General features: G+C 40.1%; 7 protein-coding genes and 1 long non-coding RNA gene across 17 annotated transcripts in view; 6 read left to right on the forward strand and 2 right to left on the reverse strand.

The window, feature by feature from the left end:
• The window catches only part of asb8 (ankyrin repeat and SOCS box containing 8), a 27,535-nt gene extending 25,450 nt beyond the window's left edge, over nt 1–2,085 (forward strand). For all 3 annotated transcript variants that reach the window (XM_036137292.1, XM_036137299.1, XM_012870650.3), the window contains one exon: nt 1–2,085. This exon is cut by the window's left edge. In XM_036137292.1, coding sequence (XP_035993185.1) covers nt 1–61 — 61 coding nt within the window. In that variant the 3' untranslated portion in view covers nt 62–2,085.
• Nucleotides 2,086–4,022: 1,937 nt separating this feature from the next.
• Nucleotides 4,023–32,550, forward strand: atf7a (activating transcription factor 7a). Of its 3 annotated transcripts, XM_021320512.2 has the most exons (13): nt 4,042–4,083; nt 6,180–6,272; nt 13,431–13,502; nt 18,476–18,572; nt 21,094–21,206; nt 21,604–21,801; nt 21,986–22,134; nt 25,723–25,816; nt 25,911–26,030; nt 27,058–27,207; nt 28,021–28,209; nt 28,455–28,560; nt 29,883–32,550. In XM_021320512.2, exons 2-13 carry the CDS (start codon nt 6,252–6,254, stop codon nt 30,116–30,118), a joined length of 1,545 nt encoding a protein of 514 aa, XP_021176187.1. In that variant the 5' UTR covers nt 4,042–4,083; nt 6,180–6,251; the 3' UTR covers nt 30,119–32,550. The 3 variants fall into 3 exon arrangements, with proteins under 3 accessions (XP_012726106.1, XP_021176187.1, XP_012726105.3); XM_012870652.3 differs by lacking the exon at nt 6,180–6,272 and having other exon boundaries at nt 4,023–4,083; XM_012870651.3 differs by lacking the exons at nt 4,042–4,083; nt 6,180–6,272 and having other exon boundaries at nt 13,120–13,502; nt 21,604–21,768.
• A 2,975-nt stretch (nt 32,551–35,525) lies between these two features.
• dip2ba (disco-interacting protein 2 homolog Ba) lies at nt 35,526–107,709 on the forward strand. 2 transcript variants are annotated; one of them, XM_012870574.3, is made up of 39 exons: nt 35,526–35,794; nt 66,309–66,380; nt 69,048–69,203; nt 69,311–69,436; nt 71,061–71,297; nt 71,377–71,505; nt 71,852–71,863; nt 72,252–72,371; nt 73,783–73,980; nt 75,428–75,519; nt 75,602–75,712; nt 75,907–76,030; nt 76,290–76,399; nt 76,687–76,789; nt 76,876–76,940; nt 77,043–77,136; nt 78,688–78,807; nt 78,896–79,010; nt 80,041–80,180; nt 80,280–80,416; nt 80,849–80,929; nt 82,457–82,584; nt 82,761–82,875; nt 84,582–84,783; nt 85,098–85,210; nt 96,214–96,294; nt 96,435–96,558; nt 96,669–96,790; nt 97,036–97,147; nt 97,463–97,572; nt 99,704–99,834; nt 99,947–100,115; nt 101,339–101,509; nt 101,642–101,703; nt 101,813–101,870; nt 101,980–102,054; nt 102,174–102,348; nt 103,511–103,634; nt 103,728–107,709. In XM_012870574.3, exons 1-39 carry the CDS (start codon nt 35,710–35,712, stop codon nt 103,978–103,980), a joined length of 4,752 nt encoding a protein of 1,583 aa, XP_012726028.2. In that variant the 5' UTR covers nt 35,526–35,709; the 3' UTR covers nt 103,981–107,709. The 2 variants fall into 2 exon arrangements, with proteins under 2 accessions (XP_012726028.2, XP_012726030.2); XM_012870576.3 differs by lacking the exon at nt 71,852–71,863 and having other exon boundaries at nt 103,728–103,980.
• Nucleotides 107,710–111,380: 3,671 nt separating this feature from the next.
• On the reverse strand, nt 111,381–115,573 carry LOC105931750 (acrosin). Its single transcript, XM_036136840.1, has 5 exons — nt 115,493–115,573; nt 113,509–113,692; nt 112,966–113,243; nt 111,752–111,894; nt 111,381–111,658 (listed from the first exon to the last, which is right to left on the reverse strand). The coding sequence occupies exons 1-5, from the start codon at nt 115,563–115,565 to the stop codon at nt 111,422–111,424; spliced, it is 915 nt and encodes a 304-aa protein (XP_035992733.1). The 5' UTR covers nt 115,566–115,573; the 3' UTR covers nt 111,381–111,421.
• Nucleotides 115,574–116,044: 471 nt separating this feature from the next.
• scn8aa (sodium channel, voltage gated, type VIII, alpha subunit a) lies at nt 116,045–179,148 on the forward strand. Of its 5 annotated transcripts, none has more exons than XM_012870570.3 (27): nt 116,045–116,294; nt 121,273–121,606; nt 128,390–128,508; nt 129,246–129,335; nt 130,864–130,992; nt 131,532–131,623; nt 136,152–136,373; nt 136,624–136,687; nt 138,204–138,345; nt 139,875–140,078; nt 140,167–140,448; nt 141,390–141,704; nt 145,141–145,276; nt 145,522–145,760; nt 147,122–147,295; nt 147,407–147,763; nt 147,854–148,327; nt 150,618–150,735; nt 151,411–151,565; nt 153,838–154,011; nt 164,316–164,438; nt 170,793–171,077; nt 171,467–171,520; nt 172,279–172,416; nt 172,508–172,612; nt 172,709–172,979; nt 173,960–179,148. In XM_012870570.3, the coding sequence occupies exons 2-27, from the start codon at nt 121,328–121,330 to the stop codon at nt 175,117–175,119; spliced, it is 5,901 nt and encodes a 1,966-aa protein (XP_012726024.2). In that variant the 5' UTR covers nt 116,045–116,294; nt 121,273–121,327; the 3' UTR covers nt 175,120–179,148. The 5 variants fall into 5 exon arrangements, with proteins under 5 accessions (XP_012726024.2, XP_012726027.2, XP_012726022.2 ...); XM_012870573.3 differs by having other exon boundaries at nt 141,390–141,671; XM_012870568.3 differs by lacking the exon at nt 131,532–131,623 and adding an exon at nt 131,830–131,921.
• Nucleotides 179,149–183,629: 4,481 nt separating this feature from the next.
• LOC118563117 lies at nt 183,630–184,954 on the reverse strand. Its single transcript, XR_004931031.1, has 3 exons — nt 184,666–184,954; nt 184,386–184,538; nt 183,630–184,233 (listed from the first exon to the last, which is right to left on the reverse strand). It is a non-coding gene; the product is annotated as an uncharacterized LOC118563117 (long non-coding RNA).
• Nucleotides 184,955–244,709: 59,755 nt separating this feature from the next.
• Nucleotides 244,710–263,098, forward strand: si:dkey-157g16.6 (AAA and Vps4_C domain-containing protein). Its single transcript, XM_012866593.3, has 3 exons — nt 244,710–244,875; nt 246,124–246,264; nt 259,797–263,098. The coding sequence occupies exons 2-3, from the start codon at nt 246,240–246,242 to the stop codon at nt 261,839–261,841; spliced, it is 2,070 nt and encodes a 689-aa protein (XP_012722047.2). The 5' UTR covers nt 244,710–244,875; nt 246,124–246,239; the 3' UTR covers nt 261,842–263,098.
• Nucleotides 263,099–274,752: 11,654 nt separating this feature from the next.
• Nucleotides 274,753–288,358, forward strand: part of LOC118562634 (signal transducer and activator of transcription 5B-like) — a 44,637-nt gene continuing 31,031 nt past the window's right edge. The window contains exon 1 of the mRNA XM_036135310.1: nt 274,753–275,330. The gene's annotated coding sequence lies outside the window, so the exon portion shown is untranslated. The remainder of the gene's footprint in view (nt 275,331–288,358) is intronic.

A 288,358-nucleotide genomic window follows, 5' to 3' on the forward strand; every position in this document is an offset into this window, starting at 1 on the left:
CGCTGTGAAAGAGCTTCCTCTACCTGAAACGGTTAAAGACTATCTACTGCTGAGAGACTAACCACGGCGACATCCAAGGATCCTCAGGCCTCACCGGCTCACTGACAGCTCGTCCCGCTGCTTTTATTGGCAAGTTGATACAGATGTCTGTCTTTTTTTTTTCTTTTTTCTTGTCTTGTATTGACACAACATCTGGATGAAGAGTGAATTAAGTGCAGACTGGTTTGTTTAATCAGTTATGTGAAGAAACAAGGCAGGACGCGCAGGTTTTCAACTAAACAGCTGTTGGGTTTTTATTCCAGTGAAGTCTGATGAGCAAAAAAACCAAGAAGGAAAAAAAAAAAACCCAAAAACTAAGACATCCGATTTGCTCGACATCATCACAGGGGGCAAACCAAGATTAAACAAGTTGTTTGATCATTTAGCTACTTCAGATATAAAAGACAACAACAAACTATTCAATAGAGTATTTTAGTATGCTTATTATTACTCATTTTCGCTTGTTTAGGTTTGTGAGATAAATTGTTTTACTCTGATAGGAGGTGGCTTGTGTAGAAATTATTTAAAACAAGTACAGGCGTCTGCTTTCAAAGTGTGGGAATAAAAAAAAAAGAAAAAAAGTAGATGGCTGACGTCCTGATTATGGAGGTGGTCCGTTAACTTATGTCAGATGGTACCTGTGCAGTACCTGTACAGTACATGGGAAGAGTGTTCATAACCTTTGAACTTTGCCACAATTTGCCGCATTATAACCACAAACTTCAATCTGTTTTCTGGGATTGTTTCATTTTTGCTAAACCCACAAAAGGAATATGCGTATGTGTGGAGAGAACGTGATTGGTGCTTAGACGGAGCGCTTCTGTGGACAGTTATTTTCAATTGGATTTCAGTCTGTACTTTGACTAGGCCGTTCTAATGTATGAGTATTCTCTGCCATATGATAAGGGTTGTTGTCCTGCTGGATGGTAAACCAACCCAACACACACGTTAATCAAATCTAACAAAAATGGAAAATGTTTGCGCTAGCTTAGTGCTGGTTTGTGCAGCAAAGTTTTTGTTTGTGCCGCTATTATTTCATGGATGTTGATAAAGGTTTGAGGGGGAAAAAAGTACTTCAGTTATTCTATTGGGTGATCTGCATCCCTGCTGAAGAAGGGCATCCCCACAGCATGATGTTGCCTCCGCCATGTTGCCATCCACACATGGCTGTTTTATTAAGTAATTCCTGAAGGCAGTTGGTTGCACTGGCTTTTATTTAGGGGTAATAAGTAAAAGCGCTGGATTCACACGCACTCCACAATTTTTGGATTTTTACTGAGGACATACTTTTAATAAATATAATTTACCATCCACTTCACAGCAATCCTCTACAATTTGTTGGCCTGTCACATAAAAATACACTGAAATTTGTGGTTGTAATGTGTGGGAAAGAACTTTTTGCAAGGTCGTGTGCTTCAAATAATTTGTATGATAGTTTTTTTGGGTGTGATCTGTGCGTAATATTCACTAAGAGGATAACATTTAACACACACCTATTTTAAGCAGGAAATATTGTGCCAGATGGGAACAATTGTATTTATGTAAAAGCAGCAGAGTGGTGCTGATTATTATTATTGGTTTCACTTAAATGTGCCAGGTAGTCTTCTGAACATGTTCAACGCTAACAAAAGTGGGCTCACCTCACCTGCTGTTGTATGTGAGTCACTGTTTATTTGGGTTTTGTTTGGGTGTGTTTTTTTTTTTTCTTTTTTTTTTTTTTTACAATGGAGGGTTAAACTTGCAGAACATTCTGTTTTCAACGGTGCTCACTGGTTTCAAAACTAAAGTCACTTTGTTTTAAATTCATTGTTTAAATGTAAAAACCAGGAAATGGCATGATTCGTAACTTTTTGTCTTTTTTGTAAAAGCCACTCAATGAGCTGGCAAAAAAATGTGTATTGGAGGTCTAAAATAATTTCTTATCCTGAATTTGCCTGTTCAGTAAATGTATATAAATTAACCCTGAGATTATGTCTTGTATATGCCTGCAGAGGTGCTTCTTTTATTTGTCAATATAATGCAAGTAAATGCCTTTATTTGACCGTCTGCTTGTTTTTTTTACTGTTTTTTAACACAAACGATTAAATCCTGATTGTGATTCATTTACCCTTGCTGCCATTCACGTCCCAGGGTGGCACGCCTTACAAGCTTTACGTCAAACTGACTCTTGGACTTTGCATGCTCAGCAGCAAGTCCTTTAGAACAGCTGAATGAATTTGCTCATAAATTTAATTCACACCATTGTCTATAAACATATCTTCCATAAAATGAGTAATCTATATGCGTTTACTTTGTAAAATGCTAAATTGATTTTTCTACAGAAAAAAGCTGTACTGAACATGGTCAATTCTCTGATGATCCACTAGAGGTCTCTCTCGCTTTGTTTCTAGAGTCATTAACAGTAACCCTCCCTCTGAATGAATATTCAACCTCGTTGGTGATTTAATTTTTTTTTGTTGTTGTTGCAGTTTTTGAAGTAACTCTGGCCGTGTATTACATCAGCTGGTTTATATTCAACCCTCTATTTTGGTGAAACGTCCGAACACTTTATTTGCCTGATCTGAAAATGTTACTACCTCTTTTCATACATTTTTCTTTAATGTTTTTAAAGTTGTATAACCTTCTCGCGTTTCCGTCCAGTGTCAGAATATTCGGGGGAAACTATCAGGAAGGATGGGATGAGGTGTGTTGTATATAGAGCATAGTTTACACAGGCCACCTAACAGTTTCAGCACTTTAGACATTAATGGACAATGCTAATGCTAACTAGAACCTATAATATTTATTCTTTGAAAAAGCTTTAGCTTTAAAAAAAAATCCCTGATATCCCCATTCTTGTTGTCAATGAAACAAACATTTGTTAACATCAATAATACATATAACTTTACCAGTATTTGATCAAACGTCTCTTAACAAGTTGCGGGGAAATCCCATGCGTTTCTGGCCATCAACAATCTCCTTGCTTAACTCTGCCTCGGTATTTAACCACTCATCAGAGTTGTTAGGGTTTATTAAAGCTTGGCGCTTTCCTGGCACAGACCTGCCTTTTAAGCATAGTTGATACATTTTCAAGGGCATCATTAGAAGGCCAGAATGAATATGACATTCATCATGGGGCCATGGGGACTTCTAAATGTCACTGTGCTTTAATGTGTTTTGATTGAAGTCCAAGGAACGTACCAGATGAACTCTGGGAAGTATCCTATAGTTCCCACAAAAAACGCCTGGCAGATTCTGAGGAAGCTCCTGAAAAATACCCATTAAGTCACAGGAAAGCAATCGTTAGGTTCCAGGAAAATTATCTTTAGGTTCCAGAAGAGTACCAACTAGTTTTCAGGTAAGTACTGGAAAGTAACTGGTTAGTTTCCAAAAGTACCAAGTTTGAGAGAAGTTCAGGAAAGTACAACATTAATTTTACAAAGATTTAGGAAAGTAACCAGTAAAATAAATAAAGAAGACTAATACTATGTAATTCCTAGTGAAGTTATCTTGTAAGTCTTGGGAAGTTTACTGAAAATTGCAGCAAAGTTCTGCAAAGTAACCATTAGGTTCTAGAAAGTGAGTAGGTTCCAGAGAAGTTTAGGAAAGCAACCATTAGGCTCCAGGACATTTCAGGAAAGTGTTGGTAATGTTCCTGAAAGAATCCTATTAATTCGAGGAAAATACAGACTTTATTATGTATTGCTACACTGTATTCACTCTCTAGATGAAAACTAAACTGTTAATATTTGTTTGCTTGAGCAGCTGGGAATGGGGGAAAAAGATCAATATCTTATCATAAGCTAAAGTAAGATCAAAGATAATTGAAAGGGAAAAGATGACAAAAAATTGTAGTTTAGCCCAATATAATTTATTGTCTCTCTGTAGAAAGCGTGTTGAGGGAGAACCAAAAGTTGACCAGGGAGAAGCTGGAAATGGCACATTTCTGAATGTTACAAGTCGCGTGAATTCTCGCGATAACTCTCTGTCAAGGGGAGTGTCAAATTCCAAGAGAGAGGAGAGGAGAGGGGAATCAGAGAGAGAGAGTGAGAGTGGGGCGCAAGGGTAAGTTTGTAAACACTTTAAACTTATAAATTCATCCATGATATGTCGACTAGTCTAGCCTGTTACAGGTTTTCTCTCGGCCCGGGTCATTTCGGTGCTTGTTGTTGACATGTGTTCATGTTTGTCCAACTGTCAGGGGCTGTTAGTCGCAGCTTCAGCGTCTCATTCGGACCAACTGTCTCGCTGCTTTGCACTCAAGTGTCATTCCGCTAACCAACTAGTACCACTCGGAGGGGGGGGGGAGGTGGTATAGCCCTCATTTGGTGTGTTTTAAAATGTTTAGCTTGACTTTGGGTGGAGTTAATTTTTTTGTCGTTGCGTGTTTGTTGTCAGAACAGAAATTGTTAGCGCCGTTGTTATCACTCATTTTCAATGTGCGCTCGGCCTGTTGGTAGCGCTAGCCACAGCAGCAGCTAGCCATTAGGCTTCTTTTTTTTTTTTTTCTTTTTTTTTTTTTTTATGCGAGCGTACAAAAAAGTTGTTGCGGAGCTTTTAACCAATGAGACATGGCCCGTGGCGGTTATTGACAGGCCCCGAAATCAATGCGCGAGCGAGGCGCCTGTGACCGACGCGCAGGGAGCCAATCGCTGCGCAGGAGAGGCGGTCGGGTTACGGGAAAAGGCGGGGCTAACGCCGAGAGCCAAGAAGGTAATGGAGGCTAAAAGAGAGAGAGAGAGAGAAAGTTTTTCAAGAGAGTCAGCGCTGTCTGGAAGAGGGAACTGAAGATCGCGTGGGTCCTTGGAAATACTCTTTGACATTTTAAAACTTTTGCAAGCCTGGCTCTCGGCACAGAAAATACCGCATTATCTGTTGAACCCTAACTCTGAGCGTAATTTGCGTGTGGAAGAGGAACCCCCCCCCCCCCATTTAAAAAGAGCTGAACGTCTCAAGATGCAGAAACATCCACTGCATTGCAACTTGAACTGCCGAACGGCCGACGATCCGTGTCCCCACGCATGTCAACACCTCAGTCAGGAATGTAGGTCATGTTTTTGGCACAGTTGTACCTCATTCCATCACTTAGGAGAGGTGTTGCACTTAGAGGAGAGGGGAAAGGAAAAAAACACTCCAGTCTCTTCAAGCCAGCCTAGAAAAAACTTACTGACCCACTCTCAGAAAGTACACACGCTCCAAGTTGTGTGCAACATAAAAAAAATAATGTCCACGTCTGGGATAAAACGTTGAGTGCAGACCGTAAAGCAAACCTCTAATGTTTTTGTATACTTTATAAAAAAAAAAATGAGTTATAGATGTGACTTTTCACAAGAACGTAGTGAAATTTAATTGGCACGGCTTCCTCCGAACGTTCAATTTTAGAACCCCACCATGCCTTTTATTTTGTATTGTCCCGTGGGCTTGGCATGGATTTGGATTTTGTTAGTTATGAAGACACGGGGTTTAAGGTTACGTTTGTTCCATTTGCTAAATCTTGTGTTCCCATTGCTGACATAAATACACACTGGCTGCCGCGCACAGCCAACCACAATCTAGCTCTCTAGTGTCAGAAGCCCCCCAGACCTCATCAGAGATCTGATACAAATCCGCCACGCAGTACTTAAAATGCCTTGTAAAAGTATTTTTAACCGTTCTAACTGTCTCGCATTTTGTCACATTACGGCCATAAACTTAATTGTAACTTGTTGGGGTTTTCTGTTGTAGAACAGCAGCACCAAGCAGGGAATAGGCTGTGCAGTGGAAGGAAATTTGTGCGCCGTTTTCTAAAATGTTTGTGAAGTGTGGCGTACTACGCATGTGTTGAAGCTTCTAGTTTGTGGAACCACCTTTAGCTGATCTCTAGCTGCTTGGCGTGTATAGAGACATTTTTATCTATTCCTCTTTGTAAAACAGCTCCAGCTCTGTCAGACTGGATGGATGCCGTCTCTAAATGTGTCTTTTGCCAGAGATTCTCAATTGGGTTTAGGTCTGGACTTTGACTGGGCCATTCTAACTAATCAATATGCCTTGATCTAAACCGTTTCGATTTAGGTGTCACTCGATGTTTAGCCATTTTCCTGCTTAATTAAAGGTGGACCTCTGTCATAGTCTTAAGTGTTGTGCTGCCTCTTAACAGTTTTCCTTCAAAAATCGCCCTTTAGTTAACACCATCCATCTCCCAAGCCACGCTGACCAGCCTCCCCGTCCTTCCTGCAGAAAAGCATCCCCACAGCATGGTCCTGCCACCAACCAAGGTTCACTCTTTGTTTAAAGTGTTCAGTTTAGAACAGAAATATCCTTTTGTTTTCCCCACAATCGTGAAATTCAGGTTTGCCAGCAGCAAAGTGAAATGCAAATGGAGGCATGCAGACACACACAAGGGTTAAAAAAAAAAAAAAAGTTTACAGTAAGGGGAAATGTACATCATCCAAAACAAATACAGCAGGTTTTAAAAATGGCAAATTCAAAAAAGTAAAGAAATGTGCGACTGCTTAGGGTGATTTCAAATAATTTGTAAAAATGCGTATGTATATTTATGCATAAAGATACTAACAGACTATTGATGAGAGTAAAAAAAGCAGTGCAAAAACAGCAGGAATGGAAATGTTTGATGTGTATGTTAGTTTTCCAACCATAGACTGGAGCATGTAGGCTGAAATGTTACAACTTCCTGAATTTTGACCAGAACGCCTAATCCTACGTATGCCTTGCGGAAAATTCAAAATGCACCGTCTTATGGCTTTTTTGTAAATAGATTCTTTCTCGCCACGCTTCCATAAAGCGGGCGACTGTGGCTCGGTGCGTAGAGAGTCTTCTCACCGTTGTAAAGTTGTGGCGTTCCATGTTCCCATTGTCACTTGTGCATTTGCCCCTGGGCAAGGCACTTTACCCCAAGTTGCCTACCGATCTGTGTATCGGTCTATGAACGTGTTTGCGTCGGCAAGTTTGATTGGGTCAACGTGTCTATAGTGTAAAACACTTTGCGGTCAGTATGACTAGAAACAAAAAAATAGCTTTATAGATTGGGTGGATTTACCATTTTTACCAGAAGTGGTAAATCTGTGCAGCTCCTCCAGAGTTGTTGGGTTGCTTCTCTGATTCATGCTCTTCTTGTTTTAGGTGGTTGCAATGTGACAAAAAACGTGAAAAAGTTCCACAGGTAGGAATGTTTTTGCCAGACAGCGTGGCTTATTTCTCCTTTTCCTCCTTTTTTTTCTGTTTTTTTGTTTTTGTTTTATGGGGTCTCCCCTGTCCTCTGGCAATTTAAGCCTCAGAGTCCCACGTCATGGCTGCAGCGTGAGCTATTAATACAGTTTGTTTAGTCAGTTTCCTAGCAGGCTGCATCAAACACAGGCTGGCTGTGGCTGATTATAGCTGAGACTTGTTCCCCTACACCTGCTGAGTTGGAGAAACACAAAGTTATGGAAGGGGTGGGGGGGCGGGGGGGGGTCTCAGTGAGAAGGAGAGGAATTCGGGCCCTTCGAGTGCTTCCATGTCACCTTAGATGAAAGGAGGCAAAAACAGGTGGCCTTGATGTCAAGGCCTGTAATGAATATGGGTAGTGTGCATTGACAGAGCAGTAACTAGTAGTGATGGACTGTCCCTCTCTGCTCCGTCAACCCTTAGATTACTCCACGACTTTCCTCAAGTGAGACGCGTCGGTCCTAGACGCACATTTACCGCAGCTTTTATTGCGACATGCAGAGGAGTTAGGCAGAGCTACAAACATTGCTGCAGCTTTTGAAGCTCTCGCTTAACCAGAAAGTCACTTGTCGCAAATTGTGGCGTTATGCTGAAAAGTCTAAATTTTGGTCAAGGCAGCTCCCACAACAAATGGTATTTTTCCACTTCTGTCATCTGCAATTTGTGGAGAACTTTCCACAAAATCAAGTCCCGCGTTTTCTGCCGGTGCCAAGTTAGTGTCGAGCGCGTCTTTTAGTAAGATGTAAACTCTAAAAAATCTGTTCCCACTCCTGCCGCCAGATGTGTCTGCTTCTCCGCTCAGTCCACACCCTCCGTGTAACGAGCTGGATGGAGTATCTCGTTTGCAGACGAATCTCAGCACAAATAGACTCGGTAAATAGGAGGCAGTTTGCGAGGGGGCCCGTTGCCTCCGTTCATCATATGGGAGGTCCACCAGGAAACCAGTCTGTCACATTTGCAGCTTTTGCATGTTAATGTGATGCAGATCCCTCTTTTATTTTTTTAATTTTGCTTCTTGAGAAGACAAAAGGCCAGTTACACGTTCAGCGTCGTATTCCAGCACTTCAGTAATCATGTGTTGGCTCAAGGGCAGCTGTCCTCAGCAGCGCGAGCGACGGCGGGGGGAAGGAGGAGGAAAATGTTCTGACTTCAACACTGGGAAAACGTTCAGACATTTATGCCCGGCCAAAGTAATGAATAATCTGTCCCATGCTATAAGGTTTGGCAACACGCTTAACCCATATATTAGGCACAACAAGAGTTTATGTGGTCAGGACCTCAGTGATATCACAGTAACGAAATTCGATTCAGTATTCTTGCCGTCCTGCAGCTTGGATGCCTGCGTCTCTTTAAACTGATTAAAACAGACACACACAGAGAGAGAGGAGGCCATGTTTGACCAACATCATGGGAGTTTGAACTCAACGTTTACATTTTCCACGTCATAAAAGTTGTATAACTGCTATAAGCTTGTAGTCTATATATTCTGACTGTTTAAGTGTTTTAATACGTAAAAACATAGCTGATGCAGATTGGTGGCGGTTGCTTTGTCAGTGGGCCCGGATTGCATAATAGCTGCCAGACGTCACTTTGGGCCAGCTGAGAATGCTAAAACATTCATGTCCACCGCCGAGCCACATCCCGCCCTCCCCCTCTTCCCCACTGACTTAACTTTAACGTTTTTTTCCTTCTTTTTTTTTTTTTTTTTATACACTTAACTTTTCCACTTTCTCTCCACGAGGAGTCTTGTCCAGCTGTGCGGCGCGGCTCAGGGTGGAGCTGCTGATAGAAACAGCAGCAGCAGGCCGCGCTTGGGTTTAGTTTGCCGCTGCAAGAGGCGAAACCAAACAGGAGCGCGTGCATAGCAAACTCCGAAGGAGCAGGATGAAGGGATTATTTTGAGCTCTGTGGAAAGCTGCGGTGTTTCCTGTGGATTCAAGCGTCCAGCAAGTCTTTCCTTTGTCAAATTTTGCAGTGTGTAGAAAAAAAAAATGTAGACTGTGACTGTAGCACATCCTCAAATATGACCTTAAATTAGTTTAAACTAAAAAAAGAAGCCCTAAAATTAATAAATGGTGCTTTACACTGATATTAAAGAAGTAATTATCTTTCATTTGCATACATATATTTTGAAATGTTATATTTTATTCAATAATTTGATTGAATTGACTTCTGATAATCCAATCCAGACCAATTTTACAATAATGCCACTGTTACTTTTTTGTGTTTTAAGTTTCTTAGCAGCAGCTTTACACGTTTCTGAGATACCCTTCAGCAATTTTGCTATAGTGACAAAACACAATTTCAACAGAGCTGATATCTTGAGTGAATGTCAAAGTAGGAAATACAGTTTTAGATTTTATTAACAATGTAACCCAAAATCAGGAAGAAGATTATTTTAATCCAATGCATGTTTCTAACACATAAAAGAGAGAAATATGTGCTGCAAGTTCACTAATAGACCTGCTCGCTTTGAATTGAAATGACAATGAAGGTTTTAGAAGATTATACCTATCTATCCATCAAAGCGTTTATCCCTATGGGTGTTAAAATAATCAAGGACTCGATTATAATGGGTTCTTAAAAAATGTATTATTCAAAGATACTCATTTGGGTCAAACAAGATATTAACTCACCCATTCACATTTGCCCGAATTGTTGCACTTCTTCTGACCCAAACACTGTGAAAACAGACACTCCAGAGTTGATGCAGCTACTCAGCTCAACTAGGATCTGCTGATGGAAGTTTAAAGGTGCATAGCCACGTTATTTGACTTTTCTTATTTATTTATTTATTTATTTATTTTTTTATTTATAGGTCAGTAAGTCACTCTGGTTGCATACAAAGTTTTTATGAAACATTATTACATTCTGCTGGCATATCAGTTATTTTTGTCATTTTACGTTTTGTTTTTGCTCAATTTGTTAGTAAATAAAGCCGTTTGTGTTTATTTACAATAACAATTGAAGCACGCCACTACGCGTCCGCAGGAGGGGATAAACCAGGAAGCAGCTAATGGCTATTGACATCTCCCAATGAAGTAACAGAAACAACGGTCCAAAAAAAATAAAATAAAATAAATAAATAAAAATAATCTGATTCCAAGAGGGAAGCGACTGGAATAGCGCTGGGAAAACAATATGAACGTTGGTGTTCACTGAAGCGGAAGTTAAAGCTAAACGGCCGGGATGTGACTGCAGAGTTGAGTAACGAGAGTAAATGTTCTGATTTTGCTGCAATATTAGCAATATCAATGTTCTTCTTAGCCTCGACTGTCTGAAGTAAAAACATTAGAAATAGATCGATTGATTGTTTGGTTCTTACCTTGATGCTGTGTCCCTGTTTGCGTTTACGAACAGGAATCTCTTTCTGAGATTTTCAGATAAGAGGCTCTTGGAGTAGCAATTAGATTGGTTTATTTAATATTAACTGTTGGTCTTTGATCACGCCAAGCGGTCGTTTTACAGCGAGGCATTTCCGAGGGTCAGGCTTGGTTCGGCATTATTATCAAAAGTGATTTTTATAAATTTTTTTCTTTATTATTATGCTTTCTGATAGATCTGCGGTACTGCCGGTAGATGGCGCCACATCTGTTTATATCTGATCATCGCTCCCATTGTTGGTGTTATTTTTAAGCTCAAAAAGGAATATCAATACACTCAGGATGGAGGCTTGGTGTATATCACTTTTATCATGATCAAATGGTTTTCGGTCTTTTTTATAGGCATATAACGTGGCTATGCACCTTTTAAATTCTGCTAACATATCCAGTAAAGCCAAAAAACATATGTAAGCCTTTTATTGACCAAACAAACACAAAATCCTTGTTCAGAGGAACTTTCCTTATAAGGCAGATGGACAAAAAAAAATGAGATGCAAACAATGCGACAAGCTAACGACATGCTAACACTACATCCTAGTACTTCATGCTAACGCTACTAGCTAACGCTTCGGCCCTGATGTTTAAAGGCATCTTAGAAAGGTCTGTAAAGCTCCTGCATCTGCAGCAGTGAGAAATAAATGTCCCAGACGACATAAGCTGACCCTGTTTTAAATATTAACTACACAGACACTGACATCCCGATGACGGAGTTTTGTCGGTCTGTCCGTCTCCCTGTTGAGATTTTCTCCCCGGGTGTGCGGTTTCTGCATCATGCTACGCTTTTTTCTGCTGCAGCAAACACAGAAAAATGTAAATCGACCAACGGCTCAGTTGGCTAATAAATAGTGAGGCTAAAAAACAAACCAGTGAACCCCTCCATTACTTCTCCATTTAGTTGTTAAAGGCCTTGGAGGCTAATGTGGCTAATAATAACACAAGTTATGGTGAAGCCAGACTGAAGCTGACAAATGGAGCAGAAAAAAAGTAGGAACTTGTTGCAATGTACCCTGCTTCTTTTGTTGATCAGTGAGGAAAATAAAATGACCAGAAATACAGAAATCATACAGGGCTGCTATATATATCTGCATGGACCAGAACCCTGTTTGTACTGCAAAACCTTGTTTTGTTTTCACCAGATCCATGTTTGTTTTACAGCCTATTTATTTTAGTTGTGAATGATCCTTTTATTTGTGACATTTATTTTTATGATCAGGAAATAACTGCATGACGGAATCAAAGGTACATTTCCATAAAGGATATTAACAATAATACTATTAGTGTTATGTTGTCGGCTGTTTTGTCAAACAAGGAAGTGACACTTAAAGGATGTAGTTCTCTAAACAAGGGCTGAATTGTCCCCTTGCTTGTTGGTGTTTCCCTAATTATTAAGGTTAAAGTTAAGTTTGTTATAGTGTATGGAATTATCTTTTTGCTCTTTAGAAATAGATATTTGGCTTCAGAAAAGATGTCGCTGCAGTATTGAAAATGGTGTCAAGTATTCTTCTCAGTATTGGTATTGAGTTTAAAATTTTAGTACCATGACAATCCTAGCCTTCCAGATTTTCTTTCTCATTTTCTGTTTATAAAATATTTTTCTCAGAACAAAAACAACACAAAAGTATATTTTTCCATCATGTGTTTTTTATGTGCATTTTAAAGTATGTTATTAGAAAAGGTTGATGGAAATGGTAATAATTTGTGCTCGCTTGAGGTGTGTTTTTTTTTTTTTTTCGTGTGGCTTTTCCAAAAAAGAGGTGATGTGCAAAACAGAAGGAAACACAGTTGCCGAATACGTTGTGACGTAGCAAACATTTACCTCACATGACTGATCAGCTGTTCCCGCTGCCGGCATCTTTCTGGATATTCCTAAAACGCGCTGAGATATGGCATCGCCTGGTTGACGTAACAGAGACATGAGTTGCCCAATAGCAACACATTCCTGGCAGCCTCTCTCATTTTTCTGCTAGATGTGTGGTCCATGGTAATGTTCAAATGCTACTTCCAGTTTATCACAGCCATCCCTGACACCAACATCTGACAAAAAAAAATTATGCTTTAAATTGTCTGGTTAATTTGCTCCAAATAGGTGGAAACATGCCTAATGTGCATTCTTTTTTTTTTTGCAACATTTTAAAAGTTTGTTCACATTTTGTATTGCAATGGGATGGAAGCATGGCTAAAGTGATATTTTTCATAATAATAATAATAATAATAATACTTGTTAGTAGTAGTAGTCTCATGCCACTTGAATATGTAAAAAAACCAACTATATAATCTGAAAGCTTTTCCGTCAATGTCTTCGGAGAGAACATATAGAATCAGGTCCAATTTAATCCATGAGAGTGTGTGTATTTATTTATTTTTATTTAAATATTTTTGCTGTAAATTTACAAGGTGGTCTCTTTAAAAAAGTAACAGAAAATGTAAATGTAGTTCTCCACAAGCGGAGGAAAGGTTAGAAGGTGCTGGAGAGGTAAGCGGAGGGAGTGGCCACGACAGAACAAGGGATTGGAAGTGAACTTAAGTGAGATTTAGTAAAAGGTAGTAAGGGAGGGAGCTGTGGCTGTGGCTCCTCACTGTCAGCAGCTCCTCATTGGCCAGCCAGAAGCCCCTCTGCGTGAAGGAAATATCACCAGGGAAACTTCTCCTCACTGCCTCTGTGCGTGTTTTCCTCCGTGCCAGGGTTATTTTTAAATAGCGTTTGGCTTCCTGCTCAGACTGAAGTCTACAAGCCGCAGCATCCCCGTTTTGTTGTTTTCGGGATTTGCCAGTTCGGAGATCCAGAAAAAGCTCGCTGCAATGTTCTCTTCTTCTGCTCTCCCACAGTTTCACTGCAAGCTCTTTGCAAAAATGGGGGACGACCGACCTTTTGTGTGCAACGCTCCCGGCTGTGGACAGGTAAGACCTTTTCGTACCTCCCTTTTTTTATTTGCGTGTCCGAGGAAAGTCTCTCTCTGCCCTTCTGTGCTACTCCGTATGTAATCGTAGCTGTTTACGGTCGAAATTGTTTTACTCGTTTTTAGAATTTAAAGCTGAAACCGATGGATGCTTTGGAAAAGACCCTGCCTTTGATTGGAGTTTGGCGCTTTTCCCCTACAGTCTCTTCTCTTTGCCAACATAAGCAAACAGCCTGTGATTTATGTAACGCTTTTAATGAGCAACACGTTAGTAACAATCTACCTTGCACGCTCTTGTGGGACGACGCCGTCTCCTTCGGCGGTGACTCACTAAAAGCTCCAGTGAGCAATCAGAGCGCCGTTATTGTTTCAGCCTGTCACCGCTGAGCGCCTGCAGACACCGTTTTGAGCCGAGGCAGTGACTCAGCTGACTGACTGTAGTAGTAGACTCACATGCAGCTTACGTGGTGCACGACTGGGTCTCGGCTTTATTTCAAAAAAAGGGAAGATAAAGGAGTCATAATTGTTCAAGACAGGAAACATCATGTCTGATCAAGGGTGTGTTTAGCTGTCTGATGTTCTCTCTTGGGGGTGATATTCTCAGACCCTTCAATTAATAATCTCCTCTGGTGTCTATGACAGCTTTAACTTGTATATATGCGTCTTTCCTTCTTTGATTTGTAGTAATCTGTAGTTTATGGGGATGTGGTGAGAACATAAGCCATAAAAACAACCAAACATACATTTTTGATAAATAAGTCATCTGTTTGTCTTGGGTTATTATGCATCATAGACAGGAGACTCTTGTTTTTTTTTTTTTTTCTTCCTCTGACAGATGTTGTAGCTGTAAATCAGTTGTTCATATTTATTTCATGCCATTATTAATTTAAAAAAACAGCAGCATGGAAGCTGTTCCAGTGAAATTAACGTGGATGACAGCGCAGGTCTGCAGATGTGGCTCTGCCAGCAGTTTCGTTTGCGTGCTAAACCAAACATGTCTGGAGTTGTATTGTGGTGTCAAACACAGAAGCACTTTTACGATATCACAACATCACCTCTGCCTGTGGAATGTAAGCAGGTCCAGCCTCAAAAACCTTTTTCTTTTGTAACTTTTCCAGAGTCAAAACTAAGTCTAGCCTCGCTTTCTGGCTGCAATAGTTTCACTAACTCTTAATTTATCAAGTTGTTATCCGATCCACTTTATCAGGATCTTTTAGAGTTTGCTCAGTGTAAGCATAGAGAAATTTATTTTATTTTATTTTTTTACTAATATTATATTTAGAGATGCTCCAGCACTTTTCCCCCCTGATATCAATCTGAGTCCAAGTGCAGTTACAAAGTCCTTACTTACTTACGATACTTTTACAATAGTGACGTGTATTGTGTTGTGATCCCAGTAAATACAAAAAGTAGTTTTTAAATGATTCCCTTCCATAAGGGGGAAAATCTGCACAAACCAGCATGGCCTAATGTGAATTAACCCTGATTAATCAGATGTTTTGGTCCCGTTCTGCGATCGACTCTGGTTATCACGATGCTAAAAAAAAAAACTCATGTCGATACTGCATAAACCTTTATTTAATGTATGGGGTCCTTTCTAGTAAAGATCTAACTGGTGTGGAAATGTTTTGGTAGTTTTAATTAGCCTAAAATCAGTAAGAAGAAGACAACACAGAAGCATTTTAGTAAATAAAACTGGTTAAAAGTGTAGCTTCCCTACATAGCAAAACAATATCAAACATGACACTTAATAAAAATGTTAATATTCTTTATTGATATATTGTCCTTGAATCCAGTTGTGCAATTAATCAGAAAACTGATTTGTTTGTTTTTTGTGTAATGTAAATGTGTCTGTTATGTAAAGAATATCTAGTTTGTTAATGTTTACATATTTTATTATTAACCACTAATTATTTTACTATAGAGCATAGGAGTAAAGTGGGAGGGCTGGGCTATACACGATTTTGTGCCCAATACAGCCGCTGCTGCTGTTACTGCTGCTGCTGCTGGATGTTTTCCTGCATCAGTCTGGGCCTCTAGAAAGATGAAGCTGTTTTCTTTGGGGAGACTCAGACAGACTTAGCAAGTTTTTTTTTTAATTTAGATTGACAAGGTTAGCTTATGTCATCCCAAATGCTCCTTCTTTGTTTCAGATACAGGAGTGTCAATTACCTTTTTCAATCCATCTTAAATATGTGAGAGTTGTTCTTGATGCTTTGCCAGGATTGTAGTGCCACTCCGCTTTGTGGCCCCCACTCTGTGGCGCTGTTAGCGTCAGGACTCATGGTATCATTTGGCTTCCTGTGTTAATCCACCTCATGGGCACAATTCCTTATTACAGGGTCACAAAAGCTCTTCTCCATTCGTACTTGGCATATCCCAGAGTTCAGGCCAGGGTTAGCAGTCTGACTTTAAGTACATGCTCACTTGGGTTATGCAGGAAGGCAATGACTGCTTTTTGTGTCTACTTTAGTTAGTATTGTCTGACATTAAAATTTATTGATAATCTGAAATATTAAAGTGGGACTTAAATAAAAGCACACAGTTGTTGTTCCAGTTAATGGTCCATGGACGAAACTTAAAGAAAAAGCCGTTCTCTCGCTTAACAAATCTAGCACTTTGCTGTGAACATCATGACATTCAGTGAGTAACTTTCCAGCTGTGCTCGAAACTCCGCACTTTGATCTGAGGAAAGATTGAAAAACACTTAGATTGTTGTAGAAAACACAGTTAGCAAAATGATAGAATGGAAATCAATTGCTCTTTTTTTTCCCCTACATATGTATTTAATTAGAAATTAGATTTTACACAACGTTTAGGCCTTAAGGGCTTTCACAAGATTACCAGTGAGGAATCTTTACTGATCCAGGTTCAGATAAGGCAGTATTTATCCCACACTCAGAACACTGACTTATACCTTTTGGCAGCATATCCTTTTATAAAACAGGTTTCCTCTAAGAAGTCTTGAACCCTTTAATAAGATTATATGATCACAAGAAAAATGTTTAAACATATATACGTTTGTTTTGTTTTTTAAAGATTTGTCATTCCTCGTTTTTTGTTTCTCAATACTATTTTCTATGTTTTAATGATTTTCGGAGTTATTGAGATTAATGTGAAACCTACATGAACAGAAGCGTTGTGAACAACTTTCAGACAGACGAAGTAGCTTTTGTCGGAACAAGTAAACAATGAATTTGGAATAAAGACTTGAAGTAGTACATAGTTACTGGCCCACAGTACAATTTATTTAGGTGTTTAATGCAAAAACTCATTAGAATTTTGACACACATCCAGAAAGCAGAATAAAAATTTTAGACCAATATTCTTGACGGAAGATTTAGCAAGTAAGCCTAATGGACCAAGGGTTTCCATTGCCAACGATCTGTGCACAGACAATGATTTCAGTTCTCTTTTGAAGAGAATTCAACCCTTAAAGGAATAAAAGAACAGGTGCAATATATGGAGCCATAGGTTCTAGCAGTGATAATGAATGTCCTCAAATGTGCTAAAGTGGAAGCAGATATACGAGAAACAACAAGAGGCCCAAAACGGAGCCTTGTGGCACACGAAAACAGAATAAGACCCAAACTTAGAAGCAGCCACTGAAAAGAATCGCTTGGACTGAGATGAGGAGCACAATTTCCTGGCCAGTATCTCAGTCTAAAGGACACGATGAGATGATCAGTGGAATCAAAAGCTGAGGTCTGGTCCAGCAACAGTGAAATGGTGCTTTTTCCTTAATCCCTTACTTTCAGAATGATCCCCACAAAAACCAGATGTTCCACATCGAGCCATTTGTTTTTTAAAGTCTAAATGTTTTACGAACTTTTAGAACCATTACTGTGATTTTTATGTGTATATTTTCTTTTTTTTTTGTGTGTACATAACACGATTAACGGTAAATTATCTTAATGTCCAAATGCTGATTTACTGTCAACAGTTGCCTACCAGGAAAATCTGAATCTGCCCGTTATAGAACAGGGATGATTGACTTCTGGCTTCAAACAATGTTTTCCTCTTGCCAAGTTAGCCTCAACAACAACAACAACACCAGACCCCCCCACCCCTCCCCACCCATATTGGTGCCTAGTATTTATTGCATCAGGAAGGTAATCCAAGTTGCCATCATTTCAAGCAGGGGGATTATATGGAGAGATAGTTTCTCCATCAAGATCTAGTTGTCTCGTTCAGAGGAAAGAGGCTGATGAGACGTGTATCAGCGGTGCTTTTCGGTCGGGGCTATAAATAAGGCTCCTGACACTAGACTGTTTCCACTGCGTTCTCCTGATTGAAGTCGCAACTGTAACACGGCGCCCTAAAATAGGCCGCGGTGAATAGTGAATAGGCCGGTGCCGGAGCCAAGATTATTCCTCCTACGTCTCGGAGTGAATCACGTTGGCACTTTTCAACAGAAGATGTTCCGTGTCTCAGATGACACTGTCCGTCCCTTCGTCTATATGTCTGAGTCGTGTCTGCACCAGGGTTCCTGTAGCTCCTACTGCGACACCTGATCGGAGGTAATACAATATGAAGGCGCAACCACAGTTTACGTTATGCCTGTGCTTTACACGCTAAGAAGAGTGACATCAGTGACTTGAACCATTCCCTCCCTAAATTTTTATGCCATTAAATTCAATTCAGTATTTTGAGTCCTCATCCAAGCTGATCTTTTTTCTGATATCTTTTTCTGGGTTGTTTTAGTTTATGTGAGGTAATGTGAGCCCCCGTCCTCTGGCTGTAATGGGACATATACAGGCAAGAAACTGTATATCACAGATCCAGTGTTCTTTGTGGGCTTTCTCATAATTTTCCCTCAATTGGCTGCATGTGGTGTGCTACATCTGTGTGTGGTTATTGCAATTTGATATCTGGATTGCAGTAATATGGGCTCCCTCCTTAGGTCACAGTTACAATTATCTGTTGGCTAATTAATGTAATATTCTCATGTTTCCTCTTCTTCGCTTGCTCCAGAGGTTTACCAACGAGGACCACTTGGCTGTACACAAACACAAGCATGAGATGACGCTGAAGTTTGGACCAGCCAGGACTGACTCTGTTATAATCGCAGGTATTATTTATTTTTATATATACAGTATCCTGCAGTGTTATACCGACACTACCCATTTCTTAAATTTTAGATTCCAGACCTTTTTTTTTATCATTTGAGGAGGACTTGAGCAAAATATATTCTAGTCCCCTGATTCTGGACAATAATTTCATGGTTTGTTGTTATTTTGTGATATCTTGTGATATGCCATAAGATTTAGTCATCCTGCGATTACAATGCTCTCTACTTGGTGATCTTTGCAAAGCCAAAGACTGTGTGATTGAGATTATTTTTCCTGCTTGACATTTCCACTGATGGTTCTATAATCAGTCATTGTTGTTTACATTTCAAAATATAGTTGAATGTAACTATGATGAGTTGTGTTTTGAATTTTAGAGCAATATTTTTGTGAGGCTTAGACTGTATTGAGGGATAGATTTTTGGCCAAAAGTCTGTATTGTATCGTTTGATATTTTCTATTATTAGTTTAACCATCTTTATAAGAAATGCAGCAAACTGTTATGATTTAAATTTTAAGTCCATATTATCTGTTCCCACTAACCTGCATATCATTTCAACCTAAAAAGGCTCCTAAACTTAATGATTTAATTGGAGTGCTGTCTCCACTAGGACACACATCTGTCACTGTAATGTCACTGTCTGCAATATTATATACTGTAGAGTTCTGGGCTTGCCATAAATATTAGCTAATCCCTGAAATAGCACGCTTATCTCTATCTGGCTTCTTTGATTGCGCTAAACCCAAAGGTTTTGTTGAGGATTTGTTAATGTATTACAAGTCATATTGTAATCATGACATTTATTGCCACATATCTCATCCACTCGGGTAATGCACTGTGTCCCACATCCATCAGGGAAACAATTCAGGAACATTAAGGTACCACCATGCAAGTTTTGACCCAAGCATTAGCTTAAATTGAGATGTATAATAAATTATTTATCAGGCCAATACACAGCACTTGGCACATATTGTTGATCTGTGCAGGCTGCCATTCTCAAAAACCCACCTATGTAACGTGATGGGGACGGATCCGTCACTGAATGGGTCATTAACCATTCTAGGTCAACAAAACGGACATGACACTTACATGATCAGACATACTTTTGGTTCTCTGATGTAGGATTTAATCTAGAGGGGTGAATGTAGCCTTGTCTTAACGAGGAACTCCAATACGTCTCAATACGCCGGTCTAAAGCGATCTCTAAAACATGGAGGGAGACTGTTTCACTTTGCGACAGTGCAGTGTTGCCAGTGGCCTTCAAGGGCGCTAAACTTGGAGGTTACAGGTCTAACGCCCCTAGCGGCTAAACATTACACGATGCTGCTTGAAATCAAAAACTGACAGACTTAAAATCAGCTTCTTTCCCAAATTTGTAAGGGCTATCGCCCCTTGCTGAGAATAAACCGTCAGCCCAGTTCATTGTCTTAGATGTTACAAGCACACTACTGGTTTCACAGGTTCTTCATCTACTGAGAATGATGTACACTGTCTCTTGCCTGCAAATGTGTATTCGCACATTTCAATTTCTCAGCGACTTTCTGTTTAGACATTCATGCAAATTGTACAGTTCTGCGACTAAATTTATTGCACAGTATTGACTCGACCTTTTGACTCAAACGAGTCCATCAGCTGCTAAGGACTATTTGCACATTTTAAGACCTTCAGGGAGTGTTGTTGGCCACTGCAATCAACTGATTCAAAAGCTTTGAAAAATGATGTCTTGCTTTGTCTGTATGTTATATGTAATTATATAAATTCTGAGCCGGTGTCGGCCTCCATCAAAAACTTTACTTTGGTAACACATGAGTCTTGATTTACCAATGTAATCTCAGATCACGTGTCTTCCTGGTATCGTGCAGCCCTAGTCTTTACATAATAGACAATTTGGCAAAGACTTTTTTTTTATTAGACTCTCCCCTTTAATAAAGATCAGCATCCCCCATTTCTTTTAATGAATCTACATTTAAAACTACTTTTGAACCAACAAGGTATTTCAACAATAGCACTTAGGTTAGAATTTTTCCCATCCTGGCAATGTAAAGCGCTTGGAGTGATCAGTAGGACTACATTAAATTTGCTATATAAATTCATCCTTTTACAAGTTAAGTCTCACATCAAACAGTGGTATTTAGGTCATCCATCCAGCCATTATCTATGCACGCTTATGCCTCATGGGGTCGCGATATGCAGTGAAATAAAATTTTAAGTGTCTTGGTTAAAACAGTACGATGTTTGATGCACTTTATGTGCCTGGATGAGTCATAGATCAAAATAAAACGGGCTTAAAAACATTCCTCAAGATGTTTAAATGCTGAAGTGGAAATTGCAAACAAGGAACTATTGTTGAGATCACTGAAAATGGTCAGAAAATTTCCAAACAAATAAAGAAATTACTATTTATGCCAGGCTTTTGCACAAACCCAACCAAAAAACACATTTTTTTTTGTTTTGGTTTTTGCTATTGCAAAAGTGTGAAATTGTTTTAATCATCATTTCCTTTTTGGTCATCCTTTTTCCAGATCAAACGCCTACCCCCACACGTTTTCTCAAGAACTGCGAGGAAGTCGGTCTGTTTAACGAACTTGCCAGCTCTTTCGAACAAGACGACGATGACAAGAAGGCCAAGAACCATGTAAGAAAATGTTGGGAGGGTAATGATGTCCATTGTGTTTATGTTCATCTCTGCATGTATTGCTATGTTCAAACGCAAGGACAATGTCCTACAGACTCCAGTGTAGTGGACAAAAAAAAAACTCTTAACTTCCCTTTTTTCAGCTCAACTGCTGATTTGATCAAAAACTACAGCTTGAAATTCCTGTGTTGCAGAGTTTTATGCATCATTAGGATTTCAGTTATTGCAGAAGTTTGCTACTAGACTTTTAAGCAGATGCGTTAATCGTACATTCAACTAAAAATGGTGTTTCATGAACCTAACCGTGACTAGCAGATTTGTATAATAAGTACCAACTTCCCTTTTTTAATACTGTTTTTTTTTTCTTTTTTTAATTTTTTTATTTGACACTTCACAGCTTCCTGCAGCCAACTCTGTGGCTTTGGACATGAGCCTGCAGACGCCATCAGACGTGAAGGTGAAAAAGGAGGCACCTGTAGAGGTTGACTCCTCACCTCCATGCAGCCCCGAGTCGATATCTGGGACGTCGGACAGCAACCAGGAGCCAGTGGTCAGAGGAAAGGTAGATGAGAGGAGAAGTCTACAGAGAACATGGGTGTGGAGAAAAAAAAACTTGCCTCATTTATCGCTGTTGCTTTAGCTTTACAACATTTAGTTGTAAAGATATACATTTTATTTTGTTTCTTTTCTAAAAATGTAATTGACAATGAAATAAATCATGTTAGTTTTTGGAAATATTTCAACTAACTGTTTTATGTGCTGCATTGCCTATCTCTTAGGACTCGCCTCCTAGGAGTTCAGCCCCCACTCCAACTATTGTCCGCCCAGGTTCTCTTCCACTACACTTGGGCTTTGATGCTCTTCACCCCACCATGCCATCCCCCACTTCTGTCATCACACAAGCGCCACCTTCAAATCGCACTTTGGGGTGAGTGAAATTCAGCGACCATGTGCTGACCATGTGCTGCACATGCTAGAAGGTGCTGTAGCGGACGATCTGTCATTAGCTTGATGGGTCAATCCTAAAGTTACACAAACACCATTAAATCGACATTGTTCCCTATAAATGATGTAATAATGCTCATAGAACTAACAAATGATGGCGGGACTAACATTATGTTTAAAACTAACCGTAGTTACGTTTGCTCGAGGTGGTAATACGCTATTAGAGGGCTAACTAGCGGCTAATGCTAGCGGCAATTCGGCACTCCCTTAAAAAGACTTTTAAGCCATATTTTGTGGTAATGAGCAGACCAGTAATGACCATTAACATTCCATCAGTGTATAAAACCTTATGGAAATAAAGTTTGTTATAACTGTAAACATATCAGCATGGCATGGTTTCAAAGGACGCTAACAGGTAACTTAGCTCGATCTGTCAGCTTGGTCAAGCATTTAAACAAAACAGTAAAAACACATTAAATTAATTACTCCAAGGTAAAGCTGGTTGTTTGAGCAGGGAGCAAGTGGCAGGCTCAAAGGGGGAAACTCCTCGCCAATCTCTGACTGGTATGCGCTTTACACGGGTTTCCTACGGTCTGCGTTTGGCCTGTGAAAGGGGATCTCTGCACGGCTTGAAGGGGCGATTTTCAGATGAGCTTTTCTCCTGCAAAACCTGAGGAAAGGTTACAAGCAGAGTGCAGCAAGCTGTTTTAAGTTCATATGTTAGTTTTACAGAAAACTTTACATAACCTATCCGACACTGCAAATGTTTGTGGATGTCCAAACCCCATTCGGACCCAGGTGGCTGTCTCCCTGGTGCGAATCACTTGTCACGAGGGCTCATGGACAAAGAGAAAGATGTGTGGAAGAGAGTATGTATTTGTTGCGGTGCCACCTGCTGTGAGGGGCAGTTCCTTGGTGCCTGTAAAAGTGTTTCATGTGGCTTTCAGCTTACAGTCTGATTTATCCCTCATGGCTGAAAGCACAACATTCTGTTCAGAAACACTTTTTGTTGTCCTGGGTAAAATTGTCCTTCCATCCTGACAGTAGTCAATGCATTTTGTATTCAGAAAAGGCAGGTTAAAAAAATTTGATCTCTGTAAAAGTTGCAGGCCTGTAAAAACTAAACTGACCAATCCTGTCATTCCGTCCAAATGAAAAGAACCAATCAGATGCCTTCATTTCTCGTCCTGCTCATGCCCCCCTCTGTCCCTCAAGTTCTGCGGGAATCACCTTATCTACTGATCATTGTGACGCTCTCGCGTAACACCAGTGTGCGTGCACACGGCCATGAGCACTTCTAGTGTTTATGTATTCGGTTAGCTTAGGCGTTCATTGTAGCTCCACTGCTCTCACAGTGTAGTTTAAAAATGGCTGAGAGTCACAAGACGTAAACCCCGTACAACGTTACGAGAAGAAGAGGAAGGCCTCTGGCTATAATGGGGCATATACAGGCAAGAAGACCAGAATGGATTTTGGAGAAGTTTTTCATGCGCTCCCCCTGAGGAGCAGAAGAGCAGTTATTAAGAAATGAATTAACAAATTATTACCATTGATTAATCAAATTGAATTTGTATTCTGATAAGAGGACTGGTTTATGCTGATCAATAATCTGATCGGCGTCCATCTAATCTTGTTCTGATTAACCCATAAACTTGCTGTGCATGCATGTGGAGGATGGGGCAGCAGTGCTGGGCAGCACAGTACTTTGATAATGATAATTTTCTCCCGCTCTCTCTCATCCGTAACATCATGAGTTGCTGAGCCTGTAGCTTAATTATAGAAAGCAATAACTCCTCAACTACTCCCAGAACCTGCTGTGGGTCCACTCCATGCGCTCATTACAGTCAGAAACGACACATCTCTGTGTTTGTTTTTTGTTTTTTTCCCCCCAAATGGGCAGAAGTACAATTGTTTTAGGGAAATTCAACAACTCTGCGAATGTCAGAGTTTCTACTTTGAATAAAGCTTGATGCTAGTAAACACATAATGATGGGCTTATTTGGATTTTGAGCCCATATAAACGGTGCATTTGGAATACTTCTCCTTTAATGCAAACACATTTCAATCTGATCAGGGAATTTTGCACATGTAAACAAAGCTACTGCCATTGACCAGCTGAGAAGCTAATAGCAGCATCAGGCGAGCTGTCATAGAGGCGAACGTTACGGCTCAAGTATGGTTGAACTCCGTGGTGTTGCCCAGGACTCCACTGACAGCGCACAAGCCAAACACTGTCAGTTTCCTCGCTTTGAAATGCAACATACGTCGGATATTGTAATGGCTTACCCTGCTGTTGAGCTCCCTTCACCCTCATCAATGACTCCATGTTGTTTCAGGTCCAGTATCATCACTGTGGTGCTCTCCTGCTGTGTCAGATCACTTTTGCAAAAAATTGCATCTTACTTATTTCTTTAGTTTTGTGAAGCGCGGAGTGCTCCCTATATTTTGAAGACTTGGCTCGAAGCTTTTTCTCTGTGTTGACATTTGTAGAATTCGCAAATTTTTCTTTGAAAATACCACTAACACGCATTAATTGCCTGACACAACGAATCAATAATGAAATTCATTGCCACCGCTTTTAATTATCGATTTTATTGATTCGTTGTTGCAACCCTAGATTTTATTAGAACAGTTTTATTACTCTTGATCATCATTCCAAGCGATTAGCTTGAAATTGTTTTTATAATTTAAGAAATATTGCTAAGTGTACATCAATGGCGTCTAGGTGTAAACTGGAAATTACTGTACATGTTTTTATTTAGATCCTCCCAACCAATCACAAATGCAGACCCCAGAACGCTGTCACCAAGCTCCGCCCCCTTAAGAGTTCAGAGAGCATGTGTTCGTTTTTCTTTTTTAAAGAACGTGCAGTTTTGGTAAAAAGTTGGCTGAAAAAAGGGTTGAGTTTGAATTCAGTGTTTGGGTGTTCTTTATGTAGAAATAAGTCACTAAGCATCAGCATAAAACCGCCAGGTCTGCACTTAAAATACATGTTCTGAATTTGTTGATAATTATCGATATCGATCACTATGATTTTTATTTTATCGATATGCTTTTTTTCTATATCGTCCAGCCCTGCTACCAGTTAATTTAACTCTTGCTTAGTTGTGGTTTTAAATGGGCCTAATTTAAAATACAAACTGATCTATAAATACCAGGAAGCTTTTTTTTTAGAGAACCCCTTATGAATTGGGTCCATCTTTGTTATAGTAAGTTTGTTGCAATTTGTAGGTGTTTATCCTTTTTAACAAGAGCTACAGAAAGATACTGAAATAACCCAGTTTGTGATTAATAAAAAAAAAAAGAGTAGGAAAAAAACTTGACGGCAGTGGATGGTCCGGCTAAAAGCTGATTTATCTTTCAGGTCTTCGATGTTTTCGATGTATATTGCTACAATGCAAACTTTTTTTTGATTTTATTTTTATTTTTGAAGTTCTGACTATTGTCCTTGTCCAGTTCTGTTAAAAAGTGTAAGAGCACCCAAAATATGGTTTTACTTCTGCTTATTAGAAGATGACAGTATTAAAATGTATGCAAACATCTCCTTTTTGTTCCTGTTGTCTGTTAACAGTTCACCAACTAGCCATTACCCGATGATGATGCTTCCCACTGGTCAGGCTGTACCTGTGCTCCCTGGTCCTGCACAGATACCCTCTGTCATTAACGTAAGGCAGACCAGCATTAAGCATCGTCTCCTCTTTAGAGAGAAGAAGTCTAGGTTTTAATTTATGTGCATTTATGCATCATGTCTGACTCCAGCTTGCTCGACCCATGTGTATGGTACCCAACATTCCTGGAATCCCTGGTCCTCCTCTGGGAGGCAGCAGCAGCGGCTCCAACTCCCCCTCCGGCTACAGCATCCACTCAGAGGCCAAGATGGTCAGCATTAAATTAGCTCCCTATTTTTATCTCTCTATCTGTTCTTCTTATCCGCATCCTTACCCTCTAGACTTTGTCTGCTCTTCCTTAGTTTGTACATCATATGACTTTTTGCTGCAGTAACTTGTTTATTTAACTCTTACATGCACCGCCACAATTTGTGCTAAAAATGTGGGGTTACATAGCTAAAAAGTGAAGACTGCTGCCTTGATTGTAGAGCATGGTGTGTCCTTAAAGCTTTGGTTGTTTTGTTTGTACCAACAAGATGATTGTTGCAGGATTATTGTACATGTAAATAGCTGTTGTAGCTTCATAACAGGGCGTGTACATTGTTGGCTAGGTTTGCCTGCTGGATAATAAGGAATCACAGTGCAACGTCGTACTTATTGAATATCATCATCTGAAACTTTTTCCAGGCCTTAGGAACCAAACCCCACTAAGATAAATCACCGTGTCACATGAGTGTGCTGCAGAAAACAAACCTTTTTATATCCACTTCTCAGGGAATTCATGCCATCGTCCTATAAATAAACTTTTATCACACAAATCTACTTGTATATCATCAGGAACAATAACTTGCTTCAAACTATGCTGTTCTGTTGAGTTCTTTTTGAAGAAACCCTTCAAATACTATCAAAGGATTATTTTATGTTTTTTATTTTATTTTTTTGCTAACAAATGCCCGCTGACAATAAACAGCCCGGGATTTCCCATGCAGCAACAAAATAAGTTTTTAAAATGTGCACACAAAAAAAAACCTCTATTACTTCTCCTTTGAGTCCATTTTGGGTTAAAGCTGAACCACAGTGACAATTTTAATGGCATATTGCAATTTCATTTTTTTCCATCTAATTTGTTTGCATATTCGGCTGTAATCAAATGAGTACATGCTACAACAGTAGTAGTATTGCTTTAAAGCCTCCATGTTTTAAGCATTTTCACCACATTAAGGCCACTTTTGCTCATGTGAGTTCAACTTCCTGTACTGTTTTACTGATATCTCTCATTAACCGTTTTTTGCCTTTAGCGTCTGAAAGCAGCGCTGTCGCAGCAGAGCCCATCGGGCCAGAATTTGGGAGCCATGGTTATGGGCAGCAGCCCAATGGTACCTCAGAGGGCAGAGCAGAGCCAGCTGCTTGTCCAGCACCCAGACGCTCCATCGCCTGCACAACCTCAGGTATTTTCTTTTCTCTTCATAGTAGGTACACCTGGTCTGGCGTTTTGTTAACTGTGACATCATCCAGAGAAGACGGCTCACCCGCTATTACTATCTAATGTAGAACAGATTACTAGATCAATGTGTGCTTCTGTGCTTTTTTGTTTCTCTTGTTGTGTCTCTGTTCTGTCTTCTGAAACCCTCAGTCGGTCGAGGCAGATGACCGTTCATACTGAGCCCGGTTCTGCCGGAGGTTTTTCCTTCCCACTAATGGGTGGTTTTTCTTCCCACTGTCGCTTCATGCTTGCTCAGTATGAAGGATTGCAGCAAAGCCATGGACAATGCAGATGACTCTTCCTGTGGCTCTACGCTTCCCCAGGAGTGAATGCTGCTTGTCGGGACTTTGATGCAATCAACTGGTTTCCTTATATAGGACATTTTTGACCAATCTGTATAATCTGACCCAATCTGTATAATATGATTGAACTTGACTTTGTAAAGTGCCTTGAGATGACATGTTTCATGATTTGGCGCTATATAAATAAAATTGAATTGAATTGAAATTTTATGTCCGCTCCTGACTGCCCTGCTCTTCTCTTTAGGCTTAAAAGGTAAATAAAGAAACATGCAAGTAATATTTATGTTGTTTGATGAAGGCCGAATAATCTTTTGAAGGTAGAAAAACTCGTAATCATGTGCTTAAAAAAACAGTGTGTTGATTTTTAAAATGCTGAAACAGTGAGTCAGACTTCCCCTTTCTTTCTCGTCTTTCTTCCGTTCCCCTCGCCGGTCCGTTTGTTTCCTCTTGACCCCTCGCTCTTCTTCCTCCCTCAGGTATCTCCAGCACAGCCTACAGGTGGGCGTCGACGGCGGACGACAGACGATGACCCAGATGAGCGAAGGCAGCGCTTCCTGGAGAGGAATAGGGCGGCGGCGTCGCGCTGCAGACAGAAACGCAAACTGTGGGTCAGTTCTCTGGAGAAGAAGGCCGAGGAGCTCAGCAGTCTCAACGTCTCGCTGTCGGTGAGTGGGCTCTGAGTGGGAGGAAGAGGGATGAAAGCTTGTCAGAAATGTCCGTTTACAGAAGTTAGTTGCCTGACTTAAGTCTTCAAGCAGGTAAATAATTAAAATCCCCTTCTTAGCAAAAATCTCCATATACATGTATGAATGCTTAGCTGTTCCAAAATATGGCTCTTAGTTATACGATATAATCTAAAAATCAGGTATTAATCAGTTCTATTTTCTTCTTTGCCCCCATTTAATTTCAGAATGAGGTTTCTCTGCTGCGAAACGAGGTGGCGCATTTGAAGCAGCTGCTTCTCGCCCACAAGGACTGCCCTGTAACCACCCTACAAAAGAAGACTGCCTACTTAGGTAAGGCCTGGAAGATGTGCGGTGTTAAAAACTCTAAAGTTAATTAACAGAAGCTAACTAGCTACAAAAAAGATATTGAAAGTAAAGGTTTGGCAAACAGCGCCCTCCACACTTCCCCTGGCTTTTTAAACATCTTGACATTCTAAACACATATGTTTGACTCTGCCTTGTTTTTTGATTTTATTTTTGTTTTATTGCCGCTTCTGATTAACTGACATAAATATCAGTAGGCGGCACTCTGGAGGTGTAAAAAAAAAGAAAAAAGTATAGCCGTTAAACGTAAAGCACAAAATTAAAATTATCATATCTGTTCTCTCATAAAATGTGTCAGATTTCTGTTTTTATTTTTTATTTTTAATTGTTTAATTTTTTTTTTTTTACCATTCTTATATACCATTTTGGGGTTATTTGTTGTGCAAGTCTAACTTTATATTTTAATGCTGTGGGACGCCGGACATATGTCTATATTGTGAATCTTTTGTCTTCCGTGTGACTTAATGCTGGCCTCTAATTGGTTACTTAAAGATTCTCCTGGGGGTGCAGACGTGGCCAATCAGTGCTTTTTGTGTCATTTTTCATCCAATCAGATTAATTCATTAGGGCTGTGCGATTTTTGCCAAAAATCTAAATTGTGATTTATTTCAACTATAAATTGCGATTGCGGTTTAATTTAGACTTTTATCTGCATTAATCACAAGCAACAAAAATGCCCTGTAAATAAAAAAGTTTATAAACAAGACTTGTTTAAAACAAGAAATGTTAATATTATTATTCAAGAGAACAGGTTGTTGAATTAGACACCAATCTTTGTTTAACATAAAGTGCACAAACAAGTCTATGTATGACCAATATTTTAATGCTTTGCGGAGATTCCTGGAAGTTACCGATAAAAAAACATTGATTATATAAACTCTAAAAAAGTAATAAAATTAGATTATCTCACTGCTGCAACTTTCTTCCCTTGCATGTGGAGGTAAACCCACTTTAAACACATTACCTACACCTAAAGGACGCGTCTTATCCATTCATTGTTACATAGCCAAAAATTGCAGACCACTGCGATTTGGAAATTGTTTTCTTAAAATAGCAATTATGTTGCAAATGCGACTAATTACCCAGCTCTACGGCACACAAAGTCACACCCCTGGCAAAAAATGTATCAACAGCCAGACTGAGAAGTAACACATTTAGCTGCATCCTAACTGCAAACAACAAATGTCACGTCCATTGTTTTGGTAGAATGGTTTGCATTCAGGTATCAAACTCAGTTTGTTCATTTATTAATAAATCTGTCTTGTTTTGTGTTGTTTTTTTTCCTGCAGCTGCAGAAGAGAGCCTCAAAGAAACCTCAGAGCCTACAGGTTCCCCAGCCCCAGTGATTCAGCACAGTTCTTTGGCACCCAGCCCCTCCGCGGGTCAAAACGGGCTAAGCACAAGAGCCGCAGCCGAGGCCATGGCCATGTCGGTGCTGGCAGGAATGGGTCAGCAGCACCAGAGGGTCGAGGGTGGACCCTCTCACATTATCATGACTGCACAGTCCCAGTCGGCTGCCAGATGATGAGCAGCGCCACCACTGGCCCAGACTTGGCTTATCCACCCAGGGGTAGAAAAGACTCCCACCATCCGCAGCCTTTAGGTCCAAATTTCACACCTCCTCCCACCCTCCTCCCGCGTCTCCTCTTTTAATCCGCCTGTGGAGCCATCGAGCTGTGGCCTGGAGCTCAGCAGCGATCAGCAGCCTTCTGGGAATGGACTGAGACTTTAGGGAGAGCTTCCTGTTGACTTTGCCATAAACTACAGGGGCTGGACTCCGATCACCCTTCCTCTTTGCCTTTCTGCTCCTCTCTCCTCACCCTTGGGTGAAAATGACCCACTCACCAGACTGTAAGGAAGTACGTGGGTTAATCTGCCGTGATTTTTAAAAACTGCCAATGTGCACAGTTTCAAACTCATAGTTGCATAAAAACTGTTGATCAAAACGGATCCAGCACACCAGGCTCTATGCTGTCTTCAGCTGGGAATAGTGCCTCGTGCTCCCGGACATTCAGAACCGCGTTCACACCCACACATCTATCGCTGCACGTCTCATTCATCTTCAGCTCAAAAGACGCAATAACGTGATCAAGTTCTCCTGATTCTGTTGGTGCGCTCCCTGCCTTTTAACCACGGTTCCACAGCCATATGATCCGGTCATGGACCCATGCGCGTTACCTCACCCTCCTTTATGTTGAAGACGTGTTAACTGTGTGTGATGGTATACTTATGTGCACCAGAACATAAGTAGTTACTTCAGATCTGATGCATTATTAGCTGTGTTGTTCGCATGTGACTTTTCCTGCGTGGGTGTAAAGTATGTGCAGCTATATATAATTTTTTTTTTTCTCAAATTGGCAAATCCTATTACCAAAATACGTTGGATTATAATTTCTAATAGTGTTTTTTTTTATTTTCCATTTAACCTGAAGGGAATTAATCCTCCGCTGTCCTTCATGTTTCAATGAAAATCAGGTCGACTGTTCAGGTGGGTTGTAAGTTAGTTGCCTTTTTTTCACTTTATGTGAAACTACTCTGTTTTTTTTGTGGGTCCAGGACTTTGTGTAACTGTTATTTTCACACTTCTCAGGATGGCGGATCATCCTTGCTGCTCGTTGGAAGTGTGATGAACCTTTTTTAAAGAAAAAAAAAAAAATTAAGTCTCTGTGCTCTTTACCAAACCTAAACTAAGCCATAATCCCCAGGTCTCCAAAGACCACCTGGTACTTGTTGTGAGACAGGAAGTAAATAGTCTGACTGTTATTTTGAGTTACAGTGACAGAATCTACCGTATTTTTCGGATTATATGGCGTACTAAACGGTCTTCCCAAGTGTGTAATATCACTCCGCCCCTCCGCGTACACAGCTCTCTCCTGAGGGAGAGCCATCCGTCTCTATAGAGAGGACAGAGTAGGTGAACTACACTGCCCTGTTTCTAACATAAGGCCAAAATAAACGTTTATATAGAATTAACTTACTTGGTTTATTGATGCTAGCGCGTACTCTGGGCGTGGCCTGCCTTACATCAATGCACTTCTAGTTTAGACATTACAGTCAGGCAGTCTTGTAGACAGCTCAGGGGTCCGATCAGGTAGTGACACAGTTTACCATAATGCTCCGAAATAACCAATGAGCGGAGCGGCTTCGTTGCTAACCAAAGTCATACTTACACATTTTGACAGATTTTTGAGCGCATTGCACCACATAAAATCAGTCGGCAAGCACAACATGTACGGTAGTCATATTTAGGGCGCACCATAAATTTTGAGAAAATTTAAGGATTTTAAGTGCGCCCTATAGTCCGAAGAATACGGTAGTCTGTCACTACTTGTTTCTTGCACTTTGACACGGTCACACACATCTAAAGACTTTGTTTTTGGCCTTAGGATCACGTTTGTGCCTCCAATGTTCTCAGTTGGATATCCAAAAAAACTGCTTATGTTAATATAAAGACCCTTGGAGAAAGTATTTATCACATTAAATGGAAACCAGCCATTGACTTTAGCTGGTTTCTGACATTACGCAACAGTTTTATTATAGAATTTAAATAATTTGCTGTATTGCCAGGGAAGAATTGGGAAAATATTTGTACTTGTCTGTCATCTGGTGGAGAAACAAAGAAAATACTTTTTTTCTAGTAAAAGCTTTAAGAACAGAAACATCTGAAAGGTTACTTAGAAATCTTTCCCAGATATTTTACTAAATATTGACATATATATATTTTTGCATAAACACAGACATAACATGCTTTTCCTGTTGTCCTTGTTCACTTCTGTCCTTTTTTGTTTACTATGATCATATATTTACAGGATACTATATTCAAAAAGCAAGATATCTCTATTATGATCCTTTAGTATGCACTAAAGTAAGAGTTTATTGTGGCTTCGTATTTCTCTTCATTGGGTCACGTTTTTTTTGCAGCTCTTTTGTTTCTCAGAACAGAGGTTTGTTCATGAGTTTTTTTTTTTTGTTGTTTTTGTTTTTTAACTTTGTACCAGAGATGTGAAGGGGAATTTTCTCACCAAAACTGTTATGCTCCAACCGAACCTCTCACCCTACAGTCCCAATGGCGACCCGAGCAATTTTGCATTTTTGTTTTACTGGCTGGCGCTATATATATATATATATATATATATATATATATATATATATATATATATATATATATATATATATATATATATATATATATATATATATATATATATATATATATATATATATATATATATATATATATATATATATATCTATATATATATATATATCTCCAGCAGTCCCATATAAATGATCGTTTATATGAAATTCAAGTTTCAACTGATATAGCGCTCATATTTTTGTTTCATTTGTGTGATGGGCACCTTTTTCTCCTGTCATTTACTGTTCTTTGTTGTTGTGTGGTGTTGTAAACACTGTGCAACCTTTCTCATACTGCTTTTGATTGTACTGATGAATATAGACTAATTTCATTTAACAGTTTGTTTTTATCGGGTTGTATCTCTTTCTCTATAGAAGAATCTTGGACCTTTTTTCAAAAAGAAAAGTCACCACAGTTTGTTAAATCTTTTTAGGAGATGTCTGGTCATGTCTTTTGACTGTTCTTGTCTAACTTATTTTTTATTTTTTTAATTGGTCAACTTGCATTTTGAATTTCAGTCTTTGGCCTTTTTAATATTCGGATTGTTATGAAAAGTAACAGTTAAATGGTATAAGAAAAATGCAACAAGGTTTCACATTGTATATTTCAGATTATTTTTTTCTCACTCCCATTGTCGGATGGATGATTTTAGAAACTGCTTTATTGTACATATCTGTACTATATGAATATATTTACTTTTCCATGCATGTCCAAGTGGAATACCATGAACACTTTTAAGTGCTGCAGTTTTAATTAAAGAAACTACATTCTAATGAAATCTTTTTTTTTTCTGTTATACGTGTTCCTAACTTGTAATTTTAACCTTTCAGGTTCTTTATATTTCATCAATGAGCATTTCCTTTGAGCTAGCAGACTCCCTTTCTGAAGAACTAGCACCCCGTTATAATCTGCGAAAACGAGTCTACTTGTAAAACCTAAGACATCAACTTTTCTTTTAGATAAAGCTTATAGTTGGAGTGGCTTAGATCATCTTGAACCATCTCTGTTGTTAGGCTGTTAGCAGACTTACTGACCACATTCATCCTCTCTGTTTTCTCTTTCTACTCTCCATGTATACATTACTTGCCACTTTAGTTGAGCTCTCTCCGTTTTCTTTCCCCCGGTGATGTTTTTGGGTTTAGTTGTCTCCTTCCTGGATAGATCATTTCACTCGGTTTCTTCTTTTTTTCTAAACGGGTGCATATTAATAAATTAGAATATCACCAAAAGGGTAATTTATTTCAATAATTGAAATGAATATGTATAAGTCGTTATATAAAAAACAACTTTTTTTTTTATTTACCATGTGCAGTGATGGCAGTACTTAATGTGTAGGTACTAGTTGAAAATGTGCTTTTTACATCCACCTGTTTGATGGATGCCACATTTTAGGGTACAGTTAAGGACTTAATCTGTCTTGGACTGATTTAGTTGAATGTGGTGTTACCTCATCTGTATGAAAATTTGGGGACACAAGAAATTAGCGAAGAATGATGCCATATCTGTTCAGTCTTCCAGCCGTCAGTGGGTATGCACCTTGCTGGTCTATCCTTGACTGAGTGTTTTTGGATAGCTGTAGGAAACCATGGATTTTCCTCCTGGAAAGGTCTTGAATTCTCCATTTGTGAATACTGGCTCCCTTTGGGATATACTTGAGTCCCGGAGCCTTAAAAATTTATTTTTTATACCTTTGTTACTAAAAAATTGTAAAGAAATCAACAACTTTGTTTCCCATCTGTTGCTAAATTTCTTTAGATCGGGACAAGAGTGGCTTTTTGAGACGTTTTAGCCAATGTAATTTTGCCACACAAGATTTATTTAAGGGCTTTCTTAAACCTAGACTCGAGCCTAAATCAGGCCTGGGTGAGGGTGGTAAAACTGAACCAAAGCAATATGGTTAATCATACTTATCGGGACTTTAAAAAAGGTGGTGCCAATTTTCACAAATGGAAAAGTTTGGTTTGCATTAATAAAGAAATTCATCATTTGAAAGCTCGAATTAAGTGAAGTTATCCTTGTCTGGTAGATACAATAGTTTTAACATCCAAAACATTTGGGTCACGAAAAAACAAACAAAACATGTTTTTTTTTTTTTTTTTCAAAAGACACCATTTTGATCAGGGAGTAAGGTTGTGAGGTTGTTTTTGTTTAAAGTATACATTTATAAAAGAAGCTCAAAAACAGTAAAAAAGCAAAAAAGGCGGAATATTTTAGGTCACATTTTTAAGTAGTATTGTTAAAAAATGATAGCTGTGTTCTGATCTAGTTTTAACATTCATTGGAGTGAATGAATTTTTCACAGAGATCGGTAAACAAAAATTACAAGAAAATCACAATCTACACATGCATATTCGTGTTGAAAATAAATAGAAACTACTAATGAAAACAAAAAACGATCCAATTGTACAAATCTGCAGGTATAACCTCAGATGTGACCTTTAATTAGTAGTGTCTGAAAAGCGGTATGAAGAAGTCAAGTGTTTACATATTTGTACTATTTTTTTTTTCCTCCCAAAAGTAAAAAAAAAAAAAAAAAAGAAAGGGAAAAAAAAAGCTTATTTGCAGAAGTCGCTACGGGCGTATTTTCGTGTCGTGGCCTATACTTTGGTGAAGATGTACGCCCTGTGTCGGTGTCTTGCAGTTCAAGCGGAGAGGCGTGTGTGCGCGCTTCTGTTGGTTGGCCGCCAGGGGGCGCAGCTGTCCCAGCGTGCCCTGTCGCCTCGGTTGCGGCGAAGCAGCAACGGAGGCAAGGCGGAGGTAACGTGACCACACGTTGCCGTTGGTGACTCCCCCCCACCGCCTCCTCCATTATGGCGGAAGGGCAAGCCGTGCGGATGGGCCGTCTCTCCCTCTCTGATGCTTGTTTTGTGTCTTGAGGGAGGGGTTTTATTTTTGTTTTTTTCAAAATCTCTCCGCGACAGCCCAATTAGTTTTTCCCCTCACATTGATAGACTGTTCTCGTGTTTTTCGGCGAAGTCATGGCGGACCGCGGCGTGGATTTGTCCGCCCTGCCGAAGGAGGTTCGAGACCAGTTGGCGGAGTTGGACCTGGAGCTGTCTGAAGGTAAGGGAGGGGGTTCGAGGAGGATGGTGGAGGGGATGCTTTAAGTGATTATTTTCCCCTCCACCCAGGATAGGCGTGTAGGTCTGTGTGTGTGTAAGGGCTTTGATTAAAACCCCACTTTTTCACTACTTTTCTCTCCGCTAAATTGAATGGGGGGACACACAACGGCACGTTCAGGCTTTAGCTGGTTTACAGCTAATACAGGATGTGGGTTTACCAGCTAGCGGAGCATGACAAGCGGCGTTTCTGCCGGGGAAGACGAGACTTTTTTCTTCCATTTATTTCCCCTTCTTCCCTTCGTGCCGAGAACCCAAACGCGACTTCGGACACATTTGTCCTCAGCAGCTCGCCTCCTTTGTGAAGAAATGTCAAGGCCACAGCTCATTGTGTGTGTGTGGCTGTCTGACCTACCGGGGGGGTAGCTACTGGGAAGGTCTGACCATCAGAGCTAGACTCTCTTGTCACCTTGGCTGCCTCCTCGTGCCTCCCCCCCCCCCTCTTCCTTTTTCACCTGTGACCACATGTTCGTTCAGATGAACGTCACGCGAGCCCCTGACAGGGTGTGTTCATGCCCAGGTTTCCGCTCGAGACAAGTTTTTTTTTCATATTTTTTTTTTATTGCCGTGGAACCGTGAGTCACAGTGATTCCTGTTGACATGCCCCGACTGCGAGCCTCCAGTCATCATCCTGCTGGTGGTGTTAGAGGAACAAAAGGCTGCGAGGAGGGCCGGGACTCGTACTGTGTATAGCCGTGTTGGCTCAAGGGCTCATCAGAACCTGCGCTGGACCTGAGTCACCTGTGTAAACCTGCCATTAGCAGAATTATAGGCTTATCCACCCGTGATGCTCGTCTGTCCTCGAGCTCGTGGCCAAATGATCGTGTGTTGTAATTTGTTTTATTTATGAAAGCGATCGCTTGATTTGCCTCTTGTTTTCACATGTCTGTATACCATCCGTCCAGTACATGGTCCAAGGCAGCCCTTCCCCCCCCAGAGCAGCTGTGTGGCTCCCCAACCTCACCAATGACACAGTGTCACACATCCCTGACAGAACCCCCCCCCCCACCCCCCCCCCATTGACCTGCTTCATGTAACCCCACGAGTCCAGTCATCCTGTCTAGTCTTCGCCTGCAGCCTTCATTTTCTGGGATTTCTGCTGATTCTTACTGGTGTGACGATTATACGGTTACTAATGGGTATGAACCGGTTAACAACGGTGTCGGGGTATACCAAGGTTTGAAACGGGTGCGCTTTCAAAACAAAACAGGAAAATAGCTGTGGTCACGTTCTTACGGTTTAAAGGCTGTATAATAAAAAGTTCTTGATTAACTTTAGCTTTCTCCAGATTTGTGAAGCTTAGAGTAATGCATCGCCGGCCCTTTCCCATTCTGTCGGTGTGGATTGCCGGTCAGATGGCTGAGATGAGAGAAAGAAAACCATATATTTGCAAATATATCTTCTTGCTAAACCCCCCCCACCTGAACGGTAACCTGGCACGCTAGATTGCTAATGTGTGGCACTCTCCGTTCTACGCATTATCAGTCTGGGTCTGCTGTCATCCAATCCGTTTGGGGAAAGCTGAGACATTCAGCAAAACCTTCTGAGGTGATTGGGCGAAGCGGCACAGAGTGCCCGCCTACCAAAGGTTGGTTTTAGCCAATCACGGTATCAAATGGAAGCAGCAGGCGCCATGATAAACCACAGCTAGTTACTCTAGTCAAGGCGCGCTTTGATTCTGACAAAACAGACGTGATAGCAGCTGCAGCTAAGCGTGCGTCTTCCTGCGCTGCCGTGTTTATTTTGGTTCAGCTGCGGCTCTTGCTTTCGTCACAGCTGTATGTCCCGCCTTAAACCATAATACTGCAACGTGATTGGCCCGTTTTTGGTTGGCTTCTCAAATGGTTGAGGTGGGAGTGGGACAAGATGGATTCTGGTGTGTTTGTGAACGCGCAAATAGTGCGAGAATTCAGCTTACAGGCAGGGTTAGCTCAATGGCGCTGGTGTGGAAATCAAACCAGCGCCTACTGTCACTTATGTTTAGGCAGCACTGTTTAAAAACTACAGTTAAAAGCCACGTCTAAGTATATTAGGAGTTTGTTGAAACATTTGCTTGAATTTGCTTAAAATAAAATAAAACATATATGGTATAGTTAACACTGGTGTATTAATCGGTGTATTCTTAATTTTAAAGTAGTAAGAAGTGCTAGTAGAAGAAGTCGTAGTTCTGTTTTAAATAAAAGCAATTAGTGACTCTGGAAAACTGATATTTTGCCCAAGGTTATGGCCGGAGGCTCTTATGCTTAATTGTTAGCATTTAAGATATTCCGTGATGATTGTCAGATTCCAAAAATAAATCTTTTAAAAAAAATTCTATAAGATCCAGACAAAATAAAAATATATCCAACCTAACAATTAAAAAGAAAATTAATTAAAAAAATGCTGTTTTTTTTTGTGGCACTAGTTGTTTTTCTTTTTTTACAAAGTAGGCTGACAGGGAAGGGGTTTTAGGAGGGGGAGACATTTCGGTAAAGGACCTCAGACCGGAATCAAACCCGGTTCAGCGGCATCAAGAACTTAGTCATGCTCACTACCGTTGTTAATATTTTTAAAAACAAAAGTCAAATTGATGCCCTAGTTGACGTTTTTAAGATGGGTTTATCATCTTGTATCAGTATTCAGCGTGAGTTTCAACATTAGCATGGTTGGCATTGCTATGGTCTTCCTCTGTGATGGCTAGCTGAGTTGTCTTCTCACAATAATAACTTTCTTTCTGCACGATGAGTTTGAGTGTTGTCAACACGACCTGTTGGGTTTGAGGGGCTGTTTGGAAAAAAAACATCCAATTTCTGGCTTCTGAGCTGGTGATCGCTGATCAGGGCGAGTCGAGCCTAAAATTGGCCGTAAATGGTCTCCAGACAATTTTCACCACCATTTCTATCTATAATTGCTTAAAAAAAACAACCATTCTTGCTGTGTCTTTTGGAAAATAACTGTCTGTCGAGTAAATGTCTAGGATTCAGGTCCTTGAAAGCGTAGATGTTTAAGAAGCTGCTAATTTGGCTTCAGTATATCATTTCTGTGACGCTTGCCGGGCGAGACGACAGACATCAAGTCAAAGGATTACATCTACCGCAGCAACTCCGCAACATCTTTTCCTTTGCCTTTGTTTTCTTTTCTCGTTTCCCTGATTTTCTTTGTTATCAGATAATACTCCATGTGTGTTGTGTCTGTAGCCTGTAAATGTCATCAGTCTGTTTTCTTTAGCCTGAAAGTTTTGGTTTCAGAAAGCGTCCCATCTCTCTGTATCGCTTAGGGTTGGTCATTTTTTTATCTGGATATTCCTTTTAATGGGTATTCCTTATAAATTAGACCCAGCGTTGACTTTGATACTGTTTTTAAACTAAAGTTTGATGATGCTAGATATTGCCTGGTTGTCGTCTTGTCAGAGATGCCCTTTTTTTTTCCAGGTGCAGATCCAACACCACTGTACCTTCAACAAAGCGTGTAGTGCTTGTGGTTTGTGAAACCCCCTCTTAAAGCACACAGTAAACACACACAGAAGTGCCGTGGTTACCGCCGGGGCGCTAAACTTTGTTTTCAGACTGTAGGTAACAAACCCGGAAAGGGCGTCTCTGTCTCCTTTGACATCAGTATTTATGTGAACTAGAGATGCTCAAGAGATGGAGCTTTTCCTGGGCGATGCTGAGATCTAGTTTTCTTTGTTTTCAGTGGTTTATGAGACTTAAAGGAACTATACCTGAATTTATTTCTGTCTGGTTTAGAAAAATGCTTTTTATGCAATGTATTATGATATTAAAAGACATAATTTGATAACAATTGACTATCTGTGCCATCATGCGAGTTCAGGCGTTTATTTTAATAGGAAAAAGCAGCAAACTGGGGACAAACCTGGAGAACTTTCTCTGCCAGTGGCACAACGAGGTGTGGAGCCGTTGTTTAGCAGCAGCTCCTCCAGCGTGTGCACGACAGGGTATGTAAACAGAGCAGCATGACGCACATTTAAGGGTTGACCATTCACATAGGAAAATATAATTTACCCGAGACGTAGCCATTTATGCCAAAGAAAGCTGTCTATGAAGCCTGAGGCTCATGTTTAGTCTTGTGGATGTTGAGGGTTTCTCATTGGGGGTGAAATGGTTGGGGGCGGGGCTTACAGTTCAAACTAAACTGTTCTGCTCACGGTTCAAATTTGTGCACGGTCAGGTATAGTTCCTTTAAAGAAAAAAAATAAATGTGCTGCATGTTCTTTGGTGAAGTAGTTTTGATTCCAACACAAAATTATGTCCATGTATGCATCAAATCATCTTCTTAGCCTATATTTAGTTATTTCCATACACAAAGTGGCATCACATTGCATGCTGTTGTTTGATGCATTTATTGGCTGAAGGTGGGTGATCTTAATTTAGAAACATTTTGTTTATTTCTTTGATCGCTGATCACAGGCGATTGGGGGAACATTGGCTGATTCTGACCTCAGGATGATTTTATTGGTTTCTCTGTTGACGTTCTGAAATAAAAACAAATGGGTGTCCAACTATAGTATTATCTTTTCTATTATATATCTGTCACTGCTGAGGATGTTGCTGACGGACCTCTCTAATGTGTTTTTCTACGTGCAGCGTGGACATAGTGCTTGCAGACCCGCCAGCGATGTTTGTTGGTTATTCTAAAACAAAGAATATGAAGCCACAACCCTGGTTGATTTAATTAAATTGTAGATGGTTATACGGACCGCCATTAATGAGACTTTTTTTTTTATTTATTAAGTTGTAATGTTAATAATGTAAAGCTTCCAATTTTGGTTTGGTTATGGTGTATATATTCCAGTATTCTAAGTTTTATCACTATGAACCAGTTGTTCTTCCTGGATTCTAGATTAACAAGAGGTTGGGAAGAAACAGAAAAGTCCAGGCCAGCGACGTGTGCTATTGGCAGGATAAAAACACAGTATACATGTAAGGTCAACAGGAATAGCAGTGACATACATGAACAGTAAGGAGATGAGGAAATGTGATCATAAAATGTTGCTCAGCGGGTTGTCTTTGCACAGCAAAACTATATAGTAAGAATAATTGTCTTGGACACAACCTCCCCCCATTAAGGCTTTTTATAGAAAAGAGTTAAAGTATCGCCAAAAGGGAAGAGACTGGGAGGCAGAAACTCACTGAGGCCTGGTTCTACAGAGGAACCTCCTAACTGGTATTGATAATAAGAATAATCAAGTTGAGAACTAAAACACTAGTTTTTCCTTCATCTCTGTGCTTTAGGATGCACCTAGTTTTGGGTATTTTGGCTAGGTGGATGTATGGTGTTGTTTATGTTAAAGCTCTGTTGGGCTCAATAGAAAAGAACGGGTGGATTTTTAATTTAATTATTTAGGTCTTCACGTGAGAAAAACCAGCTATGTCCCACATCATTATGTCATTCAAAACATCTTTATTGCATTGATCTGCCATGTTCAGCAGTTTTTATCAAAGCAGCGCAGTGTGTAACTCCTGTCAAAGAAAGCTTTCCCGGCAGAATCTACCTAAACAACCTTGCAGTATTCAAACGAAAACCCGTTTTGAAGCAACTTGTTTTGAAACTGAAACTTTGGCTGCAGCTCTATGCCATGACCCTCATGACTCCATAACACAGAAAAACAAAGAGCTGACGGTGAGGGTGAGCTTGTTACATCTGAGCCTGAGTCACGTTGAAGTTTAATTGTTTCGTTCTAAATATTCAGAACCAAATGAAAGGAAATCAGCTGGTTCTGAAGATGGCGCTCGACACGATTCGACTGGTTGTGGATCTCCTTGGGCCCACCTTCAGGCGGAGGAGTGGTTCTTCCGTCTGGCCCAGCTGAGATGGCACCAGTTTTTCTGTTCTCGCAGGGGTGGAAGCTTTAACAGACCCTGCGCTGACCCAAGACCTGGCATGGTACGTGGAAACGAATCCCATCCAGGTCAAACATGTCACTGCTTTGAGCCGAATGCTAAAAGTGAGAGTCGATTCAGGGTGAACACAAGAACGTTTGCTCCTACAGTTTCCAGCCTCAAAGACAGAAACATCGTCCATTCAGCCTGGTGCGTCTTGATTCTTTCAAATTTGTTGCCCGTTTTATTTTTCTCCTGCCAGACTTGTGACATTTGGTCACATTAATGTTTTTTCTGGTTTGGTCAGTTAAACATAGCGTTGCTGTTGTCACATGAGGTATTTTGAGGACTCTTCTCTTTAAACCTATCTCTTATCAGAGGTGTGAGATTCAAGAGTTTGTTGCACTTATGTTATTTTAGGTTTAGTTTTTTTTGTCTGGTTACCCAGTGTTTATAAGGAAAAAGTGCATTTTACAATTCTGCCCGGAATCATTCAGAGTAGTGTGGTTATAAAAAAGCTTATATATTGTCTCAACAAGCTCAGATTGCTTAATAGTGGAGTCTTTACAGTATGCAGAGTATGTCTTCTGCCCTTTTTGTCTCTCTGAGTGGAGGCATGCTTCATGTCACCACCTGGTGGGTTATGTTCTTTGGGCCCATAACAAGCCTCCATCTGACCCAAGTGGAAATGCCTGTTCCTGCGTTGCTCGGATAAGAACAGCGGCCTGCCAAACGGCCTCTTCAAAACAACTCTGCTTTTTCTAGTCCCCCCCCGCCCTGTTGACTGTGGGGGGACACAATGCGGATCATTCAGCTGGACTCAGTTGCTTTGGCCCGAAACGCTGCTGTCATTTAGCAGATTTCTGCTGAGCCCGGCCTTTGTGTGCGTGATGGAATGAGCCGCCCCCATACGAAGACCTCAGAGGGCAGGGTGTCTGATGATAACCGGAGAAGATGACCGCTTCTGCTGGGCGTGGCTCGCTCCGCGTGGTTGGTGACAGGCCTCTGCAGCACGCGATGTAACCCGCCATCATCATCCGCAGAGGGTTGTTGTGAAGAGCTTCATGTTGCTGACGCAAACATAAACGACAAACATAACATGACCGACACCTCAAATGTTAGATTGAGTTTTTTCTTTTTCCACCTCATCACTGAACTAACTAAGCGCTACCAGGTTGTGCTAACACTCTTCCTTCGGATGGTGTTACTGAGGGAAGAAGACGGTAAACTCCAAACGAACGGCGTGCTTTCACCGATAAACTTATAAACCCTCCCACCAGCCAACTGTAAAGCGTATCTGCAAAATATCCTTAACATTTGGTGGAAAAAAGCTTCTTTGTTTTCCTCACGTGAAATAATTCGAAAAACGTCCAAAGCAGTTGGAAAAATCAAACTGAGGTAGAAACGCTGACAAAAATTGGACAATTTTCAGCGTGATGGAGCGTGATCGGTGTCCAGTCAGTCGGAAATGTTGCGTCTCTTTAAATGGCTCCAAACTGTTGTAACTCACATTACACTCTTTTGTGTGGAAGTTGACCAAATCTCAAAGTCGGCTGTTTTGAAATAAAGTCAGCAGAAGCATAGAGACGTAAAAAGCTACTTGAAAGGAAACTTTATCTTCTATGACATGTCACAACTCTCCTGCGTTGCATTTAAGGTATGAGAGAAAAAGAAAGCTTTCCGCCGATAACAGAAGGGATTATCGTATAACTGCAAAAGTCCTGGGTTTCATAGTTTTGAGCTTTCAACCTCTGATGGTTGTGTAATGCTGGGTTTAGAAAAGCTGTCAACTTTTATGGGCATCTTGGTTTAAGGTAGAGTCTATGTTCTCTCGTTAACGCACAGAGACACTGTTGATTGGTTAGAGATGCTAGTTACCTGGACCGCACTACCTGCTCTTGTTGGATGTCAGCTCTAATCATTCTGTTCTTTTTCCAACTTATCAGTAAAACTGTTAATTTTTTTCACACTAGGTGTGGCAGTAACTCTGCTCCTAATGCCGTATACATAATTGACTGGTTATGGAGGGAAGTCTAGAAAGAAATATTATGAATCCTGTTATTTTATCTTCTACAGTTATTGTATTTGCTCAAATCTGTATCGGCTGGTCAAATCTTCAAAGATAGCCAGAGCTCAGAAATCGGCTATGAAACGTCTCTGATCAAGAACGTGCTTATCCCCTTTCATAGATGTAGTTAAAACCAAATTTTTACACTTTATATAAATCCAGCCTGTTTTCCCCTCACTTCTCCAACAATAAATCAGAGCAAATCTTTTCCAGTTTTGGGTCTGTTAAGATTAACAAAATAATTTCTATTTGCTAAACAGACATTTTTATAACTTTTTTTCATATTTAAAAGTTCACATTCACCTACATGTATGTATATTTACATTTGATTTTTATTTATTTTTTTGCTTTTGATTGTCATGGCTTTGTAAGCTTCTGATAGGTTACGTAACAACGTTTGAGTTGACTGGAGACACACCTGTCGACCTGTATAAAGACAATGCCTCTAACGCACTGCTGCCATGTGTGACACAACATGGGAGAAACAAAAACGACAAAGATAACTGGGAGAGACTGGTGGGCCTCCAGACGTCTGATTGATGTCTGAAGGTGCCACGATGACCTACAAAGTTATAAGCTAGTCATGGCGTTTGAGATGAAAACAGGTTCTGTGTCCCAGACATTAACGTGTTGTGGTACCAAATGTGTGAGCCAATTTTGGAACAAAGACAAAGGAACTTGTGAAGACACTGGCAAAAGCAGGTAAGAGAGCTCTTGATCCACAGGGAAAAGAGTCCTGCACCAACATTGGCTTAAAGGCCGCTCAGGGAGGAAGAAGCCAGTACTCCAGAAGCAGCATAAAAAGACCAATATTGTTTTGTAAATGGACTCTTGCGCAAATACCTTAATTATTGGGGCCCACAGGTGGGTAGAAGGAGCTAACAATTGTGCTCGAGTAGAAGTAGCACCACTTGCTACTGTAGTAGCTGTGGTGCATCACCGCACAGCTCAAAGGGGGCGCTAATGCTAGCTTAGCATTGTGTTTTTCTTGTCTGTCTGCCAGGGAAAGCTCCAGACTTAAAAACTTCCAGCAGCAGTTCATTATTTGGGTCAGGTGTGCGTGTGGAGCTGCAGAGAGGAGACGGGAGTGTCTCTGTGGGCTGCTGCAGGGACGAAGCACGGCAGTGGATGGGTTAGTTTATATAGATTATTCAGATCTGTATCTTCGCATCATTTATTTTTTAGTATTGATCATGTCGAGACATTGATTATTTTGATAACCCTAGTACATACCACGTTTGGTGTCAATGTTTCTGATGCATTAAAAAGTAGTGTAGAGTACTGTTTAATCTGATTGAATCTGAAAAATGATGTAATAATACAGGCAAAATATAAAATGATGTGCAGGTCCCATCACTTGATGTTTTTGGCCAGCATTGTTACATTTAGAGGCCAAAGCTTGAAAGCCCGAGAAACTAAATATGGAGGAAAAGTGTTTGTCAACTTCTAGATTTGAGGAAATGTTAAAAACAACCTGAAGGATTAAATTTTTTTTAGTGACTCTGCATTTCACAGCTGGAGGAGTTTATTAATCCCGAAAGAGGAAATTCAGTCTGATCTGACGAGAAACGATGAGGTAATGTGACTTTGGTGTCAACCTCATGCAGAGCTGCTGTTTGTTTTCATCTGATCAGTTTGTGGAGACTGACTGTCCACATGACGGCTATCTCTTTTTGTTGTTGTTGTTGGGTTTTTTTTCAGTCTACTCGCTCAGATGCTGCAGAAATAGGCTGCTTGCTATCTGTGTATTAGGGGAAAGGCTCAGCAGAGCGTGACGGCACCAATATGGACCTAGTCCACATTAACCATCCATTTTCTTGACCTTTCCTGCCAGCGGCGGTGTGTCGGGACAAAAGCTGATGACAGTAGTTTTCTTTAGAAGAAGCGCGGATTTTGAGACGCATTGCAGCCACATGACGGCTACTTCCTCAAACCTCAGTGCGTGTGATGCAGTGAAATAGCTTTAGGTGCCGGAGGACTGGGCCATCACCAAAAAAGAGGAACTTGAGTCATATATGGACTGAGATATCTTCGCAGCTTTTGGCTCTAAATCTGAAGCTACAGGAGTTTTTTTTTTTTTTTTACTCTGGAGTTCAGATTTTATAACTAACAAGCACAGTCTTGTTATATCTGTCTGTCTATCTGTCTCTAGAGATATAAAACAATAACTACATCAGACAAGAAATGTGAAGAAAGGAAATAAGATGGCAAATCCGAAGAAAAACCATAATCATCCCAGCTGCAGAGTGCTGGACGACGTCATCTGATAAATCAGCTCTTATCCCACTGAGTCAGATTGTTTCCTTGTGTTTTAGTGGAGCCTGATATTCTGATCTAAAAACATTGCGTGCTCTTTGACGTCACTCACACATGATCAAAGATCGATTATGGTCAAACTGGAATAACGACTAAAGCGTAACGCCTCAACATGAGCGTTTTGTAACAGCATGATTATAAAGAAGTATGCAGAGCAATACAAAAAACAAAGATTTATATCTGCTTGGGCCGTTTTCTCCATTATTTCATCACACTGCATGTGAAAGCTGAACTGTTTTGTATCAACACTTGTTTTCACATTCAGGAATCCTGGTAGATACTGTAGTTTGCTCCACTGTTGGGTTTGAGCTAATTACTACGTTGGTCTGAATTAAAAAAAAACAAAAACATAAATGGGTTTCCTTGAAGGAGGAGCCAGAGCCTCTGGGGCTGGCAGATGGCTGGGTACTCTTGGCAGAAGCCTTTTGTTATGTATATTTGTGTGTTTACAGTATGTTTGCACATGCAAGTGTGTGCGCATCGGACATAATGCTGGTTCTGTGAATAGTTAACGATGGCTGCAGTCATTTTTTTTTTTTTTTTCGTCCTCCAGGCCACTGGTGGGGTGAATTATTCACACGCTCTCATTAAATGCCAGGACACCCTCACGGATGATGCTGTACGACTTCTTTATGTTCCCCAAGTTGAGGCATATGCAGGAGAACGCTACCTCCGTCTTTTGATGTTTGCTGGAAGATGTATTTACTACCCTTTATTAACTCTTAGATCATTCCTGTTGTGAGAAGTCTTATTTCTCCTGCAGAAGATGCTGAACCCGGTGAGCCGGCTCACGTGGGAGGGCTAACAGGACTCGTCATTATGACAGAAAGCGGCTAGAAAGTATCAATAATAAATAACTTTGTCCAACCTTACGTAACTTTAGATGTAATACTGCCGTTGATTAAAAGCGGAAATACTTGCATAGTTACATAAAATATGGTAATAAACCATGTTTATTGCTCTTGAATTACGTGCATTTTCTACATTGTTTCCTTTAGGTTCCTCTTGTAAATTCTCTTCTCTTCTTGTGAATTATATCCGTTTTTATTCTGCTCAACTTTCCAAAAAAGGGTGTTACTGTCTGCCTGAGCAGACTTGGCATAATGTGAGCTGTTGTTGGAATATATTAATTCTTTTTTTCAGATTATAACACACGTTTTTGTTTTATTTCTAAATTGGCATTATGATACACAATGATCTTGATGAATTAGCCCTCAGATAAAATCTCATAATGCTGCTGTAATGTTTCAGAACCAGAGATCAGCTTAGCAGCAGATTGGCCGGATCAAGTTGTGAGCAGAGAGTCACAGACGCAATCATTGATCATTTATTCTCAGCTTCAGGACTGATGTGTTTCATGGAAGGCATTGAAACCTGGAGTGGTCTGGTGAGGGTCCTCCAAAGCATTCAGCCTCGGTAAGCGTTCCCGAAGCCTGAGCAGCTTTGACCGGAGGCTCACGTTACATTAACACTGATGGGATATCTTGCTGACTTCTGTGTCACAAGTCAAAGTTTCGGAGAAAGGACGTGTTCGCAGTCTAGGCATGCCTTGTACCCTCCTCCGTCGTGGCTCCGTGACTCACTGCTTTCAGGCGTGTCCTCGTCTCCAGGGCATCGCCATCAAAGCTCGAAGTGAAAGAACCTGTTTTAGGATTGATGTTTTGGTGGTAGATGTAAACGGTGACTCACGACAGAGGAACAATCAGGCTACATATTGAAAGTATACGACCCACTTTCTCAGCTAAAACTTCTAGTTTTTAACCTAGCGGGCCTCCAAGCTATCAGTGACTATAACTACTGTCCAGGGGCCCGCGTGACTGTGAAGGCTCAAGAATGCCCTTGTGAATATAAATAGACCCTCATGGCAAGACAGATTTGCTTTCATGCCCGAGGAGGAGAGATGAAGTCTTCCTTTGACACAAAGGACTTCAACATGATTGTGCTGGAAATCACCCTTCCTAAAGTCTGAAGCAGTCCAGCATAATGGCGTCTTTGCTGAAGGCACTTCCTGGTTAGTAGAAGGCAACCAGTTGGCTGCTTTAGATGTATTTAAATGTCACTTTCACTAGAACTTCACCAATCAGATTTTAAGGGCCAATTTTTACTGTTCTGTAAGGCTGTGATATTTATTTATTTTTGGCCCATGAGGGTTTATTAATTATTTACATTAAGGGAAGCGGCAGCAACAACCCGGGCCGCTGTGTGGGAGTGCAGTTGTAGCATGTGACATAAAGACGGCGGCATGTGTGCATTTTCTGGAGCCAACGGACACCAAGATGTACAATATCCCTCGTTTTAATGCAAGGGGACGGCTGCACTTCTTTTGTAAGAGTTCTTACAGAAATACAACTTCTTGTAATTTTACCCCCATAGCCTCTAAAGTTGGGGTCAGGGCCCCACTTAGAGTCGTGAATCAGTAAAAGAGGTATAATTGTGTTATAGATGTTACTGATGCAAAAACGTATCAATCAATGCATGCTTGTTTCTTGATGGTTTGGATAAGTTGCATAATAAAAGGTTGTTTTTTTTGTTGCAGAGTAGGTTTTGTCAGAGGATTGTGTTTTTTTATTGCTTGTATGTGAAGAGGGTTGTTATGGTTGGGATGGAGGGCCTCCTCCAGGGCCCCATTCATGCAAGGACCGCCACTAAGTGAAATACCTCTTCTTAATTGAAGCTGCCGCTGTAAGGCCAGCGACCCCCACTGTCATAGTGTTGAGAAACCTGTTAGGAGTGTGCTAGTTTTCTAGGCATCAGACCCGTCTGGTTTTGTCATCGTTCTGCTTCCTTGCTGGCCGGTTTCGACTTTTGTTTCGTGTCAGCAAATACGGATAAAATTCAGAGTAGAGTTTCCTCGCTAATGTTAAAAATATTTCTTTCTGAGGTGGTTGGTTGGTTAGAGGGTTAAAAAGCTTCTCCATGAAGGTATTTATCTAGTTTGTGTCTAAATGTTTTTGATCAGTTTTAACATATTGCAGCCATTGAAAGGTTTAAAAGTTCGTAATAAGCGTGTGGATAAATGTGACGGTTATAAATCCTGTCCCTGCCTCTAACGCTGACACACTGACTCCGTCTCCCACGTGGCCTCTTCAGCTGATCGTCCACAGATGATGGTTCAGGCCTTTAAGTGGGTGTGAGGCGCACCAGGCATTTTTCTCAGCAGCTGCCCAGTTTCTATATCTGAAAACCGAGGCCCGGGTCACAGAAAGAGCTGATATGAAAACTCAGATCACGGGTCAAGCAAGCCCGTCTTTCAATGTTATGAGAAAATGTTCAAAAAGATCAGCTGCTTTCTTTGTCAGCTGCTCATTTGGCTTTTTTTTTTCTGCTTAGCTTTTGTATTCTGGACATAGGCCTGTTTTTTTTTAAATAGTCCTTTCTTAAGTCTGCGTCCAGTCCAGAGACTTATCAAATGTTCCCAGTGCTTAGAAATCCTCAGGAAACCCCGTCAATGAGCTGATGTGTATCTTGGCCTTTCAGACCACATTGTGCTGGAGCTTGGCTCGTAGTCATAGACTCCTTTAAGTCAACTCCCCAGAGAAACAGGTAAAACAAAGGCCATGGTCGAGATTGAACGGGCGGGGCTTTAGTTTAATTCCTACTTATCAATATCACAGTTTTTATGCAAATGTGTAAGTTTGCAATCCTCTTTGTTTTTCATAAACGCATTACGTTAGTATTCTAATTCCCTTGGCGGAGTTGGCCGCCGTTCTGCTAGAGCAACGTTCAGTCATTTCCTGGAGATGAGCTAAAATCGGTTGTTTATCTGTGCTTGCCTAGTTTGTGTTGTTACAACGCTGACATGCATTTTGCCACGGCTTGTGTTAGCAACCTGCCTCAACGAGTAGTGCCATATAATATCAGTTCATGTTATTTTTCACAGCGTTGTATCAGTAGCGCGGCCAAACTCCGAAGGAGGGTGGTGTCGTGCCTGAAATACACCCACAGGCACTGACAAGACTCTGGCAGTTATGTGCTTATTAAAATGACTTGGCTCCGCCGCCGCGTCGAAACAGTCATCAGGTTTAATAGCACGAGAAGATCAAATAAAAACCTCATTTTGGCTCGGCGGAGGAAAAATAAGAAGATGATTTTATTTTCTCTGGCAGGATTTGGCCGGTCTCTGTTTCAAACGCCGCTCAGCCCCTTACCGGACCACCCAGTCACAGCTAGTGTTGGCTGGGGTGTCCCATGTGCGGACTGTCGTCAAAGCTACATTACAGGTTTCATTGTTCTCATTAGGTCCCTGTTGTTTCAGTTACACACAGTCAATTACATCTGGATGTCGCTTTAAAATTCAGAGGTGTCAAACTAATTTCTATATGGGGCCACTTTGGCATCATGAAGTCATTAAAAGGGCCGCTTGCATGTGTAGAGACGATACTTTTTATTTCATAATTTCATTCCAGTTCACACAGTAGTATAAAAAATGCACAGTAACATAAAAGTAGCACTCTTAGGCCCCGTTTATACAGTTTATCTGCAATAAAAGTTGATATTGGGGTGAGTTACACTTACAGGAGGCACAGTTTTAGCCACTTTATACACTTTAAAAGGATATATGCCTCTTTTTTTTTTTGGCTCTCGAGGGCCGGATAATTTACCTTGAAGGGCCAGATTTGGCCCGCGGGCCTTGAGTTTGACACCTGTGCTTTAAATACATCAGTCATTACAGTAGGGTTTATATATGTCTCTAAACGGGGGCTGGATTGTCCTACTTTTTGGTTTAGCCCTAATTAACAAAAATAAAGTTTGTCACACAGGATATTTTTTTTGCTCTTAACCGAAAACACACCTGTGCCCTCAGAAAATGTTGCCATGAAACTGGTGCCCAGTATCGAGTATTATTTTTGCTTCTATCAATATAGTGCCGAAAATTATATTATTGTGGCAAATCTATTATGTGTGAGTGTAAATGTATTTATTTGTGCGCTGTATGTTTTGTTTATAGTTGTGTGTGCCAATAAACCTGAAGATGGACAGTAAATTAGTTTTAGGCCACCGTCTACATTTAAATATTGAGGCTTATCTTTTTTGTTAAGTTTTCTTGAATATTCTTTAGGCATATTTAGTTTTTCAAGTTATTTGTGAAAAAAAATTGGAACAAATATGTTTAAAAGAAAAATCGCCCTGCCATAGTTTTTGTTCCAGAAGCTTTTTATATTTAAGGAAGGGAATTTCATCTGAAATATAAATACATTTGTCATTCTAGGGTATTGGGATACCAAAAGATAACACATCCAGCTCATGAGAGGAGTTTTCACGGATCACAAACTGTTTTAGATGATCTGTTATAATTCAGCTGAGGTTAAGGCGGTCCATTTATTTTACGGTTATGGTTATTCCAATTCGAAGGAGGTCGATCGGCCGATACCGATACAACTGTCCCTGAGTTTAACAGGCCGCTGAAATGCGCCGGTGAGAACCCTGGAAATGTCAACACACTGAACAGATATGTCAGGCTTACATAGCTGAATTCTCACCTGAAAACCTTTAAAAAGTTACTTTTATGTCACAGAAAGCGTAAAATATCAGACAGTATTCACAGCTCTTCACTCCTCTCCACCATTCCTGTTTCCGTTTGAACAATTCTCTTCAACCAGCAGCGAATCGTGGGTCAGGGTGAGCCACAAAGGAGACGCTGGGCACATCCTTCAAATATGGGGGAAAAGGAGGCTACATTTGAAGGAGCATTTGAATTCGAACAGCCTTCGTCGCATCGCGTTGACGCAGTCGGCCTTTAAATTCGGCGTTCGAAGGACGCAGCCCCTGAATTTGGACACCCAGAGTATTTTCTGTCTTTACCAACTGACTCCACCACAAAACCTCACAACAACTCAAACACCTTCTATCCTATTTCAGAATAAAAGTCTCATACATGCTTACCGGGTTTTCCGTCTAGAAGCACTTCATCTGATCTCATTAGAATAGTTTGGAACAAAACAGAAACAGGTTTCACCTTTAACATGAATATTGTGTTTTCTAATAGTGAGAGAGCACCGTGCAGCCCCAGATTAATACCAGACAGTTTTGGTGCAAGAAACAGCTGTGGATAAACATTTTATTGCCCATGACTGGATAACACGTATTATTTGTCCTCAGACGGCAGAGCGGGCTTTCAGCACTGCAAGCAACCAGCTGCATGTCTGCTTGCTCTACTCGACAGCAATGCTTTTACAAGAACCGATTGAATTTTCTGTTTGTGTCACGCATTCTTTAGCCCGAAGACTTGCTTTGTGGCATGTGAGTAACTTTTGAGACTGTGAATGTCTACAGTTACTATCTAGGACTGTAAGTAGACTGGAGCAGTCACCCATCCTTGTGAGTAATCTGCAAGATGTTTCTTGAACACTTATTTGTGTTGCATAGAAAAAGAACATCTGGTTTTGGAGACGTTCTCTTTTTCCAACGCCGTGGTGTTGCAGGACAGTTGTTTGTTTTTTTGCTTCAGTCAGCCGAGCGTGTTCAGATGCTACGTTTACCAGCTTCCTGCTGACGGTACTTGTGTGTTCATTTCCTCATTTGTCCGTTTAGTACCCTTCAGTCAGGATGAGATCATTTTTTTTTTCAGCACATTTCTTTGGTCTGACGCCTTTCCAGCGATTCGTGGCCTCAGAGCCGTAAATTGCCATGCGGCGTATGGCTCCCATCCTGATGACAGGCTGTTTAATGACTGTTAGTGGAGGTGCGTAGGTTAAGGTCAGCCATGAGCCGACCATGAGCTGTCTGCGGAGGGTCCACGCAGGCTTTAAGGTTTGCATCGTCAGCTTTAGACTCAATAGACTCAAGTTTCTCATAGGCTAGTCGTGGCCTGTTAAGGGTTATTAAATTGATTTAGTGAGTCAGCTGCCAGGGTAACATGATTCTTTTTACATTAGTGCCTGCTTTCAGCTCATAAGCAATTAAAGCACAACCATGGAGCATCATTTATCCTCCAGGACGTTAATGCCAAACTCGAAATATCTAGTTTTATGTTCCCGTGCCGTCTAGATTTCTGGTTATGGCAGTAGGAAAAACAAAACCTGTAACACAGTTGGCAGATGGGCCTCAGTGAGCCTTGGGTCAGGACCGCCACATTATTCTGACCCGTGTGTCTCTTAGTCTCAGTACTGCTGTAGTGAAATGTGAAACCTCTCATTCACATTCACCACTCAATATAATGTGGTTACTTGAAATTCTGGTTGGTTGGCCAGTTTGGATGCCAGGGTCCTGTTCAGTCTGCAGACGTGTCTCGCTTTATTTTTTTCATTTTCTTTTTTCCATTTCAGTAGTTTTATTCCGATTTGTTGCTGTCATAGAACGGTATAGTTTACTTTAAGTGCCCGCATAAAAACACTAGGTGAAATGAGGGCAGCGTATGTCTTTGTATTGTTACATATCTTGGTGTTTCAAATCGGACTGTACGTTTTGCCAAAAAAACAAAATTGCGACATATTTCAACCATTGTTGAGATTGCAATTTAAATAAAACAAATTCTCTTTATCAACCACAAGCAACAAAAATGGCCTGTAGATAAAACATTTTTGTAAACAAAGACCAATTAAAACATGAAATTGAATTGTTTATACTCATCAGAATATTATTATTCAAGAGAATAGCTTGTTGAGTTGGACATCAATCCTCGTTGAACATAAAGTGCAACCAATAAACAAGTCAATGTATTAAACAGTTTGAGCAGAACTTAATGCTATGGTGAGATTCCTGAAAGTTTCTGGTAAAAAAAAACATTGATTATGTAAGCTCTACAATAAGTAATAAAATTAGATTATCTCACTGCTGCAACTCTCTTCCCTTCCATGTGGAGCAAACCCACTTTAAACATGTTACTGACACCTAAAGGACACGTCTTATCCATTAATTTGTTACGTACCATACCAAATTTGTTCCTAAAGCACTTAAAATACAACATAGCAGCTGACCAAAGTGCTGTACAAATACAAAAACAAAAAACAACAATAAAACAGTAAAACAAATATACGAAAGAAATAAAAAAACACAACAAGCACAAGGAAAAAGTTAAATATTAGGTCACAGATAATAACTCACGCTGGGTTCAAAGCCAGTGAGAAATAATGTGTTTTTAAAAACAGAAAAAGCCCAAAATTACGTATCTCTGCTATTTGGTAATTGCGTATTTTTTTTGTTTTTGTTTTTTTGCGATTATAGAGCAAACGCGGTTAATTGTCCAGCCCTAGTTTCAAACAATAACAATTGTGTTCTAATAAACGTGCGGCACATTTAACGTCTTCCGCACAAGTTGTTGCGTTTCGCTGCTTTTTCAGTCATCAGCTCCTTTTTATAATGATTGATTAAATAATATTTTGTGTTCGTTTGCACAGCAAAAGGAAGGGAGAAGAAGTGAAAGAGGAAGTTTGATTCCTCTGAGACCCGACTTCCTTTGAGTCAATCCTCTGTCCTAATTGTATTTTGCCTCATGCGGTCATTCTTGCGTAGAGAAATTTCTCACAGCACAGTCAGTGATGAGACATCCTTTGAAAAAGAATGTTAAACAGTACTGCTGACTGTGAACATTCTCTAGTTGTTAATAATGTAAACTACCAGAAATGTTCCTTTCATACTGCTTTTACAGTTTGACGTCTTTTCAATGAGATGTCAGATAACGCTGGAGTGAGTTGAATTTTTTTCCCAGCTTATCCAAAAATGGCCGTCCTTCAGTTATTCCCACACACTGCCAGTCAGCTGGCTGAAAGAAGAACTCTGCGCTCTAAGGGAGCATCTGTAGTAATAAAGCCAATGAATGTTAGATAACATTCCTGTACCTGTAATTCTTAGGATGTTATATGAACACATGTAGGACTAGTTGTTGTTTCACTGTAGACCATGGCCGCCTTGTGCAGAGCTACTTTCATGATAAAATTGTGGTGTCTCTGTCAAAAAATGCAAGTTGGAGAAGTTGTTTCGGTGGATCTTGTAGGCGAACATTAAAGAACAGACTATAGGCGGCATAAAAACCCAAGTTGGACTAGAGCTGTTGTTCTTAGACAATGTCTGATCAAACACTAAATGCTTATTTTGTGGAAACATTTTGTTCATTAAGGGAGTCAGAGGTAGCAGAGTTTGAATCTGAAGCTAGTGTGGGATACTCCAGTCCTCCTTTACAAGCCCTTACAAGTTCAAAGGGCACTGATTTTGAAAAATGGCCGATTTAGATTGAGTAAAGGTGCTTTAAAAAAAGGCACCATAAAATGGCTCTAAATCACACCAAAATATCAGAAACCAATTTGAGCGTTTATTTCTCTTTCACGATTTCACCCGCAGGTGAGAAGACCCTGGTTAGCGATCAAGCATATGTTGTACTCAAAATATCTAGAATATTACATGAACTATGAAAATGTAAGCTGTGGAATTTGAAAGTGAAAAATTGTGTCGAAAAACTGCTAAAAGCTCAAACTAAAAAGCCCTGTGGGGAGTCACTTTGTGCCCGAGGGCAGCAGGAAACCCGCGCTGCTCGCCGGCAGCCGCCTCGCTGCCTCCGCCGTCACGTCAGCCGTCTGATGATGCTTGATCGCATCTCTCAGCTGTTGGCACTTATCGTTTTCAACAAACCAGCAGCGCTCTCGATTTATCTGCATAAAGCGGCTTATCGCTGTAATGCTTGAACAACCTGTTTGTTATTGTTGCAAGACAAAGCGACCCACATTACAGTGAAAGTGGCAAAGCGTACTGTACAGTGGCGTTAAGAGCCAAATGAAACAGATATTAGCAGGAAGTCTGCACTCACCAGAAAGTTAATGCGGTAAAAGTTTTATTTCTTTGCCAATACCAGCGCTCTCTGGATGCTGCCGGTCGGGTGTCGGTGTGCCACGGCTGCCCGCAGCGGTTGTTATGTATACGTCTTAGTGGATCTAATCTAGGTTTTCTATCTTGGGTAGAGCATAGTTGGGCTCAAGTGCTTTTATCCTGCACAGGAAAGTGTGATTCTTTCTAGAACGACTGGGCAGAGTGTTTGTTCAAGTTCACGAGTAGAGGAAATGTGATTGCTTCACATTCAACATCTTGCTGGCTTTGATGTCACTGCAGTTAAATGCTGTGGACATTTCTAACCCTTGTTTTTCTTTTTTTTTCTTTTTTTTAACCCCTAGTGGCCCTTGGCATCGTTGTGTTTCCAGTTTTCATTATTACTCGCACCCTGTGCTGCATCCCTTTGTGCTGCCCTCAGCCTTCCCACAGCTACGACCAGCGTGGAAATTACCTGGACCACTTCTTCTGCTTTTCAACACAGCTCAGATTCAAAAAAGAGTCTCAGAAACATTTTTAGTTGTGATTGTGCTGATTACCTTCCAGCATCAGCTAAATTATAGCTCAAGCTGCTGTTAGATAATTTTTTTTCATAAGTTTAATTAGCTTGTTATATTCTACATTCTTGTTGGTGTATATATTTTTTTTCTTTCTACCCACTGAACTGCTTCAGGGAAAGTCCTATTGTTTTCTGCATCATTCATCACTGTGATTGATGGCGGCTGACTGTGTTTCTGCCACCGCAACGTTGTCGGCCAACTGTCTAAACCTCCTTTTTTTTCCACCGTCGGAGCGACTAAAGTCAAACCCGGTCCAGTCCGGAGGGGGAAAGCCTGCCAGGGGAAATGAAACTCCCCCGATCCTGTTCTCAGATGGCCGGCATATTTCTACAGCCATCCAGAGATTACTTCATCCTCCCCGTCAGAGTGAACCCCCCCACCCCACCACATGAACTTGTCCGTTCCCAGATGAGTTGTTGGCCGGGTTTTGGAGTGGGAAACGGAGGATGTGGCGGTGGGAGGTCTATGAACCAAATGTTTGAGTCATCACTCAGATATGGACACCAGCTCCCACCCCCCCTTCACCCCTGTTGTGAGGAGAAATTGGGTTGTTTAAAGCTGGAGTTGAACCTCTACTCTAAAACTCTAAATTCTCTACAGTTTCTTTGCAAAAGTGTTCATACCCCTTAAAACTTTTTTTCTATTAAAAACCGGCCTTCATGGCTGGTCTACCCCTCAATAATATCCTGGGCAAACGTTTGTCCAAGTAGTTCACAAGTCACAATATAAATCCAGCTGTTCTGTTAAGGCCTCTGAGGTTTGTATAGGAAACATTAGTGAACAACCAGCATCACGAAGAACACAGCGGACAGGCCAGGGAGAAAGTTTAGCAGAATTTTAAAGCAGGATTTGGTTGGAAAATAATGGATATCAGGCTTTGGACGCTTTTGGATGTTTTATCTGAAAACGGAGAATGCAAACGTGAAAACTAGAGATGGCTCTCCAGCTAGACCAAGAGGTTCGTCGTGGAGAGGACAAGCCAAGAGTCCCGTGGCAGCTCTGGAGGAGCTGTAGAGATCCGCTGCCCAGGTGGGAGAATCTTTCAATGGGAAAAGCTTTAGCCGTGTACTCTGCACATCTGGCTTTTATGGGGAAAAATGGAAAGCAAACCTTTGTTGAAAAGAAGTCCTGTTGGCTGTTTATCACCAGCATTGTAAGGGGCATATACGTGGAAGAAGCTGCTCTCACCAGATGTGATCAAACGTTATCTTTTTGGCCTATATTGCTTTGAAAAACGCGACATGTGTGGAGGAAGACAAATTCACCGCATCAATCTGAACACACCATCCCAGCCATGAAACACGGAAGCTGCAAAAGACCTTAGAGTTGAAGGGTTCACCTTCCAGTAGGACAACGTCCCAAAATGTACAGCCAGAGCTCCAAATGATTTAAATCTTAGCATGTTCATGTTTTAGAACGGCCCAGTTAAAGTTCAGGCCTACATGTAATTGATAATCTCTTTCAAGAGTTCGAAAATTAGTGCTTACAGCCAATTTCCCTGCAGCTGAACTGTCTCTAGATGGGCAAAGCTGGTAGACAATACCCCAAAAGGTAGAGCTGATGTAATTGCTGCGAAAGGTGGTTGAACAACATCGTTTCCCAGGAGGGCAGACGCACGCCACGCATGTCAGACGTAATTTTTTTAAATAAATGTCTAAAACCATGCGTCATTTATCCCATTTTGCATTTACCCAATGGTTTTTGTTGGTCTTATACATGAAATCCCAATAAAATTGGTGTAAGTTTGTGGTTGTAGCTTATCAAAATGGAGGGATAAAAGCTCAAGGGGTCTGAATATCTTCCAGATTTTTAGCCAGTTTGGTACCCACAAACCCAAAGATGTGTAAATTACCACTAAAGGGTTTAAAATAATCTGTTTTCAGGTTCTCTAAACTCATGAATTGAATATATATAACACATTTTGGGCCTGTTGCTCAAAAGGAAAGTAAAAAAAACTTGTTAAATGTTAAAGCAGAGTGGAGGTAAATACTTTGCTGCTTCCATATATACTTTAGGTAATGACCAGGTGTCATTAAATGGCCTTGGTGTCAGAATCAGTCATTTGCATTTCCTGTTAAGGGCTCTTTAACCATTTTCTCAGCACAGCCTGCCCATTGTTTCTGTGTTTCTGCTTCAAGTCTCTATAAATAAGATCCTGTGGGTGACGTTAGTTCCTCCTCTCAGCCTCTGTGTTTATGTGTGTATTTATATGTAAATGTGCACACCGTGGCTGTTTACGAGTGGGACTTTTTTGCCGCGTCTCCTCTCTCATTGTCTCACATATTTCTCAGCGTTTTGTCGTATCGCGGTGGAAGGTGTTGTTCGCGTTTTAATGCGCGTCTCTCCTTTTTGTAGCGGTTCGTAAAAACGCCAGCCGCCTTGACTAAACCGAACCGTTGTTGATCCGTATCACTTAACGACGAGAGAACATAATGATCTGTCTTGATTTCTCACCGAGTGAAAGGGAGCTTTCATTTATTACTCATTCATAATCCAGGCGGTTAGTCTTGCTAAAGGTTTGCTGCGTTTATGTTTGTGTGTAGTTTTTGTGGTGCAAGACACCTGTCGAATGAATGTGTGTGTGTTTGCAGAAGAGAGCGGAACTGATTCAGTGAGGCAGGAGGAAATGGTGGGTGGCAGTCATGTCATTCGCTGATCTGCCGGCTTGGATTACACAGCACTCTGGGTTGGACTGATAAATACGTGTATATGTAGATAGTGGGAAATGTGTTGGTATGTATTAATTGTATCCTAGTGATCAGAGAAGTTCCCTGCTCTCTTCTGATCTTTTGTAGTAGAAAATAAAAACTAAGAACACTAATTATAGCATCAGTAAGTAGAGTTGTTCAGAAGTGAAATTACAGCACATCTCAGTGTCTTTGAGGTTTGAAATGACATAAGGGAATATTTTTATCCCCCCTGGTGTTGTAATCATTCAACTTGTACAATAAAAATAAGGATTGGATGCAAATGTTATGGTGGATTTTCTCCAACCCAAACATAGTGACCTATCTCCCCAGTAATATTTGTTTAACAGCTCCTTAACGCGATGCTATTGACGACAGATCTCTTGTAAGCATCATCGCACTAATGGGATACTTCCTGGCTGGATGGGTGACCGCTGCTCGGGGCAGAATCGGTAGGGCTCTTTTTAAATTGTGTGGGTTTCTGGTGGAGAACCAGTTGTTAATTGTACTTCAAAAATGTTCAGCATATTTAAGAACAGGGATTTCGAAATTCTTGTCCGGGTTTACTTAATCGGTTCTACAACCGTTGCCGATGTGTTTGGGATCGTTTTCCTGTTGGCCAACACCCAGCTGGGTCCAAGTTTCAACCATCGATCCCACAAAACCTGACCTCAGAGGAAATTAATAGTGGTTTGGGGTTTTTATAAGCAAAACGGGAACCATCCAGTCGCTGTCTTCTGTCCGCGGTACATTTACGTACACGACGGAAATAAACGGCTGCCTGCAGGGACAATCCAGATTCCTTCAGGAGAAAGGTTTTCCAGTCGAGGTGAGGCTTTCAAACACTGTACAAACAGCATCATGCTTTGGGGTTTATCTGCTGCTGGTGGTGTGTTGCACAAGATGAAGAACCAACTATCTTATCTTATCTTTTATAAATTATAAGATTTATAATTTATAAAAGTTTTCCACTAAGTTGCTGTGTTGAATTGCGCTGAATATTTGTGCTGTATCATAATTTCACCCTGCAATTTGCATGATTAAAAGCCAAAACCAAATATGAATCTCGTGGTCTTGATTTCAGTATTAAACACCTGAACACAACTGGCCCCGTTTCAGAAAGCTGGGTTAGTGGAAATCCAGAGTAATTTCTGGGGTAATTTCCGTTTCAGAAAGCTCAGAAGCCTGTACCCTGAGTTAAATTGTGATACCAAATACTCCGTGAAACAACCCTGCTACCTAGCAGAGTTGTTTGGGCAAACTTTGAGTTTTTCCTACTTTTTTGCTTAGATCTGCACAAGGACGTGTCATAAAAGGCGTGTCCTTTTCTGGAGGAGCCTGCATGCTGGAGCCCAAATACGCCACAGGAATCTGTCGGGAGAGGCTGATCACACCACGATTAAATGTCTGATAATTTCTGGATTAATATATTTTCAAGTGTTACTGTTTTTCACCGCTGTCAATTATTTATCTCAATATTGTCAGCCCACACATTGCTTTTGTAACACAAGGAGAGGACGCTCTCAGTTCTGAACAATATCTTTGTGCTGTACTTCGTTTTTATGCCAACAGCAGCTTTTTAATAACGCAGGTGACGCAGAAAATCTTTCAGAGGAAGCTGTATGTTGAATGTTACTGTTGCACTCAGTTGCTGTAGAGTTTTAAAGGTGTTCCTTAGTCAGAGACACACAAGATCAATAAAAGAAATGCACAGAATGAAAGTAATAATTTATTCTGTATCACATTTTGAGACTCCAGCTCTAATTTTCCATTCATATGCTTTAGTTACCATTCTTATATATTTCCGCCAACACAGTTATCTTCTTGCTGCCACGTCCTTAATACCTGTCAGGTTGGCCCTATAGACACGTAAATCAATGTGTGAGAATGCAGTTTTAAGTCCACCAAATAACACTTTTAAGCAATTTTCTGCTATTTTTTAGCATTTCTTTTTTTCTTAGCAGCAACAGCATTGTTTCTTTTTGTTTCTTATTGTTTAATCTCCTTATGCCTTCCTTAAAGATTTCTAATTCCACTTGTGGGCAATGCGCACTTCCAGGCTTCTTATTTCCTGCCCTTGCCATGGTGAATCGTGTTATCTGCTGTGTTACCTTGATATCACCTGTCCTCCCCCCCTCCCCCTCCTGATGGGAGGACTTCATGTAGTTTAAACATCCTTACAGAGAAGCTCAAACGTATGACTCGGTGCCTTCTTGTCAATTTACCATGACTGTGAGAGTGCTGGAAGGCTAGTCAGATGATTTCTAATGGATCTTTCCCACATCAGTCTTCTGCTCTCTAATGTGCTCTGCTGCCATTGATCCGATTTGTGTGCCTGTGGAGAACGTGAGCGCTAACTTTCCAGGCCAGACTCTCCTGTCTGCTTTGTTTTCAGGATATTAGGTCATGTTGTTGGGCTTTTGGCTGTGAACCGCTCTTTTATCACTTTGTTTGGTCGGGAAAAAAAAAACACCAAATCCTTGTCCTAACTATTGTTGATAAGCGTTGGAGAAGGAGCTCTCATTTCTTTATTTAGTGTAATCTGCATGTAAAGCTACTAAATTCATTCAAAGTCCTCTTTGACACACGGAGCAAATGATAATCTTGAATCTTTTTGTCGGGGCTTATTTTAGTGTTTTAGACAACAGGGACTAGGGCTGCATGATACTAGAGAAATATAATAAACAATAATCCTTAAGACATTTTTTTGGTGACATCAGCCATTTCCTATTGTGCAATATGTCAGAGCAGCAGCTTATCTACAGCTGAGAGGAAGCGGTCAGATAAGCTCATCAGGAAGGTCAGCTCTGTCCTAGGATGCCCCCTTAACCTAGTTCAGGCGGTGGAAGACAGAAGAATATCGGTGAATATCGGTGAATATCGGTTATCGTCTATGTTAATATCGGCCCAGATCCTCCTATCTGTGCGTCTAATTTATACAAACCAAACTGTTCCAGCGCTGGATCTGTCATCAGGAATGTATCCATATTAGGGGGGGGTTGATAACATGATTTATAAAAAAGCCTTTATGTGTTTTGTTTGTGTTTGTTGTGTAGTTTAATGTTGAATATCTGGACCCCAGGATGAGTCGCTGCAGGGTATGGTGATCTAAATAAAAGATAAAAATGTGTGAGTGTGTTTTAGCTTGGTTTATATGTTGGTGTAACCGGGATAGGTGCTTGCGTGGTAGGGCTGAACAATTAATCGCATTTTCAATATAATCGCGATTTTAAAAAAACGCAATTTCAAAATCGCAGAGTCAGCAATTTTTGCCTATGTAACAATTAGGGAATTAGACACGTCCATTAGGTGTCATTAAAATGTTTGAAGTGGGTTTGCCTCCACATGGAAGGGAAGACAGTTGCAGCAGTGAGATAATCTAATTGTATTACTTGTTTTAGAGTTTATATAATCATACATAACATTAAGTACAGGTCAATCAGTTTAATACATAGACTTGTTTGTTGGTTGCACTTTATGTTCAACAAGGATTGATGTCCAAATCAACTAAAAGCTGTTCTCTTGAACAATATTCTGATTAATAGAAACATTAAAGTTGACATCAATCCTTGTTGAACATAAAGTGCAACCAACAAACAAGTCTATGTATTAAACTGATTGACCAGAACTTAATGCTATGTATGATTATATAAACTCTAAAACAAGTAATAAAATTAGATTATCTCACTGCTGCAACTGTCTTCCCTTCCATGTGGAGGCAAACCCACTTTAAAAGTTTTACCAACACCTAATGGACGTGTCTAATTCACTAATTGTTACAGAGCCAAAAATTGCAGACTCTGTGATTTGGAAATTGCGTTTTTTTTAAATCGCGATTATATTGAAAATGCGATTAATTGTTCAGCCCTAATAGGTGTTTGCGTTGGGGTTGTTTACCCCCTCTGTGGCCGTGTACGGTCAGCTGAGAGGGGATCAGGCCTCTTTCAGAGCTAGCTGGTGGTCAGAGGTCCTATGGCTGCAGTTGAAAGGAGGAGTCAGAAGGTCAAAGCTCTGCTGTCTCATATGAGCTCGGAAAGCGTTGCTGCACCCAGCCTGCTTAAACAAGGCTGGTGAATAGACATTTTTAAAGCCAGGGTTGTACGGATGCACAAAGACAGTTTCCCCTTATCTGTGACTGGGTGCTCAATCACTAGAAATCTTTTCTTCTATTCACTAAATGCATCAAATCTAGGCTTTCCCGCCATCTTCAGTCCACTTTGATGCAATTTTTTGACCTTAATACTCTTCAGATAAATGTCATTGACATAAACGGAGATAATCTTGTAGTTCTTTCATATTCGTGGACCTGTAAACTAACCCTGGTTGCGCTTGCTGCAGCGTATTTGTCTTGCGTTGCGGCCATTAAGAAAAAAGGGAATTTTTAATCCTGTATTGGCCAGTAAAGGCCGATCCTAGTTAATTAACAGGTTATTACATTTCTGTATCTGACAAATTTGGTCCCATGTGAACTGATAACGCTGGTTGAAGTTAAGCAGGTCAGGCTCAGTCTCGATCTGACACGCACACACACTCTCAGGCAGAAAAAGGCCTGTACGCCTCTGACCTCTTGGCCTGCAGCAGCAGTCATTCCTCTCGCTGTGCTGCACCTTTAACCTGCACCAGCTGCGCACACACACTCCTGCACACCCGTTCGCCGCAGCTCGGGGGAATCATTTGGCCATCGCACCGGCTCTCTCGTCCAGTTGGCCATCGCCGTCGGCCCGGCGTTTTCCAATCAGCACATTCCTCTTGCTCCAGACAGGCACAGGGAGACTGTTTTTTTTTTTTGTTTTTTTTTTTTTTGGCAGCGTGCACGTTGGGTGGGGTAATGTTCATATCCTGTCCCCTGACCTCAGATTACACACGCGCACAGTTACTGTACTGTTTTGCTCACGCTCTCAACCCGAAAAACGCCACAGTCTTGCTCTCAACGCGCGCAGCTTTTTTTCTTCTGTCCGCAGTCAGCTGTTACAGTCACTCTTTCAGGCCGGACTCCTTCAGCTTCCTCTGTCAGCTGCAGAGCCGGCGCGGCCGTGCCAATCCGTGCCTGTTGTTGTGCCCCGCACCAACAAAGACTCTACTGTCAGCGTTAATGACCGCCCTCCACCGCCGCCTTTCCATCTCTCCCGCCTTTTATCCCCTTCGATGATGCCGCTTGCGCTTCGGGAACCGGGCTTTCTGTGACCCCCCCCCATCTCCAACAACAATGACGCTCCAGTCCGCTGTGATCTATTCGCTGCTGATAGATGGCTCCATCATGTGAATGTGTGCGACAACACAACCGACCTCTAAGCGGGCTGGAACAGAAGAAGAAGAAACGTGCATTTGTTGGTGTGTTCCTCCTGAATGTGTGCACCCAGGGGTAAACACCGAGCTGAATGCTGGCCTCCCTTTTTGAATGAGACAGAAGTGAACCAATGCACTCAGTCGCTCACTGCAGAACTTCACCCCCCCCCCCCCCACCCTCTGTCCCTCCCTCTTCCTCAATTTCTCATGATTTCACTGTTGTGAAACCCTGCGAGAGTCTGAAGTTGCAGGTCTGGATAACTCAGCGCCAGCGCACACCGGGGATCCACGGACTGCATTCATGGGGAGTTTCCTTCACGACGCTGCGGCTCATCCAGACGAATCCCAGACTCCAGTGGATAGTAACCAGAAAGCTTTGTGAATAAGCACTATCTGAGACTCTCCGATGGGCGTTGATGCATCCCACCTCCCTGCTTTTCTGCCTGCTGAACTCTTGGCACGCTGCACTCCCTTTCCCTTTTCCACTGATGTTTCAAACACTAGACGACATTTTATTCCCCACCCATGGCCCTCAGCATGTGTCCGTCCCCCCCACCCTACCCTCACGCACAAACGTGCTTTGACTTCCTTGATTTGTGGTTCTGGGGACCGCTGAGAGGACTCTTCCCTCTGGCCATTGTGGGAGTTGGGGTCCGGGTTGAGACGGAGGAAAGCCTATTGGTTGCAGAACCGCGGTGTAGGGGACCGGAGCGTTTGTTGGTGTTTGCAAAAGGGGCGTGTTGGTTAGCTGGGGCAGGGCGTGTTTTTTCTTGCATGTTTGCTGCACAAGCAAACTGTGTGTTTTGGGGGGTACTGGAGAGGTGGACTTTGTCGTGCCTCTGTCGCTTTCTGCCGTGCCGAGTCCTGAGCGGTGAGAGGCCCAAGGCCGAATGAGGGAGAGGGAGGGCGCTGGAAGAGATAAAGGATTGAATAGGTTGGTGATTCTCCCAGGCCAGCTCTGATTTCTGCTGGAGATGCACAGTTGAGAGATTTGAAGACGATTTCTGATTAAGAAAATGTAAGAACAGCTATTTAAAAACAAAATAAAAGTCAGGGGGTGGTGGTGGGGTTCTAGTCATCTTGTCGTGAAGACATGTTAATTATTTGTGTTAGCGGCAAAGCCCTGTTGTTTGTGTGACAGACCAGTTTGCACAAAGCAGGTTTTTACTAATATTTTGATTAGTCGACATTTTAGGTCATGGTTAGCGCCACCAGTTTTTGCGGCGTCGTGTTTTATGTTATTGTACAGTGGCGCCTTAATTAGTGCAATGTTTTTACTCCGTTTGGTACTTGCATTCTTTGCTATGTGTTACATTTTTCTTTTATGTTGCAAAGAAATAATAAACGAAAGCAAAGCGACTAGCACGGCCAGCTTAAATATCAATCTGTAGACCCTTAGGTTGCCTCTTGAGAGTTTCTAAAAGCTGCCGTCATTAGGGCTGTGCAGTATTAGATGACCATGTGATGGCGATGTTATTGGTAAACACCGAGGTGATGATGTCACCATTAAATAAGTCATCTGGTTTTCATCTGTGCTGAAAGGCAGAGCCGGCACTCCGGTCTGGGTCAGATGTTTGCATCCAGTGAGCTGAATGTTACGGTTGCGTGCTGACACCTGAAATGCAGAAGCAGGCTCTCTGCCTGGAACCGCCCTCTTCCACTTTCCGGATGTCGTAGCCTGGAGGAGCCGATCGTTTTCTAATCGCGTTTGTTCACAGCGGCTAATGTGGAGCCTCACAATGGTGTTATCTGTTTGCGTGGCTGTAATTAGACTGAGCTGGCAACATGTGGTGGAGCTGGCAACATGTGGTGGAGTTAATAAAGTGACTCAGCTGTTGTAAATGTGTCGGCTGAAGCAAAATCCTTGTGTGAATCAGAAGAGGGGCCCGTGTGTGTGCAGTTGTGTTGTGTTTGCGTGGTAATTGTGACTAACGTGGCCGTGTGATGTTGCTGTCCTCTCTCCTAGGTGACATCACCCAGAAGGGCTATGAGAAGAAGAGAGCCAAGCTGCTGGCCTCCTACATCCCTCTGCTGCCAAGTAAGACCGCGTCTTCATTTGTTCCTTCTTTGCATTTCCTCGCGTCACATCGGAGCCGGCCTTGCTTCAAAGTGCTGTTCCAACCACTCTGTTGTTATTGAGGCAAAAACTCGATTTAACTGCAACAGAGGACTCACGAAGTACTCATTTCACCAAGTTGAAAGGTTAAAATGTTGTTATAATTGCTTAAAACTTCCCAAGTTATTTACTTAAAGCAACTTTTGGTTTTCTTGTTGAGTTAATGTATAAAAAAGATCTTCCTTATGCCTTTAAATCAGTTGTCGTTTTTAGTCCAAAGTAATTTCTGGGTTTCTCTGGCCCCCTAGTGTCCAGAATTGTCATTGCGTTTTTCATTTTTAGCATTAAGCAGCCCAAGGAGGGAGGGGGCGGCAACTTTTACTGTGCAGTCATGTTGCCCCTCACTTCTAAATTTATCTAGAGACTCAAAAGATTCAAAATAAAACAAACTGTATATATATATATGTTTATAAGTACACTATAATGGTTTATTTGTTAGCTTTGGAGTAGAATGGACTAATAACTATGGCAGGAATAAGGAAGATTGTTGGTGTTAAAGACTATAGGAAGGAGATGGGGTACGATTAAATAAGTTTCACTTCTTCATACCCATTTTAAGACATGATCACTTATTTATACGTATTATATAATTCTATATTTATACGTAATGTTTGTGTTGAATTTAATGTTTTACTGGATTGTCTGAAATAAATTATTCCTTCATTCAATCAACTTATCAGGTTTTATAAGTACCTAACTTTAAGAAAAAGAAATTATGGCGAATGAAAAAAATTGTTAATTTTTTTTTTTAGGTTTTGCAACAAAGAAAGACATGTTTTGAAAATATTTATACATAATTGCAGATGGTGCATGATGACGCACAGAAAAACCTGTAGTCTAGTCCATCATTACCTTCATTTCTGTAATATTAGTGCCACTGTGGAGGCCCTAAAGAGGTGCATGTGGCTCAGGAGCCTCAGACTGCAGATCCCTGGTATAAGCAAACTGCCATTACTGATGATTCACCATTTATCCTATTTAATTAAAGCTTTTATTTTATGAGGAAGATCCCATTCAGGTAAAAAAAAATAAACTCTTTTTCATGGGAATCCTGGCCAAGAAAGGCAACGGGAGTAAAGTACGAGTTTCCTCGTGCTATGATGAGACTTGCTGATTAGACATCTGATCTGCTAACTGTCTTTTCTTAGCTGCTGCGTACAAGCGTGTCATTTCCTCTGGGAGAATTGCACCACATTACCAGCAGCATGGAAAAAAAATGTCCGTTTTGATACGTCAGTGTAAGTGGTGTAAAGAGAAGCACTGAACTCGTTTTCCTTTTTAGGTTATCCTGGGCCTCATTTAGCTTGTGCAGGCGTTTTATTCTTGCTGAATATCCTTGCCCAAAGTCAATGGCGAGACTTAAGTAAATCTAGATATGAGTGCTGTTAAAAGTTGAAGCCTATTTCTTTAAATAAGCGCTGCTCTTTGTTGTGTGATTTACAGCATGCCTTCAATGTCAGGGCAGATAATAGGAAGCTTTGCTTCTCTTTAGGTTCATTTTATTCTCAAAGGCGTCCAAGATACAGGGCCTGTTACATCTACTCCATTAAAAGTATAAACTGCATCACTCGCCATTACCAAAGCAGGCTCTGTTATTATTATTGCCTGGACGTTGCTATGGGAGTATGCAAAGCAAGTGTGTTTCCTGTCCTTGTGCTGTAAGGGTGCTGGGCACGCCACTCCTTCACCATTTCATACTTTTGCAGATTTGGTTGATTTGAAAAGGGCTTTTTTTAGCTAGCAAAAGTTGAAATTCAGGGTTATTTTAAGGCCTGGAGTCAGGAAAAAGTCTTAAATTATCTTAATTTTAAGCATTAATAAGATTTTCAATTCAGTCATACGTTTGTAAGTTACTAATAGATGGAGATGAAATGGCAATAACTACATACAAATAATAAAAATATTAATTCAAGTAATCTAATAAATACACATTATAAATAAATTAATAAAACGTCGAATAAATAACCTAAGTAACCTAGGGGTAAAGGCACTAAATCACATTTTCAAAACACCAATTTACATTAATCTGTTAAATTAATTTAACCTGTTTTTCACTGCGATCAAATTAACCTATATTCAGATTAATTTGATTGAAATCATTAAGTAACTAAGTTGTTGAGCTACTTTTCACCTTTGATTTAGGTTTTATTTTTAAATCGTAATCATCTTACAAAAATCTTATAGTACTTAAAACAACTTGTAGAAACCCTGTTTGCTCATATTTTTCAGGAAGGAAGTGGGTGTGTGACTCTAATAAGTATCGTCTATTAGCAAGAGGTCATTTTGGTTTAATCAGAGGTCATAATCAAGGCTTTGGAAAATAATGTAGAACAGAATTTAAGAAACAAGTTTTCTTATATTTAATTATTTATGTCCATAATTAATGAGACTATGTAGCTACCATGGGATATAAATCAATATACAACGGGACAAGAAACTCTGACAGAATGGAAAGGGGGAGTTAAGAAAACGCAAAGTTTTGGTACAAATAGCAGGAATTGAATTGATAAAGTTTAGCTTGTTGTATATATTTTTTTCCATTGCTGTCCTACACGTTCTGATATTCACTTCAATGCCTTTGTTTTCTAGAAGCGGACCTTTCTCTGCCAGATGTACAGCCTTCCCCAAGCCACAGTGCCGACCCCAGCCCGAGTCCCGAGGCCCCGGGCCCCTCCACGTCTTCAGCCTCCAGACACCATCGTGCACATCGCAGTGGAGGGGCCAGGGATGAGCGCTACCGATCAGGTCCACAGCTCACCGTTCTAGCAAAAACGCTGCAAACACGTGTCCAGCAAAAGAGAAACCATAAATGCATGATCATAGCTGATAATCTGTTTGTTCTTGCTGTCCAGACATCCACACGGAAGCTGTGCAGGCAGCTCTGGCCAAACACAGAGAAGAGAAGATGGCACTGCCTATGCCGACCAAGAGGCGCTCGTACTTTGTCCAGTCTCCCATAGATAACTGCACACCTCCAGGTAAGGTTAACACTAAACACACAGTTAGGGGTTGGAAGACCTGAGAGGACAGGGAAGTTCAATCCAAACCCATTCAGTCCCTTCAAACTAGGGTTAAAGGGGAAGGTCCTGTTTTGGTCAGTGAGAATATATTCCCGCAGGTGTCAGTGTGTAGGGGACCACTCCACCAATTTCATTTGATTTGAAGAAGGTGGGGGGGCTGGTTGACCTTTGATTACCTCTAAAAACATTTGTTTATATCTTTAAAATGATAGCGGCACAAACGAAAATCTTTGCTGCACAAACCAGCACAAACATAGCACAAACGTTTGGCACCAATTTTGTCTGATTTGAAGAGGGTGGGGTGGCCAACTTCACTCAGGTGACCACTCTAATAAACGCTCTGATTTAAAATAAACAGAAATTGGCAACGGTGGATAAATTTGTCAACCTAACCCGTGGTTTCTATTCCTAACTTTTTTACATAAGTGTTGAAGTTTTGGGAGAGTGGCAAGAAGGAAGTCATTATTGAAGGAAAGCCGAAGGAAAACCTATTTTCAGTTTGCCTTAAAGTGAAGTGGAGGACACTGCAAACGTGGTTAGATGATACAACATGTAAACTTTTTGCCCACATGCAAAATGCTACGTGTGTAGGAAAGCTAACCCTGCACATCACACTGAAGGCCGGGTAGCAGGGCTGTAAGAAAACCTGTTAACGCCTACAAAATAACCGTATTTTTCGGACGATAAGTCGCTCCGTAATATAAGTCACGTCAGTCAAAAAATGCGTCATAGAGGGGAAAAACAAAAGTCGCTCCTGACTACAAGTCGCAGGATTGGCCATACTGTGAAACTGTGGTAAGTAAAGTTTATTTATATAGCACCTTTCTCAGACAGGAGTCACAAAGTGCTTTACAGTACAAGGGATAAAATACAAAACAGCACAAAATAGAAAAAAATATAGACAAGATACATAGTCATAGGAAAGTGAGTCTAAAATGCTTGCTTAAAAAATGATGTTTTTAGTTGTTTTTTTTTTTTAAATCATCCACTGAGCTAAAGTGGTAGTGCATTCCACAGTCTGGGTGTGACAGCTTGGAAGGACCTGGCTCCCCTTCGCCCTAACATGGGTTTGAGGGGCCATTAACAGGGTCAGTACCAAAATTTAGGCGGTAAACAACGGGAAGCCAGTGTAGAGCTTTGAGGATAGGAGTTGTGAGCTTCTATGATCGTAAGTGTCAAAATCCTTGCCACAGAAAAAAAGTGCAACTCATAGTCTGAAAAATACGGTACTTGGTTTGAGACGTGGGACAACAACCCCAACATACAACCAGAGCTACAATGGAGTGGCTCTGAACAAACGTTCCTGTGCTAGAAAGGCCCAGTTAAAGCCGTTGACTAAATCCACTATTCACCTGTGGCAGGACAGGAAATGGATGTCTAAAAGAGCCGGTAGAGACAAAAGTCTTACAGCTAGAACTGCTAAAATGGTAGTTTAAAAATATGTACACTATTTTTATTTCTAACAAATATATAAAAAAAGAAAACACCATTCAGTGTCAAAGGGTGTGAATATTTGTTTGCGAGGCCCTGCAAATTCAAAGAACCTGAAAAAAATGTGTGGCGTGTTTTTTATGGTTCGCAGACACATCCTCTGCATCAGAGGATGAAGGCTCGCTGCGCAGAAAGGCAGCGCTCAGCGCCGTGCTCGCCCAGACCCTCCAGAGCCCCGATTACTGGATCAACCGCTCCGTCCAAAGCTCTTCCACATCCTCGTCTGCTTCCTCCACCCTCTCCCATGGAGAGCCCAAGGCACAGCCTCTGCCCCAGCTTCAGCCTGGGGCCTCGGTGCTGGCTGACGTCCTGGCCCACACACGCATAGGTACGCCTTGGACCTGACGGTTCGGATCTATTGATAAGATTTGGTCAGTGATGGTTCCTTTTGATCTCCCCCCCAATAGAAAACAGCGTCCCCCCAGATGTGACTTCCTCCACTCCACAGGAAAGAGGGTCCAGAGTGGACCTTCCTCCAGCTATCAGGGGCATGAGCCGCGGGCAGAGCCGCTCCAGCATGCTGGACACCGCTGACGGTACTCTCACACAAGCCAGGATGTGTACAAATGGCTGTTTTCTGATTTTAAAATGGGGTCAAAAATCCAACCGTCTAAATGTGGAACTTGGGGTTACTGTCATCTGGTTCTTCCTTTTTAGGTTGTGGGATAAACTATTACCATGTTTTAATAGTTATGGGGAAGTGATTTATTCCTTTTTTTTTCTTTGACAAAGTGGTTCTAAATGAATGTAAATAAATGTTGATCTAAGCTCACCGGCAAAATGATTTGACAGTGTGGTGAACGGTGCTAATGACCGATGTTTTGTGTTCTTTCTTTTGGGTCCATTAATCCTGTCCCTGTCTTGCCTTTGATTTAAAAAAAGGAAAAAGAAAAGGTAATATACAACGAACCCGGGGAAGGGGGAGGGATGCTGACGAGGCCCACATCAGCTTGCTTTCCAGCATCTCTCTTTTTTTTTTTAAATGTTTGTCTGGTGTCTTAGGCTTAGAGGTAGCGATCTTCCTGTATTTGGTTTCTCCTAAAAGTCGTCCGATCTCTTTGTGTCTCCTCCTGTTTGAAATTTTCCCTTTCGACTCCTTCCTGCTGCTGATTCTGACGCTGACTGTGCTAGAGCGTAGGGCTCTGCGTGTGTGTGTGTGTGTGTGTGTGTGTGTGTGTGTGTGCGCGCGCGCGCGGTAGAGATGTGTAGCGGCAGAACTGCATGTGTGTTTCCTTCTTGGTCGTTTGCACGGGTTCGTGACCGTTTCTTGGTGTTTGTCCAGGCGTGCCGGTCAGCAGCCGGGTGTCCACCAAGATCCAGCAGCTGTTGAACACACTCAAGCGACCCAAACGGCCCCCGCTCAGCGAATTCTTCCTCGACGACACGGAGGAGATTGTAGAAGGTGAGTCTGGTCAAGAAAAAGAGGCTCTTTAGTCATGTTGGCTAGGTCTAGGGGTTATATGGGACGGACATAAAATAAAGAAGTGGACTGAGGAGGCACAGTTATCTTTTAAATATTTATTTAGTACTAGTATTTAAGTTATTTACAATTCAGACGGTTAAAACTTCAGGGAGAGCCCAGGTCAACATAAACAAAACAATCCTAACTAGAAAATAAAAGAAGAACTTACCTAACAACCATGAAAGCAAAAAAAAACCCACAAACCTATAAACTAACCTAAACCTAACAATCACATAAACAGGAGAAAACTGGGGTTAAACCAAAAGGCAGCTCTCCCCTACCAACGCAGTCTGACCAAGTGTACATAAAAATAGACAAAACAGGCATTTGCACTGATGACATAGGCAAGAGGTGGTAAGACAGGCAAGTGGCACTGAGGTGCAGGATCACAGCCTTTAAATAGGACACAGGCGATTGCTGATTGCATTGGACTCTGGAAACCACACCCGCATCCTGAAGAAGGTGGAGCATAGCACAGGACAAAGAATTAGCACAAAAAAACACATCTACCTTGGAGATGTAACAAGGCTCTTTAGTCATGTTGGGTTGTCAATAGGGGTGGGTATTACCAAAGAAGTCACGATTCAGTTCGAATCACGATTCACATGCCATGATCCGATTCTATCACTATGCATCACGATACTTGAATTATTGCTATGTATCGCGATGCATTGCGATATTTTCACTGAACACATTTAGAAAAAATACAGCCATTACCAGTGGCTGACTGGCTGTGTATGATCTGGATGGTGTCTTCAATTGATACATAACTGAAAGAAACTGAATTCATACATAGCTGTATTTATAGAAACGACTTTTGGAGGTATTGCCATGAAAACAAATATTACTATTACTGGAGTGGACACACTGACAAAAAGTGCTTAGGATTTATAAAACTTAAAATAACAAAATAAAGATAATCAGTGCCGTTTACATGGCCTCAGTGGTCCTTTAAACCAATGAAGTTGTATTACACTTGTTTTTTGCTGATGTTCGACAACCATTCATGCAATTTTATTTTTTTATATTAATAATGAATACTTGGCGTCAAGAATCGATGCAGTAGATCGCGAAAACGATTATTTTGCCCACCCCTAGTTGTCAAAGTTAGTTTTGCAATAGTGTCGTTTTATCAGCTTTTGTCTTCATTTTTATGGCCACCCTGATCACCGCAAACATTAAGAAATGCTGTTTTATGCTGAGCCTAAAAATCTGCTTTTAGCCGGGTAATGGCTTAATTTTTTTTTTAAATGTCCCCAAACCTTTTTTCTTATCTTCTGAAAAAGCAAGTTGTTCCATCACGCTTTTCTGACCATCAACTAATTGTTTCCCCGTCTCTTTTTATGTCCAGTTCCACGGCCAGATCCCAACACCCCGAAGCCCGAGGGACGTCAGATCATCCCAGTGAAGGGGGAGCCTCTGGGCGTGGTCAGCAACTGGCCTCCTGCCCTGCAGGCCGCTCTGGCCCGTTGGGGGGCCACCCAGGCTAAGAGCCCTGCCCTCACTGCCCTGGATATCACCGGCAAGCCCCTCTACACGCTCACATATGGTTAGTGTTCATACCAGAAACATTATAACAGTCGGCTGTTCAATCTTTGCTCCCAGTTGATTATTTATAGTTATTTATACAGTAGATCAGAAGCTCCCAGTGCCTTTAAAAAATATTCATCTTCATTTTTTCTGCTCTTGTCAAGTTACACACATGAACCTCAGTGGAAATTATTGGCGTCTCCAGCAATCATTCGACATTCACAGTATGGCTGGGCCCATGACATGATTTTAAGTTTATTCTTACTCATGTTGTGGAAATATTGAACAATTTCATATATTATCCTCACAGATCACATGCAGATTTCCCAGCCATGTGTGATTTAAATCTATGCACTTCTACTCATTTACATTTTCAAAAATGACTTTTATGAGCACATTTTTTACAGTAACCTTAACCCATGTAATGGGTTGCACTGTTATAATAAGTAATTCAGTTAAATCAAACTCCAAGAAAATACATGAAAGTTTGTGGTTTTAACTTAAGAAAAAGTAAAAGAAAAAAGTGAAGGCACTGTAGATGTTTACAGGTCTGAGTAGAACATGGTTTCCGCAGGTCATTAAATATCATATCATTAAATTATTTTAAATTAAGACCTTAATTGGCATAAAAATTCATTAAATGTAATTATCGGTGGCATTTAAAATGACTTATTTTTTTTCTAAAAAAAATACATTCATTAAAACAGTTTGGTCAGATTTATTATATCAGATATAACTGATTCCGCGTGTTTGCGAACAGACTGAACTGCTTCTGGTTGTTCGTAAAGCCGTATGTTTTTACGATGTTCGGAAAGGAAGCTCGAGGCGGTGAAAGATTTAGAAAATGGGAAAATGCAAATTTCAACAAAAGTTGGTGGAAAACGAGGAATTGGGGACATGGCTGCAGCCTGTTGACGGTAAAGATGACGAAGGATTTTGCCGTGTTTGTAAAAAAAAAATAAAAAATGAACTTTTGCACAATGGGAGTCAATGCTTTACGATCTCACATGAAGTCAGACAGCCGCAGATCAGCTGCAAGGGGCAGACAACAGTCAACAATGTTAAGTAACTTTTCTGTAACCAACGCAGTCACGTCAGCAGTAGCTACCGCAATCAGCACAAACAGCACAGCAGCAGCTGGAGCAAGCTCTACTGCCGCTAACGTCAGGAAATCAGACGGCCTTCGAACAACATTTGAATCCAATGCAACACTGCATGCGGAGGTGCTCTGGTGTTTGAACACAGCCATCAACAAGTACCCATGACTCTCCTATATATATATATATAGATATATAGGAGAGTCGGGTACTTGTTGATTGCATTAAAATTTCTAAGAGCATTAAAAGAGCATTAAAAGCATTAAATTAGAGTTACTCAATCCTGTATAAACCTTATAGAATAACACCTGTGTGTAGCTATGGGGCCTTTTCAACGGTCACCAATAACAAATCGATGTTCTCCTTTAGGCAAACTGTGGAGTCGCAGTTTAAAGCTGGCCTATACGCTACTGAATAAACTGGGGACTAAGACTGAGCCCGTCCTACAACCTGGAGATCGAGTAAGAGATCCACAGATACTGATTAAGCACTATGTAAAGTTTAAAAGGGTCAAAAAAGCAAAACAATGTCTCTGGTTCCCAGGTGGCGTTGGTGTATCCAAACAGTGACCCAGGAATGTTCTGGGTGGCTTTTTATGGCTGTCTGTTGGCGGAAGTCATTCCTGTCCCCATCGAGGTACCGCTGTCACGTCAGGTAAATACTGGTCCTCAAATAAACTACACTCCTTAAGACTAGGTTGGTGTAATTATGTAAGGTGTAGAAGATGCTTTTAGAGATATTTTTTACTCAGAGCCTTAGTTGTTTTGGATTTTTTTTGTCCTTCCTCCCTCTGTTTAGCAATCAGTGGATCAGCTTGTCTTTAAATCTTTGCCCATTCTCCTTGTTAGGATGCAGGCAGCCAGCAGATTGGCTTCCTGCTGGGCAGCTGTGGTGTGAGTTTGGCGCTGACCAGCGAGGTGTGCCTCAAAGGGCTGCCCAAGACGCAAAATGGGGAGATCGTCCAGTTCAAAGGTCAGCAAACATAAACTGCCTTCGCCAGTGCTTCAACCAGGAGTTTTCTTCTTCTGTTTTTTGTAGTGGAATATACAAAACAGACCAGAATGGGTACATGTTGCATCACCCGGCGGTGTTATGTTGACGTTTCTGCTCTGCTCTGAGGTTTTAAAGAGGATATTGTCAGATTAAAGCTTCAACGATGCCCACTTCAATTGTTTTTTTCTATCTGCAAGTGTCTTTATGTATCTGCCTTGTGTTTCGGGCTGTTTTCCAGGATGGCCAAGGATGAGATGGGTTGTCACGGACACAAAGTACCTAACCAAACCATCCAAAGACTGGCAGCCGCACATTCCCACTGCCAACACTGACACAGCCTACATAGAGGTACTCTAAGCACAGGACCTCACAATGAAATGCAGTCCTGACTGGTTTAAAAAAATGATTTATGCACATTCTGGACTAATTTACACAAGATAATTTATTCTAATGTTACGAGTCTAAGCGATTGCCTGAAATGTTCTGAGGAAGAAAATTATGTTCCAAGACAGTCTAAATAGTTGCTTTTTTCATTTAAATTAGGAGTATAATTTTGAGTTTGAGGTTAACTGGTGCTTTTCCACTTGGTTGATGTATCAGACTGATATTTGTTCACCTGTTTCTTTCTGTAAAAGTATAAAGCGAGTAAGGAGGGAACAGTGATGGGAGTGGCCGTTTCCAAGATAGCAATGCTGACGCATTGTCAAGCCCTGACTCAGGCCTGTAACTACTGTGAAGGTAAGGGCTGTGTCCAACATATGACTCTGTTCATCCTTTTTTATTTGTTTATGTATCTGAACTAAAACTTGATGTTTCCATCTCAGGAGAGACGCTGGTCAATGTGCTGGACTGCAAGAAGGACATGGGCCTGTGGCACGGCGTCTTAACGGTGAGGCTGGTTGCAGCTCGTTTATCCTGACGAGGCGGTTTTCACCTTTTTGGTCAGACTGATAATTAAAACTGTTTGTGTGTACTTTTATTTGTCTTGCAGAGCGTTATGAACAGAATTCACACCATCGCGGTGCCGTACGCCGTCATGAAAGCCTGTCCCATGTCCTGGGTGCAGAGGGTTCACACCCACAAAGGTTCAGCCAGTTTTCTTTTCCTTTAGTTCATGTTTGTGCAGTTTTGTAGTTTTTTTTTTGGGAGGGGGGGGTGGTTTCTGTTTAGTTAATCTGTTTAAAGTGATTTGTATGTAATAATTAAAAATTTACAGTGATTGTAAATGGCACAGGATTATGTAAAGGAAAGTATACAATTAAGTGGTGGAACGACCTCCTTTTGGCAAACTGGTGTCTGAACAGCAGACACCAATCAGCGTTAGCGTTACGAGCTCCTGCCTGCTCCTGAGTCGGCCCCTTGTTGGTCATTAAACCACTCTGAGCAGACGGGGTAACAACAGACATCATTTGGGTTATCTGGAGTGCCTGAAACAGGCTAGAATCAATCCTTTGTGCTCACTAAGCGCTCTGGTCCAGTTTGGACTGATTAGTTTGTTAGAACTTAAATACTGCATCAGACTCCGTCTCATCTTTGTCGGAGCCTTGCTAAGCACTTTCTCCAGATTCCTCCTATATCCTTCACTGCGAAAGCAGAACTTAAAATAAGTAAAATGTTCTTAAAATTAACGCATTTGTCCTTGATTCCAGCAGGTAAATAAGGTAATTTGCCAATGGAATAAGATTTTTTCACTTAAAATAGGAACAATTCATCTCCATCGTCTTATTTCAAGTGCAGGATGTCTAATTATCTTATATTAGGGGTCAAAATACTCATTCCATTGGCAAATAATCTTATTTACGTGCTCAAATCAAGTATAAATACACTAACTTTAAGAACATTTTACTTATTTTTAGATCTATTTTTGCAGTGTTTTGAGGTGATGGGTGGCTGCTGAATTGAGGGGGTGCCATCAACACATAAGAGGTGACTTTACTCCTCGGTTGTTTGGATCAGTCCCAAAGCAACACAATGTGACTGACGGGAAGCAGTGGAGGGTGCTGATAGTTTTAAAAGCAAGCAGAAGACGTGGTTTTATTTCTTTTTGTTTTGGTTTAGCGTGTAGCCCAGTCTTTTAGGAGTCAATGATCTAAGATTAAGATTATGTAAAGTTGAATACATCTGTAGTTTTACTGCATCTTTACTTTGGCGTTGTATTAATTTTAAAATATTTATATTAACTTATTTATGCTGTTTTTTTGCACTGATTAATGAATAATGAATTTATTGGTTAGTTAATTAATTAACCAATAAATTTAGTAAAACGGTCTTTCCACTCTGTTTAATTTTCTTATTTAACTAATGTTCTGATTTATTTATTAACTTCTTTTTATCGTTGCTTATCGTGATGCTTATCTTTTACCCAGATTTAAGAATAAATGCTTTTCAGCTTACTGTTTCCTCTTCATCATCAACAATAATTGTTTTTCTCTGGCAAACGTAACACAATTAACCATGTTTTGTCTGGTTTAGATCAATAGTTTTTCCATCGCCTCCTGTTTTATCAGACTTCGTGTTCTCCCCCATGAATAAAAACTGCTCTATAAATAAAGACCTGATTGATTTTTACCAAGATCTGTGATATTATTCATGTTACCTGTGAACGCTCCTAATTGCTCACGGTTCTCTCCTTACAGCCCGTGTGGCCTTGGTGAAATGCAGAGACCTTCACTGGGCCATGATGGCTCACAAGGATCAGAAGGACATCAACTTGTCATCGATACGAATGCTTATAGTGGCTGATGGGGCGAATCCATGTAAGTGACTTCTCTTCCACAAAGTCCACATGTAGGTAGAGTCAGTATTTTTGTTTCGTCAATGTTTTCATCCACTGTTTACTGTCAGGGTCTGTGTCGTCGTGCGACGCCTTCCTGAACGTGTTCCAGTCTTATGGTCTGAGGCCGGAGGTCATCTGTCCATGTGCCACGTCCCCTGAGGCCCTGACTGTCGCCATACGCAGGTACCACAGGAACCTCAACGCTGAGCCTAAGTCTGGCTGGGGATTTGTAACCCTAACAGGTCTTTTTTCTGCAAACAGCATGAGATATAACCCTAATCCAGGGGTTGGCAATTATTTATTTCAACTAATACATTTGCTAATAAACCGACCAGCGAGGTGTGCCTTAAAGAACCCACCGTGGATCAGTCTGGAAGATCTGAAGAGACGGATGCGGCCCACGGGTCTCACGATGCCCAGCTCCGCCCTAACCCTAACTCTTTTCAATTACAGTGTGTCTTTGTGTGGGAAAGAAAGTTTTGAATATTCCTCAGTTGTTTTTGTTCATGTTAAATCCACTTGATTATTATAAAGAGCAGGGCAGTCAAACTTTTTTACAGTAGCAGGCCACACACTATCAGGTAGGAGGGTGCACTTATGCCGGTGCCCGAGCCCTGAAGGGGAGAATTTTGAAAAATAGAGTCTCCCTGATGTATTTTGGAAGCTTTCAAGACAGGTGATTGTTTAAAGAATAGTTTTAAATTGAATAAAAAGCAAAAAATGTGAATGATCAATTCTTCAAAAACAACCTTTGTTTTTTATTATTATTCTTAAAACATTTTTCCACATGTTATCATCATGTTTTAACAAGGTTTTGAACACATTTGCTTAAACTTTGTTGAATTTGAGTTATTAGCACCATATAACACAGATCAGATTAGGTGAATATATGACAATTTACTAACATCCGAGCGCGCAGTGAGACAACACGTGCGCGCTCAAAACCGGTCTCCCTCGCGCTCAGTTCCTTCTCTGCTCGCGCGCTCGACCTGCTGTGCTGTGCGCTCGCTTGGCTGTTTGTCCGCGAGCGTCGCGCGAGAAGAGTTTTTCAGAGTTGAGCTTGGATTGGTTGGTGATGATTCTGTGTTTATAAAACCATCAGCGATTAATTTTAGGTTCACTTTAGAGGTAGTTTTTAGTGAAATAATCCAAACCTGATAAGAAAACGTCCATTCAAACATTCTGGGTATCTGATATTCTTTGTTCTCTGTAGACCGGGCGCTCGTGGAGCTCCTCTCCCAGCCAGAGCCATCCTGTCCATGGGTGGGCTGAGCCACGGCGTCATCAGAGTCAACACGGAGGACAAGAACTCTGCGCTGACTGTGCAGGACGTCGGCCACATTATGCCCGGAGGTAAACCCCTGCAGCCGGAGACGTTCTTACCTTTTTCTTGTTACGCATGGGTTCCGAACATATTTAATGCTAATATTGGGACCCTGTTGTGTGTTCCAGCTCTGATGTGCATTGTGAAACCAGACGGGCCGCCGCAACTGTGCAAAACAGATGAGATTGGAGAGATAGTGATCAACTCTCGGGCCGGAGGAACGATGTACTACGGCCTTCCTGGCGTCACGAAGAACACATTCGAGGTCTTTCAGAGATTTTGCTTATAAACATATTGCCTTGTTGTGTTTACTGTAAAATATCCAGCCTAATCTCTTCTGACCGCTAAAGTGATGTATGCGATGTGTGAAAATGTGGCTAAAATTAGTGTTATATAACATATTTTGAGGTGCATTTAGAAAAAAAAATTAGGATTCTTACAAAAATCACTTAACAAGAGTCGCTAACATCATGGCATCATTGCAATTATATCTGTTGTCTAATATATTAGCAACAAGCATTATATCAGTTTTTTCCACATCTAAGTGTTGTTTTCTTTTCTAGTATATACTCTGTGCGGTTTCTTTTGTTTTTTTCTTTTACTGTCTGCTATATTCAAATATTAAAGCCACAGAATCTCACACTAGAACGGATATTTAAGTTGAATCTGAACTGTCTTTTGGTTCATTTCTCTTTAGGTGATCCCTGTCAACCAGGCTGGCGCACCCATTGGAGAAATTCCCTTTGCTCGGACTGGTTTACTTGGATTTGTGGGGCCGGTAAGTACGGGAGTTTTTCTGTAAGGGTGGTCTAAAATAGACTCGTGAGACCATCCTGATCTCGCGAGCTTTCAAGGTTTCACTCGCAGATCAGTCTGGCTACTCTCCGTTAAAGAAAATTTGGAGCAGTTCACCAAACGAACGTCCAATCAGCGTTGGCTTTGAGGCGGTTGAGGTGTGACGCAAGGAGAAGCGCGACAGTTCAGTCTAAAGAACATGGCGGCTTCAGCCGATGAAACTAGCGTTAGCGTGGCTATCGAGCAAGTTTTATAGGAATTACAGAGTATTTCTTTGCTGAGCTAACGAGCCTTTACCTGCAGCAGCAAGAGTAGCTTGGCTTGTGGTTGTGTTTTCGTCGTCACTCGTAACAGAGCGACGACGAATCTGATTGGTTTATTTGGCCCGTCTATCACCAACATAGGCCAATCAGCTAACCAGTATTTTCGCCCCTTCCCAAAATTACTTCAACGGAAGGTTTCCAGATGGATATGCGGAGCAAATCTATCTGGCGGAGTCAGGTAAGGTCTAAAAGGGCCAAAAGTAAAATGTCTGTGATTAATTCATCGCTGAGAAAACTGCACAAGTTGACTTGATATTTGAATGTAAAAAAAACCTCCCCTTATCTTAAAGGAGACACATCATACAAAATGCAAAAGGGGGAATGTGGGGGTAATTTAACGAGGAATTCAGACCAAAGCATTGCAGTTCCACTTTATATCGACCACAACTCAATCATTTAAATGTGAAAAGGAAGGATTCAAAATCACGATATGTCCCCTTTAACGTGCAAGTAATCCTAAATGTGGCAGTGGGACAGTTCATGGGGAACACGGGGAGTCACATATCCCCGCACTCTCTGATATCAGAGCAAAAATTATTTGGACAAGAGCTACAGCATATTAAGTACGTGCTAAACTAAAAGAACACATTACACTAGTTATTGATTTACAGTGCCATCATAGCCTTCTGCATCAAGGAGAGATTGCTGCCCCTAACGTTTAGAATCAGAAGGCCATTTTTTTATGACTGCAGTTTTCATTCATTTTTAAAAGAAACCTAGGATTTCTTTTAGCTTTTTGTTGGTATGAAATTAATTAAAGTCGGCTGTCGTCAGCTCAAGAGCTGCAGTGTGATAACATGGACTAAAGTATGTGTATTTGCAATTCACACCTGTCACTGTCTGCTGTAGCCGTGTTATGTGAGGAAGTCATACCATATATGGTCAGATATGACCGTTTATTTTTAACATTCCTGCCCGTTATACATGAACCATTGCTGCTAACTCCGCCCTTTTTAACACAATGGGATCAAGTGTTTATCTGTGTTTTGATTGTTTGGTTTTAGGAAGTAATTGGATCTAATTTCTCAGTTTAAGTGTCTAGTGCTTAACGCACATTACCTTCTCACTTAATAGGAGTTGTTTTACAAAGATCTTTACACCATATTAGGAGGAATCAAGTCCTGGTTAGATTTCTCTAAATGTATTTTTGTCCAATAAGAAGCAGCGCTTTTCTCTTTGCTCAACAGGGGAGTCTTGTGTTCGTTGTGGGGAAGATTGAGGGACTCCTGATGGTGAGCGGGCGACGGCACAACGCTGACGACCTGGTGGCCACCGCCTTGGCAGTGGAGCCTGTTAAAACAGTTTACAGGGGGAGGTATGACCGCTGCTCCCTGTGAGCTTCACTCTTTGTGTCTTCCCATGCCGTTCCCTCACCAGACGCCGTAGTTCCTGCAAACTATACTGTGAACTTTCACCGGCCTATTTTAATGTCAGCCAACGATCTGTTAAGCAGGCCCGTGTTTAAGGTATGTTTTGGTGTCGTCCTCTCAGGATCGCTGTGTTCTCGGTGACGGTGTTTTATGACGAGAGGATAGTGATTGTGGCAGAGCAGAGACCTGATGCCAGTGAGGAAGACAGCTTCCAGTGGATGAGTCGAGTGCTGCAGGTAATTTAGAAATCTGTTTCTATCTTTTTATGGATGCAACACCTTTGAGCAGGGATATCCTGTACAAGAACAAGGCTAGGAGACAATAATTATCCCTCTCAAATGTTTTTACCTTTATTTCCAGAGATCAAAATAGGAAATTAATAGAAAATTGTTCCATTTAGGATACATTTTTAATGTACAACAAGATCAGAATCAGAATGTAGTTTAATCGCCAAGTAGGTTTGCACTTACAAGGAATTTCACTTGGTGTTGATGGTGCAGACAAAAAATAAAAATACAATAAAATAAAAAGGATATATATACAGAAGCTATATACAATCAGTAATAAAGTCCCAATAAAGTCCCAATTCTGATTCTCTTACATAAATAAAAGACAACATACATGCTGTTATTTGATATTTTCTTACCTGGAAGATGACCAGAGAGAAAAGTTAAGGCTAGTTCACATGTCAGGATTTTTAGCCTGATTTTTGCCCCAATCTTCCCCTTCTGAGAGTCTTAAAATAATCTTAAGAGAATATCCTGCTGTGTGTGGTGCGTAACGTTAAGAGCGATCTGATCCACTTGGTGGAAAGTCGGGACATGTTGGATTGTCTTGCCCCGATATCCTAGCGTGTGTGGTGTCCACTGAGGACAAACAAGTAGACATGCTGTTGAATGTGACGTGTAGCCAATCAGAAAGCGAGGTGAGGGATTCCTGAGAGAAAAAAAAAAACAACAACTCACCTCCATTTCACTGTGCCATAAGCATAGAAACCTCCGGCTGCATTGTCTCCGCTTCTTTAACCAACCCCTTTTCTTTTAGTTATGTTTTTTTTTTCTGTTAAAATTGGTCCACAAACTATCAACGTAATTCTTCCTCGTCATCCATGTTTATTTACTCTGAACTCAAGTTTTATCTTGAGAGGATTTGCAAGATTTCCCGTCTGGCATCTGAATGATCTTAAGTGAAATCTGTTTGTGTGTGGCGTGTTGATTCCCGCCGTCTGACCGGACACCACACACTGTACCAGCAAACAGGTTTTATCTTGGATTTTCTATTGTTATGTGAGCTGTCTCTCAGGCTTAGAAAATCGGCCGACTATTTTAAAGTCCTGCCGTGTGAACCAGCCTTTAGAAGTGACTGAATGCATTACAGCGTGGTTTCATTTCTCCGCTCGTCTCTGCTGCATTGGCAAACTTACTGCTGGTTTTAATCCCTGCTGGCGCCCGGCACAGTAACAGACACACTTTGGTTAAATCTGTATGTTTTGATGGTTATAGCCTGAGCCATCAGTTTATAAGAAAGTTTCAGGAGAGGAGAGACGCATATTTGTAATAGACTCCTGCAGAGACAAAGGAACTTACATACAATCACAGTAGTCACAATGGTCTTGCCTTTAAGGGAAGACTTTTTTGCAAAAAGATGATAGTTTGTTCTCAATGTTTCTAAGTTTAAGTTACACCATGAAGAGCTGTGCTCAGTTAATCAGTGAGTTGATCATGTAAAAAACCTTTTTTAAGCTTAAACTTCTCCTAAAAGTTGATGTCACTAAGAAATGAGCTCATTTTAACACATTAGTGCGAAACACTAGGTAACATGGTTGTAGATGCAGGCATGTTTTTTCCGCTTTTTGAATTTTATCATCTTCGTGCCATCTTTCTCAGAGAAACTTTACGTAATGTGATAATTCTGCATCACTTGTTGCTTATTTCCTCCTAAGGCCATCGACAGCATCCACCAGGTCGGCCTTTACTGCCTGGCTCTGGTGCCGGCCAACACCCTCCCGAAGACACCGTTGGGAGGCATCCACATCTGTGAAACCAAGCAGAGTTTTCTGGATGGCAACCTGCATCCCTGCAACATCCTCATGTGCCCACATACGTGTGTAACCAACATGCCCAAACCACGGCAGAAGCAGCCAGGTGAGCCGTCACGGATGTCAGCACACTGTCAGGACACCTGCAGCAAGTCGGTAACTAGCAGGTGGCAAATAAGGGCTTCCTTTTGTCGAGGCCAGACCGTGAAGAAATTGACTGGCAACCAAATTTCGCAGCAGCACAACACAATGTTCGGTTCTGATCCGTTTCAGTTGGTTTGGATCAGCTTCTTTTCTGTAATGTTAGAATAAAGGGAGGTGGTCACTTTGGAGGGGATGGAGGCCATATCTATGCCAGGCAGCAGTTTTTGTGAGTAAGAACAGCAGTGAGTCTTTCCCTCTTGTTTCTAAAATTCTCAGTGGACGTTGGTCCTGCTTCCATGCTTGTTGGCAACCTGGTGGCAGGGAAGCGGATTGCTCAGGCCACGGGCAGAGAGCTGGGTGTGGTGGAGGATCAGGACCTCATTCGAAAGGTAGGATTTCACAGCCTTAGATCACCGGGGTGCAACGAGACTGTGGATCGAGATCTAGCTACAATAAAACATCACAGGAGTTACAGTCAGCATGACTTTGTTTAGCTTAAAACAGTATATGATTTGTTAAACTTTTACTCTTCTGATTTAAAACATAATTGAGGATTAATTTCAGGGCATTTTTCTCCGGCAGACAACACGTTAAAGCTTTGGGGTTTATTGCGTTTCAATCTTGCACCATGCCTTGGGAAAGTTTCTGATTTTGAGGAATCTGGGCTGCATTTGATCATCTCCAGTTCAATTTAATTCATGCACATTAAGACAGAGCATACAAACCAACCTATGATGCTTTTCATTAAATACACTGATTTATTTCCATAGCTGAGATCCAGTGATCTGTCTCAGACACATCCTGTGTGATAATGACACTGACATGCATCAAATGACTCACCAATAGGTTATTAGCTGTAGTGGTGTTTAAAATATTAACTCCTGTGTCTTTCCCATGAAGCTGGTATTCTTGTTTCATGAATAAATACCGTTGTTATAGCCATGCTTCTAAATTATCTTTGTTTATCACAAACAGATGTAGCATCACAGAAATTGATACATTTTTGACTGACCAAATAGATTCTTGAGATGCAGCAGTAAAATAAATCTGCATCTAAATGTCTTTTAGTTACTTGGAAATGCTCTGAATGTATTATCCAAGTATCTGTCTTAGAAATTGGATGCTGATGTCTTTTCCTCAACCTGTGCTGTTGTTTTGCTGGGCTACAGCTCTGTATGTGGCCCACCATGATGGTAAGGCTCTAGTTTGGCCCGTCTCTGCTTACGCTGCTTCTGTTAGTCCCCCTGTGCTTCTGCAGCTGTGAAAAACCCCCGATAACCCCCCCTTTGTCCAGCAACAGCCTCGCAAAGCCAAGCTGACTGTCCTGGCCGGCTCCCCATCCAACAGGGATCCACTCATTTACTCTATTTTTTTTACGGAAGAACTCGCAAAGTTCAGTCCGAGATCAGTCAGAAGTAGGGGTGTGCAAAATAATCGTCATGACGATGCATCGCGATTCTAATATTCGCGATCCAATGCATCGATTCTTAACGCCAAGTATCGATTATTAATTTAAAAAACAAATAAATAAAATGGATGAATGGTTGGCGAACATAAGCCAAAAACAAGTGGAATGCAACTTCCAGTCCAGTTGATGTCGCTGCGGATGTGTTGACGCCCGCTGCCTTGTGTCACAAGCATTTCCGGCCGCGGGATACTGCAACGAGTCATTCATAAACAAAACATGGAGGAGACTGAGAACATTCGCCCGGCTCCATCACATGTCAAGTCAGATGTTTGGACGCATTTTGGCTTTAAAAACAAAGAAGGTAAAAACAAAATTGATATGACGCACGCAATTTGCAAACACTGTTACATCGTAATGAAATACTGTGGGAACACAACAAACTTAAAAGGCACACATGCAGAGGCGCCATCCAGAAAAACAAGAGCTGCGAGTGCCGCAAGCATTGATTAAACAAACGATATTCGATTACAAGCTAACCCCAACATCTACACGTGCAAACATTTGAATGTTTTCATTTAAGTGGTTTAAAGGACCACTGAGGCCATGTAAATGACACGGATTATCCTTATGTTGTTATTTTAAGTTTTATAAATCCTAAGCACTTTTTGTCAGTGTGTCCACTCCAGTAATAGTAATTTTTGTGTCCAGTAACAGTAATGTTTATTTTCATAGCAATGCCTCCAAAAGTTGTTTCAATATATACAGCTATGTATGAATAATTATGTATCAATTGAAGACACTATCCAGATCATACACAGCCAGTCAGTCACTGTCAATGGCTGTATTGTTTTCTAACAGTGTTCAGTGAAAATATCGCAATGCATTGCGATGCATCGCAATAATTCAAGTATCGTGATAGAATCGTGATAGAATCGGATCGTGGCTTCTTTGGCAATACCCACCCCTAGTCAGAAGCAGATCTTCAACCAAACGATTAGCGCCAGTCTTTGTGCTCAGCGAGGACCAGTTTTTTGGTTTCCAACATGAACCCCACGATTGGGAGCGTATGGATGTGTGCCTCTGCTTGCTGTTACCGTTGTGATGCTCCCACGTGCAGCATGGCTTCCTGAGTGGTGCGAGCAAGCAGCCTGCATGGTGTCCCTCCTGATTCAGAGCACGACATGTCGTCTGACTGAGCCAGTGATCGTCCCGAGGACCGCGCCGACTAACGCCGCAGTAACTCTGCTCAGTGTTTGTGTGTCCGGAGTACATCCTGATATTTAGTTTGCGTATATTTGTTCTTTATCTGTGGCCTTTTGTTCTCCTGTCTTTTGTCTGTCCGAGTTTTGATGATCTTGCCCACTTGGTGCTGATAATTATTTTTTAACCAATAACATATTGAGGGAATTGTTCTTTTAAAGCAGTTTTTTTATTTATTTTGGAAATTATATTTTAGAGCCATTAAAGCACTCCCCTCCCCCGAGGCTTTAAGAACCCTGTTTGTTAGTTTTTCCACAGAGGCTCGGTGTTGTGCGTTACTAGGTGCAGATGTTCCCAGCGTTGATTAAGTTTCTCTCTGGACGATACCGTGATCCTGTTTTGTTTTTGTCTGGGTTCAAATGGAAGGTCAACAGCAGAGCAGAATATCTTTCTCACATTTGTAGTGCCTTCACCAGCGAGCTTGAAATGTCCAGATTTGTCACAAACAGCCAGCTATTTTTCACGTTTCTTAAGCATTACTTTTCACACTCTTGCCCCTTTGCATTTTCCACACTTTGACACGTTACAACCACAAACTTCAATGTATTTTACTGCACTTTATTGTGACGGACAAACACAATGTATTCAGAAGTGGAGCGACAACCATGCACAGTTTTCATATTATAAAACATGAATTTTCATTTGTATTTACCCCCCTTTACATTGATGCCACTAAATGAAATTCAGTGCAACTCACCACTTTGAATTAATTAACTTAGTCCACCTGTGTGTAATTTATTCTTGGGATAAACTAAGGCGGTACAATACATCACTAATTGCAATATCAATGTTGTAAAGAGTGTTTTGGGCTGTAATAAATGTTTACTAATTATATAGGTACCATGCCTTTGGGCTCTCATAAGGTGATACTTGTTTAATGCAGCAAAAAGGCTTGAGCAGGACATTTGGATGTTCTCATAAAGTCATTACTACAAACAAGGTGAATGAATACTTTATCTTAGACAATCAGACAATCCAGTGAAATGATACATTTAGAACATACAAACATTATGTATAAATAACATATATAAATACACTGCTCAGAAAATAAAGGGAAAACTTAAACAACACAATGTAACTCCAAGTCAATCACACTTGTGTGAAATCAAACTGTCCACAATCAGTTTCACCCACTGTTGTGCAACTGGAATAGACAACAGGTGGAAACTAGAGGCATTAACAAGACACCCACAATAAAGTGGTTCTGCAGGTGGTGACCACAGACCACTTCTCGGTTCCTCTGCTTTCTGGCTGATATTTTGGTCACATTTGAACGCTGGTGGTGCTTCTCCTCTAGTGGTACCATGAGACGGAGTCCACAACCCACACAAGTGGTTCAGGTAGTGCGGCTCATCCAGGACGGCACATCAAGGCAAGAAGCTTTGTTTTATCTGTCAGCGTAGTGTCCAGAGCATGGAGGCGCTACCAGGAGACAGGCCAGTACATCAGGAGACGTGGAGGAGGCTGTAGGAGGGCAACAACCCTGCAGCAGGACCGCTACCTCCGTCTTTGTGCGTGAAAAACAGGAGCACTGCCAGAGCCCTGCAATATGACCTGCAGCAGGCCACAGATGTGCACGTGTCTGCTCACACGATCAGAAACAGACTCCATGAGGGATGTATGAGGGCCTGACGTCTACAGGTGGGGGTTATGCTTGCAGCCCAACACCGTGCAGGACGTTTGGCATTTGCCAATGAACACCAAGATTGGCAAATTCACCTCTGGCGCCCTGTCCTCTTCAGAGATGAAAGCAGGTTCACACTGAGCACAACGTTCTGCTGCCTTGAAAAATCCTCCAGCATGGCTGGTTTGGCAGTGGGTCAGTAATGGTGTGTAGTGGCATTTCTTTGGGGGGCAGCACAGCCCATGAGCTCGCCAGAGGTAGTCTGACTGCCATTGGGTACAGAGATGAGATCCTCAGACCCATTGTAAGATCGTATGCTGGTGCGGTTGGCCCTGGGTTCCTCCTAATGCAAGATGATGTTAGACCTCATAGGGCTGGAGTGCACATGCCGCACTTATCAGATTATTATTTTTTTTAAACATTTTCCTTTCATTTCAAAATAATACGTCAGTTTGTGTTAGTCTGTCACAGAAAATTATAACTAAATGCATTAAAGCTTGTGGCTATAATGTGGTAAATGTGAAAAAGTTATTCCTTATTGCCTAATCTCTGCTAGCTTGTAACTTGTGTCTCACAAAGTACCCAGCCATAACAGTCCATACGTTTACTTTTTCTTTCCTGACCTTTTTTAATCCTGTCTAAAATAAACTACTTTTAATGCTGGAATAAGTAGTTAGGGACAAGGCTCGACTAGGGCTGGGCAATATATGTCGAGATAAAAAGAATATATCGAGATTTAAAAAAAGAAAGGGGAAAAAAAGATATAAGCTGATACTAATATAATTTAGACTGAGATGGTTAGTGTTGCGTTAGAATTATACTTCTATGTACTCCAGTACGTTATTTTTCAGCCATTTCTCATATTTACAGTCGTTTACAATCAAAAATGTGCCTGAGAACACATGTGGGATAAAACTTTCATTCAGTGATTTTTTTTTTTTATAACTTTATTTTTTCAAGTTTTTTGCACAGAACATGTGTATCATCAGTACAAAGACTGTCAGGGTATGTATATGATGGCAGGCAATTATTAAAGTGCTGACCACTATGTGCCCAAATTGGTGAAGGAGAAAATAAACAACAAAAATGGAAAGAACAGAAAATAAACATGTACACATAAGCCAGTGCATCTGAGCACGAATGTGCAAGAGTTCACATACCCTTACGTGTCTAAGTAGACATATTAATCGAACATATTTGTACTTATACGCATACACACATTCCTAAGAACATAAGAACACACAACCGAAACCAGGGGGTTGCGAGTAAGTCGCCACTGATTATAGCATTATGGTCATTGTTTTCCTAAACCAAAATATACAAAGCCTTAAGGAAGGTTATCACCTTGTCTTGTGGTGTAGATATTCCATTTTTCCCAGAGGGCGTTGCCTTTGTCCCTTTGTAATCTAAGACTAAAGGTTAGCAGTTCCATAGTTTGAATGTCTTTAATTATGGCTTTCCACTGATTAATCGTGGGAGGTTCCATATTAAGCCATCTTCTTGTTATGGCTTTTTTGCTCGCTGCCATGAAAATTTTTAAGAGGTATCTGTCTTTCTTTGGTAGTTCAGTGTCCATGTTACCTAGGTAGAATGACAGGCAAGTAAAATCAAAGTTGTACTGCAAGACTTCTCTGGTTGTGCTTTGGACTTCTTTCCAGAAGGGTTTAAGAGCGGGGCAACTCCAGAATATGTGTGTATGATCTGCCATACCATGTCCGCAACTTCTCCAGCATACAGGTTGTTGTCCAGTCTGTTTACACTTTTGCTTTGGTGTTATAAAAAATCGAATGCAATTTTTCCAGGAGAAATCTCTCCACAGTTGTGAGGACGTAGTGGAGATTTGGGTGTCAATTATATTTGTCCAGTCTTCAAAAGTAATTACGGTTCCCAATTCTTTTTCCCATTTTTCTTTAATATAGTTTGTCGAGTGGCCTCTTAGGTCCGATATATGTCTATACAGATCCCCAATAATCTTTTTGGACAGTTTTGAATTATAGGCTTTGAAAAACATTTTCGTGATACTTGATATATTTTGCTCTAATAGTCCTTTAATGTTCTTATCGAAGTAGTGCCGGAGTTGGAGATACCTATAGAAATCCTGCCGGGCGAGACCATATCTGTCCGAGATGGTTTTAAAGTCTATGAAATCCTGGTCTTCGATTAGAAGACATAAGGTGGAGAGTCCCTTTCTCGCCCATTGGGTAAAACCTCCGTCACTCATACCTGGTTTAAAATCTGGGTCAAGGGTTGGCCACATTAAAATTCTAATCTCTTTCTGAATATTAAGTTGTTTCACCAGGCCAAACCAAATTTCTATAGAGAATCTAACCCACTGGCTCTGGATATCATATTCTTTAGCTAAGATTGGGTTTGCTAATAGGCTCTGTAAAGGTCTGTCCGACAGTGATAACTCCACCTCTTTCCATTTCGCAAAATAGTCTTTATTGCACCAGAGCAGCAGTGGTCTTATTTGTGCCGCTAAATAGTAGTCTTTAAGGCATGGCAAGCCCATCCCCCCACTACATTTAGGCAGCTGTAAAGTTTTATATCTGACCCTGGGAGCTTTGCCATTCCAGATAAAGCGGGATATCGACTTATCCCAGTCTCTAAATTGACTCTCAGGGACACAAATGGGTAAGGACTGAAACAAATAGAGTAATCTGGGTAAGATATTTGTCTTAATTGTCAGAATTCTGTTACCCAGTTCTAGGGGTAAGGAGGTCCATCTATCCAGATCTTCCTTTATCCGGGAATTAATACTTACATAATTCTCTGAGAATAACTGTGTTAAATCTTTTGTTAATTTCACACCCAGGTATTTAATAAAGGTAGAGTCCCAGTTGAATTTATACTTGTTTTTAAGATCCATCGATGGGACAAAGTTGAATGTCAAGGCTTGTGTTTTATCGACATTAAGGGTATAGCCTGACAGGGTTCCATACACACACAGGAAATCCATTAATCTTGGAATACCCGACTCTGGATTCTTTAGGCTGACCAAGACATCATCTGCGTAAAGACATATTTTATGTTCTATGCCTTTTATTGTGATGCCCTCCAGGATGGGGTTCTGTCTTATGGCTTGAGCAAGAGGTTCGATATAGAGATTAAAGAGCACTGGGCTGGCTGGGCAGCCCTGACGGCAGCCACGTTGTAGGTGGATAGTTCCTGACAAGTCCCCGTTTACCTTAATTCTGGCTATGGGGGATGTGTATAATGTTTTAATGCCTTTAATGAACTTTTCATGAAAACCAAATTTTTCCATGACTGCATAGAGAAATTCCCACCCCACCGAATCAAATGCCTTTTCTGCGTCCATACTAAGTAGGGCAGCTCCAATTTTCTCCTTTTTTATATGTTCAATAGTATGAAGGGTTCTCCTTATGTTATCCTGAGTTTGTCTGCCCTTAATAAACCCGGTTTGATCTTCATCAATCAGAAAAGGCATCACTTCCTCCATTCTTTTGGTTAGAATAGTTGTGAATAATTTATAATCTTGGTTTAAAACACTGATAGGTCTGTAAGATCCGCATTCCTTTGGGTCCTTACCCTCTTTTGGAATCACTGAGACCGTGGCCTCCCTCCAAGATGGAGGTAGGACTCCCTCCCTCAAGGTAAAATTAAAACTTTTATGTAACATTGGAATTAACTGCTCCCTAAACGATTTATACCATTCCCCTGGAAACCCGTCCGTCCCTGGGGACTTAGAAGACTTCAGGGAGGAGATCGCCTTATCGATCTCTTCGACTGATATTTCCTTTATTAATTTTCCATTTTGTGATTCCCCCAGGGAGGGCAGATCTAGTCGGTTCAAGAACTCTTCTACTTTAGCTGAATCAAATGGGGAGGGTTGAGTATACAGGGTCTGGTAAAATTTCTCAAAAGCTTTTTTTATACTCTCTAGTTTATGTGTAACTGTTTTAGTGGTAGGATCCCTTATCTTGTAAACTGTGTTTTCTGACTGCTGTTTTCGCAGCCTCCAGGCCAGCAGTTTGGACGCTTTGGAGCCTGCCTCGTAGTATCTCTGTTTTGTAAACCTCAGATTTTTTTCCAGTTCATCACAGTAAATTTTGTCTATTTCTTGTTTGAGTGGTCTCATCCGTATGAGTAAATGTGGATCTTTACTCTTACTATGTTGTTGTTCCAGTTCTGCTAGTTCTTTCTGTAGGTTTAAGAGTTTCTGGGTTTTCATTTTTTTAATAAATGCAGATTCTGATATAATTTTCCCCCGCAAGACTGCCTTGGCGGCGTCCCAAAGCATCACTGGATTCACATTTCCGTCGTCATTATCATCCAAATAGGTTTTCAATTCTTTCTTTATTTTCTCTTTAAACTCAGGACTGTTTAACATGTTTACATTTAATCTCCACGTTGTCGTTTTGGGTCTAGTATCAAGATGTAGTTTTAAGTGGACGCAGGAGTGATCTGATATATCTCTCTGGGAAATTTCACATTCCTTAAGCCTGTGCCTCTCTGTGTTATGCACGAATAAGTAGTCGATTCTTGAGTGTGCGTTGTGACGGCTTGAGTAGAAAGTGAACTGTTTTTCTTGATGGTGAAAATCCCTCCAGACATCTATCAGACCTAGGTCTTTAATTTTTCTTTTAACCCATCTTTCGGTGGGGGTGGATTTCCTTTTTTGATTAGAAGTGTCTAACTTTGGGTTTAGAATTATGTTGAGATCACCTGCACAGATTGAGACTCCAGCTGATTGGAATGCTATTAAATCAAATATCTTCTTGTAGAATGTTTTGTTGCTGCCTGGAGGAGCATACACGTTCAACAGAGTCACATCTCTGTCATCTAGTTTGCCTCTTACCATAATAAACCTGCCCTCCTTGTCTTTAGTCTCTGACTGAAATTCAAAGTGAACCTTATTTGGCATCAAAATTGCCACGCCCCTCTTGCGTCCTGTTTTGAAGGATGAATAGTAGGTGTGTCTAAAACCCATTTTCTTCAACTTCTCATGTTCCTGATCTGTTAAATGGGTTTCTTGACAGAATATAATGTGTGCCTTTTCCCTTTTTATTTTTGATATCACTTTACTTCTCTTGACAGGAGTCGACAAGCCATTGACATTTAGGGTGATAACCTTATATTCCTTGTTACTCAGTTATGGACCAGTGTTCTCTAAGCATTCACTCGCCTCCCCTAAGAACAGCAAATAAGAACCAAGAACAAAAATAACAACACAGTCACAACAGTAGAACATGACAGTGAACAAACAATGGTCTTCCATCGAAGAGGTTTTTCCTGGACCTCTTGTGTAGGGGGATGTTTCAGCCGCTAAGTTGCGGGGCCCCCTCAAGTTGTGGGTGATTGTCATTTAAAAACCACTAACCTACTGCCTTATTTTGAAATTAAAGTTAAATAAAAAACTCGGCCTATGGAAATCAACAAGTATACTGTATTGTGAAAAAGGGCACTGCAAGTAAAATAAACCTGGTGGAGAAGGTCCAGCCTAGCATTCAGCTGAAAACTACACGTTTAAAAGGGATATACTCAATAGTGCACTTAAAGAACCTACTGTACTCTTTATGACTTACAAGTGATATAGGAGTGCATTTAAATTTTGTGACAGACCGTTTAGATGAGATAACAGGTGAATGTTATTCAGGTGGTCTGAAGAGTTCAGCCTACCGTCGCTGTCCAGTGTCCAGTAACAAAAGCGGGAACATCACCAGGTGTTTAGGAAAGCTGGTGTTACCATGGGAACGGTGTGGATCAACAGTCCTCGGCGTCCGCATCAGTCTCTGGTTGAAATCTGCGGAGTTTGTCCCGGATCCTTTGATGATAATCCCTGCCGTCTCTGCGTCGGGGGCGTGTCACCTGCTCCCAGCTGGAGCGTGGCTGTGCCGTCTCTCTCGATCTGCCTTCGGGTCTCGGTGGGATCGGGAACCCCTTTGCTCGTAGGTCATCTCCGGCTTGATCCGCGTTGTCATATAGAACTGTCCCCGAGTCCAGAAAAACACGCATTTTTGTCATCGGTGTGCGGAACTTAATTCCCTTTTCTTTCAGTACTTTCTTGATCGGCAGATATTCCCTCCTTTTTTCCATAACAGCCGTTACGTAGTCATGGTCAAAGAAAATCCTGTTGCCGTCAGCTGTGATGGGTTTTTTCCACGCTGCGCTGATAATCCTCTCTTTAGTCGAGTATTTCAGGAATTTAACGATTGTTGATCTCGGGGGGGCGTTATCAGCTGGTCTGGATCCGAGTGCTCTGTGAGCGCGCTCCAGTTCGTCTGGGCCGATGTCCTCACCCAGTTCAGTCTGAATGAGGTTTTTCACAAAGTTTATCATGGAGGTGCCCTCGGCTCCTTCCTTTATGCCGTAGATCCTTATATTATTACGGCGGGAGTGCCCCTCGAGTTCGGTTAATTTCGATTTCAGTTGGAGTTGAGTTTTCTGCATTTGGTTTAAAACTTCGTTTACTTCCGTATTGAATGTCTCCACCTCTCCTACCCGTTCCTCAGCTTCCCCCAGTCTCTGCGACACCGCTTCAATTTTCTTCACGGTCTCCTCCATCTTCAGATTAATATCCGTTCTCATTTCGCCAAGTTGTTTTTTAATGTCCTCTTGAATATTACTCCGGAAGTCTGAAAACTGTTGAGAAATATTGTTCTCCAGCTCAGATGTAGCACTAGCCATGGCTTCACCTATAACGTTACGGATGGAGGCTAATGAGACCGTCTCGCCTAGCATAGCCTCGTCGCTGCCACCCGTGTTTTCCATGTCAGTGTCCTTTTTTTTCCTCCTTAACGACATACTTGGGCCCCGTTCGTCTCCCCCCGACATTAGTATCAACTATTGAAATTTTGCTAAGCAAATCTCCTGGGATGTATGGGGGTTTATGGCAGTTTGGTCAGGAGAGAAGTTTTCACGCAGCCATCGCCACCCTCGTGCCGCCGGAAGTCACTTTCATTCAGTGATGCCTTTTTATAATTTATGGGAAAAATGTATCGTGATAAATATCGTATATCGCATTCAGGATATTATTTTTGGTCCACATCGCCCAGCCCTACGCTCGACCCACTTCATACAGATTGCACCTCTCTCTGATTGTCCAATGACCCATTTTTTTTTATTTTATTCCCATTCAGCACCAGTTCCTGTCAGAAGCTCTGCAGTGGAGAGCCCAAACCGACCCCGATCATGTTCTCTATGTGCTGCTCAACTCCAAGGTAGATTCAACACAATCGCAAGCAAAGGCTCTAGATACGTGCAATGCTTAATTTTGAGATGTTTTTATTTTTTATTATAAATCGTGACACCGTCTGTTGTGGCAATCAGAGCGTATCAGAGCACCATTTTTACACTGCAGGGTGTCCCAGTGTGCACAGCAACATGCGCACAGCTACACAAGAGAGCAGAGAAGATCACAGCCACTCTCATGGAAAAAGGAGGCCTCAACACGGGCGATAATGTGGTGCTGCTTTACCCCCCAGGTCAGCCGCAAAGAATCAAATGATAATTATTTTTTTTGTTTCACGTCTTGGAAGTAAAAATGCTGAAGGTTGCAACAGCTTTAGTTTCAGGTTCTGTTTCTCCACCGCAGGCATCGACCTGATCGCTGCCTTCTACGGCTGCCTCTACGCGGGGGTGATCCCTGTGACGGTGAGGCCGCCTCACCCCCAGAACCTGGCTGCTACTCTCCCCACAGTCCGCATGATCATCGATGTGAGTGCAGTCCATATGGCAGAAAATGTGAACGGCAAAAATGAATTTGGAGTCCAGATTTGGTACCACCCAGTTTTCCCCTTTTTTTTTTTTAGTATTTTTATTTTCTTCAGGAAAAGGGATGAGCAAACCGTCGGCCATGTTGTCAATAATTCTGTAAAATGATCAGTTTTCGCTGCCAAATCACAGCTCCTCGTGTTTCTGCTTAAACAACTTTGTGGGTTTGTGGCTTCTGTCCTTCTCAGGTGAGCAAAGCGGCCTGCATCCTCACCACTCAGCCTCTCATGAGGATCCTCAGGTCCAGGGAGGCTGCCGCAAGCGTCAACGTCAAAACGTGGCCAACGATCATCGATACAGGTGAAGAACGTGGACACGTCTTCAGATTAGGGATGCATGATGAGAGGCAGCAGAATGGGCCCGTTTTCTGAATCTGTCTCTTCCGTGTTCTGGTTTTTATAAACCACCTCTGAATGCATAGTGTTCTTTCTGCCACTAGATGTCCTAGTTTTCCCTTCACTCACTTAGAAAAACCTCGAGATCAGTGTCAGCTCTGTAGTTTCACTAATCGATTTATCCTGTTAATGCAGCACACAGCAAGACGTTGAACTGATTAAAATAAATTTAGCTCAGAACTGAACAAATATCTATTTATCTTATCGCCTCTCCTACCAGATGATCTTCCCAGGAAGCGGCCTCCAAACATCTACAAACCTCCTACAGCTGAGATGCTGGCCTACTTGGACTTCAGTGTGTCTACCACCGGCATGTTGACTGGAGTTAAGGTAAATGAAATATGAAACTCTATAAAGTGACTGATTGTATTGTGAAATTACTGAGTGAGTGAAACTCGGATTACATTTGAAAGGAAATGGAGAATAAGCATGCATTTTTATGACGTTTAAAGGTTTATGATATGTTCAGGAATGCTGAAAATTACAAGCAGAAATCTATGCTTATTTAAAAAAAGTACATAAGATGGGCTAACTATGTAGGCTCATTTTGGAATAAGGAGCGGAGTCAGACCGGGAACCAGTTTGCCTCTTTTTAATGTTTACCTGGATGACATCAAAGCAGCTACAAGCTTGTGGAACAGTAATTAACCAGCAGCTGATCTGGTTATTTTTAGTCCTTGTAGTTCTGGTCTTCAGCAGTTATGTAGGGTCTGCTCACAATATGATCAGGAGTTTGACATTATGTACGACACTGAAGAGTAACGTCATGATTTTAAGAAGCAGGGAGCGTTAGAAATTGGTATTTCCTGATTTCTCTTTACCTGCTGCTGTTCTTAAAGTATGTGCTGCTGTGAAATACCTGGGTCATTATATAATTGATGAGCTGGCTGATGACATGGAAATGTATATGAGAATGTATGCACGAGCTAATATGCTTGTAAGCTCAGTATATACTCTGTCTCAGTGATAATGGCCCTTTTTAAGGCATATTGTATACTGCCCACTTGTGGAGGCATTAAAAGTAAAGCAGAAACTTATAATGATGCATCGAGGACGCTGCTTAGGAAGGATGGACCATCAGTCAGTTTTTTTGTTGGTGTTTCCACTTTTTATGCTGTCTTACGTAACCTTATGTGCACCTGCGTATGTAGATAAGCTAACTACAAATAACATCATGCTAGCGCTGACGAACCCTATACGAAGCTCATTCAGGTTTAAGTCTAGAATGTGGAGCATTTATCGATTTAGCCTTTTCATAAATTTGTGACTATTTTAATTGATTTTGAATTTGTTGCTTTTCTTATTTGTTTAATATGGACCTATTTGTGTCTTTAATAAAGTGATGATGATATGTGATGAAACTTTGTAGCTTTAAACCCTGAACCTTCTTTTGACTGGCTGCAGCTGAATGTACGTTTTCTCAAGGTTTAATTTAACAGTCCTGAATGCATCAGGTGGCGGCAAATGTAACCTAAACGTTCAGGTTCAGGGTGTTGGGAAGGTTTTCAACTGATGTTGGCCCTAAATGATCCTGGTGTTTCTACTTAGTAAATGATTGCAGTGTCCCTGGAGCTCAGAACGTTTCCTCTTCGCTAGAACAGCATGTTTGAGCTGACCTGACTTTGCAATAATCACATTTTTATGGTTGTTGTGTTTAAGGTTAGATCCTCTTCTTCATAATAGCTGTTGCTGTGTCCTAATTATGGCACAAAATGAGGAAATATGTCAACCCTTCCCCTACTTTTATACAGACATATAAAATGTTTTGAAAGGATTGTAACATTAAAGTGGAAATTATTTATTCCACTGGCAGAATTAGACTTGAATTCTTTTTACTTTTATTTAAGAATGTTTAACAAGAAATGAGACTGGTATCTCAAAACATAAGATAATAGCCTGGTTGTATTTATATTTTATTAAAAACAGCATGTTAAAAATGATTCCAGCCCATCTCTATAATCAATGGAGACACCTTTTACTGGCATTACATCAGTCAAACGCTGCTCATAACTGCATTATCTTTGGATCATTTATTTTTGGTGAAGCCATCACCCTGATCTTAAGCTCCTTGGGATTTTTTAAATGTTAGTTTAGATCTGAACAACCAGACGTATTGATGATTTTGGGCGTAACTCTGCTGTTTGCTGGATGAAGAGGCTATTTATCAAACCTTTGAATCTGCAGCACCTTGTCTCCTCAGACGAAAAAAGCCCGGTCCTATTATATTAAGTCAAGGCACATCCTTATAAAGTTGATACCAAGCGCAGGAAATGCTCTCTGAAGGTTTGCTTGGTGCTCTTTGCCTTGTTGCAAGAACAAAATGATTTATTTCTTAGAATGCTTGCAAACGTTGAATCCGTAATCCCAGCGTTAACAGCGTATTAAAATGTTTTGGTGCATATTTCTGTTTTTTCTTTAAAAGTGTCACCAAACCACGTCTCACGTGTGCTCATTTCTTTAGATGTCCCATGCGGCCGTCAGCACTCTTTGCCGCTCCATTAAGCTGCAGTGTGAGCTTTACTCCTCACGCCAAATAGCCATCTGCCTGGACCCGTACTGCGGCCTGGGCTTCGTCCTGTGGTGCCTCTCCAGGTACGTCAGACACACCCACACACACACTCAAATGTGCCGCTCTTCCACGAAAAACCAGCTGCTGTTAATGGTTCCACAGATACCGCAGCTAAGCTCTGTTGTTTTTCCTCAGTGTTTACTCAGGTCACCAGTCTATCCTTATTCCTCCGCTGGAGCTGGAGACCTCGCTGCCTCTGTGGCTGAGCACGCTCAGTCAGTACAAGATCAGAGACACCTTCTGCTCCTACTCTGTCATGGAGCTGTGCACCAAAGGCCTGGGCACGCAGACGGAGGTGCTGAAGGTCAGTGTCACCCTCAACCTCAGCAGCAGTTGAAGGTTATATTATGGATGTCTTTATAGTATATTTATGATTTATTCATTTTGGAAAAAATAACACAAACTCTGTGTAAATAATTATTAATTTTAATCATCACAATTTTGTTTAAAGCTGTAGTTTTCAGTTTTTATATTTTTATCTTACACTGTTTTTTTTATTGGTATTTCAAACATACAGATAAAACGCAGACACCAAAGAAACATTTAATAAAAAAATGGACACTCTACACTTGTAAAAGTGATCAAAATGGTTTAAAAAGCAGCTTAGAAATACAATTTATCTGCATTCACAAATCTAAAAGACCGGTCCAGTGGGTAAGAAGGCCTACAATAAAGACAGCAAGAACATTATGAGCAAAAAAAGCAATACTGAGACAAAGATTCTTCAGAATCAGATTTATTTCACACTGGATACCTTTTCCTCTGTCGATAACTTTTTAACTCAGCGATTAGGCGTCATTAAGGGCAAAGTGAGACCGATATGAAAAAGCTGATCTTTTATTCTTGTGAATATATGCAGAACTTAAAGTGAGCCTGCAAAAAAAGGTCACGTCTTCATCCATTATAAAATTAAAATAAGAATCCATTATCTTTGTGACGTCTACATGAATATAGAAGTCCAAGATGCCACATCTCAGTCAAAGAAGAAAAAAATAAATAAAGTTTCAATAATCAAGGTTGGAAACAAGACGATGTATAATTATGTATAGTTGTTGGACCAATAATTGGTTAAATATCTTTTAAAAATAGACGTCCTTCTTTTTTTTTTTTTTTTTTTTTCACTTCCTGCAACAGTTTTTAGTTGATTTCATTGGTCAGCCGTAATGATCATGGATGGTGGGCGGGGCCAACCCTGATCTGGTCAATATAACTGATCAGATGTGGGTGTGTAGATTAACCAATCAGATGTTAGGAACTGATGCACCACAAAGGTTTATTTACATATGATAAAATGGTGGATATAATTAAATGATTATAATACATCTTGACATCAAATGTAATTGACTTCAAATGTATATGATTATGTATTTAATCCGACATTTATAATAATTAGGGTTCAGTACATTTAATCATAAAATGATTTCCCATTTAATCGTGACCATAAGAGAGATACATATTAATTTTTTTTGGTCTAATTTTTTTGTCTGCATTCTGGCACTGCTGCTGCTCGACACCTCGATTATCCAGACGCGGGGTCTGAACCTGTCCTGTGTGCGGAGCTGTGTGGTCGTGGCTGAGGAGCGCCCTCGGCTCGCCCTCTCGCAGTCCTTCTCCAAGCTCTTCAAAGATCTGGGCCTGTCGCCTCGCGCCGTCAGCACCGCCTTCGGCTCCAGGGTGAACCTGGCCATCGGCCTGCAGGTGCCTTTCGTAGTGAAATTACCAAACTTAACGGTAGCTGTTTAGTTTTCTCTGCTGCGCTGAAACGGTTTGAAGCTCTTGACTAAAATATTCCGAAGGAGCTTCCGCTTACGTTGTACATATCTTCACTAGGGGACCTCTGGACCAGATCCCTCCACTGTTTATGTTGATATGAAGTCCCTGCGTCACGACAGGTAGCGTCAAAAACTTTGTTCCTAGCAGCAACATTTTGTGACCAGTTTTAGCGCTTTTAGCTGCAAACATTAACCAAATGGATTTATATTTTCTTTATTTTGTTTTCAGGGTGAGACTGGTTGAAAAAGGAGCGCCACAGAGTCTTCCACTCATGGAGTCTGGCACTGTAAGTCTTTACTGACGTCTTTAGGGGGATCTTTCGGTGTTGCTTGAGAACAAGAGGGACAAAGGGTTGTCATTAGAGTTAAAGCGATCTTTAATTTTGTCGTTTTAAGATTCTGCCAGGAGTCAGAGTCATCATCGTTAACCCAGAGACCAGGGGCCCGCTGGGAGACTCGCATCTTGGAGAGGTGAGTTAGAGGAAATGCTTACGTTTTCTCAGTGATACTATAAGCCATCTAAAACGATATATGATCATTTATATAAGCAAAGATAGAAAAACCGTATGGTTCCCTCTGTGTTTGTGCAGATTTGGGTGAACTCCCCTCACAGCGCCAGCGGCTACTACACCATCTACGGAGAGGAGAGCCTGCAGGCGGATCATTTCAACACCAAACTCAGCTTTGGGGATCCCCAGACTCTCTGGGCCAGGACGGGATACTTGGGCTTCATCAAGAGAACCGAGCTGCTGGACGCCAGCGGAGGTGAGGCGGCGTTTGATGAGAGCCGAGCACGTTCTGCCACGTTCTGCTGTTTGTGTTCATGGGCAGAACCTGCAGTTGCGGGCCGTTAAACAGAGAAGTTTTACAGTGTTTTTAAAAAAACACCTCAAGTTTATTTTGGATGCAGGATACAGAAAAAAGTTACTCTACAGTAACTTGTGTACTAAAAGGAACTTGAAGGACTGGGAACTCAGAAGATCTAAAATTTTTACTTGGAAAAGTGAAGGTGGAAAACCAGCATGATTGGTTCTGGTACCAACTACTAGTCGCAATATGAGCCAATACCATGTTCACAGATAAAGGTTGTATAATGTACAGGAACATTTCAAAAAACTAAAATTTGTAAAAAGGTTCAATACTTTTTGTCTGTTATTTTTGAAAATAAAACGTATATTTTACTGATTTGTTACACACAGGGTGAAATATTTCAAGGCTTTATTTTCTGTAAGTTTGCTGATTATGGCTTATGGATAATAACCCAGAATTCAGTCTCTCAGGGAAATTTTCAATATTGAAATAACTTTGGAAACTCATGTTATCCCACTCTTTTCAGTTAACTAACTTGAACACCTACAAAGCCTCTAAAATGTTTGTGTCTGGATCAGTGGACGATCCAGTCATGGGGAAGGCTGCCGACTGGACATAAGTCCAGACAGTCATTGATGGTTATTTGAAGTCCAGGTGGGGGTTTATTGTCTATAAGCCATAATTTTCATTATTACAAGAAATAAGGCCTGAAATATTTCCCTCTGTGTTATGTTTCACTTTCTGACACAAGTTCCAAAAAATATTGAGCTTTTTCACATTATTCAGTTTTTATGGCGATGTACATGTTTAATGAAATGCAATCTGTAAACGCTTTATTCCTGAAAATTTTTGTTTTTTAATGCAAGACAGCCATATTGGATGATAAACTCAGAGCTGCACAGATATTTTCAACTTTCCAGGCAGAAATCCAGAAAAATCTGAGCTTTTTAAAAAACAACTCTGCATAATTTTAAAGCAAAAAATGGACGTAAAACCCATTTTAGGGAACTAGTTTCATAAATCGGTGTACTGGTGATTAATTACCTTATTATAAGAACATCTCTAACTAGCAACGGACATACATGTAGTGGCTGTAATTGTTTTTGTCCTGCGACAGATCGCCATGATGCCTTGTTTGTCGTGGGCTCTCTGGATGAAACTTTGGAGTTGAGGGGACTGCGTTATCACCCCATCGACATCGAGACGTCCGTGTCCCGAGCTCACCGCAGCATCGCAGAGAGGTGAGGGTCTGATGACGGTTAACGCCGTTCAGCTTTTAACAAACAGCAGCAAACTGACTTTTCTCTCTCTCCCCCCCCCAACACTACCTGCAGCGCCGTGTTTACGTGGACCAACCTACTGGTGGTGGTGGCGGAGCTCAGCGGCTCCGAGCAGGAGGCCTTAGACCTGGTGCCGCTCGTCACCAACGTGGTCCTGGAGGAGCACCACCTCATCGTCGGGGTGGTGGTCATCGTGGACCCCGGGGTGATCCCCATCAACTCCAGGGGGGAGAAGCAGAGGATGCATCTGAGGGACTCCTTCCTAGCGGACCAACTGGACCCCATCTACGTGGCCTACAACATGTGAAACACCTTTCAGAAACTGATGCACAAAACTGAGCCAGGGCCGGAGAAGACCCGAGGGACCCGAGGGGCGTCAACAGCAGCCCCCCCCCCCCCCACATGTCAGCTCGCAGACACTTTTAAAAGAGAAAGCAATGCGGGGAATGCAAGGAACAGTCCACGTGCTGCAACAGTGAAATGCTTCCCTTTCAGAAACTGTTCCAGCTTTTTGTTCCACCTGCTCGATTGCTGCAGCCCAGGTTCACCGAGACTTCTAAGAACGAGGGTGAAATCTTCTGTCCTCTTTAGAGGAAACACGTCGTTCACTTTGAAGAAATTTGATCTTCATCTGCTGTCTGAAGCCCATTTCTCCCTCAGCATTCCTAATCATGTTTTTTAAGCATTTTTAAAAACATTCTCCCCTCGAAGACAGGAGACGCTCAAATCATTCAATTCCTTTGTTGTTGTTTTTTTTTTTTTATTCTTTTGTCTTTTTTTTTTTTTAACCTCCATACTCTTAAAGAAAGACAGGGGGCGCACTGGAACTTCCTCCACATTTTGCACGTCTGGCTCCATGTCCTGCCTCAAAAGAAGACCCCACTGCCCACATCTGCTGCTGCTGCTTCCACAGGAGCAAATCCACGTCAGTATTAAAAGAAAAGTGCCACCAGGGGGAGCCGTCCCGACCCCCTGACCTCCACCTTGGTGCACAGCGGCGCTCGGCTGCAGACCTGTTCCGCATTAAACCACGAAAACAACTTTGCCCTTCGCTCATTACAAAATATCCTAAAAAAAAAAAGAAATAATACTTGAATCACACATCTGTGTGAAAAAAGACAAACGTTCCGTTACTCACAAACCCAGATTAGCGAATATAAAACAGATGACTTCTTTTTAGTGTGCAGGGACTTGCTGAGTTAGATGGGATCATTGTAATAGTCTGAGAAGTTTTTTTTATTCTTACCTTGAAGCACCGGTTCTTTGTAGGATTTGCGGATGTTTTGGGCGTTTAGGTGTGCATGCTACTTGGACGTACAGCAGCTGTCTGCACATAGCTTACTAAAATAAAAGAATAAAAAAGGATAGGCCAACAGGTCCTAATCAGCGCCATCAAGAGCAGAGTTAAAGATTGTAGCTCCAGTTTGTGCCTCTCATCAGACACCCTGCAGAAAAACACAATCCTTAATAATATTTAGTGAAAACTCTCTTGACATCTTGGAGATCTGCTGCCAACTACAGGAATAAACTTGCGTTTATTAAAGATGGACGTCTTACCCACGGTTCTTCAACATGTCTACCGCAAACAGGTCATCGGAGGCTCTGCTGGTGCTGCTAATTCCCACATTACACCCAGGACCTGAAGATGTTTGAGATTAACACTCAGTTTCTAGATGGTCCCGTATGTTAAGAAATAGATGTGATGCACGAGGCATGTAAGGGAAACGGTACACAAAGCTAGGCATGGGTCTGGAGGAAACACATGAGGTGTTAAAACCTCGAGTGAAAATGCCACAGCTTCAATATACTTACACAAAATGTAAAATATGTTTCAGTTGCTTTGACTCAAAACAGAGGAGCAAAAATGATTCCTTCTGATGCTAAAATATCTGGACTATTGATGTTATGGTGATGCTGAATTTGGTAGAAATCGTTTTAAAGAGCTTATTGCACAGAGCGTTATAAGTGTTTTCAGTCCTACTCTTTATAGAGTAACACAGAGTATAAGCTGGTTAATCTGTTTGGCTAGCTAGCCAAGCTCTTAGCTTGTTGGTCATAGTTTCAAAAGCATAATGGTTTCAGTGACTGGGAATATTTCCAAAGAGACACCCGCCTTTAATCCAGCTGACCGGCAGGTTGCAGCAAGACCCGGTGAAGGCGCAGTCTTTTGCTAGTCTGGTCCTCACAGGTGGAGAAAAACTCGTGTCACTCCTGCACTTTCTCTGGTATCTCATTAAAAAGACTTGAGGCTCGATAAAATGTTTCATCCATCCATCCATCCATCCATGATCTACACCCTCTGGGCCTTAAGGATTGGGGCTGGTGTCCATCACCAGCCGGCACGGGCGAGACGATTCTTTGTGACCCGAATGTTGTCAATGTAGATCTGAGAGCAGCTCTGATTTGTGTATTTAAAGCTCTAAGGATGCAGGTTGATTCGTGGTATAAAAACAGGGACAAAGAAAAACATTTGCAGTTTAATTTTCCCGATAAAGTTACCTTGAACAAAATCTGTCCAGATAAACACTTCAGTGCGTTTTTCATGTTGCGGCTGATTGGGGTAAAAATGTCCCTCCTCCCTTACAGCAACAGACCCTCCGGTTTGCTTCGTGTTTGCTAGCTGTTCGTTCTCCTTAAGCAGCGGTCACTTATGAGAGGCACAAACCTGCTTCAGCAGACTCTCACATCTCATTTCTTGATCGAGAAAAAAAAAAAAGTAATCATATATAACATCACAATTTCATGGCACAACACACTCTTATTTTTGATGGTGTAAACTGTTACAAAAAAAATCTCCCTTTTGGTTTTAGCGAACATCTTCTTTATCTGGATGTTTTTTTTTCATTATTTTTATTTTTTTAATTTGCTGGCTGAAACCGAGGTGCCGATTGTGGCCGTGCCCCGTCAGCCTGAGCAATCTGGACCTCGCAGTCGACAAATACGTTAGATGATCAGAAGGCAGGGTAGTGCCTTTTATCTCCCAGACATTTCTGATTTATAAACAATCTAATTTTAAAAACAGTAAAGCCCGAGAAGTGTGGAGAAAACTTTGCCTTATTAAAGCCTGTGGAGCTTCTGTCCGATTATTTTATAATTTTTTTGTTTTGTTTAAGGAGATCCACTGATTTTTGCGATAGAAACCAAAAGCAGGAAGCACAGTCGCATCTTCCTTCTTGATTTTATTCTTTTTAGAAAGAGGCTATCTTGTTCTTAACCTTATTGTGAAGCTTCTGTTTTTTTTTTTTTTTTTTTTTATATTTAAGCCAATTCTTTCCAAATGTCTGTAACACTGAGAGGGGAAAACATATTAGGATCAATCCCTTTTTGAAACCTGCATTTAAAAATGCATCTAAAGACAGCAGAATACTTCTTTAAAGGAAAAAGTACAATAGATAAGGGTTAAAAATGTCTGTATACTGTATTTTAGAAGTGAGATACTGTATTACTAGTGTTACTGTGTACATGGAGATGGAGTCTGTAGATAAAAACTTGACTGATCTTTCATACTTGACGGCATTTCTTTCTGCATTGCTTGTTAAATTTAAGTCTCATGAAAAAGGACAGGGAACATGGACAGGAACAATGTGCACTTTCCCAATATCATTTGATGTATGTGTGTGTGTGTGTCCCTGAGAGAGAGAGAGAGTGTGTGTGTGTGTCTAACAGTGATATTTGGCTTCTATGGTGCAACAAGGTTCATCTTTTGTAAGAATCCCAAAATATAGTTTTTTTTTTTTTATTCTTTTTCTAAATGTCGCCTCCACTGTATTTTTACTCTCTCCTTCCACATTTGGGATTTAATATATTTTTTAGGGGTTTCATTGACATCCCTCCACCCTCCCCGCTGCATTTTTCATCTGGAGCTGCACAACCTCTGCAAACAGATTCCTGAGCAGCGACACGACCGCAGACCACTTTTTCACCGAGGACATGTACACGAGCCAGTCATTTGGTTACTCATGGATAACTGTGTGATAATTGCTTTGTCGCTCTACTGTTTCACTCCAACGACTTTTAATAAAGTTTTATAATTTCACGCTGGCCTTCAAGCCTTTTCAATAGACCTTGGTGCTATTCAATAAGGTGCCGCAGACAGATCTTTATCCTTCGGTGTCATTGCAAAAAGGCTTCGTCCTGGATGTCTTATTTGCAGGAAGTAAACATGTCCTTATATGGTCGTGAGCTTGCATTGTTTTTCCTTGTCAGTTTTTATCAGCTCTTAAGATCTGATTGCAACATTTCGACAGACACGATGCAACCTGTAACATCTGCCTTTTTTTTTTTTTTCCCCATCCGAATATTCACTTCTGGCATTTTAAACATTCAAAGCTGTTCTAAGCACAAAATGTAGAGATGGCAAAGAAAAGGGATAATTCCACACATATATAAAAATAAAAACAGTCAAGGGTCCTCCACTCTATACCTCAACCACAGTCTGTCCACTATGCATCATTAAGCAGCAGCAAAAACACATTCTGGACTAGTCAGTGGTGTGATAACCTCTGACAAAATGTCTTACAAAAAAAAAAAAAAAACTTGTCACTGTCATTGGATGTGTCTCATGTCAAATAAAAATGCTTTGTCAGACTTTCTTCTGCCTTTTCTCTCCTTTCTATCCTGATGCTTCTAGAGCTTGCTTCATACTGGAGACATGCCAACGCTCTACCGCCAGGGGTCACTGCTGTTGCTTCCTTATAACGTAAATCTTCTTTCCCCCAAAACTTTATTCAAAATCAGGTGAAATCACAGAATGACGGCTGTTGCGTGTGAACTGTTTTTTTATTAATTTATTTTAATGAAGTCTTGAACATGAATTACAGTCAGGCGATCAGGCATGTCAAAACGAACCTACAACAAGTAGGATGATAAAACAAACTATAGGAATATAAAGAGGGTAATAAAGGATAGAATAACAAAACGTTTTTCCGTAAGTTTAAGGACCAGCATCGTTTCACATCCTTCATTTTTTTAATGTTTCAGTAATGAAAAGGTATAATTCTTTATGAAAGCAATAAAATATGGTCTAAATTTTAAAAATATTTCTTGTATACAAAAAAGATTGAGATTATGCTGTTTTTTTGTTTTTTGTTTTTTACAATAAAACCATATTACATCTGAAAAATAGATGCAGTAGTTAGAAATTTCAATAGGAAAACTAAAGGAACAAATAAAAAACAGAAAAAAACAAAGGTGGGTTATCTAAGAGATTAGGAGAAAAAACTAAAATCACACAAATGTTAATTACAATGTTAAGGTAATTCAAAATATAGATTTCCTGGAACAATTCCCTTGATCAATAATTGAACTTTGAGGTCTGAACTTGACTTTAAGCAGTCCATGTAAATGCTACCATAAGCTAGTAGCACCTTAATGTTGGGTTTTTGTTGTAACCATCTGGAGGTGGGAACATGGGATTTGCCATAACTTATAAACAGGTTAACAAGACAGAAACGTTACATTAAGCTATGGGAGTGTCAATGCCAAGCGGGTTAATAAAGAAAAATTTTGTTGCACTGCATCCTTTTAAATACCAGATTTTCCTTATTCACAGGAAGAATGCTGGTTACCTAAAACATGAGCTTGAAAGAAACAAAGAACGGCTGTAGTTTCTCTGTTAAAGTAAAGTATGGGAGCAGCTATAGTGAATAAAACTGACTTTTTGAGAGATTCTGGATTATTCAAGCATGTCTATCAATTAAATCATGTTTTAAGTCTGAAGAGCTCTAATATTTGCACATGAAAAATGACAAGATTACAAATAAGCATTTAGTCAATGAAATGAAAATATATACTTAAATATAACACTAAAATATCAGGCGTTCCAGACAGGAAAAAACGGTTTTAGCCAAAATACAAGATAAATGTGTGAGGTGTTTCAGCAGCATACAGAGCCGTGTGTTAGATGCTGTGCACTACCTCCATCCATCTTCCCAAACCAGTTTCATAATGTCATTATGTAGACAAAATGAAATTTTGGTGAGATGCAGGCTCAGAATTCACATTTAACACACAGACACAAATCAGAGACATCTTGGAAAAAAACAAAGAATGAGCATTCACAGAGAAGGGCCTCAAAGCTGAAAGAAAAAGCTACATTTTAAGTTTAACTGTACAGCAGAAGAGAAAGACTTATCAGAAGAGGGAAAATATTGTGCAATTATTAATAGATCGGCCATGTTCAGATAAATAAAATGTTCAAATTGAATGTACCAAACAACACTTCCTGAGAAGAGAAAGTGTTCAAATGTCCCTTAGCGTCTGATAAAACGGAAATGTTCAAGTCAGAGAAGCCAGCAGTTAGTTTCTGACCAGTTTTCCCATTCTGCTGAAAGATAACATTCCCACAGCGAGTTGCTGCCGTCACCACGGGGATGGCGCGTTCAAGGCAATAAAACTGTTCAATAATGGCCTCCTCTGTTTACCTTCTTCTACATGTTTGCTGCATCCCCTGCATGGCTTGTGGCATCTTTTAAACAACGTCAATTGCTGTCTTGTTAACAGATTCTCCAACCTGAGCTGTGGCTCTCTGCAGCTCCTCCAGAGTTTGTCGCCTTGGCTGCTTCTCTGATTAATGCTCTCATTTCCCAGCCTGTCGGTTTACATGGATAGCCACGTCTTGGTCGGTTTGCATTCGTGACCTACTTCATTTGCATTTGTAGATGATAAATTAAGCAGAGCTCTGTGAGATGTTCAAAGCCTGAGATGTTGTCTGCAACCAGCCTCTGCTTTAAACGTCCCACGTGGTTCACACTGAGCTGTCTGCGGTGTCTCTTGGTCTTAATGATTCTGTTTGTTCTCTAATATTCTCTAACAAACCTTGGAGGCATTCACATAACAGCTGGATTTATACTGGGATTAAATTATGCCTAGGTGGACTATATTCACCTATTACAGTTAGACTCAAAATTATTGACACCCCCGGCAGATTTAGGTTTAAACTCTTAATCTTACCGTGTTTCTTCTGACTAGAAGTAATGCTAACATTTTAAAGAGTCCTGGACTGAATCTAGTGAGGTCAATTAGGCAACATTAGATGTAAAGGAGTTGAATACAAATATCAGATCTTTATATGAATGAATGAAAAACTTTATTGTCATTGTCACAAGAACAACGAAATTTAAAAAGTGCCATCGATCCGTGCATATGTTTTAAAAAATAAATAAAAACAATAATAAATAAATAATAAATAAATCTCTGTCCCTCAATTTACACACAATATAAGAAATAAATAACAAATAACTGATAAAAACAACTAAAAAATAAAAAATAGCACATTCTCACACACATCATCCATGATAATTAATGGTTATTTTTGGTTGCATTTAGTTTTGTTATTGCTGTCGGGTAAAAACTGTCTCTAAAACGGTTGGTTCTTGATCTGATTTCTCTGTATCGTCTGCCTGAAGGCAACAGTGTAAACAGAGGTCTGATATTATGCATTTTTTGTCACTTCACAAATTAAGTGCTACTTGGTGTTGGTAAATTGACAAAATCTATTGAAATTTGTGTTTGTTTCATGAAAAATGTAATGCCTTTGCTATATATTGAGATTTATCAAGTAAGACAAATGTCCACCCAAGGATTTACAGAAGCTCTAACTAGATTTACTTGTAAACTGTAAATTAACTATAAAGAATTTAGAAAATAAAACCAAATGTATGGGACCCCTTATAAAAGAATGACAACCAGCTCATGTTTGCTTTCTGGTTCACTGATTGTTTTTATTTTCTGCAGACAGGGTGGACGTTTCAGAGCAGCGTCAGGGCAGCAAAGAGCAGAGCTGTGATCAGGCTACTGGTGAGCCTGTGTGCAGTGGCTCTAGCTCCCCCCTGAGTTGCCGTCACCCAGTCTGCGAACCTGCTGATTTTTGAATACACCCCTGGTTTGCGGGGCTCCCCGCACTTGTCTCCAAAGCTCGTCACTCCTACAACATAGAAGGTCTCTTGGCTCTCGCTGTAGCACTGCAGTGGACCTCCGCTGTCGCCCTGCACCACCATCGCCACCGGGGTGTTATAGCTGTTTAACAGTGCAGCTTAGGATGACGTTGGAAATGTGTAAAATGCCCCCAACCCCCAAACCTGGCAAGAGTCAACTCCTCCGCTCTCCAGTCCGGCACAGATCATGTTTTCTGTGATGATGCCGTTGTACCAGGTTCTCTGGTTGCATGTGGCCCTCTCAATGAGCTCCACCTCAGCCTCTTGCAGCACGTCCATTGTCTCACCTGTCATAAACACACACAAAGTGGCTCAGTTTTGGCTTTGTTCAGTCTGTAGTGCAGCATAGCATTTTGCATTTTGAACTCTTTGTGTCCCAGCTGAGGCCTTGATTTGATAAAGAAGGCTGACAGAGTCTGATCTACAAACAGAGACAATGGTGTGCTCACCTAGGCAGTTAAATTATTTCTAAAATTAATTTATAACCTGGATTTTATATAATTTTTTCTGGCTTTTAAATACGTGTTACCCTTGCATGATTATTCATTCGAAGATTGAAATGTTTATTGTGATAATGTTCAGCAGAAGAGGTTTTATGAAGTTCTTTTGCATCAGCTGAATGAGCCTGGGAGACTTTCTGGACGTTTTCTGTGGAAACATCTCTGTCATCGATTGAGTTTAGATGACAAATAGACAACCACTGCCAACACATCATACTGGACGTCTCTTGAAAGATACGTCATCTCCGCATCGTGTCTCCTCCTCAATGGAGCAGAAAGTGAGCGTGTGGTTTAAAAGCCAAACACAACAATGACATGTCTGAGGAAGTACAAGAACCACAGGAAGAAGAGGGAAATGCTTATTCCACCACACAACTGATAAACTCTCAAGCTCTCCCGTCTGATCGTCCGGGCCTAGTTTGGCTGTAAAAATACTTTAGTATTTAATTCTTGTCACCTATTTGTCTATGGAGTAAGGAAGCTGTCACTATGGAGTAAATCTGAGCACATCTGTTTGACAACTTCCTTACTCCGTACTTGTCTAGATGCACTTTTGAGACTTTACTCATTGACAACTAATGGAAAACAACATTTTAGATCAGAATATCTATCTATCTATCTATCTATCTATCTATCTATCTATCTATCTATCTATCTATCTATCTATCTATCTATCTATCTATCTATCTATAGGTGGATATGTAGAGCACGATAGCGGCCATTACATTTTATTGACTAGTTATTAAATTATGTAAGGACCAGCTGCTCCACACATTAGGGTGAAGAAAGGCTATTATGGTGGTATTTATCATAAATGAATGCTTTTTGCACACCTAGGGAGCAAGTCTTAGCACCGACCTTGGTAGTAGGGGACTCCCCACCCGCTGATGAAGCAGTTGCTCCAGTTGAGGGTAACCTCATGGCTCGCGTTACGAGGAGTGCAGCAAGGCTGGACATGATCTGTGAAGTTGAGCGGGGAGCTGAGCAGCAGCAGCGCCACATCGTTGTCCGACGTGATGTAATTGTAGTTCTCATGCATTACGATTTCACTGATGGAGCGTGTCTGGACGTGAGGCCCAGGTGCGGACAGCACGTTTAGTCCCACCACCACTTGGAAGTATCTGTTGCTGACCCATCTGAACAGAAAACCAGATTAGAACAACTCACTGCTGCTGTTGTCCTCTCAGATGAAGAAAACACATGAAAGCAAACTGGGCCTTAAAGACCATGTGTCAGTGCTGCACTTTGCAATCCCTCTACTATTGCTTTTCATTACAGTTAACTCATTGCTTGATTCTGTAACATTTCAAGCCAATTTAAAAAAAGGTTAGACAGCCGTTGCCACCAAATAATTTCTCTGCCACTTCCTATTGTCTGCAGACTGAATCAATTCAAACTCACCGGTAACTGTGGAAGCAGTGCGCGGCAGTGAGAACCCAGATACTGTCTAGGACTGTCCCACCACATAAGTGGGTGGATAACAGCTGGACGCTGACCTGCCAGGGCCATGCTCCCACTGGGGCATCCCGGCCTCCAACTATCCTGGACAGTCCTGGCGGTCCGACCAGGGTCCGCTGCCCACAGCCTGATCAACAAATGCAAACAAATCTTGTGTTTGAAAATAAAAAACTGTAGCATGTTTGAGATGAGGATCTGCCCTATGGCACTAAAACTGAAGTGTTTGACCACGTGTCAAGGACCAGAAAATGACATTACCAACCATAAATGTATGGTTTTAGATTCAGTATAACAGTAACAGTGGTGGCCAATCAGGCAATAAGTTGGGCCAACAAGCATTTATACAAAAAGTACAGTAGTTCTATGCTATATTTGCAATTTTAAACAATACTGCAAATTGGTTTAATATAAATGCTCATCAAGAAAGTGTCATATTTAACTTTGTGTAATCTATAATGTCTCGCATTGCTTACAAGGCTTGTATGAGTAGTTTATAGCAGATTTTGAAAGTAAATCTGGATCATTATGCTGCTGAAGGACCATGTGATGACCCACTTTAATTTTTCCGCTCAAGTTCCCCATTTTTTATTTTAAATGTTCTGGTATTGCAAAAACTTCCTGATACCAGGCTTTCCAACATGATGCTATTGTCCATTGAGAGAGAGAACGGCCACAGCATCACAGATCCTCCACTAAATGTAACAATTAGCATGAGGTGCTTTTCGTTGGCCTAGTCTCATCTAGAAAAGTAAACAGATCTAGTTAAAGTCTTGGAGCTAAACTCATCACTTAATTGTTTGCTTTGCCTCAGGAGAAGAAACAAAAACAGCAGCATTATTTTGTGTATAAGACGAACATAACTGCATCAAGACTAACCCTACGAAAAGGAAAAAGGAAAACGTGTATCAAAATAATATTCTGAAAAATGCCAAAAAAAAATTAAACATATACTACGCATTGTGAAATAATTGAACTTAGCAGAATTAGGCAACCTTCATGTTTATATTTGTGATAGTAGGTAAGAAGATGCTTTTTACTGGAGTTGCTCCCAATTATATAAAGACAACAGCTGAAGAACGAATGTGTTATTATATTATCATAATACAATAACACATTAGTGTCAATTAATAATTGTGATTATCATGATTTATTATCAGTCATAACTCTGCCAATACTTGCCCAATTTCAACAAATGAGATATAATTTTTTATCATTTAAAGGGCTCTGTTTGTTAAACCAAAAAAATTTAGCACTTAAAAAATGTGAAAAAAAGCACATTGTGAGCATTGTACAGTCCAGAGTTGAATTCCTCGTATCTGTAACCATATCTGGCAAATAAAACAGATTCTGAGCAGACGTGTTTCTAATGCTTGTTATGGTGACCCAAAAGAGCTCCTTGCTGATCGTTGTGGATTGCACAGACATAAAGAATGGGAACCTGTCCAGCCTGGCAGCTCTGATACAGTTAGCAGTAATGGACCCATGTTTCACATCATATTTATGCCCCAGGGCATAAACAAAAAGTTATGGATTAGATGTTTCTAGAAACTCGGATCAACTTAAAACAAGGAAGTATAGGTTTGAGAAATAGAGGGAAAACTAGGATGACCATCAAATGTGCCATCTGTGTTTTTGAAACAAAACAATTATTTTTAGATTTTCTTTTCTCTCTGCTGACTTAATGACATTAAATTGCAAGTTGGATTTCTTTATTTTAAGATTTCAGTGAGGTCATGCCACAGCAATAAAAGCTGTAGTTTTAATACTTTTTACACAGCCCTTTACCCGTGGTGCAAACAAATATCTAATTATGCCTAAAAAAAAACCCCCAAAATGATTTACTTGTTTCAATCAATGAGCAAAATGGGGGAAAAAGGCACAAGGTTTTAGCGACGTGATGAATAAATCCCAGCCAGTTTAGACTTACTGTGCTGCGCTAAAGCTGCTGCGTTCAAACACAAGACGCCCAGAAAAAGGGACACAAGCTTCACCTCCATCATCTGTTTGAGTCTTCAGGTCATTAAAAAAAGGCAAACCAAAACAATTCCTTCCGTGACGTCATGCGCACTTTAACCCGATTGGTGCTTGCCCTAAAGAGAGAATATTAACGCGAAAGCTTTTTTTGCAGTAAAAAATAATTTGGATGTTGCATTTTCGTCCAGATCAGCTGACTATAAGTGACCTTTTTTGTGACATATCTGTTTAAATTAAAATCGATTTTTTTTTAGCTACAGTGATTTATTACTAAGTTACAACCTCTTGAAAAATAGTATGTTGTATGTGACTTATTGCATACTGTATGTCAATTTTATTTTTAATAATTCCCTCTGAGTATCAGTGATGCGGTGGCCTGCCGTAAATCTGGAAGCCCAGAAGCACCACATTCCTGCACTGAACTCGCAGAGGGCCAACCCGTTTAGCCACTTAAAAAAAAAAAAAAAAAAAAAAAAATCAGCCCAACCTGCGTGTCTCCTGATCGGGATAATCAGTGGCACTGTGGGGTTTTGCAGGAGCTGCAGGCCTGAATGACCTTTAGGATTTCTACGCCGAGGCGCACTCCCCGACACTCCCTCACATTCTGCTGAGAGTCATCAATTATGCAGGGGAGCTGCTCGCACTGAGGGGGAAGATAGCAGCAACAATATGGCGACAACCGCAGTTTCTCCTCAACCTTTCCCACATCTGCAGTCCTGCACCGACTCCCCGGATTCACTGTAACCGTCGCAAAAGTGAGTATCGTTCACACTTGCTGCGGGTTTGGGGAAGAATCGGCGGTTGAAGGTGGGCTTTTTTTTTGGTTATTTTTGGTTTCTTCTGAAAGCTGAATGTCGCAGAGCAGCTCGCTGCTTCGCGTCTTTCCTTTTATATATTTTTTTTTTTTTTTTGGAGCGGGGAGAAAGAGGGTGTCAGCGCCTTCTGCATATCTGTCATCCGGACCAGAGCGCAGGGAACATTTATATTTATCGCTGTTTTGTGAGGAAATGTTGGAATCCGTCGAGCAGTTTGGTTAAAAAGGAAAAATGATTTATGAGTGAGGGTTGGTTCAGGGCGCAGCCTGCATAGAAAAATCAGAGATTTTCTAGAATTTTTTTTGTTTGTTTGTTTCGTTTTACTCTTGGGAGTCCAGGATGATGCATTGGAAACAGAAGGCTTGGAGAAGAAGGATGTGTAAGTATAGCCATGACAGTGAAGAAATTGCACGATCCTCCAGGTGATCCTGGTGTGGCAGTAACCGTCCTCTGCTGATCTTATGGGCTGGGTTCACCTCATGCTTCAAACTATATGTGCTGCTTTTGTTTCCTCCCTTTTCGCTGTAACACGCCGGGCTGTGTTTTGCACAGATAGACGGTTATTGATTTGGCAGTCGACATGGCTCCTCGGGTGTGGTGCAGATGCTCTGCGCGCAAAAACGCACAGAATGTACCGAGGCGAAAACACAACATCCGATCAGATACAATTCACCGCGGAGTGTCTGTAAGGATATGTCGGGGCTGCTTTATTGGGGGGAAAAAAAGATGAGGAAAGTCGCGAGTCTGGCGAAGCCCGTGTCTCCCAGCGTGACATTCGCAACATACAAACCACCCACTGCAGCAGTGCTGCCTCCTCGGCCGCTTTGGCTGGAGCGGGCCACTTCTCTGCGCAGTATCACCCCCGGCTCTGAGGCGGACCGGGACTTTTCCTGCTTCATAAAATATTTACCAATATGACAGATGATGGCGTCTGGAGACCCATCTTTTGACTGATCCTGCTTTTAGTCAACGCTTCCTGTCTATGCGGTCGCCAGTTTGACCGAAAACACGGGATTTCACCGGATAGCACAGCTTGGATGACTCAGAGTAAATGAAAGGACACATCCTAGTCTGCTAAAGGATAGATGGGAAGCGTATGTTTTTATCTTAATTGTGCGGACAGCTTGGGTTTTACCCCCCCCCCCCCCCCCCCCACACACACACAGACAGCACCTCGCGTTTACGCATTCACGCCTTGCACGTGTTAGTGCGCGTGCGTTGGCGCGGTGCTGAAGCGGACAGCGCCAGCAGAGCAGCAGCAGAAGGTTCCGGGGTCCATTTTACAGAGCGCTCGCCTCGGCACGCTGCGCGCATGTCTCCTTTCTCCTTCTCTCTGCGTGGACGCGTTTGTTCCGTTGCTGCCTTCATCCCAGGACGGAGGGGATTCGCGTCTTTTCCTGGGCGCTGTCAGCTTCACGCGTCGAGCATTTTGCAACCGAGAGAGCGTTATGCAAGAAGGGAGCAGGGGAGTGACGGTCCTTGTGTTTCAGATATGGCTGACGGTCCGGTTCAGGCTTTACCCACCTTCGTTTAATCTCACACTGAATAATACAGGTGCAGATCAACACGTTAGAATATCATGAGAAAAGTTCATTTATTTCAAGCCAAAAAGCCAAAAAGGGAGACTGAATAAATTCATTAGACACAGTGGCAGGTTTGATGTGTTTATTTCCTGTTAATTTGGACCATTATGTCTTACACCTAATTAAAACTCTAAATTTAGTTTATAAGATATTACACAGGAATAATAAAATACAGCTTAATAAAGACATATGTTACTGCCTATACAATTTTAGGGGGCAGTTGTCTGGCAGGCAGTCATACCATCACTAATTATTAAAAGCCAAATTTAATTAGTCGGTTTTGACTTATAAAGTACTGGGATTAAAATAATGGTTTTCCAGATTCAATATGATTTGGCGAGCCATGTCATCTGCTAGCGTTGGTCCACTGTGTTTTATCAAGTCCAAAGTAACCACAGCCGTCTACCAGGACATTTTAGAGCAGTGTGTGCTTACTTCTGCAGAAAGGCTTGATGGGTATGCTGGTTTCATTTTCCAGCAGGACTTGGCACCTGCTCACCCTGCCAATAGTACCAATACCTAGTTTGATGACCATGGTATCATCTGATTGGCCAGCAAACATACCTGGCTGGTCTGCATACTGTGGACTTAAGCTCAGCCTTCAAGACTATCAACCCAAACATCCTCCTCCAGAAGACTCTGAAGATGGCAGTGGACTTCCAGAGAACCCCCCCCCCCCCCTGCCTCTCCTCACCATCCTCAACAAGACTGCACCTGCTGTGAATCACGTCCGGTTCATAGGAACCACCCTTTCTTAGAACCTGAGGCGATCCTCACACACATAGACACTGTTTGGCAGATGGCCCAGCAGAGATTACACTACAGGAGCTGGTGGTCATGTTCTACTTTGCCCTTTTTCAGTCTGTCTTGTGTTCATACATCAATGTGTGGTTTGACTGATCCACAAAACAGGACAGGTACAGACTGCAAGGAACAATTAGGTTTGCCGAGAAGATCATCTGGGCTGGCCTTCCCTCTTTCCAGGAACATTCAGGTCTAGGATGAGGAAAATCGTAGCTAACATTTCTGCAGAACCCACACATCCTGCACACAGACTTTACCTTAAGCCCATCGCTACAGAGTAGTATTTGTTAAAATCTACCCTTACAGAAACAGTTTCTTTCCCTGGGGTGACTGATGGACACAATGAACACCTCATGGTCAGCTACTCTGCTGATGTGAAACAAAATCAGTATATTTGCATGACCACAAACTGCCCTACAAAGAAGATCGGAAAATAATATTAGGTGTGCATGTACATATATTGTGTCGTTATATTTTATTTTATTTCCTCAAAGGCCTACATACTCCTATGTAATGTCTGTACGTTTTAAGCTTATGACACAGGAGTCAAATTTCTTGTTTGTGCACACAATCTTGTCCAATAAAGCTGATTCTGATTTTTAATGCTCTTAGGTGATAATTTGATTATATGAAATGATATGGTTGGATTTAAATATCCCCGTTTTGTATAGAAAATTTTTACACCAAAGTTAATAACAAACAAAGTGCACCATTAACAGAAAAAACTGTTAATTCTACTGTTGCTAAAATCATGCATATTGTATTATTACAGTTTTGATAATGCTATCAGAGCCGTTGTTGTTTTGATTTTGCTGTTTGAGTTAAGTAAAACTATATAAACACCTCAGTTAATGTTGCATCTGCTGTTCCGAGATTAGTCAGGCTATGTGCTCAGGTAGCCAGCTTGTATTTCGCTGTTTAACAAACAGATCGTTAAACAACAACCTTAAAAGGGTGTTGCCCTGATAAGCGATTGATTTGCTTTTGTTGTAAGAAAGGGGTAAAGTATAGTGGACTTCTTTCAGCCTGCTGACAGGCAGTATGCAGCAACAAGTGGGGGAGGGATTATTCATGAAGATTTTTAAAGGGGACTTTATATCCAATTGTAGTCTCTAGGAGGGTAGACAACTGTAATGTAGTTTCTCCAGGTGCTGTGTAGATAGATCTTTATATTGTGTTTGGGTCATACTTTTCAAGCCATTAAGTTCTCTTTGTTTTTTATTATGTTTTTTGATCAATTACGTCAAAACATTTACTGCGGAGCTGCTGAAAGAGTAAATGGACTTCTAGCTTACCAGACACACGAATCTACCATTTTTATTTCTTAAAGAGATTTTGTAGTCCAAGATGAAGGATGGCGAAGCTATAAGTGGATAAGTCATTGGTTGTTCATTGCACCGTGCCCCAGCATACTACAAAAATGGCTGAATGGGGTGGAGTGGAACGCTTTGTGATCTGTCGGGGAGCGGGGTGTGAAGTGCCTCCTTTAGATTTAAAGAGAAAGACCCAAAACGAGTTGCTGAATGACACAACTGAATGACTTCAGTGTGAAAAGGAAGAACTGAAAAACATGACATGTCTGTCCTCTTTAAAACAGGAAAAGATTAATGTAAATCGGGCCTGGCTCAACCTAATTGCTGTTTTACAGCAGGCTCATGTTCTGCAGAACAGAAATACACAGATCTCCAACATCACATCAGTATACGCAGAAAACAAAACGGACATACCAGTTTACATTATGAAAGAAGAAGCATTACATGGCAGCCACCTCTCAGTGGTTGCAGTGGAAGGCGTTTAGCAGATGGCGTGAATGGATCTTCTTAAAAAGTGCCAGCGTTGAAGTAATCTTTATATGTTATGAAATTTCACGCCATGCTTTGGTATAGACATAAAAGAAACACCTCTGGCTGTCGATATCTCTGATACCTTTCTGGTGGCTGCAAAAGTCCATTTGTAGCTGACAAGATTGGGTTTTGGCATCATAGCAAGTAGGGCTAATCAATTGGCACTGTTAATAATTTGAAAATACAATATAAATTTGAAAAATGAAAGCATTAGAAAAAAAGAGATCTGCATAATGATGAGTCCAACGAAGAAGCCTGCTATCAATTTTGTAGGCCCTGTTATAGAGCATTGGTTTCAAAATTGCAATTGAAGTAATAGACCAAACAAGCAGGCCTATTATGGCCTGAAGATGAGTATTTGAACCAGAAGATGTCAAATTAGATCCAATTCTGGAGTAAAAATACAGTAGCATTGTACTACTCTAATCTCCATAAAACAAAACAAAAATCACCTCTCTTTAATATCTCTTCTAAAGTAGTTTTACAATAGGAAGAACAATTGGAGGGACATTTTAAACCTTGATGCACGTTTATACCGGCTACCAACCCATGTTTAATTCAAATAGATACTCCTGTGTTTCTAGAACTGTTTCGGTTGCACACTAAAGAGAAATATTTGACAAATCTATGTACTGTGTGAATGAATGCAGGCCTGCTAAATGACCTTATCACTTTCTCCTCCCGCAGAGCTGCTACAGTGGATGGCACAAACCTAATGACCAAGTAGCTGCAGGATGAAAACATGGCTGCACCCCTTATCGCACCGCCAGGACCTGATAGCTTCAGGAAGTTCACGAGGGAATCTTTGGTGGTCATTGAGCAGCGCATCAAAGAGGAGAAGAACAAGAAGCCACCCAAGCAGGACAGCAGCTACCGCGACGACGATGACGAGAACAAACCCAGACCCAACAGCGACCTGGAGGCCGGGAAGAGCCTGCCCTACATCTACGGGGACATCCCTCGGGGACTGGTGGCGGTACCACTGGAGGATTTGGATCCATACTACCTGAACTCTCAAAAAGTGAGTTTTATACGATCCCTGTCTAAACAAAAATATCTGATTTGTTTTTTTCTGGTATAAGAACTGAAGGGATGTTTCTGATTAGTGAGGTTTGCTGGGGTGTAGCCATGCACCGATCAGGCTTGTCTTGGTCGATAACAACTTTGACAGATTTTTATTCTGAGAACTATAGTGCATAAAAGAAGAAAGCATCTGCTGCAGGCTCTGTGGCAGAAGCAGTGGTTTTGAATCAAAACGAAAATGAAGAAATAAAAATATCCCTACTTCCCTCTCTATTTCCCTCATCTTTATTTTTTTTCTGATTTTTAATAAACTCCAAATGTGCTAATCATAGGAAACCTGGCCGATTTGGATCTCTGGTGTAGGTACCAGATCGGCTCGGGGCCCTGCGCCTTCTGATGACGTCACTATACATGATTGGTTTAACGTTTGCACAATTACGCAAAACATTGTGATTGGTCTGGACAACTTACTAAAGTAATTGTAGCGGGGTGTAGGTTTTATTCGAGAGTGGGATTGCGGTTTGTAAACGGGCAATTTTACAAAGAAATTCTCCATGGTCCCTGCGCCTCCCGATGACGTCACATTATGGCAACGCCACTCAAACAAACTACATTGAGCCCGTGGTCTGCATTTGTAATGAATCAATTTTATTTAGTTAATTTAGCGGTTTCTTTTTTCTCAAAAGCTTCAGGCTTAAAGATGAACATAGAAAAATGTGAAATCTTAGCAATTCAAAATAATCAACCCACGTTAGTTGATAAAAATTAGGTAAAATATTTAGGTATAATGATTAACAAGGACCACACTGAAAATGACAGAACAAGTATTCAAGCCATTTTACAAAAAAATCAACAAATATTTGACAGTTGGCTCAATTTTTGGAAGAATATTGTTAACAAAAACGGAAGGGATAGCCAGATTAATTTATCCAGCATATGTCTTAGATATACCATTTACTACATTAAAAAATGAATGAAATTCATCACAATTTCATCTGGAATAATAAAAAACATGTGATCAGAAAGAACGACATAGTAATATCAGTAGAAAAAGGAGGAATAAACGTTATTGATTTTAAAGTGATGAATGCCGTGATAAGATTAAAATGGCTGCAGACTTTTATTAAAAATGAAAAGAGTTTATGGTTTAGTTTACCTTCACAACGTTTTTTTTTTTTTAAAAATTGGAGGAAGGAAGTTTCTCTTAAGATATAACTTTGATTCTGCAAAATTACTGATTAAATTGTCAGACTACCACACAAGCATTCCAAAATGATGTTAAAAGTTTTCATGCCTCGATTAAGTTACTGGAAGATAACCATAAATTAACAAAATAAAATTGATTTGTAACAAATGGTGACCACGGGCGTAATGTAGTTTGTTTGAGTGGAGTTGCCATATAATGACGTCATCTGGAAGAGCAGGCCACCCCGAGCTGATCTGGTACCTACACCGGCAGATTAATCGATGTATCTTTGCTACAATGTGTCACACAAGACTTCAGGCATTTTCAGGAGATACCTTTCTAGATTTCTATTAGAAAAAAATACAACTACTAACTCGTTTAGTTGAACATAAAGGTAAATATTCAAATAAAGGCGTTGTATTTCAGCAAGCGCTCATACCCAGCACTGTTTTGGAGATTTGTGCCTTTTCCTCAAGCTGCCAGAACCACAAATTATCTGTATGATAAAGTCTAATAACAAAGACTGGAATTTGATCCAATGTTATAAATGTCTCCTTTCATAGTTTTTGCTTGGCCTGTTTTACCTTTATGTGCTATATTATAGTATAGAATTTCTGATACAAGAAAATCTATGTAATAAAATCCAGATGTGTCTGAGTTAGCTTCATCATCGGCAAACACGCTATTTTAAGCCTCAATTAACAGTATTTGTTGAATTTTTGAAAACTGGCCTAGAGGTTTGAGTTGTTTGCAGTTGTGGCACGTATATTGTATAATTTTATGTCCCAGCGTAATTACTTTCCTTTGGAGGTGCCGGAGTAGAGCTGTTATCTGTGGTGTGCTCTCTGGGCTTTGGGGAAAAGGTCAGGGGCGGTTGAGGTTGAAAACCTCCTGTTCCACATGACGGCGTATCCAAATTGTTCGGGAGTTAAGCCGCTGCAGGAAGAGGAAGCAGAGAGGACTGTCGTTGTCTTACAGGAGGACACGTGTCTCCCCGGGGCTTGTGTCACGCCTGACGCTCAGCGTGAGGATGTCCAGGTGTGACCTTGACTGGCTCTGACTGTAATCAGCGCCGCATCATCCAAAACAGCTGAAGGAGACCGGGGTTGTTTTAATGTCGCATGAGTCAGACTGAGGGCCAGGGGGAAGCTGTTTGCAGATGTTAAAAGTTGAAATCACGTGAAAATCTGAGCTGTCCTTTTATCACCTTTCTTTGAAACCTAGAACAATCTTTCATACTTTGTACTTTGTTCAACGTAGAAAAATATAATGAATATGTAACCAAAGCATGTATTAAGAGCTGCTATGGAAATGTATGTATTTCTAAGCTCACTGGTCAAACAGAGCTGGTAAAATGAGCTCTGTTGTGATCAGGTGAAGTAATTTGTGTTGATGTTGTGCATGTGTGAGACAGGGGGAGCCCCGCGTTCCTCTTCCTTCTCCCGTCTGTCTCCGACTCATACCTCCCTGATTTCTCTCTGTGCACGCTGCCTGTTATGTAACGCACCAGTCCAGCGCACACGAAGGAGACACGATTCGGATGACACGTGGAAAACATGGTCCAGCGTTACGGTGGGGCTGTTGATCGTTTTCAGCTTCCTCCATCCACCTGTCCTTTTGCTGCTCATCTCTGATCTGTTTCTGTCTCAAATGCGTCCGAGGCAGGCAGACCTTGGTGGTTGATTTGTGCGTCCTTGTTGCTACGGGCTGGTGGGCCCACAGTCTGCAGGGAGGAGGGAGGTGTTACAGATTCATCTTTCACCATGACAAGTCTTAATTTATGACTCTTTTCCGTTGTGTCATAGCAGAGTTGGGTGATGACGTAGCGTCCAGTCCTCCCCTCCTCCCTGGCAGACAAAGAGGGATGTTTTATGACTCGGTGCTGAGCTGGACTGGGCCGGGCCGGTCCAGGTTTAGCTCTGGGTTTTTTTTTCCGTAGAGTTGGCGGGAAAACGGGCGAGGCGGGATGAGGTGTGAGGACAAGGATAAAATGGACTAGATGTGCAAAGATGCATGAGCATACCTGCTAACCTTCCTGCTGCAGCTTATTGGCAGAAGACTGGATGAATTTAAAGATGCACTGATGGGGTTTTTCCTGGCCAGTAGCAGTTCTTGATTTTTCTCTCAGGTTTGACCTGCCTTAGGGCTATAAAACATGAAAGAGACATGTCAGGTATTAGATTTTTGAGTCGAACAGAATATATAACATTATACCTGCATGCATTTTGCAGTTTTATACAGAAATAAGAAGTATATTAGCAACATGTATCTGATACAACGGGAAAGTGCAAACATTGTCAGAGTCTAAGTCAAGGAAATAATCATATAAAAAGTGATATCTTTGGATTTACTGATATGCTTTGGTGTTTCAAAGCACCTGAAGTTGGTTATAAAATGACAATAGTGGGAGTTCTTAGTTTTGATGCATTTAAAAAAAAAAATTCTGTGGAGTAATGAAATAAAACCATTTTGGGAGAAAGACCATACCTTACCCACTCCCAATACACCCAACTTCATGGTACAAAAGCATTTCCACTTCCATCAATTTTTACTTTTCCAGTTTCTACTGCGGTCCTGGATTTCCCAGCTTACATGATGAGCCTCCATGAACTTCAGCCAAACATCCTCAGTTTCTTCTCCATGCCTCCTTTTAATGCCAGGCTTTGTCTGCACTAGCAAATCAGTATTTCACGTCCTGATCACTGATCATAGCTGATCAATGGAAAACTGGTTGGCAGACCGATTGGTCTGGTCGAATCTTCAACAGGGCCAAATTGTTTGTTATTTAGGTTTAAGATGTTGTGTAAAACAGCTTCTGTTGTCCTGCACATTTTAAACAAGTACATGATCCAACACATCTGATTCAAATAGAGACCTTATATTCTCCGTTAGAGAATAGAGAAATAGTTGAATTATCTTCTCAGTCTACCACAAAGTTCATTGGGAGCCTGTTGATGATCCATTAATTTAATCAGGTGTGTAAGCATGAAAACATTGAACTTTGAGAGCTGAAATTGATGACTCCTGCTCTCTAGATCATTTGTTCAGTCAAACACAATCTTACTGTTTCAGTGCTTAAAGTGTTAGGTCTGGTAAATTTGTATTGGGATTTTATGTGATTGTCAAGCACAAAGTACTTCAGTGTTAGAAAATGCATGGAAAAGGATACCATGTTTTAAAAACATTATGAACAAAAATCTAAAAACTGTGGTGTGCATTTTACTCTAAATACCCCAACAACAAAAACCCAGGTCAACCTATTGTCTTCACAGGTCAACTAATTACTGTATAGAGTTCATTTGTGTGTAACTCAATCCCACAATAATTACAGCTGTACTGTGAAGGCATCAGAGATCCGTTAGAGAAGACGAGGGAATAAACAGCATCATGAGGACCAAGCGGGAGCTGCATTAAAGGTTTACTCTAAGCCGTGTAACCCTGAACACAACGTCCTTACCGTGAAACATGGTGGCGGCAGCACCGTGCTGGGATGCTTTCACTTTTACAGCGAAAGCGAAGTTGGTCAAAGTTGATGGGAAATACTGAGCATCACTGAAAGTAACCAAGTAGAGGCTGCAAAAGGCTTGAGACTGAGGGTTATCTTTTAGCAGGGTGCCAGTAAACACACAGACAAAATTATAATGGGATGCTTTAGGTCAAAATATATTTCTGGGTTAGAATGGCCCAGTCAATGTCCAGACCTAAATCTAATTTAAAAACCTGTGGCAAAACTTGAAAAAGTGGCCCTCTCCATCCACACTGACAGAGCTTGAGCTGTTTAGCAAATCAGAATGGGCAAACATTTCTGTCTCTAGATGTGCAAAGGCCCATACCCCCTATGCCGCTAAGGGATGTATTTAACCATTGGAGAACAAACCAATTCAAATTACTTCATTTGGTTTTGTTTTTACACGCAGACATTCTTTCCATAGAAACAAAATCTTATCACATTTTTTAAGTATCTGTTTTTTTGTTGTTGTTGTTTTTTGCAATGGTTAGAACCTGTAAAAAGGGTTTTGCATCTATTCGTTTCAAAATCAGCTTTTGTGATTTCACCCACAAAGCACAGTAAGGAGCAGACAGGGACTTTGTACTCTTGCTATACTGATACTGTAGATCTTTGCATACTTTTAGCAAAAAGCCACCGGCAGGCAGACAGTGCATGCATTTAGTTTAAGCCAAATGAGTAACTTATGAAATGATCAGAGGGCTTATACTGGAATAATGTCTTATAAAGAAAGACATTTCTTTATAAGAAATTATAAAGGCAATCAATCTTTATTTAAGGCTTTAGTGACTGACTAAAGTTATAAGGTGGAGTAGCAGGTTAGCTGAGCAGCACCGGCTTTGATCTATTAATGTGTGTGAGGTAAAATGACCCTCAGAGGCACCATAAAATGCATCCCATAGACCATTTACCACAGAGGCTGAGAGAAGGTTGCTCTCTGAATGGCTGCTGCAGCCTTCACAGATCCTGCATCCCTGCCTGCTGGCTCCAGCTTCTCTGTCGAAGCTGCTTTCTCCATCTCTCTCTCTTCCTCTCTCCGTCTCCCACCCTCCTCCCCCTCTCCTCCTCCTACCGTCTTCCTACCCAGCTCCCTCGCTCCGGCTCCCTCCGCCCTGCTTCTCCTTCAGCCTGCTGCTGCCACAGTTGCTGTCTGCCTCGCCTGCTTCATTTGCTCTCCATCTCCTCTGCTCTCCTGTTTTGCTCAGCTCTGTATTATGAAATTTTCAGTAGCTTTGCAGGAGTTTAGTCATGCATTGCCAAAAACAGACTCCATACATTTCAAGCAGTTGTCGGGTGAACGTCTGGAAACTCCCCTTTGTGCTTGTTCATTCAGATTGGTGTGCATTAGTTTGTTTGGATCAGTAATGTTGGTGAAGCCTTCTAGCTGTTTGGGTGAAATGTCATGTAATCAACGGGAAATTTCCAAGTGTGTCATTAGATCTGATTATGTTTTCAGGAAATGCTTATGACATTAAGATTATTTATGTAGCTCTGACTAAGGTCTACTTAACGTTTGATTTCTGTCAAGTTAGTGCCATTGGATACCATACTCCACTTGACATCTGCTTGAATATTTGTCTTAGGCAGACAAAATCTCCTTGTAGTGAGTGAGTTACTGTAAAACGACTTACACTTGGTTAATATTTCGTTCCCTTTAGTCATGTGACTCGGTCACTCATCCCTCATGGCCCTGCTCCTTCACCCTCCTCCTGGTTGCTCCTAGCTCAGCTGTTGTGGTGCTATGTGCCGCAGGACTTAATGTTGTCAGGGGTGCCTCGCTAAAAGCACCAGCGCCCATATCACTCGCGCAAATGCACAGTTCCATTAAACTTTCATGCAAATTGCCATGTTTTATTTAATCAATTATGAGGTTACCCGCATAAAGGGGCACCGCAGCTACTCTTGCTCTTTTGCTTCTGCTGAATCGGCCGTGGCGTTGGGCTGGCAGGGTAAATAAAATCAGAAACATCCTGACGGTTCTTTCTTTATTTAATTTCTTTTTGTGACAAAATTCAAACTGTGTAAACGCACATGCTGCCTTATTAACTAATTCAATCTTTTCCTCTCTGCTTTTCTTCTCTCCACAGACATTTATAGTGCTAAATAGAGGGAAGACAATCTTCCGTTTTAGTGCAACACCTGCCTTGTACTTCATAAGTCCTTTAAATCTGGTTAGGCGAATAGCTATTAAAATTTTGATACATTCATATCCTTTTTGAGATGGCGCAGTTAACTGCAGCTTACAAGAGGGTTTCCTGTTCACATGCATTATTCATGCTGATATGTTCTGTATTTCTGCACATACCGCCGCTGATGTTTCCAGTGACTGCAGGAGAAGATCAGTGTGTAAGAGTCAGAGCACTTCCACGCACGTTAAGACTGTACAGGCAGTAGCCATTTTATCACAGAAGGAAATGGCTGGCACAAATGATGAGTCATTCTTTACAGTAAACCAAGCAAACCCTCACAAGCTCTGCAATCTACCTGAGTACCCCCCCAATGAACCGCTGCAGGTTGGACCTGTCTTTGTTTGGAAGGATATTAAAGGCTCAGTAGGAGGACGCAAAATGTTTGTAGATGACAGTTTGCAGATGATCGGCGTTAAACACACTCAGCCGTGGTCGAAACTGCCACATGACTGACTGCATGAAGAAATCTGATCCTGGATTCTTGCAGGAGAGAGTCTACATCCAAATGCTGCTTTTACAACAAACTCTGATGATAAAAAGGTTAAAATCTGTGATTTTTCTTTTATTCCCCATCATAGGGCTTTGTGGTGATAGGCATACATAAGACCCTTCTGCTTAGCGGTTTCAGCATCTTTTTTGTGTCTTAAACATTTGTGTGTTTTAGGCTGACAGCCAGGCAGCCAGATTTGGATGATTTAGTGTTTTTAAATTTGTTGTCTCCAAAAATGGTATTTTTCCTTAACTCGTTCCTCACTCTTTTCAGCATGATCATTATGTGTACTATTTTGACCAACTGTATATTCATGACCTTTAGTGATCCTCCTGAGTGGTCAAAACAAGTAGAGTAAGTATCCTTTTACTGTTTTTATTCAATATTATGAGTGCTAGCCGATGTAAAACGTTTGCGTGTTGAAGATCTGAATCTGGCATTGTCACCGAAGTGAAATAGGTCTATATGGTTATGTATACATTGAATTGATTTAGTATATTAGGATCAGAGAATCCTTAGAAAATTTAAAACTGAAAACAATGGGAGCCATTCATATAATTCCCCACTAATTAGTTTATATAAACCCTGATAGCTACTAATATTATCAGCTACATAGCTCAGATATTACATTATAATATAATATTTCTATTTTATTATGCTACAGAATGTAGTTATAGCTAAGATTTGAAGCTAACATGTTATGGTTAAGTGAATGTTTGTAATATGTTTAATTTTAAGTCTAAACTAATATCTTACAGCACACCATAGCATATTAAATGACACAACACTACTCTGAACATATAATCGACTGCAGTACAGCAACTTTTATCTACTTAAAATGGCTGCATCACTTTAGATTAGTATACGCCATTCTGTTATGTATTGTTCTAGGTATAATATGTTTGTATTTGCAACCTCCTGCCTACTAGTAGCAGCTATACAGCGGATAATACAGGAAAGTAGCACGTTGACAAATTGAAAATGTTAATAGTTTTGCTTCAGCAGCTGTCTGGCAGCTAAATTTACATCCTAAAATGTTGCTTTATGCCGGTACTCTTGGTGTAGCGTGCGAACAATGCAGTACTCTACTGTGTTCAGTCCTACACATACGTTTGTATTTAAAGCATTTACTTGCCTATAACAGCTAAAATGCTAATATTTTAAGCATTGTGTGAACGTTAACTTTTTTAGGATCTAATAATAACAGATAGATGTCGCATTAATGCATGGTATGCTAAAACGGTTTAGTTTAATATTCTACAATTTTCTGCTCTTTCTGCTAAATTATATTTTGGTTTAACCTGCTTTTTACCAACTAGTAAAAGCGAACTAGAGGCTCATTTTAGGATCAGCTAACATGTTGGCATTGTGAGAGTTTAACAGTTTAGCTTCTGATACTAGCAGCTGCTTGAGTGCTAATTTTAAATCTCAAAGCCTGTTTTATTACAGTATCCTATAATTTTGTGTCATATAATACAAGTGTTATGCTGTGTGTAATAGTTTAATAATAGCAGTGTCAGCTGCCATTTACCGACTTATGTTGTTATTACTAGCTTAGAGAGTAGGCCTATGTATACTAATATAATATAACATTTTGTTACAATATTTCACAAATTCTATTTATTTATATTTATATCACAATATTTGCTTATTAACAATATTCTACATTTTGCCTTTGTATTTAGAGTCTTTAAAAAATCTTAATATTACTGTAAAATATCCATCTTCTTATTTTGCTTTTTATTTTTGCTCAAGGTCAATTGTTAAATCTAAATGTATTTTCTTGGGGGTTTTGACTGTGGATAATGCTGCAGATGTGTGTAAATAAGCTAGCTTTAATCCGCTCCAGGGAACTGATCCTTTCTACACTTTTGTCTTACAGGTACACATTCACAGGAATTTATACATTTGAGTCTCTTGTAAAAATCACTGCACGTGGATTCTGTATAGATAATTTTACATTCCTAAGAGATCCATGGAACTGGCTGGACTTCATGGTGATTTCGATGGCGTAAGTATTCTTCTTTTACTAATACATCCTGACATACAGCCACTTTATTATTAAATGCGGGTATAGAAACTGATGTTTAAGAGATCACATTTCTTGCTTGCAGACTCTTTACTGTCCTTCTGTCTGATAACCCATCTACGCGTTTTCTCCATTTATCCGGGACTTTCTCTTTGGAAATCAAAGCAGATCTCCATGCAGAACTTCGCAGGCCCAGTGACTACTCCCATACCTCAGATTTAGCTTCCTCTTGCCATCCGACTTTCTGCCTCAGTCATCTTTTTGGTCTTGATCATCCGGGGTTGACAGCTTGTTTCCAAAGGCTCCTTACCTTTCCTCGTTATTTTATGTTAAGTAGTTTATGCCAGCTTTACCTCCCTCTGTGAGGAAATATGCAGGACTAACCCTGAGTGATCAGTAAATTGCATATCATTGCTTGTTGGTCTGTCTGTCACAAAGCCCACCTGTGGGGATAATTCATCTTTTCACCTTATATATGCATGTATATAATGAGCTTTTGTAACTGTGGTTTGTTCCTTCAGGTATATAACAGAGTTTGTAAACCTAGGCAATGTCTCAGCTCTGCGCACGTTCAGGGTGTTGAGGGCATTGAAAACTATTTCTGTAATTCCAGGTAAGACAGGATGGGGCGAGGGGAAGGTGGGGCGGGGTCGGTGTTAGGTGTCTGTGTCTTTCTTTCCTTTTACCTTCCACCCTTCTCCTCAGTGGACAGGCTCTGTGAGTGGCGTCGTCTCCTCCCGGTTCGGTGGTGTTGTGCTCTTGGCGTGTGTAGTTTTTGTCATCGTGTTTGTTCTGTGTGTGATCCTTCCCCTATTTCAGATATATAACAGAGTTTGTGGACCTGGGCAATGTATCTGCGCTGAGAACGTTCAGAGTTCTCCGAGCATTGAAAACTATCTCTGTCATTCCAGGTGAGACTCAGTTTAAACACTAAGGCTGATCCTCGCACCCTTTGTTTTCTACTCACTATTATTATGATTAAAGTTATGATTTAAGCAGCAACAAAAGAATTGGAGACGGCCATGTTTTTATTTATTTTTTCTCCAAAATTATCAAAAATGGTACTAATACATTTTTGATAGGCTTTGCAGTCTCCTCTAAGGTCATTCAAACTGTCTGCACTCTCTTCTGCCCCACCAGCGCTCTCATAATGAGGCTTGTCTCCAAGGCAGCTTGGTTTGTCTTAAATAGAACCCAGAATAACAAGACTTATTGGCCTAGAAATGCTCTAATTATATCACATCTAGACTTTGAGTCATGTCTTATTTATATTAAAACATTTGGATGTAAATAGACGTATTTTAAATGACCATGCAATTGATAACGTGCAAAAGGACTCATGGGTGTTGCTTGTTGCAAAAAATACCCAGTTGAATAATGGCATGTAAGTTTATATGTCCTTCAATTGTGGCCAATTAAATGGCAAGCTTCTGTGTTTCCTGAGGTAAAAAAACCCCAACAAACTCTTTTATGACATACTTGTGATAAATGTTAAATTTAAGAGGTAAAGATGTGTAAAATGTTTTAAAAGGAATCAATTTTTTATTACTTCATTATTACACCCTAAATTTGAATGCATTTTATGGAATAGGAAACCCAAAATTATATTGTATAACAATTTTTATAAGATGGAAACATTTTATTTATTTATACTTGTTTATGTTTATATGAGTTTTTTTGGCTTATCAAATTAATAATCTATGACTTCCTGTTTCCCAGGGATATAACTGTAACGTGATGCATAGGTATATTTCTATAAGCTTCTGTAAAAAACTGGAAAAGACAGACATTACATAGGTATGGCAGATATATAGTATGTTGTTTAGCAAAAATACAAGCAAAATCAGACACTCCACTAAAGGTGGCCATATTTGAAAACTTTAAAACAACTGGAACTATATAAAACAGCACTGGACATTGACCCAAGTGAAAAAGATGGTTAGGGAGGTAAAAAGAAATCTGCAAAGATCTCGTTAAAGAGCAGCGTCCATTTTTTTTAGTGTGAGATCATGTTATAGCAATAAAGCTCAAATATCTGGTTTTGCACATCTTTACTAGGGGTATCAATAAATTTGGAGGGCTGATAATGTTTTTATTTATGCTTTTTGTGTTGTCTTCAGCACTTGCACTGTGATATGGTTCAAACTGGGACCAAGGAAATTAATACCTGTCTCAGTGTACACACCACAATAAAGTACAGATGTAAGTTAAAAAACACACATGAAGTCTTTTAAATAGCGGTGGTAATCGAAAAGGCCGCAGAAGTCATATAAGTCTGGGTTCTATTTAAGCAACAGCTTCACTCCACTCTTTTTATACCTGCTGTCCAATAAGTGGATGCTCTGTTTCTGTAGAGAATACTCAATAAAGCTTTTAAAGAACAAAATCTAGAAGCATCAAGATGAAGATAGAAGAAAACTTGTCAAATTGTCCATCACTACTTAGGCTTGTCCTACAAGAGTAATACGTTTTGTTGCTCCTGCTTTTGCCAAAGGCTGAATTGGAACGAGAGGATTGCTGTTTTCTGAGAGATCCCACAGATTACTCTTATTATATGTATATGAAGACTGCCAAGCCTAGTTTGTGAACATATCTCTTGCGCTGCATGATGCTTTTTAGTCACTTGCTTTTATAATATTAGCCTATCAAGAGCTTGGCTGACAAATGGCATTGAAATTTTGATTTGCCCTATTTTTTTGTTTGATTTTTCTTTCTCTTTATTTTTTTTTTACTACTCTCTGAGATGGAATGTCTCTCAGAAAATTGCACATGTTGGCATTATAGAGGTCTGGGTGCAAATCATACAAGTACTGACAGAAAATGTCAAAAAGATGTATCAACTCTATATTTTAAATTCAGAATGATTTTTAGATTTATTATTTATGTATTGATTCTGATGAGCGAAAAGTCAAGTGCTAATTAAATATACCATTTTAAGTCTGGAAGTGTGTTTGTAGTAAAAATTTACCATGTTGAGAAACATGTTAAACCGACACTCTTCTTTGCTTTCACATTTAATTAGCACGCTGCTGGCAGCTACTTAGCTTAGCATAAAGACTACAGAGAACAAGGCCTGCTCTGTCCAAAGATGCACAATGCTTTTTTGCAAATTGCCTGCCATATTGTTAAACACAAGATAATATTTTAAGAAACGGTTAATAATAATTATCAAGAGAATGAATGATATTTGGTAGTATTGCGTCAAGAAAAGAATTAAATCTAAACTTTCAAAAGCAGCTAATATCCTAAATAAAGTGAAGGACTCGAGATCCTCGGGTGTCTAAAGTATTGAATGGAAATAAAAACATAATTTACAATATTCTGATTTTCAAAGAACTTAGTGTGCAATGAACACGTCCCCATGACTCAGTTTTAAACATTTAAGGCTGAAGAGACAAAAATAAAGATTTTGCAGATTTGACTTAAAAAAAACATAATGTCTTGCATTCTCTGGCACCAAATATAATAGCAATATTTCACAATCATAGGCAGTGTGTCCTTACAAGCTGCTTCACCTTGGTTAGCTAATTGGTTGATTGGTGTGGATTGTGTCTTTTGTTCTGAAGCATTAAAACTAGAGATCCACACCATTAATGATCAAATTGAACCAGGGATCTGCATATCCAATTTAAAACTGTATTTGTACATTTTCAGTTTTCAAAATAAAGACATGTAGATTAGTTAAAATTGTCAAACTAGCTAGAGTCAAGCTAGCTGCCTGTCAGATGTTTATGCTAGGCTAACCGGTGGCTGGGTGTTCGGATTTCTTTACTTGTCAATTGCTCAAAAAACTGAATCCAAATAAATTTTGCATCTGCGTATCTCTTTATTAGTTAAAATCCTGTGTTAAACTTTTGTAAATAAAGTCGTGCTTTAAATATTCTTTGGATCGGGCCAGGCTAGCCTTCTCATTGTTTAAGTTTCACACAAGACTAAGCTAAGTGACTGCTGAACTTTAAGTGTAAAGGATGAAATTATCTATACCTTTAGCTTTAAGTATCAAATTTTTTAACATAATGTAAAATATAAAATTTTCTGAGCATATCAAGGTATAGTTCAATTTAAAACCCAACCACTACAGATTTTTTTTTTTTTTTTGGTTATAGGCCTATAGTTTTTTTCAATATGGGATCTTCTCATCAAGATAAGAAAATGACAATAAGATAAGAGTAAAAGGACCTGGTCAAGTTGAAGATGCTTTTACCGACCCAGTTTGAGTGTGAAAGACTAAACTTAGGGCATATTTTATTAGAACATATTGTATGTGCCGCTTTTAAAGCCCATTACCCGTAGAGGCTGAACAGAAAAAAGGGTGTGGGTCGCCCAGCATCAGTGTGTGAGTTGCCTATGGACCCCACAGTGAACGCTGCCAGAGGATGCCGGTTCAGAAGGTAAAGTTACTTTGTGTTCACTGAAACTGTGGATGAGACAGGTTCCAGGGTCACAGTATGGGGAGTCAGTGCTTTCGTAAACGAAGACAGTTCAAGAAAGTGCCTGCAACTGGCACCGGCATTGAATTGCTCCTGCTCAGCCTTGGAGTTTAAATGACCTGCATGTGGTTTCCAGCCCCCCTGCCTGTGCCTCAGTCCCTTCTCATAGCCCCTCGTTGTGCTGCTGTGCTCTTTTCCTTATTTCCTTTTACTATTTGGCAGCCCTCCCCCTCTTTTTAATTCCGTCCCCTTTTGGCAGTAAAAGCAAGTTTCGCCTTAAATATAAATTTTTATATTGATAAATCTAAAAAGAGTGGAAAGGCTTCTGAATATTTCCTGTTTATTGTTCTTAACCTGATTAGTTTATAATTTGTAATTTTATGCAAAACATTTTACAATGCATATTTGGAATCTATCTTTTTGCTCTCCTGCAGTTCAACTAATGTAAATTCACCCTATTTGGGAATGTTGACGTCATTGTAAGATAAAAAAATAAATTAACATTTAAATATGCAGGTACATTGAAAACATTGGCATTTTATTGGACAACACTTTTTCAACAATAGTTCAATTAGATTTAATTATAATTGCAACACTGTTAAGACATAATTTCTAGCAGGATTAGATTTTTAGCAGAATAACATGTAGAAAATTAGTAGCTCCCGTTTCACCTCCGTGGTTTGTGTACGTGTGTGTGTGGCTGACCACCAGGCCTGAAGACTATCGTTGGAGCCCTGATCCAGTCTGTGAAGAAGCTTTCAGACGTGATGATCCTCACCGTCTTCTGCTTGAGCGTGTTCGCCCTGATCGGCCTTCAGCTCTTCATGGGGAACCTGCGCCAGAAGTGCGTGATCTGGCCAATCAACCTCAATGAGACTTACCTAAACAACGGCAGCAAGGGCTTTGACTGGAACGAGTACATCAACAACGATAGTAAGTAGAGGCGAGGCTTTACCCCTGGTGACCTGGCAGCGATGTGGAGTATGAGTCAGCCCATATGCTGGAATGAGAAAACAATATGTCGATTTGGCAAAACCAGGTGGTTTGAACTAATATGCTCCTGATTGAGTATGTATGAACAAACTGAAGTTTTTCATTTTTAGAAAATTAAAAAGTACACAATCGGAGCTGCAACAGAAAATAAACCGAATAGCTAATTATTGTTATTTTTTTTTTTCTGCAGCCAATTTCTACTTCCTGCCTAATCAGCTAGATGCTCTGCTCTGTGGGAATAGCTCCGACTCTGGGTAAGACGACTTCTCCATCCCCCTCCTCTAAATGCAATTGTTGATCCGACACAGACCTGTCTGCAGTGCCTTGCAAAAGTATTCTACCCTTTTTTTCTCACATTATAAACACAAACTTTTAACCTGCATTTTATTAGGAGGTTTTGTGATAGACCAACATAAAGTAACACATAATTGTAAAGTAGGAGTAAAATCCTACATGGTCGTTCAAACCTTTTACAAACAAAAGCCTGCACATGTACTTAGTCCCCTTTCATTCAAAAGCCCCAAATCAAATCAAAGTTCAACCAGTTTTCTTCAGACGTCAATGATTTAGTAACTAAAGTCCAGCTGTGTGTAACATACTGATGTATGTTAACCAGTCCCATACACCGTTATTGGTTATCATTGAATGTATCCCCAGAACTTAACTAACATTCAAGAGCTCCTTCACCTATGTCTAAAGTTATGCTCTGAAGGAGGCAAAGAAATCAAATGGCTGCGAAGAAAATAGGCATGAAGGATAATGAACCAAAGGAACAGAAAATACAGAAGTTTTCATACCAAAACAGGGTGAGGGTATAACAGTATTAGGAGATCGCATTGAGCACTGTTCAATCCATCATATATAGAGCTAGAATGGCATAACATGCTAATCTTAAAAGACACGGTCATCCCCCTAAACTGACCAAGGGGCCCACGATAACTCTGGAGGAGCTGCTACAGCTCAGGTGGGATAATCTGTTGACATGACAATATAGACGGTTAATGAGTGGCACTTTCCATAAATCTGGCATTTAAGAGCGACAAAAATTTTCTGTTTTTTCCCCCAAATATTGTTCTGGTCAGATGAGAACAAAATCAAACTGACTGTCCTACATGCAAAACGCTACTATGTTTGGCGGAAAACCGGAACACATTGTCCCTGTGAATGAGGTGGTGGCCACATCGTGTTGAGAGGATACATTTCTTCAGCTGCGACAGGGCAAGGGAGCTGGTCAGAGCTGATGGGAAGATGGATGGAGCTAAATGTGGGGCAATACTGGAAGAAAACCTGGTAGGAGCTACAGATTCAAACTAACTGAGCTCTAGATAGGTGTTCAAATCTGTAATTGTAGTTAAAGGTGCTTCTACAGCGTATTCTCTCAGGTAAATATAAATCTTTCTCATACTTTTGATTTTTATTTAAAAATATGAAAATTATACTTATACAGGATTTTATTTAGGGGTATCAAGGGAAAAGGGGCTGAGTAGGTGTGCATTCTACACTTTTTAATTTTTTTGTAAAAACATTGACAAAACAAACACAGTTTACCTTTCACTTCATCACTATGCAGTTTTGGGATATTATAAAAAAATAAAAGGTACACAATTTGGAAGATGACGATCTAACCTAACAAAATTAGAAAAAATGCACATCAAGTGGGGGCTCATACTTTTCAATGCACTGTACACAGACGCCAATATAGTCAACAGCGCTGGGTGATTTTCAGGCTGGATGCCCTCCTCTCATTCTGTGTCTCTCTGCTCCTCTCAGCCGCTGCCCGGAGGGCTACATGTGCATGAAAGCTGGGAGGAATCCAAACTACGGCTACACCAGCTTTGACAGCTTCGGCTGGGCCTTCCTGGCTCTCTTCCGACTCATGACGCAGGACTTCTGGGAAAACCTTTACATGCTGGTACAACAGATGTGTTAATGGGTCCAGGTTGCATAAGAATAATATAAATGTATAGCAGTGATTAAACTATTATTATTACCTAAGACTTATTACCTATTATTACCTAAGATTATTACCACCAAAAGCTAAATATATAAATTTGCCAAATTGTGATATGTTAACCAAACAGAAACTTGAGTTATCATTTCTTTTAGATGATCATTCCAACCCTGTTGCAAAAATCTCCATTTATAATGCCATTTGTGAAGCGTTTTGATCTGTTAAACCAAAAAAAAAAAAAAGCCACATATCTTAAAATAAATTAGCAAAACTCAAATACGTCGAATAAGATGACTCTTGTTTCTGTTTCTGGTTAAATTACTGCCAGATCTCCATTTTTTTCATCTTCTACATTTTATCTGTTCCATTTAAAGAAAGTCTGCACCCCAGGCACTCTCTTCTGGACAGGCTGCCAGACCCTTCAATACTGAGTTTAATCTAAAATGGTGGCAGCGCGCCTGACCTCAGCTCCATGGGTCGAGTGGCAGGAAAAAAAAAACATGAAATATTTAGAGCTTTATAATATGTAGGGGGCATTGTGGGAAGGGCCAGACCTCATTGAGAAACAAAACACATATTTTTGTTTCTGTTTTAACGTTTGGAGTTCAACGCTGAGCTACAGGATATGATCGTTACTGTGCTGAGAAGGATTATTGTGCTGCTGAGTTTTGATTTGGTTGTTCTTCACGTTGAGACGTCCGACTGGCGGCACCATTTCCTTAGTTTAGAGGGATTACTGCGTTTTTACATTTAGAAATAACTACCGCTACTTTTATGGAAGTTTATAGTTTGACTTTCATTTATAAATGCTCTTCTTCATTTCTACTCTGCTCCCTTAAAAACTTTACATGCATCTCCATGCCAGGAACCTTTTCCAGACACCAGGGTACTTCTATCACCACCAGCAGGAACCAGAGCCAAGTTAAATTACAAGTGTAGAAATTTAACACAAAAAACAACCATGGAAAGAAGGTAGCTCTTCTGACTCTCCCCTGAACCAATCGTAGAGGTTTACAGTGGGAGAGAGCTAAAGCAATAAAATGTTGTATTGCAACCAATAAGTGTGGAGCCTTTTCAAGGGTTAGTTTGCTATTTGGCAGCAATAACTTTATTATTATGATTAAATCAATGGTGTGGAAATTGGTCCCTTATTGGTTTTTGTCTTTGATGGTCTTGACCAACATTTGCTCCAAATGGCTGAGACACGAAATGCTTAAGGTGGTACTAGCCACTGAGCAAGCAAAAATCTCACCATACAGATAATTATAGTGGATCAATACCAAAAACAGAAATGAACACAGCCCCCATTTGTTCCTGTAGTATATTTAACTCAACAGGAGTAAATTTATAGCCTCCCATACACGCCTAGGCCGCTTTGCAGCAGCCGCTTTAATGTTCCTGATGAGTCATTTTGAGTTTACTTCATTGGTCGGTTCTGATGATTTGTTCTCCTTTCTCACTGCTGCTTCGGCTGTGCTGCCTGCCACCAGACCTTGAGGGCTGCAGGAAAGACCTACATGATCTTCTTCGTCTTGGTGATCTTTGTGGGCTCCTTCTACTTGGTGAATCTGATTCTGGCTGTGGTAGCCATGGCTTACGAGGAGCAGAACCAGGCCACCATGGAAGAGGCTGCGCAGAAGGAGGAAGAGTTTAAGGCCATGCTCGAGCAGCTCAAGAGACAGCAGGAGGAGCAGGTAAAGTCTCTTAAAGATGATGTCATACCTAATTGAGAGAACCTGTTTCATTTGGTCAGGCGTTGCTGACGTGCCCGTTTCTCTTCAGACCGCTCCCCCTGCAACCTCTGCTGGCACGGTGTCGGAGGACGCAGTGGAGGACGATGGAGGAGGGCGCCTGTCCGTCAGCTCCTCTGAGATGTCAAAGCTCAGCTCCAAGAGTGCCAAAGAGCGCCGCAACCGCAAAAAGAAGTGGCGGCAGAAGGAGCAGGAGAAGGAGAAAGGCGATAGCGAGAAGTTTGTGAAGTCAGAGTCGGACGACGGCAGCAAGAGGAGCCGCTTCCGTTTCCCTGATAACCGCTTGGGTCGAAAGTCTTCCATTATGAACCAGGTGAGATATTTTACCAGGAAAACACGTGTGACTCTTTTTGCAGGAGTCTAACTGGCCGTCAATGTGAGCTAACAGCTTGGGTGAGGAGAGCGTTGTTCAGAGAACCAGTTAAGAGTCATATCTCAGAGTTGGAAGAATCTGGCCTTTACGGACGAGTGGCAGGAGAAAGTCATTACCAAAAGAAAGTCATATGAATTTAAGGTTAAACGTTGCCAGTGGTACTTTTAGGGGAAGGACAATATATAGAAGAAAGTGCTCTGATCAGATGAGAGCAAATGTCACTTTTTGCCAAAATGCTTAAAACATGGCGGTGACACAATATTGCTATGACAGGGACAGGGAAGCTGGTCAAAGTTAATGGTGAGATGGATGGAGATGTATTCAGGGGAATCCTGCAAAATAAATAAATAAATAAAAAACTCACACGGGTTTGCCTTCCAGCAGAATCACGCATACAGCCAGAGCTTCAATGACATGGTTCACATTAAATCATGTGAAATATTTAAAGCTTTCTGCTCCTTTGTGTTGCTCCATCTTCTAAAATCTCCCAGAGTTACAATAGGAATTATAATTTTACCACGGCAGAATGTAAAAACGCTCAAGCAGTGGGAAAACTTGCCCTTTGTAAGGTACTGTATATTATTATTATTATTTTTTTTTTACCAACCAAACATTTTTATGGAGCCAAATGTAAAGGTAAATATCGGTTTCACTGATTAGACATGTATATAGTACCTCTTGTTATCGATGTTAAGTATCATCTAGACCAGTACCATCTGTATGATCCACGTTAGCTGATCTATCGAGCTGCCTCTGCCTTGTGTGCCGTGGCCCAAAAGCTGATCCAAATAGGACGCATGTTTAATTGGAAGATTTGAATTTTTTATTTTATTAAATTTTTTTAATTCTTACTCGTTATTCCTCTCTCACCACCCCCCCAGTCCCTCCTGAGCATCCCCGGTTCGCCCTTCCTCTCCCGTCACAACAGCAAGAGCAGCATCTTCAGCTTCAAGGGCCGCGGCAAGGACATGGGCTCGGAGACCGAATTTGCAGATGATGAGCACAGCACGGTGGAGGAGTGCGAGGAGCGCCGTGGCTCCCTCTTCAGCCCCTACCGGCGGAGCAGCTACACCGGCTTCCACGGGAAGAGGAACAGCACAGTGGATTGCAACGGAGTGGTGTCGCTCATCGGCCCCGGGCCCGGTGGACGCCTTCTGCCTGAGGTGAAAATAGATAAGGCAGCTTCTGACGACAGTGTAAGGAAGTCAATGAGTAGACTTATCTAGGCATGGCCCCCCTCTCGTCCGTTACGTTTCTTTCTGGCTCTCTTTCTTCTACTGTCATCTTTGCAAGTCCGTATGTATCTCTTGGCTAAGCGCTCGCGCCTGCCCTTCCCCAGCCCCTGCAGTGTATGCTGCCCTCCAACAGTAGGCAAAGGATGGAGAAATAATTTAGTTACAGAGACTTAGACTTTAGCCAACCACATGTTCATATGCTAGGTAGTCTAGGTCTGCAAGTGGTTTAAATTTTATTTTCTTGTCAGGATTAGGAAATATATACTTTACTGGAGAAAACTAATTTATTTACAATTTGCGTCCAGTTACTCAGATCTTCTTTTAATCTTTTTGAAGTGGTCTTTATCAGTTTTCTCCAGACTTTCTAAAAGACAATTATCTGTTTAGTGCAGACAATGGCAATATTGTGCTTCTGTTTGGTTAAAAAAAATAGGTGGAGGACAAGTGGACGAGGCTTTAGTCTGTCTTCAGCTTTGAGTTGTTTGGGAATCACCTTGCTGGTGTTTATTTGCAATTTTATGTCTGTCAACAGACAATTAAGCCAAGGAGAAGAATGAAAATGTGTGTTTGACAGGCTGCAAATAACTAAGTGCCCAAACATCTGGACTAAAATGTGATTATCATATGTTGAATGAAGGTTTATAAAGCAATCTCAAAAATTATCAAAAAACAACCTGATTGATGGATTATTTTCCTCTTCATCAGGGAAGCTCTATAAGAAATATCTGAAGCAAGGAGAGGATTTCTGCATATGTCTACTTTATTTAAAACGCACACTAAGCTCATATGACACTTTAACTAGCAACTATGACAACTAGCAATTAAGGTAATCAAAAATTAGACTTATTATTATGCTTAGATCTATTCTCTAAATTAAAAGGAACCAAAATTAAAAACAAAACAAAAAGCAAAGATAATGCATTAATTCTAGTCTATTGCTACAGATTAAAGCGTTTTATAGCGTACGAACTTACATTCAAATATCTCGACTGATTAAAGATAACAATTATGAAAAGTTTATTGTTTTCTCTGTAGCTTGAAAAAAGGGCCTTACTGTCCTACGTCTGAGTCAGTCTGTGAGGAGAAAAGGAGATGGATCAGGTGTTACGATTACAACCACCTTTGATTCATCATCTTTCAGGATCACAACCGCCAGGGATGTGCTGATGTACGTCTCACAGAAGCAACTTACGGAGGAGATGGTTAGCTTCTCTGTTCCTACAAGTGGTTCTGTCAGCCACTGGTTGCTCTGAAACGACAGCTAGAACTGTGTCTCCTGGTATTGGGGTTTTGAAATGCCTGGAAGTTCATCACTCTGGATTTGGTACCCATTGATACACTAAAAACGAGTTACTAAATGATAGTTAGGAAAAGACCAATATGTAGAAGAAAATCTTCCAGGAGCTTTAAACAAAATAAAAGACATCTGGCGTAGATGGAAGAAACAAAACATTCCAACCAAATCCAAAACAGTGATCAGTCCTCTCTGACCCGGATGGGTTTGCAGGCTCTTTCCTGCTGTATTGGACTTGAAACTCAGCTCATCAAACTCAATGTGCTTCCAGGGGAGGAGACATCAGGAAGGACTGATCAGCCAATCAGAGGCAGACCTTGGTCACTATAACACATGTCATGTTAGGCAGCCAATCATAAATCAAATAACTATTATTTTTCTAAACAGTTTCTGTAGACTAGAGATAGATTGTCGTACAGCTGCCAAAATACTGTCTCATTACAGGGGTAGCTTTTACATTCAAAGCTGCTAACATGTTATTATTCCAATAAAGAACAAAGCAGATTCACAATTAACACATCAATTAATATCTAAAGTTACGATTAACCATCAATTTAGCTGGGTAAATCTATTCATACAACAAATTTTTATGAGCATCACCACTGTCAAGTTTAAAAGAAAACGGCTGATAGACCTCAGGAAAAGCAGTACATGAAATGTTCAGTCTGCAGTGTTTGTGTACACTATAATTGGTTCTTTTTTAGCCTTTTTTGTCTGAATGATTTGTAAGTCAGAGATAATAAGCTTCATAAAACAACCTTTTCTCTGTAAATGGTCAGGCATTGAAATAACAATGAGTGAAAAAACAGGTGAATTCCAAAAATCCTAAAGAAAAATCTTTAGAATGCATAGAGATATGGATGACCATTTAAAAAGCAGTTTACAAAACAGTCAGACTCCTTGGAAACCGTGCATTTAGAGAGATCTCTCAAGATTTTAGCATTATTATCAAATCTTACTGAACAGATATTGACCAGTTACTTTCATCACTAAAACTGACACATAAATGAAATCCTGGTTGAGGAAAAAAAAAACGGTTTTATGCATAATAAGTGATGCATTTCTTTTTTAACACTCAGTTTTTGTTGGCAAAAACTAACTAATGATGTGTTAACGTGCTTGAGTCTGTTGATGTGTTCCTCCAGGCATCCAGGTCCTCTGCTATGTGTGGATAGATCTACAGTAAGAGGCGGAGGACATAGGGGACTAGCACTGTAGAGCCAAAGACATTTTTATCTGCTTCCCTAATTCCCCTATACTATACCAAGCAGATATGAAAGTAACACATAGACACACACACACACACACCATCCTCTTAGGCCTTCACATACTACCTAAACAAAACAAAGGAGGGCTGCTGTTCTTGTCTGTCTTTACCTTTCTCTGTTTTCCAAACTCTCCCTGGTCAACAGTAGTAAATTAGTTTCACCTTCCTCTAGTTAGCATGGTAGAAATAAGTGCTAAATTAGAGCAAGCATGTGGTAGAAAAGTAGAGAAATGGTTATGTTATCCATAGCTCTCCTCTCCTTCTCTTTGACTTGGAGCATGCTCATGCATGACAATTGGATGGATCTGAACTACCTGCCTTCATATTATCTCTTGACTTGATGGTTGCAATATAAGTTGTATGATTCAAAGTAAGAAGATAACTGAGCATTTATTTGCAAATGACATAGAAATGGCCAGAATTGGGGGACACTTAAACAAGAAAAACCATAACTGATTATATTGCAATGGCAGCAAAGCCTCCATTATTGCATGACATTACTGATAATGCATTCATGCAGAAGCAGTTCTCCCTGCACAGTATCTCTCAACCCATTAATTATCCAATCTGGACGAGCAATCGCATTCAAACACAATTAGGTCAAGTAGCTCTGGCCCACTGCTCCCACTTTGGCTGAGACCTGCATGAATTTACAGCATATGCAGATATAAAAAGTCAAACAGGCCCCTTCCCCATAAACGCCCAAAATTCTGATCCCCGACTTCGTTAACCTACCAATGCTGTGTTGCACTTCCCTCCGCCGGCCACCGGTGGTGACGTGGGATGGGGTTCATGTCGTCTCCATGGGTGCTTGATTCTTCCTCTCCTCCTGACAGCCCACTACTGAGGTTGAGGTGAAGAAGAAGCTGTCGGGCTCCCTGATGGTGTCTGTGGACCAGCTCAATACCTCCTTTGGGCGGAAAGAGCGGGCCAACAGTGTCATGAGCGTCATTACCAACACATTAGCGGAGGGTACTGCCACTTTTAACCCAGCTATTTTACCTGCTCTTTCTCATTCTTCTTTAACTAGGGCTGCACTCATTGGTTGACTAGTTTTGACATGAATTTCCTGCTTATCTGCTTTGCAAATCCAACAGTACCAGATACATACAGTGCATACAATTTTTTTACATCATATTATACCATTGCATGCATGCAGTATGCTCTCGCATGTCATTATGTTTGGTTTTGATCTGTGATCCGCGCTATGTCTTCAGAACTGGAGGAGTCTCAGCGCAAGTGTCCACCATGCTGGTATAAGTTTTCTAACACATTCCTGATCTGGGAATGCTGCCCATTGTGGATTAAGATCAAGGAGATTGTAAACTTGATAGTCATGGATCCCTTCGTGGACCTGGCCATCACTATCTGTATCGTCCTCAACACCCTCTTCATGGCCATGGAGCACTACCCAATGACGACCGACTTTGAGGACATGCTGTCTGTAGGCAATCTGGTGAGTGCTGTCTTTCCTTTTCTCTCTCTCTCTGTTATCTGATTCCCTCACGAGGAATCTTTGCAACTTCTGCTCAGCAGCCCAGAGATTGGTGTTATTTTTGGACTATAATTGGCAGCAGCTTTCATTGTCTATCTAGAGTTAAAAGAGAGAAGAGGGGAGAACAAAAAAACAAAAAAAAAACAATGTCAAACTGGGCACAGTTTCCCTGGATTCTTCAATTCTTGCACATACGTGCACACGCTCGTTCCCAGCTCTCGTTGTTTATCTGTTGTGTTTGTCTTTGATTACAAGGAGCTGCTGTTTTCTGCGGTGGGAACAGCCTGTCTTTCTGCTGGTTAGCTGGCTAGTGGGAGGCATGTATTAATATTTCATGAAACCTGATCGATGAGCTGCATCAAAATGGTGCCTCAATCATAACTCACATTATTCCTGCTCACTGTTGGCTGTTTTTGGGACTAAATGTGGCAGCATGATGTGTGTTTACATACAGCTACCTCCTCACCTTTAGTCTCCTGGTAAAAAGCCTTGGAATAAGTTGCTGTTTCACTGCTGTAGCATAATCTCACACTGGAAAAAAGGGAAAAATCCAGCTTTTAAAAATCTACTCTTCCTGTACAAGAACAGCTTTTTGGCCGGTCCTCTTTTCACAATCTCTCTACATCACCCAGAGTCTTGGGTCCTTTCTTATGGTCCCTTCTCTCCAGCTTGGAGCACAGGTTTTCTGAATGATCTTCGGCAACGAAAGGTCGGTTTTATCTCATTCCTGTGTTCATTTAACAATATGTTTGCATCATTAGGGTGCCACAGGACCCAAAAATGCTTTATGTCCAGGCAATTCAAAGATATCCTGATGCCATGCACTCTAACAGCATTCTGATGTCCTTTGGAAGAGAAACATAGCATCATGGATCCTCCACCATACTTAACAGCGTGCATGAGGTGGATGAGTGTTTCATACCAAAAAACTCTTTCTTTGGAAGCAAGATTATAAAACCTGAAAATGTTTTTTCAATGTATATAACGACACTCAGGCAGGCCCTGGGCGGCTCATTTGGTAGAGCTGGCGCACCATGTGAAGAGGCTATAGTCCTCCAGGGGTGTGTCGTGAGTTGGACTCTCGATCTCAGGCCATTTGCTGCGATTCTGCCCCTTCTTTCACCATCCTCTTTCCTGTCAACTTACTGTTATATGAAGGCCTCCAGTGCCAAAAAGCAATAATAAAAATAAAGAAAAATTAAAGCGAATCGAATGACAAAGCTTTTCTGTGCAAACCTGAGATCACTACCACTTTTCTTTCCTGTAAAGCACTCTGCTGAGCCTTATTTGTTTGTCCAAATCATATTTCCCCTACCTTGTAGGTGTTCACAGGGATCTTTGCAGGGGAGATGCTTTTCAAGCTTGTGGCTATGGATCCGTACTACTATTTCCAGGAGGCCTGGAACTGTTTTGATGGATTCATCGTGACGCTGAGTTTAGTGGAGCTGGCTCTGGCTGATGTTGAAGGCCTCTCTGTGCTGCGGTCATTCCGATTGGTGAATACTTATTTAACCGCCATAGCTAAAAAATCCTCAAAACAGAACGGGATACTTAAATGTGATTACTAATTCCCATCTTTACTTCTCTTTCCACCCGTCTCTCTTCAGCTGAGGGTGTTTAAGCTGGCCAAGTCCTGGCCGACGCTCAACATGCTGATCAAGATCATTGGTAACTCAGTGGGAGCCCTGGGAAACCTGACTCTGGTGCTGGCCATCATCGTCTTCATCTTTGCCGTGGTGGGCATGCAGCTGTTTGGAAAGAGCTACAAAGACTGTGTGTGTAAGATTGCTCCTGACTGTACGCTGCCTCGCTGGCACATGAATGATTTCTTCCACTCGTTCCTGATCGTCTTCCGGGTGCTGTGTGGCGAGTGGATTGAGACCATGTGGGACTGCATGGAGGTGGCGGGGCAGGGAATGTGCCTCATTGTGTTCATGATGGTCATGGTCATCGGTAACCTGGTGGTGAGTGTCCACTTTGGCCGGCGCTTATCATGCGGTAATATCCTGAAGGGTTGGTGTTCACTCATTAACTTGATCCTTATGTGTTTCAAGGTGTTGAATCTGTTCCTTGCCTTGCTGCTGAGCTCGTTCAGCGCCGACAACTTGGCTGCAACAGATGACGACGGCGAGCCTAACAACCTCCAAATTTCCGTCATGCGCATTAAGAAGGGAATTGCGTGGATAAAGGCCAAGATGCGCATACTTGTGGCAAGTCTGGTGCGGAAGCCTCCCATGGAGGACGAGCAGAAGCCTCTGGAGGACATGTGTGACACCAAGGTGAACTACATTGGCAATCACACAGGGGTCGACATCAAGCGGGACCTGGATTACGCCAAGAACGGAAATGGGACCACCAGCGGCATCGGCAGCAGCGTGGGCAAGTACATGATTGATGAGGACCACATGTCGTTCATCCACAACCCCAATCTGACGGTCTGCGTGCCCATCGCTGTTGGAGAGTCCGACTTTGAGAACCTCAACACAGAAGATTTCAGCAGCGAGTCAGACATAGAGAACAGCAAAGAGGTCAGTGACTTACCAGAGTATTCAGCAACACACAGCAGTTCATGGAAATGAAGGCTGTTGCAAAAGTAATCTTAAACTTTGCAACATTTTGTCACGCCACAACCACAAACTTTAATGAATTTATTGGAATTTTACATGATAGACAAACACAAAGAAGTGCATGATTGTGAAGTAGAAGGAAAATGATAAGCGGCTTTCAATTTCAAATTTTTACTGTGCATTGATAATGAGTTGTCTTTACTCTGACAGCCTTGAATAATATCCAGGACAGCCAGTTGTGGTCAGAAGTCAGCTGATTAGTAAATACAACCTGTGTTAAATCTCAGTATAAATCCAGCTGATCAGTTTCTCCGCTCCAATAAAAGATCTGAAGAAATTGACCTTACCTAACCCTTTGAGCGTGGTGTGTTAGGCCAGGGACACAACTATTCTAACAGGTAGAGGATGCTGGTCCTCAGGAACTGGAGTTTGAAACCCCTAACCTAAATGGTCGGCCAAAAGGTGATAATCCATCAGAGAAGCCACATAGAAGGCTGTGCTCTGCAGAAGCTGCAGAGATCCACACTTCAGGTGGGAGAATATGTTGACAGGACAGCTATTAGTTACACACTCTACATATCTGGTCTATATGGAAGAATAGCAAGAAGAAAGACAGTCTTGAGAGAAAACACCAAGACATCATGTAAGGGCAACATGTGGAGCAAGATGCTCTGGTCAGATCCACACTCTATACCCAATTTGCAAACGTGGTGATGTCTTTAGCAGGGACAGGGAATCTGGTCTGAGCTGGCAGGACGAGCTCAGACCAGGAGGAGTCAAACACGGGGGAATTATCTAGACTTGAGACCAGATCGGCAATGGAATGACTGAAAGCTAGAGTCAGCAATTTTTCCGGACGTTTCCCCAAGTCCCTTTTTGAATGACCGTCTTACCTTGCTCTTTCACTCTTCAGGGGGATCGCATGAATAAAATCTCCCAAATTCACTCTGGTCTTATTTCTTTCTACTAAGGCCTTCCTCTTCTTCTCATAAACTTGAAAACAGTTCGCTTCTTGCGACTTTCAGCCATGTTCAAAGTATACAGTGAGTGCAGCGGAGCTACAAAGAATGGCTAACATAGAAGCTAACAGCTAAGCTAACAGCATACATAAACACTACAATTGCGCATGGGCAGTCAGCAAGCGGAAACTAGGAAGGAACGAGCACGAACACTGGGGTTATGTGAGAGCATCAGAATTATTGGACAGAGGGGGGTGTGGGCAGAACCAAAACTCTGACCAATCTGCCATTCGGACCGAACGGTGGGGATTGGCCAGAGTTTTTACAGGTCTGCAGCTCCCAGAGTTAGATTTCTTTTAACCTCCTTTTTCTGAATACATGATGTATTGACTACTGCCATGGAAGGACTATTTCACCCAATATAACAAAAATTGTTTCTGAACAGAATTACCAACTATATGTTTAAGCTCAAGGGATGTTTATGTGCAAGAATGGCCTAGTTAAAGTCCTGACCTACATCCAATTGAGAATCTATACCAAGATTTAAAAAAAAAAATGCAGTTCACAGACACTCTGAATCCAATCTGACAGAGCTTGAGCTATTTTGCAAAGAAGAATGCACAAATGGGTCAAACACATATACAAACAACACGTTTAAGATTTGTGTCTGTAAAAATTGTGAAAACCATGTACGCATTTTTCCACCTCATAATTATCTTCAACTTTATGTTCGTCCATCACATGAAATTTCAATCAAATGCATAGAAATTTGTTGTTGCAACATGAAAAAAGTTCAAGGCACTTCAATGATACTTGTGTTGCTTTTTTTTTAATAATCCTGCTTCTCTGCACTGGGAAATCATTTCACTCTGGACAGTAAATGGATGGGTGTGGGAAGCTACTCTGCACTGTTGAGACTCTAATGTAACTCCATTACTCTGCAACAACATTTTGTGGGACTGAATCAAGCGGGCCGCATGGAAGAATAGATGCCCGCTAACACATGTCTCCTGATAAAATGCACTTAAAAAACTTTTAGAGCAAATTATCTGTAATTTGATATTGGACTTCATGCGAATAACATCTGATGTTCTGGATTGTTGTAAAGTGGATGCCAAAAAAAGCTTTGAGCTGTCTTTTATTTTATTTAAATACTTAGCAAATGCAGCTTTCTGCAAAAGCATCCTGAACTGTTTCTGCATTAGAGTAATGTTCCTCTGACTCTGTCAGAATGTGCATTGTTTGTTGGCATCTTTGCTCATGTGCGAGCTCACACATCTGCTCTCCTGCAGCTGGACGAGACCAGCTCTTCAGAGGGCAGCACCATCGACATCAAGCCGGACGTAGAAGAGGTGGTTGTGGTGGAGACGGTGGAGGAATACATGGAACCAGAGGCATGCTGGACAGATGGTGAGGCCGCTGTTTCCCCTGCACTCATTACCTCCCCTCTACACCAGCCACCCTCTTGGCTAGAGGAAAAATAGAGGATTTCAGTATCAGTCCTCACTCATGCATGGACACTGCTTATCATTCTGTCCATCCATCTGATGCATAACTGCACAAGCTTACAGAACTTCCTCCATTAAAGAAAAATTGTATTTCCTTTAACATTAAGTTGCTTTAGAAAAGTAACAATGCAACCTTAGGAATCTACTTTAATTGTGGATATCCTTAAAAGTTTCTTGTCCATGCTAAATGAGGAAAATATCAAATATTTGTAAAAATGCACCTCCAAAATAGATCATTATAAAAACAATGTTGTCAAAGAATGCTTGTCCAGAAAAGTAGAATGGGATAAAAAGATATGGGATATTTAATGTAATTTTATTTTAAATAGATTTACATATAGCTTTCAAAATTGTCAGCTGTTTTCACTATTAGGATATTTATTGGTCCCAATAAAGGCTCAGTTAATCTCATGCAATATTCAAAGCAGCATTCAAACTGGAAACAACTAGCAGGTATAAAATATGCATTCATTTAGACCCTGACTCCTATTTTTAGACTCAGATCAAAGCCAGAACAGGATTTTGCATTTAATATTTTTTCTCCACTCTTTTCCTCTGTTTCCCTGCGCATCCTCAGGCTGCGTGGCCAAATATAAATGCTGCGACGTTGACATCACAATGGGCTGGGGGAAGAACTGGTGGTTCCTGAGGAAAACTTGCTACCTGATTGTGGAGCACAACTGGTTTGAGACCCTCATCATCTTCATGATCCTCCTCAGTAGTGGTGCCCTGGTAAGGATTAGAGGAACAACTTTTTTTTGTTTTATTTCAACCAGCAAAAATATCGGATTGAATTGAATTTTAATTGAATTGCTTTATTGTCTCCCGTGGGGGAAATTACGTTTCAGAGAACGACATACATGGGAGACAGGTTCACTGAAGCCTTGCTGCCTTTTCCAAGGCGCTGCCTTTTCCAGAGTATAGTATCTCATGTTGTCTTTTAGGGGGAGCAGTAGGAGAAAGCAGGTTAAAAAAAAACTCATTACAGAGCGTCTTGTTTGCATAACATCCAGGAGAGTTTGAGATAACCAGCCTCCAATGCCAGCATCGGGCAGCCGAATTCAATAACAAGGTGATTGGTTTGTCTCAGGCTGACTGTGAAATTTCTATCAGCCTTCAAGTCTTTGCTGGTCCTTTTAATGTGACTCCCAAAGAGCCGAATATGTTGGTCTTTGGCCTTAAAACGAGTTAAAACTTTCACCATTGAGTTTAGACCACGGCCGGCGTGCGATGCTATTCCAGGATCGCATCCAGCTTGCAGTTTTGCTCACAAAGTATTTAAGTCTGGGTGATCAGGGCTCGATTTAAACCCTCACACACACCTGGCAGCCTCACCAAGGCCAGAACTGCCACGCGATCTTCCGAGTTTGCTGATATACCAGGTAACGGGCAGCTCTAATAAGCAGAAATTCTGTTATCATGAATCCAATTATGTACACATCTTCCACATCCTTGGTGGACAAGATGGACAGAATGTATCCAGCTGCATATGTCCCCTCGGGACAGCTGGGCTCCCCCAAGCCTGGTCTTCTTGTAGAAAAATATGATCAATTGTGTTGTGTGACCATATCACCAGAAAGAAGGTTTGCAATTTGGATGATTTGCAGAAAAAGTCTCTGAGAGAGTTAAGGAGCATACAGACAAGAGAGCACAAGCAGGAGAGGTTCGGTGAGGAGAGGTGCAGAGAAGAACCGAGAGCCGGAAGAGAAAAAAAATCAAAATATTTACTAATTCAATTTAACTTAAATCAAAGGAAAATCTGTCTTCAACCCGATAATCAAGTAATGTACCAGTCAAAGGTTAAACATTCTAAATGTAAACGATGTTTAAAATATATCCCTCTAGCCTTCATGCCGTGATTGTTTAAGAACTGCTTGGATTTTAATAATTTAATGCAAAGACAAAAGAACGTTATCAACTTCTTATTGTTAGCAATTAGCCTGATTAGCAATTCTAGCTAACATCTGTCTATGTCTGTCTCTTAGAGACTGCAGACCCTTATCTTAATGCTTGCCAAAAGACCATCAATGTTTCCAAATCTAGCAAGCTCCTCAACAAACAGGCTGGAAGGTCAAAACGATAAAACAGAGCATTTTTGTTGGGATATATTCAGGAATATATATTCTGAAGTCCGCTCAGGGTCAATTTGCGTCCCAAGGCGGGCACAAGTTGACACCCTGTGACAACGGCTCCTTTTTTGTACCTGAAAATGTTGGGTAAAGAAAGACCAAAGCAGCAAAACAACGAATTGTTGAAAGAGGAAATCCAGTTAGATTTAGTCCTTGCTTGTAGCTGTCTTACTAAACAGCCCACATACCTCCACAAAAAATGTATTCTTTTTTTCAACAATTCCCTACAGCTTCTGGGCCTCCCCTGGCTTTATTTAAATGCCTCGCTGATTGTGAGAGTAGTTAACTTTGATCACAACTTCCACACCGAAGAGTGTCATAGTTTAGGTTTGGTACGTTCACTAATTGGGGGAAAAAAAAGTTAATTTTTGAGTTTCTGACTGTCTGGTAACAGATCAGGACACATCAAGGTGAAAATTGTTCAGTTTTGATTACCAGCCAATTTCATAGTCCATTATTTTACATCATATATAATAAAGGAAAACAAATGTTTGACTCCAGCGTTTCTGTGGTGGTAGAATGGATTGACAGGTCAATCAGTAGTGCTGACAGCTTGGTTGGTGGAGGGCCTTTAGTGCTCATGATTAATGGATGTCCCATGTATTAATGTATCTATTTCTCAATAGGCACTCAAGCTCAAGCAACTAAACATGCTGCCAAAATGAATTCTATAAATTATTACCTAAGGGGTTAGTTGAAATATATGTCTTGCAGAAGAGATTTTTTTACCCTCCTCTTAATTATAAATTGCTTGTGATCAAATGCCTCGGCGACTGTAGTGCTGTGTGGAATTTCATCAGGAACATCGTAATTCATCGTAATACGTCTGCTGCTGTCATGGCCGTGTCCGACTTAGGTTTTCTGCTTCTCTGCAGGCCTTCGAGGATGTGTACATTGAGCAGAGGAAGACGATTCGGATAATTTTGGAGTACGCGGACAGGGTTTTCACCTACATCTTCATCCTGGAGATGTTGCTGAAGTGGGTGGCCTATGGTTTTGTCAAGTATTTCACCAACGCTTGGTGCTGGCTGGACTTCTTCATTGTGGATGTAAGTCAAATTTTTCTTTTTTTTAATCTGTGTAAAACAATTACATAATTACTTGCTGAATCACACCCTGGTCCAACAACAGCAACACACTGCTAGACTCCCACAGACTTTAAATGAGCAGAGCTAATGCTTATCTGCAGTTTTGAGATAACAGCTTAGAACTATTTGGTTATTTTATAATACTGTGTTTAAAAATCTAATTAAATGCATTATATAGCATTTGATTTTCGCCGTTCTACGTTTGTGTTGACCCTTTTGTTGTGTAATGGGTGTGGTTGTGTATAAAAAGGTCAAGATATTTAAGAAATATCTTTTTTGTGGTTTGCACGAGGTGAGAGGATGTGCTGCGCTTGGCATAAAAATTCTGCTATTAGAGCAATGTTTTACAAGGCTTTAAGTCACACACCTCTTTCGCCTTTTACAAATCCTTCCAAGCAACACTGAGGGAATCACTCTGAGATGCTTGAATATGTATACCACACAGTGTAGTACCTGTTCATTTAGCAAGAGTCTCTTCAACCAGATTTTTGCTCAGTTTAACGTTCACAGAAAACCTTGTGCTACACAACCTTGAAAAGAAGCAAATTTTTAAACAATATTTTTCTTGCTTTGATTAGATACAGTAAAAAACAGGAAATCAGTTTATATAAAATACTCGTGTTACTTTCTTTATGAAGAACAAAGATAAACAGACAAGATAAAAATGTAGTTTGTAGCTGTTTTTTCAACTTGTTCTTAGTTAATACAGTTTTTATTGGTTGCTTTGACACAGCAGTCAACTCAAAATCCACATTTTTCAAAACCTTTAACGCAGAGGCCTAAACAGTGGCACCAATGGTCAAAATTAAACATTTTGTTTGCAAAAGGCTCCAACTCTGCCAAAACATTTAACATATGATCCAAAAGCACATTTTGCCCTCAAACAACACAACTTGCACACAAATGTTTGAGCCCTTCCAATCATTCGTTACACATGGGGCAACAAAATACAAAACACCACACTCAGTGTGAATCAGTGCAGCATTGCTGGTTCATTTTAGCCAAAGAATGTACGCAGCTTACATGTCAGTGTCATTTGTAATCAAATTTGCCTTTTTGCAAAAAATGGATCCAGAAGCAAATATGTTGTGATGCAAATTTTATTGATTCTTCATTCTTTTTTTCCAGATAAACAAATGAAATATTCCAAAAAAGAAAGATTCCAACAGAAAATACTAGGGCTGTTTGTTCCTTCTAGTCCATTCTGTCCTGACGAATAGGCCACATGGCCTCATCTACATCACACTCACTATTTTCCCTTGTGATGCACCTAGGGAAAAATCTTCTTGCATGCCTAATCCATCCTTGACATGCCTCTGCATCTACATCTTGTGCAGCAGCAGTCATTGCATTGAGCAAGGGCGTCTGCTCATAGGGGCGGTGATCATATACTTTCCATCGCCATGCACTGAAGAATTCCTCTATAGGAATAGATAGAGATGTATATACTGTATAGCAGCAATACCTGCTCTCCTGTAGAAAAACTCTTACCATGGATGCAACCTTGTTTCTATTGAAAAAAGTTTGGACTCTTTGTCCCGCCCCTCTAAGTGAAAGGCCATGATTTACCACATGATCAATCATAGTTGCCCAAATTTCATTTGTAACTTCAGCCCTTCCAGGTACACTGCCACCTTACACATGGATTCCTCTTCCTCATAATCTTCTTCCTCTGACCCGTCTACCTCTTACTCTGACTCTCATCTGCCTTAGAACATTCATGGTTGCAAAGAACAACACACAACATGACACCTTTTACGTAAAGCCTGCAAACTGACTGCAAGTTGAAAAATTGTGTAAAGAGGTGTCAATCAGGTGCTTCAGTGATTTCATTCTGATCAAGAAGTTTCTAAGAGCTTGGAACATATAGTTGCTGTTTTGCTACCACAGTTAAAGCAATGGAGGTTGGACTGCATGAACGACATCTGCGTTAACTGTTTTGCAAAAGGGTGGGGAAAATGAGTCAAACCAATGAAAATGGGTTAACTCATTTGCAAGAGGTGTCTTTTGCTCTGCAGAGATGGTGATGCTGAAAACTGAGAGGTTGCCAGTTTCTTCAAACAGGTCAAAGCAACCAATAAAAACTGTAATATCAACGTTATTCCTGGCTGTGCTGCTATAGGATGGATTGAAGTCCGACCTGATTGCTGCAACAAAAAATTGGTTCGGTATCTAGTGAGGTGTCTTTCTGAAGCGACTGGTTCACAGTTTAGCAGTTTTACGATAATCACAGACCACGTGTGATTTTGAGGTTCGGACTTGTCCAAACAATCCTAACTAATTGTATCTTTATGCGGATGTGGAAGCTGTGGCTTCAGCTGGTCTAAGTTATAAACTGACCCAAAGGGACAGTGTACCTGTTCATCACAGGATTGAGGCATAAGGTGGATACAAGACAAGAATTCAACAGAATGTATTAGAAAGACTTTAAAAAAATGATTCAACAAAAACATTCTAGTTGTATTTTTGGCTAAGATTCAAAAAGTAAGCCAAAAATCCAACGAAAATTAATCAAATCTGAGTTTTAGGTAATGGATAAGGTATAGGAACACTAAAGCGATGCTCTCAGTCAGTTATACTCAGTCAGTAAGTAGTTTGGACCTTTACTGATAAACCAACCATATTCAAGTCATACTCAGAGCAGTGGGATGTGTCAAATACGTGTTTCTGTAAAATGTTCTCTGCCTGATGTTTGATATGTGCCTCTGTCCTCTCTCTCTTTGTGTACTGCTCTGTTCCTTATGTCAGTCAAGACAGAAAGTCAAGATCAGGATATCTTTACTCTATTCCTTGGCCACTGCAAACACCAACAAAACCTTAGTTTACTTTTTACTTTAAATACACATACATACTTAAAGCATAAATATTTTGCTTACCAGCTGATTTATCTCCTCCTTGGTGGCACGAGTGGATAGAGTAAGAAATCTGATTTTTTGACGTTCTCCTTGAACTAACCACCTCTCTGCAGTGTCCAACACCTCAGCAAATACCTGTGAATGGACTCCTGTTGAAATCAATTGCCAGAAGTTGTCTGCTGGTTTATTTTGAGCACCTCTGACCCCCCTGTTTAGGATTCTTGCATGTATTATATCCTGTTGCTTTCTCAAATTTGCACTTATATTTCATTGAGCTTGAAGCAGAATGTAAACAGACTGTTCCAGCTAATTTTAATTATTAATGTCAAGGTTTATAGATTTTGTATTGATTTCAATTATATCATAACATTCAGTGTTTCTGGTGGCTCCAAATGTAGACTCCCTTCCTTTTGTGTGTCCTCTACCCAAAGTGCTTCAGGCAGTGCGGGGGTCATGCTTCTCAAGATGTTTAAACATATATTGAGTGACATCCCTCTTCCCCTCTTTACCCAACCTCCTTTCATTCCCTCTTGGAAGTGTAACCTCAGGAATGTGGTGATATTGTGCTGAGATGTAATGATGGTGGGTGACAGGCGGCTGGCGGTAAGTTTAGTCTTCACTAGCGCTCCCCCTTTTGAAAAACAAGAGCTAACAAAAACAAGACAACAAGTTCTTGATGAGTCAGGGCTGTTGTGGCCTAATTGTGCCTCTGCTGTCCTGTGCTATGGGGTGAAAACATTGCCATTGACTCATAAAGGGGGGCAACCATCATTAGACCGGCCTGTATTTTTCTATGAGTGTGACTCTTTGTATGGGTTTGCTCCTCCTTATTTCCTTGTTGCCGTATTTGTGTTGATTTTTTTTGGTTGTCCATTTCATTTCTATTTATCTGATTTTCGTTATAGAAATGCTACATGTCAGGGGAAAGTAAACCGTGTGTTGAAGGAATTATTTTCCTTCTTTTTGTTTTGTTTTTGAAGTGGGTTTGTGTGACGTAGTTGTGAGCAGTTTACAGCTGAATGAAGCTAGAGATTAGAGAATCAGGGATACAATTTAATGGAAGAGCAAGAAGTCAACTATGTTTCAAAACACATAAATACCCCGTTTACACTACCCCTTTTTTAACCGTGCTGAGAACGGTCCGAGCTCGGTAACTGAGATAACTTTTAAAATGGATCGCAAACTGAACTGGACGGTGCCAGACAGAACCGGACCGCGCTAAATCTAGACCAGTTCGATGAGTGGGCTCAGCCGGGTTTTTCAGTGGCACGGTTCTCTGATAACAAAGAGCGCATGAGCAGACCGCGTCATCTCCTTACAGTCAGCTGACTAATTTCGCGGCTTCAGACATTCATAAAAATACTAGCTTCCTTACCGTGCCACACGATGTCCAGTGATGATTCTGCTCAGCAGTGTGATGAACCTCAACGTCTGTTGTTGTTTCCTGCGTCTGTAAATCCTGATTAGATGTTCGTTTCTCTTATCCACTTCCCAAAAGCCGACTCGGTCAAGTAAATTCACCAAAGGTTGCCTTCTCTGCCTGACTCTACGCAAAGAACGAAATATCACAATTATTACCAAGCATAACTTCCTGAATGTTACGGGCGCCGCCATTTTGATTTGCTTGATTCCCTCTTTCAATCCTAGAAAGCAGTAGTACCGTAGATCGTCACTAGGAGGCGAGGAACCGTGCTAGCGTGATGTGTAAAGGGTCATCAGAACCAAGCTTGGCATGGTTAAGTGATCCAAGCTCGGTCCGAGTTCGGCATGGATCGGTTTAACAATGGTAGTGTAAATGGGGCTATAGTTGCAGAGTATACGTACTAAGTATGCATTTGTAGTATTCTAGAGTAACTGCTTTTGCAAATTTACCTCTATGCATACAATGAGGCACTAACAACATCAATATTGAAAATTATATATTTAATACAAGCATCATCTTACTAAATGGTTGCCAAAAAGCAAAAATCTGTCAGTAGATTATGAAGAACCCCGCTTCTTTTGAAACAGTGACTCCAATGAGTTATAAACTAAACTTTTTTTACTTCCTGTAGCAGCTAGCTATGCAGCAGCGCTATTGCTAGCTATTAGCTAAACCAGAGAGTCAGTTTATCTGAGATTTTAATAAATATTTCACTTTTGAAAACAAAAAACTTTGTTGCTATGTATAGCAGGTAATCTCGTCTCTTTTTGGAAACTGCATGAAAACAATTATAAGCACATGAATGGCATCAGACACACCCCTAATGTGTTTATAGCGCCATTTGTTTTTCAGCCACAATTAATGGGATGTTATCCTAGAATGCTCTCTCTGAAATTTCTGAAATTTGGTCTTATCCCTCAAAAAACGAGTACAGACAGTAAAGTTTAGGGATAAAATCAAACTTAAAATGCTTTTTCAGGAAGGACAATGAATCTGACCCAGACTATTCAGAGGGAAAGCTGTTAGACAGACAGACAGACAGACAGGACAAATCCCGGTGCACTCTGGCATTCACATTGAATGCAGTGTGCTACACAGCTAGCCTAGCGGCAGTGACATTGTTCGATTAGGAAAGAGATTCGATTTGCTACCTTGTGCAAAGATAAATAAACATAAGCATTGTGCTGAGTACTGAGTGCTGAGTTTTAATTGTTTTATGTTTTGTTCATTTTGTTTTTGACTGGGCCCTCCTCTGAGTAGATTTTAGCTTTACTCCATAATAATTTATCCATGATTCTCTAAACAGAAAAAAAGTATTGACTATTGAATACCTCAGGTAGGAAGACGGGCCACTCATCAAAACTTCACACAACCTACTTTAAAAAACGATAACTACTTGAGTGAAACTCTAGGCAGAGAGATCTTACAGCATAAGGCCTTTAGGTACCATGATCCATTCATCTTTCTTTTTCAATCATAATATTGTCATATTTTGTTGTGTTTTCCTTTTGTTTTTAGTTTGCTTTTGTTTGGTTTGTGCTATCGTCATCATGGGATCACAGCCCCAGATGTCATTGGCCTTGCCTTGCAGAGCTCTGTGAGAAGGACGCTGAGACAGTGAGGCCACTACCGCAGAGCAGGCCCGGCTGGGGGCCAGAGCCCAGGGTCCCCGAATGGGGGGTCTCCCCAATGGGGTCAGGCTAAAGGTGACAATTATCCCAACACTGTAGTCTAGATTAAGGCAAAATCTTTATTTAACTGTGTATCCATCAGGATAGCTGCGTATTTGTATGAACTGCAGAGTTTTAAACTTAAAAGGGACTATTCCTAAGAGAAACTGCTCTGAGCAATGTTGGCAAAATCTGAATGCGAGCCCTGTCTAGATGTCTGTGACTCGATGTTTAAACAGTTTGTGGCATCTTCTGAAAGGAGAAATACAGAATGCATTCTGACATCTACCCAGCTGCTTTTTTTGACGTTCATTCAAATGGTTCACATGCTTTACCTGTTGTAGTTTTCACTGATGATTTCATCAGTCAAAATGAAGATTTTGCCAGTCTCAAACCTCCCTCCGTGATTTTGGTAAGCTTTTGATGTTGTGTACTTATTGCAGTGAGTTTGACCAGTTGGTGTCCGTCGCTGGTTGAAGGTGCTCTCACATGTGCTTACTGTTGATATTTTTTCCTTATTTGTGAGGAACTGGGACGCCCCCTGTGTCATTACCTCCAGCATCCAGCTCAAGAAGATTAGTTGGAGGGAGGAAATGTGAACGAAAGAGAAAATTTCTATAACTGTGTAGTAAATTGGAGCAAAAGTTAACTATCACATTTGCTTTTTTTTAAAAAATAGTGAATTTTTTAATATTTTGAACAAGAAACTTTCAAATGCAGTTCATGCTCTTTGAAAAGCTTGAAATAGCTCTTTAGTTTATTGCTAATAAGAAGTAAAGAGGCAGAGGCCAACGTTAGCGATATTAGCAGACACATTATTTTTTTTACAGACTTTATGAATTGCTTATATCTTATATGTTACTTTTCCTTGTTTCTTTCTTCTACCAGGTATTCAACATAATGTCAGAAAAACAATTTGAAAGCTGTGAAAGTTTCTTTAATGCTTATGTAACAGAGCATTTTAGTCAGCCAACATAAGCTGATTATTAGCCAACTCTGTCAAGACAATATGTCAACTCGAGAGTTACTTCCTTTCTACACCCTGGTTTCACATCATCCATCACTGCTCCGCTCTGTTCACGTATGTTCACGTCCAAATGACGGAGCAACTACGTCGTTATGTTAATTAATGAGAACGGTTCCACAGTCTCCGTGACTACATTGAATGTCACTGTCAGCGAACCCGTTCTCCGTCGTTCAGTGTCAAATTACAGAACAAGTCAAATTTTCGGTTCCGTTCCGGTCCGTCGGGCTCCACAATAGCAATCGTAGCAAACAGGAAAAAGAACGTCAACAACCTCCGGTTTGTCAAAGTTTATGGAAGAAATAGAGATTGTTAAGCACAAATTAAACATTTTTAAAAATTATTCACTAAAAATGTACTGTTTTATTTAAATATTGGATGCAAATCACTCTTTTTGCACCAAAAAGCAGAAGCAGATTTCAACATTTAATTTGAAACGTGGACCTTAACAAATAGATTTACTTCCTGCTTGTAATGACGATCATCGTTCATGCTCTCTTCAGGCTCCAAGAAACTTTGGAGCGGAGCTCGACGAGGTAACCGCGGATGCAGTAGGCGTTGCTTTTCACAGACTCACGGAGGCGGTCTGGAACGGAACGGACATATTCAGGAGTGGAGGATGTGGAATTATGGTATTATTCAAATGAGATTGCAGAAGTGATCTTGGCCCGTCTAAAAAGCCAGCAGTCAACGTTAATTGTAATTATTTTTACACCGTCTTAATTTTACTGTGACTTGCAAAGGTATTCACCCCCTTGGCATTTTTTATGTTTTATTGCCTCACAACCTGGAATCAAAATGGATTGTTTGAGACTTTGCGCCGTTTAATGTGGTTGCAAACAACAAACAGGACAAAATAAAAGAAAACTTCTTCGTGCATACCTGCCCCCACTTGGCACTTTTTATAACCCCACTCTTACTTCTCAACAACTTTGTCCCTTACTTGTAGGGAGATCTTCTTGGTCTTCATAGTTTGATGCCTCTTGCTTAGTGGTGCTGCAGCCTCTGGGGCCTTTAGAGAAAAGGTGCTTTCTATACTGACAGATCATGTGGCCCTTAGATTGCACACAGGAGGACCTTATTTCATTAATAGTGTGACTTTTGAAGGTAACTGGTTTCACTAGAACTTTCTTAGGGACCTCATAGCAAAGAGAAGCCAGACACTGCCTTTTGCAAGACACTGTACATCAGGTGGTTTATCAAACAAAGAGCTTTAGAGTACCATGTCCAACTTCCATTTTCCTTATAAATAATCCCGTCTTCTTTAAAAAAAAAAAAAAAAGCCATTGTAGACATCTCAGCAGGGTCCATGTAGACCATTAGGTATAAAATTATAACTGTATATCTCCCATTTCAAAAAGTAAAACTAACTCCTCATCAGTTTTAGTTTTTCTCTATTTGCTTGCGTAATTGCTCTAAAGAAACGTACTTTGGCTAAAATCCAGTGATATACTCTGTTTCTGTGCACTTTAGCAAGACTTGTCCAGTCTCTATTCATTGCAAGAAACAATGTGTATGATGCTCCATCCCTGATCCCAATGCAGTTCCAATCAGTTTTTGCTCTAAATCAGCCAGGAAGCTGGTCACACAGATCGTCATTCGTCGCTACGTCTCACCCAGGTGCTAAGAGGCCAGGCAAACCTGGATAAGACAAACAATATGCGGGTGTGACTTCAACCATTCATAGATGTTGATGCATACTCAACACATACCAATAATCATCTTGGAAACACATTGCCTCCATCTGGTGATGAGGGTTGCCCTATTATGGCTAATTTTCCTTATTTATTTCATTCGCTATTTTCAAATGAACTATGTCTGCATAATCTATAATGCAAGACCTAAAGCACAACTGATTAGGTTTTCAAGATTACTACATCAACAAGAATATATTAAGTAAAGAGTTAATAAAAGGCAATGAAACAGGAAAAAAGGCATCTAAATCCAGCTTTTAAGGGTATTTTGCAAGAGGCTGATTCCTACATACCACTCAGTGAATGACGTTGTCTTTAAAATGCCCTCCTGTAATGGGGATCCTAATGTGACTTCCTCAAGAGCGCTCTAGTCTCACCACTTTCCAAAGAACATTAGTGCAGCTAATGGACCCCACTGCCTATTCTCCATTTCTTCTTCGGTCAACAATGCAATACGGCCAGTGAGATAAGCCTAGATCGAGCTACACAGCCTCAAACCCTAACTCTGACCACTACAGATAATATGCTCACTGATTTTATTATTCATTCTGTCGAGATAGATGCGGGCATGTTGATGGGATAATGACCCAACTCAAGGATGCATTGAGTGTCTTTAACAGTGGTGGGACACTATAAGTGCGGTTTGGCTGCAGGAATCCCTGAGTTTGCTGATGCTGGATGGGGATCAGGGGCTGCACCAGCTTCTTTAAAATCATGTCCTGTTATTGTTGTAAACTGTGTGTAACTTGACTGTACTCTGTGTTCTTTTTGTCCTTTCAGTGCCATCCAGTGCTAATAACTATAACCGGTGTGCCCTTGACCTCCATCCCTGTTTTCTTGTGTGTGGTTCATGTGACTGTGGCTCTCCTCTTTGACTCTAAATGCTGTTTGACAAGTTGAATTGATGTCTGAGAAGGAAAATTACTGTTTGACACTCTTGTACATGTTTACCTGTATTCTTTCTCTTAGGTTCCATTAGTTTCTCTGTCTTAAATTATATGGGAATTTATGCCTGAAGAGCGACAAGGAGAGACAATGTTTGAGGGGCAAGGGTAAGGCTCTCAAGTCTGTTGGGTTTTTATCAGCTTCCACAGGACAATCTCTCTCCTTAACCGTCCTCCCCAAATCCTCCTCCTCTGCTCTTCCAGTCCTTTCACTTGTATCTTAACCATGTAGCACTCTTCTCTCTCCTAATTTACCCTCTGTTTGAGTTTTGTGTTCTTATCTCCTCTCTCTCTCTCCCTCTCGCTCTCTCTATCTCTCTCTCTCCCTCTCTCTCTCTGTTTCTCAACCACAAATTTCTTTGCAGGTACACAGGACTTTTCACTTCTCGTCAACAGCCCCAAAATAACAGCCAAATACCCCTGCTACTAAAAAAAAAAAAATTGCCACACACACAAAACCTATACTAAACAATGACCTTCTCTCTCAGTGTATATACATGTATAAATGCAATATTATACATGCATATACATGCATAGATTTATGTGTGTGTGTGTCGAGCAACTCTCCGCCTACACCAGGGCCGTCTCTCTTCCTTAGTGAATATTCTCACTTCTAACAGTTTGGAACCTCTTTTGCTTCTCTGTTTTTGTGTAGGTGTCTATAGTCAGCCTTGTAGCTAATGCGCTGGGCTACTCCGATCTAGGGCCCATTAAATCACTCAGGACACTAAGGGCCTTGAGACCCCTCAGAGCCTTGTCACGTTTTGAAGGGATGAGGGTAAGATCCAAAGCTAAGCAGCTGATCCTTCCGCATGCCCATTCAACAGTTTAAAGCATGCTAGAACTGATCTAAAAGCAAAGTAAGAGAACAAACAGGCAAGAAAAATCAGAAAATTTGGGGGACTGATTCTAAAAGCTAGGAAAAAGAAAGTCAAAAATGTCACCTTTCCATTCGCAGTCCTGCACCATGCCTTTGTTAGAGCGAAAGAATAAGTCATGATGCAGCTGGGAGTCAAGTAAACAGCACATTAACGTGTATTTGGATTGAATTTCTTCAACAATCAATAAAAAAAAAAAAAAAGCTTTCGGAAAATTGATTTGTTTGAAAATCGGAAATCAAATTTTTTCACAAAGCTGCCTCATCACATCAGAGACAAACTAAAAGTTCAGATTACCTCATTTTACTTTGTTTATCACTGATTGGCCAAAGTGAATGTGAAATTGGTCAAAGCTAATCTAACTTACATGTCCATCTCATGGAGCATTCAAACCAACAACTCAATCAACCACTGCTTTCAATTGAGATCCCCTTGCCCTCCACATGTCCCTTCCTCCTCCCCCTCTTCCTCCTTCTGCTCCCATAACCTCCTCCTTTCCCAATCCACACCATTCCCCCCCAATGCATTGAGAACAACCAGCAGGAACCGGGGGAATCTGCAGGACACCAGAAAAATCTCTGTCCAAAAACCAGTCTCATCAAAACCTTCCACTCAGAGGAGTCTCTCTGATGTATTTAATCGGCCGAAATGAGTCGCTGCAGGAGTAGCTGTGGTTGCTTTTGCCTTTTCTTCCAGTGGTGGTTCTTGCTTGAATGGTGCTGCTCTGGGCGAGCCGCTTCTTTAGCTCCCAAAAATAACGATCTAACATGTTTCTAATGCAAAATAAAAGAAAAAAATGAAACTAAAAATATTTTGATGTGTTTTTGCCAATAAAATAAAGGTTTCATATACATGGAATTGATATTAAGAATCTCTGTGTTGGGCGTGCTTGGATGGCGCAGGTGTAGTGCGCACGACCCATGCAAAGAGGTCTTAGCCCTTGACGTGGCTGACCCGGGTCCGGCCTGAGGTCCTTTGCCACATGTCTTCCCCCCTCTCTCAAACCCCCTTTCCTGTCAGTCTACTGTATGAGAAATGAGCCACTAGTGATGTAAAAACCTAGAAAAAGAAAAACAATCTCAGTGTTCAGGTTTGACCAGTCGACATATTTCAGATTTTGTACTAGGGAGGATCCATTGTAGTTTCAAAAATAAAAAAAAAGTTGTATCAGATGTTACAGAGTTTTATAATTTTCCCTAATTAGAAAGAAAAACTGTTAAACATTGAACTAAGGACACACTATTTGACTGAAACAAAGAAAGTAGCTTGCCCTTTGGGCGCCTATTGACATTACCACTGTGCGTAACACTGAAGGAGGCCCCTCCCCATGTCAGATAAATAATATAAGGCTTGTTTGTTGCACAAGTGACAGACAGCTCAGGCCATCCCCGGGGCTGTGCCCCTCTGGGGATTGAGCAACGTCCCCCATTTCAATAACCGCCACTGGTCCCTTCCTAAAAATGTACAGATCTGATTGGTCATCCCTGTGACTGGTGGTACCGATAGGTTGCGCCTGGTTGTTGTCACCCGTAATTCACTCTTTCTCTTTCTGATTCTCTTGATGTCTTGGTTCAAGTCTTCTCTACCTCTCACTGTTCTCATCCACTTGTTTGAGATTCTCCTCTTTAGCTGAAACCTTCCCCACCTCCTCATCCTGCTTCCTCCCCTCTCCTTCACCTCCTCATCCCCCTTTTTCCCCTCCCCCTCGACCCAGTGTGGCTGGGCCGACCGCTGACGGGTCAACACACTCTTTCCTGCTTGTCCAAGATCTTTATACATCAGAGAAGGAGGCATAAACCACACACTCACAGAGTTGTGGCTTTGGGAAGAAAGTATTTGTTAAACTTCTGCCATTGTTAGACTTTGGAAAGAACCGTCTGACCAACTGATCTGCCATCAGCACATTATGCAGGCAGATTTGCTTTTTCCTAACATTTTACATACTAAACTCTTAAAAAAAACCCATTTTGAACTCCTTTTTGTTTGAGCATGCAGGCAGAAGCTTAGCAAATATGCTAGGCAGCCATTTCACTGACAACATTTCTGCTCCCATGTCATAGCACCAGACACTTTAGCGCATACAGCAGTCTCTGGGTTCCCGTTGCCTTCCACTCCCACAGGAAGTGAAACTGGGAGGCAACAATGGGCCCAGCTAAACTCTGACTTTTGAGTCCTGGGTTGATGGTGGCCCGTAATTTGACTAGTATTACAGCTCTCAGACAACACCCCTTACCACACACAGAAAATGTGGTTCCTATATCCCCCACAACCCAAAAATGACAATCAGGAGCAGAAAGCCTCTGTAATTAATTAGAATACGGATTTCTTCAAATTTCACTGATATCCAGTAGTAGTAGTAGATATCCAGCGACTAAAAAGTGATGCCATTGCACATGAGCAGACATCAACGCTTTTAGGCCCTGGATAAGATTTATTTTTAGACGCTGCCATGACTGCTTCACTGAAACGGAATTGGTTTTAACTAAAGATCTTGTCATTTTTGGGGTTGAAAAGCATTGTACTTTTGCTTAAATCAACTATTAGCGGTAGCACCAGTGTCCCTTTGAATTAGCGCATTCACTGGGCGCACGCAGGGAGAAAGGCGAGGGCGGCCCAGTAATGCAAAAATGCTAAGGAAACAAAAGAAAAAAAAGGAATTTGACCCTGCTGTATCAGTTTCTTTTCTTTTCTTTATGTCTATGTTCATAAACTGAGTTACTGTTTTGTTTGAACTGAAAATGGGAAACTTGAGGTCAAAGCAATAAATAAATGAGTGGGGAAGTACATGAATGGAGAGATGAGACAATAGGGAAGAGGTTTTTTTTTTTTAGAATTAGACTGATGGGAAAATATTAATCTTTGCAGCTGCATTTTGTCACCTAACAAACAAACTTGAGTATATTTATTGTTGTTTATTTTGTGGAATAGACAAAATACAAAGTGTGCCACAATTGCAAAGTGGAACAAAAAGGGAACTGTTTTTTAATTTTTTAAATTCCTTAAAAATAAGAATTTGAAAAGTGTGGTGTGCCTTGGTAGCCCTAGTTAAGCTGCAGAGATCCTGTTGATAGGACAGCAATGAGTTGTGTTGTCCACAGTTCTGGCAAGTTGCTGAATTGTACTTGGGTGAGACGAAACCAAGGTAAACCATATTGCATCCATGCATCACCTTGAACACACTATTCCAACCATGGGGGCGTGATTATGGGAGCAAATTTGGTAAAATAAGAGACATCCTCTGACGTACCAGGTTTTTCCTGTTGTTATGACAGTTAAATGTTTATTAATATGCTGATGTAAAGAGTTTAAAGCTAGATATAGTTTGAGAAAAATAACTGGGGGAAAACACCTCCGACTGTTGTTGCTGCAGGCATTGGTCACTAGTCTGAGGCCTCTATTACCTACATCTGAAGTTTTCTATTGTATTTTAACAGATTTGAAGAGGAGGTAGAGAGATTCAGCACCGTTATAACACCGAAACGCTGACTGAGATTAATTTTACCATTCCTGTACATTGCTGTTAATTGAAGAGATAACTTTGAGACAATGCAACCATTATGTAGTGACTGGGATCAAACCAACTCTGAGGTGAAGGAAGGTTAAAATTTAGCTAAATTGTCTCACCCTGAAAGAAAACCTGGAGCTACTCAGTATTGACTCGAAGGGCTAATAATCAGGCTTGCCACACTTTTCAGATTTTAAATTATAAAATGTTTTGAAAACCCTGGATCACTTTTCTTCCACCTTATGATTACACACTAATTGGTAATTGGTTGATCTGTCTCTTAAAACACCAGTAACGTAAGTTCAATTTCATGGTTGTAATGTGGCAAAATGTTTCTGTCTGACACGTTGCTCAACTAGCAATGATTATAGATATTCTGATGTTTTTTTTGTTTACTTTGATCTCTCTGGATTTAAGTTTTCTGGTCAGCGTGATTTAGATGATTAGAAAAACATCAACCAAGTTTTAGAAGTAGTTTTTGTTTCTTCTAGCAAATCTGCCTGAGGAAAATAACACCTACGTAAATACATTTTAATTACAGCATTCTGCTAAATATGCTTTTTTAATTTTAAAACACCGACTTTAAGGTAGATAAATTTGAGGCGGACACAGTGAAGACCATTAAAAGTTTTACATTGTGCTGGAGAAGTTTAATAGTTCCTTTGAAAGCATAGTGACCCATTCAGAGGCACAGGCTAGCAAACTTCAGCAAAGATCTCTCTATCCACACATTTCTCTATTTATTTATGTATTGATTTGAGCGGATTCTTGAAATTGCACAATGCCATGTAACACGCATGTGTAATAACTTGCCGATGCACATTCTGCATTTTTGAAAGCCATTTTCCCTCTTTCTGAGAATGCTTTCTACACAGCATGGCCTTTTTTTTAGATTAAACACAGAATTTCTTTGAAAGCAATAAGATTGTAACTCAAATCTAGCAAAGAGTCATTCTCTCAGCGATCGCGCTGGCACTGCTGTGGAAAATTATTCTGCAGTCTGTTGTTTAGTCATTTAGCGTTGGACATTTGATGCACTTCATAAGTGTGTCCGTGGTATCCCGGGTGGGAATTTTGCTTTTGCGTTCAGCGCTGAGAGAATCCTGCTCTTAGAGCTCCTCCCTGTCTTGTTTGTTAAGAGGAGGGAATATGGCTCCACAAAACGAGTCTGCCAAAAGAAATGCATGCTCAGCTGTCTGCCTGAGAGCTGCTGGTTGGCCTGCCTAACACTGGTAATGAGCGGTTCAACAAGTGCTGAGCTTTTAAATCTGTGACCCAAAACAAAAAAAGATTTGAATTAATAGACAAGATTAAGTATTTGAAATGTAATGGGAATTTTCCCCTCCAAATTTTTGTATTTTATTTGAGTTGGGCTTGTTATGGAGAAGAGCTATATTAGAAAGATGGAGTGTATAAGCTTGGGGGTGGTTAGAGAGGACACTATATAGTGATATGGCAAACACTTTTAGGTTTTTACATATACAAGAAACATGCTTATTTTATCACTGCCTGAATATTTAAATTACTGCTTACCAAATTTATGGATGTGTACATTTATTGTTACAACAGGAACATTTTAAAAGCAGTTCAGCTGAAGCTACAGAAAACCGTCACTGAGTATTTGTGTGTGTGTGTGTGTTTCATATATTACTTTGCCATTTTATTTTACAAATATGTCAGAATCTACACAATTATCTTCTGAGAGTAATTTAAAGTATATGCACTCACAGCATTGTTTTTTATCTTATATTTCCTTAAGATAACAATAGACATACTTATGCTTACAAACACAGCAGCCAAAACTACACATGCAGCCTGATAAATTAGAATGTAATTGAAAAGTAAATAGTACTTTTTAGTAACTGAATTAAACAGATGAAAATCATTTATGATATAGATTCATTACACTGAGAGTGATATAGTTCAAGCCTTCTTTTCTGTTAGTTTTGATAATGATGGTTTACAGGTAATGAAAGCTCAAGGATGTGTCTTTCTTGTTGCTCACTTTATTGTGATCTGGTTTTCTTCCACTTAACTTTCCATGAACAGCTAACTTCTTTAGTGATAATTTAGCTTAAATTTGTCAGGATTGTCTGCTGGGCAGCTTTTAAGTCAATCTTCCCCACAATTTCTGTATCAAAATAATAACCTATTGGCCTTACGTTAATTTAGCATTTTTATGGGAAAGTGAAATGTGGTTTTTCATTAGATGCAAGCTTTTATTATCCAAATTAAAAGGAACACTTTAAATATATCACTCTGTAACAACTCGTTTTTTAAATGTAAAAATTGCAGTGCTGTTCTAATTTATTGAGATGCCCCTTTGTTTTGGACAAACAAAGACTCTGAAACTGCTTTAATCTATAGGAGAATGGCTTTTCACAATATTATACAAACATACATACATCTTCCATCTCGTGATCTTAAGCAAACTATTACAGGATCATTTGTTTGTGTGTGTGTGAGTATCCATGAAGCAGTTTTAGTCACATTCTTTGACACAGTATCCAGCATCCTAGAATCCAGGCTCTGTTTGACTGTAAAAGTTCATAGTTTCCATGTGCAGCGCCTTGGTAGTGAACGGCTACTCTTGATGTTCACTATTAAAATGATTTAAGGGCAGTGTTAAGGACTCTGTGTATTGCCATAACAATATGTAGTGTCTCATCTGAGGGCTAAAAATGAACTGTTCTGATTTGTTTCATGCTTCTCACACTGTTATTATCCTTTCTCCCCTGGTCTGGTTTAGGTGGTAGTCAACGCCTTGGTGGGCGCCATCCCTTCCATTATGAATGTGTTGCTGGTTTGCCTCATCTTTTGGCTGATTTTCAGTATCATGGGGGTCAACTTGTTTGCGGGCAAGTACTACTTCTGTTTCAATGAGACAGCAGAGGAATACTTTGATGTTGAAGTTGTCAACAACAAGACCCAGTGTGAGGCGCTTATTAGTATGAACCACACTGAGGTCAGGTGGAAGAATGTCAAGATCAACTTTGACAATGTGGGTGCCGGCTACCTCGCCTTGTTGCAAGTGGTGAGATCGTCACTTCTCCTCTGACTCCATTTCCTGTTTCGCACTAATGTTATCTCATTTTCCTGCACTTTTCTTTTTTTTTAAGTTTATAAGCTTCACTCTAAGGCCTGTCTATGCTTTATTTGTGTTTTGTCTTTCACAGCTCTGCGATAAGGCATTTTCTTCATGTTCATTGTGCATTTATTAGTGTGCTTCTCCATGCCTTTTTCTTTTTACATGTTTCTTTCCATGCACAAGCTGTACCACAGGACATGCATCAGTTTCGGTTTGAGTTTGAGTCTCCTTAAATTATTATGATCATTTATATTTTTATTGGTTTGTTTTTTTTCTGGTCTGTTGTAATGGGTTTGTACAAATGTATGCATATAATGTCATCTCTCTTTTAAAAGGCCACATTCAAAGGTTGGATGGACATTATGTATGCTGCTGTGGATTCCAGAGAGGTATATTCACTGCTTTATTGAAATAGTAGTTGACTAATCCCACCAGGCTGTGAAAAGAAAACTAGTATCACAGGGATCAGTTGTAATTTAAATCAGGCAAAAACATTTTGACATAGAAAAATCGGTAAATATAACTACTGAGAAAGAAAAGATAAGGAGCCATATTAAATGGTGAAAATATGATTATACTGATTATCCTGGAGAGTATTTTTCCTTCTTTTCCTTCCTTCCTTGTCTCTACCGCCTTGTGTTCTTCCTCCACTCCATCCTTTTATCCCTCCTTCTTTATTTGCTTCCTTTGTGTCTACCTTGCCTTATGGAAATTTGTCCTTCTTTTCTCTCTATCATTGTTTTAAACCCCCGGTGACCTCTTCTTTCTTTCCTTTTCCCTTTTGTCCCATCCCTTCTTGTACCCTTTTTTCTTTCCTTGTTTCTCTTATTCCTTTCCTTCTTGCGTCCTTACCATGTTCCTTCCTTCCTTCCTTTTTATTTTCTTCAGATTTTTAAACTCAACTCTCAGTATTTAGTGATTTAAATATTTTTCTTGTCTGAAATGAAGATAACAGACTGAAAATCTCAGCAAGTTGATTTTTTACATGAAAATGTGTAGCAACCTTGATTTTGTACATTTCTTAACTTTTCATCACCTCCGGTCAGATTTAGACATATTTTTTCTGCTTGTGTACTAGTCTAAGCTGAGGCAGGGCAGTGAATGAACAATGTTTTAAGATTAAACATTCTGCCCCTTTACCTGCAAGGTGGAGGACCAGCCCGCATACGAAGTTAATATCTACATGTACATCTACTTCGTTGTCTTCATCATATTCGGGTCCTTCTTTACCCTCAACCTCTTCATTGGTGTGATCATTGACAACTTCAACCAGCAGAAGAAAAAGATAAGAGCTGCTCTGTCTCTTAATGTTTTCATATTGCTCTAATTATGACATGTGACCATGGTTGTAACCAAGTTTTTGTTTGTTCCTTTACTTTGGAGGTCAGGATATCTTCATGACTGAAGAGCAGAAGAAGTACTACAACGCCATGAAAAAATTGGGCTCTAAAAAGCCACAAAAGCCCATTCCTCGACCACAAGTATGTTTTTTTCTTTTTGTTTACAGTGCATGCATTAGTGCTGTTTAGCAGACAAATCTCTTAATCTTTCCTCTCTGTGTTTCTATCCTCTTTCAGAACAAGGTCCAGGGGTTGGTGTTTGACTTTGTGACGCAGCAGGTCTTTGACATCTCCATCATGATACTGATCTGCCTCAACATGGTCACAATGATGGTGGAAACAGACGACCAGTCGGAACAAACAGAGACGGTTCTCTACTGGGTCAACTTCATCTTTATTGTGGTCTTCACCACTGAGTTCTTGCTCAAGCTCTTCGCGCTACGGCACTATTATTTCACCAATGGCTGGAATATCTTCGATGTTGTGGTTGTCATCCTGTCCATTGTCGGTGAGTGAGGGGTGCGGGAGGGGGGTGGGGGGCATGGAGCAATGATCAAATAAGAGCAAATATACGGCGTCTTGTAAAAGTATTCACACTGCTTGAACCTTTTACAGCCATACTGTTCAATCGGCTTTATTTGATTAACACAAAGTGAAGTGCAACAAAAAGGACTCATGATATTCAAAGGCAAAGAAAAGTAGTATATAAATAGTACAGTGCTGTTGGAAGTATTACATATTTTTCTTATTTTTGCTTGTTTGTCATACCTAAATGTTTTAGATGAAGCAAGGAAATTTTAATATTAGATAAACAAAATCTGAGGAAATACAAATAAGGGAAAACATGTTTTCAAACCGACCTGGCGTTGTTAGAAAAAGTAATTGCTCCCTGAGCCTTATAACTGGTTGTCCCACCCTGACAGAAACAGCAGCCCCTAAGTGTTTGTAAAAACTAGTAATCAGTGTTTTACTTTTCTTTGGTAAAACTATGAGGGTTTTTCTATGCAGAAATGTATAGCTTAAGTTGTTTGAACGATCCAGAAGTGGACTTATTGATCTGGCTGTCTTGCTGCATGATACAATTGTGCTTTAGCTTAAGGTCACAAAATGGATGGATGTTCTCTTTCAGGATTTCCCGGTAAAAAGCACAATTTCTGTTCATAACAAGTTGTCTAGGTCCTAAAAAAGAAAAGCAGTCCCAAACCTTTGTGCTGTGACACAGCCAAGTATTGAAACCCAGTGGTGGAAGCATCATGCTGTGGGGATGCTTTTCGCCAGCAGGCACTGCGGGGAGCTAAATGCGGGGTAATTCTGGAAGAAAAACTGTTAGAGGGAGTAAAAGACACGAGACTGAGACAGAGGTTCACCTTTCCAGTTTGTCACGTTACAACCAGAAAGCTATAACCCATTAGGGAAAGCTTCAAGGGGTAATAATGCATTATTCCAGTGACTACTTCTTCTACTAACATCTTTTTCCCTTCACTTCAGGTATGTTCCTGGCTGACATCATTGAGAAGTACTTTGTGTCGCCAACCTTGTTCAGGGTCATCAGACTGGCTCGCATTGGCCGGATCCTGCGTCTGATCAAAGGAGCTAAAGGCATTCGGACTTTGCTCTTCGCACTGATGATGTCCTTGCCGGCCTTATTCAACATCGGCCTGCTGCTCTTCCTGGTCATGTTCATCTTCTCCATCTTTGGCATGTCCAACTTCGGTTATGTGAAGCACGGAGCGGGCATCGATGACCTGTACAACTTCGAAACCTTCGGCAACAGCATGATCATCCTGTTCATGATCACCACGTCGGCCGGCTGGGACGGCTTGTTGCTGCCGATCCTCAACTACCCACCGGACTGCGACCCCAACTTGGAGAACCCCGGTACTTCAGTGAAGGGCGACTGTGGGAATCCCTCAGTGGGGATTTTCTTTTTTGTCATGTACATTATTATTTCTTTCCTGATTGTGGTTAACATGTACATTGCCATCATTCTGGAGAACTTCAGCGTGGCCACTGAGGAAAGTGCCGATCCACTCAGTGAAGACGACTTTGAGACCTTCTACGAGATCTGGGAGAAGTTTGATCCTACTGCCTCCCAGTTCATTAGTTTTGCCAAGCTGCCTGACTTTGCAGACGCTTTGGAGCACCCGCTTCGAGTGCCAAAGCCCAACACTATAGAGCTGATCGCCATGGACATGCCTATGGTGAGTGGCGATCGCATTCACTGCCTCGACATCCTGTTTGCCTTCACAAAGCGTGTGCTGGGCGACAGCGGCGAGCTGGACATGCTCAGGACGCAGATGGAGGAGCGCTTCGTGGCCGCCAACCCGTCCAAGGTGTCCTACGAGCCCATCACCACAACGCTGCGCCGAAAACAGGAGGACGTCTCTGCCAGAATCATCCAGAACGCCTACCGCGCCCACCTCATCAGGCGCGGCATCATCTTTAAGCGCCACATTTTATCTAGTAATAAGCTGGAGAACGGCGGGACCAACCAGGACAAGAAGGAGAGCACGCCGTCCACGGCCTCTCTCCCTTCTTACGACAGCGTGACCAAACCTGACAAGGAGAAGCAGGACAAAAGCAAGGAGGACTGGGCCAAGAAAGAGAAGGACAAAAACCAGAAAGATGAGTGGGAATCCAAGTGTTAGGATCCAGTGACTTCAAAATCGTGATTTAAACACAATGAGAACAGACTCTGGGCCCAGTCACCCAACAAATGTAGAAAAACCATTTGCAAGTAAGATTAAAACCAAGAAAAAAAAAAAAACACAAAAATGTTTACATACTCAAATACGACTGAGGCAATGTGGTTTCCTATGTTGTCAAAGACAGCTGAACCAAATGCAATCAGTTGACTGTGGGACTTCTGCTGCACAGCGACCAAGTTCATAGAAATGAGGAGTAAACACGAAAACACAGGAACTCACACATTTCTTTGGGGGACCAACTACCACAGAACCCACCGCTCGACGTCTGGAGCGTTGCAAATCTCCTGCCAACACCGAGTGTGGATTAGCCCCGCTGCAAAGCTCCGGCACCGTGGGACTGGATCGCACAGATCCCGACAAAACTGTGTCAGCATTCTAAAGGAGAGTCTGTACCTCCTGAGTTCACCATCTTTGTCAAGAAGAAGAGCATAATCACCCTGAGGAAGTTTAGCTTTTTGACAGATGCACTAGAGGGGGGAGGCGATAAAGAGTTTTATTTTTCATTTGTTTGAGTAAACGTGCATCTTCACCTTATTTGAGCAGCAAAAAAAAACAAAAAAAAAAACACAAAAAAACAACAATAAGATAACATTTAGCCCATGTCACTGGTCTTTTCATCTTCTCTTTGTAATACTGATGCAGAAATAGACGTTTTCTAACATGGGCTCTCACGCTGGAATGGGTACGGGTCACTAGTCGGTGTCATTAGAAAACTCGCTCAGATGGAGTTCCAGATAAAAAAATTATTTGTGTGCTCGTTAAATGCATAGAAATAACTTGCATGAAGGCATGTTTTGATCAGGACTCATGCATGAGTAATCATAGTCCACAAGACACTAATTGTCAGACCACCGCAGTGGCTCGGTGAAACGAAGGAGGCTGTCCGCCGAGGAAGTCAGGAGAAGGCGTGAAGGAAAAATGGAGCTATAGGAAATATTGTTGAATTTCTAACTGACGACAGGATTTATTTCAGCCTTTAATGAAGTGAACATGGGAATAGTTAATGCAGGCGCTAAGAGCCACAATCTCAGCCGGAGTCTCTGACTGTTGACAGCGTTGAAAGGAGTAGGCAGAATCTCCTCATGTTGAGGCTGCACAACACTCGGAAAGACATTTAAGCAGTTCTGATTAAATCTGAGGATTTCTTGGTGAACTTACTGCCATTTAAACTGTCTCTTTCCTCACTTACCTCTGGTCCACGACACAAAGATGAGAGCGGGGGAAGTTTCACGCCAAGGAATCCAGAATCCATTGTGCTTATATATCGGTAGGTGTCCCATCTGTTGCGGAGGGATCAGATATAAGATTTAAAATTTTGGTTTGGTTGCTTTCTTTTCCTTTTTGTGTTCTTATTTCAAGGTAAGGGGAAGGACTGAAAACTGTGTTGAGGCAAAAGCATTGGGTAGTAATTTCACTGAGCAACTTCCCCTACAGATAATCTTTTTTTACTATGCGAGTTCAGCGTAAGATTGTCCTTGGGATGCCTGTTTCAGGCAGTGCTTTTTAGAAGTTTGAGTTGTCAGCTTTAGAAATTTTCGAAAAGGCCTTTAAGTCTCTTACTGATGTTCAAGTGATGCAATCTTTCCCAAAAAAAAAAGGCTTATGATCAGTAAAAGTGATATCTGACACAGCAGAGGTAGCAAAAAATTAATGCAGGGACACGTCTTGTTGTGCTTAGCGTGCATGGAAGGTGTGGACTGGAAGGGACTGTGGGGTTTCAGGGAGGCGGGATGGGCGAAAAATACCAGTGTAAATGTGGACCAAAACGTAGAGCGAGGCCCTCCCTTCAGTGTTTTTGACTGACTGCCATAAGAACAAGAGGTAAACGCGAGAGGAGGAGGCGGTAAAGGTGCTTTAGTCTGAGCTCGGAGTGCTGAAAGTCCCATGTTTGTCAGTGTATCATTGTGCTTCTGTGGGACCTCTTTGAACACTGTGTGGTCTTGCACCATCTTGTCGCGAGCCTGCAGGCTTCCAAACACGTATCACCTGCCTAAAACCAGAGACAGAGGTAGAGGAGAAGGAAATTATGAACAGACCTCACGTCGAAGCAGCTATGTTGTCTAAATAAGCTTTGTGGGTGTTTTTCACAATAAATTATAAACGGAGGCTTCGCCTACTGCCTCCGTAAATGTCCTGCCACTCATTTTCTGTGCAGCAGAAATGGTCCTATATCTTCGCGGATGATCGGACGTAAATCTGGCATCCAGCGTCACACCACTGTTGCCATTTGGTGTGCTTAACACTGCCTGTACCAACGTACCCCCCACCCCCATACAACAGTGAATGAGGTCTGTTTACAATACGAGGTCTCTGAACCAGTTTGGCGGCTGCATACTGAAACCAAATACATTCCCAATGAGAACCACGAGAGGAGCGAGAACAGTCATCCAAACTTTACCCATGTTCATCTTGGATGTCATATTTTAGAGTTATATACATTCACGTTTAAAAAAAAAAACTATTAAAAAAGAAAAAAAACATATAAAAGAAAAAACATGTGTACATGTACAGTGCAGGCTACGATGTAAATGGCACAATCGCTGAAAAAGAAAGAACTTTTTGAGAGAAGCTATAAATATTGTATTATATGGTTTTATTTTAATGGCATGCTCTGTTGTGTTTTTTGTAAATACAGAATTTTAAAAATGTTACTATTAATAATCAAAAAGTGAATAATAACAATAATATAGAATGGCTTCCAGCTATGCCCTTTGTCACATTTGTTACTTTTGGATTTTTTGAGACACTTTTCACTTTGTTGACGGAAACTGAATGAAATACATAGATATTATATAATACAAAAGATATATACATGTATACATATGTGTCTATATGTATATACATGAAACAGGAGAACACTGTCACTTTTGATTTATGTGCAACACGTTCACGTGGATGTCTAAAAGAAGAAGAAGAAAAAAACATACTGGTTGTTTCCAGCACTCTTTTCAATGTTGGGAAAAATAGCTCATGTGCAATGTTACTGGATGTAGCCCGATCATGACTTTAAAAGGATATTGTTACCAGCACATTTCTCACCTAACTGTTGTATCGATCACATTCAGAGTACACGTGCCACTCCTACAGCCACACAGACACACTCTGAGGAAACTCTATTCACTGCCCACCAGTTTTACAGGTGATCTTTTTCCAGACGGACGTCAGTGAGTGTCACCGACTGCTTCTGACATACTATGACACTGCCACCACCTAAACACACACACACATACACACGAGTGCCATTGCAGCTCAACACACCTCGGACCATTTTCTCATCGTCACTCTCCTTTTGTTGAACGGTTCGTTTCACGTGTTCCACTCTATGGCATGTGCCTTTTTTCTGCTTTTTCTGCTAATTTGGATGTCAAAGCCACGATGAAGAAAAAACAAGCAATGAAAAACCTGTATCTAAATTGAAGAGGGTGGGGATTTTTATTTTTTGGGGAGGGTTGATTAATCAGGGATGGGAGGTCAGGTGTGTACGCGGAGGATCTTCCAGAAACCCAGCTCCATCCTACTATTTACCAGTGTGTGATGTTAACGGAAAATAAAAAACTAAAAAACCCGGCTAACTTGAAAAATAAAAAAACGTCCTGTTCTTAGTGCTATACGTGTCACTCACTTGGCTTGTGAAAAAGCAGCTTGCCTTCTGTATTTTTGGTTTGATTTCTGCCGTATTTCTGTTTCCATCTGAAATTTATTTTTGTATCAATACTTGATTATAGGAATTATTCTTTATTTTTAGCATGGTTTATTATGAGCTTTTTTTTTCTTTCTTTTTGCTGAAAAAAAATTATTAAAAAAGTGCTTTTCAAACTGTTATCATTTGACACCGTGACAAAAGAGGATATACAGTACAATACGATGGTGTGTTGCACAACCACTTGGACTCTTGGTTTAGAATATATGAAAGATTGTCTTCATTTGAGCACGAAACTTTTTATTACTAATAAAGCAGCCTTCCAGTTACAACCTGTGTGGCTTTTTGGATGTTAAGCTGAATTTATATAACTTTGTGGAACAAATCAGGAATGCTTTGTTGGAACTATAGCATCTGGCAAAAATACTTATGCCATTTTGAACCTTTTTGTCAGTCAGACTGGATGGAGAGAATCTGTGAACATTAACTTTAAAGTCTTTCTACTGATTTGTGTTGTAATTTAGGGCTTTGACTGAGCCATTCTGATACCTGGGTATGTTTTGAGCCAAAATATTCAGTAGTAGCTCTGGCTGTATGTTGAGGGTTTTCCTGCTGGAAGATAAACCTCCACCCTACTCTCAAGTATTCTGCAGCCTCTAACAGGTTTTCTTGCAGAATGGTCCTGTGTTTCACGCCATCTATCTTCCCATCTGCCCTGACCAGCTTCCTAGTTAAAGAAAAGCATCCAACAGAATGATGCCATGTTTTACCACAGGGAAAGTGTTTTTGAAGGGATTTGTGTGTACACCAAATGGCTTATTTCTGTTGTGTTCTGACCAGAACACCTTCTTCCACATGTTTGCTTTGTTCCTTACATGGCAACATGCAAACAGGACCTCTGATGGTTTTCTTTCAGCAGTGAGGTTATTTTTGTCACTTTGTCATAAGGGACAATGTTTTGGAAAAAGCACAATTTTTCCTATAAACAAATTCTCCCAACTGAGCTGTGAATCTCTGCGTTTTCTCCAGAGTCCCCATTAGCCTCTTGGCCCAGTGTAGGTGAACCACCAGGTTTTGGTAGGTTAGCAGTTGTGCCATACTCTTATCTTTTTAAGATGCTGGATTGAACCATTCTCTTTGAGATGTCCAAATTACGATATTGCTTTAGAACCTGATCCTGCTTTAATTATCCCACATGGTTCTTCCTGTTCCTGCTGTGTTCTTTGTGGTGTTGTCTGTTCTCTTATGTTCTCTAACAAACCTCTGAGGCCTTCACGGAACAACTGGATTTATACTGCGGCTAAAGTACACACAGGTGGGCTATTCACTAATTTGGGGGGATTTTAATGTAAATAGTTTAACTGGATTGCATTTATTGGTATCAGAGGGGGGTGAGTACACAAGCATGCCACACTTTTTAGATTTGTATTGGAAAAAAAATAAAACGAATAAAAATCTTTTTCCATCTATTTCATTATTATTCTCTACTTTGTGTTGGTCTGTCAGGTAAAAATACCATAAATTTACACGGCATGTTGTAGCTGTGTAGCTGATAAAATGTTAACCATTGCAATGCAGCTTATTTTAGATTCACTGCAGTGTGGAAGCATGCTTGTGAGTTCTAACAGACATGTTTTGACGTTGGCATCTCTGCCAGAAGATGGACTCTGCCCCCTAAAGAAAGAATCCTAGATGTATGAAACGTAACCAAAGTCACTGCATAAATCCTAGGAGGCATTAGAAAACCTGGATGCATTTTTCATACTGTTTTCTAGAGAGAAACAGTTTGTAGCTCATTTCCCCCGCTCTCTTCCGTTTCCATCTTTAAAACAAAATCATCTCCCAGGCTCTGACTCTCCCTCAAGTCACGTGTACTCCTCCTCTCACAGCATCCTCTCCCTCCCTGTCTCTCCGAGCATTTTCAAGCGATTTGCTATTTTAAAACTCCCACCGTCTCCATGTGTTATCTAAACATGTTGGCGAGAGGAGGAAAGCCTGCTCCATCCCTCATGATTTATCGACCCTGTTTCCCCAAAGATGTCGTGGCTGTCATGTTTAACATGGGACGGCCGTGTGAGCTTGCAGTCAGGTAGAGAAGGAGAGAGGCAGGGAGAGTTCAGACTGGGAGGAGGGAGGGAAATGGGAGGTGGTTGAGCACTGCAGTGCAGATAAATTAATGCAGCAGTCGAGGCTGAGTCAGCAGCACACTCCCAGCTTGGGCTTCAGTTCAGTTTGTCCCACTGGCTGCACTGGTCATAAAAAGCACCAAAACAAAGACCTGACGTCCTTTATTTAAATAGAAAAGACGGGCGCAGGAAAACGCCGATGCTGGGCGCGGAGGAGCTGTCCCTGGTGCTGGAGGTGGAGCAGCAGGACGGACATCCTGTGCCCGGCTGCGGAGGCTGTCAGGGTGGGGCTACACCGATGGGGTAGGGGGATGGGGGGAACAGCTTTAGGGGAAAACATTAAAAAAAAAGTGTGCGAAGGGTGGCGGGAGGTGGACGGGACTCGACCTAATTCGTGCAGAGCCACACCTACACACTCCTCCGCTCTCCCTCCTCCTCTCTCCTCACACCTTATCTCTCCCCCTGAAGCTCCCTGGCACAGAACATGTGGTTTCTCTGTGGGCAAACCTGGAAGCGGCTAAATATAACATTTTAAAGTGTCACCTGACGTTTTTTTTAGTCAAACTAGTTCACCTTTTTGACTTAATATAGCTCACATGTTTGCGTTGTGCAGTGCCTTTCAAAGGTATTCACCCCCCATTGAATCTGGGTGTATTTTAACGGGGTTTTATCTTATAAATCAAGGGGTCAGCAGCCTTCACAACCCAAACAACCTTTTTAAATTAATTGCATGTAGAGCATAGAGAAGGTCCCGTCTAAAAAGAGAGCTTCACTTATCAACATATATGTTATTTAGTTGTGACAATTTGAGAGTTTTGAAGACAGAAGACAAACGTCAGTCATTTCCAATAAACAAAGAAGGTTGTGGACAATATTTACAGATATGCACAAAACCCTTTTTTACAATATTTATTGATCAAAACACTGTCATCATTGGCAAAATAATTTGGAGCCCCTCTGGAGGGCGATAGACCAACTTGATAGACCCCTCTGCGATACACCAACACATGTAATGCATAGTGGTGAAGAGGAAGCAAAACATACAGGAGTTTGAAATTGTTTATGAAAGAAATGTGAAAAGTATGGCTTGCATTTCCCCTTTAAATCTGACATCAATAAATTAAATGAACCAGCGTTGTTCAGGAATCCTTTGTTTTGCAGTTAGACTCCACATGTAGTTTAAATTAATCTGAGCATAAATTCTGCTGTTTTGTGAAGATCTCAAAGGTTTGATAGAGAACATTAGTGAACAAACAGCACCAGGGAAATCTAAAAAAAAAAAAAAACAGCAGACAAGTAAAGGTTTAGTTGAACTTAGTTGCTTTTATCTAATAATCTAACAATGTTTAATTTTTCTTGTATTTTTTTATTACAGTTCTATTTTAGGTTTTGGACATTTCAGCTGTTATTACAGTAAAGCCAAAAGGTGTTAAATTAATCTTACAATTTTACCAACATGCGTCTGACTGATTGTTATGCTAATGTTTTGGAGCAGCCTAGCCTAAGTCCCACATTTAACCTGAATGAAAATCTGTGGAGGGAGCTGAAGATTAGGGTGATGGTGAGGGACCTTCCAACCTCAAAGACTTGTAGCTCATCACCTAAGATAAATCCCCAAAATACTACTTGCAAAATGCTACTCAGCAGTTAAGGATTGAAATACCGTAATGCCAAATAAGATTTTTTTGCTCATCTTTTTGCTCATTACTGAAAACTTTAGAACCGTTTTTGAGATAGTATTTTTAAATAAAATGTAGATACAGACAAATATTTGTTTTTATTTTTATATTCAGACATTACACTCATTGTTCTTTGTCTCCTCTTTTCAGTGATGCTTTTTTATTCTTGTTAGGAACAAACTTCTTGCTTGAAAAAAAATTTAAAATCTAAATCTGCCAGGGGAATTCTTCTGTTCTTCTGCCCTATTTTTCCAGCAGTCCTCCAGACAGTCAGAGCGCAAATAGCAAATGAAGAGGGGTTTCCTACTATCTAATCCCATATCAGCCCATGAATGAGATCAGATGGTTGTATGTGTCTGTTCTCAGCTCAGCTCTATCCCCTCTTCCACTTTCCTCCCCTGGTTTCCATTTTCTCCCCAAGGCGTCAGATGGAAAAGGGAGGACAGAACTCAAAGAAGGTCTTCAGAATCCACGATCCCTGCCTGCTTTGAGCAAAATCATCCCTCAATAAGTAATCAGGCACACCCCACATTCATTCCTAATATATAGATGCAGGCTGCATAAAAACCTACACGTTCACCACGAGATGCAGCCCACTGTTTTTTCATCCACTGGCCTAAAATCCACCATCTCCTCCCTTCACTCTATTTTAGCATCATTTATTACATAAGGTCATTGTGCAACAATGCAAATTTGTGTAGACAAAGCACAGGACGTATGTTGTCGGCACTGCAAAATAAAATACAGCTATTTATTTATTTTACAAATTCGCAACGCTAGTCCTGCTAAACATTTCCCAAATTAACCGTTTCTCAGCGTGAGCAGCACAATCTTCGAAACAACAGCACCCCCGTGTGGCCAACACCACGCATCACATTTAGACCTTTAATTTTCAATCATTTGAAATTCCTTTCGCTTTAGAAATAATGAATGTAATCTGTAGGAAATGTCCAATTTAATCACGAATCGGTTCAGTTCTAATGGACCTCAGTTATACGGGTCCAATGAATTGAATTTTTATTTCTATTTGCTTTATTTAAATAGTGCCAAACAGATGTCTCTTGACTCATCCATTTTTTTTTAAATTGAGAAGAATCCAGGTAATTCAAGTTCAATTTAAATGTATCCAGTTCCTTCCCATCAGTATGATTTAGATCCAGTTACATACAGCCCAATTCAGTTCCAAATACAAAACAACCGGGTTAAAATCTGTTATAAATATAATATATTGCCACCCCCAATTGGCACCCAATTTTAAATATATATGAATTGTTTTGAAATTATGGTTGCAAAATTTTGCGGGGGCTAAAAATCTTGTCTCATAGATAATCATATTTCTGTTCATGCAGAACATAATGGCCTGTGTAGGTGCATTTTCTTCTGAATTCACACAAGAATTCAGCCTGTAGACCGGTTTTTGAGAAAACTTTCAGACGCATAGTCCTAGTACATCCTCAGAATTTTTTAAAAGTTAGAATTTCAATTACAAAATGTATTTGTCATATTGCTAAGCTGCTTTAGAGGAGGAGTCTTCTTTTGTGCTGCTACATGATGCAAGACAACGTTGTTTCATACTTCTGTTGGAGTTTGCAGCAAGTCCTCACGACAACTGTAAAACACATGGGTAAATCACTAAAACATTTATTTAACCTACAACATATCAATTTAGTAGCGATGGTGGTATAGTGGTGGTGAGCATATCAATTTATCGTTACAAATCCTTACAGTAAAATCTTTGACATAAACAATCTTTAAGCTCACCTCTCTTTTTTGACGCTGGACAGCCACTCCACAAAATCTTTAGCTTTCATCCTGTCAAGATTGTTGATGAAGTCGCTGGTGAATGTGCCATCTGAATGCCTTTTAAGGTCTCGGATGATGTTTGGTCCACTTTCTTTCTTAAATGAGTGGTGTCTGAGAAAAACAGTGTAGAATAATTTTTTTATAGCAACTTTTATCTTTAACCTATGTATAGGGAAGTTTAGGTTGCCTTTTTTTTTTTGCTCAAGCATATATAAAATTTAAGAGTTGAAAAAAATACCTATATGGTCTTGTTTTAGCCATAACCATCTCCCTAGTGGTTGAACAGAAGAAAATAACCAAAACACATAAGATCACTATCTTCATCCTCAGATCACCTAGCCAAAACATGAGCACAAAGAAATAATGAACAGTTCATCCCACATTTCAGTCGTTTAGGCTCATATTTATCTAAATATTACCTGTGGGACACCCACCTTGTCTCCGGTGAAATGTTGCTCTTGACTGTCTTGCGCACACGGAGGTTATTACTGGTAAAGCCACAGATAAATTCTGCAGCACCTTATACAAAAGCCCTGATACAATGTAATCGGGCTACAATGCAACAAACCGGTCCTACTCCATCACTTTATAAAGACATCAGGTGCCATCGGGTGACACCCAGGTCCCACTCCACAGCTGATGACTCGCTCTCTCTCATTACAGCGGTATGGATCGCAGCTGATCTGAACAACTGCAATATCTAATCTGTTCAGAAGTCACAGGTTAGGGCCCCCTCGCTCTTACTCAGACAGCAGCAGGTGCAAAGGAACGTTGTTATGGGGTTTGACGCCAAGGGCATGACTCCTAAACTGTATTACTCACTTTTTTAATGTTGGAAAACTAGGAGACTGACCATGTTCAAACACAGTTTAAGAGACATGTTCTTTGTTACATAGAAAAAACTTTGAATTAAATAAATAAAAAAAATACTTCTAGTTGCTCAGTCAAAGTTAGACAAACAAACAAACAAACAAAAAGCATAACTATGAAATTGAAGAAAGAATACACATTTTCTTTTAATGTTTCACCAAAATGAAAAAAATGTCAAAAGTGTGGCATGCATTTACTTACTCCTTTATTTATAAAATCCAGTGTAACATCTGCCTCTAGATATCATCTTATTAGTTCAGAGTTTGACTGTGTGTAAGTCAATCTTAGTGAAAATGCAGCAATGCTTTGAAGACCTCTGAGGTTCCTTGTGAACAAACCACATCATAAAGACAAAGGAGCACACCAGACAGGTCAGGAGTAAAGTTGTAAGACAGAGAAAGCAATTTATAAAACATTGAACATCTCACAGAGCAGTTTTCAAGCCACCATCCAAAAGAGATGACATAGCTGAAAATAAACACTGAACATAACCCCATCCCCACAGGGAGGGCAGGTGGCGGGAATTAAACAAAAGCCAATTCTTTAAGCAAACCAGTTTGAGGCTCAGAATCTTTATTTAGTAAGATTGTCTTTATTTAAACGGTGCAAATATAAAACCACAGTATGTTCTATGCAACATTTTTTTTAATAGAAATTAGCATCAAATATAAAAATAAAAATATAAAATACTAATGTCATGATCTATTAGTGTTTTGATTTTCACTTTGATCTTTTTTTGTTGGGTTTTGCCATATATAGTTCTATTTCTGTTCATTATTGTTAGTATGGTGTTACCATACCTGTTCATTTCCTCAGGCTCTTTATTGATTATTGATTGGTGCATTCCTTTAGTTCATTCATTCTCTTGGGTTTTACTTGTTTACAGTTAGATCTGGGTTGGACTTTTGCCCTATGGTTTCTTGTCCTGCTCCATTCGTGTCATTTGTCTTTTCTTCCCTATTGTCCATGCTGTTCTTTTAACTAAGTTTCTCCACATCTCCCCTGAATTACTTTGCATTCTCTCTCCTTCAGCTGCAGCTCACCTTAACTGATTAGCTTCTCTGGTTTTACCGGGTTCTTTAGTTCTCCACACCATCCTCCTGTAATTATACCCAATTCCTTGTGATTATGCCGTCCTTTCTTCTCCTTTTTTCATTAAAATAACTCCCTGTACCTGCCAAGGTTTATAGTTTCTAAATGTATTCATTTTTATTTTTATTTAGTTTTATCTTCAGATTAAAATCTATTTTAGTTGTAAGCATTTTAGTTTTTAGCATTTATTTTGCTCGTTTAGTTTAGTTTTTGTGTGAAAATGCTAGGATTCAGTTTGGTTTTTAATCCCAGTTGTACTTTTAGTCTTTTTTGTAATACGACTTATATACAATAGGTGTCTTCGTATGTATGTCTGTGGGTTAGCCGTCTTATGCAAACTTTTCACGTGAACTTTAAGGTTTGTGAGATTTTCCCTCACTTTCATAACTGCCCAGATATTTTATCTTGTTCCACGACATGACATTTTTCTAAAATGCAGTCATAGTCAAGTAGCGCCAAATTGGACTGCCATTTCCTCCCGAGGTTTGCCAGACATGATGCCAGATATGGATGGATGACTTGATTGATGTACCTGCTATCTGCTCATGTAATGCGGTACAATGAAACAAAATGGGGAAACTAGACTTTACAATACATTATCTTGAAGAGACACAAACTAAAACTAAGCACATTTTCTCTTTAAATCTACTTAATTTTAGTTAGATTTGTAAACTATCGTTAAAGTTTCCTTTAGTTCTGGTTTTGCAAGTTGTTGCTTTTAATTTTTATTTCAGTAAATTAATTTTTTTTATTCTAGTTTTTGTTAGTTTTAGTTAGCAATGATAACCTTGGTACCTGTCTACAAGTTGGTCCAGTTTTTCTTCCACTCAACTTGACAAATGTAGTTATTACTACGAGTGTTGTGTGCATTCTTGCTTTTTGGAGCACACTGACTGCCCTTCTCCTCCCTCCTGCATGCAGCTGTAATGGAGCAAAAAGTTTTATTTGAAGAACTGGTGCAACTGGAACAGAAACTGACTAGAGCGCACTCAGGAACGACTGTAATGGAGAGAATAAGGTTAGTGGTCGAGACAAACTCAGTGTGATGTTGCGAGTACTGAATAAAAGCCACTAATCCCTTTAGAAGCCGGGAGATTGGACTGGTCCTCATAGGGGAACCAAGGGTTCTGTTGGAGTGAACTGAATCACTGAATGAATGATCCGCCTTAGGCAGGTTGGATGTGGGGCAGAGACAGAGAGAGAATCCATAGTCTAAGCTTGGGCCATACACAATAAGGCACACATCAGGCAGGGGTTTCCGAAAGGGGTTGAGGCAGAAAGGCTTGGTTGTTAGATGGTTCAGGTTTTCGATGTACAGAATCAGAAATCCACTGAAGAGTCCGACAGGAGCAAGGCACACAGGCAAAATCCACAAGGCAAAACCGGTCAATCATAGGCAATATGGACTTGTAGTAGTAATAATTGGTTGAGTCATACAACTCAGGCTGACCACAGACTGCTATTATCAGCTTTTGTTCAATTTTGAATGAAAACTGCTTTGTCTCTGCTGCAGTCCTTCCCCCCACATAACAGGCGACATCCAGTGGCGTCGCCTCGCTCTGGTTTCACTAATTGTTAAATCACACCTTTTGCGTCGCCAGCAACACGCCTGTTGCCTTGTTTGCGTCGTATCGCTCCTGTGTTGCCTGGAGCAACTTCTTCCAACCGGATTGGCCCAAAGTTAACCAAACTGACAGAAGCAGAGGTTTGGCAGAGAATAAGCAGAAAAAGCTTAGAATCGTTTACTTTTAATGTGTTTTACTGTTTTGTTTTAAGGTTTGACTGAGGTCACAGATCTGGGGCTCACAGGCTAGCTCCCGGTAGCATTCTTGAAACCAAACTTTGCTTGATGTGGTTTGAGTGTGTTTTTACGGTTATAACTTTAGTTCCATAAGGGTTTTACACGATGGGATGTTAAAGTTTGTGTTGTCTGGTCTGCTCATTACGACCTAATAGAGCTTCAAAAATCTTTTGTAAATTATGTCTACTAGCATAATGGTACTAGCCCCCGGGATCACTTACTGCTAATACCCTAGTAAAGCATAACTACGGTTTGTTTTAAGTATGATGCTTGCCCTCGTTCGCTCCACCATCATTCGATAGAACTATGAACATTAGTACAGGATTGACAGGGAAGATTAGTGTAGATTTATTGGTGTTTGTGTGACGTTAGGATTAAACACAAGCTAATGTAAACAATGGCGATAGGAAGTTCCTCAAAATGTCATTTTTGGTTGATTGTCTGCTTACAGCGCCCTCTAGCTTTCTAAGTTACCAATTCAATCTTAATTATTTCTTGGACAAATAACTACATTTAATAGAATCAAGTGTCCTAAAGGTTATTGAGTAAATCCTTCTTTAAAATGTTATTTCCCCAAATAGTGTTTTATCTAACTTGGAGTTGCATTGTGAATGGGTTGAAACACATGTCAAATATAGTTCTAAATTAGTTGAGCTAAATTTAACCTCATTCCATATTGTTTAAGATGAACTTTGGTTCTCTAACTTGGATCTGTAATGAATCAGGATTCACTGAATCATTCTGATGATGGTTTTCAACTATTTTTATTTTGTCCATTTTGTTTCTTTTGTGTGTACACAGTTCTTTAGCTTCTTTTTATCTTAATTTTGCTTAGTAGTTTAGTTAAGTTTCACTAGCCTAGCAGAGAGGATTTGTTGATTGAAATTTAGTTTTAATTCAGATACAAAGCATTCTATAGTGGTGTTCTCTGGGTGTTAATTTTATTTCTGTTAATAAAGTCTTGAACTTGAAGAGAAAATGTCACTCATTTATTCCATTTGTGTGCAGAGTTTGCTGTTAAAAGAATGCCAGTGCTTCAATCACTCTTTCAACTATTGTCCTGATATCAGCTGTTTGGGCTGATATTCACCGGACTACACCTAACAGACTGAGCGTTATTTGATAAACATTAAATAACTTAAAACCGTGTGTAATGGCGCAACACTCTCTTATGGTTGGGACTTATCAGAGATCATTCAGTATTCCCAGTACTAATATAATCTGATATAATAGTTATATAATTGGACTATGGAGATTTTTTATTAGGCTGTTGTTTTGCTGCTGTTAACCATACATGACAGCCAATTTAAACAAAGTACTGTGTAATAGCTTGTTTTTTTTACTCTATATATGTATATATATGTATGTATATATGTTTACTTTTCTCTCACATAGAGTACTCCTAGATCAGTGCTTCTGTGTTGTTTTTGTGTTTCTGCTCTGACTTCTCCCTCAGTCAGCAATGAGCCTGGTTCTGCTGGAGGTTTCTTCCTATTAAAGGGGAGTTATCCTGTCCCCTGTCGCCTACATGCATACTGGTTATAAGGGGATCACTGCAAAGACAACGAGACATCACAAGCTACTGTCCACTGTGGCCACGTGTCCTTTAAGTAGGATTGTATGCAGCAAGTCAATGACTCGATGCAATCTGCTGGGTTTCAATCGATAGAAAGCAATTTGAATGATTTGAAAGAAGTGACTTTATAAAGTGCCTTGAGAGGACATGTGTTGTGAACTGAAGTTTCAGTGGATGCAGCTGTTTAAGGTGTATAATTGGACCTTCTTTCCTGTCACCAGTTTGCACTTCACTTCATGGGGGCTTTGAAAGGTCATGGAGAGGTGAGGGGGTTCAGCAGAGGACAGATCATGACCTATCAAAACTCCATCTCACACTATAGACCCATGTAAGCTTCAACTACTTTGAGTTGACCTTTTATTCTGTACCTATGAAGCACCGATTTATGATAGATTTCTAATGGAGGCAGAAAGGTCATTTATTGGTCTGTAACATATTTGAAAGTAACTATCAATGTGTGGTAAATAAAATATTGCAATACATAATTGGTAAAGTAAGATTGTGCAGAGGTGGATAACCTTAAATTAGATAATTTGTAGTAGTCATTATGCAAGAGGCAGGGTACATTCTGGACAGGTTGCAAATCCATCACAAGGCAACACAGACACAAGCAAGACAAGCATTCACACACACCTTAGGGCAATGTAGTAAGACCAATCAACCCAACAGTAATGTTTTTGGTCTATGGGAAGACACAGTTCCTGGAGAAAATCGAGTTATGCACAGGGAGACGATGCAAACTCCATGTAAATAAAACCCCAGGCTGGGATTCAAACTCAGGTCCTTCTTCCTGCAAGGCAATAGTGCTACCAACTGCACCACTGTGCAGCCCATCAACAGGTCATGAAACCGATTTGTGACTGCTATTAAAAATAAGGTGGCTAGATTGGTCAAGAATTTATTTTTTGAGGAGATCATATCTTCACTTGTATCTTTAAGGCCTTTACTCACTAGCCATACAGTTGGGAACTTCAATGCATGCAATTGAGCATTTTCCTGCATAAAAATCATGGGTTTCTTGAAGGTTGGACACTTACTCATGTACCACTGCCTGAAGAAAGTGTCTTCAAAAAAACGGTGGTAGGTTTGGGAGTTGTACTCAATTGGGCTGAGTACAATATATGCCACATTTATCAAAACCTTATCAAACTTTATTTGTAGAACTTGTCTTAAACACTGTATAATTTTTGTTCCATTTCACAATTACTGGTAGGCAAATCTGTGTATACCAATGTTTATTTGGTAGACTAATGTTTATTTCTTTTCAGATATTTGCCTCCTTATTTGATTCCAGATTTCTTCTTGTTTTGTTTTTCTGGCTTGAAATTATTTCTCTCTTCAATGCAAATTAAAACTTAACAAATATTTTTTTTTTTTTGTGTATGACAGTGACGCAATCTTGCAGTGCTTTTTCCCCCTCAATTTTTTCAGTTCAAAGCAGGCATGACCCACTGTTGCAACTGATTGTGAAACTGTTGGATTTTATGACTGCAGAGAACGCTGTTAAGAAACTCAATTGATGTACAGATGGTCACATGTTTTGATATAGATTGTCAGGAGATTTAACAAAACTATAAGTTAAAGAAAAGGTATTTGGAGTAGAATTTATGTTTTTATGTAGCTTTCTTTATCCTGTAATATAAATGTATTCACCACTGACATTAGTGAGCAGTCACACTTTTTTTATCGTAATCTGAACATCATAATGTGTGACTGCCTGCAATCCAATCCAGGTTCTATTTCAGTTATCAATATTTTATTTTTATACTCCAGAAATTCGAAAATCAGTTTGTACAGTTTTATTAAAAAATTCTGCCATTTATATTACGGACACATCATCTGATAACAGGTTTCCAAATATGTAACCATCTGTATTTCAGTCCAGGTTCTTAGCAGGGCTCTCTGGATGGTCACAGGATCTAGGGTACTCCCACTTGTCTTAAAGTTTGTCATGGTTTTAACAGGTTTCAAAAAACAATCCTGTGGTTTACATCCTCCTTGGAAACCTGGGGTCCGTTCTTCGTACGTTGCTTAAAACATCCGAGATCAAATGAGACATCCAAGATGATTTCATCCGGCTAATCATGATCCGGCTAATTGGGTTCTTTGAACACACCTGTTGTTTACGATTAGTATCACTGGATTGAGTTGTCTGAGACAACTGCGCGTTCATGCGTTTGTTTAAAAGGGGAAATGTATCGATAGTAGAAACAATGATCAGCAATGCTGCTATTCGCTGTTCAGCATGGCCAAAGAACGCCCACAGTTTGTCTCCCAAGCAGAACACGAGCTTTTAATGGAAGATTATGCCGAATTTGAGTCATTAATTAAAACACCTCAAAATCTGTTAAAGCCAGGAGAGAGGGCTGGCAAAAAGCAGCAGACAAATTAATGTGTAAATACTGTCCATGGTAGATGTTTCTATCACTTTCTACAGTATTAATTTTTGCATTTTAATAATCTCATATTTACTTTGTTCTTTTATGTCAGAGCCTCCACAGGACCCACTAGAACATGGGGACAAGTAAAAGTGAAATACAAGAATATTCTACAAAATGGTAGCCTTTAATTATTATACTGTATTTTAAAAAGGCACTTGTTATGTCAAGAGATCCAAATTTCAGTGTCATTCCTTAGACACGGGAAGTAAAGGACACGTGCAAACTGGGAATTTTAACAAAAAAAAAAAACAATCTTTATCCATAAAAAATGAAAATCTTCCTTTTCCAAGTCATCCACAGTTTACACGGTAAAACTGTATTGCTCCGTGTCTAGATAATCCAACCATAGTTTTTTCTAATACAATATACGGCTCGACAGGAAGCAAGCCTTTCAAAGTAAACTAAACTTCACAATAAAATGGCCCGAACAAATCTTCTTACTGAATAGGATAAAAATAAAAAGCAAACCACCATACAAATAACTTAAAATTTTAGATTTATGGCTCCAACACCACTTTTTCCTCTTTAAAAGCCACTGTTAAATGATGTGTTTGTCTGTTTATAACAGCCACCAAGAAAAATCTCTACACTGTCGCGCTGCTCTAAAGGATCCTGTCTATTGCGCAATACGCGATTAATTCGAAAAACTCTGCAAATTATTCTTGCACCTTCCGCAACAAGTTGCTGTCGTAAAAATGGACATGGCTACGGCAGACTTCCCTATCTCCTCCGCTTATACAGCCGTGATCAAATCTTGTTTACATGAAATAAGCCTGCTCTGGAGCAGGCTTAAGCTGCCGCACATGTTGCTATGACAACAAGTGCAGGAAGTCTTTCGAAGAACCAAACGATCCAAGATCATGCCAAATCGTCAACAATGAAATCCTGCTAACTGAGTTAGCGACGTACGAAGAACGGACCCCTGGAAGCTGAAGTACATAGCTAAAAATTATTAAAGTGATGCTTAAGTCTAGAGCACTTTATGTTTGTTTGGCAGAATGAAGGCTAGCTAATCATGCATGGCAAATATAGGCCTTAAGTGCTAATCTGTAAAGAGCAGAACACAAACAAGTGATAACGTTCTGCAAAATTACCACAAAGATGCTTTTACTAAATTCAGCTGGATTTAATTCTAGATTTTGCCGTAGTCTCCCCTCTCTAAGTAGATCTGTTAGAATAAAATGTTTTTAATTAGCCTACTGCTGTGGCTGCACCTGGTGTGGTGGTAAAGCGCACAATCCATATACAGAGGCTGTTGGTCTTTGATGAAGCCCTCTGGGGTTCGAATGCTGACCTTGGGGACCCTTGCTGTATGTCTTCAGCCTTCTCTCTCTGCCCGTTTCCTTTCTGATTAGTGTGAAAAATGCCACAAAATCTTGGAAAAACAAAACAAATTCTGCTTGAGTTTAAACTAAATTATATTTGACCACTTGTGACTCAAGTGGCATTCACATTTAAATTTCTCTAAATACCTGAAATTGGGGTGAATTTGTTTTTGGCATTCTTAATTAATTGTCATGAATGACTATAATCAATGTTATTTTAGGAGCAGCAATGTAAGAGTTGTTGCTGTTTTGTTTTAAAGCAATTATACAATGTTGTAAATATTTGTTTACATTTTTAGTTTAGGCTTCATGAAACTGTAGTGTGGTTACTCAAGGTCATGATACAGTGAAGATCTCATACCGGCCCATCCCTCATTAAGACATTAATCCTTAGTTACCTATGTCTCTTCCTGTGATGAAGTAGCTATATCCTTTTTAATTAAAATATTAATTTGATAATTTTTGCTTTATCGAAGAGTTTCAGTATTTATAAGGTTAACAAGATTTCCTAAACCTTAGGAAACAAATTAAATCCCAACCATAGTAAACTGCTCGGGGCTCCACAAATTAAACAGTTTATTTATAGACAAAAGGAATAGGAATAGAAATTGTCTGTTTATGTTTATGTTTATGTTTATGTTGTTATATTTTTAAAATCCACTTGCTGTCTCTGACCACCAGGTGTCAGACTTGACCATACAAGCTGCTGAAGTCTTTTCCCACACATGATAATTAAGCACTACCACTTCCGGTAAAATCAGCTGTTTAATGTTGGTGTTGCATGCTTTCTCTAGTTAAACACAATTTAAGGAAAATGTTTTTGTCTTCAGGATTTAAATTTTGAAATGCTGGACAGGGTTCAAGATTGATGTTTCAGAAATTTAAGAAACTTGATCTGGATTCAGTCAAATGCTGCGGTGTTTCAACTAGTCCCACTTAAACCAGGAATTTTAGGATTTATTATTTGGTCATTTGTAGTTGTGTAAATATGGTATATATATATATATATATATATATATATATATATATATATATATATATATATATATATATATATATATATATATATATATATATATATATATAACTTCAATGGTTTGTGTTATATATTATTCATAGAAACTGTAGTAAGTTCTTGGAGGACTATACACTGCTCTTATTCACTCCCTGCATTACCCATGGGGATATAAATGTTTGAGTCTATATTTGAGATATTTCATGGCTTGGGGAGAAGACAGGAGTTTCAGCTGAGATGGTACTTACAGCTACAGACCGGGTCATGTTTATGGGGGCTGCAGTGCTGTTCTCTGTGCAGATGCTATATAACTTGGTGGTGATTGATATATTAATATTGCATTGATGTGTTCTCCTCTATCACATATGAAAGCATCGGGGTGGTGTTACGTTGAGTGTTTCTCTGGTGCAACATTAGTGTTTTTTATTGATTTTGTCAAAGTTTTGGTCATCATTGTTCATCTTTATACTTTATTTCTGCACAGACTGTTTTGAAGTCCTCTTTTTACGACATTTTATTCTACTTGATCAGAGGCAAACAGTGTTTCGTGTGAAGGTGAATGTTACATGATGTATGAGTTGGGTTCACGTTGAGGAGAAACTCCCACACTGTGACTCTTGTGGGGTTTGTGTGTGATTCACAGAGGATGCTACACATTAGAAAGTTTTTCTGTATCAACAAACACCTTCCCTGGACCAAAACAGATCATTGACACACCACAGGAGACGAAACAAGGAGGCTATCCACCTATAAACATCATGTCTGAGGGCAGTGGTTTTAGGCTGAGATTTCCCCTCTGCTTTATTTGGGCAGTTAATGACAGGCTATCAGATTCCTATCTCCCCTTTCCTGCTCTCTATCCCCACTTGTGCTCCCCAGTTTAGCCTGGAGGACTGTTTTGGGAAGCATCTGGAGGCAGGCTGTTGAATGGGATTCATTCTTGCCGGGCCTTGTGCTCCAGCGAGTAGAGCCAGGGCATGGATGCTTGTCCAGAGTGTGCAGAGGAGACAGAGCTGGTAGTGGGGGTGGGGAGAGTGGTTGGAGGGGGGGTGAGGGGGGGGGGGGGGGGATGGGTAGGCAAAAAACGAAACCTGCAAAACAAATGTGGACTTTTTTCTTAGCTCCATGACTAGATGATTTACTTTTATGCACCAAGCCTAGAATTCATATTGCCAAATCTTTTTTCATGATATTCAGTGATGTTGAACAGTCTAAAGTCACCCTAAATTTCTTTATACTTCTTATTTGCATCACCTTTGAAAGGGATCTTTATGAATTGTTCTTCATACATTCTGAAGATTTAGATCTTTTATAGAGTTTCTTCAGACTTTTGCATCTCATTTCCAGTCCAGTTTTTTACCCAAAGAAAAAACTGGACTGGACTGTTGGACCAAAGAAGGAGCTTCACTACTTAAAAGAAATGTACAGTAGTTAAACTTTACTCTTAAATCAACTCTTTAACCTTGTTAAACCTTGATAACGCGAATACCTTTCAAATAATTCAAATAAAAAAGCAAACTTTATTGTTTAATACAACAAAACATTTTTAAACATCATGTAGTTTTCTATATGTTTTTAATCAGAATTAATACATTAGGCTTTTGTGATCTTGTAATAGTCATAGCCATAATCTTCTATGCATTTTGCATTTTTATACAGAATGAATAAAATGTATGTAGCAGAAAATTTTCTCAGTACAGTAGGATTTTTAGGAAAGTACTAAATTTACCAAAGGGTTAGAGGGCTCTAAAATGTGGGAAACAGAAAATAATTCAGCAAAGTCCAGAACCTGATGTGTTATTATGCAGTTGATGGGAATAGAGAGTAGCACAATGCTTTTGGATAAAAATGTAAAATAATGTTTTATACTTATTCATCTCCATATGTTATAAAATTATTAAATACAAGCAAAAAATAGAAACTTATTTCATAGTTTGACATGTCTCTGAAATTGTTAAATGGTATAAAATGAGCACAAAATGTGTCAAAATAGTAAAGTGTGAGGTCAGCATGGTGTTATAAAGCATTGAGTTGACCTAGAAATCAAAACAAGCTTTGTCTTTGCATCAGCCTTTCTGTAAGAAAGTGCCTAATGATCAAATTTCAAACTCTGCTAGGTTGTCTGTTATGTGTAGACACAACACTGGTTCAACCCGTAAATGTTTTAAGTCTGAAGGATTCCTAGGTCAGAGTTAAGTGGTTTAAACACCGAGACATTTTCAAAAGAATGTTGCTTCAATGGACAGAAAATCTTTGAAGAAGCAGAATAAAGCCTGAGAAAAAAATGCTGAATGACCTTTAGAAACCTTGGGGAAACATTGTTCTGTATAATTCTTAAATATCACATATAGGATTTAGCTCATTGTTTACAAACATTACATCTCTGACTAGATTGACATGTAAGAGGAAAGAAGAGTTGTAGTAATGCTGTACTTTCTCATAGCAACAATAGGGGTCTTCAGAGACTCCAAACTGCTAACAATGCTCTGCATTATGAATGCTGGCATTTTCTCTGCTGAGGGAGAAAGAGGTGGGGTCTGTTTCAGAAGTCAGCTTTGGAGACTGTCGTGATGGAGCAGCTGAAAAAGTCCATTTTCTATGTTGGAGAATGCTTTGGGGCAACTGCTTTCAAACCACAAGCGTCCAGTGATCGACTCATACCGTTTCATCACCTTGTGTGAAGAGCCACTGTTGTTTTACAGAGATTCAAAATTTTCTGCATAAAATGTTCAAAAGCAAAGCAATTTTTTGATTCAGGCTTTTAAAGGCATCTTCCTTGAGAACGCGAAAATGTAAAACTCATGAAAGTATGAAACATAAATGAGTCACAACCGGCCTTGTTTTAAGATGAGTAACAATAACCATTTGAGTCAACCCCTTAAAACTAGATATACGTTTCCACATGTGATGATGTTGCATATGTTACCCAGCTGGAATTGAAAGCTCTTACTTTCCTCGAAGATCCTTCATGCAGGAGCTCTGTGGAGGTAAGCACAAAGGAAGACAACAGATTTCCTTCAATCACCAGAAAGTTTGCTTGCTCACCAATAAAACACTAATCTGAAGTGCTGTTGTCCGGGGGATTCAGAGTGACAATATGGGCAGAATTTTTGTTGTATACAAAAATTACCGATTTGTCACAAATACAGTGTATTACAGGCAGGGTAGGCTCCACACAGAGCTTTTAAATCCCTGGGTATGGTGCTGGTTTGTCAGGCATCCAATCTACTGCTCTTAAACATTTCTACAGACTCCCTCCTCCTCAATTAATTAATTGCCAAATAATTATTCACTTCATGAACATAAACCTGAGCTACAGACTTCGTTGTTATCACTACCTTTTTCATGGGGGGATTTTTTTGTCAGGCGCTAAGCATAACATTGTCACCCGCCTGTTCTTGGCTCTCTTTCGCTCGCTTTCTGTTCTTTTACGCTTTTTTAAAAATATATATATTTGTCAATCTCTGACATGAAATGGAAGATTACTATTGTGAGCTGCAACACTGAACGCCTCCCAAAAATAAACAGTAGTATATATGCTCTTTAAGACTTTAATAAGGGAAACCGGATTTTAATCCTGTTTGCGTCAGAAAGGGTATCAAAAGTCTGTCAAGTCTTTGTGCAAGTTGTAGTGTCTTGCTGTGGTCATCTCTGAATAACAGAGGAGCTGAAAAGACTCACTTTAAGGACTTGAATTAAGATGAGATGCACTTCAGTTTGCTCCATTTATCCAAACTCTGTTTCTCTGGATCTGAATTGGTTCTCACACGTTCACAAAACAGCACAGGACTACCATGCAATGGACAATTAGGTCAGAGGAGAAGAGCATCAGGGCTTGACCTTCCCTACATCTAGGACTTGTAGAGACCTAGGGTGAGGAAAAGAGCAGCTAACATCTCTGCAGATCCCACATGTCCTGCGCACAAACTGTTTAAAGATTGACTCTCAGGTTGGAGCTAAAGCACTGTTTACAAAAAAAAAAAAAAAAACAGTCGCCACAGAGGGAGTTTCTTTCCTCAGGCTGTCTCTCTGTTGAACCCGATGGATTCCTCACAGCCTGACCAGTCAGCTACACTGCTGTGAAACAAACTACATAAATTACACTTTCCCAACTCACAAACACCCCTTTTCTTTTCTATGCCAAACAAAAACATAGTTTTTTATAGTGTATACCAAATGTCTGTATGCTGTGAGTGCTGTAACTAAAGTGAAATTATTTAATGGTGCATAATCCTGGCCAAATAAAGCAGATTCTGATGCACATTGTTATTTTTTTTTGTTTTACTTTAGTTTTACTGACTGATGCCTATAACTCTTCTCTAATGCCACTGCTGTATAAAGGAGGCTGCTGGCGCCCTTGCTTTCTGCTGGTTCTCATCAATGTGTTTGTGGCTGAGTAAAGGGGGCTGTGGTTTGGACCAGAGCTAATCTGTAAAAGCTAATGGGATTGTAAGTGTTTGGCAGAGAGGAGCGGTAATAACATCAGGGGACCTGTGTTGTTAAAGCAGGAGGTTTTTAACTGACAGCTGCCTGCCTGTGTTAGAGAATACACACCATCCATACATACACAGCAGTTGCTGTTGTGTATGTGAATGTGCGCATGTTATTCCATGTGTTCATCCTCATGTGGACGGTTTACTTTTTCTTTTTTTTTCTTTTTTTTTCTTTTTTCTTGTTTTTTGGCCCGGCTGCTCCTGTTGAAGTGGTACCAAGCAGGATCCTTTGAGTTAGTGTTTGTTTACCATCATTAGGTCTGTGGGTTTTGCAGGTCTGCTGTGGTGACAGACAGAAACCTCATGATGACAACATAACTGCAGCATGTTACAGCAGGGGTAGGCGTGACCTGCTGCCCCATTTCTCATGCTGCTGATAGCACTTATCTGCAAAGGCAGAGAAATGGGGTAATTCTGCTCTTTCAGCTGTCAAAACACACCATTCTCTGTCTGTTTAGTTGATACATGTTTCTGAGGTATGGAGCAAAACTTTAAGACGGAGGTTAAGGGTTGTACACTTAGTCATTCCCTTCGTTTTAAATTCTTGTTAGTTATGAAGACCTTTTGAGCAAAACAAACAAGAAAAAAAATGTATGTTCTATTGTTTTTGTTATATCATGCTGCTCCCTAAGCCTTGCAAATTGTCCCCTGGTTATCCAGTGAATTGTTCACATTCCATCTACCTTTTAAAATCGTCATATCGCTGCATAAGCCCTATTCTGTGATTTGGTAGGAAGAGCAGAGATGACAGATTAGTCTTAAATCCCCCAAGTAGATTATTCCCTCATCTCTAAAGCGAATGCACTGAGGGTTTCTCATAATTGCCGCTTGTGGTTTGGAGGAGCGGCCAGTTTACACAGTCATGAGCATGGGCCCGTCTGTCCTTATAACACCACCCGTGTGTGCTTATTAAAAGTGCGGTCGACCCCGTTTTTTCCCCATGCGTGCCTCTTTCTATTGTATTCTATCTGATTGATGTTGACTGAGGTCACCTAAGCTCATGCACGGGATCATAGCACAGTGTGCAGGGGGCTAAATGTTTACATGCATTAATTTGACTTTATTTAGGGGTCTGCTGGCCCAATCTGGGCTCGTCCAGGGATAGAGCAGCATAAGCCATATGTTATGCCTTTCAACACTGCCGGACTGAAGGTCAGACCACCACGTTATGGAGGCTATTTAGGAAAAATACATAATCTCTGTGGGTGGATCCCTACGTTGTTTTGACTCTAGCTCTCAGGCGTGACACAAAATTGGGCTGTTAACATGAGTGGGTTTGGAAACCTGTGTGACACTAATGTTTCTTCCCTGATTACATTACCCTAACACACTTGACCATGTCATATGATCAGTGTTTCTGTCCCACTGAAGGGAAATTATGAAAAGTTGAGACTAAATAGCAGAACTAAAACAGAAAAAAACTGAAGATTTAAATCTAAGCAGACTGATGGAAAAACAATTAACTGATTTCCTAAAATGCAGGTAGCCTCAATGAATGGGGAAAACTGTTAAATGACATTTGACCTTTCAGACCTCTGCTGAGAAAGCAAACTGAGAGATGATTTCATTACTCAGTCTTCTTTCCACAGGATGCTTAAGGCAAAGGGAACCTGGAATCCTGTCTGGCATTGACAATGCTGCATTACTGTGACTATATATATATATATATATATATATATATATATATATATATATATATATATATATATATATATATATATAAAACCATTAAAATTATTCCTAAATCAATGAATGAATAAGATAAAAAACACTTAGTGATATGTATAACAATAAAGTACAGATGAGTTGTTTCATAGTGAGCTGTTATTGCTCATAATCACCTAAAGTCTTGAGATGACACCCCATGAAAGTCTGTGTCTTTGTGACAGATTTGTATATAATGATGTTTTATAATAACAATACAATTCATATTCCATAATTAAACAATAACAACCCAAGAAAAGACCTTTAAAAACGTTCCTTTAAAAAAATCTGATTTAAAACTTCATTTTGTGGAGAGGAACAGATTCCAAGTATCTGCACCAAAGGAAGGCGTGGCCAAATTAAGGGAAACCTGATCAGATGAGCCTGTCTCCATAAGTGTATTACCTTATGGCTGTATCTCTTGTTCAAAGCCTGATTGGATGACTAAATGACACTGACTAAATCAGGACAATTTTAACAGTTATATGGTAATTTTCATCAGCATTTTACTTAAGGTGTTATAGGCGTTGGCACTGTGCACCGCTTCCGATGTACCTTGGAACGACATATTATGGGGACAGAAAGTCCGTCCACATAATAGTAAAAGATCAAATGGTAACTTTCTAACTCTGCCAGTAATTTGGTTACAACTCCACACATCTAAATTACAAATATGACTTCTATTCCCAAAACTGTGTTTACTGCTAAAAGTAAGGACAAAAAGGGAATTGGAAAAATACTTTTGGAAAACGGGAGCAACTGACCAAACCAAATTTCCATTTAACGTGTGCAGATGTACCCTTCTCACCTTCTGGTACCCCTCAAATTTTTCCCCCTAAAATGACCTATCACATTAGAGTTTCAAGGAGGTTTGCATCACGGAACAGATTGAATGATTGTAGCAGCTTATAGATTGGTTGAGGAGTCATTTAAGATTAAAGAGTAATTTTAAATCCGCCATTCCGCTGCACAGGAGAAAAGACTTTAGGCAGAGGATATTCAAAGCTAATTCCGATATGCCCCAATCTGGCTGTCAACGCAAGCTCTTCCTGAAAGCAGAACGCAAGATGGTTGAAACCTCAACATGTCTTCACAGTACCTTCAGCAGGCTCTTGGTTTCCATCATGTTACACAGGGTACTGGAGGAAATTATGAGACATTAATTTGTAAAAACATAAAGCTGAAGTAGTCCCTTGAACCATGACAATGACACAAAACATTCTAAAAATCCACCAAGGGCTGCAGAAGAATTAAGAAAAGGAAAGCTGAGAAATCTGGGCTATGATTCAGCCTAGAGCTTGATCCTATTGAGATGCTGTGGGTGACTTGAAACATCCTGTACCTGAAACATGTCAATGCTCAAAGTGAGGCGTAGGGCAAACTTTCCTCAGACTGATGATCAGAGTCTGGGAGATGGATGCAAGAAGTGTCTCACTGAAGTTATTTAAAAAAAGGGGATGCGACTAGCTAACTACAGGGGTAGGGTTTACTAAAATTTTCCTATAGTTAGAAAACAAATTCTCCTTTTTTCTGTTGTTTAACAAGTAAAACAAGTTTAATATTTGTTGTTTAAGTGCAATTAACGTGTTTCATTTTCCATCGCTAAATAAAAAAGACTATAAGTAATTATTTCACATGACTCTGGAAATGTCTCCCACTGCTAGCAGAGACGGGAGTTTTCTGTAGTTTGTAGTGTTTTGTAATTAGACTGGCAGAGATGGTAGTTTTCTGTAGTTTGTAGTGTTTAGTTTGTAATTAAACTGGCAGAGACGGGAGTTTTCTGTAGTTTGTAGTGTTTAGTTTGTAATTAGACTGGCAGAGATGGTAGTTTTCTGTAATTTGTAGTGTTTAGTTTGTAATTAGACTGGCAGAGATGGTAGTTTTCTGTAATTTGCAGTGTTTAGTTTGTAATGAAGCTGTCAGAGCTTCACACAGGGAACTCCTGGGTTTTGCAGCAGAAGCTACACCCCTGCTCCGTTATAGTTCACTAAATGATTTAACAGCCGTCCATTGATCCACCTGGTAAACATTCATTGCTTCCAAACAGATTTTCCACCCTGTTCAGAGATCTCTCTCTCTCTCTCTTGCTCTCTCATGCGTATGCATTGGAATGCAACTGTGTGTGGCTCGGTGTGTGTGGGTATGTGTGTGTGTTTTGAGCTGAATGTTAACAGGCGGGCGGGGGTGGGGTAGCTGATTGGAGTCTGAGTTGAACGATTGTTGGCAGATTGTGCTTGAGACCAAGTGAAGTATAGGACAGAGAATAGACAGTGCAATGGTAAGACATTGAAATGAAGGATTGTCTGTGATTTCTCTCACCCATTAACCAGACTGGACCATTGTTGTGTTCACTTCCCACTGGCACACTGTTGCTGTGAGTGACAGGCCGACAAGCCGACTCTGTAGGTCTGCCACATGGTGGGCTGTTGAATAGGGAACGCAGCACGCCGCTGCTTTGGAGAAACAGCTTACCTCGACTCTTTATGTTCCAAAAACCTTTCACCTGCGCTACACTAAACACATCACTTTCTCCTCACTGCCTTTTGGCTACATTAAATGGAAGTTGAAGATGGCAGGTTTCATGTAAAGTTTGCGTTTGGGGCTTAGTTTTGCCATAAAGATGCAAAGATTTTCAGATTAAGTTATTTAGCCCTGTTGGTTTATTATTTTTTATTTCTGTGTTTTGCACTTTGTTTTTTGCTCTATTTATTAGTAAACAAAGGGCTTTTGTGTACATTTGCCATAACAAGACCACATGATCGGAAACATGATATTGTGCATGTGTGCAACAAGGTGAAGCAATGGAGCAGAGCGAGTCAGCAATGCCTAGCGGAGATGCAAAAATTAAGACGTTGAGTAACACTAGCCCTGTAGATTGGGCTGGTTATCGACTACACTGAGCTGTCACTTTACTGCGAGGTATTGCAGGAAGGTCTACTGGCTCTTACAGTAGCTGCATCAGTTGTTTTCTGATGCTTCTGCGGTACTGCTAGCAGATGGCACAACAATGTTTGTGTCTGCTGATCTTGCCCGGTGCAAAATTCTTTTCAGGCTCAAATAGGGCTACGTCAACACCCTCAGGATGAACGTTTGCCGTATATTGTTTTATTTAATAGTTATAGTACGTGACTAGGCCCCTTTAAGTGTCGTGGCACACACCCGGCAGCGCGGCAGCACCAAAATGGCTGAGGACAGCGTGCGGCGAGGGACAAGGCCAGTTGCATGGCTCTCACAGATGGAGGTCGTCTCATGGAATTCCAGAGTCGGAGCAGGAGGCGCAGAAGAGACTGCTGGGGCAACAATGGCTGGGGACATCTGTCATGCGTGGCTGCTCTCCCCTTTGCTTTCAATGGATCTGGGGGACCAGCCAGTGGTCTTTTTCTTTTGGCTCCCCTCCTTTCCGGGGACACTTCTGTCCCTTACAATGGTTCTTTTGTCCCCTCCCCGCTTTTTTTTTTTTGCCTACGTTTAACCCTTCGAGCCTGCTCCTTTTTCTGCCTCCTCTTTCTGTTTCCACAAGAAAACAAAACAAAGTCGAAACCACGACTGTTCATTCACCTCTTTCTCCTGCTGTTTTTCATTATGACTTTTTGCTCTGACTCTGCCTTTGCGCTGTGCAGTTTGGACAAAACTCTTTATATGCGGCTTTTGTTTGTGACAGCAAGTGAGACACTTAACAGAGGTTGGAAATAATTCCTCCTCTCCTGCTCATGGTCTGCATAAGAAGTAAAGTAAAATCCACATAGTTCACCAGAGATTTGATGAGTGTGAGCTCATTAGCAACAAGGGCAAAGATACAGATTTGTCTTGGTAAATTAGAATATAATTGAAAAGATAATTTATTTTAGTAAATGACTTCAAAAAGTTAAGCTTCATAGCACACAGAGATCATCAAATGAAATAAGTGCTTGAAATTTTAGTAAAAAATATTTTTCCTGCAGAAATGGTATGTTATGCTCTATAATGTACTTGACCATGGTCAAGATGGTCGATTACACAGTCGTCAAGTAGACAATTACTGACACCATCCACAAGGAGGATAAGACATCAAAAGCAATTTCTATAGAAACTGGATACTTATAGAGTCCTGTATTTCAGCAATGGAAAGTTGAGTGGAAGGATAAAATGTGATAGAAAAAGGTGCAAAGGCATCCTGGAAAATTGCAGTCTTGAAAAGATTGTGAAGCAAAGCCCAGTAAAAATGGGATTTAAATGTTTTAGTATTCATAAGGCAATCACATTGCAGTTACCCGGATTAAACAGTCAGCTAAAGAAGCTAAAGAAGCTGGCTGTTTACAGCTTGCTGTATCCCAGCATATTAATTAAAATATTAGGAGCCAAACCACTAAAACATTGTTATTGCACACTTACTGCACATTAATGCAATCTAAACCACTTCCCCTGTGTGACACCTGATTATCAAGTATTACAGTAATGTTCCCACCCCAGCTCTGAAGCGGCTTCAGTGTAATTATACTCAAGGTTGTCTGTTTCTTGGTGTTTTCAAGACTCATCAGCTTGATGTAAATTACAAATTGATTTTTTTCCCCCTGCAACTACTCATTCTTAAGGACTTAAGGGGTTCAAGCTGGTCTTCAATTGATTGGTCTGATCGCAATTTAGCTACAAGACTTTACAAGAGGAAACTTGGCATTAATCTATGCTCATCGATGAAGCTGTACCAGCATGACAAAGCAAAAAAACTCCCCGGCTAACTTCTCCATATGTTTTTTTGGCTCAAACTGAATTGAGCAGCATGGGGTGCAGATAGCCCTGAATGGCTAAAAAGTTATCTCTGCACATTTTCTGAGGAAAAAAACAATAACGTGCACCACTCATTTAAATCCTAGCAGTACGCTTCTCACGGCTCTGCAACAAATTGCTGCAACTGGCAAGCTGGACTGCTGTGTCCAGTCCTGCCAGCTAATTGTTGCCAGCTGCAGAGGGCCAAAGAAACAAAGAGCTGTTTGAAAAGGTGATCTGTCGATCGGAGAGAGGCCGTCCACCCTGCTGTAATGAGACGTGCATCATATGGCATGTGGCGTTTGTCTCATTCTCAGATATGCTCTTTGGTTCAAACAGTGCAACAACACCAGTCCCTGCATGTTTATGCATTTCTATAACCAAATAACAAACCATCTGAGTGTACCTTATTAATCAGAGAGAAATGTTTCCCTTAACATTTTTGTTGTATTTTTTAGCCCAGATGCATGATTTATAGATCCGTATCAATGTAAAATTTGGGGTCTTCTTAATTTTCCACCCTTACTCTGCAAAAAACCTTTTTAACGGTCTCTCAGAGGAGGAAGAGGGAGGGATTTTATGAACCAAATGTTTCACGTGAGTGGCTGAGTCAGTTGTTGGAGATAACATTCTTGTCTTTTCCTTGTCAGCATAAATATTTAAGTAAAGCTGTCAGAAGGGCTCTCTTGCTCCCAGTCCCCTCTGTGAAGAAGGAGAAAACTAGAGAGGGAAAAAAGTCGCAGAAAAAAGCCCCTGAATGGTCGTCTGTCAGCGAGGCTGTTCTATTTGCTTAGAACCAGCCCTTTTCGCATGCCGACAGGACCTGTGTGTGCGTCCAACACCTCTCGGTGATGTCTCACTGATGGAGCAACGCTCCAGGCGTCCTGTTATGACAGCTCACTCTCCGCCTTGAGAGACCTCATCTGGGGCGTGTTCTGACAGGGCAGCTGCTTGGAATCGCTCTGATGAGAGGCAAACTCAGACCTCTATTATTCTGCTGCCGCTCCCTGTCACTTTCTGTTTCTGTCTTTGTTTCTGGGCACAACGGTTGTTGGCTCGATTTGGTGCAAGCAGGACTACATCCTGAACGCTCTTTGTTTTACCACAACCCCCACAAAAAAAACACAAAAAACAACAGCTTTATAAATAACATCTTCACTTCTTCATAGCATCATATGCCAAAAATGATCTAATTCATTATTCTGGCATTTAGCGAATGGAAATAATTTTGTGGATTCCTATCTGACCTAAAACTTTTAGTTTGGTTTAAGGTCACTCAGTGAGGGAAAGAAGGTCATGTGTCCTGACAGATTTAGATTTAAAGTAACATTGCTTGCAACTTTTGTCTCTCTGACTGGAATCTGACAGAGGATTTGTGGAGGGAGCTAAAGATTAGGGTGATGGCAAGAAGGCCGTCCAACCTCTACAACCTGGATCTCATCAACGAATATAAATGATCAAAGGGCTATTAGATTAATTAATCAAGCAGGTTACAAAGACCACATGAACAAACTCTTTATAAAAACAGGAGCTATGAAATTTTCTAAATTGGTTTAATTTAAAACAGCACACATTATATTTAAAGCAAGAAATAATTTACATCCTAATAACTTAATGAAACTGTTTGCAGAAAGAGATGGAGGGTATGATCTAAGAGGAAATCTGAATAAAAAAATAATTGTTGCAGAACAACTTTAAAAAGTATGTGCATTTCCACAGCTGGGATTAAATTATGGAACAGTCTAACAGAAGAACTTTTAGACAAGGGTTTTCTTAAATGTACATATTTTTGATGTTATTCTTGTAATCTGTTCTTATGACGTTCCTATTTGGTATTTATTACACTCTGTAAAGCACTTTGTGATTTTTATCTGTGAAAGGTGCGATATAAATAAATTTTACTTACTTAAAATAAAGTAAAAACATGCACCAATTCAAAAGAAAAAATAAAATGCAAATTCAAAATACGTATAAGAATGAAGAGGAGCAGTTTAAACTAAGACGTTAAAGGAAATGTTTAAGTATGCGTGAATATGTGTGTATATGCATGTATATATACAATATGTATGTATGTTTGTTTATGTGAGTGTATGTATGTACATATGTATATATAAATAGGTTATTTGATTTCTTTTGTTTTGCTTTTCTGATCTAAACAAGATGGGTAAACATAATTTACGGATTATTTCATAATAAATGTGTTTGTATATCTAGTCTCTTATTGTAAAAGAAGAGACATAAGCTGTTAGTGATAACCATTGTTTTTTTTTTTTTGTTTTCTAACGAATAATCTGTAAAGATATCTTATAAAGGAAGGTGGTAGGGTCATACAAGTATTTACTTCTGCCTATCTACTTTTCAAACTAATTGAGAGAAAATGTTTACTGGTGTATATATGTATGTGTTAATTAATATGTTTGAAACAAACAAACAAGCAAAATACCAGAGGAAACTTGCAAAAAGCTGGTCAGCAATTATAAGAAGGATTTGATAGATGGAACGCCTAAAATAATAATTTTACTGATTATTGAAAAGGGCAAAAGGTTATTTTCAAAGTGCCCTTTTTCCGTTAGCATTGATATTAAAAAAAATATATATTGTATACGTTTTACTACGGTATTCTTGTTTATCATTTCCTTTGCTTAATTAAAAACTAACTTTAAATGCATCAGGGGTGTGAATAATTTAATTGTTCTGCATATGTTAGTTTTCCCTGGAATCACCCAATCATCCAATTACAATTCAATTTGATCCTTGTTATTAAATTAATATATAGCGTGTTAATATATATTTCTTTAAATTTCCAATATATTTTGCATTTTGCCTCTAAATTCAGGCGAGGCAGTAATTAATTATTAGCACCATAACAAATATTGAAAATCGCTCTTAGCCTTCCAACCCTCTAGTGTTGTTTTCCATATATTCTTTAGCTTAATAGATGCACCAGCTTTAGTTTTAGTTCATAATATATATATATATATATATATATATATATATATATATATATATATATATATATATATATATATATATATATATATATATATATATATATATATATATATATATTGGATATTGGTTGCCATAATATTGTAACTGCAGAGCATTTATAATAAAAGACAAACATAAATGATGGACCACACATATAGTCGGTACTGACTGACACTGTGAGGCCACGGTAACCGGATCAGAGCAGTAAAAATGTCCTTGTCAGAGCTCTGGCCAGGCTATGGTGAACAGATCAACCAGCACCATCTGTGACAACCCCAGAAGCAATTATCCCATATCGCATCCCTTCTGACCATCTATATTAAAACCTGCTGGCAGCACCTGAGATTAACCCACTCTCACACCTATTCCTCCATAATCGTGCCTGTCGAGCAGCCCTCGTTCTTCTCCTGTGCGGTCAGGCCAATAGTGTCCGCCACTTCGCTGTCAGCTTTCACCTTGTTCTGTGTATTCAGTCGTGCTGCTCCTGCCTTTGGTCCACAATCATAGCTGTCCCCGTCATATAAAACCTCCAATACCTTAAAATAACTATAAGCCAGGTTATTACGCTTAGAGAGAGAATAAAGGGGTGGTGGTGGGTCTTGATTGTAAAAGCACCATCATGGACATCTTGCTGAAATGGCATCTGAAGGTCAGTGGTTGGACATAGAGCACCAGCTGTGGTCTGTCGGAGAAAAAAAAATCCTTCATAGTTGTCCTTGCTTTTTTGTTTTGTCCTTATTAAAAAAAACAACAAAAAAAAACAAAAAAAAAAACAATACAGATCAATCAGTGTTTCAGTCCTAAAACCAACACTTTCATTTAACCCTCATTAAATTTAACTGTTTCTTTCATAATTAGATATTAGCTTTAGGAACCTCTGGCAACTGGCATCATAATTTCTTTATTCGTAAAAGGGACAATACAAATTAATAAACACAATGCAACTATGTGAAATAATAGCCAGAGCTCATTTCCATCTCCTATCCCTTGGCCACACAAAACATCACAGTACAGCAGAGGAATACTGAGATATAAAATGTTAAAACACCATTACTTCAGGGTGCCCATAGTTGTTAAAATGAAAAGTGGTAAAATGTATCACATAGATTACAAATGTCCTTATTGCACACTATCACCATCAGGTTTTACTTGATTATTTGGACATTGATGCAGTAAATAAAAATTCATAATAACACACATATAAGAAGAATCAATCTGTCAAGATTTTAAACGGTTAACATGTTTACAAAGGTTTACAAAAGCAATGACAATGCAATGAAAACTAAACCCAGATTACTTCTTGTCAGGTTATGGGAGCAGTTTTGTCTGTTCAGTAACGATATTTGTCAAGTGTTTAGTAAATAATTTAATGAGTATTTTGTTATTGAAACAACTGTTATTTTTGAAGTTGAGAAAATCTGATGCAATCCATTTCACATTTTTTGGAAAGAATAGACCTAAATGGTCCACAGTTTTCTCAAATAAAATCAACCTAAATTTGGTCATTTGAATGTTTTGCAGAAATATAGGTTAATTAAGCATTTTGGCAAAAATGTCAAAATCGCTTCTCATGTTGGACTTCAACTTAAGATCTTTGAGTGTTTTGAAGTAATTTTTCAAGGCTTGTTTTTTTCCTGCCTCTACTGGACTATTGGGCCACAAAAGGCAGACTTTTAGCCACTTCCGTTCACTTTTGCCACGTTTTGCACAACCGCTACAAGTATTTCTTCTTCGATTCTGCTCCCACAACTGTTCAAATAAAAATGGGGTTGCTGAAGCCTGCGTGTATCCGAGTAACAAAACTCGACCAGTACCAGAACAGAAGGTACGTCTTTCTAAATTATACCAAAAGAAACCTCCAGAACTTGCATTTACAACAAAAGCAGTCATTTTCCAAGCCATAGCCTTTATAATAATGTGTTCATTCTTGGTTTCATTTCTTTTAAACAAAATTCATCAATGTTGGGCATGAAAATAAATATAACTTTTGTGAGCAAAAAGCCCAGACACATCTGAAAAGAAAAATGTGTCTAAATTGTAAACAGGTACAAACATGTGGCTGAGAAAAAAGGCACATGAAAAGGATTCTAATCCGAGGTGTTTATCTTGGTGGGATGTGGGTTGTATAGAAATCATTGAGAAGAAACCAGCATTGCTTCTTTTCGTCTCTTTCCCAGTATAATTTCTTATTTTGAAAAGTCTCATGTTTGTCTTGCCAATGCTGTCTTGTTGAGCTTCCATCCTAGAAAATGAACAGACCTTCAAAGTGCAGGGGGCCACAAAGACACCCTGCACACTTTTGATGTTGTTGAAATGAAAAGTAGTGAAATACCAGTGACAAAGAGCAGAGCTGCCATGGCTCATTGAGAATCAGAGGTGAACAGGGATGTGGAATTCAGTGCAGACTCATACACATGGCTCCTTTGTGTTAAATGTTTTCCCTTCACTATTGGACAATAACTCAAGGCTGTCCTCTTCATTTGATCTGTCCTTGTATTCAGAGGTGCATTCTGTAGAAGATGCATCAATTCAAGCCTGCAGTATAATACAAGGCGAGCACTGTAATGGGTAAAGCAGATTTTCTCCATCTTTCCACATTTGTAATGTGCAGCTCCCCATTGTTTCATAGCAGCGAGCCGACCTGAACTCCCCGTTTCTCTCAGAGCGTGTTATTTTCTGGAGGCCATTAAGCTATCAAAGATGTGGCCTGTGAGGAAATGAAACATTGTCCAGAGAGCTGGAGAATTCCTCTGAGCTGGGGGAGGACAGGCAGAGGGGACGGCGATGTGTGTGTGTGTGTTTGCAGGGGTGGGATTAGAGAAGGATCGGAGGTGGAGGAGAGGGGAGACGATGATGATGGACAGACGTGGGGGAGTTTGACCAGTATCAAAGCAGCAGGAATGTAGAGCGGGATGGTGGGACCTGGAACGCTCTCCTAGCCCTCTGATCTGATGTGATGTGTGAAGTGGAAGAGCGAGGCAGAGCTCAGGCACTGCAGCATCCAAGAAAAAGAGTAGCATCATAGACTAACAGCTGGCTACCAGACTTAAAACAATGTAGGAACATGTTTCTTTCTTTGAGCACCAAATATGTTTTTGTTTGTTTATGTGACAAAAATCTCCTTAAACGTCGTGTAATTCTATGTAATTCTGCAAAATTAAAATGCCTATTTAGCTTAGAAGGCACCCTTTGCAATGTGACTCTCTATCTAAGCGAGTTCATGATTTATGGGCCGAAGGGATTCTTTCTGATTGGAAGTTAGTGGGTAATGTGTTCGGTGGAATCAGAGCTCCACTGTTTAATTGACTTGGACAGCTCTCCCTGCTTGCAGGGGGGTCATCGGCTGGCCGGAGACTCTTTGCCTCCATTCCCATTTTATTTCTGGTTAGCCATTACAAAGAAGCCTAAAGCTTTTACTGTATCAGTGTATGCATGCACTCCTGTTTAAGTCCATTTGCTCTTACTTAATGTCCAAACTATTCCCTGATGCTTTGTTCTTTACCCTTAACACAAATCTCCCTCTCCATTTTTTCCCTCCCCTCCCTTTAGTCTCCAGGCGGACAGTGGCGTCTTGCTTTCTCCCTCCACCTGCCAATAAAAATATAGCCTAAGCTGCTTCTCAGCTCTATCTGGACGGTCCTTAACCTAACAGAATGTCTGTCCGTCATTCTCTCATTTTTGTACCTTTGCCTGAAACAATGGAGAAAAAAACATTCAATAGTTATTGATTTGGAGACCTACAACTTTTACTGGCGATCCCATTTAATCTCAAAAGCTGATTTATTGCAGGCCCTCTGACAATCCCATTAAATTGCTGTCCAGCTAATCAAGTGAGTTCTTTCTCCTCGAGGAGGACTAATCTTTTACAGGCCCAGAAGAGCAAAACCTGGCAGTGACATGATTGGTAAAGGAACTGGAAGGTGTAGAGTTGCCTCACCTTACCATGAAATACAAATACGTAACAAATAAAATGCAATATATTAATATACAATTTAGGAAAAACATGTATACTTAATCTGTTATTGTGAACTGAATTCACTTCAGTTAAATCAACCTGTTAATCCATGACTATCTTTATCATATTCTTCAAAATTGGGGCATATTCATCACGAAAAGTAATATTTTTCAAACAAATAAGTGGGTTTAGTCAGATGCCGAACACCCAAGGAGTGGGTATTTTATTGACAAAACATTCTATGTCATAATTTTTTGGCTTTTTTTTTTTTTTTTTTGGTTCAAAACTAGACCTAAATCTAAAGCTAAATTAGGATGAAGACAAACCTTACCTGCAAGCTGAATTGTCTCTGTATTTGTGCGTTCACAAACACACATGAGAATCCATCTTGTACCGCTCAACAATTTGGGACTGAACCAAAAACGGTTCGGCAAAATCACGTTGCAGTATTACAGTTTAAGGCGGGACATTCCAGCTGTGACGAAAGCAAGAGCTGCCAAGCCCACAGCTGAACCAACATAAACATGGCTGCGCAGGAGGACGCACGCGTAGATGCTGCTATCACATCTGTTTTGTCAGAATCCACTATTTCATCTTTGCAAAAAGTTCCTTGACTAGCTTACCTTGTTGTGGTTTCTCATGATGCCTGCTGCTTACATTTTCATTGGAAACTTTGATTGGCTAAAACCAAACTTTGGTAGGCAGGCACTAGGTGTAGCTTCATCCAATCAGCTTGGAAAGTTCTGCTGAATGTCCCTCCTTTCCACAAACAGATTAGTTGGGAGCAACCCCAGATTGATAATTTGCAGAATGGAGAGGGCTATACGTTATCATATTGGCTTGCCAGGTTAGATGAAGACAACTTTGAGAAAAAATAAATAAGTAAACATGTTGGAGGGAGATGAACTCCAATCAGATTTAATTTTAGCCATATGAAAAGGTGGGATAAGTTGGAAAATAGTCAAGTCATATTCATTAAATTAGAATATCATTGAAAAGTTCATTTATTTCAGTAACTCAAATCACTAAGTGAAACACAAAAAGTTGAATTTACACACAGATTGATGTTTTTAAGTTTTTATTTCTGTTAATTACGATAATTTTCTGCTTACAGCTCACGAAAACACAACATTTATGATTAGAATATTAAACTAGACAAGCTAAAAACATTTAGACTGAAGTGTGAGCTTAATAAGAGCATGCTTACATACTATTTACAAAGGGTACTTTTAAACTGACAAGCCTCATTGGAACACATATCTTAATTTATTGAGATGTACTTGTAAAGAGCTTGAGCAACTAATGTGAGCAAGCTTGAAGTCACATGTTTTCAATCAATCAACTTTATTTATAGAGTCTTTTAAACACACGAGGTGACCAAAGGGCTATACATAAAATCAACACTGTGGAAGCAGAATTACAAACATAAACATAAAAAGCAATTACAAAATAAAAAAATATGACACCGTGCCACTGAATGTTAACAGCCAGTCTGAATAAATAGGTTTTAAGCGCTAGTACGGATGTCCAGAGGCAATTTGTGACTGAAAAGGCCCGATCAAACTAGTTTTTGTATCTAGCTCCTCTAGGGAGCTTGGTAAGAACGCATAAGAGTTCAAATAGATATGGAAGGGCAAGAGCATTAAGGGCTTTGAAAACAAACAGCAACATTTTAAAATCAATCCTAAAAGAAGCTGAAAGCCAGTGGAGAGAAAAAAGGACTTTAGTGGAAATTTTGCAACTAGATGCTCTTGGATCAATTGAAAAAATGTCCACACTGGTAAGGAAATAAAGCAGACATATTTGAATGCACAGCTTATGAGAACAAGGGAGATATTTTGCTGAGAGTATTGAGCACCAACACCTGGCTAAACATAGTCAACTTAAACATCTCAAAGCAGGCTGAAAGCCACACCCAAATAAGCATGCATAGACTGAGAGTAAAACTATGAATTTATAGTCAGCTAGAATGTTGTTAGGTTTAGGTGCCGAAACTGAATGAATTCATGTGGATTAAGGCCTTGTACACACGTGGGCGAGTATTTATAAAACAGAATATCTCCCCCACACTATTTTTAAAAATAATACTGACTCACATGATTGTATTAGCAAGGTTTTCATTCACACAAACAGGTGTGAACTCACAATTGTCTGCTAAAACCTATACCTCAGCCAGTCAGAATCCTTCAAAAATAAAAGTCCTCTGAACCAACTAACGTTTATAATGTTCCCTGGATGCTTTTACACTGAAGTCTCCATACCCAGGTGAAAACAGGAAATGCTGTGCGTGCCGAGGTAACAAACGGTCAGAGATGCCGAGGGTTAGTGAATTTGTCCAGTTTAACATTGATTTGACTCATATTGTCAACAGTCAATCACAACAACAATGTAGAAATCAGCACCTCTTTGACAGCATTCAATTTTTACTCCACTGTACGGCCAAGTCAATCTAATCTAATCTAATCTAATCTAATCTAATCTAATCTAATCTAATATAATATAATATAACAATGGCCGCATGTATGTGATGTCAGCGCCGTGATGCGCCGGGAACCTAAAAACTCCGTCTTTTCATGTACACACGCAGGCTCAAAACCGCAATATTTATAAATCTCCACTTTGGCCACAGTTTTTAGAATAATTAGTTTTTAGGGAATTAAAATGCTGTTTATGCCGCATAAAAATGTTTCAGTTGTCAGGATGTTTGTTATTGTTTTGAGCCCCTTGAGCAAACAACTACAACTAATTTGAATGATTTATTAATACAGCACACAAATAATTTTTCCTTCTTGACTCCGGAGTGGGTTCTGGGACAACGCTGAGGAGGAGAGGTACATTTTTATTAAAGGAAGCAGAGCTGGGTCTACTGTGAGGAGGACTGATATGAGAGGAAAGCTTACTGGTGTCAGTGATGGCAAGAATCCAGGGGAAGAGGTGAGTATACTGCAGGCGGTTTCTGATAATAATTGTTTTCCTACTCTAGGAGAGAGACAAGTGAGGAGGGTGGACAGAGAGTTGAGTGAAGGATGGTTTGTGGAGGAGTCCAGGCAGCGGGTCTGGGGATGAGCGACAAGAGGAGCATTAAGGAGGTTCTTTGGAGGTATTCTACAGGTACGTAAGTTTATCGGAGGCCCTTAGAAAGCGAGGATGTAGAGGAAAGTGGCTTAATTTGAGAAATATGAAAAACTGGGTGGACTCAAAGATGGGAAGGGAGTTTAAACCAGGCTGTAGATGGACCAACAACAGAGTCAATGGTGAATGGACCCATAAGCCTGGGGGAGAGTTTGCAGGTGCAAGACTTAAGTGGAAAGTCTTTGGTCAATAACCAGCCCTTCTGAAACGAACGGTTACAGAAAATGTAGTGGTCTAGTAATGTGAAGTATAATTAAACAAATACTAAAATGGCAGCAGATGACCAAGGTGTGACTAGAACCAGATTTAAATATGCTGTCATATTTTTTACCCCCTCCTTTTTTGCTCTAAATGGCATCTGAACTGCCTTACTGGTTGTTGGTTTAGCACAAATTAAGCCAATATAAATATCTAGTTTTCTTTTCTTTTCTTTCAGTGTTGTCAGAAAAAACCCTTAAAATAAATTTCTGTCACCACAGTTAAGGAGGGTTGTGAAAATAATCAATATCTTGATTTAATCAATACAAAAAGAGTTTTTCTTGAGATAGTAGTTTGCATCAGAATCAATACAATAGGAGCTGTCTGCCTCCCCAAGTTGGCGCTACAAACACAAAGCAGCTAAACCCTTCCCCGTAGCACTCCTCAGCGGTCATGGCTGACGATCAAAACAGGTTAGCTGCTGTTGCAAGCTTAAAATTCCCCTTGCATGGCTTGTACATCTGGAGAAGAGCCTCTGTGACCTTCCTTAGGCAGGTAGAGAGGAAAAGCCAAAGGATGTCAATAAGCTCTTATGCAAGCTGTGCTACATATGGGCTGCAAAGTCGGGTAGCACTACACTTGTGGCAAAGCATCTTAAAGACTGACGTTTTGATCTTCGAGAGGAATTTAAAAAGGTCAATAAAGCCCCCATATCCACGACAGTAAAGTATTTGACGAGCCGGACTACATAAGTTAACCTTTTAAATATTTATAACTTACTGATAGCCCCATTACAGGTCCACCCACCTGCAGGTACATATTGACAGAGTATTGGTACAAAATGTCCAGCAGCAGATGGCTTCATTTTGTACATGGAAAAATTCAGGTGCAAAACAGCACAACCTGCAAACTGGTAAAGAGACAACATGACCGGCACCCACTTAGTGCTCCGCTGTTCAGTAGTAAAGCAACGAATATGTCTGGTAATAAAGCAAGTAGTGTTAAAGAACACGTGCTGCACATTTCTATATTAATTTAAGAAGTTTAAAATGTGCCTTAAAACAGCTTTAGAATTTTTTAATTTTATTTGAAAGACCGAGATTGAAGCTCAAAACAGTCTACTAGAAATGAGTCAGAGCAGGTGACAACCTACCCTACTGACGTTTCTTCAAAGACAATATGATACAAACTGACCAGAAACACAGAATCTAAACAGGGTTTCTGCTAAATGCATTTGCTTGGATCAAGTCCAAGAAACTTGCTTCCAATTTTTTTGTTTAGCTGAATCCAAGGTACAGATTTCCATTAAAGGTCATGTACAACATTTTCATCAAATCGATACATTTTTCAAAATGAATACATCCACACAACGTCTAGAGTGTCGCAGAATAAAATTAATTTTACTGAAAAATAAATATAAATAATTGTTTTATAAATTTTGACCAGTCCAAAATGTATAAATATTTACTTCTGGAAGTCACGTGAGACGGAGCTCAGGCGTTGCCAGATCGTAGTAGCTCTGTGATAGCACTGAGAAATGGCTTCTTCTTGGCGTTACATTTCTCAGATTCATGTGGACCGAAAAAGAAGCAAAACAAAGGTGAACATTGGTCAAGCTTTTGAGTGTTGGTGCTGACTTAAGGAAGCAAAGGGGCTTTGAAGCCATGCGTAGGTAGCTGCTTTCCTTCTGGACAGGTAAGTTAAATGTTTGTAAATGCTAACCAAATGGTCTGGCAACTGGCTGGCAAACAATACAACTGAGAGTTGGAACGAGAGCGTGTGAGCGCGAGTCCGCCACCTACTGGCCGAGAGGAGTTAAACTTGTAGCTTTCCCTTTTAATTTTATAATACATTGTAACAGCTGTTTATCTATACAGGATAATTCCCCTTTGAAATAGGGCTGGACGATACAGAAAAAAAGGCATATTCTTAAAATTAAAATCATATTGATCATTATTTATAATTGTCAAAAAAAAAGTTTAGTGCAGCCCTGGCAATTTCATGCTGTTTCTTAAATGGGCCATGACAAAGAATTTCATTTTTCTGAGGTATTGGGGGTAGGATATGATTTGTTGTGCACTGATGAGGCCATGTGAACTTCACAACTGAATACCAAAGCACCTGCTCAGGAGCGTTCAGCTTTGTTGCTTTGCTCAAAAACGGTCGGATCAGAAAACGGGTTGTCTTTCTATGTAGGTTATCTTTCTACGTAATTCATACTTTCCAATCAGAACACAACACCAAGCAAACAGCTTTCCCGGATTAAAAAAAACCTTCTGTACCAACAAGGAATGTGGTGACCACAACACTGTCATTAGCCATACGTTTATTTGATTTCTAAAAGCTGTCAAATGTAAGCAAGGTGTTTGTAACCAAAAAATGCAGTTGACTAATTGATGCCAAATCGCTGCCAGCGGCAGGATTTTCCTGTTGCTGCATGGGAGAGCGATTTATTTCGGTCCCAATGTGTTGAATCGTGTCGCCAGGTTAAAGCCTTTGGTCAGCTTGGCGTCGCCTGTCCGACATCCATTAAACACAAACACGTCAACATTTGACCGGTCCTCCAGATATGGTTGTAGCCAATCAGAGTGAAGACAACTAGGTTGAGATGCATGTAATTATTGCATCCAACCCTTTTACTGAGAAAGGACATTTGGCCTAACAAAACAAGCTGAGGTTCTTTTTCTTTATTTATTTCTTTGGAGAATTTATATACGCAGCAATATCACCTACATGAAATGGTCTATACGGTGATGTAATGACACCTTTAATTACCTACTTTAGATAAAGAGTGCCTAAACACTGAATTCAAACTCAACTCTTTATTCTTCTTTTTAAAAAAGACAAAAGCAACACTTGCTCTCTGAAGTCATTGAAGGAAGCGGAGCTTGGTGATGGAGCATCCCTGGGTCTGCGTTTGATTTGTTGGGAGGGTGTAATGTCTGTAGTCTTAACCTATATGATAGGCTAGAATGCAAAAGGAAGGAAAACCGTTCTTCTATTGAGCTTTTTATTGACCTTTTTTTCTATTGGACCACATGTCTATCAATGGATATATATCGTTATTGAAGTATCGTCCGGCCCTACTTTTAAATAGTTTTTTAGCTCTAAATGGCATCTGAATTGCCTTATTAGTTGTTAGTTTAGCACAAATTAAGCTGATATAAATATTTAGTTTTCTTTTCTTTCAGTGTTGTCAGAAAAAACCCTAATCCTTCAAAATAATTTTTCCACTATATACAATAAGTTACAAAGTATTTTTCCTGGTATGAATGTCACATTTTAAATGTTAGTATTATGTAAACCCTAATACTCAGCAAATAAACATCTCTTTTGTAGGCTTTTCAGCAAGCTTATCTCACAGTTGCAGGATCAACCCACATGGGTTGTCAGATTTATTTAAAGATTTAGATTACTTTGGTTTTCTTCCAGCTTTATGTAAAGTTGTATCCTGTGTGACCTGCAGAGATTCAGCAAACACAGCTGTCCCTTAAAACTTCCCATTATGAAATGGTTGCAGTAAATCTATATAATTGTGTGTGTGTGTGTGTGTGTGTGTGCGTGTGTGTGCACACACACCTCTACTTTATTAGCCACTCATCAACTGGGGCCCAGCACATCTACTAAATGAGAGAGAAACACAAAAGAAATGATGATGAAAATCTGGGGGAGCATGGAAGAACTTTATGACACATTGATAAATTTTATGAGCCGTCAAATCACTGGATCCCCTCTTAAAAGGGCTGATATTAATATCTTTGTGATTTTTTTCATCATTAAAAAAAATCAACCCCTTGTGGATGCATTAAAAAAAATTGATGTCTTTAAGCTTGACTTAAATAAAATGTTTCTCATGTCTTGCAGCACCAAACGTCATTGGGTTGTCATTTTCTCTGTAAAGGGGAATGCCCGATGGAGCATTTCCATCAGATTAATTTGATGTTAGATCAGATTACATGTGATAGCAGGTACAGTTTGGTGTTTAGGACGTCAGAGCTGTCAACAGAATGCGATAGGTTGTCATTTATTATTAGTGAGCGAACGTTGTTGCTTTTACTTGTCTTTTGTTTTGAAGCACTAAGTTGATTTATTTAAACATGACCTATTATGCTTCCTTTAAACATTTAGAATAGGTCTATGTGCTATACAAAACTATTTTGAGCTCCTTTCAGAAAGAGCTGTCTTTATATTTTGCAAATAAGGTGTCGCTGGCCATAATCGCCAGGGGCATACAACCTGGGGGGAGGGGGGGGGGTATGAAGGTAGGTTGTTTTTTGGCTTTCTTTGGCAATGTGGCCGGTACACTGACATCAAAAATAAAATGAAGTCTGTTCTCCGTGACTGGGAGGATGTGCACACAATAATTGGGAGGTTTTTGAAACGGCATATTTTCCAGACACCAACAAAACATTTACTTATTGCCAAAAATTTCTGGATAGGTATTTTAAGCATTTGTACAGCTTCTAGAAGAAGTAGAGACCCAAATGGAAGTAAAGAATGTGTAAAAAGTGAATTTTCATTTTATGTCACCTTTAAGCTGTAGGCCTCTTTGTTTCAGTAACATTTGAACGTCACTCTTGTAAACACACATTTATGTATCTTGCTGCATGTTTGCAACAGCAGGTTCATATAGAAGGCAATAATTACATTTGTAATGATTGCCAGGCTCAAAACAAACAAAAACACTCATTATTGTGGAGCTACAAATGGTTTGATCGCTTTATTTATCTCTCGATGGGCAATGAAACACTTTGCCACATCTTGTCGGAATATATATTAGTCAGTCCAAGCAGACATATTGTCAGCAGACGTTTGAGAGTTTTTTTCCCCCCTTTGGTCTTCATGGAGATATTCAGCTCCTTGTTCAATAGCTGCCGAGCTTTAGATGGCGATAGCTTTTCTTCCCTGTCATTTGCATACTAAGAGTGGGATCCCATTTGAAAGATCAAGGTAATCTATGTGGCCAATGCTGGGATGTGTCCAGGAAGACTCAGTCGATTCCATTAAAGGTAGGGCCAGATGTTTGTCATTACCTTTATTGATAACCACAGAATCGATACTGTGATTTATTCTGCTGGGATCGCACAAAGCTGTAGTCACAAGTTTCACCATTGCCTGATCAATAGTACACAGTCGCCAAGTAGAGGATGACCATACATGAGCTATGAGCACTAGCCAAGATGTAAAGTTGAGGTACAGAGAGACAAAACTGTTGGGTGTGTTTTGGTTAAATTTCAATTTGGTCCCATTTAATGGTTTGTTGTAGATATTTCTTCAACATATTTCTTATTAATAGGCATGAAATACAGAGCCTTGCAAAAATATTCACACTTCCTTAAATTTTGTTGGGACTTTATGTGATAGGCTAACACAAAGTGGCACATAAGTGTGGACCGACAGGTATTCAACATTTTCTACAAACACAAATCTGGAACGTGTAGTATTCCCCTTTATCGCTGATACCCCTAAATAAAATTCAGTAAAACCAAATGTCTTCAGAACATTACTGACAAAACAGCATCATGAAGACCAAGAAATACAGCAGCCTGGGAAAGAGTTTTGGGGAGGTTTAAAGCAAGTTTAGGTTATTAAACACCTTTCTATGCTTTTCCCATTGACTCACAGGCCTGGTAAGAAGAACGCCAATCACTGAAGCATCCACAGAGTACATTGTTTGTCAGATTAAAAGTGCATTTTGAAAAAAAACCACAACCTTTATGCTGGTATTAAACATTCTTGTCCCAATTTCTGCATGAAAGATGTTTTTTATTGGTCTGGTACAATATTGTAATCCTAAATGTTGTGTTTTTATTAGCTGGAGTTTAGAAAATATATAAATAACAGAAATAAAGGCTTTAAACAATCGTCTGTCTGTGCTGATTTATATAATGATTGATATAATGTTTATATAATGTTTCCCTTACTGAAATTAATGAACTTTTCAATAATATTCTATTTTATTCAATATGACTATATGTGGAGGATAACAAAGAATGTGCATCACTCTGAATGCACCATCCCAACAAAGTACAGAACTAAGTCTATTTGAGAATCTCCATCCATCCATTTTCTACACGCTTATCTCTGTTGGGGTTGTGAGGGGTGCTGGTGCCTATCTCCAGCAGTCAATACGCGTGAGGTGGGGTACACCCTGGACAGGTCGCCAGTCTACCACAGGGAAACACAGAGACACACAACACAGGACAAACAAACATTCACACACACACACTCACACCTAAGGATAATTTAGAGGCCAATTAACCTTACATTTTGGACAGTGGGAGGAAGCCGGAGTACCTGGAGATAACCCACGCATTAACAAGGAGAACATGCAAACTCCATGCAGAAATTTTTCAAGGAAGAATTTACATAAATAGAGACGTTCCTCAAAAGACTTGCAGCCAGTATTGCATCAGAAGGCACTACCACAAGGAAAGAAGCATGTTTCTTGTATTCATGGGGCTAATTAAAAATGTTCTCTCCACTTTTCAGCTATTTATCTGTATAAAAAGTTTGAAGGCCATGTATTATAATAACACACGAGACTAATACAAAGTTGTTCAAGGCCTTGAGTATACTGTACTTGAGTTGTAATATTGTCTTTGTGCTGCATGGAAAATCAAGAGTGATAATTAAGATTAAGAGTTAGATAATCTTACTCTTAATGAGAGATGGTTGTGGTGTTTCTGCTAGATATTTAATACACACATCATCATGCTAAAATTAAATCAGTGTAGTTATTTGTCTACAGCCTCTGGTCCAGGGCTGGACATTCCTCTGGTGGTTGTGTTGTGTAGAAGCGAGGGGGTGCACTGACAACACCCTCTGAATAGACGCTGAGTTGCCGAACTGGACCAAAATGTAATTACTTCTTGCTCACAATGTCACGCTGCAGACCTGAGCCTGACAGCAGCCTCAAAATGGAAGGCACCAGGATTGAATTAACCTCCAGCTGGGAACATTGTTCCTGTGTGTGTGTTGCTGTGAACGGGTCCTGTGTCGTTTCCATGACTGAAATTCACCGAATTCTCCTGAACTTGAGCTGTCATGCTATTATGCTGCCCAGAAACTGTTTTCTGAAAATGCTTGGCCAAGCAGCATTGTGATGTAGAATTTAATGACTTTTGGCCCAACGGGCAAACCACAAAAGTCAGCTCAGACCAGCAGACTACAATGAATTAAAGTTAGGCCAAAAATCATCCATACAACTGACAGATGTGGGTTTAAAGTAATATTTTAATTTTATCTGCACATTTCATCAGACTAAAAGCAATAATAAAATTTTTCAACGGTCCAGATTCATGATTTAAGGATTTGATGGAAATAAAGCCTTTCTGCCTCACACATGAAACTCATGATCAAAGATAAATCATCAAAACATCAGTGGAAACATGCAAAATCCTCCTCAACATATACAGTAAGGATTTGATAAATGTAATGACAACAAAACCTTTTTCACTTATTATTGAGAAAGAGATTAATTATTCCCTACATATTTTTTTTAATAAAATTAAAAAAAAAAAACATTTTTTTTCAATTAATACTCCTTTTATGTTTAATCATTTGACAGATCCCTGTATTTTTCCCATGAGAATTAAACTTGGTTGAATGAAAATAAATTCAAACCTAAATCTGCCAGGGGTCTTTACAATTTTTAACTCATAAACGCTTGTGCACTGTTTTACTACAGATGCACTGATAGGAATCTCTAAGCTGATCTCTGCTTTTTGTAAGTCATTGACCTGCTGATACCACTTTTAGCCATTTCAGATTTCATATACGGAGAAATAAGAATATATGAACATACTGGTGACAGAAACATATTGTGTGTTATTTTTCCTGACCCAATATAAACCTTTATTATAGGCTTTAACATCTGACAGATTACATACAGTCCCTCATTGATGTTGATTAATATTTCCATGATGTGATTTATTTGCTAGGGAGTGCACGGTATGCACTGGTTGAACGACCTATTATGTTGTAATGGTGACTTAAATGAGCTATTAATCTGGTAAAGCCAAGGGTAAAGGGACAACGCAAAAGAGAACCGAGTCGCATGATGTAACCAAGATGCTGGAAGCTGTAGATCATTATAAATTATTTTGGGTTTCATGCTTTAAAAGGAATGAATGCTTCAAAGAAATTGGCATTTTTATTCCACTGAGCATCCCATCAAAGCACTACATCCATCATATGTCTAATGATACATACATTTTATTATTTATGAATTTAGATAACACTATTGAAGAAAAATTAATGTGGCAATTTAAAATAGTCTTTGAGAGGCATTTTATAAGGTTTTATAAATGACCCAGTAAGACCAGATTGATCTGAGTCGGTGAGACATCAAAGGCTGTATCAATAAAAATAATTCAGACAGCTATATCATTTAACCTACGTTGACCATTCATTGGCCACTAAGTTATGGGTTAGCATACAAGGAGGGACCATGTAGGGAGGTAACCGTTGTGTTTATTTGTTTTGTTTAGAGGAGCTGGACTGTTCTTAATCACTTCTATATTTCCTCTTTTTTATCATATTCAAGGAATCTCTACATAACATTGGGGAGTGAATCCTAATTTCAGTTTTGCAAAATCCATACACATATCACTAATGTTTTAAGCCCTGCAAACTGCCATTCACTTGCATGCCGGCTGATACAATAATCCAGAAGGAGTCTGTCTTCTCTCTTCGTGTGTAGCCTGGAATAGTGTTGTCTTCCCTTCTCTCGTGGAACCAGATGCATTATTGATGGATGACTGATTGGGAACTCAATTACACAGAGATTACGGTGATGGCAGACACTGGGACACCACTACCCTGTCAGAACTATTGAATTAGAGCAGAGGAGAGGAGGGAGGTGTCCTTCAGAGCCTCTGTTCTCTGAAGACCTCTTGGGGATGCCAAACAGTGACAGCCTAGTTCATACTTTGACAGGTGACCTTCCAAACAAATGTACCTTCAGCTGGGCAGCCAGCTGGCTAAACACTACTGCAGCACGCAGCCTCTTAGACTACATGCTCTTTGTTTAATTTATGTTCTAAAATACATACAGTAGGAATATTAGGAAAATAAAAAGGAATAAAACATCTTAATTTGTTTAGAAAGAATTAAAAAGCTCCTTCCATCACCATGTTTTCTTTGACTTGATTTTAAACCCATAACTAACACAGAAAATACTAAATGTTGCATATTCTCCCCTCAGTAACAACTTCCACTCTGAGGAGTGTTGTTGTCACCTAGCAGATCTTAGTATGGCCAGTTCACTGATCGGAAAAATATAGGATTTTTGAGTTTCTGGTTGGCTGGTCAGGATTTCGGCTGATTTTTATTCATCAACTGTTTCCTCAAGGCATCTTTAATTGATTGTGTTATTTTTCATGTAAAACTAAAATAAAACTAATTGAACACCAAGTTTGTTGAATCTGTCCAATTTATTTCGTCAAATAAGTCAGATTTTTTTTTTTCATTTTACCAAATGTTCTTTATTTTTCATGTTACAAGCCTATTTGGAACGTGCATGCTTGTCAATTTTCTGAATAATATAACCTAAAAAATGTGAAGTAAAAATTTTCATCTGTGATTCATGTTGTATTCTCAAAGATCCAAAGGCACAATCAGCCATTAGAGTTCATCTTTTGTGTTGGGCCACAAAAGATTTGAATGATTACTTTAATGATTGAACATGTGCGGCTATGCCAATACAGAAATGCTATATGGTGTAATTCTAACTTAAAAGCGGTCAGTGTTATGTGCCTATGCATTCTGGCTATGATCAGGACTGCATCTACATGGCATTTGTGTATTCCTCAATATAATTTGATTTATCAAATGGCAGCTGCTCGTCTCTTTGCTCCAAAGTAGATGCAATGATGAGAAGTGCTCAGAATGGGAATGTATGTGCATAAATATTGGAATTTCACCAAAGCTCATTCATATAACATGGCCCACCTGAATGAGAATTGTGCCTTGCAGGGTCGTATGCTATTACAAGTTTAATGCAATATCTGGATTGAAGAAGATGAGAGAAGGAATGGAGGAATGGGGGGGGGGGGTCATTGGCACCTGAAATGGAAGCATTCATCTTTCTTTTCTGTCGGTCAGCAAATACATACAGAGGGAGAGAAAAAGCAAGGTGAGAAATGCTGAACTCAAGGAAGAAAAATCATTTCTTATAGACCACAGACTTTAATTTTTTGTCTCATAGAATTTCCTGTTCTGAACGTCTGCCTATTGCATTCATCAGAGCTGGAGCTCATACTTGTGCCGTTTTATTTCCATTCTCTCAAGGCTGTTTCATTTAAGTAAAGGACTGATATTGGTCAACAAGGATAGTTTTCTTCCTGCAGCATTTATCATGGAAGCAAGTTTTTCTGTTTTTTTTTTTTTTTTCCATTTCTCAAGTGTCTTCTTCAGTGTGTCTATGAAGAGACCCAGTCTTGAAAGAGACCTTTGTTCAGTTTTTGTGATGTCAATGGAGCCGGGGGACATAGCTTGGATTAGGTGGACAACAGGCAGCTTTCACAGCACTCCTGCTTTATCCAGGTCTTCTCCAGCAGGCTGGATGGTTCAGAAAAAGACACCCCGGTGAGCCGTGCCCCGCTCCATTGCCCCTGTTTCCCCGAACACTGGGCACGAGTGAGCCCCTGGAGAAAAGGTTTAATAAGGAGTAAAGAATAGCCATTAGCTCCCTACCAACCTCTGTTGATGGAGGAGAAAATAGAGCGACCAATGGACCAACAAGAACTATTGGAGTCTGTGACAATCACATCATGGGGAAACTAATTCCTGTTCCTATAGGGCTGCTGCTGTCAGCCGATTCTGGGGAGAAAAGACTCATTACAAAACTGAAATGGCAAGAGTTTAGAGAAAATGTAGAGTTACATTTGTCTGATTTGAACCATTTAATTCAGACGACAGCTCCTCTCCTGTGGAAAGTTGTGTTTATGTGTGGGTCGGCTCTGTACACACCATGGGGAACCTTTTACTTTTCTGCTGCCTTTGCCACTTGTTTTTCCCAATCAAACATGAGTGCTAGGGACAGGCGATATGGATTTAAAATTTTATGACAATATTCTGTGGTATTTTATCTTTATAAAAATAGATGTGATGATAAGGTACTAAAAAATCAATCAGGCTTCATGGTTATAAATTATACCATCACAGCGCCGTCAACTCAATTTCCTGCTCTAAAAATAAAACGTACCCATTAGCACATAGGCTTCTTTTGTAAAATATCAACACGTTTGCTTCTCAGTCAAAGGAACTCATTTTACTGTTTCAATGTGGATCATTACTGCAATTCTGGGTTTACTGGGTGCAGGAACTTGTTTTCATTCAACTAAATTGGCCACAATTGCTCAGTGTGCTTTAATATTTTGAAGTCTGAAAACAATACAATTCACTGGAGGATATTTAAAGTATTGAATGCATTAATGGCATTCCAAGTTGAAGTCAGCACAGTTATTAAATGCCTGCTGCTGTTTAAAGAAGTAATTTTCCTTTAAGCAAGCATTTTTGCTAATTAATGTCAGTGACTTATGGCATTAGGTTACAGTTTGCCTCAGTAAGCAAGACTGTTTTGCATCTGTTATCATTTTTGATCAGTCTTCCCTCATTGGTAGAACATAAACAAAGCATGCCCCTCAGATGTCTCAATAGAGACATTAATGATTTATTATTGCTCAAGACTTTGTTCTTTGCAGGTTCAATGTGAAAATGCCAGTCAAGTTTAAAACATACAAAATGTGCACTTACTGGAGCTGTGCTATATACATACATACATACATATATATATATATATATATATGTATGTATTAACATTGCTTAATATCACCTACAGAGTTAATGTCATGGTATATGACTAGGCCCATCTAATGTTAGTGTGGAATAAGGTAAGCTGAAGCATAGAGTTTACATGGTGAGAGCCATCTGTCCATCCAATGGTTAAAATCTCATATATGAGATAAATCTGATGTGTCTGTTCTCATATATGAGATTTTAACCATTGGATGGACAGATGGCTCTCACCATGTAAACTCTATGCTTCAGCTTACCTTATTCCACACTAACATTAGATGGGCCTAGTCATATACCATGACATTACGAATTTCTACACCACTCTGCTCACTCTGGTTACATACAAAGGTTTTGTCCAATTAAATTATGGTGCCCTGTTGGGTTATTATACATTATTAATTGAGGCATCTTCTTCAAATCACCCCACTATGCCACCTCCAATATGGTGGAAACATTGACATAATTTCTTGGTGTATATGGCTGTGATGGAGCTGGGCAAGTCAGCAAATTCGCTAGGTATGAAGAGACAGGTTGAGTAACCCTAACCCTGTAGATCTGGTTTGTCTTCAACTACACCGAGCTGTCGCTTTGCAGGACGGTTTAATGGCTCTTACAGTAGTTGGGTCAGTTGTCGCCATCTTGAGTTCAGATAGTTCAGTGGTGCTGCCAGCAGAAGCACAACAATGTTTATGTCTGCTGATCACGCCTGGTGCAAAGTTCTTTTCAGGCTCAAAAAGGACTAAATAAACACCATCACTAAGTAAACACCATCAGGATGAACGCTTTGCGTATAGTTTTTGAAGATGAATGTATGTTTTTTTTTGTCTTTTCTTTGCATGGTCAATATGCGTAAGTTGGCCCCTTTAATGCTTGAAATTAACATTGCTTAATATCACCTACAGAGTTGATGCAATAGGGTTTGTTTCTTTGCTAACCTCTCCAAGATTGCAATCTGAAATAGCTTGAAGTCCAGGCCAATCTAATTTCAACTTTCTGACCTCCCTATGTCCAAAGTTCTTTTTCCATACCATCAGACTGCATGCCTGCATGGTGTTTAAAGGTCAGGTTTCCCACTTCAGTGTCGCATGTCCCTCTACACATTAACAACATACATGGTACCGGTCGACCTACAGTTTTTCTTCACCAGTTACTTCATGGTATAAAGTCTGTATTTTAAATATATATCTACATATATATACACTTTTTTATCTGCTGTATTTTATTTAGTCAAAGTCATAATCTGTGGGGTGAGGTCAAGGTGTGCAAAGTTGAGAAATGCTGTTTAATGGATTTGCAGAGTGTCACTTTGCGCTTCTGGCTTGAAAATCTGAAGGACTTTGTTTGAATTTTAAACACTCATTCACTTCTGCGGTGTGAAGTTATTCATCAACATGTGAAGTCTTTGAGTGTCTTATCACTTCAGAGCGGTAAATCTGATGTGTCTGTTAAGTTTTCTGAGTGACCTCTGTGGTGTGCTTGTGCTGCGTCAGTATCTATGAGCGCTGTCAGTGAGAGCAGTCATGCCACAGGGTTTAACCCCTCCTGCATTGATCCCCAGTTTGCTCCAGGCTGCCGCCTAATTCTCCAATTTTCAGCTGTTAGAGATAGAATTGGAATAATAAACAGCTGAACCTCCCACTAATAATCCCTCTGACCCCCCCTTTCCCATCCAACTCTTTCTGACACACACACTCACTTTGTCCCTTCCTCCACAGCTTACCCGGTCCTCCTTAGGTTCACTGAGTGGTGGGTAGAGTTACTCTGTCTTAATCTGTGCCAAAGCGCCAAAGGACTTATAAAATTATAGTAACCTGCCTTTAGAGCCTGGAACTGATTATCAGCACTAGTGCACACTAACCACATGTGGAAAATTCATTTACGTCTGTGGACACATACGAATCATTATACGCTTCTTTGGTCAATTGTTTTCAATGTGCTTTCAGAAACATTTTGTCGTTTGTACCCAGCAAAAAAGATTGGATATGGCTCTGTGTTTATTTGCCATCAAATATAAAAGGCTGTGATTTAAGATGCTACTAAATGTGTCTGTAAAATATACATATTCAGACTACCACACTTTTCTTTCTCTCATCCACCTCACCCTGCAAATAACCCCCCCCCCCCAAAAAAAAAAAAAAAACAATAGTAATGTTGTTCATTGCTTTGATACCAGATCAGAGAGAAGCAGCCAGCATCCAGTAGCTGATACGCTGTTAAAATGGTTTATACTCTTTTTTTTTTTTTTTACAAGTCGCTCCAAATAAGCTCATATATGTTTTACTTTTAACAACACTATATAAGATCTACAGTTACAACCTAAATGTACTTTCAGTCATAGAATGATTTATGCTCCATGTAAACCAGTAAACGAAGTTCTCCATCAATCTGATTCTGGTCATTAAATACAGATTAGTTAATACCATGGGATCTAACAAAACTGTACACCTCTGATAATGTTTTGTAACGTTTAAGTACTATATATATATATATATATATATATATATATATATATATATATATATATATATATATATATATATACAAACTGCCATTCACAAATTTGAAACAAATTTGTTCCAGGGGAAATGCAACGTTTTCTATTCATTTTTTTTTTTTTTTGTTAGGAGCCTATTAACATCCCTAATCATGACTTGATAACATTTGCCCACCTTGAAAGATTTGGATTTTCCAAATCTTTGAATTCTCCGAATCTTTCAGGTTTAGGGGCCCTTTTCCCATGAAATCACAAAATCTAGTCTGATTGTCTGGACCATGCCAAGACTTTTAATTTGCTTCCAGTGCAGCAATTCTTTTATTGATTGAAATCCATGCATAAAATTCCTTCTTATCTTTTGCTTTCTGTCAGACAGCTGAAGGTTTTGGCCCAGTTATCCAGCTTGTAGTTTCACCGTTGGCCCATATTTTTCTCTGATTGATGAATGTCTGATTTGTTCTATGGGATATTTATATGCTGTTTCTTTTTTTTTTTTTTTTTAGATAAGTAACTTTTTTATTATCATGCAATGGGGAAATTGAGGCATAATAACCTTTTCTGACTAATGACTCCATAAAGCGGGATTCTTTTGAACCTTTATAGCCTCTTTTTGTAACCTATTGCTTGAGATAAATGCAAGAAGAATCCTACCAGGACAACTTAAATTGTTTTCTTAACAATAATGGCAGGTTTGTAGCCAAGAAGACTTAATGCGTAAATTGGATCAAAAGTTGCTTCTGCTTTTTGGAGATGTAAAGTGCATTACAAATAAAATCTATTATTATTGTGCAAAGTTTTTTTTCCACACTTTTGCATCTATATTTAGTTATTAAATATTAAATGAAATATGACATGCAAAAGGAGGAAAAGGAGTATTAAAATGATGTATCATTATCTCACTTTTTACACGATAAAAATGTGGTATTTTAACACCAGATTTTTACTTGAAGTAAAGTAGAGGGTGATTGCAGTGCATTCCTAACTCTTGCTTAGCTTATCACCATACATTTAACAAAATTTAATAAAATCCTGATTTACCACTTTCATAAAATGATACAGTTTGCAGAAGCGCTTCACTGGCATGAACAGAATTATGAGGTCAAATTCTTCTATCCCAAACCAAATAAAATTGCCCATTCGAGAGTTATTTTCAAGCTTTAAGGCTATTTCTATATTAACCAACATTCATCACATATTCAGGCCCTGAACTCTCTGTGTTCAAATGTCCACTCCATTTGATCTCTTTTCAGTCTTGAGAGGTCCAAAATATCTCAGGTGTATGTGTATGTATGTATGTATATATAAATATATATATATATCTTTAAGATGTGATGAGAACTTGCCAAATGTGTCTGTTAATCTTTGATGTGGACAAAAAATTCTGTGCTGGCAGTATCCACTCTGTGTCAGAGAAACTATCTTTCCGTCTTATTTTTATCAGTTTTTGGCTCAGTTTGAGTCCCGAGGCCCTAAAGCCTTTGTGCTGCAGTAGTGCTGGGCTCAGCATGCTGCCAGTGTCCACACATTGCTGCCTCAGCACTAATATGGCAATGGAGTGATAGAGAGAGCGCCAGTTGTCTGCTTTCAACATCCCTACTCAACCATACCGTCACCTAACCCTCCACAGAGACACCATTAGCAAACCTATTGAGAATCCCATATTAGGAAAAACATCAAGCAGTCTAATTGTGGTAGTGAACTGAGACTTGCGGGGTGTGTTAAATTTTGTATCCACAGTAATGAGTTGAAGTGTTTCCTTCATTGGTTTATTACTCCACATTCTGATTTGAGTCGTGTCACTGACCACTGGAGGGTCTCCTAATTTAGCTCTAACCTCATGTCACGCCATGACTTCAGAGGCCAAGTGTTTTTAGGGAAATTTAGTTAATGTCTTATATCTTATTTTTAAACATAATTCCATATTAATCATGTCTGATATGCCCTAATGAAACTGCTAAAATATATAAACAATCATATTTTAAAACATGAAGGCATCAAGAAGCTGGGGAGGACACTCACATAGATTGTAAACAAATGACTAAGGAATATAGTGTGCAAAGCATGAGGTTAGCTTTGATTGGGCTGACTTAAAATCAAATCTCTGCAGAAACCTAACGATAGTAAAAATAAATCCTGTCCCATAAAAGAGCATTGGATGCACCAAACCACAAAAGGATGATCCAGCCAGGCTGTTGACTAAGTGTACCAACTTCTTAGTAGGGATGAGCTGTGTTGTTTGTTGGTTGTATCTCTGAGCTCCAGCTCAAATGGGAAGAAGTTGGACTGGAGAACAGGAGGCACCATGTAACTGGAGGAGATGACTGTGCTATTTGAGCCTGAATGTGGCGCTAAAAACAGCATAGCAGCTGGGAGTTTAGTGCTAGAATATGAAACTGAAATATCTCCTGATCAAAACATGGGTGAGACATAAAAATATTTACAGATGTAAGAATAGTGAGTCATAAAACATCTTTCATCTGCAAAGCACCATTTATGTCTTCATCTTGGTGTTGTTAGTGTTCATTTCAGGTCAATTCTTTTTAATGCAGCACCAATTACTAACACATGTCATCTCAAGTCAATTTAATCCAATCATAAACACAGATTCCAAGTCAAGTTAATTCAAATCCTTAACAAGTCAAATTTGGTTAATTATTCATATTGACTTAAGTTTTCTAATGGCACCCAGCAGATTGCATCGATTCACTGACTTGCAGCATTCACTGCTCCTGGATAAGCATGTAGTAACAGTAGACAGTCGCTTGTATTTGTCGTGGATTTTGCAGCAATCCCTCATACTGAACATGCATGTAGCATAAGTGGAGAGGAAATCTCACATTACCAGGAAGAAATCTCCAGCAGGACCAAGCTCAGTATGAACGGCCAATTGCCACAACAGACGGTATGAAAATTGTTTGTCATACAAAACTGGTGTTTTAAAAAGGTGTGACACTAGAGATGTTTCTAACTGTTTCTCTAACTAAGAAAGCAGGATTCTCACTTTGTTTAGGGAACAATAAACCTCTTCTTTTGATTTTTTTTAAATGACCAATCCTAGAATTTTATTTTTCCTCTTAAAAATTATTAGGCTTAGACCTGCACTAGGAAGTTCTAAGAAAACCGTGGACTTAGCTTTAAAATGTGAACAAACACCTTACAGGTCTTTCCTACCTGCTCTCTGCTGCGCTGCAGGCTCCAGTGCTCCTCCCACACAGTGGAGCCTGCCGTGCTGCTCCGTTGTTTACCCTCGATTTAGCAAAGTTTTGAGCAACGCATACACAAGTGTGGTTGACACTGCTGTGACATCCCTCCTGGCTCTGATTGGTTGTTTCTGACAGGGAGCGTTGCATTTCTGCAAATGGTAGTAGGACCAATGGGAGGAGCCAGAAGGGCTTGATTTTTGTCACAGACTATCTATCTCATATTTTACTGTTAGCACATAGTGACAGTTTTAACAAATATGTAAAGAATACATTTATATAAACGTTACCTACTCAGGGATTAAAGTCTTAGATAAAAAAGAATAGTGATTTCTCCCACAACAGATTTATAATTATCTTTATTTTTTGGGGAAAGGATCTTGTATTCATAATATTAGTTGTTCTTGACAAATGTTTGTTGTTGAAAATTAAGGTATGTTAACATGTTTTCTATATTTGTGCACGGAAGTTGTTCAGAGCTTAACAATATAAAAACACACATATTTATACTATGTTTCGGCAAGTTGCAACACAGAAATCTCTCCGGTGTTCATTGCCTTCTTTGCGTGAATGGCGCCACCTTTTAAACGGGAGTCCTACCATAGCTCATGCGACGTTGATGTTCACACCCAGAGGTGACCGGATTCAAGCCAAGAAAGTGGAGGACAAAGACCATTTTGCTTATTAGTACTTGAATGTTTTTGGTTTACATACAACAGTCTAAACCCTTAACAGTTGTTGTCATTGCTGTATTTTTCCAAATTAATTGTTTCAAAAGTTTCAGTCCTCGTCCTGTCTTTAATGAATATACCTCATTTGTGGCAGAGCAGCACAGGACAGTTATTATGCTGTTGCATTTACTAAAATTATGGCTTTCACTCTTTGTCATATAGATGAAACCAGGAGTTTACATACACTACATAAAAAGATGCATACATTTTAAATCAGAATAACCCTTTTAGGTATGTTAGAAATATCAAACTTATTTCTATTTTTGACAATATCTTTTATACTTTCTTCATATTCAGAAATTAACAAATTGTGCCTAAAAACACATTTGGAACGCCCAATGATACTGCCGTGTCTTTGGAAGCTTCTGATTGGTTTATTGACAACATTTGAGTTGATTTGTGACACACCTGTGGATGTTTTAAAGGCACACCTTAAACACTCCTCTTTGTGTGACATAATGGGAAAGTCTAAAGAAATCATCCAAGATACCAGGAAGAGAATTGTGGACTTGCACATGTCTAGTTCATCCTTGCCTGAAGGTGTTAATATGTTAATTACTCCAAAATAAACACAAAAAAAACCAGATTAAAGTTTGCAAATGCACACTGGGACAAGAAAATTCCTTTTTGGAGACATGTCCTATGGTCTTACAAAACTAAAATCAATCTGTTTGTCCATAATGACCATTGTTACATTTGGAGGAAGAAGAGGGGAGCTTTCAAGCCTTAGAACACAATCTCAACTGTGATATAATGGGGTGGAAACATCATTTTTGGGGTTGTTCTGCTGCAGAAGGGATTGGCACACTTGACAAAATAGATGGCACCATAAGAAAAGAACATTATTTGGAAATTCTGAAGCAACATCTCAAGACATCAGCAAGAAAGATGAAGCACTGGCTCAAATGGGTCCTCCAAATGGACAATGACCCAAGGCATACAGCCAAACTGGTAACAAAGTGACTTAAAGATAACAAAGTCAGTGTTTTAGAGTGGCCATCACAAAGTCCTGATCTCAATACAATTGAAATCCTTTGAGAAGAGCTGAAAAGGCGTTTTCGAGCAAGGAGGCCTACAAATTTAGCTCAGTTACAGCAGTTCTGTCAGAGGAATGGGACAAAGTTCCTGCCAACGTTTGTGAGAAGCTTGTGGAAGGATATTTGAAACCTTTGACCCAAGTCATGCAGTTTAAAGGCAAGTATTAATAATTTACTCATTGAATGTTGCCATTATTTTGGCTGATAAAAGGGAGAATTGTTTTGACTGTTCATGAGATAAGGTGGGATTGATTATTGGAACATTTGTACTGCTTGGATTAGATGCATGAATTTACTTAGACATTTAAGATACCCACCGAATAACATGCACCGGAAAACAGATAGTGTCTCCATGATGGCACATTCTTTCCACTGACATCACTTGAAGAGACTTTCCCCTTTATGGGTGTGTCTAAGATTAGGAAAAGGACATGTGGCCATTATTCGGGGCTCTTCCGCCTCAGGATATCAGCCATGTTTTTTAGTTATAAGAGTCTCTGCGCTGAAACTTGTAATAATTTCTGTGCCGTATTTAGATTAAAGTGTTAAAATCTAAAGCTGAAGTGGAGTCATCCTTATAGGGTGTTTTACAGTGGTAAGCTGCTTAGATGAAATAAACAGACCCAAGTACCATTGGGTGTATTTAAATGAACACAAGGGTGCCACATACTAACAAAAATATATGGAAACATCTGACCTTTAAGAAAAGTATAAAACAATGTCTAAAAATGATCACAGAATATTCTGGCATTTAAAAAAATAGTAATAATTTTGGTAATCTAACGGACCTAAAACAGGAAAGGTTTATTCAGATTCTTTTACATACTGTCCATTAATCTTATGCATGATCTTTTAAAACACCAGTTTTACAGTTGAAACCAGTATACATATGTATACTGCTATACATATTATATATATATATATATATATATATATATATATATATATATAATATGTATACTGGTTTCAACTGTAAAACTGGTGTTTTAAAAGATCATGCATAAGATTAATGGACAGTATGTAAAAGAATAAAGAATAGTTTGTGGCATTAATGCTCTTTTAGTTTAGTGGCTGTTTGATTCAATTGGTAATAGGAATAAGAACTGGCTAGAGAACCAGTCCGGCATCTCTTTTCACTTTTTGTGTTTTCATAGAACTCTCCAACCCAACCCAACCACTGGACTTTACTGAAACTATGTGGATATACTAGATGACAAAACAAGTTAGGTTCAATAAAAACTAGTCTGGCAGGAGGCAGAAAAACAAAGATTTGACAATGCTTTGTCCATCTCAAAGTCTGCAGTCAAGGCATTGCCCATTGTTGCAACAACTGCAGCCTTTCCCACATGTAGTTCTGCTTAAAGGAAAATACCAAAACTGACTTCAAAATCTTCTACCAGTGTGTAATATTTACACTGCATGCTGATCAGATTTCATCTTAACTTATGCAGTTACACCTGTTACTCAGGTTTGCAGCTTTTGCAAAAGCCTTCATTGATGTTTCTCAATAATGTCAGACAAATACTTTTAATTCTGAAGCGCCTACTATTTTCTTCTGTGCTGTTTTTTCCAGTTATCATTGTCACTATTTTGTTTAATTATTATTTTCATGGAAGAAATTAACCTTGTTTGTAAATATGCAGTTTCTTTGAGCTTCTGGTTGGGCAGAGCCAAAGGCAGTGACGAATCTAATTGTTTACGTCTGACTGTGGTAAATACTGCTCTGTTATCTCCTCAATTAATGAACATATACTAAATATTAGTTAGGGTGTCTCATGCAGTTTTAACAAATCACAAAGCAGGACACAATTTATCAAATGGAAAAAATAATACTAAAATGCTGCAAATGGTTGTTGTGGAGGCCTTGGTGAGCTACACTGACTGGACATAATATGCAGGATATTTAATTTCAGGATATATGTAAATAAAAAAATTAGTCCAAATCTATTGATAAGCCTGGAAGATTTAGGATCAAACTAGCCTTTTGAGTTGACCAACATGTTTCTCCTCAATAGAAGTGACGTATTAACATTTTGGATTGATGTTAATATCACTCTTTGACAAGCATGAAAAATAAGCTCCCTCCTCACATTCAGATTAATGTAAACACTGTTTTAATGCCAATTCAAATTGTCCATTGAAATATTATACACATTATTTTAACTATTTTTAATAAACTGTTTTCAAAGATGCCCATTTCCCTTGGTGTCTGAAATAAACTTCTTGGTTGAATTAAAATAATTTCAGATCTGATTTCTTGGGTTTTATTTTTAATGATTGTCAAAATAATTCTAATTTTGTTTCAGAGTTCAACTCATTAATCGCTATTTAATGTTTGGACTATTCTTGGATTTTTTGACATGCCTTTTCCAAATTTATCAGTTTGCAGAATAACTTGATTTAAGACATAATTTGACACATTTTCAAAGACATTTAAGCAAAAAGCCTTTCAGCCTAATACTGCATAGGGACATTGTTATGATAAAGACTCATCGGCATGGGATGATGGGTTGATATGACAAATTGTTAAAGTATAGCAAGGGCATTTTAAAGGAAGTTAAAGGAGGCAGAAATCATTTAATTTCCTTGGTGTATGGGTTAACTATGTCAAATACTACATTTAAATCTGCGACAGGTTTCTGGAATGGTACAAGGCACCTGTACCGCTAAATAAGGTCTATCTTTGTTATTTCAAAACCCATATAGGTTAATGTATGTTTTTTTTTTAAAAAAACATAATTTGAATCAGATCTGATGATTTCAGCTGTTTTTATGCACAGAACCATCAACTGTTTTTCTTTTTAATAAAAAACAACAAACTCTCAGATGATTGGATGCAACATATCTTCTCAAAATGATCACTGCACAATCACCATGAATGAACTTGCCCAGTTCAAATGAAAGGGTCGTTGTAGTTTTTGCATCAGTGCGCTGATTCTTTATACGAGAAAGTGTCATACCTTTTTAAAACAATAGTTTTGTTTGACAAACCATTGTCATACCATCAGCCATTTCAGTTGGCCATCCACACTGAGCCTTCGTCCTTCCAGCCAAGAAGCAGCATCTATATTGTACTTTGTTCTACTTAAAGTAAAGGGATGCTTAGGTCTGATGCTTAAGCAGCATCTATGCTAAGCTCTTTAAAAGCTGCCTCACAGCTGCTGTCCGGCTTACAACTTCACCAGCAGCTACCTTTGATTGGACCAGACAAAACTGATTCTTGGCTTCAAATACATAGCCTTAAGCCTGGCAAGATTTCATTCACGTCATCATTGGCAGAGGACTTTTAGGAGAATCCAGCTGCTTCACGTGGTAGAAATGGATTCACAGTGAAATTCAGTGGCTCTGCCTTTCCCTGTTTGCCAATTCTTCACCAATATTAATTAGAACTTGGCAAAATATTGAGGTTTTAAAAATATCAACACTTTTATATATCAAGATGATCTATGTTGCGTTACAATTATACTTTTCAGTATTTTATTTTTTAGCTTTTGCTCATATTTATCTACAGCTGTGGGTTAAAAAAATGTGCCCGAGAAATTTGGGATAAAGCTTTGATTCAGCTTTGTCAGTCTGCCCCAAGGCAGCTGTGGCTACTAACATAGCTCACCACTGTCAGGGTGTGAATGACATGACATGTGGTTGTAGCGTAAAGCGCTTTGGAGTCGCCAGACTTAATAAAGCGCTAAACAAGTACAAGCCATTTACCATTTGATTTAGAGATGCCTTTTTATAATTACTTCATGAAAAAAAAATCTATCAAGATAAATATCGTATGTTGGCATTCAGTGTACAATTGTGGTCCATTATGCCCAGCCCTAATTTTAATGATTATCTGCTCTGTATTCAAACTAATTGCTCTAAAAAAATCCCTGTAGCCTAGACCTGGGCTTGGTTGAGGTTATGGTGATGTCTTGTGTGTGCTGACTGGGCTAAACTGATCAGATGCTCTAAACACAGTCTAGTTGCAGGTTAAGGGGAAAATATCTTTTATACTCTGGTAACCTACCGAAAACATTCAGGAGAAATGACAGAATCCGTAACCATCTGCAAATCTTTTACACTTTAGAGTAGGATTTAGAAAAACATTTATTCAGTCATTAATGTGCTCCAAATTTTAAAATTTTTATTTCAAATGACTTGGTGTTGTGGGTCCTGTGGGTTGTTTTGTGTAATAACTCACAATTTAAAAATTGTCATGCAAAAATACCTCTTATCCCAAAACAATTCACACTTATATAGTTATAAATTGATCTGTGTGACCTTGGTCAGTATGTTCCACCATTAAGAAAATTATCCAGTGAAGCTAAAAAGAGCCAAACTGGTGAAAAGATTGGGCTGAGCTATGCTGCAGACCTGAACCCCGCTGAAAGGCTGCAGGCAATTTGAGATTAGGAAATTTCATTAGGAGAGGCAAAGGTTGGTAATAATATTAAATCATGTTTTGATTTAGGAACTGCAAAGGAAAACGTAATAGTGTTTTTTTCGTAGTTAAAAGCCAAAAACAGTCAATTTTTTAAATAATTTTAAATAAACTGTATTGTGTTTATTTTTCCCCCATGTGGAATCAAAAAGCAAAATACTATGTAAAGAGCTCACCATTTTAACTCTTTAAATGTGGAGCTTTTTCTATGAGGAGGACAACACATTATCAGTAGGGTACGACTAACCTGTCTCAGGGCGGGTTTATCCAGTCCTTTCTGATTGGTGGTTGAGTTCAGATGCAGGTTTGCGCTCTTTGTTGTTATCAGTTTTTGTTGTATTTTTTTGGATGATTAATAACTAAGATGTTTTGTGACAGGCTACAGCATTTAAACATTATGAAAACTCATCACTGGATCAAACTGTTTGCCTCACAATTCATAGAGAAACAGGGATTAGTGTGTGTGTTTGATTGTATCCATCTTTTATTTGTCTTTTCATTTAAACAGTGACAAATGTCATGTTTTTTTTTTTGCATGCCATGGTATTGATTGATTGACTGCTACATCATTGCTTCACTGTTCAAAGTTACATTTATGTCTACTGGTTTTCTGAGGCCCAACTGAAGTGGACTTTGTAAGCAGAGTCTAAAAATGTACACACGCACAGACAGGTGCAAAACAGACTGTCAGACAGGTTTGACTCCATAGATCTTTGTCCGGGGTAAATATTTGTAACTTCTGTTCACCTTTGCTCCGTATATGTATGTGAAGGGATTTTTAACTCTTGAAATTCAGTGTTTAATTGACACTGAGAGCACGCGCGCACGCACGCACGCACGCACACACAATTCAATTCAATTCAATTTATTTATATTGCGCCAATTTATGAAGCATGTCATGTCAAGGCACTTTACAAAGTCAATCAGATTATACAGATTGGTCAAAAATTTCCTAATTAAGGGAACCCAATTGATTGCATCAAAGTCCCGACAAGCAGCATTCACTCCTGAAGAAGCATAATTACATTCATTAATTTATCTATCTAGCTTTGTACAATAGCCAACCATAGAATAAATGTGCTTTAGGATAAAATCATAAAAATCATTCAAAAGAAGATGTAACAAATAAAACAGATAACAGACAAAATAATAAACAAAAATTAGATATCTTGAATAAAACACCACAGTACTACTGAGTATTAACAGCTATAGGAGTTAAAGGGTTTTGTTTGGATTTAAAAAGGCCCAGTTCAGTGATTGAGAAGAGATCCAGAAGGAGCTGGTTCCAGAGTCTGGGTGCTGCGACTGAGAAAGCCTGGTCACCCCGATGTTTATATTTAGTTCTCAGAACATTCAGGAAGAACTTGGACGGTGACCTCAGGGATTTACTATGCACACAGAAACCCAATAAATCAGTAGTGTATGTTGGGGCCAGATCCTTAAGAGTGCTAAAAACAAACAATAAAATTATAAAATCTATTATAAAATGGACAGGCAGCAAGTGGAGGGAAGATATAAAGTGTGTGATGTGCTCATGTTTGGAGGTGTCAATTAAAATTAAAAGACATGCAGCTGCATTTCGGACCAATTAAAGCCAGTTGAGAGACGACTGAGAGACACCTACATAAAGAACATTACAATAACCAATTCTTAAGATGATAAAAGAATGTAAGGTCTTCAAACAATCAGCATAGTCTAAGAAAGGTTTAACTTTGACTAAAAGATAATGTGGTAAAAGCTTGATTTGACTGTTGACTCAACTTCTTACATTTAAAACACTTGTCAAAAATCCCCCCATGATTTCTTACAGTGTCACTAAGATAGAAATTACATCAGCGGTGGCATTCTCACTGAACAGAATGTATTCGGTATTTTGTTCATTTAAAAACGGGGCATTTTGGTTTGACCATTGTTTTACTGCAAAGATAACATCAGCGAAGGGGTGTTGAATGTGACTGTTACCTGGTTTTAAAGACAGATAAAGCTGAATATCATCTGCATAACAGTGGAAAGTCAAGTAGGGCCATGTTATAATTGGCTCGGCGTGGCAGCAGATAGAGAAGAAAAAAGGAGGGGACCAATAATGGAATCCTGTGGCACCCCATGTGACAGAGGAGCTCTGGAGGTAGACAAATGTATTAATCATAACTTTTAGAGGGTTGGTTGTCATAGGATGTAAACCATTTAAGTGCTGAGCCACGGATACCCACATAGTAGGGAGACAGAAGGACATTAGACAAATAATCCATCAACACTGAAATCTATTTCAGGTTTTGACATCAATGGGTAAGAAAGTCCACCTAACTGAATATAGAACTGAATCCCCTGCATGGAGAATGTAAATAAAATATGACTTACCAAATGTTGGATCCAAACAGTCTTTTATACTTGCGATTTCTCCCACATTCATATTTTAGGACAATGCTATTTTCCTATTTTCCTTGAGCCTGACCTACTAATTCTGATTTTTGTTATAAGAACTAAACAGGTAAAGATCAAGTTTCTAAATAGCATCCTTGTTAAGGGTTTGTTTAAAATCCAATGAAGGTTAAAGCGATTTTCCTCACGTAGTCTTTAAATGTTGCTAACATTTCTGATTTTTTTTTATTAAATTAATAAAAATTCATCAAAATAAATACTTGTGATGCTTTATTAGATTAAAAATCAAGAAGGGTTGCTCGTCTTATTTGTGCTGTTTGTGCAAGAGTTTTCTTGATATCGTAAACTCTATCCTGTTATAGGATAAAGTTTGAGTTATGTTTTTTCCCTCCCACCTTCCTTTTTTTTTGGCCTCTATCTTTTCACAGAGTAATGGCAACGCCATGTGGGCACCGTGTGGTGACCTTGTCAGTAAGGCCTCAGTAAATTGTCTCCCCCTGAAATGTTTGTGATGTTTGTTTTGTTTGTTATGACGATTGTACTGAAACAACAATTTCCCTCTGGGATTATTAAAGTATTTCTGATTCTGATTAATCTTGATCAGAGGAGGGTAGTAGTTGCCTTTAGTTGATTCACTTTTTGGAAATTTGAATTTGAATTTGCATGTTATCTAAGCCATTGCAAGGCCTTTGTTGGGCAATGGTATAAAGCTTGTTACTCCACATTACTCCAGACCTTTTGAATTGAGAAAGCTTCTGGGAGAGGAAGCGAAACGTCTTCAACTACGGAAAACAGGTCCAGTTGCTTTGTTTTTTTACTTTTTTTTTGGAATGACCATGACCTGGATGACTGAGAATCTTCACCAGCTTTTTGGAAAAATATTACTTCTTTGTTGCATAGTAATTTTTCTACTTAGATAGTATCATTTTGAAATAATCGCTATTCTTGAGTACAATTTCTGGCTATTCTACCCACCTCAAGTTACTTCACTGAATGACTCCCAGTTTTGGTCCATGAGGCAGGCACCGTGTCTACTTTTAGGACTAGGCTTAAAACTTTCCTTTTTGACAAAGCTTATAGTTAGAGTGGCTCATGTTACCCTGAGCTACCTCTATAGTTATGCTGCTATAGGCTTGGGCTACTGGAGGACATCAGGGCCTATTTTTCTCACTGTGCTGAGTACTCCTACTGTTCTCCAATTTGCATTGTTTGTCGTCATTTCAGCTTTTAACTTTTTGTTCTCTCTCTTTTTTCTTCATAGTAGGTACACCTGGTCTGGCGTTCTGTTAGCTGTGACATCATCCAGAGAAGACAGATCACCGGCTATTACCATCTAATGAAGAACAGATTACTGGATCAATGTGTGTTTCTGTGCTTTTTTGTCTCTCTTGTTGTGTCTCTGCTCTGTTTTCTCTAACCTCCAGTCGGTCCAGGCAGATGACCGTTCATACTGAGCCCGGTTCTGATGGAGGTTTTCCTTCCCGTTAACGGGGAGTTTTCCTTCCACTGTCGCTTCATGCTTGCTCGGTATGAGGGATTGCTGCAAAGCAATGGACAATGCAGATGACTCTCCCTGTGGTTCTACGCTTCTCCAGGAGTGAATGCTGCTTGTCGGGACTTTGAATCAATCAACTGGTTCCCTTATATAGGAAATATTTGACCAATCTGTATAATCTGATTGAATTTGACTTTGTAAAGTGCCTTGAGATGACATGTTTCATGAATTGGCGCTATATAAATAAAATTGAATTGAATTGAATTGAAGAGCAAGCTAGTTTTAAACAAAAATGCACCAGACACAAATTTACAAACTGCTGGTTTGATTCTGATTTGATCTGATCTGGTGTTTACTGTCAGAGCGTTCTAGCAGCTAGATGTTTGAGCTGTCTAGCAATTTGCCCCTGTTATTTGAACACAACCTGACGGAGTGTAAGTCTTTTGTTCTGGTCGTGTCATGAGTTAAAGAACTTTTGATTTTACTGCTGTTTTATGTTGGTGTTCTTATTGCTCTTGTGCATCTTTTCCTTGGTCTTTTGGTTGTTTACCTGAGCCCTGTGTTCGTCTTGTGATTTGTCATTTCTCCACCGACCTCCCTCAGTTGACGCTCACCTACAGCTGCTCTACTTTCAATCAGTCTCCCCTGTTGCCACTCCCTGTTTTAACCATTCATTGCTGGACTCTCTTGACCAACTTTTTTCCACATATTTTCTCCTTCATGATATTTCTAGTTTTTTGTAAGTTTGCTTTTCATGTGCACTTCCTGCTAGCAGTTGGATCCTTCTACACTAAAATACGTGACAGGTCCTTATTTGTTTCAAGGAGCCGGTAATCTGCACAATTTGCCTCCGGCTAGCCAAACCACATTTTCTTGTTTTTCCGTCTCTTATTGTGTTACCTAAAGAGGGTGGAATTTTTCAACACATCTTTAACAGTGCTGGGCTGACTAACAACATTAACCAAATAGTGATGAGACATTGTGGGTAATTTGTCTAGCACGGCAATTGCTTTCCAACTTTCTTTAATAATTTGATTTAGTTCTAGTCTGGCAGAGAAAAAGTAAAAGTTCCCACCAAGATCTGTTCAGTGCTTATATTTCAGTCTAATCCTTTGGCCAAAACCCAACCTGCACTACCAACCCAAAAACTTGTCCACTGTCCGCTGAGCAGAGGCTTCAGGGTATGAGTGGCCTCTTCTCTTTCCTTCTGAGAATGATTGGTCAGTACACACCCTCCATGCTGCCCTTCCCTCATTCTCTCCCTCTTCCTACTTAAATACTTTTAGCATAAAGAGAGAGAAGGAGGGGTGGGGGATGGGAGATCCATGGGGGATGGGAGCTAAGTGCTACCTCTGTTGTCACTGGCCAGAGAGAGAAGGAGAGAGAGAGAGAGAGAGGGAGAGAGAGAGAGAGAGATAGGGAGGGAGGAAAAGAGCAGAGTTGTGTCCCATATGTGGAAAAAAGCATAGCAGTGCACACACACAGTCCGGTCAGCTCCAGGGATTATCCTAGTGCTTTCACATCTGATGGAGGACATGCAGGCATGAATAGGTAAGGCCGCTTGTCTTCTCTGCATCTCTGTGTCGATCTGCTGTCACGGCCAGCTGCTCTCCCTGCTGTTTGACTTGAATCAAGCCTCTCTCTTCGGCCACTGACCAATAGATGTTTCTCCTCCTCCCCTGCAAACGGAATCTCTTTCCTGCAAACAGTCTCTGTTTGTTTGAAGTGGGAGCTGTGGTTTGTCGCTGCGGCGTTTACTGTTATTCTGGGCTGCAAGTGGTAAAAGTTGGCTGTCAGTTTAAAGTGGAGGGGGTGGTTGTTGCTGGAGTGAAGCCTGTTGGCTTCCAGAGACCAGCCGGGGGGTCATTGCGTAATATCTCCTTCATGTGAATGAGGGAATGTAAATAAATGCCTTTCTTGTTGTTTTAAGCAGGGTATCTCTGCAACTGTAGCAGTAATCATATTTTGACGTGCATTATTGTGGTCTGAGAAAGTTACGTGTAAATATAGGGAATAAATTGTGTGCATATTAAAGCATATTATATTAAGTTAAAATTTAGAAATGTTTCAATCACTTTAATTTTCTATGTGAAAATACACCATTTTACTGTAAAAAATAAGTAAGCAAGCATTTTCAATCCTCTTATTTATACAAGAATGAAGCGATTAAAACAGAAAGATTAAGTTTTTCTTTAATCTATCCTTTATTAGAACGATAAAAAAAAGAGATTTCCTACAATATATGCTGATATAGTATTTAAACTCGGCTAAAGTGTGTTTTTTCTCCATTTCTAAAAGGTATGATCTCCCCTTGTCATAAAACCTAATCCAGGATCTATTATTTATCAGATCGGTTGATACGTGCATCTTGAAAGGAAATATCTTTTGTCTGCATTTGGCGTATGGAGCTCCAAAAGTATTTGTTGTCCCAAGAATGCGGTCTTTATTGCCCCAGCGCACGGAGCAATGGTATGCATGAGTCTTTTTGTGAGGCAGATTTAGAAAACCCTCTTTAGAGGCTGGACACAGCTCCACAATCAGCTTAATGCCTGCATGTAATGAATGCCCTTGTGTGTCTGAATTTGGCTGGCCGTGTGTGTGAGTGACTGGGGCAGAGTGTGAATTCTGGTTTTGTTACACCGATGTGGCTCTCAGGTTGGTCCGTAACTCTATCGTCCTCTGGTTCTGTTTGTTTGGACTCGTCTGACAGTGTTGGCTAACATTTTGTTAAAGCATTTTTGCAGAAGCCACAAGCTGTCTCATTTATTACTATTTCCTCTTTTTTTTCCTGTCTTTCAGGGTTGTTCTGTTGTCGGCGAGCTCTCATGCCAGTGATGCACCACAGCCGGACCGGCGCTAACCTTAGCTGGCATTCATGAAACAGCATTCCTCCTCACTGAGACCAGCTCCACAGAATGCTGAGTCCTATTGTCCCTTATAGTGAGTAGAACATCCTTTTTTTTCTCCTCTCTAAACTACACACCACAAATGCACGCTTAACTCAGTTGGACTTTGCCTAAATCAATGAGGTCTCGGTGCAAAAAATAAAGTGGGCGTGGACACATGTGCAAACAGAGGGAGAGATGCACCGGTGGCTAAAAGTCGGCCTTGGCGCAGAGAATGGACTTTTCTTTGACACGCAGAGTGGAAACGTTAAACCTTGAGCACTGAATGTTTCATCAGCTGGCGGTAGAAAACAGCTGTGGCACAGACAAGGAACAGAGGGAGAATGGAGGAATCATGGTGCAGAAACCCCTTAGCTAGGCAAGTGTAATTGTACCAATACAGCAACGCAGGACTTACCCCTGCACACACTTCCTACTGCTCTCCCTCTCGTTATTTCCTTTTTCTTCCCACAACACTGACCTATTAACTGACGTATCCAGTGCCACCGCTCCCTCGTGGGCACCCTCACTACGGGCCTCTTAGGAGTCCAGTGCTCGGGCTCTCCAAAACAGCATTGTTTGGTGGCCAGCAGGGGCCTGCCTCTGTGGCCTCATCCTCAAGAGCCCCTTTTTCCCAGCTCTTTAACTCGCCTCAATGGACCATTATTGGCATGACAGTTACAAAAAAGGAGGGAGAAATCAAACAGAATGGTTCATTTAAAAAGTATTACTTTAAAATTGATGGTAGAAACTTTGGTTTGTTCCACTGACATGTAAAAATGAGTTGGAGTGGGAGCGTAGGAAGATGTGTGGGCACGTGAATTTAAAAATACTCGATTAAAGCATCATAAGCAGATGCTTGGCAGGTATTCTCATAGAGACACACTGCTCAACCTGCTTGAAGTTGGATTCGGCCAGCATTACCATCATTGGAATTTCAAAAACATGTCGATACATCTCAGATGATCAGTGGGCTAAACGTTTTGATTTTTGTTTTGTTTTTTACTCTTTTTGGAATGATTTTTGTTCTGGTTATGAAGTTAATAAAAAATGAAGCGCTCCCACCATTTTCAGCTTACAAACATGTCGACCAGCAGTAGACATAGGTGGTAGCAGACTCTCATGGTCAAATGTAAAAACAGAACTGTATAACACAATCTAATTTCCATTATTAAAAAAAGAAAAGCTACAGTTATCCCTACTGCTGTTAATAATGTTACCTATAACATTTATTAATTACTGACATTTGGATTCATAGAACCAATATGAAATATACAATAAACACCTGCTAAATAGTTGAGCTTTTAAGCAAAGGGAAAGTGTACTAGCCATTTAGCCTGCTTCACGGCAGTGTGCAGAAACAGAAACATGTGGGGGAAGGGTAAAGCTGTATCGCTCTATGCTCACACACTTGTGTCACACACTTATTAAAACTAATAAAAGTTTTTAAAACAGCATGACGGAAAATGTTAGTTGTTTTGAAACCACAATTCTTTGCAATCTTTGTATTGATGCACTTTTTTCCTTAAATTTAATAAAAATCAAATAAAAATGAAGGACATATGCTCTCAAAACTGTTTCAACTCGCATAGAACCTTCAGCACATTTTTCTCTTTCTCTGTTATAATCCACACAGAGAAAAAAAAAAAACGGTAAAAATTTTCATGGGCAGGTCTGACCTAACAAGAAACATTACTGGTTAGGAAAAGCGTTCCTGTTTCATGTCTAATATCCCCGTCATGCTTTTGCGTTTCTGCCTTTCCTTTCAATGGCTTTTGAAGGCATTTAACACTCCAGCGTTGCCTCGCTATACTTTTAACACTGTATTATACACATCTTTATCATTAGCTAAGCTAGGCTGGCAAGCAATTTTTTGCCATGTTGACAAATGAACGTCTGAGCTCTTTTGGCATATAGACCACACATGCATATTACTGCTTCAGAATGAACACAGCTGTGACTCAAATATCGCAACAACCCAATGAAAAAAAATTATATTCCTCAATCTCATGCAGTGCTATGCAGATGCTTCACTCATCTTGGCATGCAGGATGCTTGAAGCTGAAAGTGAAACTGACGGCATGACCTACTTTGGATTAATTCAGTTTATAATTATCTGACCACTTAGGGTACTCATAAAGCACTGAAATTACATTCCCAGATAGTATGTATGGATAATGACTAGTTTCAATCGTTGTTGTGAACAAATTTGATGATAAGTAATACGGGTATAAAATTTGATCATCATTAAATCCATTCTATTGTCACACTATGAAAATCTATTGAGTTTTGATTGTAACAAAGGCAAAGTTGAAATGGCAAGCAGAAGGCATGGAAAGTATTCCAGGTCATCTTAAACCCTGGGAAAAAAATCTTCTATATGTTGTTGATCTCAGATCACCCCTTGTATCTGTCTTTGAAGCAAACAAAAATATTTTTTTTTGTGTTTTGCAAACAAAAAAACTGTTTAGGGGTAAAAAAAAGTAAATGTGTGACTAAGTAAAATAGAAAATACTTTAACATGGTCAAATTTAGCAGTAATGTTGATAATAATACGGTTATAATAGACTGTATTACCTAATACTGCACCAATAATTAAATATTTCGTAGCAATATTAGCAATATAATTTTTTCAACTTGTATATCATGATTAATTTGTATACTATAATAATAATAACAACAACAGCAATAGCAGCAATAACAATAATAATACACATTTTCATGTTGTTGCATTCCTGGTTAGCAGATCGTTAAATATATAAAATAAATAAAAACAACAAAACTGACAGACTCTGTCCTGAGACAGCAACACAATTTCATTTCACACCTTTTAATTCGGCTTTATTTTCACCATTTTAGACCCCAAACATGTTTTTCATTACAATAACATAAATGCCAAATAGAAAATATGTTGACAACAGCTTCATTGTTGCTGTTTAATTGTTTTTTGTGTTTAAATTTCTTCCTTATAGTAGACACTGTACATGTATAGTAGACATTTTTTTCTGAAAAAGAGCACAAGAGCTTTAGGAGGATGTTCACACAATTCGATTAAATTCAATTAAATTCAATTCAATTCAATTCAATTTTATTTATATAGCATCAATTCATGAAGCATGTACTCTCAAGGCACTTTACAAAGTCAAATTCAATCAGATTATACAGATTGGGTCAGATTATACACAGATAAGTGTAATTAGGCTGACATTTCTGATGCCACTGAGGAAAATTTTTGTATTGCAAGATCATTCATGCTTATTCTGCTTCCCACCAACCACATACTATGAGATTGTAAACCTTGTTGGTCCATTTTGACCGAAGGTTTAGTTTGAAGGCAGGTCTAAGAATGTCACAGATGCATGGAGGAAAGGTTAGTCTGCCTTCAGACCGCTCACCTCTGGTTACTAGGATTCTTCCAAAGCATTGTGGAGAAGGTTGATTTTATGACTGGGTGCAGTGGTCTTCTCTGATCGGCTGCTTGGTAGGTTCCAGTGTACAGCGCAGCTCTGTTGTCGAGGTCGTTTCTGAACTCCCTGCTAGTGTGTGTTTGCAGAAAGGAGCTTCACATGGGTACGCACAGCAGTGTGAGGTAGTCGCGTTGTTTACTCTCAGACCAGTGACACGCAAACTCACCCATGTGCTTCCTGGTGACGCTGCAGCTCTCAGTTAAAGACTGGAGCCATAATTGAGAAAGAGCTTGTATGTGTGCAGAGCATGTGAAGACTCTCACCTCCATGTTGGAATGCCTCTTTATGGGAGTGTTGACCGTTCCTGCTTCCTTCTGTTACTTCCCCTGTAGCTGACATTTCTGTTTCTGTGCATAGAGTATGAATGCACACTTGGTTACACATGACAACAACTTGTACACACAACACGCCCCTGGTCCAGTCGAGAATACCTCAAGCTGGGTGAAACTGCTATTGCCGGACCTGAGACGAAACCTGAGAGAGATTCCAGGGGCCATGGATACTCCTGGAGGGATTTGGTGCAAAAATCTGTAATCTGCACTTCAAACACACTCTTAAATCAGTCCCAGGCTGCCAACCCAGGAGTGCCCTAACTCTTGTTGCTGGGGGCCCCCGCTGGTGGAGTGATACCTTTTCTTTTAAAGCAGCACACATGCACACAGAATGACTACACACAAGAGTCCAGTCTGGCAGTTTTTACTGCTCTCCTCTGACTGACCCCTGTCTTTTCTCTCTCTCTCTCTCTCTCTCTCTCTCGCTCTAGTTTTATGTTTTTCCTTTGGTCCTCGTGACTAAGTCTGAGTTTTAGAGCAGTTGATCTCATCCTATGGCCCCTCAATGAGTTGGCTGGAGGGCCACGCAAGAATCTATCCCCATTGTAGGCAGAGTAGTATGAGTGTTGCAGTGGAGCGCTCTGTGAGGTCTTTGAGTAAACACACAGCCCGCTAAACTGTGTGCGAATAAGAGCAAGGATCATTAGCGTGGGTGTGAATTGGCTCTAATTAGCCTCCAGTGTGTGAGTGTGTGCATGTTGTTTTCCGCATGTAGTGCAGGAGGAAAAAAGATGTTTTTAGGGACCTGGGCTTCTGTGAGTCCACAGGCCCAGCGCTTTATTTCTCAAGGGGTTTATCAGCTCATTAAGAAGAACTCCGCTCCCATTAAGGACCCAATTAAGAAGAATGGGGGGGTTGAGGCTCACTTGGATAGCTGAACTTTGCCGGATTCCTGAGGCAGCAAAAATTCAAAGCTTCACAGTGTGACATGTTTTTCCAAAGAAACACAGGTAGTTCGTAAATGAATGCACTCAAGAAATATTTTTACTGCCATTATGTGTTTGTAGTTCAGTATCAAAACTCTGCTAGGGCAGCATGAGCAGCGGTAGGGTGTGTTGATCTTTACCTAGTTTGTTCTTGCACAATCAGAAAACACCAACTCTGAGAGCTGGATGCAGAGAGGGTCCATGAGAAAACAAGGGAACGGCAACAGAGGGAGATTGGATGGAAACGATGGAGCCACAGAGTGGGAGATTGGTTGGGTTAGGACAGATGGAGGGGCCGATTGGTCATCACAGAGCCTTAAGGACAGCTGTTCTTTGATATATTAGTGGACACAATGACCTAAAGACAGCCTGCAGCCACAGAAAATAGGGACCCTGTTTTTTTTTTTTTTTTTTTGCTCTTGAAGGGAAGAGCGGATAGGGGGTGGGTGGGCTGAACTCGGCTTCTGCCATTTGTGGACGTGCGTTAGCAGGCTCGGGGGATGGGGGAGTTGTTTCTAAAATTACGAGCATGAAGTGACGCATCCAGCAATTATTCCCGAGGCTTTCTGCATTTGGAGAGTGCCGAGAAAAGTGTTGTTAAAATGAGCCCTCTCTCAGATGGGACCTAGCCTTCCCGCTGCATTGTCGTTAGCAATTCCAAACGTGTTTGTCAATAAATCAATTGTTAACAAATGCCATCAAGTAGTTTGGCTGCTGTTCTTGTTCACCCAGTTCGGAGACAAACAAGCTGTAGTGACAATAACTATTTGTTATGTCTCTCTCCTTAATCTGATATGGAGATTTGTTGCATTTATAACAGCAAAGCTTATTTTAATTTCATATTAAATTAATTTTCCAAGCCCTTTGCCATGTTTTGCTCTTCCTATTAAAGGGTAGTTTCTTCGCGCTCTGACAAAACTCCTCTGACAGCTGGCCTGGAACATTCCCAGAGGAGGTCGAAGCATAAAATAGACTAAGTCCAACTGTCATTGTGAGACACGAAACAAAGATCTCAAGTGCAGAGATAGGAAGGAGAAGAGACGCGCAGAGGACGTCCCTCAATGCCACTGCAGGAGACAGAGGTTTTTTTTTATCTCCAGGGACAGGACTCGTGGTCCGTCTTTAAACTCAGGGCAGCAGGTGTGAAAACGCCACACCAGATCTCCTGCACTCTTCTGTTATTACATCTTTTTAAGCCAATGAAAGAGAGAGCATGTGAGCCAGACTGAGGCAGAGTGAGAGTGAAGGATTGTGTTTCCTTTGACCGCTAGTAGGCCTAGACTAATGCTTGGATTTATAATAATTTTCCCCACCGCTGCTTACTTATTGATGGGTGATATAAGGTAATTCCTGTTGTCACAAGTGCTCGTTTTATATCTGTCTTCAGGTCATTTGAAAAGGGTTTCAAGAACTTACCTTGCACTCGTTATTGCAGTCGTTTAGCAGCCCCTCACACAATATCTCATTATCTTTTGGGTAAAAATGCTTAGCAAATTACAGACTGAATGATATTAATGTCAAACATATATACAATTTTTAGATTTTAACATAGTTGTTTGGTAATATTGCAGATAAAATGTGTATTTCGCACAAGCATGGAAGACGGCCTTAAGACAATTTTTTACTGTCTCCCCCAATCATGTTGTAAAATGCAGTTGGCCTCTCAGGTTGGTGCTTTTACGACTGGCTGGCAGTATGTCACGGCATACAGCCCAGAAAGAATGTCCTGTTTGATATTAGTATCATAAATCACTGTGAACTTGAAAACAAAGGACTCAGGGGCCTTCTAATGACAAATCAAGAACTGAAATATAAATAATGGGCTCAGGGGTGCGCTTTATGTGCATGTTAAACTTGTGATTACAGAGGTTTTAAAAAGTTTTGCCTTACTTGTTTGTGAACATTAAACTTAAGTTTCTTCTACTTGCTAATTGAGTAGTTTTATGCAAGCTAAAAACAGATTCAGTCATCACAGCTAAAACTTAACTTAGTTGCTCTTATGTCTCCTTAAATCCATTATTCCCAAACAGTTTTCACATACACTATCAGATGCCCCTTAAATAAGGGGTCACAAAGAAAGTAGCTAGTAATCGATTCAATCACATCATACAGACAGACTGGTTTGAAAGTTTTCTATCTGAGGAAGCCCAGCAAAAATTAGGTTTAAAGTTGTCTTTTAACTTTACCACCACGTTTCAAGGCATATTAAACTTTCAAGGAATATTAATCTCAATAGAAAAAAAGAAATATTTTTTTCTATTGAATCTTGAGAAAGGTATTAATATTTTTCACATGCACATTTTAAATAAATTCTTAGATGAAAACTTTTTTTCCAAACCTACTACTCCTTGCAGATTGTTTTATTAATCCTTGAGAGATGACTGTCTAATTCCCTGTCAGATATAACTTATTGGTTGAATTAAAATCTAGCTGTTATCAGGTTGAAATAGCAACAATATTTGTGAGTGTGGAAGTTGTTTTCTCTGGTAATAAAACTCTTACTAGCTATTATAGCTTCCTTTTTTCTTTGTCAGTCAGGTGTTTAGAAGTAAAGCCAGAAGAAGAAACGTCCATGTCTGAAGTTCATGTTGCAAGAAAGTGAGAGAAAGCATGACGTCCATTTGAACATTTACACCAAAGTTGCTCATTTATTGCTTAAAATTTTAAGTCTTTGTCGTGAAACATCCTAGATTTGGAAAGGTCGGCAACCTTTTGGAAACCTCAAAGTTAAGGTAACAATCTAAATTCTCTCAGGGAAATCTAAGACTTCTGTGGACAGTTAAATGCTAACTATGCTAACCTCAACTAGTCTGCTAAAACCAGTTTGAATTGGCAACATTCTCTTATGTCAACATTGTCATTTTCTCTTAGTTTTAAAACAATGGTTAAACCAAGACAGCGTGATCACTCCCAAAAATAATTCATGACAGAAAGGCTGTAAAAATCATTAGAGTGCTGTTGCTATATCTTATTATATTATAGTTCTTAAAGATAAATCAGAATGGGGCTAAATCGGTGGTAGATCAAAAATAACTGTTGGTATTATCCACAAAACTGATCAGTGCATTTCTATATTTGGTATGATAACGATGCAGACACTGTTTACATTTGGTAATTGACGTTTCAAATCAAGCTCTGTTAAAATGCTGTCCAGAGGAAAAAAATAATCGTGATGAGGGTTATTAATTGGTTCATTCATTGCAGTATTTATGTGTTTATTTTCAAATATTTTCGCTTTTATTTTCATTGTAAGAAATACTAGAAAACATGTTCACATGTGACAATGATGCAGAGATGAAGGTGCATCAGGCCTGTTTTGTTGTTGACCATTGTTGCATTTGCTTTGTGTATTGTCACCGCTGTAGTTGAATATTTTATTAAGGACGGGCTATTTTAGCAATGTTTGTTCAAGCTGAACTCCTAAAAAGCTGCATTAATACTCAAAGCAGCCTTCTCAAAACAACTGATCACCTATTTATATATATATATATATATATATATATATATATATATATATATATATATATATATATATATATATATATATATATATATATTGAAATATATGTATATTGAAAGTATACTTAATATTAGAACAGTTTAGTGAATTTCCAGACTATTATTGTGCAGCTATTTCAAGGATTGTATTTGCAATTTGCATCTTGTTATTCTGACACGCTTTGCTCTGCCTAACTCCTGCCTCATTTTAGAGGTGTATGATGTGGAGACGGTGTTTTTTTTTTATCAGTGGATGGAGGTGTAGCTCAAAGCCGAGTGGACCCTGATTGAATTGATCCAAAGTGCGGCTGTTTACAAGCGGCCCCCTTCACAATCGGCACGTTTTAATAGCACACAGTCCCAGAAGGCTTGTTGCATCCGTGTATGTTTTGTTCCTCGAGGCACGGAAAATAAAAGCGCCGGGAACGAAGAAGGAGAAAGCAACCTCAGGGGGCCAATGAAACACTATGGGTCCCTCCAATTTAAGGGCTTCATGCCAAGATATCTTTTCACCTCAAACCTATAATATTTTTATGAGAAACCACAACAGAGTTGGGAGTAATACCTACTTTATGGAACAAAAACTACTGTGGTTTTGTCCAATAAGCAGTAGATTCAGGGGACTTTATAGACAACAGATCTGAGCATGTTAGGACACATTTGTGCTAATATAACATTTTTACCCTCCTAAAAATAAAATTGTATAAGAGAGCAACGCCGCTGTCTTCATCTCGTGCTCCTGCCATAGGATGCAGCTCACACAGGTCCCTCAATAAATCCCAGGCTGACACAAAAGCTGTCAGTGAACTGCTCCTGAATAGATTAATAAGATTTCCATAATTAGACAGGCCCCTGACAATAGGATCCCTTCGGCTTTGTCTCAGGGCCAACTGGATTGTTCGATCCATGCACGTCTGCTGGATGGTCGTCCACCACAATGGCCGCACAGACAGTAAGGCGGTCAGCAGAGGAACATCTGTCTCTCCTGGGGCAAAGAAAATACACACAAAGAGTGGGAAGTTTCACATGCATGGACAGAAGGTTCTTATCAGCCTCCTTGCAGCCAAAGTAGATCATCAGTAAACATAGGAAAGATATGTTCAATGTTAAATCCAAAAAGAATTATATATTCAATCAATTTTACTCAATGGTACTCACCGTATGAAAGTATATTTCATACTGAAGGACACAGTAGCTTCAAGTTTGAATTCAGATTTATTCAGAATAATTTCTCTGTCTCCTCCTAGTACAGGTTTTAAATCTATAATCCTCATGTGTATGTGTGGGTTAGTATGATTGTGTCAGGAAAAGCAGATGTACCAGAACTACAGCAGAAAAATACGTTTTGAACCATGATGTTTACACATTTTACCAGCTCTACGATTGCCATTTTTTGTTGGTCTGAAATAATTCACCATCTAGGCTTGCACTGAGGTTGGTCTAATGATTTTGCTGCCGTTGCACATTGTCCTGATTCCCTGCTTCTAATCTTAGCTTTCTTACCGGCCCTCCAATGAATTAATCTCTGTGATGGCTCCGATTTAGGCAGAACCATAGATTAGTGCTTGCTTGGTTCATGGCGGACTTTTACTGCTCGGAAAACCACAATCCAGCAGAAGGCAGCATTTAATTACACGGAAAGGGCTAAACTCCGCTGAAACGCTGCTGATTTCATCACAGATGAATGATGCGGAGTATCAGTATAATGCACTTTTAAAAAATAATAACGGTGAATTTGCCTCTCTGTAAGCACAATCAGCTGGGTGGCGGGGTATGCACTGTAACACTGTATCAGTGCTCCACTGATGATGGAGTGGACAGCAGTAAGCCCATCTCACAGAGTCCTCTAATGTCTGCTACAGTCCCCTCAGATAGGATGGAACGCCTGCTGTCCACTCGTTCTCCTTTCCCTCCCTCCGTCCCTGCCTTCTTCCATCCCTCCCTCCCTGCTGCAGGTTTTATTAGCTCCCCTGGGCTCTCATCCATCTTTGTCACACACGGGCCCCATTATTGGGGCTGCTTGCAAACTGGTCCGGCTGCAGATGGGAAGGACCTGCAGGACACGTATGGCTTCTGTGGCCCGGACAAAGACCCGCAAGTCAGACCACAAGAAAACTGTGGTTGAGTGCGGACGAGTCTGTCTTTTGCAAGTAAAGTTGTGTGAGAATGTCACAGTTTGCTGCAGTGGGTGTGCGACCGTGTGTGTTGTCTGAAGCTTAGCAAAGCACTTGAACTGGTTTGGCCATTGGGAACTCAAGGCAGTCTATTTGAATATGAAGGACATGATAATCCAAGGGCCATCTGGTCCGCTGGTCTCATCTGACTGAATAAACAGGCGTAATCTGAAAACACACACGGAGCGGTTTGGAAAGACGCAGGTCAAAGTTTAGCAGCGAGATAGGAGAAGCCGAATCTTGGGCTGTGGCTATTGAGATTTGATTTAAACAGCAATAAGAGTCCTGGCTCCACACCTACAGACAGCCATGAATAATGAATCATCAGGCGGCTGCTGGAGGAAAAGGCAAAGAGCTGCGGTAATGACGGCTTCTGCTATATTCCCTTCTACCTCGCCGTTTCTGGCCGGAGTAGTTCCCACCTCGGGGTAAATTGTGACAGTTCGATAATGCCAAGCTATGTGTGGAATGTCAAGCTAATGCCTGAGCAGGAGGCAGGGCTAACCTAGCCTAAGTCTAATGCGGGTGATATAGTATTATTAGCACATGCATCGAGCATTTTGAAGGCGGTTTTTAATTTACCGTTTGTTTGTGTTTTTAGAAAGAGTTAACAAAGGGGAGTGAGAAAGATTATTTATAGAGCATTATTTATTTGTTTTCTCCAATCTGCTTAGTCTTCGCTGAAGTCAGCCAGAGGAACATTCGTTCCCACTTCCCAATGTTCCCACAGGAGCCTGTGCTGATGAATAGCTCACTGTGCTGCACTTCCAGTACACCCCCTTTTTCTTTCTCACTCTCTCTTAACCACTGTCCCCCCCCCCCCCCCCCCCAAACACACACACACACACACGCACACACCCTCCTTTTCCTTCCCTCCTTGTGTCCAGCAAGCCATTCTAAGAACTGGTGTACGGTGGGTGGGTGGATCCGTGGGTGGTAGCTGGGGGTGTGGGGCGGAGAGAGCAGGCATTCACAGCAACATGCACAGGGAGATAACAATGGCTCCTCTGGGAGACCTGCAGATGCTACTAGTAGGGTGAACAGTGGAGGGGTCTTATCGCTACGCCAACATAAGCTGGGAAACTACAAAACAACACATGCATCCCACTGATTTGCTTTCACTCTTTCTTTCTGCTGCTTTCCATGTTTTCCTGTGCCCCCCCCCCCCCATACAGCTTCCCCTCCCTTTTTAGGAAATCTGACACTGTTCTGTCGGCACTGAGAAAAAGATGCCTTTCCTGAGGAAGTTCACTTCTTGACAATAGCTATTCGGACAGGAGGGCGCTTTCATCACATTACACATTGTGACTTTACACACAAAAATCAAAGAAAGCAGAGATGCACCAATCAGAGATCTGCAGATGATTTCCAACATGACCTGCTGGTTCTTATTTTTGTTCAAAAACTATAATCAATGGCAACAGAAATATTTTTTTTCCCGCCCTCTTGCCACTAGCAGTAATTAATTATTTATGTTTAGTGCAGAGTAGGGCTGCAAAATAAAAGGAAAAATGCAATTGCAGTTGTTTGCAGTATGTTATAATATGGGTATTGTAAAGGATCAACACAGGTTTTTGTCCCATTTTTACAATGTCTCATACAGCCTACTTGCACAGTTAACGTGGTCAGCATTACTTACTGTAAACATCTCTGTGCGCTTCCTAGAGAATGTAGATCTTTTTCTTTCCTTTACGAAACATTTCCAAATCCAGCAGCTTTCCTAAAAGATAGAGGTTGAAAGCTCAACAGGATAAAACAGATAAAGGTTGCTGTAACATGTTCAGCCTGCCCGGTGTCTGGTTAGGTTGGCTCCGGGCTAACTCACTTTGACAAAAGGACCTATAATGCAAAGCACCTTAATAAAGGTATGAATTGACTTTCTGTGTTATTGACTCTACATCTGAAAGAGTTGGACTGAAAACTACCAGTTTGCCTCCAAAGGCAAGGCAAGTAAATTTTTTAATAGCCAATTTCAATGACAAGACAATTCATAGAAGATGTAGGTTCCTCTTAAATAACTTCCTACATTTTTTGCTTTCTCTGATTGCAATTCTAAACACTGCATTGATATTAAAAATAGTTGAGTTGGAGTTTTCTTTCATTAGTAGCAGCGTTTACATTGAAGGGCGTTCAAAGAACACATTAAAGCTTAGGTTTTTGTTTATATGCTGGTTGGAAAAAGATCCAACTTTGGAGATTCTGATCAAGAGGGCTGCATGATATCACCAGAACATGCAATAATGTTGGTGAATGTTGCATTGATGATATGACTTACAATGAATGAATACCTAACTGAATAACGATAACGTGTTTTGGCGTTCTGTCCATTGCAAGCCTAAACTTCAGACATCAGTCTCTGACACTACAAAAAAAGAGTAAAATCCTCATTTATGAAGTAACTTGGTTGTAATTTCTTAATGACTTCACCAAAACATCTTAATGCCTCCCTAAAACATTTGCTGAATTGAAGAATGGAAACACAATAAGTAAAATGTTCAAAAAAATATTCATTAGCTAGAGTGCAGGGTACAGATCATTTAAAAGGCAAAGGTTAAGAATAAAATATTTGATATCAAATAATTCACGTAGCGTTTGATTAAGTGGACAATTTCATCCTGTTATATCTTCAGAACCGCCTTTATTTTGAAAATATGTTTGTGGCTTCTGGTGCAGTCTGGAGAGTGCGACAGAATTTTCCAGATCTGGATAAATATGGAATAAGAAAATAGAGTGGAAAACAATATTTGTGTTTTCAAGACTTCAATCTTCTGTTGTCCAAAAGATCCATCCATCCATCCATCCATCCATCCATCCATCCATCCATCCATCCATCCATCCATCCATCCATCCATCCATCCATCCATCCATCCATCCATCCATCCATCCATCCAAAAACCATCTAAAATGAACGTTTGAATCTTGAAAATAATACTTTCTATGACATTAAAAAGTGTAGGAAACATATTACATAATTCCTTTAAAGTATAGCTTTGATTTAAGAAAGAGACATTATGTAAATCATTAATTAACCATAACCAACTATAATTAAGTAAAACTATGCTTCATAACTTTTTTTTCAAGATAAATGAAAATACAGTTGCTCCAGAAACATCAGTCTACAATCAGTCTACATATTTTGACATATTTGTATATAAAGTAATTTTATGTCCCTTTGTGTTTGTCTTGTCAGGCCTGTTAAAGATGCACTGGAACCCAGAGCATGCCCAGCCCCTTAGCCAGTGGCCTGAGCAGCACCTGGACGTCACCTCCACCACCTCCTCTCCAGCCCACAAGGCAGAGTTCTACTCCAGCCGCGGACGCAGCTCCTACAACTACGCCTGGGCCAACGACGACATCTCTGCCCTCACAGCCTCAAACCTCCTGAAGCGCTATGCTGAGAAGTACGCAGGTGTGCTAGACTCACCGTACGAGCGTCCTCCTACTGTAGGAACGTACCCAGAGCCGGGGGCTTTTGGGGGCCTTAATGGCCAGAAGACAGAGCTGGAACCATGGCCACTGACACACAACACTGATGCCTCTTATCCTTTGGTTGCTCCTGGAGGCCATGAGAGTCTTCCAAGCTCCAAGACCTCCACGTCTGCGGGCCCCCCTGGGGTGAGCAGCGTGTCGGTAGTCAACAGTAATCTGTCAGACTCTGCCTACAGTGGCAGCAGCTCCTGCAGCGGTTCAGGCGAGTATCCCCCTAGCTACAACGGCACCTACCTTTCCTCAGGGTTCTGTCCTCAGCCCAGTGCAACACTTCCCCCCACCTCCCTTCATACTCTGCAACCCACCCCTACTCTGGTGCCCAGCTACAGTCCGAACACGCCGGTTTATAACTACCCACCCAGCACATACCCACCCCAGACTACCCTTGCACCCAGCTACAGTCATCCTTCCACGACATACCTCCCCTCGGGTCTACCGGCTCCTACCCCCATCCCCTCTAGGCCTACAGTGGTCGGAGGCACATACAGCTACCAGAGCTCCAACCTTGGAGCATCTGAGCCTGGAGTGACATTAAAAAGAAAGGCATTTGAAATGGGAGTGGAGGAGGATGACAGCGGGGACAGGTCACGATACAGAAAATACAGCTATGAGACCCTGAAGGCTGGAGGAACCTCTCCTTTTGGAGTGAATGACAAAACAGAGTGCAGAGGAAATGGATTTAGCAGTTCAGGCAGCACAGACCCTCAAACCTTCAAGCCCAGCAAGTCCTCCTCCTCCCAGCCCCTGGTGTCTCCTCAGTTTGGAGCTGGAGGAGAGTACAGTCCTCCTGCAGGCATGACGGGGGAGAATGGAGTGACGGAGCAGGGCTTCACCCAGCAGCAGCAACGACCCCAGCCACTCAAACGTCCTCCATTATGTACTGCACCTGTTGAAGCTATGAAGAGCCCAGACCCCCGACTGCTGGAGCTTATCAATGGAGAGTTGTTTGACTGCAGCCCGGCACTTCTCTGGACCGAACTGTTCGGGCTCACTCATGTAAAGGCTGCCCTGGAAGAGGACTTGCTTTGGCCCGTGTTAAGGCCCAGTCCAGTGGTGCGACCACCAAGAACCGTCCTGTTGTTTGGTCCCAGAGGAGGGGGTAAGACGACACTATGTCGGTCTTTGGCCTCACAGATAGGGGCCTCCTTCTACCGTGTAAGCGGACCTATGCTGGCATCTAAAGGGAAGCTCGAGGCAGAACACATTCTGGGGTCTCTGCTGCAGGTGGCAGGGGCACGGCAACCCGCGGTGATACTTCTCAGTCAGGTGGAGGCGATGGAGGAGGAGGAGGGGCTGAGGCAGATACTGCTTACATCCCTGGAGAAAGCCCGGGCGGGGTCCACAGGTTTGGTTATTCTTGTATGCGCCACCGGAAGGCCGGATCTCTTGCAGGACTCGGTTCACCGGAGCTTTGCCAAGAAGTATTACGTCGCCCTCCCAGACATGGGGACCCGACAGCATGTGCTGCTGCAGGCGCTGACGCCCCAGGGCTGCAACCTGAGCGAGAGGGAGCTGAGCGCCGTGCTGCAGCGCACCGAGGGCTTCTCAGTGTGGGAGCTGCTGCAGCTTAGCCAGCAAGTGCTCTCCTCAGCATCTTCCCCGCCTGGAGCCATGCACAGCCTCGCCACGTCCCCCAAACCCCCGAACTTTACAGATTTTGAGAATGCCTTTTGCAAGGTGCGCCCACACACCACCACAAAGGAACTGGACACTTGTATAGAGTGGAGCAAGATGTATAGCCACTGAGAAAGCAGCTAGTCACTGTACTCGGACTGCACTACGACCCTGTTTTTGCTTTGGCATTTAAAGCCTTGGGGATATTTTGTTGTTTCCTAATTACTGATTATGCAGCCAAAAGAGCCAGAGAATCTCGACTGTAGGGGTAGCGCTGGTAAAGTTATTTCACTTGCAGGAACCTGACATGGTGTACTGTTTGTTTTGCCCAGAACATCGACAATAATTGATGTTTTCCCAAAGAAAAAGTGAGGTGAACAGGTTTTAGTCATTTGGTCAACTGGGAAAATCAGAGAGGTATTTGGATACTCTCCGAGATCCTGATTAGCCTTGGTCCAGGACAAAATCATTTATTTGTTGCTAGGCGATGTGGTCCAAGATTATGGATAATCAGGGTTTGGAAAATCTGCCCTTTGGCTGCTACTCTCAGGATCCTATTTATTACCAATCCACTTCCATGTTATCGTACAAGTCGATGTGGTCATAGGATTGATGTGCAAAGGGCTTGGGATCAGCAACACTTCAGCAACTTTTCTTTTTTTACCAAAAACTTGGCAAACCAAATACATAAATAAAAAAAAGCACTGATAATTTCTTAAAACGGACAGGTCTTAAGAAAGTAAAGATCACAGCATGTTGATATTCACAATAGCTTTTTACCAAACTAGGATACAATAATCTTCTCTGAGGAAACAAGTGCAGAATAAGTGAAGCTTTGTCCTTGAATACAGTTGTTTAGGTGGAATGTGTTTCTTTTTATTTTATTTTTTTTTGCAGAATCATTTCTTATGTATCCCCATCTACTCACCAACTGTGCTGTGCCTACATTATAGTACAAGTAACTCGAAACCTACTTCACGATTCACATTCCACATCAGATTCAGTTTCCCACCTGCAGAGCAACACCTGCGCCATTCAGCCTGTCCCACATTTTGTTTTTTTTCCAGCCTCCTTTCCTCCTTTTTTTTTCTTGTATTATGTAATATTGTTTGAAATGCTCAGGAAGAATTTCTTTACCTCAGAAATATGAAATAAAGAATGTATGTAATCTTAGGGTCTTAGAGAAGAGAGTGAGACAAAGGAGTGAGGAGGACCGTGACAGTCTGGTGAAAAACCCACTGCGGCTGGGCTTGTACCTCAGCAGAGAAACTTGAATATTCTACAAAGAGTAACATTGAATGTAATTCAGGTATTTCAAAGGATATTTGATGCCATAAATCCATGTATTATTATATATGAATATATAAATACGTTTTCTTGTTTGTTTCAGTTCTTTTACCATTTATTTTTGTTGTAGTTTATGGTGAAGTGATGATTGTCTATAAGAAATGTAGAAAACAGAAAATACTTCTTCTTTTGTTGGACAAACTGCTGGGAAATCTTAGCTTTCCTTTCCTGTCAGAGTTTCTTACGTAGTTCTAGTTAGCAATCGACGTTAAAAGCCGAGCCAATATATGAATGTGGGCCCCCAAATAGATTTTGCTCAAGCTAAATGGGTACTGAGTGGGCCTCAGTCACTTATGTTGGACCCACTTAGTTTGATTAAACACAAATTGTATTGCCAAAACCAATGAGACACCTTATGTAGGACTTTGCTAGGTTTATACTTGGAAAATCAGTTTAAATTGGGTACCACAGTATGTCTATGTACCAAATCTCCTTATCAACCATTAGATGCTTCTTATACACCAACTCAGGAGGCCAGTAAACATGTAGAGTTGGTTTAACTCTACTGGGACTTTTAATTGGAGCTGTGTGCTTTGGTCAGATGAGACTAAGATTGTGCTCTTAAGGAATGAACTCTAGGTTGGTCAGATTTAAAACAAGATGAAGACACGTTTAAAGCAAGGTGTAGGATCAGTGATGCTGTGGGCCTCTTGTCAAGAGTGCATGGAATCGTGAACTATGTAAAGCACCAGGAGATTATGACTAATTATCCTGGGTCCTGTCTCAGAAAACTGAAAGTGGGTCATATTTAGATCTTTCAGGACGGAAGCGATCCAAAGCATTTTTGCCTGTTGTCAAAGGGAGGTTGCACAAAATACTGACAGCCGGGGTACCAACAATTGTGCCACCTATTGAGAACTGCTATTTGACATTTATTGCTAAATGAAAATGAAACAAAGAAAATCAACCCCAATGCACTCAGTCAACATATTGGCCCAAAACTTGATTCAATAGATTAAAAAAAAAACGTCAACCACAACTAGTAATTTAGACCAATGTGTTACATGTGGCTGTCAGTGCATCTCAAAGATTACATATTTACAACTACTGTGTGCATATGGTGGATTAAGCCAGCAGGTTGACAATCCAGCAATATAACTCCTGCAGCGATCCCTTTAGATGCTGGAAAAACCCAGAGAACGTTCTGCTTGCCCAGCGGCCGTATGTTTCAGGATGATGTAATATTTCCCAACCATTCTTCCCTCCCTCTGTCTCTCCACCCTCATCATTCTTTTTCTCTCCCCCCAAATGTAATCTCATTAGACTGGATTGCCCCTGGCCACAAGCCCCAGTGACCATGTGGTGTTGAATCTCTTCCCCAACCCCCCCTCCTTCACTACTTCTTCTCTTATTCTGATTTCTCGGGAGTGGAAGCGGACTGATTGATGCCCAGCAATCCTATACGGCAGAGCAGCCTTCCCTCGCCAGCTGGTGGATTCAGCCCTGAGTCACCCCCACTGTCTCAGAAATGAAAAGAAAAAACACTTTGCCACAAAAAGCTCTGCCTCAAGCAATGACGCTCTTGATAACCACAACGATTGCTCAGGTTAAATTTCAGAAATGAAATCACTTCTTCCTCTCTGCTGACAGTTTGTCCAACAAAACAAGCTTTTATTTTGTCCATTTCTATTCTGCCCACCGCAGTAACCTTGCTCTTGGTTATTGTACATTTTCTGTAACCATTTCTACCTCATTTTTGCAGCATATTGTACATGAAAGTATTTATTTCATGTCTTTTGATTTGATGTCTGTTTTAAAAATGATAATGATGTTCTTGAACTGTAATAGTCTACCTCAGAAAAGACTGTATTTTAAGAGAAGAGTATCACACAATATTAAACAGAATTTGTCAATATTGCAACGCGGCTTTTTATTCAGTCCACACTCTGATTTGCACAAATCAGGAAGGTCTCTGCTTTTTTTTAGTCTTATTTTAACTTAATATACATTCGTCATTGATTACTATTCTAATTTTATAGAGATTATCCAGGAATGATTTTTGCTGAAGACATACTCCCATACAGTACTGTGAAAAGTATTTGCCACTTACAGATTTGTTTTCTTTTTGCTTTTTTTGTCACATTTATAGGTTTTAAATCATCAAATTAATTTTAATCAAACCAAAATAAAGTTGTCAAATTGTCATTTAATTTATTAAGGAAGAAAGCCAATGAGACCAACCTGTTCCTATGTTTAAATTCACTGACACATAAGCCTTATAACTTATTTGTGCCGCCCCTTGGCACCAACCCCTGGCATCAAGTGCTTGCTGTGGCAGGTAATGAGTCTTTAATATTTCTGCAGAGAAACTTTGTCCCCTCTGCTTTACAGAATTGTTTCAATTCAGCTTCATTGGATGGTTTTGAACCATGAACAGCCTGTTAAAGGTCACAGAGCGACATATCTAACAGATTTGAATCCAGAGTTTGATGAGGGCACTCAACGTTTCATGTGCCATTTTAGTGGTAGATGTCCTGGGATTGGGATCATTGTCCTATTTTTAAAATGCTGTGCTAGTTTTGCATTGGATGTATTGCATCCCTTACAGAAAGTTCAACTTTAGCCTCATGAGACCCACAATTTTCTCTCCAAAGTCTTAGGGAGCATTAAGATGTTTTTTTGGGGGGAAATTTGAGAAAGACTTTTGTGTTGCACTGCTGTTGCTAAGCAGATGTTTTCTCCTTGCAACTCTCCCGTGGATGCCATTTCTGTCCAGGTCCGTTCCTGTTGTTAAACCATGAATATTGATCTTAAATGAGGCAAGCGGGGCCTGCAGTGCATTAGATGTTTGGAGTAATTTTAGTAGAGACTAAGCAGTGTTACCTGCTTTCTCCATTTGTAGATAATGGATATCACTGTTCGCAAGATTCCCAAAGCATTAAAAATGGCTTTAGAGTAGCCCTTTTCAGACTGACTGATATGAATAATTTTGTTTCTTGTCTTTTTTCTTATTTATTTGGGGCAGGATGTGTTTCTTCTTGGGATGTTTTCGCCTACTTCATGATGTCAAACAGGTTTTACCTAAAGAAAACAGTTTCTTGATTTTACAGGCCTGGCAATCGCCAGGCGTGAGTGTGGCTATTAAAACTAAACCAAAAAGGTGGTAGGGGGTGGGTCAGTTGTTATATTTTCCCTTAGACCCATATTGGATTGATTAGTTTTATATTTTCCATTAGGAAATGACATTGCCAACAGAAAACTGCTTTTGTATTTACTCAGAATGTCTTGGTGTGTCATAAAGTCCATACGTGGTGTAGTAGATCAAGTCTATGATTTTAATTTGGGGGACCCCAGGTTTTAATCCCCATCAGGAAGGGCAAAGGAAGTAAAAACTCTGGCAAGTCTGTGTGCAAGTTGTAATGAATTGCTGTGGTGACCCCTGAATAAGGGAGCAACCTAAAGGACTCTCATCTTCGTGTGACATAAAAAGATGTTTTGTGATTTAAAAAAGTTCAGAAAAGAAAATCTGTAAGTGGCAAAAAAAAAAAAAAGCCTCTACTTTAGGAAGTCAGGTGTGCTGCTGTGACAGTTATATTTTGTGGTTGCTGAGCTGGTACAAATCAGTTTTGGTTGAAGTTAATCCTTGAAAAATAAAAGTGCAGACACAAAACCGCCATGCTTGGTGCATCTGTGTGCAAATCATTTTGCCGGCCTGCATGGGCATGCAATTTCGTGTCTGTATCTGTGTGTGTAAATTGGTGAGTGAGTTTTGTGTGTGAGATAATGCTGTAGCTTCCAGAGCAGCCACAGAAGCAGCACTAGCTCACCCCTGAGGCTGTGGGGCCCGGCACCAGAACGCAGAGGTCCTTCATCCCTGTCACTGTCTGTAAACAACAGCTCGTCCCAGCGGCCTGGCCCTCTGCGCTATTTCTGCTCCTTCCTGACATCTTTCAAAGACTCAAAACTAACTGAGAGTTGTAAAATAAATCTAAGCAAAGAAGTAAAAGTTCAGCCGAACAACGACGCAGGATATATTGCTGCAGAGCTGTTGTGTGAAAACATCTGCTTCAGAGAAACCCGGTAGAGCAACGGTGCTGAGGGTGCTAATGACAAAAGTAATTAATTGTCTAATAATGATGCACGACTCTGGTATAAGCACAACCTTGTGCAGCCGTTGCCCTTCATCCTCTACTGAAGGATAATGGTGTTTGCAGCTGTTTCAGAATTAGTTCCCATCTTCTGCTGCAGCTACTGTATTTACACAATTGGTTGAACGGCACAGCCTCGTTTAGGCAGAAATGTGACGGACAATAATGAAAAATGTTACAAAATTACAGTTGCATGTATTAAATGTAGTTTAAAAACAGTGCCAATGAGACTTTTTTTATCCGTTCATCAGAGGCATGAGTATAATTAATTTTGGAACTAAAAGTAAATACAATTTTCTTGAAATGAGTGTATTTGCCCTTGATTTGAGCAGGTGAATAAGATTATCTGCTAATGGAATAAGATTTTTTTTATTATTTGAAATAGGAGCAACTCGTCTCCATCATCTTATTTCAAGTGCAGTATATCTAATCATCTTATTTTAAGGGTAAAAATACTAAGATCATCTTATTTTCCTGTTCAAATCAAGGGCATGAATACACTTTTTTCAAGAACTTTTTACTTACTTTTTGTTGCCTTTTTGCAGCGCAAAATTGAATTTATTTGGGATTTTTATTTATTCCACGCTGCATTGAGATGCTTAAAAACAGTCCAACCTAATGTTGCACATTAGGTTGGACTGTTTTAGTTATCAGGCACGTTTGTCTCACATTTTCAATCGTTGGTCCATCTGACCAGAAAATGTTTTTTTCAGAAGGCTTTTGGCATCTCCACAGCCGATTTCCTTTGCAGTCCAGACTGATGTTAAGGCTTCTCCACCATGGAAAGTGAAACCGGTGTTCCAGCACCTTCCCATTTATGACTGGTTACAGGCTTGTGGTTCCTTGGCTGTTCTTGAGAATCTTAATGCAATCACTCTGGTCTGAGGGTTAAAAATGTGGGCACAGTATGGTGTTTCAGCAGGACAATGATCACTAACACAATGAATGAAGCAGTAATACATTAAGCTTGTGGAATGACCTCAACGCGTTCAAAAGATTTGAGATTTGAGAAGCTGGATCTGTGTCAAGAAACCAGCAACTTTAAATGAACTCCACCAATTCCTCCAAGAATAACAGTCAAATAGCCAATCAGAATCACGCAAAAGTCATGCTCATTCTTAAATATTATGTTATCTTTGAGCCTGTGTATACAATTTTGTTTAGATTGGAAAAACCTCCCAAAAAAATCAGAAATATAGTCCAGATTGATTTTTTGACAAGAATCATTGAAGTTGTTTAAAAATGAATGATAGTGAAAATCAAATTGACATTCCTGCATATGATGAGTGAGCTTTTCATCTGCACTTTATAAACAAATTTAAGGATAAGGCAACAGCTGGAGTCCAACAATAGTTTATAAAATGTGATTGTCTTGTGATAATTGTGACAATGGCTGTAAAATATAAGACAGTGTAACCGAAGCACCTGCCCGTCTATTTTCAGATCTTTTTATGGATATCTTTCACTTTCAGGAAATGACAGAAAATCCTTTTTGTCCCTTTTTGTCCCAAAGTGAGTCCTGTCCTCCAGGAAGTCAATCATTTTCTTCTCCCTGCTGATTGGAGGTAATTAGGCGAGCAGGGTTTGTAATTGGATAATAAAAGATGCTAATGAGTTGCTGTCCTATTTACTCAGACTGTGGCTCTGAATAGCAAGACACGTCTCAGTCACACTGTTACCTTGGTGGATATTAAAGGGCATTTCCATATAATCCGACATTATTCACACAGATGGTCATTGGGTTTGTGAAGAAACTGGCATCATAGATGCTCCTAGTCCAATATATGATACTAGATTATGTCAAATCCTGTTCAGTTTAAACAGCTGTTTAACATGCACTCAGTCTAAATACCTGCTACTTACATTGAACACATGCAGGGAGTGCTTCTCCCAGGGAAAAAAAAAAACTTGAAAGTTATTTATGGCAACAACCTTCACAAAGGGGAAAAAAGTCACTGTCTGAATCTCATTTCGTAGCAACGCAGTCCTCCTCTCTACCTTTGGCCTTCCATTGTGCGGGCCTTGATGCTGACAAGGTTGACATCAGAGGAGAGCTCCGACACCGGGTGAGTTAGGACTGCCAGCTGTTAGCAATCAAATCTATTTTGAAGTCAGGGACACACAGACCCCCAGGGCCAAAGTAGCAACCAGGCCGGCCCCTCACCCTCCTCTAACTAAGCCTGCAACCTCCCAGCCCCTTGTCCTGCAGATAGCAGGCACATCTGTATTGGTTCCAGATGTAGGTAGCCTTGGGTGAGGGCTCTTTACCTTGGAGCACCCTGAAAATGGTGAGAGACCTGCACAAGTTTGCTTTAATGAGACAAGGACAATGCTGAAAACCCTCGGAAGAAATGATATTCTTCAGAGCAAGGCCAAAACCCTATTAAATAGACCTATTATTTTAGAAACAAATTGACACATACCCCAATAACTTTCCTTAGATTTTCTACAATTATAGTTCAGGATTGTTTAAAAATGACATCCTCCTCCTGTTTCAAAATCCATGCTACCAAACCTTTATGATCTGTATAAAATAAGAAACCTGGCAAACCAGATCCGAACTGTTTCAGAGCCAGCCATCTATCCCCTGCAGCTGCATTGTTTCTGGGCTGCTCCATCAAAACTGTCAGGAAATTAGATCTGACAGGTGGAATGTCCTTGCAGAAGGGCTCGGGCTGCCCCCGTCTCCCACATGACTAAAATGTGATCACAAAATAAATAAATAGTAAACAGATACATGGGAGAATAAACAGATAATGTCCAGCAGCAATTAAAACCGTGTCCTCAGGGGAGAGCTGCTGCAGAGACAGATGTTGACTGAGGCAGATCAAAGAACTGACAGCATCTTTTTTTTTTTTTACACGCTGTAACATCGGTGCTTTCTCAAAAACATGTAATAACTACATTTGTGTAAAAAGTATTTGTCCCCTTTAATTTTTTTTTTTTTTGTCTTTGCCTTTTGTGTCACAATGAAACGTTTCGGATCATCAAACATTTTTCAATATCAGACAATGGGATGGGGAACAAATTTTTCAAATGATGAAGCCATTTGTAAGGGAAAGAGAGCTCTAAACACACCTGGCCCGATGTGAAGAGGTAATCACTGATAGTCTTTTACATCGGTGTGGAGGACTTTTGGCCTTTTCATTTTTTCTGAATTATTTTTGAACTGTTGTAAAATAGGTTATATAAAAGTGACCTGTTGATTCTTATAGATGGATAGTAATCCTAATAAAATCGAATCCAGCTTTCTGAGAAATGAAGTTCAAGACATTTTATCATTTAAAAACCAGAATTTCTTTTGCAATAACACATGCCATTTTTTGTCTTATAGTACCATTTGTCTGTTGCTCTGAAAGATTTAGGGTTGGCAACAAAAAAAACAAAAACAAAAAAAAAAAAACAGAACAAACAAACAAACAAACAAAAACACTAAAAAAACTAAAAAAACCTGTAAAGGCCTGAATATCTTTTCACACCCCTCTATGTAACTAAATACCTTGTCCATACGCCATTGAAAGATTACTATTTAAAAAAAATAGTAAAGGGGAGAAAATCCTGTTTGAATGTACCATGTGTTTTTATAATGCATACAAAATGTGCCATTTTGGTATTATAAGTATATTAAAGCAAAAGCTTAATGTATTAATTATGATACAAAAATATGAGAAAAGGAAGAAATGCTTCAAATGTATTTCTAATGTTTTTTCAATTCAATTAACAATTTATTCTAAAAGAATCATACCTTTCTGTTGATCATTTTCTGCATCAAGCTTCGATGGGTTAATTCATCTATTGCATACCATATGTTTAAATGGATATCACACATATGGCGAGTACTCCTTTTGTTTTATCTAGTCATATAATTCAGTTTAGTCAAACTGCTGTTTGTTGAATGGCAATGTGATTTTTTTTTCAAAGTGCTCTGGGGCCTTAATGAAACATGATTTGATCTTTAAATGACAGATAACAGCAATAGTAGCAGGACTTTGTAGCTGGAAATATTTACAGTTTTATTAAATGAGGCACACAATTTGTGAACCTCAGCCAACACAGCAGCCCCAGCCATACATGGACAAAACGCAGACTGAGGGCCAGAGGTGGCCCCTGAGGAATCTTCATCTGGGCTTCAAAACAACTTCAAATATGTCAGTTAAAGCCCATGGAAAGCAGAAGAAAACAGCCAGAGTCTGTGCTGAACAACACGAGAAAAGCTTCAAAAATGGGGAAACGTGTCAACACTGTTTTGTCTTAAACCCATGGCAGGAAATGTGAACAGTTTGTTTATATGGAGTAAGCCAAGAAAGTCTGCATGTGTTTAACAGTCTAAACAAAACATGAAAACTAAGCTACAGACTTGTTTTTACTGGAAAAGTTAAAAATAGAAAGACAAAAAAAAAAGATCTTCCGGCACAGCTGGTTAAGTGGAAACTTTTCTGCCTCAGAGGTCGTAAAAAAACAGCGACCAGAGTAAATGTAATGCTGCTAGTTCCAGTTGAAGACCTGCGTTACCTGGGAAGTTTTAGCAAATAACATGACTTCACATAAGAGAGGCAGGAGATTCGCACCGCTGGGTTGAAGAGGGGCTGTGTTCAAATGCAGTCCGTTAGTGACCCCTGCTGGCTGTATTGGGAAAACACAGAAAATGGCATTTTTATACAACTCATGTTCAGGTGAGTAAGACCAGCAGTGTGGTGGGTCACCAACTGGACAATTTGGAGGCAGTGACAGAGAAGAGGATAAGGGACATTAAGTGCATCTTACAAAACCCCTCCCACCCCTCTATGAGGAGATGGCTCAGGCGCTCTTTTATTCCCACCGCCATCAGGCTGTTCAATAGGTCTTAGCACAGATGTTGCACTAATAACACAGGCTTTGTTTTTAGTTATTATTATTAGCTTTTATTGCACCGGAACAGCAATACTGTTACTTTTTTTATCTGTCTTGTTGTATCTGCTGCTGCTGTGACAATATGAATTTCCCCTTCGGGGGATCAATAAAGTTTGTATTCTATTCTATATTGAATAAATTAGACTATGGTTTCCAATCTATATAAAGTGTAATTGGGTTACTGAAACAAACCGAATTCATAATATTGATATTGAGAATATTCTAATTTACTGGATATGACTGTGTGTATATATATATATATATATATATATATATATATATATATATATATATATATATATATATATATATATATATATATATATGACCAAATTCTACCAGCATCTCACAGCAGGGTGTAAGATAGTAGCAGGAAGGAAGTACATGGCACGCCATGTATTTCACACACGTGTTGCTGTTGTGAACTTTTACGTACACAGGATAGGTATAGAATGTTTTATTTTGTTCCATTTCTGGTTTGCTTCTCTTACTGGCTTCCATGTTTGCAGGCGGTTGCTCTTTTGCCAAGGTAAAATACCAAATGCTGTGCTCTGTTTTGGAGAATCTCATGAGACTGGCTGAGGAACCAGGAAGTAAACACGGGCCACACTCTGAACCGAAGTAGAAAAACGGAATAAGACATTGTTGATGGAGAGGACCTAGGTGACAAATGAGAATGGATTAAGTTGATTTTGCTGTAAATATCTCACTTAACTATGTTATCTCTTTTAACTATGTTACACCATGGTCATACTGTCATGAACTGAACGGCTGGACCTAGAATTCGAACCAGACAAGCAGGAAAAATGTGTTAGAATGGTTTATTATACTTGTAGGCAGCAGGACAGAAACCGGAAACAAAGCTGGCAGGATGACTAGAGGGATAACCAAAGTCCCAAAACCAAAAACCAGTCCAGGGTCAAACCAGGCGATCAGAAGAGTGGGAATGTCCAAATCAGAATCTGGGAGTAGAATCAGAGCGTGAACACAGTCCGTAACCAAAAAGCAATCCGAATCGGACAAGGGCAAGGCAAGCTCAGGAAAACAGGCAATGGATCGGATCACGGGTAGGCAAACAGACAGAAAGAACGCTAGATAAAACTTACCAGTGGCTTGTAATGATCTGGCAGAGAACGGAGGAGTGAAGCAGGTACAAATAGAGCAGTGGACAGGTGAATCAGAGTGAAGATTAATTACAGGTGGCAGGTGACACTGATCAGAGGAAGGGTGGTGGCTAAGGATGGACCGAAGTGATTGGTTGGTGACTGATGGCTGAAATGTGAACAGATCTAATTAGTCTAATGACTGGTGACAGAGGTGAAGTGAGCTGACCGATGCTGACAGGTGAACAGATAAACTAAGAAGTGCCAAACAGAACCAAAACAAACCCCAAACAATGGCATAAACCAACCTAAGACGGAACCCGAAAAATAACCTAAACCAAGATAGAACTCAACTATGACACATAGAGGTCAAGTGTCAAGGGTTTTGAGTATCTTTAATTGTCTATTTATGATTAGGTAAGCCCCCCAAAACATATTTAGCCCAAATGTCCAGTTCCAGCACTGGAAATTCAAAACTGTAGCTAAAAGAGTTGCCACACAATAAATGCACTACATTTAAAATGTCTTCATTTACGAAGCAAGGTACCAGAGTCAGAAGAATTCAAGCAGCTTGAGGTCCAGAGGGAGGTTTCCAAAGAAAATGATTATTTAAGGTGCCATGCTCCTTGTGTTAAATAAATCTAACATCCATCAATTTTCTAACCCACTTAATCCCTCATGGGGTAGCAGGGGCTGCTGGTGCCTATCTCCAGCATTCACTGGGCGAGAGGCGGGGTACACCCTGAACAGGTCGCCAGTCTGTCGCAGGGCAACACAGACACATAAATCTAACATGTAAAGTTTAAATTTGTCAAAGGTGCATATCGTAAGTTCCACATTTTTTTCCAGACGTCTGCCCCCTCTGGCGAAAAGTTGAAATGACACTAGTGTGCTCATACATGGTGAGAAGAGGAAAAGGATCTGCGGCTGCAACTGCACACGTGTCTTTTGTTTAGAGGTGTAATGTCTTCTAAAGTAAAAAAAAAAAAACATAAAAAACAAACAAACTATAAACACTAAAGTTAAGCCCGTGTTATATCCCCAATGCATCGATTACGCCAGAGACTTGACAAAGTAGCCAGGTTAACGAGAGCGCGCAGCAAGTCACACCCACGCGCACGTCCAGCGGATTCAGCCTGAATCACTCTCATAAGCTGACAAATTCAACCCATAGAGCCAACTGCGGTAAATAGAGGATATCATTCCACACGTTGAGCACTTGTAAGGGAAAGAAGATAAATAACGTTTAACTTAAAAAAAAAATCGCCCTATCCACCTTAAAGTTGTCGAACATTTTCGGTGATATATGACACCCTAATTTCAGGATGAAGTAACTGCGTTTGTACCTTTTTGGCACTTAAGGAAGTACGAAGTTTAACACCACAGTACATGGCTGACAGAGAGATGCTGCAACCAGCAGTCTGCCCGCCAGACACGAGCCTCCTTCAGTGGTTACACTTTTGAAAAACATTCGACCCACCACGGTCTCTGTCTTTTGCAGATATGGTATCATGTCTCTTACTGGAAGTTACGGCGAGTGTGGCACAGTGACTCAACATTACTCCGCCTACGAGCAATTCTGTGGAAGTGAACCAACCAAGCCCTCTTTAGACTCCTTGTGTTTCAAAGGTGGCCCATATAAACGTTCCCCTGCGCTTGTCCTGTTCGCGTGTTTTTTTAAGGATACATTAAAGGGGGAGAGGGCAGATGTTTATTCTATAACGCGCAGACGGAAAAACAAAACAGCGTCTAAACCAAGCGGGCATTGCGCCGAGACGTCAGGTACGCTGTGAAACAGCTTCATCACGTTGCCTTAAGAGCGAACGGGATGTTTGCAAGACGCGACATTCTTGTGAGAACTTGCCTTGAACGTGAAGGCAGGAAATAACGCACGCAGCTCTGCTCAGTGGCACATTGTGCGCAACAGGGAAGTGAACCGTGGCTGCTTTCCAACGCTGCTAAAAGTTCTCCGCCCTGCGCCTGAAGTTGACTTTCTCTGCGTCCGAAATAAGGAAAGAAGAAAACCAAACAACTTCCACTTTTCCGGCTTTGCTGAGAGACGAGGCCAGTCCTGAAAGCGAGTTATTGATGTAGGAGTACGTCAGGAGGATAGTCTGTCGGAACTTATGAGTCGGGAGAGAAGGAAGAGGCGACGGCCACAACAACTGTTCTTGTTCTGAAGCTTTACAGAAGGTAAGCTCGAATATGAGAGCATGAACTGATCGTGGCTTTTGTGCGTTAAAAACGAGGGGCCGCCCAGCTGCGGAGACCTCTGTATACGGGTGATGAAGGATGCTTTCTGCTTTTATGCCAGGTTTTGGTTACGAAACACCTACTTGCAACAACTAAAAAAAAAAAAAAGAAAAAAAAAAGACAATAAGTATCTACCTAAATAAAATGTGTCTGTCTGAAACGGGTCTTTATATATTCTGGTTGGACCAACGTCCCTGCTTTTAAAGAGCCCCCTGTATTGCACTTTTTTTTTTTTTTTTTTACAAATAAGTTATTATGGCTGACACAAGTTACGCTTCGCCTCCATTCATGCCCTGCTCCCGTTGGCTTAATATTCCGCGACTCCCCGCGGTTAATGATGTTTGTGTAGCGCTAACCAGATTTACAGTTAATGCACTTCATATCCTGTCGTATAGTTACTGTAATACTGGCTTAAACATGGGTTCGCTCTGGGCGCTGCCGCGTAAACACGACCTGCCGTCAGCTTGTCTCTCGTGCTGGTCTGTCGGTGAAAAATGAAAGCTGGTGTTGAAATAATAAAAGCCTGCCAAGAGGCAGGCCTACACGTAAACCCCGAGACCGCGGAGGACGTTTCCTGGAACAGACGTGCGGACTTACTGAGCCACTAAAATGTCTCTCAGTCCTGGAAGGGTCCACTGGGCTCTCCTCACAGCTGTTCCTGTTCTGTATGGCAGGAAAGAGGAAGTCTCTGTTTCTCTTTCTAATCCGATTAAATCACCCCATTTGGAGTCATCTTCATGCGCATCGTTGTCCCTGTTGGTGTCTGAACCCAGAAAACACTTTCACGTTGTGGTTTTACAACAGAACAAAGCGTGTTGAAACCACCAGTGTTTGGTTTGCTGTTAGTCTAGTTTACCATTATTTTTGGAGTTGTCAAATCAAAGCATATTCTAGATTCTGGAAGTGTATTTGTGTTTATTTACTTATTTTTTCTATTTTTAGCTTTATACGCTCAGAAGAAGCCTCCTTCATATTGCGCAGTCCTGCGTCTGGCAGGATGCAATTCTCATGGGATGTGTAAAAGTGTCAGACTATTCACTCAAAACAAATCTAAAACAAAACTGTATGAAATGGATCTACTCACAAAAAGATACAAATTGTTTTCGTGTTTATTGTGAGGATTAATGCTATCTTGTTGTGCAGCTCTTAATAGAATAGGACAAGTCTAATCATCAGTAGTCATTAGCAAATTAATCAGTCAGGGGATCTGCCCTAGGCTGTTTAAAAGACATGCAGCTCATATTTCATCTATGTAGTTTTAAAACAGTGTTTCCTAAATAAAAATGAGAGGTACTGCTCCTTTAGTTTCCTTGACATGACTGTTTGCTTTTTACAGCTTGAAGTATTCCCAAACAGCTCATTTTCTCTCTTTTGTAAGCATGGTGTAGCATTGTGTATAGTAGCCTTCTTTCAGCCAGCTGACCAGCAGTGTGCAACAACAGATAGGAAAGAGACAGAACTGCTCTACTCTGTGCCTCGTAGAGCCAGTGGATGTTTATGACAAAGGCCATAAGGTGCACCACCCAGGGAGCCATGCTGTCAACAGCATCACATTTACTGCTGCTTATTTCCATGTTCAGTCAGTGGGAAGTGGTCACCCCCCCTTAGTGTAGGCACTGCAAAAAAAACTAAAGAAAAAACACAAAAACATGTCTGTACAACACTGAGGTTGGAATCAGATTCTTCGCCTTCTATCAATGCTAAAGTGCCATTTCACAGTTTTACGGGACCTGGATTGCATTTTATGATTTCTTATTCCTGAGCATTAGAACCTGAATTACTTATTCTGGTTAACCCAGAACTGGATTATATTCCACTGCTAATAGATTATTTTAAACAAAATTGTATCGTTTAAACTTCTGTTGTGTTTGTGAAATCACAAGGAGAGCTTTTCTTAGCATCAGGACAACCTCATATGCAGATACGCATATCCAGGAATTCAGTGAGCAGAAGGAGGGGATTGACCATTTTTTTTATTTTTTATTTTTATTTTTTTATGAAAGAGCTTCTATTGCACAAGCGTTCCATTTACTCCAGAATCTCTGGCATCTCTTTAAAAATACTTTAAATGATAGGAAGGATTTAAGGAAGAATTAAGCAGTGTACTAGTAATGAACCCAAACCTATGTGGATGCTGCACTCTTAACATGATCTCACCAACTCTTCAGCATCCAAAGGAGCTGTCAGTTTTTTTTTTAATTCATTAGATTTTTCTCCTTCCCGTTCTGCAGATCTATTTGATTTTGTTGTTTGCTTTTTGATTTTGACTCAGTTTCCATGATCACAAAGCTCTTTGTACAAGTCATCACACGTTTAGCACGCAGGAATGTAATTAAGTAATTGAGAATATCAGGACTTTTTGCTCAAAAGTCCTGATATTCTCAATTACTTAATTACATTCCTTGAGAAAAGTCCTGAAAATGAGAGGTAGGATCTTAACCAGTCAAGTGGAGTGTGGGGGATGCAGATGGAAAATAATCTATTGAGGAGGGTGGGGTGGCTAAAGGCATGCTCAGGTCAAGGAGGATGAGGATAGTGAGTAGACCAGAATCAGCTGCCACGAGGAGGTCATTGGTGATTTTTACGAGTGCAGTTTCTGTGCTGTGGAGTGGACGGAAATCAGACTGGAACTGTTCATACGGATTATTGAGTGATAAGTGGGAGTGTAGTTGAGTAGCAACTATCTTCTCAAAGATTTTGGAGATGAAGGGCAGATTAGAAATGGGACGTAAATTGTTGAAGTTGGTAGGATCAGCACCAGTTTTTTTTCCCCAGGATTGGGGTTATTCCAGAGGTTTTGATTGATGTAGGAACAGTGCCAGTGGTGAGAGAGGAGTGGATAATGGCAGAAAATAGGGGGGTCAGATAGAGGAGCCAGGATTTAACCAGAACTGTGGGAGGGGGTCCAGCTGACATGTGGTGGGCTTGGATTTGTGGATGAGGTCAGAGATCTCTGAAAGGGTGGGGAGCTCGAAGGAAGTAAATGGGTGAGTGAAGGTCAGAAATGACAATGGAGGAGTTTGAACCAAGACCCTGATGGATTGTCTGGATTTTGTTGTTGAAGAAAGATATGAGAGAATTACAAAAGGCAGTTGAATACAAATTGGGTGGTAGAAACTGGAGATGAGTGATATTGTTGAACAGTGAAAACAATGACTGAACGGTACCTAGAACAGATTATGTTCAGTCTAATATATTTCCAAGTGAAAAATACTTTATTTATCCCAAAGGAAAACTTGGGTGTAATGTTGTAAGTCATATCTTCCACGTTCTTGTGGATGGGGATGGCTGTGGGCAGGAAGAATTCACTGTAGTGGTCTGTCTTGAACTTATGATGTACTACACTGATGTATGACAGTTTGATGAAGAGGGTTCACAAGGTTGTCAGTAATGTTTATTTTATGAAGACTGCTTCTTTGCACAATCATCTCCAGAGGCTCCAAGGCAGTTCCCAGAGAACAGAGCCACACACCCTAAAAAGAGAACGTGGAAACAACTTAAATTAATTGCTTCATGTGGTAACAAGTAATTGAATTACGTTTATCAAACTTATTTAATTCAGTTTATTAGTTGTCAAGGTAAACCACTGTAAATAAATTAAGTTGGGTAAGCTTAATTCAATTACTTGTTACCAAGCAACACATTTAAATTGGAGCTGGAATATCTTTTTGGAGTGCAACCTTTTTAATCTTAATCTGAAGTGTACAAAACCCAATGTGGAACAATTCCTAAAACATAACAAGAAAGGAAAATGAATATAATTAGAGAAATTAAAAATTAATTCAAACTTGAGCAACTAAGTCTTATTTGTAAAAATAGTTAAAGTCTTATGTTGCGTAATAATTTTACCCTGTAAAAAGAATTGTTCACATAAACTATAAAGAGTCATAACCTAATGTGGCACTCATGCCCAACATGTTTATGTGCAAACATTTGAGCTAAAGTGTAATCCAGAAGGAAGGGGTAAAATCTATAGACGGCAAAGCGCTGTCTATAGCAGCTCTTGCTGCCGCTTACATTTCCCCAATTATAGCCTTTTCTGTATGGATCTGGCAATCTGATACCATCAACTTACTCTTAAAACGATCTTGTGATACGTTATCTAAAGAACAAAAATACGTCGAGAACTCATCTTTTTCTTTGTGTTTGTCCGCCATTGTGTTCGCCTTTTGCCTACCAGTCCGGCGCGCATGCGCGAAAAACCCGGATCAAAACATTGTTGGTGTTCTGATTGAAGTTAGTAAGTTGTCATATACCTAATCTGATCTGTTTTATATGGTGCCAGTAATTCAAATTCAACTAATTTTATGCAAATGGAGATTACCTTACCTTGTTAAAACATGATGATAACATCATGTGAAAAAATAATGTTTTAATAATAATAATAAATAAAAACAAAGGTTGTTTTTGAAGAATTGATCGTTCACTTCTTTTTTTTTTTGCCTTTTATTCAATTTAAAACATGCACTCTGACTCTATTCTTTAAATAATCACCTGTCTTGAAAGCTTCCAAAATACATCAGGGAGACTCTATTTTTCAAAATTCTCCCCTCCGGGGCTCAGGCATCGGCATAAGTGCACCCTCCTACCTGATAGTGTGTGGTCTGCTACTGTAAAACAGTTTGACTGCCCTGACATGGTGGGTTCTGTTGAACTGTAGGATGTTTCCTTTTAAAATCATATTATGTAAAGTAATTTCTCTTGCCAGAACTTTTCTGAGAAGTGGAAAAACCTGTTGGGACAGTTTCAAGAGCAAAGTTTTCATGATGCAGTTAAGTGTAGACAGTTCTTGTATTTAAAGCAGCGAATCTGCAGAGAGATAAAGACCATCATTATGCTTGTTCGACCTTTTTTCTCTCGGTTAAATTAATTCATGCAAAGTTCTGTTGGTATAAAACGTTTAACATCTATGTGGACGAAGGCATATGCCTCAGGTAATACATCCTGCTTTGGTTTGATTTCCCACTCAGTTTAATATGACTAGGAAAACAAGGACTGGTCACAAAATGTACACTTTAGTTTGTTTCACAGATTAAGTGGTTTTTGTTTTTGTTAAACTTCTTTTAACCATCAATCACCATGTTACATTAGTAATAGACAACATACCGATAATTTTAAAACGTCAGTGATGTTCAAACTGAGTGACGGAGGTAGCTTTTGCAGTGTGACGTAGGTGATGAGAGGTGTTTTTTGCTTAGCAAATGGCTTACCTGAAAATACTTTTGAATACTGAATGCAACTATTATGGGCTGTTTAGCTGTACACTTGAACCACTGGATATACCATGTGTACTGAGGAACTATTCCTGGTTGTTTATATAGCTGTTTGCCTGGTGTATATGAAAGCAGCCTGTGTATTTGTTCTTTGAGGCAACTGCTTTGAGCCAACTGAGACGTTCACAAAGACGACAATTGTTCCTAGGAAAAACTGAATCTTTATGTAATCATTTTCAGTTTCATCTGTCATCAAACTGAGTAAATCTGGATGCGGCCCTGCTTTTACTCTGCTTCCTGCACTGTTTTCAGTATAACCAGTATGCTTTCACAGCTTCCAAGCTTACCAGGAAATAGATGAGCAGTGTTGATCCAGAACCTAAACGGGTTATTTTCTTGACTATGTCTTTTATAATTGGAAATGTTTGAAACAAAATCTATATTTCTTGTTGCGGAAAGTGTTGAAGCTTTCTTTCAACCAGCTGACAGGCAGTACTTAGCAGCAGGTGGGGAAGGGGCCGTGCTGGGTTACGTTCTACTCTGTGCAGCTTGAGAAAATACAAACACTTCAGCTCTTTTGCTGACATCTCATTTTATGAATTTTAAATTGTAGGACCCACATTGAGAATATCATTGTGATTTTGTAACCATAACTGATTGAAAACCTTTAATCTGTAAAGCGGCTTGTGTGTCGTGAAAAAAACATCCCTTTAAAAGCAATGTCTAAATGTAGTTTGTAGTTTTTTACGACATTTAAAGCCAGGCGTGGTTGGTTTCTTGTTAAAACTACGTTTTGTCAAACCGTATGAGCTAGCAAACATATATTTCTTGACAGATTAGCAACAATGATTGCCCAAAATTTTAAATTGTCATAAAGACGATGTCTGTGGACATCCGTAGATATGTGGAGAGTTTTGAGGTTGAAGAAAACGTCACTGTCTTTAATATGTCACTGAAATGGAAGACGTGTTAAGATTACTTTATAAAATAATGCGTGAATTTTTATACATGGCTTGAAACCACACGGCATACATCTAATTTTACCAAAAAGATAGTAATTAGAGGCACATGCGTTGAATGAGGTGAATAAGTGATTGAAGCTGTCTATTAATCAGGTAATTAAGAAAGACTAGATTAAAAACTATATTTACATTATATTTATATCCCGCGTTGTAATCCAGGGTGGAATCATTGGAAGCTTTGCGCATAAATTCTGAATTTGCAATTCTAAAAAGGAGGAGGACTCTTCTCTTCTCTTTTTGCTCTGACTGTATGCGGGGCTTTCAGGATGAGGCAGCTCACTGTGCCTGTGAGACAGCACTGGGTGAATAGGGAGGCTCTCACAGCAGCTCTAGCAGCTGTCATGAAACAGTAATGGTAGAAACATTGCTGCTTCGTGTGAAGTCGCTAAATCGCATAAAACACAGAGAAAAGTCACTAGATTTGTTTCTGTTCAGTTTTAAAAAAAAAAAGTTGCTTGAGGGGTCTGAAAAGTCCTCCAATATAGCCAAAGAGTCGCTATGTTTGTAACACTGGACTGTTGTCTCTGGTTTTCCTTCACTACCGAGAGCAGCGCAGCGCTCTATACTGGCCACCAATAGCTTCATACACTAGCAGTTTTGCAGCAAGTCAGACAGGAGCCAGAGGTGTTGGTTTTCAAAATAAAGTAAATTTGAACATTTCATGATATTTAAATTTATTTTGAACTCTGTTTATGATAAGAATAAGTGTGCAAATATACAGTATGCTATATCATATGCTCTACATTATTTAACATATTTTTATAGAATTCTGAAGGCGTGGAGGCCTTTCTTTTGTGTGGCTGTGCGCCACGATCAATTACATGTAGCAGAAACCCTGTATCCTAATAATGTTGCTCAAGAAAAAGTAAAAAGCACAGTGCAGTAAAGCTACTCCTAAAAGTACATTTGGTTCAAAATGTTACTCAACTACATGTAACTGAGTAAATGTAACTAGTTACTACCTACGTCTGTCTTTTGTGAATGCTCAACTTAGTCTTCTTTAAGCTGCGTTCACAATTCCAGCTGTCAACTTGATCTAAAGATAGGCCTATTGTATTCCAAAACAATTATCAAACATTAAGGAGTGGGCTTCCTGTTACAAGGTTGCTCAGAAATGTCTGTTCAACAGTTCAAAATTACATTTGGCATTGCAAAGTGCTTACATAACCCTGTGTAAATTGTGCAATTAATGGCAGTCATCTTGTGGAATCTCGTGAGAATCCAGAAGGTGTCAATGTCAACATGTCATTAACTACTCAACAGGACAAGCTTTTTGTCTCCATAAACGTAGGGTTTGAATCATGCTATGACAGTTGTGTGTGTGGGGGAGTGGGACTTTAACTTTAAAATACAATACGTGAAACCAGACCTGTACAATACAGCTCATTAGGAGCACAATATTACAGGTTTCAATGATTTCCATGAAACCATTTCTGAAGGTTGGTGTTACTGTTTTAAAACTGAAATTTCTGGTAATTGTCTGTCATTTTCATAGCAATAACAACTTGGATATTTTGAAAGAGCACCAGCAGTTCCTACCAGGACAATTAGCCCAAGCATATTTCAATGTGCACCATAGCTTGGTTTCAGCAGATGGCTTGGAGGATACTGGAATGGGTATCATAGTCCCTCGACTTGAACTTCATCTCGGGTGGTATTTTATAAAAGGCATTTGCAGCAAGCAGAGCCATGAATATTAACAAATTGAAAGCCTTTGCCCATGAGGAGAAGGATTAAGATTATTTAGGAACATTGCCAATGGCTGGTGTCTGGCCATAAATAACATTTGCAACAGGTCACAACACCAAAACGACTTTCTATTCAGCGTTTCTACTGAGACGCTTGTCATGAAGGGGTTGAATAATCTTGAGACCGCGGGAGTCACTAAATGCGATATATTGTGTTTAAGGAGAAGCCACATTTCATGTCACTTTCTTTGATTTATTTAAATTGTTTTTTTTTTTGTTGCTTTTTTCATCAGAACAAGTTGCTTGTTTGCCTTTTGCCAATGCAGTAATCTTTGTTGGAGAATTGAATAATTTTTTGCTTTAACTGTATGCATTTATAAGTGTTTTCTTGGAGGGCAAATAAAAATTATGCAGATTTAAACATTAAAGTTTTTACCAAGGAGGAGTTTTGTTTGATTCTAAAGAGACACTTAGTGTCTGATCATTTGTTTGTGGTACAGGCTTTTCAACTCTCATTTGTCTACGTGATTATATAAGACAAAATCCTTGCCTAGAAGCTACATTGGCTCACACTAAACAAGTAACCCGAAGATCATCACGTTAACAAGCAGAGTAGACGGGGCATTTCAGGAAAGGGCACAATTAAAGTCTGCTTTGCTGATTATTGCATTTGGTTTGTTGCCATTGTGACTCTGAGATCAAAAGCAGTAGAAGTGTATTATCTGAAGGAAAAAACTGACTCAGTGCCTGATAGCTGATAGCTCTTAAATGTGTGCAGCAATGTTTTCCCAATAATGAAGGTTTAGTTTTTTTTTTATAGAAATATATCTCCAAACTGAATCAATACCTCTGTTAGAAGAATCTTTGCACGTTTAGTTATCTGGGCAAAACCAACTTGACTTACCTTTTTCACAGTGCGGTATCTCTCCGTCGTTAATTGCTTATTTGTGAAACTGATTTGCTGCCGTTTTTGGCGTGGCAGAACTTTTATCAGAGTTTGTTAAATCAATCAGTCAATGTAATGACTAAAAAATTCAAACAGACTAGGAGTATGGTCAAAAAAGTTCATTTGCAAAGAGTGACTAATAGGAAGGAGGAAATTGCTTGAGGCGGGTATTGGAACCAATGAAAACCGCAGCTGGTTTAAAGGGACAGTGTGTAATCAATGTGGCTTTTCTAAAAGCAAAAATCAAGTATTGCTTTCATGAATACATGTTCTGGCAAAGTCTAATAACAATCACATCAAAGCTTTCTCATTGAGTAGTTTATAAATACATAGGTGGCTGTGCACCCAATGAAAGACGCCATGTTGCGTCACCATTTCTTTTTACAAAAAGGGGACAAACTTGCTAGCCTTACGCGTTTACCTATCTGTCTACTATATGAAGACTTGCTGTCAGTGGAGAAGTAGAAAACCAGCAAAGATGACCGTAGATCATTCTACTTGCCATTTTCTGTTGAAATGCAGGACAATCTCTTTGCCCAGTGAGAGGGAACAAAGTAATCAAGAAAAGAAAGTCATAACCAGGAGAAAATGAGAGTCTAGATCAGTGTAGCTATTACCAGGTGGAGTGGACACAATTCACGAGGGAACGGGGCTTTAAAATGGATTTGGAGGTTTGAGTTTTTCTGCTGGACAGGTAAGTTAATTTAATATAACAGTGAAGATTATTTTGGCGTTATGTTAGAAACAGGGCAGTGTAGAGCAGCAACTACGCTGTCCGCCCGGCAGAGACGGCTAGTTTGTTTGTCAGCTATCACATGACGGGACACTTGAACTCACGCAGGATGTTAAAACTGTCACATTTGTGACACTCCGCAGCTTCCGTGCTGAGGCACCAGAGCACTTTCGTCGGTCGTTTGTGATTCATTCAGCGCTCCAGTAGATTTAAGTAAGTCGTATCCCCGGGGTTTTAAGGAGAGCAGAAATGGGTGTGTGGAATGAGCTTGACTGCAGTGGAGCAGCGAAGCTGATTATGACTAAAATGAGAAAGTGAAGCAGAATACAGATAACAGACAGATGGGAACCATGACAGTCTGGCCTGGGCTGCAACATTACATCATGTATAGTCGATGTATAACCTGACACTTCATATTGTTTTAAAGACCAATGAATAATCTGACTAGATATTAACAGCAAGACATTATTTGTTTGAATAACAACAGTATGCAGCATAACTGCTGTTGGGGCAACGTTTTGACATCAGGCCAAGGTATTGCGAAACACAAAAATGACGAAGCAACCAACACAGTGTGGCAACATTGATCATAGTTTAGTTGGCATGAAGCCTCTTAAGGCTGCTGTACTTTCTGTGTTTTGGACAAAATTACAACTACATCCCACATTTCCATCTTGTGCATATAAAGCAGCTCTAAAGCCCTCCTAGGTGGTCACTATGTCAAAAGTATGTAGATAGTGTTTTTATCGATCCTGATTATGTATTTTTTTTTAGCAATTTGATTGTAAGGACTGTTTGCCCCTGCACTGAATTATGTTTCAAAAACAAATGCAATCATCTTTTGTTGTGCAATTTGTGTGGTCCATTTACAATTTATAGCGCTGACTACATCTCAATTTATAATCACTCAAAGATATAGATATAGATTTTCAAATATTCATTGTGTCCATAAATGCTGTTTAAAAGCCTGAGTTTTGAGAGCTGTGTGTCATTATCCATCCAAGGTTGGAATTACCGTCTTTCATTGTATAGAGCATCCACAGATATTAAGGAGGGTTTATTGGTCCATTATGACTACCAATATTTAGATGTCTGTTTGCAGAGATAATGAAACCAATTAAGTAATTTGTGTGAGTTAAACTGGGTCACTGGTACAGTTAGTGGAAAAGATACTTTATGTTGAACCAAACTGGTTCTGTTGTTCGTGGAAAGTCAATCCATTTCTTAAATTGTTATTGTAGAAACAATCCAGCATTGGCTCATGCCCCAACCTAGTTAATCATTTCCACTGGAACTACAGTAGAGCATGGAAAACAAAGGCAGACGGCAACTGAATAGCTGATGAAGTTAAAGATTTGCACGAGTGTTTGAGCTAACCTGACATATACGTATGACCTTTGCACACCTTTCCCCCTTATATGTGAAAGCAATACTTGCAAATCCAAAGATATTCTGCAGCTCTGAAACAAGGCGATTGTTCAAAACAAAAGACAATGTTAATGGGGTAAGGGGAAATATAGTTGCCGCCCTTGTTCGTGTTAAGGAATGTTATTGGATTGACAGGATGACACTTCTTTGCTGAATCAGTAACCTTAACATCAGTAGTTCTGTGTTAAATTAGATAAGTAGAAAAATCTCTAATTTTTTGTGCTTGAACTTTCTAAGCTAGCTGTGAAAATGGTCAAAGTGTTATCACAATAAAGAAAGCAGTCAGTACCAATTTGTTAAGTACTCAGTATCGGTACTTAGGATCGATGAGTATCTTAACTAAAGTACTCGTACTTGTACTTGGTCTGAAAAAATATGGTATCGGGACACCCCTAAAAAAAATTGTGCTCAAATAAATGGACAAGGCACACCCCTAATGTGAAGTGAATTGAAATTTCACTGTTTTTCTAGTAGCAGTTTTGCTTTTCTCTATTTGCCCTATTTGTGCCGTTCGCATCACTCAAAACGTGTCCTTTACATCGCTGGCCCTTAATCCTCTCCTGGAAGCACCTTTACATGGTGACGATATGTAAATCACGCTCTCAAAACGTCACATTCGCGTTTGGTGTGAACACACCTTTAGACTTCCAAATTTCCAGGTGCTTAAAGATTTTCTTAGTTTTTCTATAACCTCAAACATATAAACAGGCAATTTGTGAGGGAGCAAATACTTTTTTACAGTTCAGTGGGAATAAGAAGGTAGTAGGAATTGAAAGATTTGTGTCTGATAATTAATAAACAATGATAGGGACTTTCCAAGGGGGTTTCCTACTGCTTTTAAGGAAAGGGTGGGAAACGGACGTGCTAAAATATGACTCCAACTAAAAACTAGGAGTCCTCTCTTTGTTTGAAGAACCCTTTTATTTTTACTGTTCACTGTATTTTTTTAAATAAAGCTTATAATATTTAGCTTTTAATAAGTTAGAGCAAGCCTGTGTGCCTATGATATTAACTCTAGGAGGTTTCCTCTTTCTATCATGTTGCAGCTCAGTTGGGATGACTTGTCCAATTGAAAACCTTCTACTATGCTTTCCTGATGAGCTCATTGGTTGTTTGTGCTGTATGTTTAGTCTTTGCAACAAAAACCACCAGTTGGTCTTACAAAGTACTTTCACTTCCCCAAAAAGTCACAAATCTACGCGCAGGTCTTTAAAACTGACAGCTGACTTACTGAGTTGTCGTCGTGTTGGCAACTTGAAATAAAGGAAGCAGTGATGCTGTTCCTTAAAGGCTGTAAATAGCAAGACTAACTATCGCTGGCGATGTGACTGGTTTGATGTGATTTTCCCACCAGCTGTCTTATTTCTTCGTCTCAAGAAACCAGAAGTTCATATCTCACTCTAACTACACATTTTCTCAGGTTAACCAGCTAATGACTATATTGCGAACATAAAAAAGGTCTGGTTTCCGGTATCAAGGTATACCACAGTTCCTAAAAGTTAGTCTTAAAGATAGTTTTGAATAGCTGTATGAAGAGTAATGTCACACAGCACTTCCCCTCCATAACCTGTTGCACAAGGCAGGTCAGCTTGCTTAAAGAACACGTTTCCGCTCTCATTGAAGAAAAAGAAATATTAAATATTTCTGTGTAGAAATATTTTTAAATATATCCAGTCTTTACTTGTAAATCTGCTAGAACTGAGGGCTGGCTATCAAAGCAGATAGCCTGACTAATTACAAGCAAATATCAAATTATTGTGCATGGCTACTGTGGTGGCAAAAACAAGTAATTAATAACCACAAATCAAGCAAGCAAGTATGTATGCATTTTATTAAGCCTGTATAGAGGGAGAGGACACACACAGCTATGTACATGTATTTGCCGACCTCTCATGAGCTTTCTCACATATATATACCTTTACAGAGCAATTAAAACAG

This window comes from Fundulus heteroclitus, chromosome 1, assembly GCF_011125445.2.
Source record: "Fundulus heteroclitus isolate FHET01 chromosome 1, MU-UCD_Fhet_4.1, whole genome shotgun sequence".
Lineage (NCBI taxonomy): Eukaryota > Metazoa > Chordata > Actinopteri > Cyprinodontiformes > Fundulidae > Fundulus > Fundulus heteroclitus.

What these genes read in the sequence shown, in the direction of transcription:
- dip2ba (XM_012870574.3), top strand. Translation starts at nt 35,710, where the DNA reads ATGGCGGACCGCGGCGTGGATTTGTCCGCCCTGCCGAAGGAGGTTCGA. An exon ending in ACCACGGCAGAAGCAGCCAG is followed by an intron (nt 84,784 to 85,097) that starts GTGAGCCGTCAC and finishes TAAAATTCTCAG; the next exon opens with TGGACGTTGGTCCTGCTTCC. An exon ending in AAGTCCCTGCGTCACGACAG is followed by an intron (nt 101,704 to 101,812) that starts GTAGCGTCAAAA and finishes TTTTGTTTTCAG; the next exon opens with GGTGAGACTGGTTGAAAAAG.
- si:dkey-157g16.6 (XM_012866593.3), top strand. Translation starts at nt 246,240, where the DNA reads ATGCTGAGTCCTATTGTCCCTTATA. An exon ending in GAGTCCTATTGTCCCTTATA is followed by an intron (nt 246,265 to 259,796) that starts GTGAGTAGAACA and finishes TTGTCTTGTCAG; the next exon opens with GCCTGTTAAAGATGCACTGG.
- LOC105931750 (XM_036136840.1), bottom strand. Translation starts at nt 115,565, where the DNA reads ATGATGGAGGTGAAGCTTGTGTCCCTTTTTCTGGGCGTCTTGTGTTTG. An exon ending in CACTGCTTCCACAGTTACCG is followed by an intron (nt 113,244 to 113,508) that starts GTGAGTTTGAAT and finishes TTTTCTGTTCAG; the next exon opens with ATGGGTCAGCAACAGATACT. An exon ending in GAGGAGTTGACTCTTGCCAG is followed by an intron (nt 111,659 to 111,751) that starts GTTTGGGGGTTG and finishes ATGGTGGTGCAG; the next exon opens with GGCGACAGCGGAGGTCCACT.
- atf7a (XM_021320512.2), top strand. Translation starts at nt 6,252, where the DNA reads ATGGTCCTGCCACCAACCAAG. An exon ending in TGACTCTGTTATAATCGCAG is followed by an intron (nt 18,573 to 21,093) that starts GTATTATTTATT and finishes TCCTTTTTCCAG; the next exon opens with ATCAAACGCCTACCCCCACA. An exon ending in AGATACCCTCTGTCATTAAC is followed by an intron (nt 25,817 to 25,910) that starts GTAAGGCAGACC and finishes GTCTGACTCCAG; the next exon opens with CTTGCTCGACCCATGTGTAT.
- scn8aa (XM_012870570.3), top strand. Translation starts at nt 121,328, where the DNA reads ATGGCTGCACCCCTTATCGCACCGCCAGGACCTGATAGCTTCAGGAAG. An exon ending in CGAGTACATCAACAACGATA is followed by an intron (nt 136,374 to 136,623) that starts GTAAGTAGAGGC and finishes TTTTTTCTGCAG; the next exon opens with CCAATTTCTACTTCCTGCCT. An exon ending in AGAGGCATGCTGGACAGATG is followed by an intron (nt 150,736 to 151,410) that starts GTGAGGCCGCTG and finishes GCGCATCCTCAG; the next exon opens with GCTGCGTGGCCAAATATAAA.